The 233,994-nt window shown below is 38.1% G+C and overlaps 7 protein-coding genes and 2 non-coding genes across 18 annotated transcripts; 6 read left to right on the top strand and 3 right to left on the bottom strand.

The window, feature by feature from the left end:
* Positions 1 to 4,456: 4,456 nt before the first annotated feature.
* LOC135783018 (leucine-rich repeat neuronal protein 4) lies at positions 4,457 to 8,795 on the top strand. The gene is made up of 2 exons (XM_073814644.1): positions 4,457 to 4,709; positions 7,692 to 8,795. Exon 2 carries the CDS (start codon positions 7,697 to 7,699, stop codon positions 8,396 to 8,398), a length of 702 nt encoding a protein of 233 aa, XP_073670745.1. The 5' UTR covers positions 4,457 to 4,709; positions 7,692 to 7,696; the 3' UTR covers positions 8,399 to 8,795.
* Positions 8,796 to 15,739: 6,944 nt separating this feature from the next.
* Positions 15,740 to 19,448, top strand: LOC135783019 (uncharacterized). Its single transcript, XM_065293570.2, has 2 exons — positions 15,740 to 16,822; positions 16,965 to 19,448. Exons 1-2 carry the CDS (start codon positions 16,141 to 16,143, stop codon positions 17,957 to 17,959), a joined length of 1,677 nt encoding a protein of 558 aa, XP_065149642.2. The 5' UTR covers positions 15,740 to 16,140; the 3' UTR covers positions 17,960 to 19,448.
* A 3,525-nt stretch (positions 19,449 to 22,973) lies between these two features.
* ltbp3 (latent transforming growth factor beta binding protein 3) lies at positions 22,974 to 93,537 on the top strand. 2 transcript variants are annotated; one of them, XM_065267208.2, is made up of 30 exons: positions 22,974 to 23,674; positions 59,857 to 60,005; positions 60,549 to 60,663; positions 61,663 to 61,829; positions 61,932 to 62,037; positions 69,869 to 69,955; positions 74,958 to 75,077; positions 77,625 to 77,780; positions 77,867 to 77,983; positions 78,087 to 78,100; positions 78,215 to 78,278; positions 78,507 to 78,587; positions 78,718 to 78,843; positions 80,597 to 80,722; positions 81,524 to 81,652; positions 81,778 to 81,897; positions 82,638 to 82,760; positions 84,523 to 84,645; positions 85,422 to 85,541; positions 86,041 to 86,169; positions 86,292 to 86,462; positions 86,546 to 86,629; positions 86,714 to 86,842; positions 87,637 to 87,774; positions 89,079 to 89,219; positions 89,672 to 89,800; positions 91,544 to 91,705; positions 91,972 to 92,061; positions 92,175 to 92,306; positions 92,462 to 93,537. In XM_065267208.2, the coding sequence occupies exons 1-30, from the start codon at positions 23,434 to 23,436 to the stop codon at positions 92,611 to 92,613; spliced, it is 3,741 nt and encodes a 1,246-aa protein (XP_065123280.1). In that variant the 5' UTR covers positions 22,974 to 23,433; the 3' UTR covers positions 92,614 to 93,537. The 2 variants fall into 2 exon arrangements, with proteins under 2 accessions (XP_065123280.1, XP_065123279.1); XM_065267207.2 differs by having other exon boundaries at positions 89,642 to 89,800.
* Positions 87,837 to 87,909, bottom strand: trnam-cau (transfer RNA methionine (anticodon CAU)). The gene has a single exon. It is a non-coding gene; the product is annotated as a tRNA-Met (tRNA).
* Positions 93,538 to 98,964: 5,427 nt separating the features above from the next.
* On the bottom strand, positions 98,965 to 99,037 carry trnam-cau (transfer RNA methionine (anticodon CAU)). The gene has a single exon. It is a non-coding gene; the product is annotated as a tRNA-Met (tRNA).
* A 5,156-nt stretch (positions 99,038 to 104,193) lies between these two features.
* Positions 104,194 to 194,492, top strand: sptbn2 (spectrin, beta, non-erythrocytic 2). Of its 4 annotated transcripts, XM_065267129.2 has the most exons (42): positions 104,194 to 104,600; positions 133,962 to 134,133; positions 164,085 to 164,236; positions 164,338 to 164,511; positions 167,629 to 167,720; positions 167,849 to 167,929; positions 169,250 to 169,365; positions 169,495 to 169,607; positions 171,310 to 171,497; positions 171,953 to 172,070; positions 172,158 to 172,316; positions 172,399 to 172,701; positions 172,816 to 172,969; positions 173,115 to 173,509; positions 173,608 to 173,712; positions 173,843 to 174,001; positions 176,688 to 176,899; positions 177,659 to 177,796; positions 178,011 to 178,230; positions 178,341 to 178,694; positions 179,625 to 179,807; positions 179,918 to 180,120; positions 180,270 to 180,360; positions 181,302 to 181,448; positions 181,661 to 181,924; positions 182,101 to 182,325; positions 182,412 to 182,501; positions 182,593 to 182,886; positions 183,873 to 184,003; positions 184,101 to 184,305; positions 184,421 to 184,798; positions 184,880 to 185,124; positions 185,218 to 185,356; positions 185,537 to 185,621; positions 185,781 to 185,977; positions 186,830 to 186,948; positions 188,045 to 188,120; positions 188,790 to 188,897; positions 190,611 to 190,792; positions 190,911 to 191,084; positions 191,203 to 191,245; positions 191,355 to 194,492. In XM_065267129.2, the coding sequence occupies exons 2-42, from the start codon at positions 133,977 to 133,979 to the stop codon at positions 191,562 to 191,564; spliced, it is 7,179 nt and encodes a 2,392-aa protein (XP_065123201.1). In that variant the 5' UTR covers positions 104,194 to 104,600; positions 133,962 to 133,976; the 3' UTR covers positions 191,565 to 194,492. The 4 variants fall into 4 exon arrangements, with proteins under 4 accessions (XP_065123201.1, XP_065123203.1, XP_065123202.1 ...); XM_065267131.2 differs by lacking the exon at positions 188,790 to 188,897; XM_065267130.2 differs by lacking the exons at positions 104,194 to 104,600; positions 133,962 to 134,133 and adding an exon at positions 138,071 to 138,806.
* Positions 194,493 to 195,324: 832 nt separating this feature from the next.
* Positions 195,325 to 225,786, top strand: dpf2 (double PHD fingers 2). Of its 3 annotated transcripts, none has more exons than XM_065267158.2 (12): positions 195,325 to 195,482; positions 210,485 to 210,645; positions 210,880 to 210,987; positions 211,157 to 211,338; positions 211,991 to 212,080; positions 212,203 to 212,287; positions 212,774 to 212,815; positions 216,793 to 216,930; positions 220,446 to 220,577; positions 220,667 to 220,779; positions 221,151 to 221,232; positions 221,412 to 225,786. In XM_065267158.2, exons 2-12 carry the CDS (start codon positions 210,567 to 210,569, stop codon positions 221,492 to 221,494), a joined length of 1,134 nt encoding a protein of 377 aa, XP_065123230.1. In that variant the 5' UTR covers positions 195,325 to 195,482; positions 210,485 to 210,566; the 3' UTR covers positions 221,495 to 225,786. The 3 variants fall into 3 exon arrangements, with proteins under 3 accessions (XP_065123230.1, XP_065123228.1, XP_065123229.1); XM_065267156.2 differs by lacking the exon at positions 195,325 to 195,482 and adding an exon at positions 208,805 to 208,846 and having other exon boundaries at positions 221,412 to 225,784; XM_065267157.2 differs by lacking the exons at positions 195,325 to 195,482; positions 212,774 to 212,815 and adding an exon at positions 208,805 to 208,846 and having other exon boundaries at positions 221,412 to 225,783.
* cdc42ep2 (CDC42 effector protein (Rho GTPase binding) 2) lies at positions 195,746 to 205,620 on the top strand. Of its 4 annotated transcripts, XM_065267159.2 has the most exons (3): positions 197,730 to 197,895; positions 198,006 to 198,126; positions 202,626 to 205,620. In XM_065267159.2, the coding sequence occupies exon 3, from the start codon at positions 202,844 to 202,846 to the stop codon at positions 203,606 to 203,608; it is 765 nt and encodes a 254-aa protein (XP_065123231.1). In that variant the 5' UTR covers positions 197,730 to 197,895; positions 198,006 to 198,126; positions 202,626 to 202,843; the 3' UTR covers positions 203,609 to 205,620. The 4 variants fall into 4 exon arrangements, with proteins under 4 accessions (XP_065123232.1, XP_065123231.1, XP_065123233.1 ...); XM_065267160.1 differs by lacking the exons at positions 197,730 to 197,895; positions 198,006 to 198,126 and adding an exon at positions 195,746 to 195,817; XM_065267161.2 differs by lacking the exon at positions 198,006 to 198,126.
* A 551-nt stretch (positions 225,787 to 226,337) lies between the features above and the next one.
* chrm1b (cholinergic receptor, muscarinic 1b) lies at positions 226,338 to 227,963 on the bottom strand. Its single transcript, XM_065293579.2, has one exon. It carries the CDS (start codon positions 227,814 to 227,816, stop codon positions 226,338 to 226,340), a length of 1,479 nt encoding a protein of 492 aa, XP_065149651.1. The 5' UTR covers positions 227,817 to 227,963.
* Between the last annotated feature and the right edge of the window lie 6,031 nt (positions 227,964 to 233,994).

The raw sequence follows: 233,994 nt of genomic DNA, 5'->3' as shown, positions 1-233,994 counted from the left end.
TATATACCCTTTGTTTAAAAAAGAAAAGAAAAAATATACATAATTATGAAAGGTGCCCTTTATTTCACTTGAGCCCCTGCCCCTCAAAATGTCTGTGCACGTCCCTGATGTTTAGACTCATCCCTTTTCTCAAAGTGTAAGGAGAGAAAGTTAAAAAGGGCATGTTTGGGTGAATTTACTGTATATAGACATCCAGCAACAGAAAAATATGTATACTTATATTAAGCTAACAGAGGGAGAACAAAATAGGTGGACTGGAATGGAAGACCAGAATGGATATTCAAAGCTCAAAAATGTTCCCATGCATATACTGTAACCCCAGCAAATGCTTTACAGTACATAGCCAAACCCATGACCTTAGCATTGCTAGTGCCTTGTGATACTAGCTGAGCTACACAAAGAACTTGATTTGTTCAAGCTTTGTGTGTAGCCTTAGATGTAGATGCCATTATACTTGGTAGGAATACGAGGCTTTAACACACAAAAAAAATCTCATCCATCATCTATTATTTTATGAGCCACTGGGCGTTTTCAGACAGCAGAGTTGAAAAATGAGGTTTGCATTCTGTAATGTTGAAACCTGAGATCTACAATCCATTTTAACCCTTGAAAATGGGAAAATGTCACTACATCTAATACCTCAAAACTCTTTATGTGTGTATTATCTATCGGGTTTTTTAGACACTCTTCCTGTGGAGCTGAAAAACTCAAAGGAAAACTATCCCAACAGCATGATCTGTCAGTACATCATTAAACAACTCTCTGCAGTCACCAAGGGGTCAAGGTTTGGCTGGTAGAGTACAGTAAATGACTATGCCGTAATTGTGTCCTTTGGCTACAAAATCAACTTACTTTGATGGTCAGTGAAGCGTATCTGTGTATTCAGAATCTTAAATGCATAAAAATTCTGTAATGTTTCTCTGTCTGCTTCATCGGTTTAGTGGAGCACCCAACACATTGAAAGATGTTGGCTCTTGCGGACTCAAGTTCAAACGTTTTAAAATAAAGACAAAAAAATTATACATTTAAAATTAGTGTATTACAAACCTTATCAGCTTGGTTAGTGACTTCTAAATCATGATATAATTTTCGCCCTATTGACTCTAGGCTATTGCTTGAACATTTGTTCAGTTTAGTGGTGAAGAGGCTTGTGTTTGATGCTTGCCCAACAGCTGTAAAATGTTACAACCGATAGTCCTGTGCAAGTTTATAGAACACAAGCAAATATTTAGATAATAGAGCAAGTAACTATCACAAACACACTTTAACTTACTTTAACTGTTTAGGACTGCTCTTAATATCTGAAACATTACATTAACCCTTATAAGTCCCTTGGGTCAATCTTACCCCCAAGCCACATTTCTTTAGTTAATAAACATGGTTCCCTTCATCTCAGTGGAATAGGATTTTGTGACTTTTCCTGTCTATCTGTCAATATTCATAAAAACTGGGCTTGATTCGGTCGTACTAAAGAGGTGTAGGTTTTTTACTTAAATAGACCCTTGGGGTAAAAATGACCCCCACCACTGAAAATGAATGGGAAATGCAAAAAATCAATACCACCAGAATAAATCTGAAAATTTCCACACAGAAAAGTAGGCCTGATACTAGAGCAGGAATGGGGACATTCCATAGAGGAAATGCATTTTATACTGTACAAACTGTATATGCTATTGCCTTCCCATAACCCAAACCCTAACCCCAACCATCACAGAAAACTTACTTCACATTTTCAAGAAACATCATTTTGTTTGATTTATAAGTTTGTTTCCTCGTGGGGACCTCAAAATGTCCCCACAATTACAGAAAAATACTGGTATTCCTATTTTTGTGGGTACAATTGGTCCCCACAACGTTATACAAGGTATACACACACACACACACACAAAAAAACCATTTCAAAATGCATCAGAAACTATAAAAATTCTACTCTTCAAAAAAAAATTTTTTTTAATGTCCTTTCTAATGTTTATATATACATTAATTCACAAAATACATCAGTAAAGTAGTGATGTGAGCAGTTGGCCATATCCAATGAAATGAATGGGCCTCTATGGGCATCTGCTGGTCGAAATTATTTATTTCCTAAACTGTAATTCTTTAATGTTTTTTTCTAAACACCTGATGGCCGAATTCAACACATTACATCTGGATCAATATCTAAAAACAATTTGAATCAAATTTAGATCATAATTTATGTGAATGTTTCATAAAAATTTGATATTTTACAGGCAAGCTAATGGTGTAGTTGAGGAATTTTGTGATAAACAGGTACAGAAGTACTTCATATCTACCAAAACACAGCATTAATGTATACAGGAAGTAATCAAAAAAATTATATATTATTTGTATAATTAAAAATTTATATATTTTTTTTAATTACTCATTTTTACCCCGGCGGAACTATAAAATATACTGGAAAATCGTATCTTATGAGGGTAATAAAGCAGTCATTTCTTGCTTGTCACATGACACAGTCAGAGTCAGTCCCCCCCGAAAACGTGATTATGCAATCGATTCAACGCATAATCAGCCAAAGTCTGCATATTTATGCGGGGTCCATTTTTTAAAAAAATACACCACACTTTCACAGCATAAATTGCAGATTTCTGTTCGCAAAATATGCGGGACTTGCATGATTTCATAATCCCCGCATTTTCGTAGCAAAAATCACATATATCTTGGCAGAAATTTGAAAAAAAATTGCATTTACTTCACACAAGCGCAGCCATGTCCCCAGTTGCCATGGGAACGTTATGAAGTGACGTGATTATGTGACGTGAACATCACTGAAAAGCTGCAAAAGCTGCAAACAGTTTTTGCAAATTCACCCAGCTTTTGCAAGTTCCCGCAATTTTTGCAAGTTCCCGCAATTTCATTGCATAAAATTGCATAAATATCCCGAGAAGAAAACGTGCCGCAAGATCAAGGATTTTTGCCCGCAACAATCACAAAAAAACTTAGTGTTTTTCTGGAAGGACTGCACAGTGGCACTGTATGACTGATGTATTGGTTTCATTTCAGATTTTTCCTCTTATTTAAAATATCCATTAACTAAATATCCAAATTGTCACACTCTACAAAGTTATTCTTTACACATTTACTGTTAAAAGTTTGTGTAACTTTAATACTCAAGAAAACATAAGGAAGAAACATAACAATTGTAAGGTTATTTTAAACCTAACAAGTCATCTAAAATTACCCCAGTCCAAACTAAAATACTCCCAGTATTGGATTTAAATCATTGGTTTCAAATATGACTTTGCATTGTGGTATGCACAATTGCAAATTTTAGACTATAAATTTGCTTTACTGTACATTACTGTATGATGACAAATGTTACAATCCTGTTACACAATGGCTGTATTTGTGATTTAATGTTAGGGTGGATATACTGACAGGAAGCGTTTGTAAGTATGTGAACGTTGACCCGTTCTGTCATTCAAAGGTTGATAAAAACTGAGCAGCTGCATCTCTCTCACACACACAAAAACAATCACAGGTTTGTTTCACTATATTCGTGAGAACATTTTATTGCACTGGTGTCAGACCAGACTAAATAAAACCCTAAACTCGACCCTCACATAAACATGTCAGGAAAAAAATGATCAAAATATGTAACCCAGCTGTCACCGGGGCGGCACCCTTTCAAAAAGTGTAACTTCACACCAAAGAGTTTAGTACCTTTGAGGTACATATTGGTACCAAAAAGAACTTCTTATTACCTCAAAGATACATAGTATCTGAAATTTTGGTACCAAATTTATGCATCTCTGTATCTAATGCTACAGTATAGATTTAAAGAAAAACAGAAATGACTCAGTTTGGTGCCTTTGGTGCTATTTTTATGTATTATTTTTGTGGATATTTGTGACCCTGTAAGTTTAATTTCAATCATTGATTTCACTTTAATTTCAATCTTTGGCATGGCCTTACTCAGTCAGTCTTTTTGCAGAAAACATTAAATCACAAAAAATGACTTTAAAATCAAAGCTGTAATTAAATTGGTACATGCACACACCTGTTTTCAGGTCCCAATAAAATTATTCTGTGAAGATCCAAATCCACAATTCAAGGAAGACACATTCATTTATGCTAAACTCTTCTCAGTATTGGGAGGCTCTACATTGAAATCAATGGTGCTGACATGCAGTCTACAGAACTCCCACTTTTTCCATCACACCCATCGGCATGCCAGAGGCATTTCAAGCAACTGCGCTTATTAAAATGTAAAAAGTTGATTAAGTCCAAACATGCTTTCTTTTGTCTCACGACCCCATGAACATGTATCCTGCAGTAATTAGAGTATAAGTATAATCCTGGTAAATGAATGGAATGTCAGTATTGCAAAACATCATCTCATTTTCCCCTGAATGTCAGCATGCATGTGTAACGTCAGGTTTACGACCAACACAGTCAGTTGTATGATTCACAAGAAGCTAGCAACTGCACACATCTCACACACAAACATGCACTCACTTCCAGAAAAGCCTATTAACTGAGAAAAGGTGGAGCATTGAAAAAAAGAGAATAGAGAGAGTAGGGGGATGGGGGATGAAGAAAAAGGAGGTGATTGGTAGGGAGTTTGGGGAGAGTGTTTATGAAAGAAAGACTGTCTCAGAACGGGAATCAGAGTACAGGACAGAGGATATTAGAAAACTTTTTGGATCCAAGGATAATTCTCCCTCGACGACTGATAAACTAAACAGGTGAGGTTTGAAATATAAAATTGAATTATATATTCTTTCTATCAATTTTATTCGATTTATTAGCCTTGCAACGAGTTTTTGTAACAAAACTAACCGAGACAGCAAACAGAAACAGAGTTAATCCAGTATTGTGAAAACTCTGCATTCCTTCACCACATGGTAATTCTGTTCGTACACTGTATGTTTTACATGAAGTTTACTTTGCAAAAAAGCTTATCATACGTATCTTAACCAAGGGCAGCTGACACTGCATGGTACAGTACAGTACATACAGTACACACACACACTTAACCTACCTTTGCCTAGAAAATTGTTCACTGATTTGTTTTGCAATGGAGTAATTCAGAAGGCTGGCTCGTTTTCATGCCACACTTGTTTTGTAAATGCTAATTGTCTTATAGAGATAATGTGCAGTACAATTGTTTATACGGTCATATGAGAATGTAATGCAGGTTAAAGGTCACTTGCTAAGCATTAATAATTTTTATTTCAGGGAAAATGTACTCCTTAAAAAGTTAAAATTGCATAGGTACAGACATTAGGTTGTTGATATGAACAGGTTTGTAGTCAAAATACACTTACAGCCCTTTCTAAGTGTATACAGTTGTTATAAATCAAACTGTATGCGTCTTAGATAACACGGAAAGTATAAACTGCACAAAGTACAATCCTGTGCTATAAACTGTAACATCATAGAAGCAGTTAAAACAGAAACAGCCCAGCAATCTTCCATTCATTGAAATAAAACTGTTTATTTGTAACCCAGCCTGTGAAAACCCAGCTAAAGTCATTTTTGGTGATTTACTGTTTTTATTTAAAATCATCTTACATAATGTAAAGAAACAAACCTTAATATCTTTAATAGTGACAGAATAAGGCCATGGTATAGATTGAAATTAAATCAATCATTGAAATCAAAGTGTCATAATTAGAATAGGGTCACATTTTATATATTCCTTTTAATACTTTATTATTCCGAAACATAATTTTAAAGTCAAATAGAGGTAATTAAAATTCTTTACTGTAATACTTTTTTCTTTACTGTAATTTATTTTATACTTGTCCACGGCAGGGTTTTTTAGATTTACACTTGTATACGATGGGTACAAAAATCAGGGGCGTCATGCAGGAAATATTTTTAATGGGGCACAGTGTGCACAATAGCATTCTACGGAAATGTCAATTTTTCTGTCCCTAGTCTTTACAGAAATATTACACTTGACTACACATTTTAAAATGAAACAATACGTTACCACAGTCAGGTACAGAGGGAAAATGATTTATTTTGAGATCAAAAACAGTGTTTTCTTCCATTAAAAGTACAATTATGTGTCCATAACTATCAAATATATGATGTAAATTACATTAAAAGACAAAATGCTAAATAAATATTATAAAATATATAATGAAAGTAGTGATCGCCTGCAGTTGTGTCACTGGTGTTACCGTTAAACAAAAAAACTCTTATTTTTAAATCAAAATCACACTGATGACATCACTTGACTTCCTTCTTTCAATTTCCTGGAGATCTATGAAGAGACGCCCATATAAGTCCACTGTCTCTTTTCAGTTATCAGAAATCTTCTCTTTTATCTCATGATTTCATATGAAGCTTTTAGTTTAAGTCACTGGTATGACCTCCTTTATTGTTTGGGAATTGCAAAAACTAGAATACAAATTGATTAAACTACTTAATTTAGTGAATATACAATGATTGACAAAAAGTGGTTTGATACTTTGCAGCAAAAATTTTGTAAAAGGCAGTTTTCATGAAAATTTTCAATGGTATTACCTTCCTTATGGGTAACAGCAGTGAAGATCCGTAACACCAGTGACTGGTGTTATTGTGTTTTTTTTCTTTCACATTAAATAAAATCTTTCACATGTGACATGATGATAATTTTTAATTCATTGAATTCTGCTACACTTAAGAATTAAACTTTAACACCTTCATAAACAAAAAAGGTCTATGCAGTCTTGAAGTACATGCACACAAAAAAAGAAAAAATCATTAAGCTGTCATTTATGTGTACTTATAAAGTCAAAGAGTAATCTAATAATGTGGTCTAAGTTTAAATGCCAGAAAAAGAAATACATTTTAAGACATTTTGCCATGCCAAAAGTGGACGTTTCTGTAGAATGACCCAATTATTAATCATAATTATTAACACCAATTAAACATCAAAACCTCTTATACGCCATATTCCTATACTACAAAGACAGAGAAGTGTTTATGAATGATTTTATTGCTAATGATTTTATTACACATTTATGAAAAAACTCATGCGCTTAACAATCACATCTGTGATTGGCTGTAATGATCAACACTGCAAATACTAGCCTATAAACATTGGTAAGACTTTACAATAAAGTTGTATTAGTAATCATTGGTGAAAGCATTAACCAACATAAACAAGCAATAAACAATGTTGTTTTTAATTCTTGTCAATGTTAATGTCAATAGTTATTCATGTTAGTTAATGGTTTATTAATTAATGTTAACAGTAACGCTAAATAAAACATTCACCAAGATTAATAAATGCTGTAGAAGTATTGGTCCAGTGACTTACCGCCCCAGTGAAAACTTTTGTACCTTCATGTATTTTTTTTCTGAGAATGTGCATTGTAAGAAGTGAAACGTTAGATTAACTTTTACTTCAATTGGTGACACAAAAAAAAATGTTTTCCAACTTAAATTTTTCCCTTAAAGATATACATTGAAATAAGGTATTTTTAAAGATGATCCAACTTTTCACTTTTTACAGTGTAGGTGTAGGTTTGCTCTACATTAGGGATGAAATCATTAAAAAGAAAAAATACATTTACTGAAGTATGGTAAAACATCCAAAAACTGCCACATAAATTTGACATTTAACATTTAAGCTAAGATATGACACAAGCTGGCACCATCTATTAATCTTTTGACTGGTCTGATCTGAACTCTATTCATGACTGTCATATAAAAACATTTGTTTTTAACAGGAAACATGTATGTGTGTGGACATGTTCTCATTCTTCTCATCATCAACTTGCTAAATCACTCCCTTGTGACATCATCTCGGAATGGCACTCGACCCCGTTCCCATCCCTCTGGAGGCACAAAAGATGACTACAGTGATTACGAGGACATCTCCACTGAACCTCCGAGAACCTCCCCCACTGACAATGAAGAGCGTGAAGAAAATCTATGCCAGTATGATAGCTGTGTGGAGGAGCAAGTAACTTGCAAAGATCTTCAAGATGCTACAGGATGCTTTTGCCCTGGGCTGAGCCCTCAAAACCCCCCAGATCCACCGGAAAAATTGAAGCTATCTGAAGAGGATGGCAAAGGGGTTGTGGTACACTGGTGCGCACCAAAGTCCATTGTCATGCACTATATTATCCAAGTGAAAAGGAAAGATAAAGTGATGGAGAAAAAGGTGGAGCAGAAGAAAAGAATGGCTGTATTGGGGGATGTGGCGGTTGGCATGCATGTTTGCGTAGAGGCCGTGAATTATGCTGGGGACAGCCAATCATGTGTGCAGTTTGAACCCCAGACTTCAGACTCTGGATTAGCACTGAAGCTGGGGATTATAGGAGGTGTGGTGGGTCTTCTGGTTGTGTTGAGTTTGGCTTTACTACTGTGGAGACACAAAAAATTGCAGAAAGCTACCGCACGGACAGAGAGGAGATCAAATGATGTTTTCTAAAATAGGAGATGGAACAAAATATGTGTGTGGCCAAATATATGCACTTTATTTAAATGGATGATGGTTTAATGGATGTACAGAATAAATAAATTGGTGTGGATAGTAGGTGAATTGAATAGAGGAAGGGATTGTGAACAGGGAGAAAAAGGAGAGGGGTGCAAAAAAGGTGGGTGAGTGACTCAGCACATTCTTCTCGTGATTTTGGAGAGACAGAAACTGCGTCACAGTCCACTACACAAATTACAAACCTTTGAATAGCTTTGTTTACATACTGTACATACAAATGTGTCCTAGAAGTGAGCTGAATCTGACAAAATGTACTTTTGGGTACATGTGGGAAGCCTTATTTGTTTGTAAACATGAAATATAAATAAAGTGAATTATGCTTTTTTTAAAATTCTGTTACATTTTCATTCAAAAAAGGTTCTTTGAAGTAAAAATTTTTTAAAGAACCTTTGACTGAAGTGTTCTTTGTGGAACCATCAATGGTTCTTCTATAGCGTTGCTGTGAAGACCTTTTATTTTTAGGAGTATGGGACAACTCAAACAATCCAATTCTAAACCTTTATGCCTGAGATCCACAGCACATAAATAAATAACAGTCAAGTCTTCCGCTGGATAATGTTAGAGATTCCATGAATATTTCACATTTTTTATTTACCACCGGATCACTAGAAAGGACTGCTGGAATAAATGGTCAACCTTTCTCTTATGACATTTGGTCTCTTTCCTGTATTTTATAATCAAAATAAAATAAACAGAACACCAAACGAGAGTCAGGTGTGCTTTCTCCATTTTGTTACAAATACTTCCAATCTTTTTGTTAAAATAAATATAACTTAGGGTAGGATTTCAGAAAAAATAATTCTAAATTCTAGTTCATTTATTAGGACTTATGTATTCAGATTCAATCAGTTCAATTTAGATATTTATTTTGTGGTCACTTAATTTTGATATACAGTGGCAAGATAAAGTATGTGAACTGGATTTCTACAGTGATTTGGCATAAAATGTGATCTGATCCTCATCAAGGTCACAACAACAGACAAACACAATGCACAAAAGGTGACAACACAAAAATAATTCTAGTTTCTTGTGTCTTTATTGAAAACACCCATTAAACATTCACAGAGCTGGAGGAAAATGTAAGTGAATCCTTGGATTTAATTGCTTGTTGAACCTCCTTTGGCAGCAATTACTTCAAGCAAGCGCTTTCAGTTGTTCTGACTCAGACCTGCACATCGTTCAGAAGGATTTTTACTCATTCTCCTTTACAAAACCACTTTAACTCCGACACATTTGTAGGATGTCTGGTGTGAACCGCTCCCTTGATGTCATTCCACAGGTTAAGGGCTGTGCTTTGACTAGGCCACTCCAAATGGCGCTTTTTTTAAGCCACTCTGTGGTGGATTTACTTTGATGCTTAAGGTCATTGTCCTGCTGCATCAACCAACGTCTACTGAGCTTTAACTGGCGGACAGCCAGTTTTTGTTAAACTTGGAAATTAATTTTCCCCTTGATGATGGCAAGTGGCACAAAGCATGCCCAAATCATGATGTTCCCTCTACCCTACTTTACTGTTGGGATGATGCTTACTGTTGGTGAGCTGTGCGCTTTTTGCGCCATAGTATTTTCAACTTTTGTTTCATCAGTCCATAAAATATTTATCCAGTAGCACTGGGGTTTGCCAAGTGCTCTTTTGCAAACTTAAGGCTCACAGCAATGTTTTTTTGGAGAGCAGCGGCTTCCTCCGTGGTGTTCTGCCATAGATACTGTTCAGAGACTTTAAGGGCATAGTTCACCCAAAAATGAAAATCCTGTCATCATTTACTCGCTCTTATGTAGTTACTAGGGATGCACCGATACCGATACTGGTATCGGGTATCGGCCTCGATACCACATTTTCTAAAGTACTCGTTCTCGTTAAAAGTCCCCCGATACCAGGGATCGATACCACGGTCTGAGAAATGTCTATGTTTGAGCGGTGTGTAAGGGGTTAATGCCTCTTGTGTTGTCCAAAGTGGCAGAGTTTACAACAAACTGGAAAACTAGTCCCTTGTTTTTTTGTTAAATTATATGACTAAAGCTGTTACCTGTAAATTTAAATCATGTTTTTTATTAAGTACTTGGTATCGGCAAGTACTAAATATTGCAAGTACTCGTACTCGCATTCCAAAAAAGTGGTATCGGTGCATCCCTAGTAGTTACCCACATAAACCCACATAAATGTCTTTGTTCTGATAAACATGAAGGAAGATATTTAAAGAAATGTTTCTAACCAAACCGTCTGTGGACCCCATTTACTTCCATAGTAGGAAAAAAGAATACTATGGGAGTAAATGGGGTCCACGAATGGTTTGGTTACAAACATTTCTCAAAATATCTTCCTATATAAAAAATTTTTTAAATCGTTTTATATTTAAGAGAATAGCGGAGTTCACACCACAACTATAACGATAATGTTACAATGAACAATATTGTTTGGATCAGTTTCAGACAGATAACATGGTGGAGAAGCTCATTACTAAGGTCTATAACATAAAATTACCTCAGGTAAATTTATCTAGCGCTCATGCGGTTGCTGTGAAATTGACTACCTAATGCTTTTATTTCTACTACATTGGCTACAGCAAAAGGTAAGATATTAGAGTACACAAATTATTAGATTCACTGTTTAGAGTTATGCAAATGAGGCATGTTGAGGACAAGAACACCATATTTATACATTCAATGACATGCAATTACAAGCCGGTTTTTTATTAGTTTAAGGAAATATGCAATATATGTTAATGCCATTGAATGTAAATGATTTGTGCGCCCTGCATAAAGTTATCGTTATCACTCGGTTGTGTGGACACTAATATAATTATCATTATAGCTAACAAAGTTATAGTTATTATTATAATGTGAACGGCCGTTATGGTAGACCCATTTACAGAGATGTGTGCCAGTTCCAATGATCTCTTCAAGCCTTTAGCTGTTTGTCTGAGCAGCCCAGTAAGCGTCTTTTTTTTCTAGACAGATCGGCCCATTGACATTTAAGCAGCAGCCCATTGGTTATTTTTTTTAATGACATTAAGCTGGCCCAATCACCGCTTTGGTCTCCGTGCAAGCGAGCGTGCATTGTCGGTTCTTTTTACGTGTCAAAATAGAGAGAGACAAATGGAGAAAAAACGCAAGGGAGGCGCAGAAAAACTGTGCAACAAAAAGAAACAAGCTCTTAAGGCAAATGCTGCAAAATTTGTTAAAATAACACAAATGTTTTCTGCGGCAGCAGGACCTTCAACTCGCGTCGCTGATGATGGTGGCGGTGGTGGCACTGGCAGCACCAGCACGCAAAGTGTCAGTGAGGAGAGGGAGAGAGACGAGGGAGAAGTGAGTGTAGTGCCTGCGGTAAGCAGAACTGCTTTCAAAACACAAGTTTAGATGGATACCCCTTGATCAAACTGAGTCAAAAACACAAAATTATAGTGATAAAGCTGCAATAAAATAATTGCACTCTTTGCTCTGTGACTACGAGAGTATATCTGATTGGTAGATTTTTCGTTGATTGTCTATTTCAAAACGTATCATTTCTCTTCAAGCAAAATCAAACAATTCAGGAGATCTGCTTACAGAAAAAGATATGTTTATTGTATATAACAACACACTTGACAGATAATGTTAAAAATCTCTATTACTGTAATCACACTAGTTTAGTTCAGTAAATGTAGTGAATACTTTCCTGTAAGTACTGGAAGTAATAATCAGTTTTCAATATAACTGCAAGCAGCACTTGTATTTTGTAAAAAGTCAGCAATTAAATGGCAAATTTTGCCAATTCCATGAAGCTTGTTTTAGGATTCATAAGTGTGGATTATACAGTTTTATTGCATTAATAAATAACACCTTCTAGAAGTGTTTGTTGTGTCAACTCTCACTCTTTTCTACCTGCTATTAATTGGGTTTAGTGCTTTTATGGAATTGGTGTTGCTATTGCTATACATATTTAAAGGTGTGCAAAGATGGGTGGTATTTGTAATTATACACTGCAAAAAATGATTTTCAAGAAAAATTATTCTTAGTGTTTTTGTCTTGTTTTCAGTAAAATTATCTAAAAATTCTTAAAATAAGATGCTTTTTCTTGATTAGCAAAATGACCCAAGAAAATAAGTTTCATCAAGAAAAAGCTTCTTAATTTAAGAATTTTTAGATATTTTTACAAACAAAGAAACAAGACAAAAATACTAAGAATTTTATTTTCGTGAAAATCTTTTTTTGCAGTGTATGTAGTGTGGGCCGGTTTGGGCCAAAATGCCAGGGCCGAAATTTTGTCCCAGTCCAGCCCTGGTAGCTACAGTATTAAACTGTCTCCATTTATAGACAATTTGTCTAACTGTCCACTGATTTGGGATTGTTTTGTATCCCTTTTCAGCCTTATGGAGTGCAAAAACTCTTGATCGGATATCTTTAGAGAGGCATGGTTGATAAGAGCTGATGCTTCATAAGGACAGCAATCTTAAATTGTTTAAGTGTCTTTTTATCAATCAAAATATCACTAAACCACACCTTTGAACTCGTTTTATTTCTGACATAAATTAGCTTTTATTAAAGTAATTAGTCTGGGTTCACTTAGATTTTCCTTCAGTACTGTGAATGTTCAATGGGTGTTTTCAATAAAGACACAAGAAACTAGAATTATTTGTGTGTTGTCAGGTTATGAACATTGTGTTTTTCTGTTGTTGTGACCTAGATGAGGATCAGATCACATTTTATGGCAAATCACTACAGTTCATTTCTAGGGGTTCACATACTTTTTCTTGCCACTGTATGAAAATGTAAGTGACAAATACAAAAAGCATTTAAAAACATGAAACAAAAATAGAAAAAGCCCAAAAGCGCCTTAATAACAAAAGAATTGCTAAATTGTTGAACAATCTGTGATGATTGATACATATTGTTTGGTTTTTAAGATGTTTTGCAGTATAAGACACATATTTAAAATCATTTTGTTAATTTTAACAATTGTATGCTGTTTAATGTTAACATACTGTAACATAAACATCTCTGTTATATCATGCGTATATTTTTGATGTAAATAATTATGTTTGATGAGCTGTGTCAAATGGCAATCGGTTTTACGTGAAAACAATGGAATAAGTGCATTTTCTTTGGTTCTGCATTTACATGTGTTTGGTATTAAGTTTATTTTTGTTCTCTGTGGCTAACAATCTGAAACACATTAACATTCTTTAAACAAAATTTCCCCTGCAAAGTAGCACATTGGTTATTGCTTCTTTATAAGATTTTATGTTGAGGGTTTTGGGAAAATGTTTTAAATTAAAATATATTATACATGTTGAATTCCCATAAAAAAACATAGATATATTTAATTTCTCTGTTATTTCTTCCAGACTTCAATGAGATTAAATACAAAGCAAATGGAGGTCTCATAGCTATTTATCCAAAGAAAAATCCCCCAAATGTGATGCATTAGAGCTTCATGAAAGTCTTAACTGTCACAAGCCTAGATTACCGGTAGCTGCAATCAAACTCAATATTTCAATATGAACTCAAACATTCCTCATGAAATTTACCCAATTATTATTCAGATTATTTCACTGATGTGTATACTTATTTATCAGCTCTGTACTCATATTGTATTCATTTGTTTCTATTTTTATTTCTTCTATGCAATTTTAGGAGAAACATCTGAGGCACTTACAGGTAAATGAAAAACAACTGGAACTCCATCATCTCTCCTCAGCTATTTGAAAAAGCAACCTGATCAAAAGAATTTTTCCTTTGGGTTCATCCTACACATGCCTTCATTCCCATCATTGCAAAACCTTTGTTAGTCACTATAAATCTATTCTAAATACCTGACCAAAACCTCTCAGCCGGGAAGTGGTAAGTCACATAAGTGCAAAGTACAGGATAACAGAATGCTGACACAAGTAGTGTGTAAGAAATGCCAGATCCTGGTTTTAACACTGAATTTCAAAACTGCCCCACAGGATAGATGAGAATATTTATTGGGAGGTTCATGCCTTTCAGTGTGTGCACTGAGGCCACACAAGATACGTGTGTCGGTGCAATATATGCTGGATGGGGTAAAGCTCATTACTGCTGAATAAGGAATCTCACAATGCTCTACCAGTTGAGCTGCAGAAACACAACCTGATTATGTGTGTATTAAATGTATCCAGGGTTATATGAAATGCAACCTAGACCTGTCAACTGTTAACATTCTGCATAAATCAGCTGTATGTGTATGTTAAGTGACACACATTCAGTGACATTTTGTAGCTACAAATGCCTTTTGATATTTGCTATGGAAAGACTTATTATTACTGATGGTGATCATACTCATATCTGCCACAAGATGTCACTGCAGCGCTAAAACAACCTGACCAATAACACATCAGATCAAATGCTTTTCTACTCAAATCACTGTGTTCAAAGCACTCAGGATTCTCACATTTTTTTTCAGTATGTGTATAAGGCAGAAAGAGGCATCACCTGCTTTTAGACAAAAAAAAAGGGCCACAAAGGCATGTCAATAATTGTAAGATTATTTTGTGCTATGCTTTAAATATGTATGCAGACAAGCACACCTCTTACCAGCTAAATCCAGAATAATAAAGAAATATTTTTTCTTCTGAAGGAAAGAATACAGTATAAATACAGAGGGTGATGGGATGTTATAATATTACAAGATGTCTAAGGGTTTGTATTTTCCTTGTAACCAGAAACAAATGAATATCTTTCTGTTCATGCATGATGATCATGCCATTAAAACATATAAACTATTAATATGTGCCTAAAGCTAACAAGATAACAGCCTGCAGTTTACACTTTCAATTTCAATTGTCAATTCAACTTAATTGTATTTTTAAAGCGTATAAAAGGAGGATAAAACTTTTTGACTAAAATTGCATCGTTTCTGTTGTAAAGTAATGTTCTGTGTATGAGTAATAAAATATGACTTACAAACCCTAGCAAATATGAGTTTTTTTAAGAGTTTGTATACGAATCTTTTTAAGCCTGCAATAGAAAAAAACAACTAAAATTGTCAAAGGCAGACACATTGCACCATCAACAGTCACAGTTCAAATATGAAAACACAAAGAAGTTTAAGGAATTAAATAAATATAAACAACGAATTAAACAGAAGGAAAGAAAAAATATTAAATTAAAAATTAAATAAATAATACACTTAAAATAAAGTATTGATAATACAAGGAGTTACAAATAATTATTGGGTACAAATATTTAAGAATATATATATATATATAAGAAAAATCGTTAAAATTCACAGCTTGAAATGCGTCATTTAAAGGCGCTGTGTTTACGCGCCCGTACGTCAATGATCCGCGACCACGTCTTTGACCAATCAAAAGTCAGGAATATCCCAGCGTTTATATTCTGAAATGAGGGCTCTGGATCCGCTGTGTAACGATTAGCAAATCTGTGCAAACGAACAATACATTTGTTGAGATCATTCAGTGTGGATATTTGTCGAAGTTTTATTAAAACTAATTTAGTGCGAGTCTCGATTTGCAACAGTAACGTGTGTGCTAGTTTGCTAACGATATGCTAGAGTAACAGTTAGCTAGTTCGGGTGGCGAATTTCGTTCTTTATTTCTTAGTGATTATAAACCATTGATTGTTAACTATGCCCATTTTCTTTTCTAAAACGCCAATAAATCGGTAAAAACGGAATTCTTATTCGCCGGGTTTTTACAATCGAATGGTTCGCGATGAACTCGAAGCGCAACGGTGAAAACGGGTCTGGCAGAATCAACCAAGCATCGGTACCGACACCAGCAAACAGCTCACCAGCAAGTGCTTCCCACCGTAAGCAAACTATAATAAACAAAGGAGACAAAACTGAGTGCATGCGGGACAAAAACATGTCCATCTCCACGCTCCGAACCCGCCTCGGTCCGACCATCCGGTCCACTCTGTCCGCAGCCGTGGACACCCTGCTGGGAGAGATCGTGGCCGTGCTGTCCGAAACCCAGCGGGAGCTGTTGACCAAAGAGCAAGAAAACGAAAAACTAAAGATTCGACTCGAAGTTTCAGAGAGAGAACTCAAAACGTTGCAAGAGTGTCTTTGTAGCGCCCAGAAATTAATTGACCAACTTCAGGGTCCCTTTGGTAATCCGCCCATGACGGGTCATCACGCATACACCACAGGGGGACCGTTAAACTCGAACCGGTTGACTCACCGAACTGGACACGAGGCGGATCCGCGCTGTTTTGCTGGAGGTGAACCGGAGTTGAGTGGAGCTCTGGGTGATGCCATACACGGCTTTGACTCCAGGGAGGAGTTCAAGACCTGCCACCTCTCCATTCAGGCAGATGGGACGGTGACGAACAGTTTTTATGACCCCATATCGGTCCATTCATCTAATATCTGTTCAGACATGAACCGAACTGGTAAGATAACACTCAAGCTTTGTCAGTTTTTTGTAATAGTTGCAGTTTTGGGGATTTAGTTTTAACACACTATGTTGATCATAGTTGAATTGTGGTTTTAAAACTTTGTTTCCAGCGTATAATTGCGTTATCTGTTTTACAGGTGAGATGGTGGATGACAGCAGGCGTTTGTCACACACTAGACCCCCAAACCCCTCCTCGCACACTACTTTCTCTATTAAAGAAGAACAGGGTCCTGCATCTGTGCAGATGTGTGTGCGAGCAAGAGATCCGCCAACTGAAACTGAGCACTCCGCACAGAGTTCATGTGATCTGGTGTTCCCCCATGTACCCGAGGAAGAAGGCGGTTCCCATTCACATAGTCATCCTTCCAAACCTACACCACCACCTCCGTCCAGGCCTCACAATGGACCTTCTTCCAGTAATTCATCTCCGCAGGGGACCTCTGGGCTTAGATCCGCTCAGAGAGATGCTGCCGGTTTGGGTGTGTCATCCAGGAGGAGTCCTGGGGTGGACGGTTCATCTCCGGAGGAGCCCCCGCGACGTTCCATCTCTGAGCTGATGGGGGAAGTGCCCGGGGACCGGCCTCATCTGTGTTTGGAGTGCGGAAAGACGTTCCGTCTCATCTCCAGCCTGAAAAAGCATCTGAGGATCCACACGGGGGAGAAACCGTACCCGTGCACTGTGTGTGGGCGGCGTTTCCGTGAGTCAGGGGCCCTTAAGACCCACCTCCGCATCCACACTGGTGAAAAACCATATTCCTGCTCTGAGTGTGGGACACAGTTTCGGCATCTAGATGGCCTGAGAAAGCACCGGCGCACGCACACTGGCGAAAAACCTTATGTTTGCAGTGTATGCGGGAAGCGTCTTAGCCGGCTGCAGCATCTGAAACACCACCAGCGCATACACACGGGAGAGCGGCCGTGTTGCTGCCCGCTCTGCCATCGTGGCTTTAAAGATCCAGCCAGCTTGAGAAAACACCTCCGTGCCCATCAAGGGGAGCCTGGAGCAGATGAAGCCCTGGGCATGGTCGGCCTCGAAGAGGGGGATGCAGCTATGGATGATGAGGATATGAGATTTGGGATGTGGGGGGAGGAGGAAGGGAATGAGGGAGAGCCTGTGGTGGACTGTGTGTAGTTGTGAAAAAACATGGAGTTACAGATAATAAGCAAACACAAACTGCGTAATATAAACTAAGATTTTGGTTTTGCATCAAAGGAAGTCCTTTAGACTGTAGATGAGGTTTTTCCTTGTGTGGGGTTGAGCGTGTGGCACAGGTTGCGCCTTGTCTTGGGCCAAAAAACAAAAACTTTCATTTAAAAGATGGACTTCAATACTTATAATGGCAAACTTTCAAAAAAATGATTATAATACTTCAATGTGATTATTGAATATATCCACTTACTTTATGTATACGTTATATCACAACACATAGGCCTGGACAGTACCACTGCAAATCTAGCAGCCTTATACTTTTATGTGTTTTTCTTACACAGAATACTGTGATTTAGTGCAGGAGATTGTTATACTCCAGTGAGACTAACAGGGTATTATATGATCTGTCGCTCACATATTATAAGTGTTGTCATTGGTGTAATAATGATTTTATTGTAGCTTATTGTCCTATGCCTGTTAGATAAAGAGCTATGATGGATGTGTTCTAAAATGAACACATTAACGCCTTAATAATGGTTTTATTGCACAGACTGACACACTGATGTACATAAAAATAATGGAATTATGCTATGTAGTATTGTTTTAATGAACACACGTTAGGTTTTTGACACTTTATTTTTTTTAAGTGTGTTTGCAATTTTAATGGTAATTTTGGAAATATTTAGAAGACTGTAATGTGTGTAAATTAACTGTTCAGTTTAGCAATCTATTGTTACATAGATTATTATGAAAAAAAGTTCCTCGATGTATGACATGCAAGCACAAAAATCAAGAACGCTTCAGAGAAGTGGATCCCTCTAGTGCGAGATAGAGGGAAGGACTGTTATGTTTATCAGAGTTTGGAGTTCTTTGGTGTCCTCCAAAGATGGAGAAGCTGTTTCTGTAGTGGCCAAACACACATAGTGTTTTTTTTTTAACTCAAGTTACCCCACTAAAAACTAATTTTTTATCTTGTAAAAAGCCATTTTGTACATTGAAGTTGTACTGTATATTCTGTACATGAAACTGCAAGAAAATTGCTAGCCAGAAACGTCTGTGCGTAAATGATTCGGAAGAAGTGCTTTTATAACAATTTATTTAGTTCATTCTGTTTAAATACTACATTTGTTTGTTTGATGTTGAACTTTTAAATGTTGCATTTTAAAGGTTGTATTACTTCTATAGTAGAGTTCAGCAAACATTTATTGTAGTCAAAAACACAATAACATCATACTTCATAAATGTGTGGAACAGTTAAAATGGTATGTCTAATAAAGTTTGTAAGGTATTAAAATCAATGTTTTGTGCTAGTATTAAGCCAGAGTTATGGAATAATCTGCAACATTTTATTTTACTATAAATATCGAGGCAGGTAATAATTGTTCAATGTTAAGTTGCATCTTACATTTTTTTGGGGAGGTTTCCAGAACAGGGTTTAGGTCTAGTCCCCAACTAAAATGCATGTGTGGATAGATAGATAGATAGATAGATAGATAGATATAGAGATATAGATATAGATAGATATATAGATATAGATACATATATCCATATTTTGTACGGGGAAAAAAAAACATTTAAACTGTGCTAGATAACTAGTAACTATGATATTATAAAGACACCAGATTGTTTACCAACTTAAATAATCAACTACTTAGTAGACTTTAAAGATTTTTGCTTTGTGTTTTTTCTGTTGAAATTTTCTGGGGACCCTGTAGAACTTTCTGGACACAGTTTGAAAACCCCTGCATTATAGTACCACCCCACCCACACAAAAGATAGTTTTGTACAATTTCATTATGTCGAAAGTACAATTTTCATTATATCGAAAAAGGCAGCCAGGATATTACTTTGTATTACAGATATTCAGATATTACAGGATATTAAGGGGTTGTGTGAGCATCTAGCAGGATTGCTCAGTCCACCGCTCACCCCTCCCTTTCGAAAACATAGAGATGCTACAGTAGCCACCACAGGACAAACATGTCATCGTCTAAGACAACATCGTGATGAAACGCACTCTGTAAAGTAGTTTATTCATTTTTTACGGTAGAAACATGGCAGCCCACAATGGCGACTTCCATGTAAGGGTGGCCGGTCATGTATGTAGATAAAATTGGCTCATTCTAAAATAATAAAAATATAACGATTCATTATGTAGTGTTTTTATACACAACTGAAAATATAGTTATGTATATTATATTGCATTTCTGTCAGTAGATCCTCCTAAAATTTACACACTGCACCTTTAAAACCGTTTCCTTTTTGTGTTCCAAGCGGAAAGAAATTAATTTTTGGTTGAATTATGTGACATGCTAATTGGTGTCATAGAAGTTATCCAATTGTTGCAGTCATGAATCCTTTCAGATTTTTTAGGGAATTTCCAATAACACATGACACCAACTTTAGTCATTTCAGTTGTCTTCTGTCACTATGTTTAGTGTTTCAGAACTCTTCCGCCCAAAGTCAACTTTAGCTGTTGTTATTGTTTTCTTTTTTCTAGCTGTTTCTCCTCATCCTCCTTAACCAAAAGAAATCCAATGTGTTATCATGCCATGCATGGTCTGACCAGGATTTAGCTGATGTTTGGTCGTAATTCTTCTCTCTTTTTGATCCTAAAATGACTCATGTATTCGCTTAGCCATGATTATAGTCTCTATGACGCAAGCCAAGGCCAGTTTGCTTTTCGGGCCCACACCCTGTATGTCCAGACCACATTCCCTGCTCTCTACGCTGCAGCATAGAGGTTTAATCTCACAATTGAAAGTAACATCTGTTGACAGGAATGTTCATACTAATGCTGCGTATTATTGGAGAGACTGTTTAAGTGGTGATGCTCTTTGACAGAAGTGATTGTAGTGTCTCATTGTTGCTCTAGATCCATGGCCTTCCATTCCCATTGTTACTAGCTCCTTGGCGGCTTTAATTTTGTCAGTTTCAATAGTTTTATAAGGCATTATACAGATAAAAACACTGTTTTACCATTTGGGCTGCTTTAAATAGTAGCAGTGGCGGCCAGTGATTTATTTTTTTAAGGGCACTCAATGAAAAGTTTGTCACAACATGTATGTAGCCCGTCATGTGTGTGGTTCGTAATTTCAAATGTGTTCTGCGTGTCGAGAGATCCTGTGTGCATCACGTGTCTTGTCGAAATGAGTGCCTGCTGCAGACGCGTCTAAAGTGTTTATGATGCCAGATACTCATATAATCTCATGCGTAATCAGAGTTTACTGTTAAGGGAGTGTCTTGCATGCATTTTATGAACGTGAGCGTCTCTTTTATCATAAACGGGTTTGACGCGTGTGCAGCAGGCACTTATTTTGACAAAACGTGTGATGCACATGGTTCGCATGATGCAACAAACGCATATTCTGAACACGAGCGACACACATGACACTTAAAACACACATTTTGAATTTGAGCCCCTCGGATGAGCAGTCACAAGCCGCCACTAATAGTAGACTTAAAAAAAAAATTTCTTGTTGTTAAAGATACACAGTAAACACTTAGAACTGTTGGGAACCACATGATCACTGGTTTCTTTGAAGCTATAAGACTAACTGAGATTAAAATAAGTAGTAAAATATTTACAGACAACTGTATTTATATTTGTAGACTATAACCACATTTAAAATTGTGAGTACAATATGGTATTTGTGTTTGTAAATGAAATCTGGCAAGGTGTGCAACAGCGTGATAGCACTCTGTATGCATGTGTCTGTTTTTTAACCTAAAAATTCCTGTGCGCACGTGTGTGTGTGTGAACAACCGCGCATGTCTCTTGCGGGTCTTGGTGCTGCATGCCTCTATGAAGCCAAAAATGTAAGATCTGCCTGTGAACTCTCCTGTGTGAAGAACTCTTATGCAGTCATTTCCTTAGTGACTGAAAGCAAACATTCTCACTTTTCTTAAAGGAAGTGACTCAACTTACTTTCTCTAATTTTGCCTCTCCATCATCCCGCCTTCACAAGTTTTTCTTTCCCACTGGTTGATCCTACTCACTTTAGTTCTCTTCCTTCTTGTTTACACATGTCCCCTAAAATCACATTCTCCGTGGTTTCCTTAATTTGGGTCAAGTTTCAAAACTAACCAGATTTTCCTTTTTAGGTTTTTCATCATCTTGCCACAAGAACACATTAAATTATGTTACTGGTTGTTGAATATTTTTATCTTTGTATTAATTATTGGCTTGGAAACAAAGTTTTCTATGGCCAGCTACAGTAATCCAGAATCCAGTACATTCTAAAAAAAATTCTGCAGAAATGACCGTATTACTGGCAGCTTGCAGTTTGCCAGTAACTGTAGAATTAAATGTATGTTATTTACTGGCAAGAGTTTCTTCAAAGTTAAATAAACATTTAACATTAACAAGTCTGAGAATATGGATTTTAATATTCAACAAATCCATAGAAAAACTAAATCAAAAGCTTACAGAAAATAAAGCATACAATGTCTGCAGTTTAATAAGTTATATTTTGTTGGTCCTCTTTTTTCTTTGTTTAATTTATAGTTTTTTACAATAAATGCCATATTTCTCTGGACATTGACTGTGCTTTGCTCATGTGTAGCTGAGCTGAACTTTAATAATGTAAGGTGAAGATGACAATTTTCCAAAGTTGGACATTAATTTGGCCACTACCGTAAAACAATAAAAAGCACCACCATATTCTCAGGGCGTTCCCGCCTTTTTGCGTTGGTTGCAGGTAAAGTGTTAATTTGTTACTTGCTTCTGGTAAACACGCTGTGCTCGCTTGCTCCCCTCAGGTACGTAGCCTAAACATAAAAATGCAGACGGTCTGGGTCATTCAAAAATGGCCTGCACCTGTCACTATTGCAGGTTTCTTTGTGTTTTATGACCATAACCACAGAGGAGGATCTTAGGTGCGATTTAAGGGAAAGAGGTGAAGAGGAAAGCGCTGCTTCTGTTCTGCACTGGCCTCGCGCCAGGGTGGCCGCCCGTGGATTGGCTCTTTCTTTGCCTCTCCTCCTCCTAAAGTTTCCCATACTGAGATACGCACACACGAGCTATCCAGGCAGCGACCGAAAGGACTAAGCTTTGAGAAATGAAGAGAAAATACGACTGTTTAATTTTGCTCCACCGCAAGTCTTTTATACCAAGTGTATAATATTTATCCAAAAAATAATTTTTAAAATGACCCAAATTCACACGGACCAGATTTTAATTTGCCTTTTTTATACACCGAACCGGACGTAATTTTCCCCTCAGTTTTTACATAAAACGGGACAGGAAGGCATCAGACAAACTTTCATCTCGAGGACCTCAGCCAGAGCGCCTGTGAGAAAAGAGGGGAGTATTTTGCGTAAATTTTCCAAAGGCTTCAGGCAGAAAAATTCGTCTTCTGTGCCAGATCTGCTCAGACTTTAAGTGGATATAGCCTACTGCGGGAGGTGGCGTGAATGCTCTGTGTTGTCCCGTGTTGGCATTGAGGGATGCCAGCATGCCCTCGCTGAATCTCTCCCATCTGCTCCTCATCTGGCTCGCGCTCCAGCGGCTGGCTCTTTGCGTCGAGCGCGCGTCCACCCGCGAGCGCTTCAAAGTGGTCATCGCACCGCTGATCTGCAAACGAACGTGCCTGAAGGGCCAGTGTCAGGAAACCTGTGAGCAGGGCAACAATACGACCCTCACTGGGGAAAACGGGCAGTCGGCGGATACACTGACTGGGCCGGGCTTTAGAGTCGGTAAGGTTTTTGATCGGTTCTTAAAGTTCTTGCCTGGAGATATTGAAGTTTAACGACTTTGCGCACGAATATACAGATCAGTTAGTAATGCATTGTTTTTTTTAGTCGTTTAATGCAATTTTAGTTGAATATAGTCGCACGTGAAACTGTGGTTGGAAATAACCCAAATCCCTCTCGCTCGTCGTAATGGTTTCTGCATATTGTCTGGTTGGCAGGGTGGCTTTGAATCAGATTGAATGTGGTAAGGCATGGTGCCATGAAGTCTGCGCAGCAAGTTCTGAGCGGTACATACACACGACCATATTCTTTATATTTCTTTAACACCATGTAGTAGGCTACTGTATATTTAGAATGTCTTTGTCCATAAGACGTAAACACACACAGTCGACACACTGCAGAAATCTCAATGGCTTTTGTATGTGGCTCTGTGTGTGCGTGAGAGAGAAACCCCAGCTATGCATTAACTGGTGTAACAGTTTGTTATTTCAAGTAAAGAATGCACGGAGCTGATATGGTGAGATTGTCTAAATATATGTGGGTATGTTTAGATGTATGTATTTGTCTGTTTTTCATCAGTGCAGTGATAAAAGTGATTGTTATTTTAGCTCTCAGATGTGTGTTTGCTTTCACCTCTCTATTTTCGTCTGCTGGATGCCCACGTGCTTTTCAATGAGTCAATCCTAAAATAAATGATGTGATAAAAATAAAGGAGGAAGCTGATTCACCACTAAGTGAAAGCTGTGATTATGGAAGTCCAAAGATGGAGATGCACATCAGGCTTAGACACATCAAGGCTTAATAAAGAAGGCCTTTCTGAATATCATCCCGACACATCTTTGACCTTTATGATTTTTTTTCTTTTCATAGATGTCTATCCATTTTGCTTACTCTTTGTTATAATATACCCAAGTAGACATAGGCTGTTAAAAAATGAATGTGCCGTACGATTGTGAACTTGATGATTAAGATGGTTTGATAAGGACAGATCTCACATCTGGCCTCATTTGTTATTTCAAAACAAAGAACTGAAAAGACCACTTTTTTATAAACATTTGTTGATCATAAACCCCTTAGAAATCATTTTAATTAGTACCAAAGGATTTCATAAGGGGGCTGTTGCAAAGTACAGACCCTTTACTTAAATCACTGTAAAAAATACATATTCCCAAGTAACACTAAAATCATAAGTTGCTTGTTGGCCTCTTGGAGTGAGGAATTTGACTGCGGTATAAAACCTGAAAGAGTTTAAATAGATCCGTGTGTAGAAGCTTCTTCACTGTAGGAAACTGTGATTGGATTTGACGTAGTTAAGTGAAAGACATTGTAAGTTGAAAAATGCTGATCATAAGTGAATAATGAATTCAAGAAGGTTGTAAACATGTGACGAGCACTGTGTGTAAACAGTGTGCATGTGTTCATATACTTTCTTTCTGATGACCGGTGAGGGAAAATGTTAGTGAGGTCAGCAGAGACGGTGCCTCTAGCGTGTTTACTTACACACACCTACGGCTCAAAATGTTTCTATTCACACACACGTTTGTTTTTCTGTTATGGTGCGGGGATTTTCCATTTTATTCTGTATTATATGGGATTATATTCAGTCAATAGTGAGATGGTATTTCCTATTACCTTACTTTGCATTCTTAAAAATAAAGGAGCTTGAAAGGTTCTTTACAGTGATGCCATAGAAGAACCATTTTTTGTTCCACAAAGAATCGTTCAGTAAAAGGTTCTTGGAGAACCATTTTTTTTCATACGTTTTTAAAACCTAGAAGAACCCTTTTCACTACAAAGAATCCTTTCTTTGGATGTCAAAGGTTCTTTATGGAACCATTCAGCTTGAAATGTCTATGTCCTTCTCAAACCTTTATATTAATGTGTTTTCTACACCAAGAAAGTGACAGGATGAAAACGTCTCGGGTTACGTAGGTAACCCTGGTTCCCTGAGAAGGGAACGAGACGCTGCGTCGCCATAGCAACGCTTTGGGGAACGCCTCGGCGTGACTGATCTGAAGCACGTGTAAAACATAATCAATAATTAGATGATTGGAAATAGGCTGGATGCCGCGCGGACCAGGGGTATAAGGAGGCATCCCAAACAGACACACTCGCTACCAGTGCCGAAGCAAGTGCCTACAGGGATGCGGGGAGTATGGCATGGAGACGCAGCGTCTCGTTCCCTTCTCAGGGAACCAGGGTTACCTACGTAACCCGAGACGTTCCCTTTCGAGGAACTCGAGCTGCGTCGCCATAGCAACGCTTTGGGGAACGAGATGCCCACGCTTCCATACTACCAAATGCCTGTAGCGTGTATAACTGAACACAGTCAAGGCAAGAGAACCTGGGACCCCAAGGAGGGGTCCAGGTCTAAATTATAAAATCTGACGAAGGTGAGTGGCGAAGACCAACCGGCCGCATCACATACGTCCTGGAGTGAAGCGCCTGACCCTAAGGCCTTAGAGGCAGCCATACCCCGGGTAGAGTGGGCCCTCACAGCGACAGGTGAGGGTAAGCCCTGATGTTCATAAGCCAGTGAGATAGCATCTACTATCCATCTGCTCAGAGTCTGCTTGGTCGCCGGTAAACCTTTTCTGGGTGAACCAAAGCACACAAATAGCTGCTCGGACTTCCTCCACTGAGCAGTCCTGTGAACGTATGTGTCCAGTGCTCGCACGGGACACACCAAATTCAGCTTTTCTTGGTCCGCGCTCCTGAAGGGGGGGGGGAGGACAAAGGGCCTGTAGAACAATGGGCCTCGGCACATTGTTCAGCACCTTGGGAATATAACCTGGCTTTGGGTGTAGAAAAGCCTTAGCCATCCCTGGTGCAAACTCAGACCTGCAGGGGATACTGACAGGGCCTGAAGGTCCCCCACTCACTTTAAAGAAGTAATAGCCAGAAGGAACACAGTCTTAAAGGCCAGAAACCTATCTGGCAAAGTCTCAAATGGCTCGAACGGAGCCGACGAGAGCCCTTCCAGCATGACTGGTAAGTCCCAAGTTGGCACCCTTGTGCGGCTAACATGTCGCAACCTGCGAGTGCCACAAAGAAAGCGAGCCACTTATGGATGTCTACCCACTGATGAGCCTTCCACAGGAGTATGGTAGGCAGAAACTGCTGCCGTTAAACCTTAATGGTGGAAGGAGTAAACTCATCAGAGAACGCTCCTGCAGAAACCTCAGAACTACGTCGACAGGCAGTTATAACTGGGTCTGTCAGATGAGCTGAACACCAAGAGGTGAACATTTCCCACTTAAGGGAATAAAGTTTCCCCGTGGAGGGATAAACACAACCAGGGGGGGGAAGGCATACAGACGTAGCCTCAGCCACGCCTGTACCATGGAAAACCACAGTGGGTAAAGTGTGGTGTCCTGGGATGCAAACAGATCTACCTCTGCGCGTCCAAACCCTTTCCAGATGTGGTTCACCACATCTAGATGAAGTCTCCACTCCTATCAGAGATGTCTGTTGTCTCGAAGGGGCATCTGCCACATACTGGTGGCGTGGTATGTAGACTGCCCTCAGAGAGTCCAGAAGTGTATGGTAGGCAGAAACTGCTGCCACCTATACCTTAAAGGTGGAGTAATGATATGGTCTCCACAACCTCAGTTGGTAGCATGACATTCTTCCAAAGGAGTATGGTAGGCAGAGACTGCTGCCACCTAAACCTTAGGTTGGAAGGAGTTAACCCAGCAGAGAATTGCTCCTGCAGAAACCTCAGTACCACGTCAAGGGGCAGTTGACTGGGTCTGTCAGGTGAGCTGAACACCATGAGGTGAAGTTTCTCCACATAGGGCCTAAGCTCCTGATGGAGCTCCGGAGTAATCATATGGGCTCCACAACCTCAGTTGGGAGCATGACATCCTTCCAAAGGAGTATGGTAGGCAGAGACTGCTGCCACCTAAACCTTAGGGTGGAAGGAGTTAACCCAGCAGAGAATTGCTCCTGCAGAAACCTCAGTACCACGTCAAGGGGCAGTTGACTGGGTCTGTCAGGTGAGCTGAGCACCGAAAGGTGAAATTTCTCTACTTTAGGGCATAAGCTTCCTCATTGAGTGAGCTCTGAAGTAATCATCTGGTTCCCACAACCTCATTGGGGAGCATGAGGTCCTTCCAAAGGAGTATGGTGGACAGAGACAGCTGCCACCTAAACCTTAAGAGTGGAAGGAGTTAAGCCAGCATAGATTTGCTCCTACAGAAACTTCACCACAACAACAGGACATTTGACTGGGACTGTCAGGAGTAAAGTATGGTCTCCTCAACCTCAGTTGGGAGACCTGAGCCTGCGAGCCTGGCCCCCTCAGAGGCCAAGCTGACAGCTACCATATCTCTGGCAAACTTTCTCCAGAACTTCTGTGGCAGAGTAATTGGAGGTAAGAAGAGAAAGTCACATCAGGCAGTGTGTGGTGACCTGAGACGCAAACAGATCCACCTCTGCGCGTCCAAATAATCTTCAGATGTGGTACACCACATCTGGATGGAATCTCAACTCCCAGAGAATGGGCTTTGCCTTACAGGGCATCTGCCATATGCAAGTGGCCTGGGTCTAAACTGTCGTCAACGAGCACAGTTTGTCCAGAGACCACAAATGCCATTATCCCAAAATCAACCATGTTGTGATTTTGTCCCTATCGGCTTTCCATAACTGTACTCCAACCTGTAGGGGATGCGTCGGTTATCAGCGTCACACGCCAGAAGCGCACACCCAAAACAGTCCTTAGGATGGAAACCAAGGTTTCCTCCACACCACCAGAGCACGCAGACAACGATGCATGACTTTGATTGCAGACCTCCTTAGAAATTTATTTAAGAAACCACCGATGTGATGTCTGTCTAGACAAACACATGATGGCTCCTCAGGTCTAGAAGGAAATGGGAGTCCAACCCATATCACCATCATTTCCAAGGCAACATCAGTGCCATAGCCGATGATGAGTTTCAGCGATTTTGACCTCTTTGGCTTTCCATAATCGCAACAACCTGTGAGGGACGCGTCTGTTGTCAGCGTCACACATCGACAACACGCACCCAACACAGGACCTTGGGACAGAAGCCGTGGCTTTATTCCCGTTACCGGAGCACGCAAACAACGGTGCGTGACTTTGATCATGCCAGACGGGTTTCCCCTCAGGGAAAACCCTCCCGTGTTGAATGAAGACATAACCTCTAATGTAAGGAATCAGTCCTCGGATCTGATTAAATCACAGTCAGTCTCAGTCACAGCATAGGACTGAGCTGCATCACTGAACAGTTACAATCCCTCCTTTTTGAAACAATAAAGCAATGGCTGTAGGTCATCATTTCTCTCATGTGGAGGTTCTACAGCCTCCTGCACAAGAATATATACATGCTCCCCACTGGAGCCGGCTGTATGCAGTTCCACCAGTGCAGGTGAAGGTTAATTGCAGCTGCCTGTGGTACTACGCACAGCAGTGAGTGTGCCCTGCGAGGGCACTGAAGGGAAGCAGGCACCATAAATGGGGTGTGAGCTGCTTCGCTTCAATAAGAAATAGTGAGTGCCACGAACGAAGACGTTACCCGCCTCAGCGGATGAAGGACTCGAATCGTAACACAAAAGATCATATCTTGACCAGCGGACGATCAGGAGAATATGCTGTGTACAGCTGTACAAGCAACACTCAGCATAAACACAAAATCACTGTTTGACACAGCTCACACAGGCTGTGACAAGCAGATATACATACATAGCCTACACATACAGGTGTAGAAAACGTAAAAATATTATTATTTTCATTATTATGTGTATGTACATACATATAATACCTCCATACTGTAAGAAGAGAGGAGGCTTCACGTGGAGACTGCACGTTTAGCCTTAAACAGTAGGCGGATTATGAAGATGGTTCATCTCTCCAGAGATAGATAGCTGAAAATATATGGCTCTCACGCAAGGTGCCTTCCCGATCCGGCGAAAGAGAGAGAGAGAGAGAGAGAGAGAGCGGACGTTACGTGCAAGCAGAGATACCGCCGCCTGCACGAAATCATATGGCGACTCCCACGAGTGCAACCGCTGCTGAGAAGCGGGATCGCAGCCGCGAGCCCAAGCTTCCTAGAGAGCGAAAGACAGATGTCACGGGTGTAGGCGGGGATACCGCCGCCTGCACGCACGAGTGCAGTCACCGCTTTGCCTCGACAGAAGCGGGACCGGATCCGTGAGGGCGCGAGCCTGAGATATCCTACTCTAAAGCGCGAAGCTGGAGCGCAACACGTGCACGGGAATGCTCACAGTGCACACAGCCAGTTTCCTCAAAAGCCAACTGTGCGTGCTGCGCTCGAAGACACATATACATGTGTATCCTTGTCTGTGATATCGCGCTGACAGGGAGATACACATACTTGAACTTCTTAAACATACTTCAGATTTATGCAAACGTACACGCAGTCACTTGCTGAGGCACTAAAAGCGAGTGTGTCTGTTTGGGATGCCTCCTTATACCCCTGGTCCGCGCGGCATCCAGCCTATTTCCAATCATCTAATTATTGATTATGTTTTACACGTGCTTCAGATCAGTCACGCCGAGGCGTTCCCCAAAGCGTTGCTATGGCGACGCAGCTCGAGTTCCTCGAAAGGGAACCACTATTTTGGTTACAAACTGTCACATCTTTAGGTTAAAATAACATTAAAAATTCAAATCCATAATTTGATTTTTAAAGATTTATTATAAAAACTTTTTTTTCTGCAAAATGCAATAAATCCATGACAAGTTTTTGTTTTCTCAAAAATGCTATAAATCTATTGAATCAATATATAAATGTGCATTCATCTTTGCCATGTTATATTCATTTAGTTGACTAGTGGTATACACTGATTAAAAAATAAACATATTTTGACAGAACCTTGATGCTGTAGTGTGAGAACAAGCAACAGCCGGCATTTTTCTTTGCCCGAGTGCCTCAGGCTTAAATTATTCGATTTTGATGGCTTACGTTTCTTTCCTTGCAACAGAAAACCATCAAAGGTTTATCAATGCCATCAAAAGTATTATTTTGTTTTTGTTTGTTTGTTGATCATGAAGTCAAAGTAGATGAGGAAAACTAGGATTCCCTGTGTATTCAACGCACGGCCATTGTTGTTTACAATGCATGGAATGGTGCGCTGTGATTGTTTAAGCAGATTTATTGCATTCTGTAGAGAAGGAGGACCAGCGTTTATTGCGTTTTGGGGGTAAAGGGAGAAAAGATGACACGATAACATGGCAGATATCGGATTTTGCATAAAATGAAGAATTTACTTTTTTAATAATGAACTGATAAAACCTTAGAGAGTCGAGAGTTCATCGTGTTTTGCGTAAATAAGCAGGTACACTCAAATTGTATTGTAACAGTATCTAATATAAACAATTAGCAGTGAACTATTTAATCTTTTTTTAAACGCCTAATGCATGATGACACATTATATGACTTCAGTCACAGAAGGCAGTCAAAGGCTGTCTGGAAGATCAGACACCTAAGGCCAGATTTGTATGACGACGACACATCTTACTTGAGTTCAAAGGAAGATTAATATTAAGAATACCACGATGACAGTTTCATCACATATCCATGAGGGATATACCTCTCTCTCTCTCTCTCTCTCTCTCTCTCTCTCTCTCTCTCTCTCTCTCTCTCTCTCTCTCTCTCTCTCTCTCTCTCTCTCTATGCCAGGGTTCTGTGGTGAGAGGTGCGTAAACCCCAAACCATGTGCCACTTCTGCAAAGTGCCCAAAATGATGCCAGCGTCCCACAGCAGGGCAACCCATTGCCTATTTCTATCCTTATTCACACACACGCACAATGCCTCTCTTTAACATGTGAGAGCCACATATTTTCTCTTATTTTTGTAACTTCTTTCTTTAGCTCACTTAGCTCCACTTAAGGTTATAGTCTGCTGCCCGTCCTTATTAGAGCATTGTTGGGTATAATGTTCAGTTTGTGTTGTGATTTAGAAAAGTAAGAGCTCAGAAGAGTATTACGCAACTATACATAAAGTCTTTTGAACTAATCTGGCTTTATTTATCTCTGGCTCTTACCATTCCCTTAGCACGGAAAATTCAGCAATCCACAAAGGGGCTGTTTCATAGTCATGCCAATGCCAATCCTTGTGTGTCTGTGGCTGTGTGAGTCATTGGAAATCAAATAGAGTTTGCAGTTGCCATTAGTTGCTGATTCATCAACCTCTATTGGATTCCACATTGAAATTCTTTTTGAACACACATGCACACTTTTTGACAAAGTCTGTCATTTCGTTTACTTGGGTTACAAAATTGCCTTGGGTTTATGCCGCACAGAAAAGAGTTTAGCTAAGGATGGAAACTTTTTTCTTTTCCTTTCCATTTCTTCCGTGGGTTTCTCTGTCTCGATCTCTGTGTTGTTCTCTCTCTCCGTCCTTTTTGTTATCTGACTCTTGCCTTTGATTAGCGATATTCTCCATTCTTTCTCATGCACCTCAGATTTTCCCATCTGCCATAGAGTGGTCCTGCAGACTGCTTTATTGGTGTTGATAAAACACAAATCAGAGATTGTGTTGGAGATTGATAAGGGATCGCTAAGTTGGAGATAGAGATCATAGCTGTGAGACTTATTTAAAGGGCAATATTGAAAGCAGGCCATTAAACAAGCATTCTGCTTTACTTAAAGTTAAAGGTTTAGTTCATCCAAAAATAAAATTATGTCATTAATGACTCACACTCATGTCGTTCCAAACCCGTAAGACCTCCGTTCATCTTCGGAACACAGTTTAAGAAGTTTTAGATTTATTCCGAGAGCTTTCTGACCCTCCGTTAAAAATGTATGTACGGTATACTGTCCATGTCCAGAAAGCTAATAAAAACATCATCAAAGTAGCACTGATAAAACGTCAGCACTGCATTGTGTACCAAAATTTATTTTCGATGTTTCAACACATTCTAACTGACCCATTGATGTCACATGGACTTTTTTATTATGTTTTTATTACCTTTCTAGACATGGACAGTATACCGTACACACATTTTTAATGGAGGGTCAGAAAGCTCCCGGACTAAATCTAAAACATCTTAAACTATTTTTCAACATAATGCTATACAACATAATAATACAACATTAGCAAAACAATAAAGCATACTGTAACTTATATGGTACTAAAAGAATTTTATTGAAATACAAACATTTCTACATTCAGTTGCAGACTTTGATATTACGACAAAATGTTTAGAGTGGACACATGAGAGATTAGAATTTTTTTTCTCAGAAGAAAAATTTGAGAAGCCTACAAGTTTTGGGAAAAGGACTGAATTTGATCTTTGATCTTTTTTTAATTCATGCTACCATCCCTGATGACTGATGTAGAGTATATGACTTTGGTTCTTCAGATTTGATGGCACTTCGGTACTGTTTCATTATTCCTTTAATCTTAACTCAAGGAACAACTGAGATATTTGAGAGGTTGCAATTATGAATTTTCTTTCAAATTAGTAATACATTTTTTAGGGGGTGTTTCCCCGGACAGGACTTGTCCTAGTCCCACAGACTAAAATGTATGTTTTAGCTGCCTTAAAAACATCTTGCCCTGCCATATATATTATTGCCATTGTTTGTCTCAAAATGCACACCATTATTGTATTTTGTATTGATGTTTGTAAAAACTATTTAAGTGTCCTAATATAACTAAGGCCTAGTCCTGGATTAATCTAAACCCTGTCCGGAAAGCTGCCCCATAGTATTGTTGTTTTGTGATGTACATGCTGCATACTTAAGAAAGTTTACATTGAAGTTCCATATGCTCACTGTAAAAAATGTTTTGCTGTAATTATGCAGCTGGTTGCCAGTAACTTACTGTAGAAGATAAAAACTGAAAATGTTTCATGTTCATTTAACTTTGAACAAACTGTTGCCAGTAAATAACATAAATGTAAAATCTACAGAAGGTTACTGACAGCTAGTTGCCAGTAATGCCCAGTAATACAATGTAATTCATAGAACAGTAAAATGATGTTAAAAATAAAAGTATGACCCCAAATTATATTTAATCTGCCAGGGCAGGACCCCTCCTGTCAGGAAATGAACTCAGGAGTCAGATGCAAGTTAACAATTTATTTAGAAAAATAGAAAATAGAAAATAGAAAATAGGAGAGCAAGTCACTGATAGATCCACACACGGCACACAATAGTCCAGTACAGATCCGAAGGGAGAGAGAGAGCCACCCACACACAACAGAAGGATGATACACGCCCTCCTGCAGGTGGATGACAAGCGGAGAAGGAAGATGGAAACTCCAAGTTCTCAGACGGGTAATCCACTGTGAAATCCTGATGTAGTAGGGCCACTCGAAAACCACTGGTCACCGCCTAAAAACGAAGCGAACCAGTGGTTCCGAGAAACAACAGTCGTAGAGTCAATAATCCACAATGGTAATGAGGTGAACTCCACTCACGGGTGATGATGCAAACCGGAGAGAAAGGGAGACAGCTGGTATACCGCCTAAAGACGAAGCGAACCAGCTGTAGCGAGAGACAAACAAAGTCACTAAATCCAGTACTCCACAAGCGAGCGGTCCGGGTGAAGACGCGTCTCCGAACGCCGAAACCAAACCTGGGGTAATAGAGGAGAAAACAGAGAACGACTGACAAGACAAGGCAGGGCAGCAGGACTGTGATAAAACAATGAGCGCGCAACGAAGGACAGGACTACGTGCAATATAAAGGGAAAGGTAAACGAGACACCACCGGTGAACAATTACCGAAACAAGGGGGCGGAGTTGGTGAATACACGAGGAACCGGCACCACAGGTAAACAACACACACACAAACAGATCACACAGCCATCGATCACCCAGCAGTCATGACAGTAGCCCCCCCTCCACGACCGGCACCAGACGGACCGGGAGACTCACCCTGTCGCCGACGGAGGTCCTCGATCAGCCCAGGATCCAGCAAATCCCGACCCGGAACCCAGCTCCTCTCATCAGGACCGTATCCTTCCCAATCCACTAAATACTGAAATCCTCTGCCCCTGCGGCGGGAGTCTAGTAACCTCTTAACAGTATAGACAGGGGCACCATCCACTAGACGAGGGGCGGGGGGATTAGGGGCAGAGACAGGAGGATTATAGCGGGCAAACATCACAGGTTTAACCTTGGATACATGAAAAACAGGGTGAACCCGACCAAGAGAAAGAGGTAACTTAAGCTTTATCGTCACCGGATTAATGACCTTAGAAATACTGTATGGCCCAATGAATCTCGGAGCCAGCTTACGAGAAGGCTCACGGAGAGACAGATCCTTGGTAGAAAGCCATACCTTTTGACCACAAACGTAACGGGGTGGAGGTCGCCGATGACGATCAGCTGCAGCTTTGGTTCGTCTGGAATTAGATAATAACAGGGTCTTAGCTCTCCTCCAGGTGTGTCTGCACCTGCGTACGAAAGCTAACGCAGACGGAACCGCTGCCTCGGGCTCCTGTGATGGAAACAGGGGGGGTTGATAACCGATGGAAAGTTCAAACGGGGACAAATTGGTAGACGTAACGGGAAGAGAATTATGAGAATACTCAACCCACGGGAGCTGATCGCACCAGGAATTCGGATATTGTGACGACAGACAGCGGAGCGTTCTACCGAGATCCTGATTAGCCCGTTCGCATTGCCCATTGGTCTGCGGGTGATAACCAGAAGACAGACTGGCCGTGGCGCCAATTTGTCTACAAAACTCCTGCCAAAAACGAGAGATGAACTGAGGACCCCTATCTGACACTACGTCAGTCGGAATACCATGTAACCGAAAAACGTGATTAATCAAAACCTGAGCCATCTCTTTTGCAGAAGGTAGCTTGGGCAGGGGAATGAAATGAACCGCCTTCGAAAAACGATCCACCACAGTAGAACAACAGTGTTACCATTAGATGCCGGTAAGCCGGTGACAAAATCAAGGGCTATATGAGACCAGGGGCGGGAGGGCACGGGCAAAGATTTAAGCAGACCAGCGGGTGGTAAATTAGATGCTTTATTACGAGCACAAACCGAACAGGCTAATACAAACTGTCTGACGTCAGTGGACATAGAAGGCCACCAAAAACGCTGACGGACGGCAGCCAACGTTCTCCGAATACCTGGATGGCCGACAAATTTGGACTCGTGACCCCACCGGATGACATCGGAACGTAACCGCTCAGGAACCCATAGGCGACCCGCTGGACACCCCTCCGGAACTTCCCCCTCCCGGCCGGCCTCTCTCACCCGCTGTTCGATTCCCCATACGAGGGCGCCGACCACCCTCCCCTCCGGGAGAATGGTCTCCGTCCTCTCCGAATCGGACTTTTCGAACAGACAGGAGAGAGCATCAGGTTTGGTATTTTTCGAGCCAGGCCGGTACGAGAGGGTGAAGTTGAAACGATCAAAGAAGAGTGCCCAACGAGCCTGCCTAGATGTTAGTCTTCTGGCCGAACGGATATATTCAAGATTCTTATGATCCGTCCAGACCAGGAAGGGCTCCGAGGTTCCCTCCAACCAGTGACGCCATTCACCCAAAGCGAGTCTAACCGCCAACAGCTCCCGATTCCCTATGTCGTAATTACGTTCTGCTGGGTTTAACCGGTGAGAGAAAAAGCACACGGATGTACTTTCCCATCAATAGACGATCGCTGTGATAAGACGGCGCCTACCCCGACATCAGATGCATCCACTTCCACTATAAATTGTTTAGCCGGATCGGGAATAGAGAGGACAGGCGCAGAGATGAACCGGGACTTTAACACATCAAAGGCCTCCTGAGCCTCTCTACTCCAACGGAAACATACATTAGGTGAAGTGAGAGCGGTGAGAGGCTTAGCGATCTGACCAAAATTTCTGATGAAACGCCGATAAAAATTGGCGAACCCCAGAAATCGCTGAAGCTCCTTCCGAGTGTCGGGTACTGGCCAATCGGCAACCGTCTTAACCTTAGCGGGATCGGGACGAATTTCTCCCTCGGCAATGACAAAACCCAGAAACGAAACCGACTTCTTGTGGAACTCGCACTTCTCCGCCTTAACGAATAGCTGATTCTCTAATAGCCGTTGTAAAACCATGCGAACGTGCTGAGTGTGTATCTGCATGGAGGGAGAAAAGATGAGAATGTCATCGAGATACACAAAGACAAATCTGTTAATCATGTCACCCAGCACTTCATTGACCATGGTCTGGAAGACAGCTGGAGCGTTACAAAGACCGAACGGCAGAACGGAATATTCCCAGTGTCCAGAAGGTGTATTAAAGGCTGTCTTCCACTCATCGCCCTCTCTAATACGTACCAAGTGATAAGCGTTGCGCAGATCTAACTTGGTAAATACGCGCGCTCCCTGTAATAACTCGAATGCTGATGACATTAATGGCAAGGGGTACTTATTCTTAACAGTAATGTCATTCAGCCCTCGATAGTCAATGCACGGACGAAGAGACCCGTCTTTCTTTTTTACAAAGAAAAATCCAGCACCAGCTGGCGACGAGGAGCGGCGAATGAGACCGGCTTTAAGAGCGTCATTAATGTATTTATCCATAGCCTCTCTTTCTGGTTTAGCTAGGGAAAATATACGACCCTTAGGCGGAGAAGTGTTGGGAAGTAGTTTGATCTCGCAATCATACGACCGATGAGGAGGCAGAGAAGTAGCCCGGGATTTACTGAAAACCTGATACAGATCCGAGTACTCCGCCGGGACCCCTGAGAGATCGATAGCCGGGACCTGCGAGACAGAACAAGAGACAAGAGAGGGAGCAGGACCAAGACAAGAAACATAACACGAAGACTTCCAAGATAACACAACATTGTTCTGCCAATCAACGTGAGGATTATGTTTGGATAGCCAGTCATGACCTAAAATGACTGGCGATTGTGAATCCTCTAAGATGTAAAATTCAATCTCCTCACGATGATTGCCAGAAACAAACAAACTCACAGGGGGTGTGCGGTGCGTGATCACAGCCATATGCTGGCCCTTCAATGTCCAGGCAGACAAAGGAGAGGAGAGAGGGATGAATGGAATACCCCAGGACTTGGCCAACCCAGCATCCAAAAGACACGCCTCCGCACCGGAATCCAGCAACGCCTGTGACGAGAAAGAGTTAATCATGACAGGTAGAGTGGTGCTGCTTACGGGAGATTTAAATGACGATGCGCCCACCGAGACTCCCAGGTTCATCGGCGGGCGTGAGCTTTTACCGGACAGGTGGCCGCCAGATGCCCCGGCTTGCCACAATATAAACAGAGGCCATTAGACAGCCGACGACTTCTCTCTCCAGCAGAAATTCGGAAGTTGCCCAGCTGCATAGGCTCCTCGGAGGGCGTCTCTGAAGCGATCTCCCCTGGTTCTGACATCAGCTGGCGAAATGAGCGACGCAGATCTCTCTGCCGATGGCGAGACTCGACCCTCAGAGCCAGATCGATGGCAGCTTCCAGTGACGTGGGTGGCTCCCTCAGTGCAATCTCGTCTTGAATACCTGGCGTGAGACCCTCGAGGAATTGTGCTCTTAATGCCGCGTCGTTCCAGTTGCAGCAAATAGCGAGCGTCTTAAAACGTATAGCAAAATCAGTAACAGAGTCATTACGTTGCCGTAATCTCACCAACTCAGCCGCTGCCATGTCTCCCTTGAGTGAGCGGTCAAACAACTTTAGCATCTCTTCCTCCAGAGCCTCGAACGAAAATGTAAAAGGAGCTTTAGCCCCCCAGGCGGCCATACCCCAGTCTCTCGCCCTTCCAGTGAGTAACGTCAGGACATAGGCCACTCTGGAAGTGGATGAAGAAAATCGACGGGGTTGGAGAGCAAAGACGAGAGAGCACTGTTGTAGAAAAGATCTGCAGGTGTTAGGATCGCCATCGTAGGTGGAGGGTGTTGCCGTGTGTGGCTCCCGTTCAAATGAAGCGGCTTCTCCGGATGAGGTAGGGGCTTCACGGTGAGGAATCACTTTATCCAAACGGTTGCTGAGCTCTTTCAATTGCTCAGACAGGATGCTGAAATCTCTGGCAGCAGCAGACAATAACGACGAATGTTGGTCGATGGCCGCCCCCTGCTGGTGAAGGGCGGTCTGCACCTCCAGGCTTTCAAAACTTGCTGACTCCATTTTTGGCGCGCTCATCTGTCAGGAAATGAACTCAGGAGTCAGATGCAAGTTAACAATTTATTTAGAAAAATAGAAAATAGAAAATAGAAAATAGGAGAGCAAGTCACTGATAGATCCACACACGGCACACAATAGTCCAGTACAGATCCGAAGGGAGAGAGAGAGCCACCCACGCACTCCGTCGAGAACGCCAGCCCAATCACCACACACAACAGAAGGATGATACACGCCCTCCTGCAGGTGGATGACAAGCGGAGAAGGAAGATGGAAACTCCAAGTTCTCAGACGGGTAATCCACTGTGAAATCCTGATGTAGTAGGGCCACTCGAAAACCACTGGTCACCGCCTAAAAACGAAGCGAACCAGTGGTTCCGAGAAACAACAGTCGTAGAGTCAATAATCCACAATGGTAATGAGGTGAACTCCACTCACGGGTGATGATGCAAACCGGAGAGAAAGGGAGACAGCTGGTATACCGCCTAAAGACGAAGCGAACCAGCTGTAGCGAGAGACAAACAAAGTCACTAAATCCAGTACTCCACAAGCGAGCGGTCCGGGTGAAGACGCGTCTCCGAACGCCGAAACCAAACCTGGGGTAATAGAGGAGAAAACAGAGAACGACTGACAAGACAAGGCAGGGCAGCAGGACTGTGATAAAACAATGAGCGCGCAACGAAGGACAGGACTACGTGCAATATAAAGGGAAAGGTAAACGAGACACCACCGGTGAACAATTACCGAAACAAGGGGGCGGAGTTGGTGAATACACGAGGAACCGGCACCACAGGTAAACAACACACACACAAACAGATCACACAGCCATCGATCACCCAGCAGTCATGACACCTCCTTTATTCAAGGGCTTGGGAAAACATTTCAGTTTTTTCCCTTCATTGGTTCCCATGCAAATAGAGAAACAAAAACATCAATATTTTCTCAGTCAGACTAAACCTTGCTAGTCCAGTTAAACACTGACACAGGCATTGTGATAAAGCACCCGTATTAAGACTCTTAATGATTCTGGATGTCACAGTAGTATGTTGAAAAATATTGGTTTGAAATACCTTCCAATGTTTTCCAGTTATTCCATTAGTCTTAGTGTATATTATTGTAAGTTAATGTTAATGTTTGTAGTGTCTGGCTAATTTTGCCTCTTGAGACACAGTCTTCTCTCCATAAATACACAAATACCTCTCAGCTTCTTTTCATGACATCATATTTTTCAAATTCACACTACATACCCTAACATCTGCACTCACAGAACCTCTGCTGTTGCTAAGTTTAGGACACATTTAAGCCCCTATGAAAGAAAAATTGTTGTTTAAACAACTTGTAACATGCCAAGTGAAAGCAAAAAAATGTAAACACTGACATGAAAAGGTCATTTTTGATGTACTATTTGTTTATAAGAATATGGCGAAAAAAATTTTGCTGGTTGTAAACTTGGCAAAAGTTAAATAAATTTCCTTTTCTATAGCATTTTCTATTTCACTGTAAAAAACAATTTGGGTTTAACATAAACAAGTAAGTTACATTGTTGCTGTAAAATGAAGTTTTTCATTTCAGTAAACATCCAGCATTTTAGTTTTCTTTAAGGTGAGCATTTTTATCAAATTAAATTTAAAACTGAATGCTGTGATTTGATGTTATGCTGGGTACTTATGATTGTTTTACACACTGCTGATAGTGATTACAGTATGTTGTTAGGAAAGGTTTGCATCAAGATTATAATATCCTCCTTTGGCTTTTACTTTGTTTTTTTTATTTGTACACAAAAACAAACAGAAACATATGCATTTTTTTCAGAAACTGAATACAGCTGAACATTCTTAGGTCGCTTTTAGTTTTTCTAGATTTGAAGGTTTGTCATTCAGAATTCTTATATCATAGTTGTTAAGGTGTCATTTAGTTGACCGAAAGTCACTTTGGGCCAGGTGCGTAACCACGACAACACACAAGTGTCTGATAAAACATTTATAAAGTGTAAAAATTGCTAGGTTTGTTTTTAACTCAGCGATGGATCAAAAAGGGACGAATTTGTTGGGTTTTAATTTAGCCGGGTTGTTATAACCTATTGATAATTTAAATATAAGTGTTCTCTGGGTTAATTTAACCTAAAAAGTTATTTTAACCTGGGTTTGTCCCTTTTTAACCCAGTGTTGGATTTAAAATAACCCAGCATTGTTTTTAGTGTAAATAAAGTAACTGACAGCCCTGCTGGAAAAAAACAGTATACCAGCAAGACCAGCATATGTTATGTTTTGGTGCTGGTTTGCTGGTGACCACCAGCATAGACCCGCATAATTCCCATGCTGGTTTGGTGCTGGTTTAGCTGGTGGTCATCAGCATACCAGCACCAGCATCCCATGCTGGTCATACCAGCAAGACCAGCATATGTTGTGTTTTGGTGGTATGCTGGTGACCACCAGCTAAACCAGCAACAAACAGCATGGACCAGCAAGAGAATGATGCTGGTCTAAGCTGTTTTTTTTTCAGCAGGTAGAATGATTTAAGCAAACCATTAAGAGCTTTGTACTCTTTGTAGGAGTATTATATAATAAAATATTTTTGTTGGGTAGAATACTGCAAATTAGAGTTTATTATAGGAGTGCATGCAGGTGTATGAACTGTTATAGTGAACAGTAAATTGAATTGCAGTTTAAATATGCTTTTGTTGCTCTGTTATATTTAAGACTGGACCAGCTTTAAAAAACTGCAAAATTGCTTCCATCTGGACTGTGAGGAACTACATAATCGTCAGTATCCATGACCAATCAGTTTAAATTATTTATAACATTTCTTCCAATAGACCGAGGCTGCCAAGATTCAAAAGCAATGAACAATGACCACTGTTAATGCCACAAAAGGGCCAGCTGACATCATGTCAGTGATTCTCTGGTTAACACAGGAAAGAGTGATGATGAGGACAAGGTTGGAGATCACGCTATCTTGCTTATTGAGAAACAGAGAACAGACTGGAAGTTAAAAGGAGGATAGTGCTTGAAATCATTGTTCTTTCTCTGTTAACTATGGTGACCTGCAAGGAAACGTGAAGTCGTGCAGTCATCATTGGTTTGCCCAAAAAGGGATTCACAGTCAAGGATATTGCTGCTAGTAAGATTGTACCCATATCAACCATTTTTCAGATCATCAAGAACTTGAAGGAGAGAGTTTTAATTGTTGTGAATAAGGCTTCAGGACGCCCCAAGAAAGCCCAGCAAGCACCAGGACCGTTGATTCAGCTGCAGGACCGGGGCATTACCAGTGCAGAGCTGTCTTAGGAATTGCAGTGGGCAGCTATGAGTGAGCTATGGTCTCAGTCAATTTTACCTAAGAACACAGTCATGAATAAATAATGGTCCAAAATAAAAACAGAATTTGACTGACAGCACGCCAGGTCTTGAAAAGAAGGATCAACATTGCACTCTTTGACTCTTTGCATAAACTTAAAAGAAAACCCCACCATTTTTCAATATTTAACTATGTTCTTACCTCAACTTAGATGAATTATTACATAGCTATCTTTTTTCAATGCGTGCACTTTTAATCATTTTACAGCGCTTCTTGAATGTGTTAGCATTTATCCTAGCCCCATTCATTCCTATGGCTCCAAACAAAAGTTTTATTTGGTGCCACCATACTTACTCGTGTAACTACTCATGTAAGAGTCTTTAAATAGGGAAAACATGGAAGTGTTTGGTGGCTCATCCTTGTTTGGAGCCATAGGAATGAATGGGGCTAGGCTAAATGCTAACACATTCACGAGGCGCTGTACAAAGATTAAAAGTGCACGCATTGAAAAAAGATAGGTATGTATTAATTCGTCTAAGTTGGGGTAAGAACAGAGTAAAATATTGAAAGACGGTGGTGATTTCCTTTAATGTCATTAAAAGCCATTTTATTTTATGAAATGCTTGTATTTATACTTCAGTACAATAAAATCTGACAAAAAGATCTAAAAATTGTAATTCTAAATTAGCTTCAGGTGTATATTTGTTAATATTGACAACAGTATTGCCTGTTTGAATAAGTTAACCCAAATGATTATATTGTGACAGTGTGTAATGTGAGTTAATTCCTGTCAGAATGCCTGTGGCTTTGCTGTCATCAGGCTTTTAATGACTGAAACACAGTCACCACTAACTGTTTCATCTTATTTCTGGAGTGTTTGCCTTTTGGAGGCAACAAAAAATTGCCGTCACAAAATCAAAAGGAGTTGGGCAGCTATGCAGTCACCCCAGAGTAACCTCTAAAAACATATACTCACACAAACAGGAAGAATGGTCAGAAAATGCCCTGTATAAATAATTAATAAAAACATCAGTGGTTTGTGGTTATGTCATATGCCTTTCTGCCGAGCTGTATGTGTTATGTGTCTGAGCATGCTGGCCTTTGAGCCAGGGTATCTGAGGAATGTGCAAGTTGCTTCTACACCACTGTACCAATAATACTGTACCACTGTACACTCTCACAGGCACACACACACATCTAATGGCCTGCTTCCCGTACATCCACTGCTGCATTATGGGAAACAGTTCACTTTTTGGCATCTTAAACACATATGTGAATGTTTTAAACAGTCTCGTTTTTTTCTTTTTCCACTATCTGTCAATTACCCATTCCACTTTACTTTTTTTCTTTTTGTCCTTCTTACCAAACCTCTGAAATTATAACCAAGTTGTTTCCTCTGATTTGGAAAGTATTATACTGCCAATAGTATTATACTGCCAATTTGCTGTGCGATTTGAAAAGCTTTGAGTTCTTGGTAAAAGTCAAAACTGTGTCTGTTTCAGAATGAAGTGACTTTGACTAAAGGGACACTCCACTTTTTTTGAAAAATGCTCATTTCCCAGCTTCCCTAGAGTTAAACATTTGGTTTTTACCTTTTAGGAATTCATTCAGCTGATATCCGGGTCTGGCGGTACCACTTTTTCCATAGCTTAGCATAATCCATTCAATCTGACTAGACCATTAACATCGCGCTAAAAAATAACCAAACAGTTTCGATATTTTTCCTATTTAAAACTTGACTCTTCTGTAGTTACATCGTGTACTAAGACCGACAGAGCAACTAAGTTGCGATTTTCTAGGCATTATTGAAACTCTTTGGTTATTTTTGAGCATGATGCTAATGGTATAATCAGATTCAACGGATTGTGCTAAGCTTTGCCAAAAGTGGTATTGCCAGTTCCAGAGATCGGCTGAATGGATTCCAAAAAGGTAAAAATCTAATGTTTAACTCTAGGGGAGCTGGAAAATTAGCATTTTTTTTAGTGTATTAATCAAAATCAATGTCTTTATTCATAAATATGTCCTTGTTTGTGTCAAATGACCTCTGCCAGTGATCTGACTTTTCTTTGTAAGCTTAGAATTTCTTCTCTTTACTTACATTGAACGGGTAAAGCCCAGAATACACTGCAGGATTTTTGCCCTCTTATAAGATTATTAAAGGCTCTCTAAGCGAATATGTTTGACGTCACTTGTTGTTGATATTTGAACTGTTTTCAAACAAACGGAGCGTAGTTAACTCCTCCCCCTCCCTTCCGTGCTTTCGTGAACGCGACCAACCCCCACCCCCAAATCCTTCTTGGCGTTTATTGGCTGTAAAACTTTGTTTTGTTTCGTGGTGCAGGTTTGATCAGTGGTCAGGTAGCAAGCAGATAGTGAGGAGATGTGTGCTGTATGTAACAAATAATGTTTTATGGTCTAAAACGTGTAAATTCGCTTAGAGAACCTTTAAAGGTGACATAGAATGATTGAACGGTGTATTTATCCTTGTTCTGTGATGTGACATGTAGACAAAAAAATGTTTGTTTGGGTCTGTAACGCCTTAGAAGCTTCCTAAAAACCTCTCTCAGATAGCTCTATTAGGGTGGGGGATTTTAAACAAGTGGTTTTGCACCTATTTGGCTCCCCCTACTGGCTTAACTTGCAATCTCATTACTGATTGGCTGACTTTGCTGCCACTCAAAAAATGTGATGTCATAAGCATCAGTTTTTCAGATTGGGCCGTTTTCTGGCTGACATTTCTAAAAGAGGAATTTCTATGAGACTGCACTGTAAAAAATAAATTGTTGGCTCAATGAATTATTTTTTAGTAACTCACTCAATTTCTGACTCCAAAGTGTTACCTGGATTGATGTTTTTTAGTTGGCCCAAACTTGACTCAAATATAAAAAAGTATGTTTGCTCAACTAGCATTAGTTCCTTCAACTAAAATGTTTTAATCAGTTGAATCTTTAAAAACTTACAGTAAAGACTCTTTATTTACTCAATGTTTTATGTGTTACTTCAATTAATATTTATTATTTGGAAATTTTTTATAAACTTTTTAAAATTATTTATCAAATAATTTATGGTGTTGTTAACAAATAATTAACTTCAGTCACATAAAAACAAAAGCTTTATTCACTTATCATACAGACTGAACATACAGAATTAAGTCTTGTCTTAATAGAAGGCATAAAACAGTCCAAAAGCACTCCAAAGTCACTCAGAACATCTGCATGGTCATTTAGCAGAACTTTTTTCGCCATGTAACCCTCTGGTCTGCCTCTCTCCACATCATCACTGCTCTGGTTTGATAAACAGAGGAATATAAATACATACATAAATAGATGTTTAATATTATAAAGCTTGACGGTGAAAGACTTTATACCCTAAAATTGCCAAATTTCCCTCAGACATCACACGTAATTGAATTAAACACTATTGGGCGGTTTTCTCGGACAGGGCTTATCACTGACTAAAATACTGACATCTCTTAACATATGAGTGCTATTGTTTTGTCTCAAAATGCACGCCAGTGTTGTATTTTATAAGGTTTGTTTGTAAAAATGTCCCAATTATAATTAAGACGGAGTCCTTAACCCTGTCCGGTAACGTTAACTAAAATAGCTCCACTTTAACTCGGACACATAACATAACACACCTTTATATAACTTATATCTTTACAAAAACATCGCGTATTTGCGTCTTTGCCAATTTAATATAGTCTAAAATTAACATTTATTTACAAACACTTACCTGACGTGAACTTGAGGAAACGGCTGGTGACTTGTGTCCTTGTGTAAACAGTGAGTGATTCCTGCTGTTAGGTGCAGATTGATCTCAGATGAAATGACCTGTGATACAGATCCTTCCGAGTTAAGACATTTTAAATTAAAAACTCACGCACATACTGTACATACACACACCCGCGCATGCACACGGGTACACGCCCGGGTATATTTAGAAGTTTTATTTAAGATTGTTATGATATTGGGACTATTTCTCCACCCGCTCCTTCAGCTCTGAAGTTCAAATTCGCATGCAGTCCGGTTATAACAAATGTAAAAGATATGAAACATCACTCAACAGCGATATCAATTAAAGGGCGTTTTGCAGGTAAAATTTTTCCACGAATTTGGGCAATTTGCTTGTTGATAATAAACATTTAAATTGTTATCCATTGTATTTTATGTTGTTGGTTATCACAAAACGGAATACAAAACGAAAAAGTACAGCGGTTTGCAAGGATTCTCCTTTCCCCCTCAACGCACTGCATGACGTCACGTTGGGGAGAGAATTTGCCTTAAGAGCATTGAGAGTGACTAGAGAGAGATGAGTAAAGTACAATATTCAGATTATATCAATGCAAATTATAGATAAATAAGTTACATAGATATAGATAGACAAGATAGATAGACTAGATAGACAGAACGACAGATAGACAGGCAGACAGACAGACAGACAGACAGACAGACAGACAGACAGATAGATAGATAGATAAATAGATAGATAGATAGATGGGCTAGTATAGAGAGATAGGCAGAAAGCCAGATAGCGTTAGCATAACTTCGTGTAGAAAGTAAACAAACAATTAACATACTCGTGCGTGCTGGTTTGAGGGGGACCATAATCCTGCTGAAATGGGTGTATGCGATCTTCAGCACAAACGAATTCAGGCAGCATGACTCAAATCCTGGAAGCTGAGTGAGGCGTCACGTCGTCACATCTGGTCGCGGGGTAAGAGCCTCGAACACCGATCAAAACGCACACATTTCCCTACAGCCAGTAGCGGAGTGTCAGTCGGGAGAGTCGGGACTTTCCCGGTTGGCCGGTCTGATAATAGTTATATATTGGGAGTTATATTAGCAACACCGTCTGTCGGTCTGATGTGCGGCCGGTTCCCGCAGCCCGCTGGTCAAACTGTGCAACCTCTCTGCTCAACAAATATAAAAGTGCTCAACCCGTTCGGCCGGTCCAATCATGTCCAGGATTTATAAAAATACGGGGATCAGTGATTGGTTTCTAGCCTGTCATCCTTTGATGTAAAAAGCAGCCGAACGCCTGTTTATTGCAGTATGCGGTCGGATTCAAGCCCGCTGCAGCTACTGACCGCTGCTTCTGTGTATAAAATGATCGTGTGATTCGTTATGATCGCATAAACAATATAACAAAACTTCCTTTTATTTCACATAAAAATATATTTTAGATATTATATGATAGACTAGTAAGTGTGGATTAAGGATGTTTAAAACTATCTAGCCTGGTGGTCAGGACATGAATGGATTGAATCAGCAGATTTGCAAAGTTTTATTTATCTCCACATATTTCATAAATAATAATTAGCAGGGTAACTTTGCAGTATACCACATTATATATTTCCTATTGTGTATATATGATTTCCATATTATAAACGTAAGTATTAATAAAACGGCAATAAATGTCTCATCTATCTCTATGGCTCTGGCTGAGGCTTTCATCTACTTCTACCCAACGTGACGTCATCGCCGAATTGCTTAAAAAAAACGTTAATACCAAAAACATTAAAAAAAGGGTCTTTAAGACCTTTTTTGAGACATTTTAAAAATGATATACATATCTTGAGTGATTTATGTACCCATTAATCAACAGTGGTGGTTAACCTGCAACACGCCCTTTAAGTGCAATCCTAAAATATGATTTAAAACATAACCCTTTCATTGTTAAGTATGAGAAATTTAAATGAATTAAATCACGTTTAAACGCCACAGAGATATCAGAGCCAGCAGTCGATTTCTGATGCGCTTGCCGAGGCGAGGCTGCGCTGGGCGGGGTGTGAGCAGCGCCGGTGATTTTCTGGAGCTCATATGGGCTGCGTCCGAAAACTCTAAATTGCTGCCTTCTGAGGCAGCTTTCCAAGGCAGCAAGGCATCAAGGCATGTCCGAATTCAATGTTTGGTTTACTTCCTGTCTCCTGAGATACCTATGCGTGGACGTACATTAAGAATGTGATTGGTCGAGTCCGGTCGAGTTCGAAAAAATAAAATGGCGGCCAAGGACGCGACTGGACCACCAATTTAGTGTAAATAAAGGTATATTTTCACTTTTTACACCTTTTAATTGCATTTCTAGCGAGAAATTAGTATTGTAGTTTTCAAATATGTGATTAGTTATCACAAAGGCGCTCTCTGTTTAAATTTCAAACACGCTGCCTTAGAAGTGTGTCCGAAAGTCTTTCTCTGAGCTGCCTTCATGCCTCCGAAGTCATTTCCTCATGAGGCAGCGAGGCAACGAGTCACTGCCTTGAGTTTTCGGACGCAGCAATTGAGCTAATCTCCGTCCGAAAGTGTCCGAGCACACTTTTAAATAGACGCTATCTTTAATAACCGACCGCATATTTAAACTTAAAGCACATACATTCACGCCTGAACAACTCTTAGAATTACATTTTGTGACCAAATAACAGTAATATTATGAGCATTTTGCTGTCAGGAAACATAGCTGTCATAACTCCACATATTTACCTGATTTGTCTTAATTAGTTCAGTCAACATTAGCCATTCTGAATGTTGACTGGATTTGAAAATAACTATTCATTTAATGTTTTAAACACAGATTTATCTAGACTTAAAATAATATGTCTTCTCAACTAGCTCAAACAAAAAAATTGGTTTAACTTATATATTTTTGCCCGTCCAACATTTCATTAATTGGATTTTTTACAGTGTGAGATGTTAAGCATGTCTAGCACTTTTTGTATGTTTGTGAGTGCGGGTAGACTACCATTACTCAACAAAGACAAGGTAAAAATGTTTTTTCATTCTCCGTCCCCTTTAAAGGAACAGTATGTAGGATTGTGGCCAAAACTAGTACTGCAATCACACAACTGGTTGCCAATACACAAAATGACAACATAAACATCAGTTGAGGGCTGCAACTCCACTTTTTTAATGACAATATCCTGGCCGGACCACTGTTGTCAGTGATATAAGTATTTGAAATGAAAATGATTTGAGGCATGAGATATTTTATGATTAATTGATATAGACTTCTTACATACTGTTCCTTTAAAGGCGTTCTATGCATTTTTGGCGTTTTTGTCAAACAGCGACCCCTAGAGTCGCTGGAGAATACTTGCAATTGTTGTAATTTCCCACTCTAGTACTGTCATGACTGGGAAACAGGAATCAGGACGCAAGTGCAGGGTTCACCATGAAATAAATAACATTTAATATAAAATGAACAGAAACAAAACACGAGGAGTAAAACAGCAACACAGGAACATCCAAAATGTGACACGGGGAACAGACAGGGTAGTAATGACAATGACAATGATCCGGCGACAGGTGAGAAACAGACAGCAGTATAAATACACAACACTTAACAGGGAACAGGTGTGATGAATCAGTCTGTGAATTGTCCAGGTGACGTAATCAGAGAGACAAACAAAACATGACACGGATCACCGTGACAAGTACTCCGAAGATATTGACCAGGTAATGTTTCACAATTTCATACAAATATTAGGCTACTGCATAGTCTACTAAACTACAGATGATGGTAATAGGATAATAAGAAGTTTATTCCAAGTGTACTGTAGGCATATAATAATAAAGTACTGCGTTTGCTAGCTTATAACGTTTTCACATGATTGCAGCTAAATCACAAGTAAACATTACAAAATGCCATGACAAAGTTAATTGTGTACGTTGCATTATTTCATAACATTGTTCGTTATAATGTCACTATACATGATTATGCTATTTATCATAATAGTTTGCAAATTGTGCATGTTTACACTATTTACAACCTCTACGCTTATTTATGTCCTGATAATTATGTGAGATATTGACAACTGTTGTCATGATAATCACATGACATACTACAAGCAAGCGCAACAACATACAACATAGACCGCAAACAAGTTTACAAATAAGAGATTTACAACCCCAAATCAGAAAAAGTTGGGACACTGTAGAAATTGTGAGTAAAAAAGGAATGGAATAATTTACTAATCTCATAAACTTATATTTTATTTACAATAGAATATAAATAACATATCAACTGTAGAAAGTGAGACATTTTGAAATGTCATGCCAAATATTGGCTCATTTTGGATTTCATGACAGCTACACATTCCAAAAAAAGTTGGGACAGGTAGCAATAAGAGGCCAGAAAATGTAAATGTACATATAAGGAACAGCTTAAGGACTAATTTGCAACTTATTAGGACAATTGGCAACATGATTGGGTATAAAAAAGCCTGTCAGAATGGCAGTATCTGTCGGAAGTCAAGATGGGCAGAGAATCAACAATTCCCCCAATGCTGCGGCGAAAAATAGTTTCTGAGTTTCTCAGAGAAAAATTGCAAATAGTTTGAAGTTATCATCATCTACAGTGCATAATAACGTCCAAAGATTCAGAGAATCTGGAACAATCTCTGTGCATAAGGGTCAAGGCTGGAAAATCATACTTGATGCCCGTGATCTTCAGGCCCTTAGTCGGCACTGCATCACATACAGGAATGCTACTGTAATGGAAATCATAATATGGGCTCAGGAATACTTCCAGAAAACATTATCGGTGAACACAATCCACCGTGCCAATCGCCCTTGCCAGCTAAAACTCTATAGGTCAAACAAGAAGCCATATCTAAACATGATCCAGAAGCGCAGGCGTTTTCCCTGGGCCAAGGCTCATTTAAAATGAACTTTGGCAAAGTGGAAAACTGTTCTGTGATCAGAAAAATCAAAATTTGAAGATCTTTTTGGAAAACTGGGACGCCATTTCATCCGGTCTAAAGAGGACAAGGACAACCCAAGTTGTTATTAGCGCTCAGTTCAGAAGCCTGCATCTCTGATGGTTTGGGGTTGCATGAGTGCGTGTGGCATGGCTAGCTTACACATCTGGAAAGGCACCATCAATGCTCAAAGGTTTATCCAAGTTTTAGAGCAACATATGCTCCCATTCAGACGTCGTCTCTTTCAGGGAAGACCTAGCATTTTCCAACATGACAATGCCAGACCACATACTGCATCAATTACAACATCAAGAATGCATAGAAGAAGGATCTGAGTACTGAAATGGCCAGCCTGCAGTCCAGATCTGTCACCCACAGAAAACATTTGGCGCATCATAAAGAGGAAGATGCGACAAAGAAGACCTAAGACAGTTGAGCAACTAGAAGCCTGTTTTAGACAAGAATGGGACAACATTCCAATTCCTAAACATTAAACATTACTCACAATTTCTACAGTGTCCCAACTTTTTCTGATTTGGGGTTGTATTTACTAGTCCATCAACAAGATCGCCAGATCAGCATCCCATCCAGTGCTGTCTTTTAGCTCACGCCAACGAGTAAAAGCCTGACCGAGTGGGACTCTTGTCCGGTTACTAACGCGGTCAGATTCTCTTTTCCTTTTCCTACTCTCTTCCGAACGTGCTTTCTTAACTTTTAAATCGCTTAGCCTCACGTCTCAAATTTGCACGTGCAGTTGTTGTTATAGGCTTGATCGACTTCATGCAGCGCTGCAAGAACCGACAGCCGGATGACGTCGCGGTACTTTGACATCATCTGGCGGTCGGTTCTTGCAGCGCCACACGAAGTCGAACAAGCCTAACGTGTGTGACGTCGTTGCCGTAAAGCAAGTCGTGATTCTCGCGAGATTTGTCAGGGGCGGTTCTCTCAAGCTTGCATTGCTGGTTTTGCTAAGCGGCGTCCTCCCGGGCTTCAAAATAACTTTGAAGCTGTTATATTAAGTTAAAATAACTGCATAGTGTGTCTTTAACTTATCACACTGTGCGACATGGATCATTTAAACTCCGGTATGACAGGCATGTAGACTGTACGATGATGACACAGAAGCTTCGGCGGCAGCGTCACATGTTGCGCAACATCACCAGCATGCGCTTGAGGTAAACAAATACCGGTGTGCAGGTTGTAGCAGCAAACACACTGTGCGGTGATCAATTTTAATTTCTGACACTGTCAGAAAACTATCGTAGGCTATCTTTGGACGCAAGACCGGGAAAACGGCCATTCAATTCAATTCAATTTTATTTATATAGCGCTTTTCACATCTTTGAACCTCTCTCATTGTACGACATAGGACCACCGATAAAGAGCCACGAGTCACAGAAATCATGACGATTGTTTCATGATGGCAATCTTTCGTCTGGGACAGCCAATAATCATTCAGTGTATCCCGGGCTTTAGTCCAAGGAGGCTTCCATGTATTGATAAACTATAATAGCAGAGAGGAACAAAAAGCACTAGCCTACCTACGCATTTCCACAACGCGTTTTCATTCAGAACACATGAACCAGCTGAAACGGACAAAGAGATCAGTGAGTTCATAACGGCTACTGTAGTTGCAACACACATTTGGAAAAGCGAGGCGCTAGAGAGCACTATTCGTTTAAATGCAAAATACAATTTCACCACTAGATGAGGGTAAATCCCACTAACTGTCCCTTTAAAGAATTTTGTCACTTTCCAAAGAGCTGATGAGAGCCATTTTCAACATGCTTGTTAATGAAAACAAATGAATGTTTTTGCCAGATGAATTGGTGCAATGAGAAATGTTTGAGTTTGTATTGAATGTATACATGGATTAAAGTTTTCCGTCGCTAGACGGATTTCCGTCAATTGCAAAATTATTAAATTCACTTTTAATAAAGACGACGTGTATTCACCTTTTTTTAAGTTGGATGTGATCAAAGCCTGGGGTGGAGCCAAATCACGTTCCTCTCTCCACTGTAAGCGTTCTGTAATCACTACGCACCGGATCCACTCCGGGTTTTCTGGCTGTATCACGTTAAGCTGAGGTAAAACTTTATTTCAACTAGCATGGACAAACTTGTAATGCAGAAAGGCTCCGATGTTTTGGCGATTGATAAAGGTGTAAAAGACCAATGGAGATTGACTTGGCTTAGCGAAATGATGAAGATTGGCAAGCCTTTCAGTTCGTGGGATAAGAAAACCAAACCGCCAGGTAATTTACGTGTCTTTGCGATTAGGGGTCCTGTATTTTCTCACGTACGTGATCACCCGCGTCCCGTTTTTGACTGCTATGCTCATCAGGCCAGTTGCTGATACAACAGGTTTGTTAAACTTGTGGGTAAACTTCATGTGGCGCCACAAGAACCAAGAGGCAGATGACATCCACATCCTGTGAGAGCGATTTCAGGAATCATAAGAGGAGACTGCTTCCGAAATGCTCTCGCGGCACTTTGATGTCATCCACCTGTCGGTTCTTGCAGTTTCATTTGCGTGTGGTCTCAAAAAACGTAACATTTGTACATATATTTAAGCACCGCACTTTATAAACAAGTGATATTAAGCCATTCAAACACAAACAACAGTGTTAATGTTAAATGCGTTCGCTGTTTCTGTATCAGACCTGAACACGTAAGCCGCGCATTCGCTTCTCATTGTGCTTGTGAGTATTTTTGCCACTTTATTGGGCTTAAATACAAATATGTGTCAAAAATCCCGTCTTTGCAAGTATCCTCATATAAACACGACCATTTAGGTCTTAGGAGAAAGTAAACAGCAGAACCATTGCGCATAAAATAGCACATCAGCACTGCCTCTATTGTAACATAATAATTTGTTGATAAAGGTACAGTCATCAATTAACAACTGTCACTATGGTTACAGACATCCTGTGCGAATTGTACACGAGTTTGACTCGAGTAACTCGTTCAGGGTTTATATTCATACATAACGTTACTGTAAGCTGTTGTGTGAACAGAACAGACCCTGGATTATTCGTTTATGTGTACTGAATAATATGATATGAAAAAGTTGTATTTGTTCACATTAGTAAATGCATTATATAACTTGAAAAAACAATGAAAAATATAGAATATATAAGCATTTATTAATTCTTGTTTATGTCATTACAGTAATTGATGGTAGTTCATGGTGCATTCACTAATGTTAAGAGTTTCAACTTTGATTAAAAAAATTATTAGTAAATGCTAAAATAAATACATTTACAATTAATAAAAGATTCATTAAAGGTGGTGATATTCATGTTTTCTTTTTATATAGTGGGTTATTTAGCTGTTTCGCCTTCATCTTAAATGCCATGCAAACTACAGCTACCTATTTATGCCACAGGAGACTTTAATATGGAATTAATGGCAAAAAATACACCCTTAAAATGCTATTGGTCTCACCTACATTAAGTTTTGGTTAAAGAAATATGACTTGGCCTGAAAAAAATTTCAGTCAGAAGAATTTTTTTCACTTTAATCCATGTGTATAACATTTAAGATTTTTGTTTTAAAGAGTACCAATTGGCAAAAATTCGCAATATTGCATTTCTTTTGGTGTGTTAGTGTGTATTAGTACATGTTAGCGATATGCAAAAGGTACATACCCCAATGTAAACGCGAACACATTGTATTATACCAAATACACAAAATAATGTTATTATTTAACAAAAAATAGGTGCTAAAGGAAAATATTTGGTTCTCTTTGCCTGGAAGGATTGATGATTTTAATCAAGTTCAACTGCACCCATGATTTGATCCAGGGGTATGATTATTTATATTTATAAAACAGATCTAATCATTTCAGATTCATACCTGTACTGTAGGTCTGAGGATCACAATATGAGGGGTTACATTTAATTCATTTGTGTTTATACAAAAACTTATTTTTTTTTTACTTCACTAAAAGCCTAATTTTCTAATGATTACATTATTGAATCATTAAGCGCTGCAAGGTGTGTGTGTAAACCCTATTGTGCAAATGCTATAGTGTACCTGATTTATGCAACTTCTATTGCGGTTTTCTCAGCTTTATGCCCTTTTATTGAGGTGTGGGACAACTGATATGGAAGATTCAACTTGTTGAATACATAGTAATTTTCAGACAAGTAGTGGATTAGACATGCAGAGCAGACACACCCCACTAACCCTCTGAAAATCAGCACACACAGACTGTCTTATCATATACACTCCACCCATACACACACAGAAAGAGAGAGAGAGAGAGGTTTGTTTTAATATATTAAATGATTAATCAGAACATCTCATGGACTTCTCATAGCATGTCATTTTTAATCTCCTAATCCTCCCCACGTTGAGCCTTTTAGTAAGAATCCTTTTAAATGCAAGTTCTTTGTGCTATTTGTGAAAAATTTTTTTACTCAAGTCAATCTTACACACGCACACACATACTGGGTCTGTTAAATCCATTAACATTCTCTTTGGCTCAGACAAAGATTACTTCTTGAGATTCCTCTTAAATCTTTAATATAAATGTTTTGAAAGTTCTACTTTCAGTTCTGGGTAAATATTTTAAAGACAGGAATAACAACAAGACTATGAACTGATTTAGAGTTTGTAGTTTTTTTTACTCTAGAATTAGGGGTTAAGAGGTTCCATATATACCGTGGTCGTAGCATATGATATGAGAACTCAACACTACTGGGGAAAGTCACATGTATGTGTGTGTGAGTTATTAAAGTCTAAAGCTGTATTTTCGAGACCACTGTCTGTCTGGATTACTGCAATTAACTCAGCAAGCACAGACACACTGAGGCTTTCCCACACACGGAGACAGACTCATACATACACTGTCACGCAGAGACAAACTTATAAACATTTAGCAACACATATGGACATATATCCAAGACCAGACATGGGTAAAGGCACATTGAAAATCACTCAGTTTAGCCCACATGTTATTTAAAGGGGTCCTATAATGTTTTCTCAATTTTAGTTAGTGGAAAGATCAGCACAGTTCCAAAGTAACTCACTTTTTTCACTACAAAGAAAAGTTTATCAAAGTTTTTTTATGTTAAAGATTCTTCATGAAAGACCTAAACTAGGGATGCTAAACAATTAATCGCGATTAATCATTAGCAGAATAAAAGTTTTTGTTTACATCACATATGTGTGTAAACTGTGTATAATAAATATGTATATATAAATATGAACACATTCATGTATAATTTTAAGAAAAAAAATGTATTAAGTATTTATATTTATTAATATAAATGATACATAAATATACAAATGTATATACACATGTAAACATTTCTAAAACACATGCATGTGTGTACATTTATTTATACAAAGTTATTATACACAGTTCACACACATATATGATGTAAACAAAAACTTTTATTCTGCTAACGATTAAAATCGCGATTAATCGTTAAGCATCCCTAACATAAACCCAAAAATGCTTCTTCAATGACTTTGTTTAGCACCTTTATTTTATAAACATGCTTCTTCATACATTGTGACTTGCTCATTTAAATAATTCCATCCAAAGCATAAACAAAAATGGAAAGCAAGGCCTGGTTGAGGTGCTTTAGTAGTGTGATGATGACACCATGTTGAAGTGTTGTTGTTTATTCCTACACGCACTTTGTTGATGATCCACTTTGAAGCTTTGTTAAGCATTACAGTGAGTCATAACCTACTGTCAATATGATAATCTATCAAACCAAGTATTAATTTTAATTATCTTATTTTGTGTTTGTTACAAAATGTGTTTTAAATGTGTTATAAAGAAAAAAGTCAAACAGTTTTGAGTAAGTAAATAAGGACAGAATTTTCATTTTTGGGTGAACTGTGTAAGTGTGTGGTGGCCATAAGCACACAGACAAAGTCAAGCCCGCTTTAAAGCTATAATTGTTTCCGTGTGTCCTATTCATAAAGCTACAAGACAAGGCCAGCCACAGTCTGCTACTGCCAAGCTGATCATACAAACAGATAAGATCTTATATCCGTGTTGTTTATCTTTTGTTCGTCTAAAATCAAGTGTAAACAGACTACATATGTACTGGCTTGCTTTTTTAAACATATAAAACTCCCTCAAGCAATTGCCGCCAGGTTAACTCTTGAACCAATATAGTCTGGCTATAAGTAACCCACTTCTAGGGCGCGCTCATATTATTCCAACCATACCCTGCCCTGTGCACGCTTGACATCCAGAGCCTGGTTTGTTTGACTTGTGTAATCGCTCTGCACTGTGCCCGGGCGCAGTTCGGTTAAGGCATTATCTCATTTTTTTTATTTTTCCGGCTACTTCACCATATACTTTAAAACATTTTGGTTTATTTTCAACCCAACGTTGGGACAAACTAAAGTTTCCAGGAAAATGTTTATATTCAACCAAACAATGGGCTAAAACACATTTATTGGGGTAAAAACGTGTTGGATTCGTCCCTTTTTAAACTAATGCTGGGTAAAAAAAACAACCCAACATTTTTTTTTAAGTTTTCTCAGACTAGGTCGCAAATAATGCTCAATAAATAAAATACAATAACCACAGTGCAGTCAGCTCTGGGCTATTTGCCTCAGCTTTGGTCTTCTATGTGTTAGTGGAAACAATGGTCTCAGTATTCAAAGTGGCTATTCGTGTCTTTGAGCTCCAGTAATCTCAACCATGATGGCAGATGTCCTTTTGAGGTTCTAGAAGTAGACCCAGATTTTGTGTTCTTACAAACCTAGTATGGCATATGCAATACATAAGCCAAATTCCAATTTGGAGTGCATATGATATGCCCAGAGGCATCATGGCCATTCAAACTGAGGTGGCATGTGCCTTCTTGGTTTTTTTGAGCCAAATGGATTTTGCATGCAACCTCAATATCAAAGAAGCGTCCATTAATCTGTTATTTGTCTTTTAATCTGTATAATGCACAATATTATACATTTTTCTGTGCTGCATCCTTGTCACTTTTCTGAGATTTTCACTGTTTTGATCGTGTTACATTACTTTATTTTGGCGGAAACCAGTGCAGACAGCGCAGTCGCAGATGTCTTTAGTGTCTGAGCACACTCACGGGCTCTTTGCTGCTGCATTTTGCTATCTGAGGAATTAAAATGTGTAAGAAACGCTCACAACATTTCCAAACCCCAGTATGGTAATGTGCAGTTAACCTCCTCTGTGTAAAAAATGTATGGTTTAAAATGTGACAGTCTCAGCGTTATATTAGTAGAGATTTCTAGATTCATCTTCTTGGTACAATGCCAAAGTTCACAGGGGTGCGGACTCACACATGCTGACATATGAAGGAAAATTTGATGCAATAATGCATTCCTCTAATAATTTTATCTACAATTTTTTTAAATCATTATTGAACATTTAAATAAATCACGTGGCTATAGCTTATGGATTTAAAACTACATTAATTTCATAGGATAATGCAGTTGTTGTGCAAAATGCATTAGTGACACAATTAAACAAGTAATTTATTAAAACTTAAATAAATAAAACATGCAGTTTCAGATGTAAATATGATACCAATTTGTCATTATTCTGATTAAATAGTATTTGATATGAAAGTTAGTCAACGTATTTTGGAGGTTTTTGCATGAAAGCAGTGGTGTTGAGATTGTTAGAAATGTAAGTGCCAAGGAAAAGACTGAAAGCTCTATAATATAATTCGTTTGATGTCTGTGTATGCACAAATTTCTGTGAACTGTGCACACTGTGCCCCCTTAAAAAGAATTGGTGCATGACGCCCCTGGATACGCCAGTCCTTCCCGTTTACTTAAAACGGCGCATCTTTTTTGTCGTTTTATGTATTGGTTTCTCAGTTTTTTTTCTGTTTTTTTACCATTGTCGCTTGGGTTTAGGGTTAGAACAACTTTTTGTTACATAAAATCACATCCAAACCCCAATTCTAACCCCAATTCCAAGCGACCATGGCTTAAAAATTGACAAAAAATGGAGAAACCTATGGAAGAAACCTGTATATTAAATAACCTCCTAAAGCAAATCTCAAATCTAACCCTAAACCCAAGCAAAAAATGGTTTAAAAAACAAAATTTTTTTTTGAGAAACCAATACATAAAACGACAAAAAAAGATGCACAGTTTTAAGTTAACAGAAAGGACTTGCATATCATATGCACATCAAATTGGAATTTGGCGTATGTATTGCACGAGTTTTCACACTTTGTGCTATTTATACGCATCTACATGAGACTATTATTACACAACACGCATACATGCACACACTATGCGTGATTCACTTCTCCTTCTGCGTACAGGCACATGCATAACTGTAGAACTAACAATAACTGTAATCTCTGTCCATATACACTATAAAACATTTCTTTAAAAATTTTAGTAAATCACTACTTTTCAAGCAATACATTGTTTTTAATATATAGTACATTGGCTACATATGTATCTAAACATCTGAAATAAACAAAGGAGCCAGGGTTATTCCTTGATATTATATATAAGAACATATATTTGTTATTTAATCTCTATTTACTGTTGTATTTTATCCTTTATCATATCATTTAACATATGCAGGATTATTCCAGTGAATCCAAGGAATTCTTAACAGTAAATCTAACGTTATGGAACTACACTTTGCACAAAATATCTGGTCTTTACAGGCTTAGTGTTGTTGTCTAATGGGCTGTGATTATGTGACTTCATTTGACTATATTTGCCCTCTCTTGTCTGTCAGCTACTGTTGAATTAGAGCAGATCATTATAGCACAGAACTGAGTAACAAACAGACACTGGATTTTCCCCATCTGAAACCACCAGGAGCTGTTATTAAATGTTACATGCGCCAGTGTACCAAAATAACCTGTTTAAACCAAGCTTGATTTTTCAGCCTCTTTGCGAAAGTTCAAACCACACTGCAGTCTAAAACACCACACAGTATACAGCAGATAGTCTGACTCATTGACCGATTTTATTACAGTAAAGTAGGATTAATGTAGTCTGCCCTCATTCGGACATCATGAGGTCTGTTTTTAAAGGCACTGTATGCATAAGAGCGTGTATGTAAATTACCTTACTTAAAATTTTTGATATAAAGTGTGAACCACAAGCGACATCCTCAATCTATATTTTCTCTCTCTGTTTCCAGTGGTATGTCCTCTCACCTGTATGAATGGAGGAGTGTGCAGTACACGCACACACTGTCTCTGCCCACCGGGCTTCACTGGGCGCCTCTGCCAATTTCCACTTCGCATTCAAGCTTCACGTGGAAACAAGCAGCCCTCCTACACCCTACAGGTATTAATTTTATTCACCCCGTTTTGTTGTGTTATAAATTGCACTATTAGGAAATCAGGACATAGCTAGGAATTCTGGACACCCAGACTGTATTTTCCTCTTGGCTTCATAAATCAATGCTAATTAAATTGTTATGGGCCCCTAGAATTGTTCCATGCTTTTTTGCTATGACTATGACCCTGACGATTCAATTTCCAGTTACTATTTTGATTTTAAACAGATGGGGAAGAACCTGATAAAGACAGAAAATATATTTAATACAGTATTGTATGAACAGTACATTGGTATTGATTCTTTATTAGATCAAGGAACACCTGATGCTTTGTTTACATTGGACATATATCTTTTTTGTTTTTCAAATCTGATCTTTAGTATTGACTGTGGAAACTGCTGTCATGCCGTTTCCTGTAAATCTGATTCTAGTTGCATTGAAATCACATGTGAATTGATTCAGATTTCAGCTATATAGCTTTGATTAGATCAGATTCAGTAGATGGGTAAGTCTGAGCAAATTAAGCCAAAGAGTGTAATGAATCCCTGCAGGTGATACCTGAGTCCCAGAGTCTTTCTGAAAGTGGTCCAGGTGGTCGACAACAGCTGACTCACTCTGTGATCACTCTGCCACTGTCACAAGGTGCTGGCCATCCCTCCTCTGAAGGTAATCGGTACACACAACTTTTTCACTCTCAACTGTAAAATTCTGTTCCAAATCCATATGACTTTCTTTACACTGTTTGAAAAATATGTACCCCAACTGTGAACTGTCAATGGGGCAGTACCCTTTAAATGGTCCTAATATGTACCATTAACCTCCTAAGACCTGAGCTTTGGTTTATCTTTTTTCAAATTTCTTCCATCTATTTTGAGGTTAGGAAGAACCAATAAATATAATAACCAAATATTTTTATTTTAAACATGAAGCAGTGTAATTGTCCACGTTTGTGTACAACAGTTACACAGAATTAAGTATTATGGTGCAAACAACATAAAATGTGATAGGAGGTCTTAGGAGGTTAAGTATATCATATGCATACGTTTGGTACCCAGGGTTTCCTGCAGAAAATTTGTTAGTTAAGGCAGTAGGATTGGGCGGGTCCGGGGGCGTGGCAATCAATCGTGTCTATGGTTCGAACCCAGGGAACACACATGCTAATAAAAAAACTTATACCTTGCAATGTCCTGTAATTTGCTTTGGATGAAAGTGTCTGCCAAATGCATAAATGTAAATAGCAGTAACTGAGTTTGAATTTACTAAAACTGAGCAAAAATAAAAAAATACAAAGTTGATCGATGGAGAAACGTAATTTGAACATAGCAGTAAGTGATAAGTGGGTGTAGGGGGGCTGCACACTTCGCATGCACCTTGCATCTTCTTAGGGCGATCAGTTACTGTGGTTATCTAAAATAAGACATTTGTTAAATTGTGACAACCTTATTTTTCATTCAGCGGAATAAAAAAGGAGATGTTTATTCACTTTCAATGTGTAATAAAAGATCTATGTCACTTTTTCAATATTTCTCCCCAATTTAATAAAAAAATAAGTCATATAAGATTTAGAGTGATACTTACACTTCATAGTTATTGTAAATTAAAAACATAACTCAATATCGCCTCCTGTTCATTTCTTTATTTGTCTCTTTTTATCCATCTATCCAGTGCAGTTCAATGTCCGTGTTCTCCATACACCAGACACTTCATTTGTCATTCAACCCCTTGACTCCTCAGAGAACAAGCCTAACAGTCCCAAGACTGTGTCCCGTCTTCTTCCACAGACACACAAGCCAAAGGGGAGGTGCTTCCAGGAAACCACACCCAAACAGGCTGTGAGTGATCGACGTGGATGACCCAATACAAATAATCTGTTGTGTGCATGCAATCTATTTCAAATTGTATTATTACCCTAATGCTAACTTTCTCTTTTGTAGTGTAGTAGTAACCCTCTTCCTGTTCTGACCAATCAAGAAGACTGCTGTGGCAGTGTGGGTAATTCGTGGGGCCAAAATAAATGTTACAAATGTCCTTTACTACCTTGTAAGTGCAACAACATTTTCACTTAACCTTAATTTCTATAAAAAAAAAAAAAACAGTCAACAAGTATTATGTACTTACAACATCTTATTTGAAATACCAATCTGATGTCATAAAGCATACCAATTATTGTGGTGGTGAATCTGTATGACTCATACAGTGTGAATTGTACAAAAACATATCATTATCCAAAAATAAAGCACAAATAAAACCACAAAAAACAGATCATACTAAAACAAACGAATGAGATCTTCATATGAATTACCCAGCTCATGAAATAGGTACTTATTGCCATCAATGTTGGAAATACACAACCATCAACATGTAGTTAGAGCTAATGATGAAGTTCATGTCTGCTGATTCACTTCAAGTCCGTGTGAAGTCCAATATTAAATGATTTCTCAGTTCGTGACATCACAGAACATTTTGATAATAACCTCACAGCCAAATTTGAATTTTAAAACCTTGAAAAAATAGGTAGGATCCTTTCTCTCAAACACTGGTGGCGTGTCCTGTCCTCGTGGGAAGGCTGCCATCTCTCTCAACTTTTAAATATAGGGACGTGGCCATGCTCTTTGGCTACAGGTTATCGAGCCACCATTTGGGCCCCATCTAAATAATAAATAAAAGAAATGTGGAAAAACTGTTAAATGGTGTAATTTCGTTAACATTTTCACATGTTTCAGCAATACATTTGTCCATTGGTTGTTCAAAACAGATAGTCCCGCCCCAAAGTCATGCCAATGGTTGAGCCACTGTTGTTGTCCATTTGGTCCCTTTAATTGCACTAAAAATCAAGACATGAAATAAAGCAATGAATTGTTTGTTAATATTTGTATCATCATCATACTTTACATTGTATATAAAGATTTTGGGCCAGATTTACTAACAGCTTGCGTCAGCGCAAACCATAATTTTGTCGTTAATAATGACTGTTGGGATTAACTAAAGACGCACAGTGGATAATTAGCGCTGAAAAGGTGTGGTCTAGTTATTTTTGCAACTGACCTTATTGCATGTGCATTTCTAGGAGTTTTCCGTTCAGACGCAAAATTTATGGGAGGAGATTATTTAAAGGACAAGTTCGGTATTTTACACTTAAAGCCCTGCTTTCAGATTGTTTATGGTGAAATAGAATGGTTTTGACTAAAAAATTTCGACATATGTGGCTGCCCTGAGAATTTTTGGGTGTTTGTGTTTCACCCCCCACCTCTATAATGGGTTAATAGGTGCACTGGAACAATCCTTCCTAAAATGCATTAAACTTTCGGTTACAAAGACGTGAAACTCACCGAGTGGTCAGGGGTGTTCACTGATATGCTCAGACAAAAATTGCTGCAAAATACGCATTCCAACAGGTTTTATCGTAGTTTTTGCCAACTCCATTGACTTGTATTAGATGTCCTGTGAGGTACGATATTACTCCGCGCCGGGAACTTTGTTTCTATTCTTGCTATTGGCAATGGCGGATTAGCGCCACCACCTGGGCTGGAGTGTCTATTATTCAAGCTCTCAACGGAAGAATGTACGGGTGTGAGGCGTTTGGAAAAATAGGTCCACAAGTTAACAACGAATGCTAAAACAGCTGTTGGAAAGCATCGTTTTCAGCGATTTTTGTGTGAGCATATCAGTGAACACCCCTGACCACTCGGTGAGTTTCACGTCTTTGTAAACGGAAGTTTAATGCATTTTAGGAAGGATTGTTCCAGTGCACCTATAAACCCATTGTAGAGGTGTGAGGTGAAACACAAACACCCGAAAATTCTCGGGGCAGCCGCATATGTCGAAATTTCAGTCAAAACCGTTCTATTTCACCATAAACAATCTGAAAACAGGGCTTTAAGTGTAAAATACCGAACTTGTCCTTTAAATAATAATAAAGAGTGTGATATAACTGTTTTTGCGCCATTATTTAACATCGACTTGCGCTTGAAATGGCTAAATTGTAGCTGATAGAAGAGGCATCAGCGAGCCCATACAACTAAGGCAGATGATTTTTTTTACATGTAACCAGGGCTTGACATTAACACCCGCCAACCTGCCAAATGCAGGTATATTTCAACTATGGCGGGTAAGACAGCCAATCCCACTAGCCACTTTGGCAGGTTGAATATAATTTTTTAATTGTTGTTTTCTTAAAAGTTATGCGAAATGATGAGCAATGCGACACTGGGAAACTACAACTCCCATCAGCACTCTGCACCCAGTGCAACCCACAAAGACTGTTTGTTGAGACGCACGCGCGATCAGCGTAGCATTGCGGACCAAAGTGCCACCTTCCAGAGAGCGCGCAAGAGCTGATGGATTTGCGAATGCACAAGAGGACGCAGTCTGAGCGCATACACACTTCAGGAAAGATAAAACTATTTCATGGAAGTGATTGAAGAGATTTAAATTGCGTGCACACTCTCAGGGAAAGAGCGGAGAGAAATGCAGCCCATACCTAGCCTGGCTCCGCCCTCCTACGTGCCTCCATTTAATTTTCATTTAGCTTCAGCAGTACGTCTGGGCCTGCTCTGTAGAGTTTCGTTTTCTCCTGCAAAAATCTGCAGGTCCAATCAGCGATCAGAGGGAGATGGCTAAAAATGATGACGTTGAGGTCGTGCGTCAGTTTGAGTTGTAGTTCAGTAATGGCAGCGGAGAAAGACGTGAGAAAAGCTATTCGGTCCGTTGTTGCAAAGCTGCCGAATATACAGAAGTTAAAGCCGGAGCAAGAACCAGGTTTGCGAAGTTTTGTTGGTCTGATTATTCTGACTTGTTGTTTCCGGCCGGTTTCGGCATATGATATACGTCACGACCAAACGTTAGCGACTGCGTATGGCAGATCCTGAGTGACTCTGCGCGGATCCAATAGTATTAACCTTTAACAGAGGACCCTCCTTAACGGAAGTAACGCTTTGCAATGGAGCGTGGCCAGACTCTCTGTACAAATGAAATGAATGTTCGAGAGTCTGGTTGGACCAGGCTAGCCCATACCTGAATGCACACGAAATCAAAGGAAACCCGCCAGCTGAGAGGTTCGTGCATCATTTTAATGCGGGTTATTTTGGGCAACAATAATGCCCTCTCAACATTTGTCATTAAAAGTCTTATATCACTTTTAACAGAAAGCATGATCAAGCTTATAAAATACAAAAACCAAGTAAATTTGCTCGAATTAAAGTCATATTAGGATTCCAAAGTCAAGTTTAGTTATATAACATTTATTTTACCAGCAACAAAATTGTGGCCAGTGAAAATGCAAAAAAGTTAATGTCAAGCCCTGCATGTAACCGTTTATTTGGAATGCCAGAGGAACATATTATACAACAATATTGTTTGCCAAGCCATTTTTTATTTGCTGGAGGAAATAAAAGAGAAATTACTAGAACCAGGTGTTTCAAAACTTAGTGTAAACCTTCACTTTTCAGTGTCCTATGGCTTTGTTAGCTGTGATGTCCATGATGCTGAACTCAAACGCATCACACGTTAGTAGACAAGTTAGTAGACAACGCGCATTGGTCATTATGGAAATCACCTTTGTTATTTAATATGCACATTTTTAGTAAATAACCCACAGATATTACCACTCCTATGGCGCTTTCTTGGATTTGCGTTCTCAGGCTTATTTGCCCTGTTTAGTAAAACTGGCCCATAGTTTACCCAAAAATGAAAATTCAGTCATCATTTACTGACCCTCAAGTTGTTCTAAACCTGTATAAATGTCTTTGTTCTGCTCAACACAAATGAAGATATGAAGAATCTGAGGGACCACTGACTGCCATAGTAGAAGAAAAAGAACACTATGAAAGTCAATGGTGCCCCAGTTCTATTTGGTTACAAATACATTTGAAATATCTTCCATTATGTTCAGCAAAAAATAGAAATTTGTATAGGTTTAGAACAACTTGAGGGTGAGTAAATGACAGAATTTAGATTTTTGCTAAATTCTTAAACTATGCCTTTAAGAGGAGAATATAATCATGTTGCCAGGTAAATGAACAAAGAACTGGCCCTTACTGAAGCACTAAAATGTGCCTTTCAAAATAGAAGGCTACAATATGCAGACATTTGGTTAAAAGGTTAGCCCATAAAAAAACCTCAAACTGTTTTTCTAACGAACATTTAGTCTGGCAAAGCAAATCATTTGTTCATTTCAGTCTGGACTGCTGCTCTGATGTCTGTGCTCTAAAAGACTTTGAGTAATTTAGCTTCTTTCACAGACATCACTTTTAACTGCCGTCGCCTTAATAAGAAGACCAAAGTGTGCGTTGAGAGCCAAAAACAACCTCTCGTCCCTAACCTACAGTATTCTATCAAAATAAACCCAGAACATAATTTATTCCTTAACCACTCACAACTCATCTCACTGTCTCACTGCTTGATTTATTTTTCTCCTCTGTCGTTCCATTCTTATAAATTCACGCTGTAATAGCTTGACTGGTGCGAATGTGTCATCACAGTCTCAGAGTTCAGTATGGGCTAGAAGAAAAATGCTGTTTTTCCGCTACCATTTTCTTAACGTAATCCATTTCATTTGTCCGAGCTCAGTCAGACAGTGACGGCCCTGTGCATTGTCTCTTCTTCATTTGTGAAACTCCTGGCCGGCTGAAAGTGGATGTGTGTTAGCGTCTGTGTCTTCGTGCCTAAGCAACATCACTATATTTTCCTATGACACGCCCTTTGCAGTAAAAGGAGACAAAAGTGAAGGATGGAAAAAAGGATTAAAAAAATGTTGGCTTTGGCTATAGCTCCTCTGGAAAGTCACTCTGTCTCTGTTCTCACATGTTCTCTTAAACAGAAGAAAAAAATATCAGCTTCAGGAAAACGTTCCCACTGTCCTACCTCAGACAAACACACAGTCACAACCACATCACTACACCACACCACCAGTTTCTCTCTAAAGTGTCTTTTCCACGGCCGTCCCACTCTCTTTTTTATTTAGCTTTGTTTTATTTGTTTCTAACTGGTTTGATGTTTCATAGCAGTGGTTTGGCTTAAACCAGTAGTTCCATTTGTTCGTCTTTACTCACCCACTTTCGGTGGTTCCATTCGAAGCTTATGTTAAGTAAATTATGTCTCAATATCACTTTCATTTTACAATACAGTATATTCAAATATCACTACTATTTTAATAAAATACAGTATATTCAAATAAAGACGTGTCAAGCGAGGTTGACATCAAACATCATCAATTCAATAGTGAATATTTTCGGTGAATACTTACAGGGCACAATATGTTAGATATACTTGCATTAAAACCACTGGCACAGTGTTACATATTTTGTTCACTTATGTGCTTGTATTAGTGTACCAAATGTTTCCAACAATGTGTAGCCTCTTATGGAACGGCTGAAATTCCACAAGGGGGCGCATTTGTTCCTCAGACGTTGCACAATAAACATGACATCCGAATATATTCATTATAAATCATGAATGAAAAGTGAGATTCGAACGAATGTCTGTTAGTAAACTTATTGTATACACTATTTATATCGTAATTCGGTCAGAAACGTCAAGATTGTGAGATGAACAAATCGTTTTGGATTAAAAGGCTTGGATATTCCATTTCCTTGGACTTTTGGGGATTTATGAACAATTTGTTTTGGACAATTTCACCGAAGCGGATAAAGGAAAGATTTTGAAGGTAAGTAAATATCCTAAATCGGCGCCGCCCAGTTCAGGTAACTAACAACTAGATTACAGTTTTATGACTGCTAAAAATCATATTATGCTTTCTGTGTGCGCTTAATGGAATCCCGAAAGTCTAAGCTTTACAACGATGTGCCGCATGACCGTATATTTTGAAGATTTAATGCTTCAAAGTTACAATGACGTAATGCAGCCTCACGTGCAAGGGAGAGGGTGTGCCGTGTACGGCACAGTGTTCCTTATCAGGTTAAATCATTCGACGTGGCACAGCACAGACTTATCTGTGGATGTAAAACAATCCAATGGGACTTACAAATTGTGTTCATGGATAATGTAATGAAATAACGTTTTATAACCGTAACGTTATAGTGTAAGACGAGAGTGGCTTGATAGAAACAACATCAGAGTGATGTGAAAGACACTATAACTATACTTCCACATATGACATTGCACAGGTTGATTGGCGTATAAATTTAAGTATTGCGAGAATGAGTTTACAGTACTGCTTTTAAAAATGTTTTGTGATACTTTGATGTCATATGCTGAACGGTCTGCGCACCGTTGCATGAGGTCAAACACACATATGGTTTCTACAGCAGTAAAAGCAGAATCCAAGAATAAGGCGGACATGACGCTATTGACGCGGTCACAAAGGAGTGACGTTACATAGGTTCAATTGCGAATATATCTGGATTTAAACATTGTTGGAAACATTATAATATAATGTAAGTACACAAGTGAACAAAATATGAAACTAATGGTTTTTGGATTTGAATGCAAAAGTCTTACATATTGGGCCTTTAAATTTATGCCTAAAAATGTATGCCTATATAACCTCATTCACACAGCACTTGGCATTCACACAAAATTGGCAGACACGCTTGTGTGTGAACGCAAACACGTCCCGTAAATGTTCTGGGATCGCTCCCGGAAAAAGAATTCCCATAACATTCCGGGAAAGCTCTCTGTGTGAACAAAATGCAGAAATAATGCTGTAAGGGGTGTGCAACAATGAAGTCATGGTTTAGCTCTTTAAAATGAGTTTAAAGGGAACATATCATGAAAATCTTTTACCATGTTTGAGTGCTGTAATTGGGTCTCCAGTGGTTCTATCAACCTAGAAAATGGGAAAAAGATCAACCCAGTAACTTAGTTTTGGTAAACCATTTTCTGCAAGCATGTGAAAAAAAATAGGTAATTAAAATCTGACTCCCCTTGTGATGTCAGACCGACAAAGGTCTGGCTCCCCTTGCTCACACCTACAAAGTGGCAATTTTAACATGTTATAATAAATGATCTATATGGTTTTTTGATCTAGAACTTTACATACGTACTCTGGGGACACCAAAGATTTATTTGACATCTTTTAAAAGTCTTGTGAAATGTCCCCTTTAACATACACGATGAGAAATGTCTGCAAACTGGACTGATATATATCCAATCTGAAGCTGCAGCATACTAGTGCAGCACGTCACGCGCTCCTTTATAATCTTATCATAAACAAAAATGCATGCGAGTGGTTTCTGGAGAGAGAAATAAAGGACAATAAGCAAACTTCAGATGCTGCAGATGAAAAAACTACCAAGTGCAGGACTTTAAACACGTCACGTGTCTTTATGGGATCTTTGCAGTGTCTGTGTGAACGCATGCACAGATTCTGGAAAATTCTGGCAATGTGAAAGAACCAAAAATCAAAAGATCCCGTAGAAATCCCGTAATTTCTGTGTGAAAAGGGCGTATTTGTGCCTGAAAATTATTTATCGAATATTCAATTAACTTAAATAAAACAATTATAAATAAATTGTAAGTAAATACTATATACTTTAAACTCTAAAATCTAAAAAATGTCCAGTTATTTCAACCTATAGTTGGGTCAAATATGGACAAACCCAACTATTGGGTTATAAATAACCAAATGGTGGGTTGTTGTATACCCAGCTACTGTATGGGTTGAAACAACCCAGCATTTGGATTCAAACAACACAGCATTTGGATTCAAACAACACAGCATTTGGATTCAAACAACACAGCATTTGGGTTAAAATGTACCCAACTGTAGGGTTTGCCATATTTTTATAGTAAATGACATATTGAATATGGTGATGATCGGATTTTCATTTACGAGTGTACTGTTGCTTTAATGTAATAACTACCTCCCTTTTAAGAGAAATGGATGATAATTCTAAAGATTTCTTTCATGCAGATGCAGGAAAACACCAGACTATAATAGAGGACTTTGGCCCCACATGCCCTCAAGGATACAAGAGACTCAACAGCACTCACTGCCAAGGTAATTTTGGATTTGAAGCTCTAGTGAATCTGTTTTTAATCTAAAAGAGATGGTGATGTTTACTTAAATAGGTGGTCTCTGCTGTTAATCTTTGTCAAACATGAGCTTGCTCTACTTTAAGAAACATTTAACTGTAGCAATGGTCAACTGTTCATTCTAGTAGCTGAGAGACATACAGAAGTCATGTTTTTCTCCAGTGATTACAGTAGACTTCAATATATTAAGATTCCAAATAATAGGAAGAAAAATTTTATATCAGATTGAAGCTTCATTTATGACTCTCCTGGCTTTTTAAAGATAACCATAGAGGGAGAAGCTTGATGGAACGGCTAGCAAATATATTGTGCATTGTGCGGGATGACTAACAACAACTGTCAAGTTTTACTGTAAGCAGATGCTTTAGACCTTTGATATGCCACACGCTCTCCTCAGTTAAAAATATTTCAAAGGCAGGCAAGAATGGCTATAGAACAGCATCCCACCAAAATTTAAGCCGAGCCAGAAACATTGGGTTTGGTTATTGGAAAAGTAAGGGTGGAGTATTTAAGCACATCGCAATCCCTTAAAGCAGCAGAACTTAATTTACACGTTGTAAACAATTAACATATCCTCCAACTCATACGATTGCTTTGGTTTTTTTTTCCATTTCACCAAATACGACCAATAGATGCATTTACTAAATTAGAACCTCTATCGGCAGCAGGTGAAACTTAAAGGATTAGTCCATTTTCTTAAAAAAATCCAGATAATTTACTCACCGACATGTCATCCAAAATGCTGATGTCTTTCTTTGTTTTGTCGAGAAGAAATTATGTTTTTTGAGGGAAACATTCCAGGATTTTTCTCATTTTAATGGACTTTAATGGAACCCAACACTTAAAGCAACACTATGTAGTTTTTTTTACCTTTAAATAATGTCTCTAAAATTATTTCAGTGATAGAACAACTTTTAACTGGACATATTGTACTGTTGCTGCAACCTGAGCAGCCTCCTAGCTGCTACAAGCACACTCTGAAAGTGGCGGTGGAGGGTAGGAAACACAGCCCCGCCCCTCCCCCTGCCTGCAAAAGAGTGTCTGATACCAGGCACTGTTGCGCTTTTCAACCACATGGGGGAGCTGTAAGTCATTTTTACATGGAAACTACATAGTGTTGCTTTAACTCAACACTTAACAGTTTTTTTAACGGAGTTTCAAAGGACTCTAAATTATCCCAAACGAGGCATAAGGGTCTTATCTAGCAAATCGATTGTTATTTTTGACAAGAAAAATATAAAATATTCACTTTTAAACCACAACTTCTCATCTATCTCTGGTCCTGTGAGGCGCCAGCACAACCTTACGTAATTGCGTTGTGACGTAGAAAGGTCACGTGTTACATATGTGAAACGCACATTTGCGGACCATTTTAAACAATAAACTGACCCAAAGACATTAATTAGTGTCATTCCACAAACAACAACGTCGGAACGGTCCTCTTTCTCCACACTTGTAAACACTGGGGCGTAGTTTCGCATTCGGTGACCTCTTGATGTGATGACGTATTGTGTGAGGTCGCGCTAGCGCATCACAGGACCGGAGATAGACGAGAAGTTGTGGTTTAAAAGTGGATTTTTTTTTTGTCAAAAATGACAATTGTTTCGCTAGATAAGACCCTTAAGCCCAGTGTTGTTTTTGCTAGCCCTTTTAGTTTTAGTCACATTTTAGTCACTTATAAAATTGTTAGTTTTAGTCAAGTTTTAGTCGACGAAAACACAAAAAGGTTTTAGTCAAGTTTTAGTCGATGAAAACGCAAAAAGGTTTTAGTCAAGTTAAAGTCAATTTTAGTAAAAAAAGTATTTTTTATCAAATTGATTTAGGTTAAAAAGTGTGGTGTATTTAATACTATTAAAATCTGCAATAAGGTTGTCCCTGAGGTCTTGCCATTGTTTTAGTCTGTGTGCCTTCTGCCCATGTCATAACAAAAAAGTTTAGCCTGATATTGTCACGATACGTATGCAGGAGTGAGGAAGTGAGGACGCAAGTGCAGAGCTTGATGACTGAATAAATAACATTTAATAAATAAACGGGAAACAAAACACAGGAATCAAAATAACAGCAGGTAAGCAAAACACAGGAACAGATGAACATGGAACAGGAAACAAACATGGTAGTACTGACAATGATCCGGCGATGAGTGTGACACAAACACTGGTATAAATACACAAAGACTGTAATGACACACAGGTGGAATGAATGAGGTGATAATTAACAAGTGTCCAGGTGATGACAATATGGAACAGACACAAAACATGACACGGATCATCGTGACAGATATACCCTCATGTTGAGTTTGTGTGTTACGCTGAGACAATACACAAAAAGTATTGGAAATGGGCTTAGGTTTGACAAGTAGATACATGTAAAACCTTAAGCTTACCATGAAATGTGTCACAAGCCAAATGTAAAGTAAAATTGAATGTATATGATGTTAACAGCGTGACTTGTATACCTTTAAAAAAATATTAGCGTGATGAGCCTTCAGTTGCCGCTTGAGGTTGGTGGTATTCTGGTGCGCATGTGCGGAATGGCGGCAGCCGGGTGGTGGGCATGAGTGAGACTGTGTTGACCCAAAACAAGGATAGGAAGTGGCAGCATTGCTGATACTTTTTAGCTAAAAACACACAGATTTCACGCAAAATATGCAGAAATGACATGCATTGTGAATGTCAGACTTATAATCATTTTCGTTCCGTCTCGTCTCGTCAACGAAAACTCGAAAGCATCTCGTCATGTTTTCGTCACCTTAGAGACATTTTTAGCTAGTCATCGTCACGTTAGCATCATTAAAAATAGGTGCGTCAACGAAATCATTTCGTTATCGTCATCGTTGACGAAAACAACACTGCTTAAGCCTCGTTTGGGATCATTTAGAGTCTTTTAAAACTCAGTTGAAAAAAGTGTTGAGTTAAGTGTTAAGTATTGGGGTCCATTAAAGTCCATTAAAATTAGAAAAATCCTGGAATGTTTTCCTCAAAAAACATAATTTCTCCTAGACAAAACAAAGAAAGACATCAACATTTTGGATGACATGCTGGTGAATAAATTATATATATATATTTTTTTTTAAGAAAATGGATTAATCCTTTACTATATTAGGGTATAAAATGATATTTTGGTGGGTCATTTTGCTATGATGACATGTACTGGGATATGATTTTCAATTTAAACCGCCAGTATTAATTGTATTTTATTACAAATTACACTATTCAGGCATTTAGGACAAATACCGTACCCATTTATTTATTATATATGATATAAACACAGCATACAAAACAATCACAACTTTGAAAAAAATGAACGTAAAATATTCACAGTGTACCGAGGTCAAACGATCAATTTATTTAAAGAAAAGATGACAATCCACTGTAAATATCAGATCAGAGGTGTAGACTGATTCAAAAACTGCCGCCAGAAGCGATGATACATCATCTATGATTGTGCAAAGGCATTGGCTCTCGTCTGTCTCGTGACCGATTGCATCATTATGTCAACTAAGAATGTGAAGCGCTCTTGGCTCTTTTGAGCGACTACGTCATGTTTATGTTTGAATGAGATCTGACTGTGCGTTTTGATCACAGAATTCTTCATATAAAATTATCGTATGGCTTCAGTTCGCAAGGTTTGCAAAGCGAATGGTTTGTAATACTTTTATGCAATAAATACCTGACTGTACTTTTACTTGCGTGTTGTGTTGTATATGGTTGAGAAGTGGTTGGGTTTAGGGTGAGGGTGGGGTTAGATGTTCCAAAATATTTTTAAAACCATAAATGTTTATAAAACCATTTCTACATTTACAAATTCATAAAATTAAATGTGTCTAATCTGATGTATAATGCAAAAAACTTAAAACTTAACAACAGGTTGTAAAAGCTACTGCCGCTAGAGGACACTAATCCCTTAAAACGTCACTTTACGTCGTAATAAGGTGCTTGCACAAACGACCCATGAGGTCGTTATTTTTTGGAGGACAGTCTCTAAATAATTTGGGCATATTTTGAACAGGTAGTTTGAACCAGGATATGGTTAGGATTTTGTTTACGGTTAGTAGCATGTAATTATGCATTATTTACTGTGAAATAATGTGTTAGCAACTACTTTATCTATGATCTTGCTTAAACAGTTATTAAAGCAAAAAAGTCTCAAAATCTACATATAAAATTAAACTAAATAGTTAAATGTGCATGATCAATGTAACTAGAGGGGATAAATCGTTGGTGTAAAAACTTTTGCTGCATGAAAGATTAATCCTCTGGATAAATAAATTGCACATTGCTTAGGGTGGTACTAACAGGACATGCATTTGCTTGAATGTTACAGCTGAAGGAAAGACTCCAAAACCTGTTGAGTAAGACAACTTGCCATTAATCAACTTCAGATCTGTTGAATTTTTATCTGCCAAATTCAATCCAAGAGGTGAAACTTGAAGTAGAGCTCTACATGCGGTTCTGGAACTGAAAATGAAAAGGATTTTGGGCATTTTTAATACTTTAGGATTATAATAGTCATCACTCTGTTATAAAAAAATTTCCTAATTGAGGCCGATCACTGTCCATCTACTACAATAGGAAATTGGTTCTTCAGAAAGTGTCAGAGCTTGCCAAAATTGGGGGGGGGGGTTCTGGAAATATTTCTGGATTTTTTTCACTGTTGGTAATTCAGCATGAAGAAATCTTTTGATGATGGGAAAACCATCTGTACCTTCCCTGACTGCAGAAGAATTGCTTAACAGTCCTAAAGTATGTCAGATGAAGTCTTTAGACCGTTCTAGGCCTTCTTGAATCTTAGCCATGAACCTAATGAACTTTGGGTTTTAAGACTAAACATTTATTCCTTCAGCTTAAGAAAAACCTAAGATAAATTAGAATCTGTATTTGCTTTTTACTTATTTTGATAATCATATTGTGAAAGCTAATTGTTTGTTGTTTTCTCCCCCTCTCTCTCATTATCTGTTGTGGTTTTAGACATAAATGAATGTATGATGCTGGGGGTTTGTCAATTTGGAGAATGTTTGAATACGCAAGGAAGTTTCCGCTGCACCTGCAAGCCTGGATATGTACTGACAGAAAGGACACGCTGTGTAGGTGAGGCATAAATCTGTGTACACCGTTCAAAAATGGGCACTTACTCATTTTTGATTAACATTTGTTCCACATTGTATAGTTATTATAAACATCAAGAGTAAGGAATAACACACTAAGTAACTAATGGGAATTTTCTTAAAACAAATCCACAATAAATCAAAACTATGTTAAATTTGAGCATTTTCACTGTAGTCCCTTTTGCCTAGAATTGGCCAAAATGGACTCTTGGTAATGTATCAAGCAACTTCTTGAGATCTCACCCTGGGATGCTTTATAAACAACATTAAAGTAGTTTCCATCCATACTGACCTCTTAATCTTCATGCAGACTGCTTTTTTCAGTCATTACAAATATTGTCTACAAAACAAATTTCAAACATTTAAGCATTGACCTTAAAGGAACAGTATGTAGGATTGTGGCCAAAACTGGTACTGCAATCACACAACTGGTGGCCAATACACAAAATGACACCATAAACATCAGTTGAGGGCTGCAACTCCACTTTTTAAATGACAATATCCTGGCCAGACCGCTGTTGTGAGTGATAAAAGTATTTGAAATGAAAATGATTTCTTAATGTCTAGTGACATATCAGGGCCATTTTAGGATTCATTGATATAAATTTCTTACATACTGTTCCTTTAAATCAAAAAGCTTTAAAGTTCATGAGAAACATTTCTGCGTATAAACAGCAAGTAAAGCAAAAGTAAAGTAGTGCAATACCCCAAATGATATGCCAGTCCTTCCCGTTCTTTTAAAGAGGACATTTTATAAGACAAATACATTTTTGGTGTCCCCAGAGAATGTATTCTAGCTCAAAATACCATATAGATAATTTAATATAGCATGTTAAAATTGCCACCTTATAGAAGTGAGCAAAATTTGGGTGTCTTTTTAAATGCAAATGAGCTGATCTCTACACTAAATGGTGCAGATTAAAGGCGGAGTCCATGATGTTTGAAAGCCAGTGTTGATATTTGAAATCGCCTAAACAAACACGCCCCTACCCCAATAGAATCTGGACCTTCTGTTGATAGACCCGCCCCACACATACGCAACCCGGCATTTGATTTGATTTGATTGGCTATAAGTGTGTTTTGGTAGTCGGCCCGTCTCCTTTTCGAAACCGTTTTTCAAACATCGTGGACTCCGCCTTTAAGTGGGTGGTATTATCCCCTTCTGACATCACAAGGGGAGCCAAATTTCAATGACCTATTTTTTCACAAGCTTACAGAGAATGGTTTATCAAAACTAAGTTACTGGGTTGATCTTTTTTTACATTTTTTAGGTTGATAGAAGCACTGGGAACCCAATTATAGCACTTAAACATGGAAAAAGTCAAATTTTCATGATATGTCCCCTTTAATATGGCACATCTTTGGGTGTCGTTTTATGTATTGGTTTCTCTTTTTTCCATTTTTTTTTAACCATTGTCACTTGGGTTTTGGTTTAGATTTAGGATGTCATTTAACTCATTCCCCTCAGTCTTTTTTTTTTAAGTTGCCTGCCAACATTTTTTGTGATTTTCACAAAATGCCTTCCAGGAAAAATTTCTTCCAAAAATATATAAACATATAAATATATCAAATGAAAGAATAAACCCTCTGCTTTCAAACAAACAATAAACAAACATACACACAAAACGGGGAAAAAACGATTCATTCTATCTATATTTTTTCTCTGCTTATAAACTATGGGTATTTTTCTTTAAAAATACAAATTTGTTAGCAAAAAGCAAAAACATTTGAATTGCATTTTTGTTTAGGAATTTTGTTAGAGATCAGATTCAGAACGATTATCAAAACAAACACAGAGTTTAAAATTAGTAAATAACATTTTGGCTTCAGTTTTTTCAATCTAGTGTGTAATAATCACAGCATTGCAGATAAACATAAAAATTCATCAGGAACTTTAAGTTTTTTAATGCACATTTTTTCTCTTAATTGACGAGATAACTCATCAATGGTGTGGAAAGCGTTAATATACAGGTTTCTCCATGTTTTGTCTGTTTTAAAACCATGGTCGCTGGAGTTGGGGTTAGAATTGGGGTTTGGGTTAGGATGTCATTTTAATGGTAAAAAAACATGAAAATATGAGATACATAAAACGACACAAAAAGATGCACCATATTGAGTAAATGGAAAGGACTGTCATATCATATCCACACAAAAATGGAATTTGGTGTATGTATTGCACAACTTTTCACACTGCGTTCTAATTATACGCATTTCATAAGAATGGATACCACGGGCCTGTTCAATGCTTTATTCGGATTGGCTAAAATTTTTTCCAAGGGTGTTGATTATTTTTCTGTAAACCGCACATCTAACTTGTCAAATGTCTTTAAATATTCACCAAGGTAATGTTTGTGGTAACTGTGGTATAAGGGGAATAATAATAATAACTACGGCCCTTTGAATTATTTGAAAACTCATGCCGTATTAACACCTTGGGTGTGCATTATTTTCAAATAATTCAACGGCCCGTCGTCAGTGATTCCTTACATAAGTAAATAGAGTAGATGAAAAGATTTTTTTTCTCTCTTAGCATCACCTGTTGAGCAGGGTTTCTGTTACCGCGCGATTGCTGAAACAGGGAATTGTCAGCATCCTCTTCCAACACGTCTTTCCCAGGAGATTTGCTGCTGCACTGTGGGTAAAGCCTGGGGTAGCAATTGTGAGAGGTGTCCACAGGACGGCACAGGTGAATGTGATGTACCTGTGTAAATTCCAGACTATGTCTTTCTTTCTCTCAATCTATCTAATGGTCCTTTCCTTCTCTCTCTCTAGCTTCTTTTAAAAAGATCTGTCCAGCAGGAAAGGGAATGTCTTACCTGACCTATCGAAGCATCCTGTCCTTTCAGCCCTCCTGGCCCAACATCGAACACAATCCCAATCCTAAAAATGGTACAAACATTTGTAGATTTTTATAATCCATTCTACTGCCAGGCAAATTTATTGACTGTTGTGTTTATTAATTCATTATGAATATTTTAATTTTGTGTTTCAGAGTTCAAGCCTCAGGTAAGATTCCAATTTTCTATCCAATCTCGTTTTTTTACTGATGTAGGGAAGAATAGTAGTCAAATGTCATTTTAACTGCCACTTCTGACAGTCTTTTCAAAAAAATTTCAACAGGAAGTTCCCATCCAGACAACTACGCAGCTCTCATCAATCAGCACGCATGGTCCTCGCATCCCAGGTAGACATTTAAATTTACATTTATGCACATGGCAGACACTTTTATCCAAAGCAACCTATAGTGCATTCAAATGATCATTTTAATCTGGATCTGTGTTCATCATTAAACATTTTTAAACTTGCCTCTGCAAGTTCTGATGAAATATTTAACTTGAATAACCTGTAAAAAAAAATTTCAAATGTCACAAGTTTCATATTCGCTGCCTGTCTCTATCTTTGATAATGTCAGTCATAGTGGCCAAGCCAACTCCTCCGATCTATGTTCCTCCAGAGAGGGACTCATTCGAACATCCACCTACAGAAGTCTCGCGTGAGTCTACTTCAGTCTACTTCAACAGTTAACTTACCTTTTTGGCAATTTCCTAGAAATTATGGTATGTGTGATTTTAAGATCAATGTATTAACTAATATTTGTTACACGTCTTTTTTGTGTATAACAGCAATAGATGAATGCAAGCTCAGCAGGAATATATGTGGTAAAGGAGAGTGTGTCAACACACAGAATGGCTTTGTGTGTCAATGTCATCCAGGATACCGACTACATGTGCAGAAAAAGAGTTGTGTGGGTAAGAACACGCACGAAAATACTAATACTAATAGAGATGCACGTTCATGCATACTGTTTTTGCAAAATATTTTTATGTATGTAACTAATTCTCTAATATTTATACAAGTATTGGTGTATTAGGGTCAATGATGCAACGGTAATTATTTTGTGTCCATAGGTCCAATTCCAAGACAAAAAGTTTCATTTCATTTTGAAAGAATATTTGGGGGATAATTGCAAATATGTCAATATGGTGTAATCGATCTGTGTCAATTGATGTAACTAGTATTTTTTTAATGAAAATATAAATATATTCATTAAAAATGTGGAATAAAATATAATCATCTAGTTTAGTGTAATATGGTTTTTTTACATTCATTTTTCCATGATTTGTCAAAGATTATTTAGAAAAATAGAGCTGTTTTCTACGGAAGCTGAGAGAGGCCATGCACCATTATTATTTTTGCTTGCTTGTTTTCTCATGATCACCACTTAATTTCTCGTTATCTCGAGATAACAAACGTTGTTTTCTAATGATCTCAACGTGTTCAGCGTGTTGTTTTGTTTGTAAACAGCAAAAGCATACTTTACTAAATTAGCATGGATGAACAAATGAGATTTTACTTGGATCAGAGATTCGCTCAAGCTGAAATAGATTTGTCAATATTTACAATTTACAGTGGTGAATTTAGGGACCGTCTTTAAGTTACTCAATAATATACACGTTTCTACTTTTAAACGCATTTAAATGCAATAACTGAAAGTCAACAAACAGTCACAAAACCAACGTGTTTATGTGTCTGTCAGCTATTGCACACTTTTTAGATTTTTGATATTTATTTAAATAAACAGTGAAATACTATTGAAGATAGAAACGTGTACAGTATTACTTTAGCGATGGTCCCTAAATTCACGAACATGAATCGTCCAACAATATTTATTTATTAAGTCTATCGGCTACGTTAGCTACACGTGTGGTAACAGGGAAGACCCCAACTTTAGCATTAGCAGTCCACTTCAAAATACATTAAATATTATGGACAGGAAATTACATTATGACATTTGGATTATCATGTCAGGATAACAATAAAAACAACTTTTTGAGAAAATTAAGTGGTGATCACGTGAAAACAACTTTTGTGATCACAAGAAAACAAGCAAGCAAAAATAATAATACATGTCCTCTCTCGACTTCCGTAGTTTTCAGCATATGTCAGGACAAATATTACAAAAACTCATAAAAATTTACATTTAGAAATAACTAATAAAATATTTTTTATGATTATGCTTACATGCCATCAAGGTAAATAAAATATTTAATATTTCTCATTCTTTGCGCAATTGGCGGTTACACCATTTGACATTTTCAGGTCTATTCAGTCTTAACTTTCATAACAATGGTGCAAATATAACAAAATATATATATAATAATATATTCTTGTCACTTACCCATTATTCCAAATATGTGACCCAGTCTATAAAAAACAAAGCCAAAACAAAATATGATTTTACATAAAATTATCCTAGATAAAGTTAAGAACACATTGTGAAAATATAACCTTGATATCTTTAATATTGAATGAGTAAGGTCATGTCAAATTTGACATTGAAGTAAAGTCAATGACTTAAATCAGACTTTTTATTTACAAAATTACATTATGAGACTTTAGCCTGGATTTCGCAGACAGACCATATCAAAAATTTCAAATTCAAACAGTGTGATTGATAGCTAGTGATTATTTGTAATATGTGATCTACCCATTTCCATGTAGATGAAAATGAATGTGATTCTGATCCATGTGGTAGAGGCGTCTGCATTAACAGTGAGGGTTCCTACCGATGCAACTGTCACCCTGGCTTTAAAATTATGATGCATAATGGGAAACGCAGATGTGTTGGTGAGTGGCCAGTAAGATTAATAATATTACGTCATCCGCTTGTTAAGTCTGACATCATGCAGCGGTTCCAGGTTTAAATGATCTCAAATGCTTATGGAAATAACAGAAAAATCACGCTAATATACACTTGTATAATAATGCAAAACTACCAAAAACACCCTAATTTTTTATCTCTATAGCAAAATCTGGGATGACCAGACATGGACTCGTGGACATGGATTTTTAACAAATTATTAATATATTGCTGTCTTTGATTCTGTGAGCCTGGAGACTGCAGTCTACACTAATTTTATAAAATTTTGATGTTAATGTGTAATATGAATAAATAGTGCTTATAAACGGCTGTTTAAATAATATTGTCTATTGAAATGAGTTGAGGCTTGGATCTGGAAACGGTATTCCTTACGTCATGACTGAACAAGCGGATTTAAAGGCAGTGGAATGCTACTTTGGCTGAGACCTGGCAGAGACACATATGAAGAGTTCAGTTGCAAAATCATTTTCTGATAAATGAGCTTTTTATCGGACTCTTAATGGATTCTGTCAACAAAGCAACATTTCTGAATGACCTAAGGCTGAGATTAAGCAGATTTGAAGCAAAAGTATTTGATGCAGTTAATGTATAATAAATGCCAAGTGCATTCGTTAAATATCATTATCTCATTTTTGACGGAGGTGGGGTTTAGTGGATTTTGCATCTAAGCATCATGTTGGCTTAGCTGTCAGGTTTGGGTATAGGCAGCCATGTATTGAGTTATGCTGAAATCAAATGCTAACACTTGTTTGCATGTATATTTTCAGATATAAATGAGTGCTATAAGCATGATATCTGTGGAATTGGAGGACAATGCCTTAACACGCCTGGTTCCTATAAGTGTGAGTGTCTGCCTGGCTTCAAAAGCAAATCCCGCAGACAACCTTTGTGCGAAGGTGAGGACACCAATTTACTTATAGACATAAGCATACTTGCACACAAATATATACATCCACATTTGCTTTCAAATATAGACTCGTGTTTATCCCTCACTGTTAAATCTACACTTTTGTTTCTGAAGACATTAATGAATGTCTGGATCCACATACCTGTCCTGATGAACAGTGTGAGAATACCATTGGATCTTATGAGTGCATACCCTGCCAACCGGGATACCATGCACAAGGAGGAGTGTGTTACGGTCTGAAAACACACACACACACACAAACACACACACACACACACACACACACACACACACTTGTGTATAAACTACTCACAAAAATATAGAAGTTGGTCCACATTTGTATAGGTCAGGCCTTTTATCAGCTATTGTCTTCTGCTGAATGCATTACATATGCTCTAGGCATTTCACAGCTAAACAAAAACAACCTTATATGTAGAGCAGGTATTTAGGGATTATATGTCATTTATTTTTAGTGCAGCTGCAGAAAGGCCATTGACTGGGATACTATATTTTTTATTTTAATGATTGTTTATGTATGTATGTATGTATCCTACATTAGCTTCTGCTTTTTCAGTATTTAAGTCATTTATTTTTTCAAAGGGTGTAGCAATGGTTTTTATGGAGTTTTGGGTAACATTTTTGGTTCTAAACAGTACAATAATAGTACATTTGTCTATTATATTGTATAGTAGTATTTCTGCTTGTTTCAGTTTCAAAATCTACCAACAGCTTTGTCGAAGGAAAATATTAATTTGACTTTTTCAACATGTTTGAATTTTGAAATTTAGCATTGCGAGAAGTAAATTTCATTTAATTTTTTTGTGCCTCTCACTGACATCCATATTGTTAAAAAACCATGTTGGTAAACCACTAGACAATTGTTTTTTATTCAGATCCTGTTGTATGTGGGGTGTTCTGACAGTTAAAATGCCATAAGGGAAATCTTACAAGTGTTGTGTGTCTCTTTCTGTCAGACATTAATGAGTGTCAGAAGCGTGGTGTGTGTCTGAACGGCCGTTGTGAGAACTTGCAAGGATCATATCGCTGTCTTTGTAATGAGGGCTTCCTGCCAGAGGCTGACAGCAGAGGCTGCAGAGGTCAGTGGTGCACCGCCAACATAATTAATTGAGCACCGCAAGGATGACGTATTTTTGTAGTCCAACCTGGAAGTTAGCGGACACTGGTTCCCTCGCCCAAAAGCCCATTCATATTTCCTATAGTCTTTTGGATTATCACAAAAAATAAGCTTTGTGTCTAACAAACGTTTATGATACACTGTCCAATCATCTTCACAGATGTACGCAACTTTTATGAATTTTAAAGTCTAAATGCGTTTAGGCTGCTAGGAATAAAAAGCTAAAAGCGAACTACACCATAGTCTCTCCCAGTGGCGGCTCGTGACTACTCATCCGAGGGGCGCTAATTCAAAATATGAGTATCATGTGTGTTCTGTGCATCGAGAGATCCTGTGTGCATCACGTGTCTTGCCAAAATAAGTGCCTGCTGCACATGCGTCAAAACCATTTATGATAAAAGAGACGCTCATGTTCACAAAATACACACAAGACACTCCCTTAACAATAAACTCTGATTACGCATGAGATTATGCGAGTATCTGGCAAACGCGAGCGTCTCTTTTATCATAAACCCTTTAGATGCATCTGCAGAAGGCACTTATTTTGACTAGACACGTGATGCACAAAAAAGGAACCACACACATGATGGGCTAAATGTCACAAACTTCGCATCAAACACCCTTGAAAAAAGAAGTCACTGGCCGCCACTGGTCTCTCCGCATTAACATCATCGCCACCAAGCTTCCGCCAGCTCTTTCAAACTTTATTAAACACATGTTCCCTGTTAAAGGAATAGTCTGTGGATGAATCTTTGTTTGGAATTGTTCCCATGTAGGATTGTTTTTGAAATCTTTATGTGTGATGACATGTAAATTCCCCAACAGCATTTGTAGTCCTATGTTGCAACTTGTAAGCAACCAACCACCCTTTTGAAGACACTTTAAGGGTTACACAGTGGGTAGCAGGAAGGTCCCCAGTTTAAGCCCTGGCTAGGTCAGGTGGCCTTTCTATGTGGAGTTTACATGTTTACTCCAGATACTACGGTTTCATCCCACGGGCCAAAAACATGCAAATTAGGTAAATTGAAGATACCAAATTGCCCCTACCCCAACTGTGTATGGATTACCCAGTTCTCACCATGAATATAGCCATAGATGCTGGAATGGGGTGAAAAAAGAAACAAAGAAAGATACTTTAAGGGGGTGTGTGTTCAATTAAAAAATATTGAACTTTGGGTGAAAAGCTCAGCTCGTCAATGTCAGCTCTCACACGAACATCCAATCACAGTGGAGGAGGGGCGGGACAGATAACACAGTAACCAACCGGCGCATCGTACAACAGTATCACAGCAAGCAAAGCATTCAGCTGAAGAAAGCTGGCAAATGGCTAAAATAAAGCTGTACGTCGGGCGTTTTCAACTGCGTAAAAAAGCTTTGGTGTGCATGCCCCCTAAAGCCTTAAAAAGTACGGTGTGCGGGTATAATTGATGTCATAAAATAAAGCATGAAAATATCTTGTCTTAACCCAAGAACTTTTTTAAGGTGTTCAACCAAAACCCCGTTTAAAGAGCTCCTATTGTCCGATTCACAATTTTACATTTCCTTTGGTGTGTATTAGTATATGTTAACGGTATACAAAAGGTAAAAATCCCAAAGTAAACTATGACAAAAAAGCTGAATACTGTGACATGGTCACAGTTGAAGTGATCAAATTTTCCGTGACTAAAACACGGATTTCCATGAGATTATGTTGCGACGGTTGTGTATCTGTTATGTCTCCACAGACATTAATGAGTGTCAGGATAACCGCCTGTGTGCTAATGGTCAATGCATTAACACCGAGGGATCATTCCGGTGCCAGTGTTACTCCGGTTACCAGCCTACACAAGAGGGAAGCCACTGTGAAGGTCTGCTACTAGTAACCAATGCAACACTCATCATTTTCTATACATTATTACTCTGGTTTCCTCCCACAGTCCAAAGACATGCAGGTTAGGTGAATTGGAGATGCCCAATTTTCCTTCCACCAGCTTATGTGTAGACCAATTAATCTGTGTATAGAATCTGCTATATGCGCATATATTCACCGTCTATAGCTGTATTTATTGTGAAAGCTGGTTAATCTATAGTATAAACGCTGGAATAGCACTAACAAACAAAGTGCATATAGCACATTCTATATAGTGAATATAGTCTGAACCATTTAACTATACTCACAATAGCATTCAAGACTGTATGAATTGAACTAAAGTTACAAACTAAAATCGGAAATTTAATGTAAGCTGATGTAAATAGTTGTAAAAGTGACGTGATTGTCATTTTGGTTACACATAGGCCTACTTGAAATGTGACCTCATTATTTAACCCATCCCAGTGAGTAGTGATGTAGACGACAGCCCTAATTTATTTTTTAGCATGTGAGTTCCCTGGGAATTGAACCCAACACCTTTGCGTATTAATACCATATGTGTTTGCTGTTAAAAAACAATATCCATCATATGTGTTATTATATATGTATTAAAGGACAGCGCAGCTTGAATGTTATTTTGTCCAATCAGCATCCAGACATGTATTTTACTAAATAAATTCCATGAATGCCAATTTTGAGGCTATTACATGATGTTAAATCTACAATTTAAGATGTTTTCTTAACCGTCCTCTAACTTCTGTTTGATTTATTTAGATATCAACGAGTGTGAGAGAGCCTCCAATTGCCAGCGAGGGCGCTGTATCAACACAATGGGCTCATACCGCTGCGAGTGCCAGAAAGGTTATATGCTGGTCAGCGGACGCCGGTGCCAAGGTAAATATGCACACATATGCATACACAGACGTGTTTGTTTCACTCTTTTAGTGGGGGAATCTTACAGAGTTCCCATGATTTCATACCAGACTGATATTTTCCATCCCCTAAATCTAACCCTCACTCAAACCTCTTGGATTTAAAATATAATGAGCCTTTTTACGTGTGATGACCTCCTGAAATGTCAGTTTTTGACACGTTTTACTTGTATTTTTTTGTGTTGCTTTTTAAAACATTTTACATTTGTATTTGATGCATTTGGCAGATGCTTTGTACAAATAAATGACTTACAGTGCATTCAGTATAGTCTATGTCTTTTATGGGAATTGTATGCGTTTCCTGGGATCAAACATGTGACCTTTGCATTGCTTACTGAGGAACACTCACAAGTATAGTCAGACATATTTATTGACACAGACAGAGATTTCGCACATCTTGCATCTTTAGGTTTTTTTAATTCTGGTCTTCTGTCCACTTGTTTACGCTCTCGCTCTTTCAGACATAGATGAGTGTGCTGTGGACAGAAGCCTATGTCAACCGCATGGTGTATGTGAAAACAGACCGGGCGGATATGTTTGCGTTTGCAACGATGGTTTCATGTTATCTGAAGACAAACACAGCTGTGAGGGTAAGAGTTGTGAAATTCTTTCACTGAAACGCTTGACGTAGTTTAATAACTGTATGTGTTTTGTGCAGATTGTCCTACAACACAATACATTTTTTCCTGTCCGTGTGTTTTGTTCCACACAGAGGTTGAGTTGGATCTGAATTATAAGAAGGAATGCTATCTCAATCTGGATGACACTGTGTTCTGTGACAGCGTCCTGGCAACCAATGTTACTAAACAGGAGTGCTGCTGCTCCATTGGTGTAGGATGGGGTGATCACTGTGAGATCTACCCGTGTCCCGTCTTCCGTTCAGGTGAGAGATGAAGGTGATTGGTGCATCAATGAATGAAAAAATGAGTGTATAGGTGTTTAATTGATGTTTTCTGATGCATGTAGGGGAGTATCACTCTCTTTGTCCAATCGGCAGAGGATTTTACCATGAGGAGGGAACGTTAGAATATGGATTACCAGTGTACAGAGGTACATCTGTACACATGTGTATTGACACATTCGTTCCTAAGCGATAAACAAATGAATCTCACTTTCTTGCTTCTCTTTTTGTAGATATTGATGAGTGTGTCTTGTTTTCAAATGAGATCTGTAAGGAAGGACGCTGTATGAACACACAACCTGGCTTTGAATGCTACTGCCAACAGGGATTTTATTATGACAGCAATCTACTGGAATGTATTGGTAAATTCACACAATTTTTCATGCCTGTTCAGGCAGTGTATGCACACTGAAACAAGCCTTTCAGTTTATCCATATCAAAGCTTGTTATTAGTGTGTTACAATGCACCGAATATGATTATTGAGAATAAGATTACAGTTTAAAGGGACACAAGGCAGCATTTTTATGTTAATAAATCATCTTCTTAAGTTGGTATATGGTTAAATGACTCATTACATGACGAATGAAGACTCTCTCGCCCGCCCCTACCGTCTGTAGGAAGAATACCCCACTTGCAAGTTCGCTGTATCCGACCCGGTGTCCTTCAGTCTCGTATAGTCTTAGATATAGAACGCATTTACTCCCAGACACTAGGGGGAGCTAGTAGACAAATAATACTCAGACTTGCCTTGTGTGCCTTTAAGCAGTTCCTAAATAATAATAATAATACTTAGAAAAAAATCTGATTTAAAAATGCTAAAATGTACTTAATATTTATTATTTGTTTCTATTTTTTTGTTAAATACTAAATACATTAAAACATTTTATGTGAGTCATTGCATTATATAGGCTATTTTCATTTTAATTAGATTTTTGGAAAAGTTTGTTTATATAATCAAAAAAACTAACAAGTTTGTTCTAACAAGAAAATAGCAAGAAATTGACTTCCCGCCAGTAGGGGGCAGAATAATATCTGACATTCAGCCATTGGAAATTCTTTGTAAAAACACAGTCTTTAAATCTTTCCAGTGTATTAAACTCAAACAAACTACACATTTATAAAAGCATCTTTTTCTCGCTCTGTGTCCCCCTGTAGATGTGGATGAATGTCATGATGAATCCCTGTGTACCAATGGTCTTTGTGTGAACACTCGAGGCTCATTCTACTGTAACTGCAACTTACCCTGGGTCCCTGTTGCTACCAACAAACAGTGTGTTTTACCCACAGACATGGGTAAGTGCTGTTAAATGAACACTTTAGGTTTCATGATAAAGCTTGCTTGGTGAAAAACATTGTGCCCCGTGTGAGGCTCGAACTCACGACCTTCAGATTATGAGACTGACGCGCTGCCTACTGCGCCAACGAGGCTGTGGTGTGCAACTTCACAGGACGTTTTTTGTAATTTCACTTAAAGAACTCACATGAAAAACTTTCTTCAAGTAAAAGTACAAGTAATTAAAGAAATATTACTAAGTAGAAAGTAAATTTCATGATTAAAAAATGTACTTGAGTAAAAGTAAAAAAGTATGCAATGAATACTCGAAAAGACTACTCTGTAAAAAATGAGTTGCTGCCTTACATTGTTTGTTGAATCAGATTTACAAGTCACTTCAACTTACTATTATTTATCCTGAATATAGATGAGTTGTTATAACTACAGATGAGTTGTTATAGCTTATAAAATATAGTTGAAAAAAGTCAACTTAATTGCATAAGTTGTAGCAACTCATCTCTTGTCAACACACAGATGGGTCAAAAGTAACACAACAAAACAAAATAGATTTTTGTGTTACACTTGTTTTTATTAAATAAACATGACTATGACCTCGTTAATATGTAACTGCAAACTTTTTGTCATTTGTCTTTGTAAAAATAATGAAATTACATTTTTATTTTAAATTTCCGATTTATCAAATTTTTCAAAAGCAACCAACAGTACAAAATTAAATTGTTGAGAATAAAACTTTTCAACAGTTTGAACACTATGTAAATGAAATTAAATCAAATCAGAATAATTAAAATTTTCAACATATACAAAAGTATTAGCAGCGGGACAAAAGTAACTCTTCGACAGGATCTCTTCACATTTAAACTGACATTTAAACTTCACATTTAAACTCGATTTACTTTATTTTGAAAAACTCAGAGAAGTAAAACTTTAGGATGTGTTAGAGCACTAAATAACGTGTAGATTGATATTGTTGACATGAAAAGCGAAACACAACATTTTAAAAGAAATTTTTTTTGGAATTTACTTATAATGGTTGAAAACACCTTTCTGGATACACGCGGAAAACGGTGAGTAAAAAATGCGATATTTGTCAGTTCTGTCAGGGGTTTGTGTGTTAAAGATGCTGTCATAGTTTGGGATGCAAATGTTATCAGGGCTGGGAGAAAATCGCTTTGTTACTTTCGTCAAAATTACGTTGTTTTTAGCAATGAAATAGGTGCTCATGTAAAAAAACTTACATAATTTTACCACGTGTTCCTTTAATGGTTACATTCGTCTTTTTCCGCATGTCTGTGTTTTCTAATAGGTGTGGATGAGTGTCAAGACCCTGCTAACTGCAAAAACGGCCAGTGCGTTAATACACAAGATTCCTATTATTGCATCTGTCCACCTCCCTGGATCCTGGCAACCGACCGCAATGGATGTGTGACACCTGAGGAACAGGCGGGTGAGTACAGGATCATTAACATCATAATAACAAATAGATGACTCAGGGCTCAAGTTCTTAGACTGGTAGTCATAATGTGCTTAAAGGTGCATGATTTCACTATAACAGTGAATGCATTTTTTGCACTGAGTATTTTTCCAGTATAAGTTGTTTCTGACTCATGGATATATTACATAATGCGTAAATTTGTGATTTTAGCAGCATTTGCCGACTGTGTGTTTACATTACAGTATCCTATTCCAGGTTTAGGATTTAAAAACATGTTATTACAGCTTGACTGTTCTTCCTGGAATAGTATAAAATAATTATAAACATATATTAACGTTTTCACCCAATACTGTGTGCTTCTGATGGCTCTCTCCTTGTTTCCCTTCCTCCTTTTTTTTCTTTCTCTCTCTATATCTCTCTGGATATCTCTTTAGTAACGGGTGTGTCTGTGGTGCACCTTTCAGATGTGAATGAGTGTGAGGATCCCTCCTACTGTAGGAACGGGAAATGTGTCAACACTCCCGGCTCCTTCCACTGCATTTGCCAGCAGCCTCTCACCTTCAGTGCAGCCCTCAAGCAATGCGTCTATGATGGTGGGTATAATGAGAAATCAGCTCTATTTGCCAACCGCTTGCAGACACATAAGCCAGTTGGTCGGTGAAACAATCTTATCATCTGGTGTGTAAATGCGATGTGCAGTCTCGCTTAATCATATGACTTGAGTGTGGACCGTTAAACATGTTCATGAGGCTTCATGAGGCTTCAAATGCAAGAAAAGACATTTAACAGCTCCATGGTATTATCCACGTTAAACGCTATACAATCTAAAGATTGCAGGGTTGTTTCAACCTATGGTTAGGACATATATGGAAGTTAACCTAGAATTTTCTAGGTTTAAAGTGTAGGCTGTTTGCTGCAAATGTCAGTTTTTTGTGCACATGCATGATAAGCAATCATTGATTCAGCATTGCATTCAAACCTGGGTTGGTTAGAGAATGTTGATAACCAGCATCATGAAGCATATTGACCTAAAAGGACAGTTCACCCAAACATTAAAATTCTGTCATCATTTACTCATTCTCATGTTGCTGTTTTTTTCTGATGAACACAAAAGAAGATATTTTTTGAGAAATGATGGTAAACACACAGCAGATAGTGTCCATTGACTTCCATAGTAGGAATAAAAACATATGATGGCATTTAATGCTTACCATCATTTATCAAAATATTTTTTCCTACTATGGAAGTCAATGGACATCATATCCTGTGTGTTTACCATTCATTTCTCAAAATATCTTCTTTTGTGTTCATCAGAAAAAAGAAATTCGTACAGGTTTAGAGCAACATGAGGATGAGTAAATGATGACAGAATTTTCATTTTTGGGTGAACTATCCCTTTAACTAACCCAGGTTGGATTTGTGTGCACTCAAAAAAATGCTGGGTTGTTTCAACCCATGGTTGAGTAACATATGGACAAACCCAACCAATGGGTTATATTGACCTAGAACAGTGGTTCTCAAACGTTTTCCGCGTGCGGCCCCCCTTGTGTGCGATGCATTCCTTCGCGGCCCCCCCAAAGAAAATTTATGACAAAAAACTGTTCTAAAATTTTAACATTTGAATTAAACAAAACATTAGGTTATACAAAGTAGTGCTGTTGGTTAGTAGCCTTATTTCTTTAGGTTTAATAACACAGAATTCATGATAAATTAATGTATTTTAGAAAATGTCATAAAACTGGGGGCCCCCTGGCACCATCTCGCAGCCCCCCAGTTTGAGAACCACTGAGCTAGAAAATTTCAGTATTTGACCCAACCACAGGTTGAAACAACTCAGTATTTTTGAGGTTTCATCAACTTTGTTCAACATTCCATTGGATTGTGAGTACACCCCTCACATTTCAGCAATTATTTAGGATATCTTCTGATGGGACAATACTATAGAAATGACATTTTGATATATTGTAAAGTAGTCAATGTGCTCCTTGTATAGCACTATAAATTTACTGTCCTTTGAAAATAGCTTAACATACAGCCATTGTAGCTGGCAACAAACGTTAGTACACCATAAGTGATAATAGATGTATATCATTTAACCATGCAAAGCCACATGTCTTAATAATCATGTTCATGTATTTATGTGCTTGACATTGGTGCTCTCCACAAAGATGGTCTAGGTTATAAGAAGATTGGTAAAATCCTGAAACTGAGTAACAATATAGTGGCCTGGGTTATATAGAGAAGATGCACTAAAATAATTGCTGAAATGTGAGGGGTGTATTCAATTTCATGAGATACTGTATATATGTATGTATATTTCATCTCATGTCTCTCAGATCGCACTGCAGCACATAAGGACATATGTTTCCAGGAGGTTGATGAGGATCTAATGTGTACTATGCCTCGGAACGAGCTTACAGTGACTTACTCCGAGTGCTGCTGTCACTATGGACGGGGCTGGGGCCCGGAATGCCGTACCTGTCCTCATAGAAATTCGGGTAATTCACCATCCTTTGCCAGTCATGTGAGAGCAGTGTATGCTGGGAGGCTTTTTCTTCTCTCTCTGTTCCAACACATCAATATCATTTATTATTTATCTATTTATGATTTCTTTATTTTTTGTATACCTTTTCAATCCCAGTGTCCACCTTTTTCATTAAATATTTATCTTATATGTTTTCACATGATTTTATATGGGATGGATCTTGTTTTATAGCTGCAAAATGAACAGATTTCCCTTCATGTGGTTTTGCTTTGTGTGCAGTACTTTTTAACAGGCTGTGTGAGATGCATTTGGACACCGAGTCTGACGGAGAGGGTGACTTTCTGGCAGCTTTCTCTAGCCACAACCCAGGTAATTCTGAAACAGCCATTTGTGACCGTTTTCTTCACCTTGAGCTTGACAAAAAAAATATTCGGTGACGGGGTTGGCACGGTGTTACATCATTGTTTTTCTCATCTATTTAGAGGGAGACAGTTCAGAAGAAGACTCTGATGAGTGTAGCTGTGCTAATGGTCGTTGCGTACGATCCTATCTGGGTACGATGTGTGAATGCAATCCTGGATTTGTTCTGGATCACTCACGAACACGCTGTACAGGTTAGTATTAATGCAGGCAGTTTAACACACACACACAGAGAGAGAGACACACACCGGTTTGTTTTACTATATTCGTAAGGACATCTCATAGATCTTAATGGTAAATATGCCTATACTGTACAATATATGCCTCTTTTCTCTCTCTTTTTTTCTAGATATTGATGAATGTGCAGGCCGAGTGTCAGGGCAGAGCCCCTGTAAGAATGCACGCTGTAAAAACACCATTGGTTCATTCAGATGTCTTTGTAAATTTGGATTTGTTGCATCACGCCGACCTAATGTGTGTATACGGGCTAGGGCCCAATAACAGCACAGTGGCTCATCCAGTCTCAGAGCCCTGCACAATGTACATATATAAACAGTTATATGCCACCACTAATACTCTTAATAAAATGCAGTAAAACTACATCTACAAACATTTATCAGTAAACACTCCAGGATGTTTCACTTTGTTGTTACCTGGTAATCCTTATCTTATGTTGGAAATATTAGATCATTACTATATAATTATCTTTTTAAGTCGTGTTATTTTGCATTTATTTTTATTTTGATGATATCTGTTTTATCAGAAACCTATTGGTACCAAATGTGTTTGTTATTGAATGAGGAATTTTCATTGGATGAAATGTGTCTGTTAACTTAAGTGGATAGTTCTTTGTAATTATATTGCTGTTGGGTATGTTTTAGGTAACCATTTTTGTAAAATAGTATGATTTCTCTTCTCTTTAAGGGACAAAAGTTTTTAAAAAGTGATGAGTTTTTATCTTTAGTTTCGTCCAGTATCGCTTACTTAGAAAGTTTGATATCAACAATCACCTGATTATCAGTTTATTTTCTGGTGTTCAGCCGTTGATGGTGTTTTTTGTTCTATTGATTTTCTTTGTACATTGTTTTTCTTATTTGACAATGCAGCAATTGCCATCTTAGGTTGCTCTGAGCACAATTCTTTTTTATATGAAGTTAATAATGTAAAAATATGACAGTAATGATTTAGGCTTTTTTATTGTGTAAAAATGTTCTACTGAAAGAATGAAAAAGTCAGTTTCTCAGATGCCGTTGCCTTCTTGATGAGACACCACTGTAAAATACATGTTATTTTTCACAGCAAGTTGGGGAGAAGCAGAAAAGACTAGACATAACCACACAAGCCCACTACTAAAGCAGTAAGAAAAAAGCTGTTTACCAAAGAAATGAAGATAAATGAATAATAAATAAAGAAATCTGAGTTTTAGATGACTGTGATTTATTTTTTAACATTAACCAAGGCTTCTTAATGATTAGGCTACATAAAGTGAGTCCTTGCTTAAAGTAATGACAGATGTTTTAAACAAATAACATCAAATGTACCTGCTGTGGTATCAGATGCTCTTGCATTAATCTTGTTGCTTTCCCACTACATCAGCAGCACAACTTTTTAAAACAGATTGTAGTTACAAAAATGAATGAAATCAATAGCTGTAAGAATTGTTGAATGATTAGGTGCATCAATTAAAAACTGTAAGTTACCAAAAATTAATTTAGGTGGTGCATAACTAACAAACTGAATCTCAATGGTAAGCCTACAACTTAAGTAAATTACACTATTGTTTTTAGGCTCATTTCCATTATGAGTTATGTGGTGTTATACCGACATCTAGTGGTAAAAACAATATTTTTTCTGCCATTAAATCAGTAAAAATATACAATCTGAGTGCTCTTTCAGACAAGCAACAACATTACTATCCCTTAACCATTGCACTACACTATGTTCATTAATGCAGTTATGAAAACCCTTGGACTTTGATGCTATGCTCAAGTGCAGAACAAGACTTATCTCTGTTTTTAAATGTTAATTAATGCATTATATACGCTATTAAAACGCACAGAAAATTTAAACCGCAATTGTGCCTAACTTACAAAATTCTGTCTTGCAACGAATGGCGAGCTCATAGACTGGTTTCATTCAACATTATCTGTCTGCACAAGCGGAGGCTGCAGTTTCAGGACCGCTGTTTCAGGACCGCAGTTTTAGGACCCTCGTTTTTTTTAACAGCGCCATCTAGCGAAACTTTAGCCTCTGGTGGTGCAGGCAGATGCTACTTGAGAAAAGTGCCACAAATGCATATTTTCACCCAATTTAAACTACTTTTAAAGTTTTAGATGTTTTTAAAGGTTTATTACACCCAAATACTGCTTTCTTTATTTAAATTAAATCTGATTTTTAGGAATGTTAAGTAATTATTGGCTCTATGTTGCATTATTTAATAACTCATCGAGTAAAATAAACAAGGAATCGTGTACTTTAGCCTTTTTAGTCAATCACGTATTCAAGAACAGAGGGAATACACAAGGATGACTCTGGGGTAGATTTAAAATGTTTGTATTTATAAAATTATATATTGCAACAGTTGAATTTTAACACACACAAAAAAAAAATAGTGTAACACTTTACAATAAGGTTCATTAGTTAACATTAGTTAATGTATTAACTAACATGAACAAACCATAAGCAAAACATTTGTTACAGTATTTATTAACCTTAATCTTTAATTAAGCTAAATAAAGCGTTTAATTGTTTTTTCATGTTAGTTCACAATTCATTAACCAACTATCAAGTATTACTAATTGTTGAAATTAACATTAACAAATATTAATAAATGCTGTATAAGTGCAGTTTATTATTAGTCCATGCAATTAATGTAGTTAACTAATGTTAACTAATTAACCTTATTGTAAAGTGTTACCCAAATTTGTTAATGATGTGAACAACATAAGAACTGCATGGACAACGTCTTCACTGACTCCTAAGTGAGAGAAAGATACAGGGTTCCTACAGGTTTATTCAAGTTAAATTCAAGTCTTTTTAAGACCTTTTTAAGACCATTTATATAAAAAATTAATACCCATTTCACGTCCCTACCAGCAAAGAAAAACTAAAATCCTTGAACTTGTGTTCATTTATTATTCCGATGTGAAATGGGTAAAAGATGATAAGCCAAGCAGGTGTGAAAAAAAAATTTCAGTAGGCCACAAGAAAGTTTGCCAAACAATGTTAAGTTGTTAAGGAATTTCTGAGATTTTATTTGATTTTTCCCGCTTCTCCTTTGCCTGTTGCTGTGTTGTGTTGCAGTCTATGGTTGTGGTGATCTTCATTTACTGAAGGCATCACGTGTTCGCAGTATTTTGTACTGTGACCCGGGACTGTGTTGCGTTCTCAATTATTGGATCCGCCACTCTTTATTTATACTACGTTATTAAACAAACAGAGATGCAAACACATGTATGTTCAAAAAAGAGAAAGGTAATCTAAGCCCTCACACCCAGGCAAATATCCAGATACTTAGGCTACATTGCCACCGACCCCTGCCATCCCTACCAACCTATGTATATAGAGTAAAATGAAATTCGAAAATCAAAAGATGCCGACATTAATTTGGAATATTCAATTTAATTTTTTATGTTAAACCAAAACTCTTATTGAACTATCTAGCACTTCTTCTTGCTTTACTCCTTCCTCTTCTTCCTGGCCACCTCCTGCAACGTAACCAGGGCCTTCCATCTGGCTGCATTAATTTATATTAATTTCACATTATATTTCATAAATCCAACCATAAATGAACAAAGCTGACAACGTTTGTCAAAGCATCACAAAACACTTTACTGTTTTTGCACTGACATATGAAGCAATACTTGTGTAAATGATCCCTTTTATCAAACTCTTTTGAATACAATAATATGTATAGTATATTAATGATAGAAAGTGCAGGTCTAGAGATTATAAATGTAATTGGTGTGTTATGGTTTATGTAGTTTTCTTTCCTTTTTAGATAGAGCAGAAGCAGTAAAAGTGTCTCTTTTAATTCCTCTCTTGCGGATTAAAAGAGCTTTATCCACTTATTATTTTAGATTCAAAAGTCTACTTGCTGTCCCAGTGAGTTTTTATATTATGTGAGTGAGTTTTATTATTGACGAACCTGGCACAGAGTTCAGTCAGGTTCTTTTCAAGGATGTGGAATCATTGGCGTTTTAGTTTATGTGTACATGAGTAAGTGTAACTGTATGTGTCTATGTGTGTATATCTGTTGTTTGTTCTTTTATGGACCAAGACAGAGTGTCCTTAATAAAAAAAAAAAAAGATTATTATATCTAGTAAGCTTGAGCTTTGCTCGTGCAATGGGCTTGACATTCACAATTCTTTTTTGCTACCATCTCTGTGATCTTTGAGCAAACTTTTTATATATATATAAACTTTTTAGATATTCATTAATAATAATATTATTAAACAAAGGGACGGAGAAAGAAACTGCAGCGCGTGGTCGTGACTTTCAAACCAAGCCAGTTGTTATCGCAATAGAAACGGAGGCACGCAGCTTGAAACTGCACGTGAACATTAGCGCTGACTGACTCTGATCACGGCCGTTTTCCTATTGACTCGGGTTTTACACATAATGTTAATCGGACCCGGTCCTCCGTGAAACCCTCTATGCATATAACTCTGCTCAAGTTCAGAAACATGTGACGCTGAACTCGCTTCTTGTCGCACCCAATTCATCGAGAAACAGCGAGCACGTGAACGTACAGCAGACTCATCGGGAGAGACACGATGTGCTCGCAACCAAAATGCCATTAATAATAAAAAGCCGCAGGCGCCGAAAAGCGATGTGTTTGCATCCCTGATTTAATCAAAATGTGGTTGACAAAGAAACTTTTAAGGAAAAATATGGAGAAGTTACATACAGCACAATTTTTAAGACCCAGACATCAAAATTTAAGACTTTTTTAAGTCTTTTTAAGGTATTATTTCCAAATTCATAAATTCAATGCTTTTAAGGCTTTTTAAGACCCCGCGGGAACCCTGAAGATAAAGAAATGAATGAAACCAGGAACATTAAGTTGAACATGTTCAACAACTCTTTAATTTTTGATTTCAAACTTTAAAGATTTTAGTCACCACAGAGCACACACATTATATACGGTACAAAATTATATCAATCTTCATACCAAGTAATGTTCATATTAGTATTGCATAGTGTTCATTACAGGATCAAAGGTTCTTGAAACATTCATGTCAATAAAGCACATCTGAGCAGATAAAAAAATAATGATAGAGAGAGATAGATAAATATAAATATTAAATATTTAAAGCACACATTGTGATGTATGCAGCAGCAACTGGATGCTCTCCCCTCTTTTTTTCAATTGTTTGTCTATGATTCGATTAAATTCCTCCACTTCACTGAAATAGTACATAAAGAACATAATCACTGATTAACAAAAATGCTGTTAAAAAGTGGTACACAGTACAGTACAGTACATTACAGTACAGTACACAGTACATGACACAGTCTAACACATGGTATTTTAACAGTCAATTATTATGATGGCCTACTGTTATGTCTGACTATAAAAATGTCACATTTCTCAATCAACATTAAAACCACATCTAAATAAAGAGACATATTCATAACATGTATTGTGTGGTAACGTCAAAAAGGCTGACTGTGATCATGTGACAGTTAAAACATATTTATACTAATTTAACTAAAAAAAAAAAACGAGTAACTAACTAACAAGTTTTTACAACCAGCGTAATACAGTTTTCTTGTACTGTCACTAAGTCAACACAAGCTTTTATGCAACAGTTTAATTAAACGAATGTGCTAACAAGTTATTTACAGCATTATTCTATAAAAAGCACGTTGAATGACCTCTGTGTATGAAATGTGCTACACAAATAAACGTGCCTTGCCATATTACATATGATGGATATGCAAGACTATTTAGCAAATCACAATCACTATGTTAATCGGCTATGTTAACTTTCCAATGAAATGCATCACGATTGTATTTAATGTTCAAATAAAAATTGATTCAAACTTGATACTCACACTCTGCTTGTCATCCATCTTTGTTGGTCCTCTAGTTCGCTAGGTGGCGTTGTCACTAAAAACCTAGGGTCCTATAACTGCGGTCCTATGACTGCGGTCCCGAAACTGCAGCCTCCGCTTGTGCAGGCAGATGCTACTCGTTTCATTGCACAAGGTCATTACATTGTTTAGCTGCAGTAAATTAGTTTAACCGCTGAGGGGAGCCCTAATCATAGCACTTTAAAATGTTTGGTCATTTTAAACACATGGTTGGGTTACAAAGGGACGATCCTAATCGTTTGGTTAAATTAACCTAGAAAATGTTTATATTTGACCCAGCCGTGGGTTGAAAAAAAGCATATGTTAATATATGAGTTTGCCCTTTTTTTACAGAGTACTGCATTATTACATTTTTGTAGTAGCGGACATTTTTATCCTAAGAAACTTAAAGTGTATTATGCTATAAATTTATGTATGTGCATTCTGTAAGAACCATAAAGAAACCCTTATCAAAATTCTGTTTGGTCATTGCCACAATCTTCAGTAGTCAAAGCATAAATAAACACCCAACCTGGGAATCAGGCATATATAAAATAATATGCGTTTAGGCCATGTGAACTAAATATACAGATAAGTTAACCAGTATTGTATTGCTGAAGAAGGGAAAGAGTTGAGTAATTTCTGGTTGGGTGATAACTTCTAGGTGTTAATAAAAATCACTGTGTAACAAAATACGCTTGTGCCACCAATGGGTTTGCATTATATACTTAGAACACTTAAATACGTAATAGATTGAAAATACGAAAAGATTGTGCCCCGTGTGAGGCTCGAACTCACGACCTTCAGATTATGAGACTGACGCGCTGCCTACTGCGCCAACGAGGCCATGTACTTTCTCTACACGTTAAGGCACAAAACGGTTTGTTTTCATTGAATAGTGTTAGTGTTAGAGTTAAAGCAATTTTTATATAGTTACAGGTCCTCCTAGAACCGTGGGTCAGTTTAAAAAGCTGCAGGTAAGGACGTCACGGAGACTTCTCAGACTTAACCCTTTCAGCCCAGGAAAGATTCTGATTTACTCTTGATATATTGTAGTGACCGGCACTCATGCAGTTCTCTCTCTCTCTCTCTCTCTCTCTCTCTCTCTCTCTCTCTCTCTCTCTCTCTCTCTCTCCCTTCATCAACCTTTGCTTCATCTCATTTTGGGCCTGTATTTTCCTCTTTTTCACGTTCCTAAGCATAACATGTGATTAAACATGGACAGCACTGTGACTCATTTACCAACTCAGAAATACTTTCTCTTTGTCTCCACCATGCAGTATGACTCACTGTATTTAATCAGGTAGCCCACCTGTATATAGGACAGATCCTCTGTTTGACAATCTCAGGTATCTCCTCTGCTTGGTAAAAAATGGTACTCCCATTATGTGGGAGCACAGCCATTAGTTTTGTGTTTATCAGATCATTTTATTGGTTGCTTTAGGGATCCAGATGGTACGTTCAGAGTTACGAAGAGAATGTAAATAGGTTTGATGATTCGTGTCTCATTAGGTGTAATGGAATGTCAACATCTGAGTGTGAAAGATGTGATTTATGTTTTAGTCCTGTTTAAAAGTGTGACTACCAGCATGAATATTCAAGGTCCAATCAAACAAACAAACAAATTATAAGGGCAGCAGGGAGATTAGCTTTTGTAATGCTTTTAGTATAATCATATTGATATTTTTAGCCTATATACCATCAATACAAACACAATGTATAGAAATTAATTTGTTGTCTATTGCAATTCTATTTAATTTAATTTATTTTTTATGTTTTACGATTTTACGTTTAAAATAAATGAAGATTCTTTTAGAAATTGTGTTTAATCTATTCCAGGATCCCACATACATTTCTTTGATGTTACCCGATACATCACTGATGCAGATGGATCTGCATTTGAATGGTTATATAGTGTGATACACTGTAACCCACCATCCCATATATTGGTTGCATAGCAACAAGAATCATCTCATGTTCTAGTAGGTTTGGCCTGTTCTCATTCCAGTTGTAGAGAGGCAGAGAAGGCGGGGGCAGATTATATTTTAACATCCAGGCAGATGTAACTTTATTATGTAAGCTATAGTACATGATCCTTTGCTGTACGTTGGGTTAGTATGTACATTTATATTAATAATGCATTATTAGTTATATTTCATTCATAAAAATGTGTCTGTTGTACACCTTGTCGTTATGAGACAGTGCTTGGCTTTCTACAGACTGGAGCTCTGTTAAGTCTTGTTATAATAAATAGAAAGGCACTTATGGATAGGTCAGCAAGTCCGTATTACTAAACCCAGAGGTGCCTAAAATATAGGACAAACATATTCAACTGACTTAAAAGGCTTATACATAATACACAGAACAGAAACATTTAACATTATTTTCATTGTATCGTTGTATGTATGAAATGGAGACTTGAGGAGTTCCCGGAGGGTTTATTCCAGAATATCTGAACTGTCAGTCTGTCTGAAGAACTTTATTTTGCATCTTGCTAAATCTCATTTGATGAAATGTTGCTTCTTATCTGTTCATAACATTGCCTCAGACTCTTTCTTTCATTTCTTCTCTATGTTGTATAATTCTCTGCTTTTTTATCTCTCTACTCTCTTCTTAATGAGGTCAGAGATTAAGTTTGTATGTAACTCACAGCAGCTAGTGAAGCACACAGTGCTCGTCTCTCGTTTTATACTGTACTATTAAACACAGCATCAATGGTACTGTACCCATATAATGCAAAATTCAGAATGGGATGATCTTTTGTGCCTTGTGCTTATCTGTATGTGTAGATGAGAGAGGGGCGGGGATGCTGTATGCATGTGTTGATGTGTCCTGGATTCAAAGGATATTTTAGGTCTGTGATTGATTTAAATAGTTCCTAGCCAGTTTTAGGCCAGATCTTAAATGGGATATCTGGGTTGTTTTATGCAATTTTGTCTTAAATTGCCTTATAAAAGGTAATATATAACTTTTTAAGACAACTTTGCACTATGCAGTTTTTTTGAAAATGGTGTATTGGAGAAACCAGTGCTAAAGATGTTTTTAGAGTTTAGACTTACAGTAGCCTGTACTCTTTTCTTATATAAGCTAAATTTTTCTGTCCCCAAATCTCATTAACTAAATTACATGGCAGTTTCTCTTCTTCATGTTTTACCTCTTGATCCCTTTCTCTTTCACTCCATCTCTTTCCCACATTCATCCATGTCCCATTTCTCATTATTTTGGTCTAAACTAGAACAGCTAGGTGACCTTCAAAAACTTGTTTCTGGAGGATAGGTGGAACTTAGTGGTGAGAGAAAGAGAGAAAGAACAGAAATAGTTTGCTAGTCCCTGTGAGCTGACTCCAGGAGGCTGTGTGAGGAATATAAATATCTTTTAGTAGGTCGGAGAGAAAATGAAACAGATAAGAAGAAATATAGAAAGAGAGAAAGATAATTAAGGTCATATGATTTATCTTGGACACAAATATGACCACATCATCAGGGTGAAGCATCAGTCAAAAACGAGTTGTAATGAACTACGCTGTCATCTACGTGATCTACAAAGCAGTAGCGCAGTTTGTGTTAGCGCAGCCACACACTTCACAGACTTCAAAGTCTCTAGCACAGTTTACTGGGTGCTCAGGGTCAGCAGATTTGGACTCATACGACTGCTGCACAAATACACACAGATAAAATGATTCGGTCTATTTTTGTTCACTGATATATTTAAGGGACACTCCACTTTTTTGAAAATATGCTCATTTTCCAGCTCCCCTAGAGTTAAACATTTGATTTTTACCGTTTTGGAATCCATTCAGCTGATCTCCGGGTCTGGCGGTCCCACTTTTAGCATAGCTTAGCACAATTCATTGAATCTGATTAGACCATTAGCATTGCGCTCAAAAATAACCAAAGAGTTTAAATATTTTTCCTATTTAAAATTTGACTCTTCTGTAGTTACATCGTGTACTAAGACCGATGGAAAATTAAAAGATGCGATTTTCTAGGCCGACTATGGCTAGGAACTATACTCTCATTCTGGCTTAATAATCAAGGACTTTGCTGCCGTAACATGGCTGCAGCAGGCGCAATGATATTAAGCATGACCTGAAGGTAGTAACTTTGGTAACTTTAAATAGCATGGGACAATTTTCGGGCACTATATAATATCATTGCGCCTCACATAAATAGGACAAAAATAAAAACTCTTTGGTTATTTTTGAGCGCGATGCTGATGGTCTAATCAGATTCATTGGACTGTGCTAAGCTATGCTTAAGTGGTACCGCCAGAGAAATTAGCATATTTTTCAAAAAACATTGGAGTGTCTCTTTAAAACACACCATCAGTCAGCAATGGTGATGCAGTTGCAATACCTACTATTACTCATTCTACTAGTTCTACTTAACCCCGATAACTACTCTTTTCTCTCTCTTTATGCATCTCCTCACCCACATTGCCATAACCCTATTGGAAAAGGACAAACATTAAAAACAATTTATAAAGGAAAAAACATGTAGGCAGAGAAAAGCTTCAACAAATGCAGGGCAGAAACCAAATCATAAAAGCTAATAAAAATTTTTAGAAACCATTGGGAAATTTAAGTCAAGTTATCAGCCCTTAACAAAAAAATGTTCTAGCAGAATATCATAGAAATACAGAATCAGATGTCAGAGGTCACAGTTGCCGACACACCACCTCCTTTTTGTGATAAATTAGAGACATGCTTTACGAAAAACTTCCATATCACATTTTTGAACGTTGAAACTAACACATACAATGCATATGTTACTGGGTAGGGAGTTTCTTTTCTCCTTTAGTGTATGTGCATGGATCATTTGGTAATATTGTATGTGAATATATAATAATGGCAATAAAGGAAATAGGTGATATTGTATTTAAGAGGATAGATAGATAGATAGATAGATAGATAGATAGATAGATAGATAGATAGATAACGAGAGAGAGAGAGAGAGAGAGAGAGAGAGAGAGAGAGAGAGAGAGAGAGAGAGAGAGAGAGAGAGAGAGAGAGAGAGAGAGCATAAAGTCTATGTAAGCAGAGCTGTGTCTGGTCTGTCCAAGCTACAGCGGGCCCTAATACACACATTGCTGCACACTCAGCTCTTTTCTTTGTCATCCCCACTATTGTGTACTTATTCAAAAGTGGGGGACCAGGTAGGGATGGGGTGAAGGTTTAGAAAGAGACATCATGTCAATATGTGCATCAAAAGAATAGAAAGACTGGAAAGTCTGTATGTCTGTGTTTTGCAATCTTTACGGGATAATGATGAGACCGCTTCCAGGGGTAATGCATTCTAGGGAATAGGGACATTAACATACTTATTGCTTCCTAGGATGGTTTATTGGTTTCCTAACTTATGTAAGTCACTTTGGATAAATGTGTCTGCCTAATACAGAAAAGTTGATTGGTTGTTTCAATAACTATCCACTGTTATGTAAAAACAACCAAACATTGTCCAATGCTCCAATCCAAGAATGTGTTTATGAGGGAACTTGTCAGACCAAATGTTATTATTAATCTCCATCTGTACCATTATGGATCCGATTAGATGTGTGGGTGTACATCCTTATCCAATAGTTCAGCAGTGTTCCTAAAGCAACAGTAAACCGTGTTTGAACTGATTTAATCTAGCACTGATGCATTTCATGTTCTGATGTTTATAACAAACTGGGTTTGCGAGTGATAAGAGCATTGACATGATATTAAATGCCTAGAAAAATAGGCTAACGTTAGCCCGCTATTTGTGATTCGCACCATTATGATGGCAAGTATATCCATCCGCAGCCAGGCAAGTAGTCTGTAAAACGTGCTATTTTAAATCACCCACAGGATTTGCTACCACCCCCCTGAGAGGAACGAAGGCAGCGAAATGAATTCATTCTGTGTGGACCTTACGTGGGCCCGTAAATGCGTTTAACATACAAATAATGTGTCCCCCTCGCGCGTGCTGTATCTGCGCTCGAGCTGTGTATGTGCGCGCGATGCTGCCGGAGTAAAGCCCCCCCAACCCCCCTCGGTCATTCATTCTTTCGTCTATCACTCGGACCAAAAGGAACACAAGAGGGACGGACGTCGTGAAACCAAACACACATGAGGTCGCGTGGACACTAAACGCTTTATTATTTTTTGAAGGAAACAGACATAACGGTTTTATTTTGGCGTGGTTACCTGAGGGCACCGTCACGCGAGAGATTCGTTTTATGTTTCGTAACCGCCCGCGCTGCACGGGCATGAAAACACATTTAAGGATGCCGATATAACGGCGAAGAGGAGAGCTACCGGGATTTTATAACGGGACCAACGAAAGAAAATAGAAACACGCATGTGATCCAAATCTGGTTTGTCTTCGTCCAAGAAAACCGTTGAGAGGACCGATTCATTTATTTTGAAAATACAGCCACGCCATTGGTAAGTCTGCTTATTGGTACCTTACTGTTTATATTCGGATTATTAAGCTTTACTAATCACATTTTAATAATGGCGATTACGTTTTGTGTTTGTAGTTAGAAAATGCGTGTGGTAATGTATGGCACAGCACGGTAATACAGTTAGTTCACACTGGTGATTGTGGATGACCATGCTGTTCGCCTTTTGTCTCGGCGCGTGTCTGTAAATCCACACCGCTCTCATTCACTTATGTCCAGACTATCATGTGAGTCTTCCACCCAAACACTACGGTTCATCACACTGATATGGTGATATCTGTGCACTGACACCGTCTGTCGTTTATAAATTCAGTGCGATGCGATTTTGCTCGCATCTTGGGCTTTTTACATGCCATCAGTTGTTATTTTGATTTGTCGTAGGCGGTTGGTGGGGGATGCATGGCCCGTATGGCTGTCTAAAGCCAAGGCTAGAAAACAACCTAACTGGATTCTGGAGGGGAGGGGAACACGGGGTGTGATCTGTGGTCAGTTTTGGGGCTGGTTTTGACCATCATTGGATAGGCTCTCATGTGGTCTGGACAGGGATTTCGAGAACCCCTGCTGTTTTGAGCAAAATTTCCCCAAAGCCTTATGTGTGTATTAAGAATCATATTTTCAGTCCCTGTTTTGGATTTTCAGACAGGTAACATGGCATCTCCAAAAACGAACAGCGTCCAGGGCAATTGAATGTTGTTAAACTTTTGTCATGTCTTTATAAACTCAACCCTTCATAATACACTTCTTAGGATTAAACCCATTTCACTGCATCTGAAGAAGAGTTGCCTTTTAAAATGTTAAGATTTAAATCCACATGAAACCTTTTTACTTTGGTAGTGTACACTGCTAGTTTTGTGTAAGTCCGTGCTTCCCAATTCTGGTCCTCGAGGACCCCCTCTCAAAATGTTTTAGATGTCTCCTTATTAAACACACTTGATTTAACTCATCAGCTTGTTAGGGAGACATGTTTACCATTTTGGAAGGAGTCTGATTAGTTGAATCAGGTGTTTTAAATAAGGAAAGATCTCTTTGAGGACCAGGATTGGGAAGCACTGGTGTAAGTCATCTGCACCTCATCAATTTGCTCATCATTAGATATGCCCACAATGTAATTTTCAGCCTGTTGAACATTATTGAGGTTACCAAGACCTTGACCTCTGTAGAAGTGTGTGTTGATGGGTAAGTAGATGGACAGATTGAACAAAAGATAAAGTAATAGTTGGATACAAATGGATTGTTGGATTCATACTAGCTGACAGATGGACAGACAGATCTGCTCAGATGTACTGACGAATCATTGGCTGGATTGCTGGATTCACCAGGTTGATGACTGGATAAAGAGCAAAATGGATAAATGTATCAGTGTGTAGTGGCAGAATTGACAGGAATGCAACAGCCCCCCCCCCAGACTGCTGACTGTCTAAATCCCACCCAGACCAGCCAATCTGTATGTTGCTATCAGTAAGGACACTATTGTCCGGTTGCACAGGCAGCTGTATTTCTGTTAGCCAAGTCATCATTATTGCTGCCGGTGTTTTTGTTTATCCTAACGCCCCTACATTCCTGCCCACTGCCATTCTGTCATTTGGGACCAGGGCATATGCATCAGACATGGGGATGGTGATAATATCATTTTTATCTGCGTCTAGAGTCTCGCCGAACATCAGTTTTAGAATGACAGTCATTTATAGAAATTGAATTGGGTTGAGTGTAGATTTGTATAGCTTGGCAGTGGAATATTAATGGAATTTATGCCACAGGAAAGATTTTAAAGATTCAGCATGACCAGTGCCGGGTCAGAGTAGGGTGAAGGTGAGGCTTTTATTCAATGTAAAGTCAGCTGGGAAGCTGCCCAAAAGTCTTTTAGCTGCTCCGTTTGCTTGGAGGAAATGTCTTTAAGTGATGCATGACACAACTTGGTCTTTGTCAAGGATATTTGAGTCTTTTTTGATGTAGTTATCTTGTACTGATAAGCATTTTAACTCTATTTGAAGTATTTGAAAAGTCTATCATGAAGTCCATTGGAAGTGAAAGTGTTTCAGATCCTTGATCTCCAGTGTTTTGTCATGGCACTATAATAACAGACAATAACGTCGGTGATGGACTTGACAAGTGGACATAGCCATCAGAAACCAATAGAGGCTGTTTACACTTGGCATTAACATGCGTTTTCATCGATCGGATCACAAGTGGACGAGAGAGACACATTACGTTTACACCTGGTATTTAAATCCATCTCTTTTGTCCACTTTCGACCGCATCTGTCCTGAATACTGTGAGGGGGTGGTCTGTGAGACGGTGGGCGAGTCTCTCTGCTGTCATTCAAACCCGAGCGGGAGTAATTATGAGTTTATATGGACGCAAACTATATTATGTCGGAGTCCACTGCTTGTTTAGCAGTTTAGTATACATGCTGCATAGTGTTTTGTACGTTTATATGTTGGAGCTTTCTCTGAATTTTCAGCGCAATTGATGAAATAGGATCGCGCAACTTTCACGCTTTCAAAACGAAACTACGGAGATCAGCCGCTTTAGCTGTATCAATGAAAGGCTAAAAATAGCGCTGTTCACCGTATGTTTACGCCAGAAGTAAAAGAAAGACGTAAAACTTGTGTTTAATACCTCAGATTAGATAAATGGGCGGAGAGAAGGCGGTCGCGTATGGCTGTTCAAACGCATTCAACCACATTGCGTTCCGCAGCTCCAAAGCGATCCGATCGAAAGTGGTATCGACTACCTCTGGATGTGGTTGAAAGTGGTCGAAAGTGGACGAGCTCAAAACGTTTTGAACACCGTTTACACCTGGCATTAACGTCGTCCACTTGTGATCCGATCGACGAAAACGCATGTTAATGCCAAGTGTAAACAGCCTCCTAGTGTTTGTAGCTCATTTGCTTGTTTTTGTCCAGGACAAATAGGCCTAGGTTTTACTAGCTTAACTTAACTTGACTTAACATTTTAATTAAAAAGAGAAGACAATACAAATTTGATTGATTGTATAATGTGATTTGTTCAAAATGTTCACTCGTGGGTGTTATTTAGGGATGTGCATTTATGTCATTTTTTCATTTCGATTAATCCATAGGTCTGAAGAACGAGTACTCGATTAACTTGGGGGCGGGGCAATCAAAGGGGCGGGGCGTATACGTCATGGTGAAAATGAAAATATTTTTATTAAAAACACTCAAATAAAACTTAATTTGAAGAAACTATGACAGAACAATGAACACATACTAGATTATTAATGAATTAAATGTTTTAAACAGAAACCTCTTACATGAATAGCTGCGTGATGAAGTGAAACTAAAGGGTTAATAAACACAAACCGAAGCACTTTCTCTATGACGCACTCTACATAATATTAAGCCTTTATACAACATAAATGTACAACGTGCATCTATCTGCATAAAATGCAAGACTTCAACTACGTTTTTAACTAAGTTATGTACAGAAAGTTTAACTCCCTTTGTGGATGTGCATCATAAACTGCGCACTTTTAAACACGTCCAGTCAAAGCACAAGCTTCATAACATTAAGCAGCTTTAAGTCTTTTGCTATCATTTTAGCGATTAGCTGTGTCGTGTCGTCCCCTTACCTGTTTTCAGTCAAGATGTAATGATATGCTCTATGGCTCTCTGGTATTTCTTTAATGTTTAAATATGAGATGATAATCCATTGAACTTTTGACGGCGATGTTCATTTTGCACCTGACTGTATTTCCGAAAATCACGGCATCCTTTTAAACCATACTGCCTCAGTGATGTGAGGTGTGGCCAGGTTCACGGGATCGGCGGGATGCCGTTCATTGCGCGGAACGGCGGGTTGGCGCGGAATTATCTGTTTGTTTTTGAATCACGCATGGTAATGCTACTGATGTCATATGCCGGTCAGCGTCAAACACGCATCTTCAGACCCACTCTTTACTACCACGTGCGCTTGTAATGCTAACCAGACATCCAAATGCCGTCAGATCCACAATAAATAAGTAAATAAACCCAGATGATCATCGTTTTCATGATCGATCATCAATGCCACGTTCGAGTACTCGAGCAATCGATTACTCGTGCCCATCCCTAGTGTTATTTACTCATTTGTGGAGATTGCCGGTAGATTTTCACAATAAAATTCTAGACATTAGCCTACTTCATTTGACTCAAATGCGTACATAGGCGTTGGATACATACAATACCTCCTGGCCTACAGGGGTTTGTAAGTAAAAGTTAGGTAGGTCTAACGAGGTGATGCCATTAGTTAAAGCTCATGTTAACATATTTGGGCTCTTTCATGGTACAGCTGTACAAATTAGGATACCTCCTGACCTTTACGCCAAAATAAAATCTCAGGGGGCGCAGATGAAATTTGCTTACCTGTATGCTTTGAGTCATTAAAGTAAAGGTAGACATTGGACATACAGTGAAACTTATGGCGCTTTTCTATCGCATAGTACCACACGGTTTGGTTTGGGTCGGGTCAGGTCAGCTCACCTTACTAATGGCGCTTTTCCATTGCATAGTACCCCACGGTTTAGTTTAGTTTGGGTCTGGTCAGCTTACTTTTGGGAGCTTTTCCATTGGGTGCAGTACGTAGTACCCGATACTTTTTTTCGTAACACCTCGGTTGGGGTTCCAAGCGACCCGAGCTGATACCAAACGTGACGCGAAAACACTGTAGATCACTGATTGGTCTGAGAGAATCGTCACGTCATCGCTATAATGTAAATATTAGCTTTAGCTTACTGCTAGCTTGCGCTGTCTCAAGCAAACATGTTGTTATCTGTGTTCTGCTATAAGTTTCCAAACACCCTTTTAGCGATGAAAAACATCCGCAGGTTGAGAATCCGGGACACCATAACAGTTTTTTCCAGACTTGCAGTTTGTGGCGGCACATTCGTGACATGCACGTCCGCATTATATATGCTTAAATGCAACTTGAATGAGGCTCAGCACGGGTCGAGTGTTTGAACAGAAACTGTCATGTGAGACAGAGGTAGTTATAAACGCGATGTGCAAACATCTATTTGTGGTGGCCAATTTTAATTTTGTGGCAGACTGAGAAATAAATGAATGTATAGCGTAAATATAACGACACGCCTATAATCCCTCCCACTCCGAAGTGATACTAAACTCGATGGAAAAGCTAACCACGCCAAAGTGAGGTGAGCTGACCCGACCCAAACTAAACTAAACCGTGGGGTACTTTGCAATGGAAAAGCGCCATAAAAGAGTTTAGTAACACTTCAGAGCGGGAGGGATTATAGGCATGTCGTTATATTTGCGCTGCCTACTGCTGTGACATCATTCAAGTGAGAGCGTTGTTGTACATTCCCATACATTCATTTATTTCTCAATTAAAATTGACCAACACAATGTTCACAAATAGATATTTGCACATTGAGTTTATCACTACCTCTGTCTCACATGACAATTTCTGTACAAACACCTGTGGCGTCGGTCGACGCGCTCCGCTGAGCCTCAATTAAGTTGCATTTAAGCATATATGGGAACGTGCACATCACGAATGTTTCGGCACAAACTGAAAGTCTGGAAAAAAACTGCTATGGTGGTCCTGATTCTCAACCTGTGGGTGTTTTTCATCGCTAAAAGGGAGTTTGGGAACTTATAGCAGAGCACAGATGACAACATGTTTGCTCGAGACAGCGCAAGCTAGCACTAAGGTAAAGCTAATATAGCTTTTACATTATAGCGATGACGCTGGTAGTGACGATTCTCTCAGACCAATCAGTGATCTACACTGTTTTCGCGTCACATTTTGGTATTAGCTCGGGTCGCTTGGAACCCCGATCGAGGTGGTACCGTGGTACTAAAAAAAGTCAGGTACTGCACCCAGTGGAAAAGCTCACAAAAGTAACCAAAATAGTTTACTCTATGTTGTTAAAGGATTTTACTGTGGAGTTTAAGGATGTTTACCAAGCATTTTGCTTTTGACTAGAACCACATGATGCTCTCTTTTGTTTCAATATTATTCAAAATTGCTTATTTTTGAGTGCAGTATTTTTTAAGTCAGAGCAAAATGCGAGCAGTTTTGCTAATGATTAGTAGATAGAGCCATCCAATAAACAAACTAAATGTCATTTACTCTATGAAAATTACATTGGCAGGCATTGCTGTGATTTGTCATCAATCAGCAGTGTTTAATTATGGCACAGATGCTGCTTTTCCCAAAATCAGCTCCAGACAGCAGACTTACAGGTTTCTGACCATAGACCTATATATAGACCAGAACTATCTTCACCTTTCTCATGCTGCCTACTTGAGAATTCATAGATCTTCATATTCCCTGAAGAAACCAGGGAGATTCTGGAATCAGATGTAAAATAGAAATGACATCTAAATGCCAAAACTGGACAGTGTGTGGCGTAAAATATGGAAGGTTTATGCAGAAAAAAAGAAATGGCAAATGTGAAATACATTTACTCCAGTATGATCTTTAATTATAGTCTTAAAGGGATAGTTCACTCAAAAATGTAAATTCTGTCATCATTTATGCATGTTGTTCTAACCCCATATGAGTTTCTTGAACACTTATGAAGATATTTTAATAAATGATGGTAAGCACATGCTGCACATTTTTTGTATGTGTACTATCTTTCTCTGATATTGCAGTGCAATTGATGAAAATAAGCTCACGCAACTTTCACAGGTTTTCAAAATGAAACAAAAATGAAAGAGGCGGAGAGCAGCAGCTTTAGTTTTATTAATGAGAGCCTAAAGACCACGCTGAACATTGTGGGCTCACGCTAGAAATCATGTCAGATGGAAAAACATGTGCCTGATACATCACAATTGGCCATGCCGGGAGTTTGAGACCACTGATTTAGGCTTTTATGATGGCAAGCACACAGTTGATGGTACAACAAGTTGCGTGAGCTTATTTTCATCAATTGCACTGCAATTGTATGAAAGATTGTATAAAGCAAGTACAAAAAAATGTGAAGCATGCAGCAGACTCTGACATAATATTACTTTGGGTCAATTTAAACTCGTCATTTCTCCCGCAGAGGGACTCTCCAAAAGACCACCCCCTCAGTAATCAGGTCAAAAGTGGTATAAAAAGAGACGGATTAAAATACCAGATGTGTTCACTTGTGATCCGATTGACCAAAACCCATCTTGTTACCAGGTATAAATAGTCTCTCAGACTAAATAGACTAACTTGATTTTTAACTGACCATTGATAACAGGCATAGTCCTTCTCTTGGCATTTTTAATGAGTTATATATCTCTTTACCAGTCAATGTATGAATAAGATCATATACATGCCAGTGGTTATAAATGGGCCTACCATCCCTTATAATGTAAGATCTTGCATTTTAATGTAATAAACATTTAGGGGTGTAGGATGGGGTAAGATGTAGGATTTTATCACAGGGTTCTGCTTTTAATTCTAAAAGGGGCCACATTATTAATAAAAATTAGTTTCAGGTTATCCCAGGGCAAGGTGTTCCTGTGTGTACTGTAATGAAGTGCAAGCACTCTGTGAAACGCTAATTGGCAGCATCCCACAAACAATCAATGTAACTGTTATAGCTCTGTAGTTTCCAAACCTTATCAGATTCAAGTTGTTCTAAAAAGGACCATAAGTGTTCTGTGGGATTTTGGGCTTATATTGTGTTAGGACTTATATTGTGTGAGGTCACAGTCTTAAGATCATATGTTGGCACTTGGCACAGAAACCAGTGGATTGAAAACCATCTCATCTGCTCTTGATTTACCTGCTCAGGCAACGAGGAATTTCTCTGTTTCTACTGAGCTGTGTTAATGTTCTCAGCTTAACCGGGTCAGTATGCGTGTGTAAAGCAAACTAATCTTATTACTGCACATCTGAATGTGCATATATCTGATGTGGTTTGTGTTATACCTGCTCTTGTCTTACTGACACTAGGTACATTTACATGCAACCAAAGAATCCATTTGTAATTGTATTGATGGTTCAATCGTATTGAAAAGCCTTCATGTAAACACCTTAAATGACAAACAGATGGCTTGTTGTAGACTGTATGCCAGATATTGTTTATATTCAGTGGCATAGAATAACAATAATACAAACAATAACATTAGTTTGTTAAAAGGAACTATTTAAAATTCAAAATAAAGTTAAATATTGGACTTATTTGTATATTAGTATTAACCAGTAGTTTAAAAACCTAAACTGTGAACATTTGCTGATCACTTTAATGTGTGTTCAACTACTGCAACGATGCTACCAGATTCTCATCCACATGAATATCTATTATACAGTGGTATGATATTCCTCCCACGTCTTTCCATTCTGAACCACTGTGAGGTCACATTGGCTATGTTTTCAATCCAACTGAATTTAATATGATTGTTTTGTCATAACCTTCAGTTTACATGCACCCTAAACATTGCAATCTGATTAAAATGTTTGTTTACATGTACATTCTATATAATCCGAACTGAACATTTGCACAAGCACACAGCCAAGGTTGCCAGCTTCGCATATCAAAATCGTCCAAATGGACATTCAAAAATAGCCCATAAGCATCCCAATGACTATTCACAGTCCAAATACCAATAACGAATGAACGAAATCCTTTCATCTTTAACCCCCAGGAAAAAACAACACGCAGAGATTGTTAAAACCGTATCTAAATCTGAACTCGAAAACTCAAGGACCTGGCAACGGCACCAAGCGCACAGCATATCCCGTCGAGTTCACACTTTATCTCTGGATAAATGTACAAAGCTTAGTTGGAGAAAGTTGTTCTTAAGAAGTTTTCAGATATATCAGGGCTCAACCCAAATAATTTTTTATATTGGCTCGGTGGGCCCAATACAAAAATGTCAGTGTCACATATTTAAAAGTAATAATTCAAAAGTCAAATATAATTAGAATTATAAAATATAATCACAACTTTTCTGCTTTCCTGTAAACTGACAGCAAACTGTTTCTTTCGTCATGTTTTACCCAAGTAAATGTATGCTTCCAAGATTTTAAATAATGATGAAAATATCTTTTAGTGACTGAGGGTGAAGCACTGGCACGATCGGGCAAGTGACAATACTTTTTACTGGCCTGAACGTCTGTCACGCTTGCCCCGGGCCACCGGGCAGTCCTTTATGTTGAACCCATACATTATCGGAAGCGATTTGTCCTTGATTATGAACTAAAGGGCGATTTATAGTCGTGCGTAGGTCCTACGGCGTAGCTACGGCGTAGGCTATCCGTAGCCTGTGCGTAGCTCTGCGTAGCCTGACGCGCACCTCACAAAATTTCTAACAGCGCGTCGGCTCTACGCGGACCGCAAGCTCTGTGATTGGTCCACCAGAACCCCTCCCGTCAGGTAAAAAAACTGCGTCATAGGTATTTCCGTTTGAGACGGTGAAAACAAAGATGAGCCAAGTTGAGGAGTGATTTAACTCAAACTGCAACATAAGTCGCTGTTTATTTACTTCCATCATTGCTGGTCTTCTCAAATTATACACAACAAGTTGCTATTTCGTCTTCGTTTGTGGGTTAACTTGCTTAGCTTCTTCTTCTGTGACGACTTCTGCTGCTACTGTGGTTACACGCGTGATTACTGCCAACCAGCGGTTTCGCGTGTGTTTGCACATCGACGCGGACGGCGACGCACAAGTATAAATGAAAACCGACGCGGAACCTACGCCGTCGCTGCTACGCCGTAGGACCTACGCACGACTATAAATCGCCCTTAAATTTTGCCCTGCTTCTCTGTGAAATATGAAAATGTGTACTTAATGCTGCTCCATCTGAATGCAGGTGATGACGATTTACTATTAATAACCAAACCGGCTTTAATTATGAGATGCGCATGAGAATCGCAGGCAATTTATCGCCCAGCCCTAGGCTGTTCACAAATAATTTGCAGGTTTTTTATATTTATTTATTTTTTGCATTGACATTTCAGTTATCCCCATTCCACAGAATTACAGTTTATTTGTGGCTGCACATTTGATGAGAATGGGTGAATAATGAGTAATATGCGGTCAGGTAGGATAAAGATACAAAAATGCCGTTCACAACGCAACAGGCACTGAGTGTGAAATTGTGGACGTGCAGGCTTAGGGAGCATTTGCACACTGTTTATGCGCGCTGAGCGCCTTGCGGGTTTTGCCGCCGGCCGCAGCACGCGCCTTTGAAGAAACGCTGAGAGCGGAGAAGTGCCTGACGTCATTCGCGTCTTTCCATTGTCCAATCAAATGAGGAGAGAGGCGGGCCTTACATTGTGGTGAGGGACGTTTACAGTTGCTTTGAAGAACCGGACTCCACTCGCTCACTCTCTCCTGCGTGTTTGTGCACCTCTCACCCTCAAACAAGGTCAGAGCAAGCGCCCTCTTTTTAAAGTTTCTGCTAATATGACAGTTAACAGCAAAAGAGCGCCCACGCTTTAATATGTGATTGACAAGACAGCTGACTCGTTGGTTGCTTAGCAATATAAAAAGCCGCGTCGCACTGCTCTTTTTTTTTTAAAAAGGCAGTGCGTCGCGCCTTGCGTTTCCAAGCTTTAAAGCGCTTTTGGTGTGATTAGCCCCTAAGTGTGCGTGGTAGTGTGCACGGTCGGACAAGTACAATTCTCTCACTTGCCCATCCAAAAGATTAACTTGTCCCAGACAAGCGTTATTGTCAAGCCCTGCATAAACAAAATACAGCTGTTGAGCAAGTACATAAACAACCAGTGTTGAAAACGGTCTCCTTACCACAATTTGCAATGGTAAATAATGAGTTATGAGTAGAGTCATCAGGTCAGATTTTCCGAGAAATGTCAGTTTTTTTTCTTATTAAACATAAAGATACGTGTGTAAAGTAATAACGTGCAATTTTATGACCGGATACAGATGTATTTTACAGTGTTTCTGTATTGATGCCACGTTAGTCCTTATCTGTCACTGTCATTGTGGGAATTAAATGTGGGTTAAATGTTCAGTTTTATTGATCAACTTGCATGTGACGTTCAGATCATTGATCAGCTATTTATAGTGCGTGAACAATAACCTGGTGTGTGTGACTTTAAAGTATGAAAGCATTTACCGGTACATAAGACTAGAAATTTATTTTTTACTACATTTTCTACTTTATGGTGGAAAAAGATTTTTTATAAATGATTTATATGTGATGGTTCATTCATATTAATTGGTGTGTAGGTGGGGCAGTGATGCTGTACATGCGAGTAGGAGGAGTAAAAAAATATTTCTTCTCTCACCTTACACACATTCAGACGGTTATCATTATCTTTATTTAGATAATCAAAATAAGTAATTCATGGGTAGGGCAAAGGAGGTTAACACGAATATGTGCCAATATGAAAGACCATCAAGAGCAGGACAGCAGAACACACACAAAATGCCCAAGAGGCATTTGGTTTCTTGTTTGAACCCTTATTAAAAGGGTACAGCCAAAAACAGATCAGCCAGCTGAGACACAAGGAAAGAAAAATGAGAGTAATGAGGAAATAATTTTGACTGAAGAATTAAGGTTTTAGTGTCTGTGTGGGTATGTTTAATGCTGTTAGCTCAATTTGTGAGTATAGATGTAATAAAAACAGATGTGGCATTTCTTTCATTACAATGTCTTGTTAACATCATTACTAGGTGTTATGAATAATTGTATCTGTAGGGCCTCAGACGAAAACATTCACAATTGCAGCAAATGGTAAGAATTTGTAAGATCAGTTAAATTTAAGATCTGGTAGCCTCGGCAACAGACAAGAACATTTCAATGAGGAGGCGTTAGTTAAAGGAACAGTATGTAAGAAATTTATATCAATTAATCATTAAATGGCCCTGAAATGTCACTAGACATTAAGAAATCCTTTTCATTTCAAATACTTATATCACTGACAACACCAGTCCGGCCAGGATATTGTCATTTAAAAAGTGGAGTTGCAGCCCTCAACTGATGTTTATGTTGTCGTTTGGTATATTGGCCACCAGCTGTGTGATTGCAGCACCAGTTTCAGCCACACGTTTTGTGATTGCAATACCAGTTTTGGCCACAATCCTACATACTGTTCCTTTAATTATAGTATTATTTTATCCATAAATCATAAAATGAACATCTTAGGCAGACTGTTCGGGCAGCTTTTACACAAAAGTGGATTTGTTTTATCTACAAAGCTCCAAACAGCCATCATAAATGTAATCTATTTGACTGATGATGGATATTTCAAGTCGTCTGAAAGTGTGTGATAGCTTTATTTGAGAAATGTTCTGAAATTTGCATGCGAGTAGATTTTAAACTAGTTAAAAGTCATTATGCACTGCTAATCCTCCAAACTGTCATACCCCCCAAAATTCAGGAAGTTGTCATGTGAGAGCCAATGCTGTTTGTCGACGATTCTGTTTGTTTGTCGATGCAGTTATTTGGAATGGAAATTATATTCGAAAGCTTTAGTGGTAACTTAGCAGTTATGTGTCTGAAACTGTCGAATGTAGGATCTATTTACATATATATCTATAATCCCAAGGTGGTGCGAATAGTGGACAGGGACTCGTTTGCATATTCATAGATTCAGGTATGCTTAATGAGGCAAGGGTGTACTTACATTTAAGCTGTTTTAAATATGAAGAAATTCCTGTCAAAACTTTTACATATGCTATTAGGGTTGTGCCAACAGACAATGCTATCGCACGCGGCACAGACTCCTTCTCACACCTGAACCTAATAATGGAAAATTTCAGAGCGCTTGTGCATCATTGACGCACTTGGCTTAAAGGCATCAGGTTTAGAAAGGTGGCGGTTGTCACAATATTGCCAGCTGCCCTGAGAGTAAATCAGCTTCTTTATTGGTTGACCAATCCAGTGGCTTGTCATAAATGAGTAAAAAAATAACAGGGCTCAAAGCAAATAATTTTTTATACTTGCCTTGTCAGACCAGTGGTTTAGGTTTTCACTTGCCCTGCCAAAATTTTCACTGGCCCCCCCCAAAAAACATTTCAGTATTACATATTTAAAATAATTAGGGATGCACCGATACTGGTATCGGCCTCGATACCACATTTTCGAAAGTACTCGTTAAAAGTTCCCCCGATACCGGGGATCGATACCACGGTCTGAGAAATGTCTATGTTTGAGCGGCGTGTAAGGTGTTAATGCCTCTTGTGTTGTCCAAAGAGGCAGAGTTTACAACAAACTGGAAAACTAGTCCCTTGTTGTTTTTGTTAAATTATATGACTAAAGCTGTTACCTGTAAATTTAAATCATGTTTTTTTTTAAGTACTCTGTATCGGTATCGGCAAGTACTGAAATGCAAGTACTCGTACTTGTACTTGTACTCGTATTCAAAAAAAGTGGTATCGCTGCATCCCTAAAAATAATATTTCAAAAGTCAAATATAATTGTATACCTATACATTTTATTCATCATTTGTTAAGACAGTTGGCAATTTTAAGTGTAAACTCTAATTCTGAAATTTCACACAATGACCAATGAGGTAGGACTAGGAGTATGGTAACATTGCTAGGGCTGTGACGATAACCGCGTCACCGCATCACCGCAGTAATGAGATGCCAACCGCGGTGCTGAGTTCATCATCGTCATCACCGCACTTTTTTATATTTTCTTTATTTTGCTGGTGAAAGTTACAGAAGTCATATGGTGTATGATATGAACTATACACAAAAGTCATTGTTAATCATAATTTACTGTCTTCCATCCTGTGTTCAAGGGTTCTAGAGAAAAAACTGCTTTCCGCACAAGGGGGGGGACGGTGCATTAAACATATATAGGGGTTTATTATGCGCATGTCTTATAATTGTTATTTCATTACTTAGTTTCAGTACTTAAATACACACAATAGCCTACTGTCACGGGCGCAATCTTCTTAAAAATGAAGCCATTAATTTAAGCGCGTCAGGCCCAGGTGCTCTGATATTTATTGCATGCCATGGAACTGTACCAACTCACTCACTGCGCGAATAACAAAATCTCAAGTGCAAGGAAATCTCACAGCCACGCGCATTAAGGTCACCGGGCAGCACGAAATGCGCGTTGGTACTGATAAGAATAGCATAATTATTTAAAACTATAATGGTCAAACATGCCAACTATAGTTATGAAGGCAGCGCGGTCGGCTGTAGACCTATATGTCTGACTATCGTAGCGAGGAAATGCCACTATCTAAAATCACATCTTGTGATGATTAACTATCATGTGGCGTTTGTCGGACTTGGGAGCACCAAACATACCTTTAGTAAAGCATAAAACTTCAGCCCAGCAACGACAGTTGGAAATCTCCAAGACTTTTGCGAGAGGAGCAAAGTACCATAGTGACATCAGTCAGGCAGGTGAGGGCTTACTGACCGCGTGACCCGTTAATGCTGTAAACTAATTTCTCCAGCTCGGGATCAAAAAAGTTTTATTATCTTCTTGATTATGTAAATGGACAGCAGTAATTTAAAGCATTGATTGGAGTATCCATAAGTTTTGCGCAGTTATTTACGGGATGATGCAATACGTTATTTCGTTTCGTATCTGCTTTGAAAAATTATAATTAAACATATTAACTATAGTAACATGAAATAGTATTTATTTTCGTTTCTTTTGAGTTTAATATGAATTATGGAACAGTTTTTGTCATTGTTTGTAACCCATTTTATTGTGCAATAAATTATTTAACGTTCAACCCGTTGCGTTTGGAGGAGTGCGTTATATGCACGGAGTTTTCCCCGAAAAACACTCTAAAAATGTCTAAAGAAATTGGAATCAAGGTTTTGCTTACAAGAAACAATGTTAAGCTCGGCATGTTCTTTCTAGTTTTTTTCAGGTTGCTATTGTATGAAATGTATTGTACAAAATGGGTTATAAACGATGACAAAAAATTATATAATTATTATATATATAAAAAAATATATATGTATTGCTATATATATATATATATATTATACCTATGGAAATAAATATTATTTTATGTTGTTATTGCTAATATAATTTGTTGTTTTAATAATAAATAAGAAGACGTTTCCGATGCTTTGCGGGGGTGGGGGGTTGTGCTTTTGGGCTTTGGGGGTTACTGTTGTGCAGTTAACCGCATAACCGCATGATTTTTTTTATGCTTCACCGCGGTGAGAAAATATCCTAACCGTCACAGCCCTAAACATTGCATAAGAATACATGCAGACAAACAGCCAAAGGCAGAAAATATATAAAAGTGACTGAGGGTGAAGCATTGGCCCAACCGGCCCACTGACTATACTGTTTACTGGCTCGAGCATCTTTCACACTGGACCGGCCATCGGGCAGTCCGTTGTTGAGCCCTGAATTTAATAAATGAGTAAACTTTTGCCCCCTCCCCGTGATACTACCATGTATCGGTTATCTCACAGGCTGACGATGGAATGCTTTCATTATGGGGCATATCGCCAAACACTATATGCTATTGGGAAGCTTAAAGATAAGTTAAGTGATAAAAAATGATCAAATACAGGGGCTTTAATTTCATTTGTTCTGTGTTTTTCAAAGCTGTTATATGAATGTGCCTCTCAAGAAAACTATAATTTTAAAAGTAGATCGCCACACAAAAAAAGTCTGGACACCCCTGCACTAGAGAGATTGTTTGCACGCAGAGGGGTAAAACTGGCAAGAGTGTTGTTCTCGCTTTTAGGCATTCCCTGGAGCTTTGTGAGTAGTTGGTACTTCTTCAGCGGTGCATGAGAGCGCCCTCTGGCTACTCAGTGCAACATTAGGCAAGTTTTTTTTTTTTTTGAAAATGCAGAAATACTCAATATATTTATGTGGCACAACATACCAACAACAGTGACTGAAAACAATAATTTACGGCTGAACCGATAAATTGACAGATGCTTGTTATGCTGAGTTTACACCAACCGCGTTTCGGGCGTCAAAATCACGTCTACCGTGCGTGGTTTGCCGCTTGAACAATTTGGATGCATTCGCGCGTGTAGAGGGGAGTAGACGTGTGGAAAAGCAAGCATTTGACACGCTTCAGAGGCAAAACGCGTCTTCACATTGACTTAACATTGAAATCACTCGCGCTTCACGCCTCTACCGCGGTTGGTGTAAACGCAGCATTAGACTTCTCAATAAATTACAGTGAAATGCCGCTACATCCAAAAGCCAGAGGGCGCTCTCGTGTAGAAACTCAATATGCGCAGCAGAAGAATTATTACACAGACATCTCCAGGAAATTACTTTATATTTATATTGCTGTTCTTCAAACCTTCTCAGGTATTTTCAGGATAATAAAGAATATGTATAATGATTATGTGTTGCTTTTTTAAATGCATGTTGTTTCCAAAGAATACATTTAAAGTACAGTAAAATATAAAATAGTACAGTAAAATATAAAATATGTTACTTTTAATCAGGCGATCCTGCGATCAGACACGTTGAGGGAATGCTCGCTCGGGGCTCCCAAAGTGAAAAGCATCTCCGTCCTGCTCGTCAGGCTATCTTGACTTATCGGGAGAACAAAATATATTTAAATGCTTTTGCATTCTCTCACGGATTTAGTTTGGGTAATTATGTTGTATGTAATCTAGGCATCGGGTATGAGTCGCGTTTAAACGCGCGCTTGGGTTTACTTTCACTTTTGCGCGAAGCCGGCAAGTCGTGAACTGTACTGAAAGCAAGCATCTGGATCTATTGCGCAAAATTTTCTCCAACGTCATCCTGTCAATCATTTATATAAACGACTCAAACTAACAGTGATTCAGATCAATAAGGATTTACTAATCAAAAGCCGTAGTACATGAAATAGCTGTTCATAATATCGGATGTGCGATTCAGATTAGTTATCGGCCACATATTATTAGTGTATATCCCCATTATTTGTCTCATCCCTACATCCATTTATTCTAGAAATGAATAGACTGATAAACAGCAGTAAAATTTCATTGTACTTTTAGTTTGCTGCTTTTGAATCCTGTAGGAAACATTGGTTAATGCGTTTATGTCTCTTTACTGCCAGTACTATTCTTTCTGTACAGTCAAAATGTAGTTGTCCAATATTATTATTGGCAGACAGTAAGACACAGTTGTAAGTGCAGCACAATTAGCAGAAATGGATGTTTTCTTTTCTTTTTACCCATAAGGCTGCAACTAATACAGCATTATAGTCACATCATTGGTCACCTGGGTGTGTGGCTGTCTTAGCACTGGACGCCCATTTGAAGGATAGACTCCCAGCAATGCCAGAAGTGTGTGTATGTGTGTGTGTCTGGTAGGCATGGGCCGATTACCGGCTTCAAGGTATACCGAGGTTTTAAACAGTCAAGGTTTCAAAACCACTGAAATATTCTGTGATACCGTCTCCAAGGTATGAGCTGTGTTTATACAAAATTCATTAAATCATTAAGTCATGTGATTGATTTGATGTTTACATTTAATATACATTACATAAATATTATATATTTTTTGAAAGCATATTATAATTTAAAGGCTTTATTTTTACCTGGCATTTAAAAAATAACACATTTTAGTGTTGCAATGGCAAAACCGTAACACAGTGAAACCGTGGTATTTTTGCTAAAGGTTATCATACCGCCAGAATCTTATACCGGCCCATGCCTAGTGTCTGGTGCATTTGGACCCTGCAGGCACACTCTTATAGGCATAAGGAGCGGTCACACACGCACATACTTGCCCCCAAAACTTTATTGATTTTTCTTTGTTTATTGACCGTCTGTCTGTGGTAACTGAAGTCAAACAGCCATTTGGAAATGACTTGGCCTAAACATCTGTGTGTCTGTCTATGTGTGTCAGTCTATGTGTGTCCGTCTTGTTTGATTTTTTTGGGGGGGGGGGTTGCCTTTATTTAGCCAAATTAGTGGAGAGTAGACTGGAGCTGGGGAGCGGAACCAGCAAAGGACCTCAGAGATGGGAATTGAACTTTAAATTTTTCATTTTAAATACTTGTGTACTGCCAATATTTTAATATCATATACTCTAGATCTCTTTGCATGGGCTAGTGATGATATGTGCATGTAGGTCAGTTTTTGTCTACATCCAAATGTTTACACAAAGACATTAAAACCTGATATCACACTGGGTGGGGCCCAGTGGATAAATGACTTAATAAAGAATAATGTTTCAATGTTGAAAAAATGTACAAATGGATTTGTGTGTAGACAATAGAAGTCAGGGGGGAATCCCTTATATGTGTTTGTTCTCAAGCTCACTGATATTGTCAGCACTAGAGTGATTCATTTGCTTTACAGGTCACTGTTTGCGTTTTTCCATTGATCTCTTCCTCATTTTTTCCCCCCATTTAAACATGGTATTCTCTGCTTGTTACTTCAAGTGGCTGTTCTGTATAAGCTGATCTTCTAAATATAGGTTTTCATGTGCACACACCTAATCTAAAGGGCTATAATGGGATGGGCGTATCAGTGGATTTTTTATCACCTCCCAACCCTAGCTCCACCCAAACATATCAGAGATTGGGATTATTTTGAGTGACTTCTCATCAACACCCTTGAGGCAGATTTTTTAAAGACATGCACCAGAGAGGGTTAAAGCCATTTGGGGGGAATGACCCGCTTTGTGTCTGAAAGGACCGCACCTGAGTCCCTCTCCCGAGAGGACTTTTCTCTCTGTGTGTGTGTGTGTGTGTGTGTGTGTGTGTGTGTGTGTGTGTGTGTGTGTTTGTTTGTTTGTTTGTTTGTTTGGGTGGGTGCTTGAGTGCATGCATGCACAGAATCGATTCATTAGAGATAATTTATACAAACTGGCAAACACATGGCTTTTTGGTTCTGGGGCATGGGACTGTCACTGGAGTTACCTCACCTTTGGACTCTTTTGTTTGTGCTTGTGATACAGTACAGCAGGTCATCATAAAAATAATAATTATAATCATAAATATAGCTGCATGGAGGAACCCTGTCAAGCCAACTAAGGGCATAACAATAAATATTTGTGGGCATCTCACTCATGAGATTAGGAAAAGTGGTTTAAAAACACTGATCTATATAAACGATTGCCACGGTGCCACCATATTGGTATGCCCAAACAGATTCAATTAAATTAATAGGATCAGATTTTATTAATTAAACTGTAATAAGGAGAATAAGGAATAAGTTATTACTCTTTATTACACTGCTCTCTGGAATGCTTGATTCTGATTGGTCAGTTGAGACATTTGCAGGTTCGTTCTTTTCAAATAATAACCGCTCCAAAATAATAACGCATAGCCGGACTACTTGCACGAGTAAAATCGCTCCGCGCCAATAAAGATCAATAAAGATTACTGTCTGTTTGGCGCCATCTTGTGACAAACACTCGACAACCACGACAAGACACAGAGAGCTTACTGAGACTGAACTTGACAAAATAGAGCATGACAGCTACGAAGCCAACACACAAAAAAATACAGAATGGGCATTACAACTTCTCAAAGACTGGCTAAAAGAGAAAAAATGGAGACAAGTATAAAGCAGAGGATCTTAATAAGGTATTACGATCATTTTATGCATCTGTGCAAAGTTTCGTGGAAGGATAAAAATGATAATTTAAAACAAATATGCCAATAAAATGTTTCAAATTAATATTCATGTCCAGTTTTTTTCTTATGTGGCAAGTAGCCGTGTAATAAGTGGGATAATGTAGAGGCAGCCGGTAGTTATTGGGAAATAAGCCCCTTCAGTGTGATACAAGACCCTCCGCTTCGCGTCGGGTCCTGATCACACTGTCGGGGCTTATTTCCCAATAACTACCGGCTGCCTCTACATTATCCCTTACTTATATAATAAATAGTATACCGTTACAACTCTAATGCATTATTAATGACAAACATGCTCAGGAATGTACAAGTACTGTATGTGCATGCGACTCAGTTTATCTTGTACAGTTATACAGTCACTGGCTTTGTAATTGTTATAATATATACAATATTGTTTATGTTCATACAGTAACTATAAATGCTTCAACAATCTTAATGAAATGTTTTTTTTTTAAACAGTTAAGATAACATAATTTAAACAGTGATTTATACTAACGTTTAAATCAACAAAATAAAAACATCACTCAATTTCGAAATAAACTGAAATGTAAAAGCCATAAAATATGAGATGTCTTAATTTTACTATTTTTACTTTTACAATATATATATTCATATGATTTTGCTGGTGATATGAGGTACACAGCATTGCGAATGCAGTGACCATTTTGGTGCAATTGTATTATTAATGGGGGTGTTAGTGCAGTATGTGTGGGTTTAATCCAGGATAACTGCTCTATGTCCAGTCTCTATTCTCAGCACTTCTTTAATCTACACACTAATGAGATTTAAAACAGACTTATGTCTTTCGTTGTTTGGGTTCGGAACCCTGTGAAATACAGTTTTAGAGCTCTCCCACTCATACACGTTATAACATACACATGCACACTGTAGGTAAAATACCGGTTTCTTTTTTTTTAAGTTTTTGTTAGTCCCAAATATGTGTAGGCTACATTTAAAGTCTCTTAATATGTGTATCTTTAAAGTATTTTTAAAGTACCTAAGTGGCAAAAAAATAACAGGTTTGTTGTTGTGACATGGTGATTTGAATTAGAAGCCTTCACGGGTCCACTTAGATCCAAAAACCGAGGTCCGACCCGAGCAGGTTCGAGTTAAAAAGTTTCAGGTGTGCCTCGTACAATGGTCGGGTATAATAATAGCGGCATCGTTTCTCAGGTAATTTAAAACGAATGTGTCAATGTCCTTTTCCAACCTCTCTTTGTTAGCCAAGAGCGCTTGCGACATTGTGTGGCAGGTGGTAAGTAAATTTTTGTTGAGACAGACCTGTCAAATCTATTTTAAATGAACATATTAGTGGTTATCTTGGTGTCATCGTCAGATAATAAAGGAAAATAAATGGAGCAGTGGGTCAAAATTGGTTGCGAGGCCACCGGGGTTTCTTTCTTGTTTGACTGATGCGTGCTGGGCTGCAGACTAGACTGCACAGGTCGGTGCTGTTTACATTTGGGTCCAATCAGGTTAAAACAGTTGCCACTGGTTCAGGTCAAACTTGGGTCTAATTTTCTCCTTTCTTTAAACAAATCATTTTTTTTGCACTTTTTGGGGTCGGGTAACTTTTGGGGGTCGGGTAAATGGTGATTTGGGTCATTTTGGGTCGGTTAAATTTTTTTGGCCCGATAACACATCTATGTTTTCTTAAAGCTAAACATTAGCATTTTTAGAGGAACAGCCCTAGTTGTAGTTTTTGAGACGTAGGAATGTTTTTAAAAATACAAAAAATCTTGCATTACAAGTGTTTTGTGATTGTCAAAACATTTTGATAACTTATTTTCAGTACTTTAAGTTTTATGTGAACTGTTCCTTTAAATTTTGAAAACAGACCACTCAAAGACTTAGACAAAGGTTGTAAATTCTTTTGGAACCTTTAACCAAAAGCGAAAATGTTTTGAAAAACTATTTTCAAAAAACACTTTTATTTAAATAGGCTTAACACAACCTATGACCACACTTTCAGAGCCACACAGTTATGGATGATTCAATGATTTTTTTTATCTATATTAAAAAAAATTAAGAAAATAAAGTTTTTGTTACTGTATGGTTACTTGATAACTATTAAATTTATGTACATGCACACATTTGTTCCTAATCCTGTTCCTAATAAAACGCTGAAAACGGGTCCAAGACCATTTCTTGTGAATTACATTACATTACTTGAATCACGAAAATGACATATTTTCATTCTAAAATGATTTTTTTTTAGTTTGCATTGTTGGTCGCTTGAATATTGAATGTTTATCCATTTACATAATATGTTGCTCTCTTTTATCTTTGAGACCTGCTGAAGACATGAAGATTAACTCCAGTAATTTTCTTTAAATTGATTGGTCACCGCCCAGCTCTGTAAACAGTAACTCATGCCCCTTTTATTGGATTGCCCGCATCACTTTTTTTGACATCGAGGAGTGCTGTTGCGTTGTATTGAATAACCAAAATACAATTGTGTCAATTGTGTTAACTGGCTGCCCTGACTATATCATAGAAAATATATTTAATGTATGTATAGAAAACAAATCAAGCTGTCAATCATTTCATCTTCCCTTAGGGACATTCTGATTGGCTACGGGGCCCTGAGCAGCTGCTTAGTTTGCTTAATGGCTTGGGCCGGCTCTGCTATATCCACATTAATCCATAATTAAACCATAAAATTTGTGTTCTGTTTTAGTGTTCTGTACACACAGAGATGGTGTTTTGTCCACATTTGTAGACCCATGAAAAACATTTTCACAGTTATGGTGTGTACTGAGATTAATGAAACATTTAAAACTATTATGTATTTGTTAAGTTGTAAACAATTCACTCAAAAAACAATAAACCAGAAATATGATGGCTCCAGCATATTCATTTGAACAGGGACTGGTTCCGTGTTGGCCCCAAAGCTAGCGAATGCTTGACCAGACCCCCCCCACTCATTTCCACCCTCTAAGGGAGCTGACTCACTAAGGGTGCACTCACATTATCCAAACCAAACCAAACCAAACCAAACCATGACCCAGCGCGATTGTCACCCCCCCTTCTCCCCCAGGTGCACGCACTCACACTGTACTTTTTAACGATCCGAGTCTGGGTGCGCTTTCGTTATTAAGATGCGATTGTTTTGAAAAAAGCAGGAAGTAAAGCTCTCTCTTAACACTGGAACCCACCGTAAAGATAAGTCTGTGTTTTTTATTCGGAGTCGTTTGGTGCGCGATTACAGACAGCCCTCTCACATGTCATCATATTGCTTAGTTGATCTGTCACGTGTGCAGCTCGGACATTCACGTAACCCTGCTGCTTGCATCAAAAGGTTTTATGGATGCAGATGAAGGTGAGTGGTCGCGCAACTGACGTCTTCACCTTTTGAATCGCGCACAGGCGCGATTTGCGCTCACACCACAGCCTTTCGCGCCTGAGCCCAAGTGAACCGCGCTCCGGCCCACCTCTGCAACCCGGCCGCTGCGCGATTAACCAATCCAAGTCCGGGCGCGGAACAGAGTGATCACACTAGTCAAACAACCAGGCTTTGGGGGTAGGGTTGCCGCGGTGACATAATTTTCCCACCAGTTAATCGGCGCGTCACAAACTCGGTGATCCTGGTATCACCGGGTGGGAGGGGCTTATAAATGCGCATGCAGACGTGCACATTTTACTTTCACTTTTGAATTACGCAACTGTTTAAATGCAGCGCTTGCGTAAGCTGCGTTAAATCGCGTATGAATTTGCGTGCAATGCGAGTGCAACAACTGGTTTACTTAAGTGCTTAAGTGAGTCAATGTGCGCAGGTAATTCTCAAAGAACCCGCCAGTCCCAAGCAGAGCAACCGGCTACTTATCCATAAAAGCGCTGCTTGAATGATGGGTTTAATATTTTTCTTGATGAAAAACCAACAACAAAACGATATCGCTTATATTAAACATCATATATGTATATTATAACAAAAACGAGTAAGCACGCGGCTTCTGTCATCATCTGGTCAGTCAGCTCGCCTTTCAAACTCTGACAGAAATAAATGAAATCTGACACCTGCTGCTCTGTGACGTGACGCGCGTTCAGCTCCACCGAATTCAGGCAGGAGACACATTCAGTTGTAAGTGTTTGCTCTCTCTAACGAAACTAAATGATTTAATTACACGAAAATATCAAAACAACGGTGAAAGACGGTGTCGCGGTGGGCAAGGATAGTTTGGTTTGGATAGTGTGAGTGCGCCTCAAGTCACAATCGCTCTGTTACAAATTATTCTTTTGTTATCTCTTATATTACTTTGCCAGTGGCATTTACGCGTAATAAGGGAGAGCGTGTACACTCTTAGAAGAAAATGTTAAAGTGTTTTTGGGAAATTCTTAGTTTTTTCATTTAAAACATAATAAAGTTGCAACAACAAATATTATAAATATTAAAGTTGACATAACACACATAAAGGCTTTTCACACTGAGCTTAACCCTGGGTTACCTTCGTTCTAAACTCTGCTTTTAACCTTGGGTTAAGGGTCGTTTCACACTTGTAACTTGTAATTTAGAAGCGGGGTTATCCCTGAAATTAACCCAGGGTTAAAACCCTTCTCTGCACCACTTTTGCATTTGATTCGATGCTTAGCAAGTTAGCAACAGACAGCCAGTTAGAAACTGAAGTGCACGATCTGTCTACTGAAAACACCTGAACTGGAATAAAAATAACATCCCAGGAAACTTAAAACATCTATGAGAGAATAACTTTGCTACCTGTTCTATTACTGATGCAGAAGTGCAAGACAAGCGGCTATTTTATTCAGTCGTACATTGCTTTTTATCCAGTCATAACTGTTGACACTGCAAATATGCAAATAAAAATTTTAATCCAGGGTTTAGGAATGCATAGTATGAAACCTCATGAATACCCAGGGTTATCTCTTAACCCCTGGTTAAGTTTGAACAGTGTGAAATGTGAAACAGACAAACCAGGATTCGGTTACCTTGCAATGCGGGGCAAACCCTGCCTCTGAGGTTTAAGCCGCACTGCTGCAGGCTTCAAGGACTTTACCAACCCAAAAGTCTTTGTGAAAGCGCAATCAGGCGAATTAGACGACAGATGGGAGGAGTTCACACTGATGGGAACTTTTCTTCCTATTTCTGGCTTGATGCTCCAGCCCAAAATACGACTAGGGTCCCTAAGGTCTGCAGTGCACTACATGATGTCATCAAAGTGTGGACTTTAAGGAAGTCCGGAGGGTGCCATATTGGGGACAGGACCATAGAGTAGTATTGCATCCTTCATAAAAAAGTTTAGTTTTATCAGATGTTCTTTTAATCGCTTGGACCATTTTCGTCTTTGAGTTTTAAGCGATCTGCAAATCCAGCGTCAAACTCACGACTCAGAAACATCCATTTCATCTTTGAATGATTAATTATTCCTCAAAATCTGTATTTATGTTTGATATAGGCTCAAACATAAGGTCTGTTTGCACACACACAGAGCTACTCAAATGAGCCGCTCTGAGAAACAGATTTTTATTCATGACCCTTTCAAATAAGGTAATAACAGACCTTATAATTCTAGGGTCAAATCCTAGGGTTGTAAATGGACGTAAAACGTTTCTGGATAATTTGCGTACTTGATAAAGCTACAGACCATCTATGTAGATATCAGATTACAATATAACATATTGTATCAATGCATTCTTTGGCACCTTTAAGGCAAAAAATACACCTTGCCTTATTGCACAGAAAGTAAATACAGTGTCTGTGATTCCACAAATCACTCTGTAATGCATTGTAAATATCTGTCCTTCATGATGCCAATAGCAAATTAGAATATCACCACGATGAGCACCTGGGGCTCCTTTGTTTATGTGTCCCTATAAGACGTTCTTTATCCCCTAGAGTCCGGCCCCCCTCCTTGTGTTCCCCTCTTGACTGATGTAGCTGTCGGTGAGATAACGCTCAAGCTGAGGCTAGTGGATTAAATCCGGACCCTGCTGGGAGAGATCGGACACACAAGACACATGCTCACGACCCTGATATAGGCCGCCATTGAGAATATGGAACTACAAACAGTCTGGTTTTTAAAGACCTCTAAGGCAGAAGTCACGGTTTTTACAGATCTTAGCAAATAATACATTGTGTATAAATGTAAATAAACAAATCTGAGATCTGATGATGTCAAATATTGTTCTCGCGTGTCTTGCGACAAATTACTCAGATGACCGAAGGGCTTTGATGTTTTGCATTTTGTAGCTCCACCACACTCCGCCTCATATAAGATGATGACATTTTAATATAAAATTATTAGTGCTGGGCAAAGATTAATCGTGATAAATTGCATATAAAATAAAACTGATTTTTTCATAATAAATGTCTTAGGGAGGTAAACAATCGATCTTCGATTAATTGTCGATAAGAATTAAATCGATTTAATTGTCGAAATAGCAGGCACGTTTGCGCGGGGCCTGCGCAAAGCACATACAGCCAGTGAAAACAAGCTATAGAAGTTAAACTAGCCATGATCGCAATGATGCTTGATGCCAAACACAAACCTGGACTTTTTAACCTCATTCGAGACGAGGCTGGCTGCTAACGCAATGAAATGGCTTTCGCAGTAGATCTAATAGGGTACGATACAGAAAATGCAAATACGGTTAGGATACTGAAAGCAAAGACCCTCTTCAGGGAAGCCTACAAGATTAGCATAGCAACGCACAGGGAAGGAGACCAGAAGCCGTTTTTAATGAACAGATTAAAATGTAATCTTAAATTCTGGCAAGAAACTAAAACGTAAACTGTCAATGACTGTCGCTACACTCTTAAGGGCGATTTATAGTCGTGCGTAGGTGCTACGCCGTAGCTACGGCGTAGGCTATCCGTAGCCTGTGCGTAGCTCTGCGTAGCCTGACGCGCACCTCACAAAATTCCTAACAGCGCGTCGGACCTACGTGGACCGCAAGCTCTGTGATTGGTCCACCAGAACCCCTCCCGTCAGGTAAAAAAAAATGCGTCATAGGTATTTCCGTTTGAGACGGTGAAAACAAAGATGAGCCAAGTTGAGGAGTGATTTAACTAAAACTGCAACATAAGTCGCTGTTTATTTACTTACATCATTGCTGGTCTTCTCAAATTATACACAACAAGTTGCTATTTTTTCTTCGTTTGTGGGTTAACTTGCTTAGCTTCTTCTTCTGTGACGACTTCTGCTGCTACTGTGGTTACACGCGTGATTACTGCCAACCAGCGGTTTCGCGTGTCTTTGCACGTCGACGCGGACGGCGACGCACAAGTATAAATGAAAACCGACGCGGAACCTACGCCGTCGCTGCTACGCCGTCGCTGCTACGCCGTAGGACCTACGCACGACTATAAATCGCCCTTTAATGCCCGCAACATATATCACTGATCATCATTATTGACTGACTGAGGCGCTACACGCTAAACACTGTTGCGGGTTTTCTAATGGAAGGTTGAAATCTTCGTAATATAAGCATCTTTGCTGAAAGTACGCCGCAGGTGACAATGGGAAAAGTGCCCTTTGTGTACTGCTTGGATATATACAACAAACTGTGTATTAACGACTCGGAAAGCATGGTAATCGGCTAGAAAAATAACACTTGATGATAATGAAATTTTTATTTTGTAATGGACTTTAATGCAACTGTGCAGAATGCGGAGTTATATTGTGTCTATTAGTCATTATATTTCATTACAAAATAAAATTGATGATTTTTTTATCAAAACACCAACTACATTGACTCATTTTACAATCCCACTAGCATTTTATTCACACAAAATAAAATCTTTTATTTCGCGTGAGGAAGCTTGCATTTTTACGCACACTTTTATGTCATTGCCTATATTCATTTCAGAATTTTTTATTTATATATGTATTTGTGTGTGGTTAAATATACATAATAATTAAACGCGGTACACACACATATATTATGCAAAAAACCTTTTAGTTTATATGCGATTAATCTTTCCCCAGCTTTAAATATGATTATTTTTATATTTAAATGATCAATTGAAGTCATACATTTGGGAATTTTCATATTTGGGTAAACTTTTCATATTAAGGCATCATCCTAGCTGAAAATGACTGACTTGACATTTAAAGACGACACCAAACAGAAGCTTATGAATTATACAAAAAGCTTTTGTCATTAAGAAGACCCTACTAGCAATTTTTCAGTATATTTGTTCAAACATGCTGCTAAGATTATTATGCAATCCTCTAAAAATGCTAAATGTATATACATGGTGAACCCAAATGTTGGGTTACAAATATTTGAATTATTTAGTACATATTAGATAATTTACTAGTGTTGTGGATAGATGTTTCACTCCATTTAGTGCTTTATGGGATTGTCTTTTCCACAAAGAATAGGAACAGTGCTTTGGCGAATAAAGAGATCTTAATGATTCTGTCTTCCTCTTATAACATCCTTTATGTTGGCCATTTGCCTTTGCTTTAAAATGCTGTCATTATAGCCTCACTAGGTTTTGGATGCATTAGTGTAACTTTATTTAAAGTTGGACTAATGCTCATAATTCACCCAAGGGATATAGTGAGGAAAAACTCCTTAAGTAACAATATATCTTTCATGTTCATCTGATATACTTTACCTCTTTGAGCTTGCACACTCGGCTAAGTCAGCATTTAACACTGTTAGACCATACAGAAATGTTAATTATTTGTACATCAGAAGATAGGGGTTAAAATATTCTGCGATTAGGACTAACTTGCTTGACTTGCCTCTGTTTGAGAGAGTGGATGTCATGATTTTATACACCTGCTCGGATCTCAGATTCACTCTTTAAGTGCAGGTGTAGATCTCGGCATGTGAGGGGTGCACATTTAACCTGATTTCTCAATTTCTGTTGGCCCTGGGGGTTTGTAATGTGTAGAGCAGGGGTCTCCAATGTGGTGCCTGTGGGCACATGTAGCCAAAGCACATTCTATTAATAGTCTAAATTGTATTATTTATTTATTATATATTTTTTATATAAGCTTGGCTTGGTTTACGTATCTCATCATTTTAAACAATACTAAAACATATTGAAGTAAAATAAAGTAAAATCGACAAGTAAAACAAAAAAGTTTTGAGTAGATTATATCAAAAAGTAGCCTTCCAGATGGTTTTATCCATTGTGGTAGCCCTTGCTCACAAAAAGGTTGGTGACCTCTGGTGTAGAGTAATGAAATTTATTGGATAAACTTTGTCTAGCATGCAGCTCTCAATTTCCTTCCAAAATCTCGGGATTCTAAGAATTGATGGGTGGGATTAGCACCAGAGATTTCACAGTTTGAGGGAAGGACCAAGGGGTTTAATTTAAGCTTCGTTTTAGTTCATTAATCTTGGGTAAGGCATTTTAAATGCACTTACAGTTGTTATATACAGTGCACATTTTTTTTTCCATGATAAAAACATTGCCCCATATCTTTTAACACTCTAGTTAGCAGACGTTTTAGAACAATGTTATCTTTATTAAACTAATTATAAATTCTTCATCTTTTTTTGGTTAACTTGTTTTTACTTTTTTTCAAGACTTTTTATGTTGGGTATGTCATACAACAGCTAATGGACTCAATCTATAGCCAAGTTATGCTGCCAAAACATTAGCAATCTGCTGTCATTCTGTTGCTGATGGATGTTTTCTGGTGACACTGTTTTTAATCTGTTTTAATCGCATTCTGATTGATTAAGCTACGTAGTTATAAAAGCAGACCTTGGAACTTACCTTTATATAATTAAGAATGAATAAATAAACATTTGTCACATTTATTGAGTAAATGCTATGTTTTGGCAACTTTTCCACCACAAGCTTGTATTTTTTGTTTGGCATCTTTCACCTTTCTCCATCAGGTTTATAGAGACATTTAAAGAAGACTGATATACGAGTCTGGTCTCATTCTGTACTTTTTTCATTTCCAGGGCAGCTGGGCAACCATGAGCACCCTCTCACCCACCGATTTCGACAGCGTCGAGATCCAGCAGCAGTACAACGACATTAACAATCGATGGGACATCGCTGCGGAACAAGAGTGGGACAATGAGAACAGTTCTGCACGCTTGTTCGAGCGCTCGCGCATCAAAGCTCTCGCAGGTCAGATCACTGTGTGTGTGTGCTTATGGTGTGTGTGAGATTTAACACCTACACAATCAGGGTATTAAAAGGGTACAAAAGCTGTGACTGGGATGGTACCATTTTAATAGGTCCCAATGTGTACCATTGAGGTACTTATATGCACCCTTTAGGTGTACCGCCGTAGTGACAGCTTTTGTACCTTTCTGTGAGCTTGCTTGAGTGCATATTGCCTCTTTGTTTTCAACAGGTTGCATTGTGTGATTGTGTCCAGTAGGGGGTGACATAGGGCAGAACATAAAATAGAAATTACTCAAGTCTATCCATGTTCTTTCTAGATGAATGATAGAGTAGTAAAATATAAGAAACAGCATGTATGTAACAGCAAGTGTGTATATATGTGAAGTATGGGTTGACAAGGCATACCATACCATGGCCGTAAACGCGTAATTTCAGTTTGTTTGTGTGTGTGTGTGTGTGTGTTTGTGTGTGTGCGCGCGTGAGAGAATAAGAGAGAGAGGGTGTTTAAGTCAGATACCATCTCCTGACAAGCAGAGACTTGATGTCCGCATTCTTTTAGTTCTGTTTTACCCCTTTGACTTTATCTCTACCTTTTCCCAGGTCAGTTCCCAAGTCATATCTTTCATACCTTTTGCCATTATCATATTAGTTTTTTATTCTATTGTCATGAGATGTGTTAAAGCCAGTGGTCATCTTGCTTTTTAAGTGGTCATGTTGTTGCTTCCAGTACAACTTTGACTTGCTGGTGAATTACGACAAATATTAAAAGCAGTTTAAAGAATGTGTCAAACGAAGGTAGCACACACTATGTTCTTAGAAGTTACTAAAGTCATTTTATTGAATTGCAATAAAAATAAGTAATCTGTGTGTGTTTGGTTGTAGCATGACTTATTTTAGAGCCCAACACCCACACTGATGTTTGTGTTGGGAATGTAGTACTTGGAAGAGCCTAACCTAATAATCATGGGTCATTTTGTAGATGCATGCATATGTTTCGTGTGGGTGGGAACTAAAGAGAAGCTAGATACAGCTTTCTTGTGTGTGTGTGTGTGTGTGTGTGTGTGTGTGTGTGTGTGTGTGTACATATTTGTGTACATATTTGTGTATGTTAAAGATCAGAATTTGTGGAGTGCATTCATCATTCATTACTGATTGACTAGTAAGACTGATTATAAGGACCCAAAGACTGTCTGCTCTACTCGAGCAGACATGTTTGTTTGTCTGAGTTTAGTTATAAAACTCAATGGCTGAGGACGACACATGAGGTTTAACCGAATTGGTAGCTTAGAAACCTGCAGGCGTTGCTAAGAGCAGAGTACATTTAATTGAATTTATTATGAGCGTTTAATTCACTCTGTTGCCTTAAGAAATGGTTTTATGTTTCGAACTCAGCACAGTGAAAACCACCATACCAATCACAATAAACATCAGGGGAAATGGAAATACACAGAGAAGGAAAAACTGGAAAAGCCAAACTAAAACAAAGTTCAAGAGAGCAATCTACACTGTCAGAAAAAAGTTGTCCCTAGCTGTCGCGGGGCAGTGCCCTTAACAAAGATCCTACTATTTAGGTATAGATATGTATACATTTGGTAGCAATATGTACTTCTGAGGTACTAATATGAACTCTTTATTTGCAGAAGTGTACTTTTCTGAAAGGGTACCACCCCAGTGACAGCTGGGGATAATTTTTTGATCATTTTCTCTGATAGCGTACAATAGAGTTGAAGGGCAGAGGCAGAAAAGAGTCCCAGAGGACGTTAGCTTATGTCCTACACTGCTTTACTGGACAGCTTTGGCCCTCACACTAGGCTTGGGCGGTAATACGGTAAAAGCAAATCAATCAGCAAAGGTATCAGTTTCTATACCATTATACCGGCATTAAAAAAAACCAATGCAGGCAAGGATTAAATATTAAATTAGGGATGGCGAAAACTAAAAAATTTCTTGACCGACCACCGAAGCCATTAACCGATTAGTTTAAAATATGTTACGCTGTTTGTAATAACAGCCATTTCAAATTGCGCCTGCAATTTCGCAACTCTGTCGCTGTCTGAGCCTTACATCATAATTTTATCATTATTCACGGTAATGGTATCAAAATTTGGATACCGCCCAAGCCTACCTCACACCCCAGCACAGTTATCTTTAGCTGACTGTTTCTGATGCATTTCTGTCCTGAGATCTGTATGTGTGTATTTGCATGCCCTTATAGAAAAGCCACATGAATTTGATGTACAAAAATGCGTGATGATGTAAAATGTGGTTTTGGATATTTTCGTGTGAATCCCATGTAAAATCAAAAACAAGTGGATGTGTTTTTTCTGTGAAGGTAGGGATGCACGATATATCGCCCAACATATTGTTATCGGCCGATAACTGCTTATTTTTAATATTATCGGTTATCGGTATGATAGCAAAATTAGACCGATAAATGAAAGACGATAAATGATGAATAATTTCGGTTTGTGGAACCACTTCACTTGCTCATTGCTGGCCAAGTGGAGTTTTGATTGGTGCTTTCTGTGACATAGCACGAAAATGACACGTGTTGCGGGCTTAAGAAGAGTATGCTAGTCTAGCGCAAAGACAAGATGTCCGTGGTCTGGGAGTTTTTCATTGTGAAATTAATAAGAATATTTAACGGCCTATATATATATTTTTATATATATATATATATATCGGTTATCGGCCCCCAAATATAAAGAGTTATTGTATCGGCCAAAATTTCCATATCGGTGCATCCCTATGTGAAGAGTATTGGTTTATAGATGCGATCAACTAGTTTCACATCATCAAGACATTTTATTAAGGTAACATTCACTGCTGTTTTGCTTTAAAATGCAGGTTTGTGAGATAGATAGCACAGGAATCTTTTTGTTTGGTGATATAAAGCTTCTCAAAAGGTTTTGCGACATGCAACCTGATTATATGTTAAAAAAATAACTGATCAAATTAAAAGTATTTCATATTTTAACTCATGTATGCCTCATCTATGATTCATCTAAACAGTCCACACAAGTTTTAACATCTTCACTGTTTCTCAGCCCACATTTATAGCCAAACCTTTACACAGAGTTGATTAACTCAGGCCTAGTGCTTCTGGGCATGGTTTGACCTTTGACCTCTCGTCTTTGATGGTCACTGTTGTTCACACTTGTAAATCATCACAACCTGCAGCTGGACTGGTCTTCATTAAACCACTTCCTCTTGTAAAACCACAAGGAGAAATGGGTGTGGGCACGTGTGCAGTTTTGTGTGTAAGAATGAGTGGTCAAAGCTTTTCTGGTCATTTATAACCGACTTTCTGCTTTCTGATTCATTTAAGAGTAATTTCATTCTGTGATCAGAGTCCGAGACGCTGCCAGCTAAGTTCATGTGTGAGGTTCATGTGTAATGAGGTTGGCACACATACACGCTCTTGCACATGCACAGGAAAAAGACCGCGTTTGCTTGTTGAATCTTTCTCAAGTGCTTCCTTCCGGCCTCAACGGCTTGTTTTATCTGTGCACGCCTTCGAAAGGAAGAAAGATAGATAGTGACGCTTTCAGCTGTGATGAATTAAGGGTAAAGGTCTTACAACTCTAAATCCCTGCGCACACGTGCATATCACTAAAGCTTAAGGGGCACATTATAAAAATCAATGCATGGATAAAAAGAAACTGTTATCTTTAAAAAAGCTTACAAGACCACAATTTCCTTAGTATTTTATTTCAGCTATATCATGCTTAGTCCACCACGCCTATTTCTCCTGTGAAACCTTCAATCTCCTAAATGAATGGCTCCACCCCCCACCTTCAGAAATGGTTCAGCCTACACCTACATACCCTCACCCTCCCTCTGTCTGTCTTTTCTCTTGCTCTGCAAGGGTTTTGCTCCTCCCACACACACCTTATGCAAATGCCAAAGCTCAGAAACCGAGAGAGAGAGAGCGAGGGAGAGAGAGAGAGAGAGAGTAGGAGGCTTTGTTTACTTAGGAAGCCGAGCGCAGCTAGTTCTGCAGCCTTACTCAAACAAGGTGTGTGTGTGCATGCACACACAGACACAGTGAGTTGAGCTGAGTGACGGCGGGAGAGAGAGCGAGAGAGTCAAGAGTTTAGAGTGCGTTTGCAGAAGACAAGAAGGTGAAGAAGAAATAGGTGAAAGAGGAAGGAACATTTTGTTCTTACTGTAGCTTTTCTCTCTTCATCTACACGTGTGATCTTTCGGATTTTGCTGGAGAATAAGGATAGATTCAATGAACGGAAGAGAGTTTTCCTCTCAAACAAATGAAGCAGTATGGCGTGGCTTAGCCTGCACTGAAGAAGCGCTGGAACGCCCGCACGCACCTGCAGTGTTACCGTTTTCAACCTCAACTTTTTTTTGTCCCGTGAGGGAAAGTGAAACATTTGGCGGGATTTTACTTGGTTTTCAGTCTTTTAAGTTTTCATGTGCCATGCTTGTGAATCCTGGTTAACCGAGAACAAGGTGCCTTACTTTTGGAGTGATCATTTGATTTGGATTAAACCTGAGCACGAGGGTCAGAAGGACGATTTACTAGGGGAGCGAGCATAATAGCGACAGAAAGATGGATTTTGATTCGCGGGAACATGAGCCGGGTCTCTCGCCAGCCGCTTTTGTAAACCAGGTGCAATATTCCAACATACTGGAGGGCCGTTTCAAACAGCTGCAAGGTAAGACTCTTTTGGGCGACCTTGTGTGCTCATTTCGCTTTTATCCATATTAATCTTACTAAAAGTACCTTAGCTAACCCTAAAGCCTTGTAAAAACACATCTTTCAATACTTTCAAAATCCCCTATACAGTCAACAACACTAATGTCACATTTAAAAACCTCATGTGACCTAATTCAGATCTAACTTGTATAAGAAGTCGTGTTTCCCCTTACAGACCCTAAACCCATGTGATGAACCTCGTTCTTACCTCTGCGTAACTGAAGAATATTGTTATAGATATGAAAAACTTGCGCTCTCTCTCTCTCTCACTCTCTTCTATCTCTATCTTTCTCTCTCTGCACCAGTGATGGTAAGACATGAAAATAGGCCTACCATGATTTATTTTTACTTCTGTGCGGGAGAGAGAGAGAGAGAGACACAGAGACCTGTGCTGGTCTCCTGGAGAGTGGCCTTGTTTCAGGTACCGCAGAGCTTTTGCCCCAGATCCAAATTACACTGATAAAATGGGATCAGGAGGGGAGTGGATAACAGAAAGGTGTAGGAAAGTAAGGATTACAGGATGGAAAAGAAGTGGAGAGGAACAGACGGGACAGCCACAGGATAATAAGGGGAGTGGAGAGGATCATGGGAGTGGAAGGAGGAGGGCACTAAGGAGGAAACTCCTATCGTGTGTATTAATCCAGAGTCCGTTCTAAAGAACAGGTCACATATTATGAAAGTCTTAAGTGTTTATGTGGGTGTATCACACATTCATACTTTTAATTAGGGCTGAACGATACATCAAATTTTCATCGTCATCGCAATATGAACTCACGCGATAAACACATCGCAACAGACAGCCTTGAGGCGATGAATAAAGGGAAAACAGTAAGCACATGTAATAAACGTTTGACCTATCACGTTTAGTCCTGAAGACATGGTTTGCACGTTCATGCTATTAGGCCAATAAGGGGAACCCCCAAGTCAGCTACACTCAGATTGATTTGTGAGGTGTCAATTGCGACGCTGTGACTGTTAGCAAAAACGATGGCGGAGGAAGGAAAGAAGAGTGAGGAAAATGTGTTGTCAGACGAAGACCTTGTGATGAAATGGAACAGCACTTCAGATAAATCATGGAATTATTTTGGATTTAGGAGAGATGACGCCGCAAACACAGGTACTGTGGAAGCAGTGATTCACATATAGCGTCTATTGCACGCCCAATTTCATTATTTCAAATGTATGTGCGCTCTGAAAGCGCCGCGGTCGCGACTCGCACGCAGTGCGACACGCTCGTTTTTTCCAGGTATTTCAAAAACACTTTTATTTTTTTTCAGAATGACACAAGTGCAGCGAGCAGGTCATGTGACAATAACCTACGTGTCTATCGTTTTCCACGCGTTTTTAGGCGCGACATGTGAATGGCCCCTAAAACATGAAAAATATAAAATATTTATCGCAACTCACATCGTCATCGCAACATTAAACAATGTCATCGCACATCGCAACTTTTCCTCACATCGTGCAGCCCTACTTTTAATATACGTCTTCTTATTAGGAAAAGGTTCACGTGTGAGTTGCTAATACCTCCACATGACACAAGATCTGTGTGTGTGGTGTGTGTGCGTGCTTAAGGTCACGGGGAGTGTTTCTCAGTTAACACGGAGATAATAACTTGAGTCAAGCATTGTACTCTTCAAGCTTATTATCTGTTGTGCAGAAAGAAAGGCATCTGCAAAACAGGCAGGCCCTTGAATATGAACACACACACTGTCTCCAAGGGATCCAGTCCTGCATCCAAATTAAACTATAAATTCTGGAAGGAGAGTTGCTACCTGTCCGGCCATCTGTTTTTTTAAGTAATTAAAAAACATTTAGATTAAGGTGGTTGCAGAATTGGTAATGTTTGACGGTTGCTTAATATAATGTTTGGTTTTACAGTACACTTATATAGATTAAGAAAAGCTATAGACATTTCAGACTGACCTCAAAGTTCTGTTGGCACCATAGGGGATTTATTTAGACTCTAAAAAGCACAGTTGTGCAACGTTTGACAGTGACTTTTAAATATATTCATTTAGTTCCTGAATTTGCAAGCAACAGGATGCAGAATTGCAGATCAGATTTTAAGAAGTAGTTTTAAAATTACATAATGTAAAACGAAGTAATCTGAAGGATCTGAACTCTGCCTTAACTTTGAACACTTGATTCTTATTGCCCAAATGCGACATTCCATGGTTTGTTATTTGTAGATAACAACCGCCTTAAACTTATAACACAGCTTCATCCTGGTACTGGTCGTTATCTTGATCAATGCAGTTTAATACTTACATTTAAGCCTACTTAGTAAAATTTATGAGATAAAATTTACCAATGATTACACCAAGTGGCATGTTTGACTTGTTTGGACTTCATGCCTTGGCATAAACCTGATTGGAAACAGGTTTTCCTTGCAGAAGGTTTACATTTGTTACAGATGAGCAAATAACATATTTCAAATCAGTATTTTGTGTCCATGTATTTTCACCTGTTGAAAGTAGTCATGTAATAAGCATGATAATGTAGAGCTGGTTGCTATAACATAAACACTGTCAGGGTGATAGAAGATCCCTCCACATTGCATGAATGTAAATTGTGATATTTATACTACAGGAATGTAAATTCTAAGGATTAGGGCTGTCACGATTATGAAATTTGGCTGAAGGTTAATTGCCAAATAAATTGTGGTGATTATGCTGATTAATTGCCTGTTTTAGGGCTTTGACGATTATGACAATAATTGACTATTTTATTGTTTTGACATTTAATTTAATACATTTTTTCTTTTGTTTATGAAATAATTTAAATTATTTAATGATTATTTAAATTAAATTGTTTGCAAGGTGTACCTGGCAGTAAATATTAATACACATAACACATATTTAAAAGTAATCTGATACTGTCTCGTTTATACAGGCCCCACAGCTCCCCCTTGGGTTTTTAGAGAGATGTGCAATCATTGCGGTGATCTGAAATCATCACAATGAGGTCAAACAATCGCGATGAGATGATTATTTAATCATTTTGACAGCCATACTAGGCATGCACCGATACAAAATGTTTGTGCCAATACCAATATTTGATTACATAGAATGTAGGGGTGTAACGCGATTAACCATGCAAATGCACGTTTTCTTAATGAATGAATTTTAATTAATTATGGTGAAATCCCAGCACATCCAAAAGCCAGGCGGCGCGCTCGTGCAGAAACACCCTTTGTGCCACAAAAGAAGTAGCATTACAAACGCTATTCCAGGAAATGTCTACAGGAATATTTATATCGCTGTTTTTCAAATTGTTTTTGGTATTTTCATGATAATAAAGAATATTTTGAATGATTTTGTTTAACAAGTGTTGCTTTTTTAAATGCACTTTATAAACGACTCCGACTCATAATGATTTTAGAGTGATAAGGACTTCCTACTGACCAAATGCCGTAGTACACGCACCAGCTGTGCATGAAACACAGAATCGCAGCCTTGCGATTCAGAATCGATTTCAAACAGGCATTTTTAATGGGACACGCGATTAATCGTTACAGCCCTAATAGAATGACATCTGATAATACAGATAGTTTGCGTTTTACTCCTTGTTTGAAATTATAATGCTCTGAAATCTTAGAGGTACAGAGCGTATAAACTGCATCTCTGTTGTCATTGTCACCCAATCAAAATGAATCACCCAGCATGAGTTCTGATGCATTTTTCCTACACTTTTGATTGCAAGGATATAATCATGGGCTGTTTTTAAACAATCCTCCAATGTCCAATATGGGGAAAAATTGCTTTTATCTGCCCATAGTGATTATTGGTCGATATATCCGTGCAGTCCTAGTAATTATTTTCCTGTCATTTCAATTTATCACCCAGTAGGGCTTGGCCAATTAAAATTTTAAAGGGAGCCCATTCTTAAATTCAGATTTTTGCCCAAACCTACTTTAAAAATACTAAAGAAGATATTTTGATTTGATAGAGAGGACAGATGGGAGGAGAGCAGCTTGTACGTACGTGTTAGAGCACAGATCTTTGTTAATGATTTCTGTGGTTGCGTCATTTGGCACATAGTTTCAGCGGGATTTTGACACACATTCAAACACGCACACTAAGTGTCTCATGTATCCTTTCTGCCTAAGCGACCTATGATCCCTCCCCCCTTCTTACCTCTACCCTTACTTACCTCACACATACACTGGTTATTCCGGTCAGGTTGCCCCTAGGCTGAAATTTTTTTTGTATTCTATTTGTTTTTTTAAAAAACATTTTAAAGGAAGTACAGGTGCTTCCTATCAAGGGACTTGCTAAGGCACAGTCCTAATGCTTCAAGTAACTACTAAGTTCCTTTGTGTTTGTGGAGGTCATCTGTATTGAAATAAATGTCTGAATAAATGTGAGAAAGTGTAATTGTGTGTGTGTGTGTGTGTGTGTGTGTGTGTGTGTGTGTGTGTGTGTGTGTGTGTGTGTGTGTGTGTGTGTGAGAGAGAGAGTGTGTGAACAGGATGGAGTCAGTTTGCACAGATATGTTATTTGTGTTTAAAAGAACCTGATGTGTCAATGTATAAGATAAGTCAATGATGCAATTCTGAGATGCACACATTTTCCATTTCTTTTTATTTCTTTCTTTCTTTCTTTCTTTCTTTCTTTCCCTCGCTCGCTCTCAGTGTGTCTGTCTTTCTGTTTTCAGTTTTGGAATGAATGTACTTCTTTGGTATGACAAATATTTGTTCATTTGTATCTGCAAAGATGTTTAAGCTTAGATGCATACTGCTGATGGTACTTGCATTGTAGCACATTTCTCACTGTTTTTGACCCTCCTTGTCTGGGTTTTGGCTGAAAAGATGTTTGCATGACCTAACACGTTGCCTGCTTATTAAGCGTAATTGGTGTAAGTTGGTGCATGTAAAACCACTTATAATCACAAAATTCAGAGATTTATTTAGTATCTTTAAAATGTAGTGCTAGGGCTTGCATTGAATTGAAAAAGATACATATCTGGAAAAATCTAACATATCTGCAAAGAGAAAAACTTAACCAAATGACTGAGAAATATTAAGCTACTACTAATATATTTCAAACCCAGTCTGTTTAGTTGACTTTTGTACCCAGCACAATAAAAGACTACTATAGGATGTTTAAAAAGTGTTAAATGTACAGGAGTTCATGACCAGAACTTAATATGAGCTAAGAAAAGCTGGAAAATATCAGTCATGTATGAACTTTCACTCTAAAATCTCCCAGTGACCAGTCTAATTTAGCTGATAAGCACTGTGTGCGCATAGGAGTGCGCTTAGATTTGAAAGGTTTCTGACCCCAATGTCAGTCACCCTACTCACTCACTCAGTGCGCGCTCACACTATCCAAACCACGCCTGGGCACGTTTGACCCCCAAATTCTGGTTCATTTGACTAGTGTTATTCCTGTCTGGGTGCAGTTTGGTTGATCGCGCCCTGGTCGGCTTGCAGAGTTGAGCTCAAGCGCAGTTCACTTGGGCTAAGGAACAGAACGTGCAGTGTGCTCGCAAATCGGACCAGAGTGGGGTTCAAAAGGAGAGGCGTCAATTGCACTAGCATTCACCTTCATCTGGCACACACGACAGATCAACTAAACAATATGATGGGCATGTGACAAGGCTCTGTGTCATCACGCACCAAATGACTCAGAATAAAAAAGACTTAACATTACGATGAGTTTCAGTGTTAAGAAAGTGCTGTACTTCCTGTTGTTTCCCTCCAAAACAATCGCATCCCAATTACGAAAGCATACACAGGCTCGTAGCGGTCAAAGTACAGTGTGAGTGCAGGGAACAATCACGCTGAGGCTCTCTCTCTCTCTCTCTCTCTCTCTCATGAATTCATTCATTCATTTATTCATTCCTTACACAGATATGTTAAAAAATGCTTTCTTGCACACACAGTGACACATTTATTAAATGTAAAATGTAAGATCAACATCAAAATGTCCCCACAAGGTCACAAAAACACTGGTATTCCTATCTTTGTGGGGACAATTAGTCCCCACAACGTGATAATTACCAGGTACACACACACACACACACACACACACACACACACACACACACACACACACACACACACACACACACACTAGTAGACATCACACAAACTTATAGATTTTATACAGAATCTATATAGATATTACTTTTGAGTGTGTGTGTGTGTGTGTGTGTGTGTGTATGGAGGCCAAATAATCTCTAAAGTATTATGAACACACTACAGGAACTCAAACACTTTCACTCACTATTGCTGTTTAAGATTTGCACATGAGATGCCATCAGTTAATAGCATCAGTTTTTTTTATCTGCTGTTACATAAAGGACTATGAAAACTGATAAAATGTGTATCTAAAATTCACCGTAAGTCATTTTGATCACCGTAAGTCACTTTGAATAAAAGTGTTTGCCATGTGCATAAATGTTAATGCATATACATTAACCTCTTACTTGCTCCCTGTTATCACTGTGTTGATGTTTCTTTTTACTCTATTTATTTACTTTTTTGCCATGGGAGTCACAGTGATGAGCTGTTCCCAGAAAAAATCCACCCTACACACTCTTCCACTATCCAGATGTCCTTACTCTGGGTGGTGTGTGTGTTTATAGGTGTCAAACAGTGCATATGTTTTGTGCTTTTACACAAACAGGAGAAATCACACCAAAGCTTTCTTCAAATATATTTTTCTTAAGAATAATGGATATTTAGGTATTACAGACTAAAAATGAACCTAAATTACGTTAATTATCCTGTTCACAACACACCCTAATTTTTTATATGATGTGTGGCTTTAGTGAATACTTAAAGCCTTTTGTGATAGTCGAGTACCTCACTTTTCCTAAATGTCAAAGCTGAATCTTAACATCACTGAGTCAGGCCCTCATTATAGTTCTACATAGGACTTAAGCCCGGAGTATAGTCTGTTTTCTTACGTGTACGCGAACATACGTGCACGTGAACATATATGCAGCCAAATGCACTGCCTTGCAAAGTATAGTTTGACTCTTACGTATACGTATGCGCATTGCGACAAAATGCATATGCAGATAGACAGCTACTTTTATTGCAGCTTGTTTATTATTGCTCAACTTAACCCATCTTTGTTTTTACTGCCATAAGCGGAAAACATTCTAGCAGATAAATTACAGCACTTGCGGTCTGCGTAGAACGGACACGCTGTCACGTTTTTGCAGAGGTGGGCCTATGCTTAGCCTATGGCGTACAACCTACGCTAGACCATAAATTGGGACTCACCCCTCAAGAGCTGTGTAAACTTATGGGCTTAATATTGATTTGGAATGGTTTAATTAGCAAATTGAATATAAATGTCCTTATACCATAACTGCTTAGCCTAAAGCAATACTGAGTACTATATATTTAAGTATAATAGCTAGCATATTTACTATATGTAGGGAACTGTATTTGTAACATTTTCACACACATTTTCACACTCAAAGAATGTTGAAGTGTTTGTAATGTGGTTTGGCAAGACATTTGATCTTAACATATGTGAAAGTTGTCAGTGCATCAGCGTCCAAAACAAAGAGGAAACTCTAAAGGACAAATTAAATGGACTTCAAATAACAGCTACTTTAACATCCCTAACAAATGATTATACCAAAATGTAGATTATAAATGTAAGAGTCTGGACTTTAACTTGACATTCATTCATTGTGTTCAGTTTGGCTTCATTTGCTGTGTTAAAATCTACTTGCTGCGACACGGGCATGCGAATGCCATGGAGAGGAATAAGGTCAGGTAGCTCAGTTCAGCCTCTGGCATCAGACCGTTTGGCTTGGACAGGTTCAACCGCGCTTCAGTAAAGCAAGCGTTCCTGCCCGCAGCACAAACTGTTGATTCTTTAACTATTTCGTCAAAAATGCTACCAAGTTTTTTTGGACTAGTTCATGCATGTTCTGTGCCTTAGATATATGCAAGCTGTCTTAAAACTTATAGGTCTCAGTGCTGCTACACTCTAAAAAAACAAACGGTGCTATATAGCACCAAAACAATTGCTTTGGATCGTAACGATAGAAGAACCATTTTAGTGCCATATAGCACCGGTGAAGAACCAGTGAAGCACCAGTGAAGCACCAGTGTAGAACCATATAGGGGCCATATAGCACCACATATGGTTCTACATAGCACTATATGGTTCTACACAGGTGCTTCACTGGTGCTTCACTGGTGCTTCACTGGTTCTTCACCGGTGCTATATGGCACTAAAAATGGTTCTTCTATCGTTACGATCCAAAGCAACTGTTTTGGTGCTATATAGCACCGTTTGTTTTTTAGAGTGTACACCAAATACTGCCTCCAAAAGTTTCTCATTTTTTGAGTTAGTCTCTCAAGTAGGCCTGCATAATATTGGAGGGAACCTGACATTGCGTGTTTTGTTTTTCTGCACATGATAAATAATGGAGAGGTTTTAACTTCTGCATTGCATTTCATGTATAGCTTTCACAATTTTTACACAGATTTGTTTGACCTCCATATAGCTTTTCTTTTGAAATAAATGTTCCGGATGTCCTGCGATGTTTCTACTGCAGAGGCGCACATTGTGATGTCGATGTTGAAACTATACATTGTGCAGCCCTATTATCAAGTACACTATAAAAGAAATGCAGCATGAAGTTGAAACAACTTGGTTTTGCAGCTCAATTCAAGTTTCATTTTAAGTTTAGACCTGTGATAAGTTGACATAATTTTTACAAAAAGTTTTTACAAAAAAGTTAAAGTAACACAAAGTATATTTTACTTTGACAATACTGCATTTGTTATTTTTTACAATGTATGTGTCATTTATTATTCACACACAGAATTCCCCCCAGACCTACAAATTGAATTGTCTTTATGAACCTGCCTTTTTGGTTAACACTTTTAAACCGAAAATAAACTGTTAAAAATTCTGTGCTGCCTTAAATGTTCAATATCAACTCAGAGTTACAAGTAATTTAACTTACTATTATTTATCTTGACTGGAGACAAGTTGTAGGGATGCAACGAAAGTTTGGCAGCCAAAATTATTTGTAGGAAAAAACTAATTTTCGGTGTTTTACCAATCAAGTGAAAGTGCATTTGTCTGCTGAATGCACAAGCACGGAGAACTAGACCTTAGCTTTTCATCTCATGTCATAGATGAAAAGAGGAATGACGAAGGGCAACTGCAGTATGTAATAAAAACTTTCTAGAACCAGTAAAGTCTTACAATGACAAACACGCTTATATTAAACACGCTTTGTTTTTTCTCTGTCATGCTCCTGTCAATCTTACCGTTGTCTCACTCTATCCCTCTGCTTGTGCTTGACATGCACGCAGGTGCAAATCCGCTGCTCAACATGCTACAACCCGTATGCAGCACTGTACTGTAAGTTTCTTAAGGCAGAGTAATTAATAGGTTTAAAAAGTCAGAATATTAAAAAATGTCATTGTTAAATAATGTGAAATAAATATAGTAAAAAGGACAATCTGAAAATGTAACTTTTGCTGTGGTGAGAAAATTTACAAAATAATTAGAAAAAAACTCATCTTTGGTTGTTTGGTATTCGGTATGTTTCATTTTATTAAGCTTTGGCGAAGATTTTTCATTTCGGTTCATCCCTAATGAGTTGTTATAACTTAAAAAAAGAAGTTGACTTATTTCAACTATATTTTATAAGTTGTAGCAAGAGAAATAATAGTAAGTTGAAATGACTTACTAATGACAAAAAATTAAGGCAGCAAATATTTTTTTACAGTGTACCCATATTATTTCCTTTCAGGTCCCAAAAATTGATGTCCGGTCAAACTTTGTTATTAGGGAAAATGGGGCATTCATTCTAAAGTGAGCCAAATTTGCCATCTTGTGATTTCATTTTCTCTTAAAGTTAGCAAACGTTTAAACTGAAATTATGGCAGTTCAGTAAAAAAAGCGTACAAACTAAAAAGCAACCTTTTTTAGACTTATTCGAACAGGTCCAGTTTTCCCTGAAAGAAAATTTTAATCTCATCCAAATGGAAAGCGTCTGTGTTCACTGAAAATTACAAAGCAAATTACCTGCTGTTTTTCAGCTACTTTAGGTCTCCTGAGAATTCTATCCAGTAATGTCTGTGATTTGTTGTACACTCTTAAATATAAAGGTGTAAAGAACCTAAAAAAAAACTTTTTCACTTCAAAGAACCTTTTTTAAACACAAATGGTTCTTTGGATGTTAAAGGTTCTTTATTGAACCATTTAGCCAAAAAGGTCCTTCAATGGCACTATTAACCACCTTTATTTTCAAGAGTGTATATTTTTAAAGCAACACTAAAGAGTTCCTGCTCTTTGCTCCCCCTACAGGTTAGAAGCGTAATTGTTCATTACCACTGTCGTAAATACTGCAGCATAGCTGGCTCTGATTGAATTGTAGGTCTGCCGTAAAGCAAGTTTTTGTAGTTTTCACTCGAACTACAGAACCACTACCCGACGGTTGGAAACTTCTTTAGTGCGGTTTTGGCCGATAGAGGGCTGCAAAGCGAATGTGAAAGTGCCATTCACCCTGTTTTGAGTGGATGAACCACTGAAACTTTTTTGGAAACGTTATTTTAAAGTAAAAAAAACTCTGGTTTTGCTTTAATTCTTAGCATTTCTCTTATTCTGACCTTTGAATAACATAACTGAAGCTAAATTTACATTTGCATTTATTATGAAATGGCTAGTGGCTAAACTGCCCTCTGATTAAAATAATTTGATATTTAAGTTTGTTTAAATAAAGTTACATGGGAAATTCTATTTATTTATGTGCTTTGTACATATAACTTCTGATTCTTTTCACTGCACTTCTCTTATCGAAATTGGGAAAATGTACCATAGAGGAGTTTAATACGAATGTAATTTTCCAAATCTGAAACTGTTCTTAAGAAAAAACGTACATGATAATGTTAATGTGGCTGGCAATATTGAGTAACAAATGTGTTTTCCTAATTTCTCTAGTACCGAAAGCAGAAACGAAATTCAGAGCTTAATAGTACTATGGCCTTTCATAATGTAGCCCCATGGCCCATTTAATATCAGGTTTCTCATTTCTATTCAGCTGTAATGCCTGTGCCAGGAACTATCACAAACTGAGCATATTAAGAATGTGTATAGATAAAGTTACAGAAGCGGTCAAACTGTAAAACATCCCTTTGAGTAGTCTTGAGGGTTGGCAAGTTAACAGGAATCAGGCTCAGAACAATCTGCCTGCTGTCATTGTTCTGTTTTTCATCCTTCGGTGTCATTTACATCCTCCAGACATCACAGTAAAAATAACACTGAAAACACTCATTCTGACCTTCTGTAAAAATTGGGTTGTGCAATGTTTTTTTCCCTCTGAATAAATCTATATCTTCATAAATGAGCTGAATTCCTTCAAAAGCTTAAAAATCAACATTTAAAAGACATCTTAATAACATTAAAACATGCAGCAAAGCAGATGTCAGCAAATGTTAAGACGGCTGTTTTAAGATCTTTTGCAGGTGGAAAATTCCTCTAGTTATAGCTGTTAAAGCTGCGTGTCTTCATTCTTTTCTTCTTTTTGTTTGCTTTTATGTTAGCATTAACATTGCTAACATGTTTGTCTGATTGGCTGTTAGCCTTAATAAGTACAAGTGCACTTTGCTGTAAGAACACAGGCTAGTGTAAACAGGCGTGTTTTTTGGGATGGTTATTGATCTACTCGCACATCTACATTTGAAAAAGTCTACAGATTTGCATTGAATATGCTGTGCAACGTAACCTTCTTAACTTTGTCAATCCTAAGGAACTGCACACATCAGTGTTTGTATAGGATATAGGGATATACAGTGTAGGAATAAACTTAAACAATCTGTAGATAATAAATAAACTCTGACTATAAAGTTTGGGAAGAGGAGGACATCCCTAAAACCTGAAAAAGAGCCGAAAACAGAATGGTTGAAGGAAACTGTCTTCACAGGAAGATATTTTTGTCACATGACTACACTCTCATACCTTTCGGGTGATTAGAGAACACACCTTCTTGGTTTAGAATTAAAAGAAATAATTGATAATGACAGACTTGTATTTTGTGTATTCTTGGCATCTTGACCTTCCAAACCTGCATGATCTTGTGTTCTTTTCTTTTCTGTACAGTCAAAGCACGCATTTGATTACTTAATTCAATTTCGGTCCCTGAAAACTACAGAGAGTTATTCGCTCAACATTTTAAGAGTGCACATACAGATCCAACATACTGCAAGAGTTTTATTTCTCCACTGCTTATACTTTCACTTGAGACGGTGTGTTTACGAGAATAATCATGGTTTAGAGAGATATTTTGTGTATGCCTGTTCAAGCGCAAAAACATGAACTCTGGTAACATTTGTGTGCATCTGAAGCCTTGAGATGCGGCTTTCTGGACACGTGCTTTAGCACACACAAAACTTCTCAAACAGCATTTGAGTACCACATTGAGATCTGTTTCACGTCTTCTGTGCTTAAATGTTTACATTGGCATAGCTTGAAAGCATGTGATGTGATAAACTTTTGCATAGATGCAGCACTGGCTCGATCGGTATGTTAAAAGCATAAAAAAATTAAACACATTATTTTTTACCATAATAATTAATGTGTTAAATTAACAGCCTGTTGTTTACTAAACTAGTTAATTATTTAAATTAATACTATTTATAAAAAAATCCAAGAGCATTAAAGGGACATTCCACTTTTTTTTTAAATATGCTCATTTTCTAGCGCCCCCCTAGAGTTAAACATTTGATTTTTACTGTTTTGGAATCCTTTCAGCCGATCTCCAGGTTTGGTGGTAGCACTTTTAGCATAGCTTAGCATAATCCGTTGAATCTGATTAGACCATTAGCATTGCGCTCAAAATAACCAAAGATTCAATATTTTTCTGTAGTTACGAAAAATTAAAGATGCAATTTTGTAGGCCGATTATGGCTAGGAACTATACTCTTATTCTGGCGTAATAATCAAGGAATTTGCTGCCGTAACATGGCTGCAGCCATGAAAAATATAAAAACTCCTTGGTTGTTTTTGAGCGCGATGCTAATGGTCTAATCAGATTCAATGGATTATGCTAAAATATGCTAAAAGTGCTACAGCCAGACCTGGAGATCAGCTGAATGGATTCCAAAATGGTAAAAATCAAATGTGTAACTCTACGGGACCTGGAAATGAGCAAATTTTCAAAAAAATTGAAGTGTTTCTTTAAGAGTGAACAGAGTAATCTCAGCAAATGGTGACTCTTTAAAAAAAAAAAAGAGTTTGGATCTGGAACATTTAATGTATTCAAATTTAAATATGTGGCATGACACAGCACTGCACTTCTCAGCCTGGTGTGCGACCCCTTTAAAAGTACAAACTTGAGTGCATCAGGACGCTTCAAGGCAAGGTTGACATCCATCATCCATTGTTTCTTGTGTTTGGGTGAACTTTTCCTTTTTAACTCATTTTACGTCAGTCATTTAAACACGTCAGTTAATTGACCGTTTAAAATGACCAAACGTAAAAATACACAAACAGACATTACTCAATTTAATGAGCTCAAGGTGAACATGTCGCTTCTTTATAGTGCACTCCAGCAGTACTAATGGCCTGTCAAACTGTCACAAGACTCAGTTACCCACATTCCCCCAGTGGCAAAGTGTGGGGCGCCCGTTTCCGCTCGAAAAGCTATAACCATGGCAACAGCGATTTGTTTCTGCTATGGTGATAAGAGATAGAGATGTGGGCACTAATGAAAGCAGAAAAGAGAGGCCACCGGAAGATGTAGGGGTTAAAAATAATGACAGTGTCGCTACCCACAGCACGATCAAACAGGTGTTAGACAGCAACAATTACATGACTGCTACCAGATGTGCGTGTCTAGTTTAAAAATCTGTTATTGTGCAAATAAATGTGTTATTCTTTGCATTCCTCCCATTCTCGTTCTTATTGTTTCTGTGAGTTTGTAATTGAGATTAATAGGTTACAGTGGTCTTCCTTCAGACGGAGGAACTTTTTTAAAGATTTGTGTGTATTATTGACCCAGACAGGATTCAAAACGAAGTGTACCCTACCCTTGACACCTCAACTAAATCACTGCACCAATCAATGGAGCTCTACTAAAGACATTCATTGTGACACACCTTCCGTTGACTGATGCATTTTGCTACGTATAGTCCGTGCTTTTAGTGTAGATGGCCTTAAGATGTCAGGATGCAATGCAATGGATTACTTTTACTGTAGACACGGTGTGAGGCAACAGCTCACCATGAAAACATGTACATATGTGAGTTTATCTTCAGGACATCAGAGCTCAGGCATTCCAGTTAATGTTTGTACAGTGATGTTATGATATCACCAATATTGTTTTCTCAAAACATACTACTATTACCACATGCCTCAGGTATTGGAGAGTGTAAAGGCTATATGTGAATGTGTGTGTGGATAAATGTGTTGTGTCCACAGTTTAATACCTCTGTTAGTGTCAACATTGTACATGCCAACTCCGGAATTTTTTTTACTGTTTTTTTCACATAAAACATACTGATTGAGTTAAGACCATGTTAAAGATTGAAATCAATGAATGAAATCATACTTTGATGGATTTCACAGTGTCAAATTTGTGAGGTGTTATTTTTAATGTGTAGTAAATGCAACAGACATTTGGATTAGGTCACTTAACTTCAATTGCATGCTTAATACAAGCCACAAACCTCAGATAACGGGGTTTATCTAGCTTTTGTGTCGTGTCATGAAGAATATGCTTTTACAATCTCTTCTCTGGCCCTGTCTCATGCTTTGCTGCTCTTGAAAATCACCTCAGGGAAGCGCCCATGTCACAACACGACCAACCTAGTGTGGAATTTACACACGCATATATATCGACAGTTGGACATGGACATATATTCACACGTATACACGTACATGCCCCCCAGGAGTTCAAGCCTCCCCCCACACACAAGCATATTGTGTTACATTGCTTACATTCAGTCCAGTTCAGTTTGTGATTTGAGCCAGAGATCTGATATGTGTATTTATGTGTGTCATAGTGGAAAAAACCTGTTGTAATGAAAATTCAAGTCACCATTAACAAAATCTTGAGTTGTGTGGCTTTTAGTCCTTGGGTGTCGACTTTAAGGCCATGCTGACAAATTTTGATTATAGCACATTAATAGTACACAATTAAAATGTTTAGTGTTTCTTTTCCTGTAGTACAGAATAAAATTATTTATCACTCTCTTCAGATCTCATTTTAGTATCTGCAATTGAGCTCTCTTAATAGGTCCTGATAAAACCTCTGTTTTCTACTTGTGTCAACACCTTTGAAGTAATTTCATATGGTTCCTGTCCGTTTTTTACTTCTTTTAAATCTGCATATGCATGTTTCCAGCCTTGAGTGAATTATTTTGTCACTTTGAAGCATAAAAAACCTCTAGTTTGTCTGGTTAATATTTTTTCATTTATTTACTTCTAATCTTTTCCCATCCCTTTAGACAAATATAATGCCAGTGTTTTCATAACTTTTATTGAGGAAATGTTCCAATATTTGAGCAACAGCAGCTATTATGAATTATTTCTTTCTCTCTCTCTCTCTCTCTCTCTCTCTCTCTCTCTCTCTCTCTCTCTCTCTCTCTCTCTCTCTCTCTCTCTCTCTCTCTCTCTTTCTCCCTTTCTCTTTTTCATGTACATAATCGATTACTAGGCAGATATTACCCTTCAAAGAATACTGTAAATGTCCACAAGCTTTTGTTTCCACAACGATGGCCTTTATGTTTCTATGGTAACACGCTACCTATACTGAATGTTGCTGTTGAAGTTAATGAATATGCAAGCTACTTGTGTTTTTAGTGATGAAAAACAAGTACATAGTCATGTGACTATTTATTTTGTTTGAAGGGTTCGGGACAGACATCATTAGCAATGACATCAGTCCAGAAATCTGGGTAGTGTTGTTCGTCTGATCATCTGTACATTAGTGAATGTGCGGTCACAAAGCTATTCTATTGTGTATTTAAAAAATGGGCAAATAAATGCACTTAGCCAGGATGATAAGCACGTGCTGTCAGATTACACAGATGTTGGCCATCCACACCTTACCACACCACAAGCCTTTAAAAGAAACATCTTAGTATCACATCTATTTTTGGCTCTTGTGGCATCTATGTGTGGGTGTGGTAAGCGCCTTTTTCCTGATAGTAACTTGCAAATGAAAGCGTAAGTGTGCCTAGTCTAAAAGTTTGGCAGTATTTAAAACAGAGTGGTGCGAGACATTTGATTGGTCAATGGGTTTGCTTTCTGCCAATCAGGGTATTTGTGCCATTTATTCAGTTGTTGTCTGGAAGCTCATCATGATTCAGTTTCAAGGATCTTAAATGTGTGTGTATGTTTATGTGTCAGAATAATCTTTAGTTTGTGGATTAGTCATGATGATTAGTCAAGATGAGCTACACACATTTTCAAGAAACATTTACAATAAAAACACATTGGAATAGCCTTGAATAGCCATGAAAATATGAAATCAAATGTTTTCCACCCAAGACTTCTCCATAACATATAAAGACTTGGAGCATGGACACATTGGAACTGAATTAAATGACACCAGCATATTAAGAAAAGTTAAAAAACCTCAGGTAACCTGAGAACTGTGAGCGCTTTAGATCGGAGATAGTGGAGTTTTTTCATGTAGTATCAGTGATTATGATTTTATGGGACAGTTGTATACTTAATTCTGATTGGCTGAGAAATGGGTGTGTATTATTTGTCTGTAAACACACACCTATGAAGATGATCCAGGTCTGTCGACAACATTGTGCAGTTCCATGTTACTACGCCAAGTTTAGGCTGATGTCTTCCTTGTTCTATGAAGTCCCTCCTTCAGAAATACGTAACGAGTTCTGATTGTGTAGTTTGTCAAGTGTGTTGTGATTAGGGGTGGGCAAAAAAATCGATTCTTAGATGAATCGCGATTCGGACGTGGGCCGTTTCTGAATCGATTCACAAATGTCAAGAATCGATTCTTAAATGTTAGTTTACAAAATAACGTCACGTTATCAGAACCAAAAGGCGGAACTCAACTGGGGGAGCGGTGATGCACACGGACAACTTAAGAGAGCGCGCCCTGCATGAGCGCATAGCGGAGCTTACAAGAGTAGAAGAGAAAGAACACTTTAAATGCTTGTAGGACTATACTGCATATATCTCTACATTGAATTTAGGGCTGTCACCATTACTCTATTCTTTTTGAGGGGTTTTAAAAAACCTTGAGTACATGTCGAGTACTCCTTAAAATAGCGGAGATGCGGTTTAGTGAAACAAACAGTATCAGAAGCATACAAATCAGCCCTACGCTGCCTCTCTCTCCCTCTCGTTTGCTCGCTCACACACACTGTGCGTGTGAATCAGCAACTGCGTGAGGCAAGAATGCGCATCCATGTGAATTTTGGAAGTTAAAGACGACTGAGCTGCAGTGGCATGGCAAAACACATTTGAGAAGAAAGGCGCAGCAACTCAAAAAGACCTGCATGTTTCACAATTACTCCAAAAGACCATAATGACAATTTTGCACGTGGAGCAGCAGTTGTGCGATCTACCGGCATTGCCTTTGCGATCGACGTATTGTACACCCCTGCCCTAAACCATCCGCAGACTGTTTAGATATAACATGAATATACTTCTGTAAAAATATGCACATAGTTTGTTATTCAGTCGCTGGGTGCGCTGCATTATATAAATACAGTAATACTGCCAATCACTGTGTATAATGATGATGATTTGACGTTTAACGTTCGTGGAAGTTAATGCCAGTTAACATATAGAATTAATATGTCACGTTAAATTAATATTTTTACTGGTTTTAATGTCTTACAACAGAAACAGGACATGTATGTATATAAGAATGACATTATTTATCCCTAGTTGCATTAAAGTACAGTATATGACAGTTCAGAGACTAGCAAAAGCGCAAACATTAACCTGGCTTTGAAAGCAAATGCGACGTAATGACGTCACAGATATGCAAATTAGTACGTCAAGAATCGATTCTGAATCGAATCGGGACCCTAAGAATCGATTCTGAATCGATTCATGGGGGTCCAAGCGATTCCCACCCCTAGTTGTGATTCGACAGCTGCTTAGCTTAGTTGGTTAGTCAGAAACTCTTATTTTGACGTCATTCAACTGGGAAGTAGAGGGCTGTAGTCCAAACCGGCTGCTCACTGTAGGCTTTGAAAAGGAAATTCTATTAAAGAGAAAATATATTGCTTGGAATTGAATTATGAGCTTTATAACTTTACAGGTATTATTTATGCTCTAACAGTCACATTACACACTAGCTAAAGTTTGGAAAATGGGATCAGGACCTTTAAAGAAATAGTTTTATGTAGTGATGCACCGATGTATCGGCCGCCGATATTTATCGGCCGATTTTTAATGATTTTGAAACCATCGGCATATCGGCAATAGCACGAGAAAGGCCGATACCGATTGTTTATTAATTAACTGCATAAAGAAATCCATTATATGTAAAAAATGAGTTAATGTTGTTAATAAAATGAATGCTGAATAGCAAAAAGCACATTTGAAGGTTGTCATGCTGTCTTATTATATTTGTTTTAGCTTAATTTGTGCCTCTCTTCTTATGTTGGTCAGTTGAATGTTAATTAGATCTAATCCCTGTTCAGTAAAAATAATTTGATGCAGAAATAAACTAGCTAATAGACCAACTGTATAGCATTGTATACAAGCGTTTAATATCGGTATCGGCATCGGTATCGGCCAGAAGTTGTCTGTTTAAATCGGTATCGGCCTAAAAAATCCTATCGGTGCATCCCTAGTTTTATGGTAGTTAATGCTTTATACTTGTCTTTGTTTATTTTCCATGTGGAAAGATGCAGATGTGTGTGTGTGTGTGTGTGTGTGTGTGTGTGTGTGTGTGTGTGTGTGTGTGTGTGTGTGTGTGTGTGTGTGTGTGTGTGTGTGTGTGTGTGAATATATTTGAATAGCAGGCAGGTGTATACCGATTATCTGTTAATATTGATGTTAGGCATCCATCTTAATGGTTACACGACTGCTTTTCCCTCATTCCGTTTTGCATTGTAAAACAGGTGAGAGTCCTCTGGCTCTCTTACAGTATGTTGCTTGTGTGCACGGGTATGTGCGTCTGCACTCCATAAAATGCTGGGTTGTTTTTAACCCATGGCTGGGTAAACATTGGACAGAACACACCATTGGGTAATATTTACAATATTTACCCGGCCATGGTTTAAAAACAACCCAGCATTTTTTAGATTGTGTGTTATGGTTTGGCTGTACTTCTGGGTGCCAATTTATATCTTTACAAACATGAAAAATGGACTTAACTCCTCTTGCTCACAAAAAAATATTTTTTAGATGCAATAATGTCAACAACAGTATGTATGGATTAGGTTATGGCCCAGGTATAGAGAGTTTGGGGAAGCCTATGGGATATCCTACAGTAAAACAAACCTGTGTGTGTGCTTGTATCTTCCTCCTCAGTGTGGAATGTTCAAGGTCTCTGCATTTCTAAACAGATCAAGGTTAAAGTACCAGAACAGTGATAACACACACACACACTGACCCATGGTTTTGTAAATGCTTCATTACTGAGTACAGCCTGTTTGGCCACTATACAAATTCTTTTAATTTTGTAAGAGCTAAATATCTGTTCACCCCAATGGACACATTTTGCTTCTAAAACGGTATGAGCTAATGTTTTACATGACCCAATGTTGATACATAAAGGGTGAAACTCATTGGTTGGTAATTGTAACACGACCAGTGCTGCTCTCTATTTGAGGGTGCACAGCTACATTTTGAATAACGTAGTTGCGCACAAAAAAACATGAATTGTGAACTGCCCCTAAGTTATGCCAGTTATATTTAAAACTTCCATTCAAATATACACAGTAATGTTTCATATTTGATGATCTTTTCATATGTGAATAAAATGAAATCCTTAAACTCTTCACTCTGTCTTCAGATGTTTAATATGTGGTTTTGTGCAATTGCCCATATAAGATAAGATTACAGGATTTTTATACAAAATTGTTCGACTTAAGGAAGTCATGTAAACAGAGGATGACGTGGGAATGAGTTTTGGGGTGAATTGTTTCTTTACCACGAACCAGGAAGTAAAGTTCAACCATCAAGTTTTGCCAAATCACCTGCCACATCTCTATCATTATATAAGGTGTAATTTCACATGCACACATTTTCTGCTGTGTTGTTACAGAGTAACATTAGACATTTAAACAAACTGGCCAGAGGGGAAATTATCTGTGTGCATAATGCATACCAGGCCAACTCAAACTTATTCAGGTCTGTGTATTAAAGCAAAGGTCCTAAGAGAGCATTTTCTACCATTGTGTGCATGCGAGTGTACTTGTATCTCATCTCTGAAACACTGACCAGCTGAACAGGTTTCCTTAGCTGGTGTGTGGAGAATTTTCCTGTACTAGTTTGATGATATCTGTGGAAGTTAAAGGACCAAGCCCTATTTTGGACAAAAGTGTAATGTTCCCTTTGAAGTCTGTCTGACTGTAGCTTTATATCATGTGCACTACTGCCTGTTTACATATTACTGTTTACACGCTAACCTGCATTTAGACTTTAATGGGCGTGCTGTGTGTATGCTGACATGATGACCGTGATTCAAAGAAGTATATCTTGCTCTCATTTTAGGACCAATAAAATATTTTGTATATCATATTTTTATGATGAGTAATAACACGCACCCTTTCCTGCAATTTGTTGTTATTCTGAAGGAAAAAGATTTTGTGTTATGTGAAAAAAAAGTTTAATTAAAGGGACACAAGGCAGCATTTTTATGTTAATAAATCATCTTCGTAAGTCGGTATATGGTTAAATGACTCAATACATTACGAATGAAGACTCTCTCGCCCGCCCCTACCGTCTGTAGGAAGAATACCCCACTTGCAAGTTCGCTGTATCCGACCCGGTGTCCTGTCTCGTATAGTCTTAGATATAGAACGCATTTACTCCCAGACACTAGGGGGAGCTAGTGGAGAAATAATACTCAGACTTGCCTTGTGTGCCTTTAAATTTGAATTTTGTACTGATTTAAATAGTTGATTTCAGAGAGATTATTATTATTATTAGTTTTATTTCACGTATAACACTGCAGAACCTTACATTTTGTTCTTACCAACTTATTTTAATAACATCACGTTTTATATTATTTTCCACACATCGTGCATTATCGTTGCTCTTCAATGCCCCGCCTTTCTCAAACGTGTCGATTTCTTCAAAGCTCATTGTTCTGAAAAGCGCTGTGTGCTCCGATTGGCCAGCTATCCAGTGCATTGGCCGAATACCTCAAGCGATTGACGAAAATATGGCTCTCCTTACCTTATTTGGAAGACTAGCTCCCAACAGGAGATAATATTGTAAATTCTTTAAATATGACAACATCGGCTTCTTACAGGCTATGAGTCAGAAGTGGGCAGAATTATGATAATGTATATACGTCGAATCCACGTCAACGGGCTGTGGACGTAAAATGTTGCCTACAAAAAAAGAGTTTGAGACGATAACACGTGTCACTGTAGATTTGGGGAATTGTAACTTTGCATATTGTTAACATGTACTAATACCAGTGGCGAACCGTGAGTACTACAGCTGGGCCTTCAAAATATGCAATGAAGTGCAAATGCCTCTCCATGCGCAATTACGCATGGCGCAATAAATTAAAATCACAATTTTAATGGATAGGTTCTACTTACTACACCGCCTTAATTCTTAAAAACAGGGAAACGGAGACAAGTGAGCATGGGGGGAATAAACACCCAAATAAAGAGTATTTTGTTTTTCGTAAATGTTTCAATTCAGAATATAATACTAGGCTATTCGTATTTCGTTAAATCATACAGTGAACGTGTAAAAATTCTGAGCACGCAAAGTTAAATTACAGAACGGGCATTAGGACTTCATGAAGGCTTACAATGTTTTGTTTTTTACCCGCCCACTTGAAATCAAAGCATGATTGGTCGATTTGGCCGTCACTCTCCACACCAAAACACATAGCTTTGCCTTCCCTGGGATTCGTGAAGTCCTAACCAATGAATGAGCCAGTTACCGGGCCTTAAATAAAAAAAAGAAAATAAGTCTAGTTTTTAGACCAAAAATATCAAATTTAACTGATTTTGTGCATAAAACAAGCAAAAAAATCTGCCAGTGTGTTCTATTTTTAGATGCATGACCCGACGTGGCACAGCACTTTTTGTGTGCGAAAAACACCAAAATTGAAGTATAATGAGTTATGTGGTGTGTTTGTGACTTGGACATGTAAACTGTGTATATGTGTTTATTTCTCCAACAGTAAGACTGTCACATTCACAAACACAGTTTCTGAAACGAACTCTAATATAAATTTAAGATAAGATTCATATTTACAAAAGTTATCGTGAGTGAAAGAGTAAGAGATGAGGTAGATAAAATACACAAGAATTTAATCAGTTAGAAGATATTTTCTCTTTTACACCCGTTAGCGTGTGTGTGAGAGAGCAGAGGGTGTGTTTTTTCAGTAATAGCTTTCTAATCTGTCCAGTCTAACCAGGATCAGGACTATTTAGACACACACACACACACACACACACACAGACACACATATAAACAAACACATTCTCCTTAACTCAGATGTTTCCGATGTCGTAAACACATCTAGCAGACTACAAGTCAATCACTGGGCTGTTTCAGTCATATTGGCATTTCTGTCTTTGTGTGTTTACACTATTAACTTCTGATCCGGTTCCAGGTGAAATAACAAGCTCAGTACTAATGGAGAACAGCATATATGTGTGTGTTAAAGAGAAGATCTGTCACCAGATGGATCTAAAGCTGACCTCACGTTGCCTCTTGCTGCTGTTGTGCTCTTACGTTCTTTTGTTGTTTGTTTTATGACTGAGACATTTGGAGCTCGTAACATTTTCTTATCAGTAATTAAATTAACGTGCGTCATTTCAACTCATTACAGGAACAATCTTGTAGTGGTATCCAGCGCTAAGTAAGACAATGCTGTATAGGTGGTAGTGAGGGAATATGTATGGGATTTTGTTGTAAACAGATTGCTGTTCCTTTGGAAAGGTCATTTAGATGATGGCAGTTGTTTGAGCCTCTTACTGACCAGGCCCATATGCTTTCACTGAGTTCTCACAGCGCTAATACTGCGTAACGCTATCTTCTTTACTCATTAGACACTCATCTGTCCACAGTCGTATCACGCTTCGTCCATTTTACTTTGTCTTTCTTTCCTGTCGTATGTCAGATTAGTTTCTCATTCTCTCTTTGTATTTGTGTCCTTCGTTGTTTTAGATTATGGTAGAGAAATCTTTTTTAAAGAAAAACATTATGTTGCATGTTTTTTTAAATGGTTGAAGTCCCGCCCCTCCCTTCATTTAATTGGGTGAATGTAAGTGAAGTCTGCTCTGATTAACTGGGACAGCCATCAGTCAAAGCTGTCGGTGCTCTGCAGTAATTAAGTTGTATTAATAGAGTTTGGCCACCGTGTGACACATTATTTATGAAAGCTGATTTTATGCCAGGTTGAAAATCCAAGGTCAGTGCATTTAGCTGTTCGAGTCTTTTGATGCATTTTTAAGATGCATTTGTATTAACGTTCTGTGGAAAAAAATAATTATTTAAATAAATTTTTATATCAACACGTAGTATATCTTTAAAAAATATATCTTTAGATACAAACATCATTCAAAATTATACATTTTAAGGGGCGGTTTCCCAGACAGGGCCTAAGCCTATTTCCTGACTAATTAAATGTTAGTGTTTTCTTGACCGAAAACAACTTGCTCTGTCATATCTTAAAATATATCAGTGCAAGATTTGTGTCTGAAGATGCACACCAGTAATGTTTATTTATAAATGATGCTTTTAAAAAACGACTTAAATATCCTAATTTAACTTGGGTCTAGACCTGGCTTAAAGGAATATTCCATTTTCTTAAAAGAAAAATCCAGATAATTTACTCACCACCATGTCATCCAAAATGTTGATGTCTTTCTTTGTTCAGTCGAGAAGAAATTATGTTTTTTGAGGAAAACATTGCAGGATTTTTCTCATTTTAATAGACTTTAATAGACACCAACAATTAACACTTAACTCAACACGTAACAAGTTTTTTTCAACGGAGTTTCAAAGGACTATAAACGATCCCAAACGAGGCATAAGGGTCTTATCTAGCAAAACGATTGTCATTTTTGACAATAAAAATAACAAATATACACTTTTAAAGCACAACTTCTCGTCTAGATCCGGTCGTGATGCGTCAGCATGACCCCACGCAATACGTCATGACGTCAAGAGGTCACAGAGGACGAACGCGAAACTCCGCCCCAGTGTTTACAAGTGTTGAGAAAGAGGACCGTTCCTACGTTGTTGTATGTCAACTGATACTAATTAATGTTTTTTTGTCAGTTTATTGTTTACAATGGTCCGCAATTGTGCGTTTTATATATGTAACACGTGACCTCCCTACGTCACTACGCATTTACGTTAGGTCCCGCTGGACTGGATCTAGACGAAAAGTTGTGGTTTAAAAGTGTATATTTGTTATTTTTATTGTCAAAAATGAAAATCGTTTCGCTAGATAAGACCCTTATGCCTCGTTTGGGATCATTTATAGTCCTTTGAAACTCCGTTGAAAAAAAACTGTTACGTGTTGAGTTAAGTATTAAATGTTGGTGTCTATTAAAGTCCATTAAAATGAGAAAAATCCTGCAATATTTTCCTCAAAAAAACATAATTTCTTCTCGACTGAACAAAGAAAGACATCAACATTTTGGATGACATGGTGGTGAGTAAATTATCTGGATTTTTCTTCTAAGAAAATGGAATATTCCTTTTAAGATAATCCCTGTCCGGAAAACCACTCCCTGTCCAAACTGGACCTTTAAAATATTCTAGCAATAAACTTTTGGCTTACTGTACTGTAAAAAAAAACATTTATTAAGCTTTTTAAAACATCAATTTCCCACCACTGCTGTCTTTAATTTGGAAATAAATACACAACACAAAAAAATCTGTTTCTTGTCAGAGAGCTGTGATGGAAATGCTCAAACAGGGAAGGTATGTAGCCTCCATTTAGAAAATCCAAATGAAATTGCCCAAAATAAATAAATTAGCAGTCTTCGCTATTTATTTTGTGCTTTGCGTGCGCTTTTGTGTATGGATTTCATTGCACCCACATTAATGTCAGCGATTTGTGCCCTTTGACCTCTAAACCTTTTTTTTTTCTCCAGATGAGAGAGAGGCAGTGCAGAAGAAGACCTTCACTAAATGGGTAAACTCCCATCTGGGACGTGTGACCTGCAGGATCGGTGACCTCTACACTGACCTCCGTGATGGCCGCATGCTCATCCGCCTGCTGGAGGTTCTCTCTGGAGAACAGCTGGTCTGCATCTAACCCTTTGTTGACTTATTTATTTATTTATTTATTTATTTATTCATCAGACAGTCAATAATTTCATTTCTTATTCCCTCTCTCTCTTTCAGCCAAAACCTACAAAGGGTCGTATGCGCATCCACTGTCTGGAGAACGTCGACAAAGCTCTACAGTTTCTGAAGGAACAAAAGGTTCACTTGGAGAACATGGGTTCTCACGACATTGTCGACGGAAATCACCGTCTCACACTCGGACTCATCTGGACCATAATCCTCCGCTTTCAGGTAAGGTGGAAAAGAGGGTGTGGCCTCTACTAGAGAAAGAAAAGGTGGATGGACAGCTGAAAGTCAGAAAATTAGGAAATTTTAGGCTAACTCTGCTAACATGCAAATTTTTTAAAGTAGCCCCTGGCCACCTTTTATAGAAAGTGAAGTGTATCTGTGGATTGCATGCTGAGTTAAAAAGAATTTAGCCTTGACCTGCTGGTCACCGGTTGTACTAAGATCAAAGGTTTAAAACAAATAAATAGACTAACTCTGCAAGGTTGCGTGAGGATGAAGCCTATCTCAGCATCAGGCCACACCAGACAGATTACACTATTAATACGTGGTCGGTTTATCATAGATGTTGATCATTGTAATGCGGTAGTCATAAAGTGTTTCATGCATCTGTTGTCAGTGAACATCACAGAGATATTTTATGTCGCCTTCAGAGATGATATTGTGTAAAGCAGTCGATTTTACCTTAAATCCTGACATTGACTCTGAGATACATGGACACACATGTCTGGCCAAAAACTTTTAGTCTGTGTGTCATTATCTGCTTCATAGCTTATTATTTGGATATTTGTTATGTCTCTCAGATTAGTTGTGTTCTTTTTGTTTGTCCTCCAGACAGCTCTGTCAGTCCATTATCAACTCATCATAATTTGTATTAGCATGTTGTTGTATGCTGCTTCATTACCCTTGCGATTGGTTTGTTAGTTTTGTACAATTGAAACAAGTTCATTATCAAAGCCCAGTGATCCAGACCGCTTACTGCGTGTCATGAGGGATTTTGATCAGTTTGTGAAGATGTTATTTAGATGTAATTTTTGGTTCTTTGCCGAATAAATGTAAGTTGATTATAAATGATTGTACGGATACAATCTGCAGACTGCATTGAATCATTAATTAACCGAGCTTATATATTATTGAGCTTGCTAGTGTTATAGTCTGTGTGTAAATTTGAATGATTGTGCATATTTAATACTGTTCAAGTCATACGATATGTGCTTTGAGATTTCTCTTAGCAAGAGGTCTTTTCCCTCTAAATAGATCTTTTTTTTTTCTAATGCAGATAAAATGAAATTGCTTATTCAATACCAGTGAACAATGTGACAACTAAAGTTTATTTGGTTGGTTTCATGTGGTTAAAGTTGTTTAAATCAGAGGCCACGTACACTTTGCTGTTAAATACAGCTGTTGCTACTCTTTTGAGGGCTTAATCTTGTACACACACAGTACAGTTATTTATGTTACACTTCACTGTAGTTGCTCTTGTCAGCACTGTATTCTAGGTACAGTCTATATAATACAAAGAACAGAGAAAGCACTTTTTAAGTGACATTTACTCAAAAGGAAAAATGTTAATGTTTAGTCGCCGGTATTTCTTTTGTCACCAAGCAGGTTAACTGTTTGTTCCGAAACATTGCAGTGTGTACCTGTCCACAATGATCTCATTTTATGCAAACTTACAGTGTATACCCAAGAGTAAAAAAATAGCTATTTGCATATGTGACCCATGCAATCTAAATGAGTTGGAATGTGCACAGTCTAATTTCGAGTTACAGGGAAAAGAAGTGCAAAACATATTTACAAAAATAAGTTCATTAAACCCTCGTCCAGTGATCCCAATGAACCAAATAGTAATTAAATATTTAATAAAATCTTTATTTGTATGATTTCTACATCGCTGAATAAAAAGAAAAGAATCAATTTAAAAAAAAACATTATTAAAAAGTACTTTAGTTATTAATGCACAGTTTTACTGTAAGCTAAATAAATATCATTCATTATATATAAGGCATAATACAACAATTGCATATCCATCCATCGGAAGCAAAGCACTTGCGTCTGGACGTTTTGGTATTAAAAGAAACATGCAGGATTGAAAAAATATAGTTTGGGACATGATTGATGTTAAGAGTTATTAAGACCAATAAGACATGAAAACAATCTGACACATCCAAAGCCTGCAAAGATGCTCAGACAGCGCGCAATCCTGCTATAGACGGTTTCATTGGACACGTCTGGACGGAACTTGACTTTCTGTCACTAAACTCTTCAATACCTTGTTGAAAAAAATAACAAATGTTTCAGTCAAACAATAAAAGACAAAAGTTAAAAATATATTTTTCTATAGATAATGGTTTGGATTTGTCGGTATTACCCAGGATTTAAAGGGGACATATCATGAAAATCTGATTTTTTCCATGTTTAAGTGCTATTATTGAGTCTCCAGTGCTTCTATCAACCTAGAAAATGTAAAAAAAAACAGTAAACTTAATTTTGGTTAACCATTCTCTGCAAGCATGTGATAAAATAGCTTATTGAAATTTGGCTCCCCATATGATGTCAGAAGGGGATAATACCGCCCCTTAATATGCACTATCCAACCACGACACTGCCATTTAGTGCAGAGATCAGCTCATTTGCATTTTAAAGGACACACCCAAAACAGCACAGTTTTGCTCACACCTACAAAGGGGCAATTTATACTTGCTATAATAAATGATCTATATGATATTTTGAGCTTAAAGGAGCATTTCACCCGTAGAAACATTCATCTTTATTGAAAGTGCATCATATTTTTGTAAATTTGGTGCCTATTTGACAGAGAAAATGGGTGTTTGTAGTCTCATTCCCTCAACAAAGATATTGGACTTCCTGCTTTCAATGATGCAAAATGATAATTTTTACATCATTGAAAGAAGGAAGTGCAACACTGAAATCTGTATTTCTCCTGTCTCAGCATCAACTGAGGAAAATGATGCACGACCATTCAAAAACATGACTGGGGTTCTAACTATACAAAGCTTAATGCAAATGGATGAAGTGTCCCTTTAATTTTCACATACGTACTTTGATGTCACCAAAAATTTATTTTACATCTTAAAAAAAGTCTTGTGAAGTGTCCCCTTTAAAAGTATGGTTCAAGTGATTTGTTTTGGAACCCCAAAAACTAAAACTTTACTGAAAATTGATATTATTACTGACTCGACTCATCAGATTCCATCAAAACATGAATTGTAAAGATTTTTAAGAAGTAGAAAATGTGAAAAAAACAATCCCATTTTCAAAAATGAGCTAATTCCCAACAGGGTCCCATATTAAAATGTGTTATATTTCTTATTTAATCAGATCCAAGACATCAGTGTTGAGACGGAGGACAACAAGGAGAAGAAGTCGGCCAAAGACGCCCTGCTGCTGTGGTGTCAGATGAAGACTGCAGGGTATGACAGGAGGAGAATGGAAAGAATGAATGAACGATTGTTTGACATCTCTGTTCTGATGGATTTATGAATGACACACAAACAAACATATTTCTGGTACTGTACTGATAAACTTGCTCTCCCTGCAGGTACCCAAATGTCAATGTCCACAACTTCACCACCAGCTGGAGAGATGGTCTAGCGTTCAGCGCCATTGTACACAAACACAGGTATCGATCTGAGCACACACACTAGCGAGTACGACAGTTAAAAAAAAAAACTTAGAACAGACCTTAACTGTTATTAATCACTCAGCAACACTAAATCTCTCCATCTGATCAACACATGACCAAAGTAAAAGCCATTGTGATTATATATAAATGATTTTTAAATGACCTTGTACAAAAGGTCAACTTTCCTTGTTTATATTAAAACACAAAATTCTCGTATTTTTTGTAACTGTACTGAAATTGTTATGCTAATTATGTAATTTGACAAAAAAATGTTACATAGTGGCATTTTTACGTGGTTTCAAATGTTTGGACCTGTTTGTGTTCGTACTGTACATTCTTGAGTTCAAAAACACCTGGAACAAACGGTTTTAACCTGCTATTAGCTTGACATGGCATCCTAAAAACGTGGCATGAGACATGACGCAGAGGCCAAAGATGTCCGTCTGCATGTTTTCATCGACCAGCACTTTAAAAACATTGTGATGACAGAATACAAATGTTAGATTCTTGCGTGACAGATTGATATACTTGATTGAATGAATTGTTGTGGACTGTGTAAGACTTAAGGGTGGAAATAAAACAAAGCTCTATTGTATAATAATGTGAGTGGTTGAAGTGAGCTTTCTTAGGTGTTATTCATGCTTTGTGGTTTTAGCATGCAGATAAGACAACACTTTTTAAATGTGGTCCCCATTAATGTTTTGTACATGGCGATAATAAACAAAGTAGTTGTGTTTGGTGCTTTGTGCGTTTTAGTACTTGTGCATCATTTGCATACAGGGAGTGAAGTCTGCATCAAAAACATCACCAGGTCTTCTCTGGTGACATAACACGCTCAGGTCAGGTGACTGAACTGGCCACACAAGAATTTTTTCAGCTTTAAAAAAACTCTTGTTGCCTTAGTGTGTTAGATTACTGTTTCAGATCACTGTCATACTGTAGGATGAATTACAGGCCAAGTTTGCTTTACAGTTGAGCGGCTACGATTTTTGGAACATATCTGAATGAGTTTTATCCCTTGTTAATGAAATCATTGCATTATGAATTAGTCGGGACAGCTCATCGGACCCACTAGTCACTTCTCCTCTCAAGCTGTCTTTCAGCAGCTTTGTTCTTTCTGGAGTACTTTCATGTAGAGGAACAGAAGGAATACAGTAGTTGAAGTTGAGTTGACCCAAATAAGTACAGAGTGATCTCTACCTCTCCAATGCAGTGTTTGAGTGCCTCCATCTAATGTCAGAAAAGTGAACTGCAGTGTTGGAGTATCCTAAAATGTCTTTATTAATACTTTCTTCACTCGTTCTTCCTCACTCTCAGGTCAGACCTGATTGATTTTGATAATCTCAAGCGCTCCAATGCCCACTATAACCTGCAGAACGCCTTCAACGTGGCAGAGAAAGAGCTGGGTCTCACCAAACTACTGGATCCCGAAGGTATGACATGCATAAGTACATGCATGACATCACAATTACTCACAAGCACGCTAAAGTTACTTTAACAGATAACTTCAAATGGCAAATACCTCCTTAAACAATAACTATTAAACATTTTACCTTGCCTAGATGTGAATGTTGATCAGCCAGATGAGAAGTCCATCATCACGTATGTGGCCACATATTACCACTACTTCAGCAAGATGAAGGCACTCGCAGTAGAGGGCAAGAGGATTGGAAAGGTACATGGAAACAACACAACACAATACTTTAGCTCCTGTATAATACTAAAGATAATTAACCTTATAGGTACATTTATTAGTACATTTATTTGCATTCCTAACACTAGATTCTTTACATAAGGATAACAGCTGGAACTATTTCCAATTGCACTACTCAACCGGCCTAACACTAGACTCTTTACATAAGGATAACTACTGAAAAAAGTTGCATTCATTCAAAATTGTTTGCTTATATGTGACCCTGTACCACAAAAGTAAGTAGCACAGGTATATTTGGAGCAATAGCCAACAATACATTGTATAGGTCAAAATTATAATTTTTAATGTCAAACATATTTAGGATATAAAGTAAAGATCATGTTCCACTTAGATATTTGTACATTTCTTAGTGTAAATAAATATACTAAAAATTGATTAATCGTTAGTAATACGAGTTGCTAAGGACTTTATTTGGACCACTTTAAATGCGATTTTCTCAATATTTAGATTTTTTGGCACCCTTAAATTTCAGATTTTTAATTAGTTGTATCTCTGCCAAATATTGTTCTAACAAACCATACATCAATGGAAAGCTTATTTATTTAGCTATAATTTGATGTATAAATCAGTTTTGTGGTGCAGGGTCACATATATATTTCAGATTACTATTCAATTGTTTGTAGACTATGTACTGTTTCTTTTGACAGTAAATGTGGTCAAATATATCTACTATGTATGCAAATTGTCCATAGTCTGTGTATATTTTTCCTCTATGTTTGTATGTAATGTTGAATGTCTATTTATTGTTATATGGAGCAGTAAACCTGCAATGTGGTGCTGCAGTGCCACTGAAACTGTCACTAGATGTTATATGTTTGGTAACAATTTAGTATGGGGAACACATATTCACTGTTAACTACAGATTAGATGATAAACCTAAATGAACTCATAATTTAATGCTAATTAATAGATAGTAATGTAGTTGTTGTAATGTTTAAAGGGGACATATGAAAATCAGACTTTTTTCATGTTTAAGTGCTATAATTGGGTCCTCAGTGCTTCTATTAACCTAAACAATGTGAAAAAGATCAACCCAGTAACTTAGTTTTCGTAAACCATTCTCTGCAAGCATGTGACAAAATGGCTCATTAAAATTTGGCTCCCTTTGTGATGTCAGAAGGGGATTAAACCGCCACTTAATCTGCACTATCCAATCACGAGACTGACATTTAGTGCAGAGATCAGCTCATTTGCATTTAAAGGACACGCCCAAACTGCAAATTTTTGCTCACACCTACAAAGTGGCAATTTTAACATGCAATAATAAATTATCTATATGGTATTTTGAACTAGAACTTCACATATGTACTCTGGGGACACCAAAGATTTATTTTACATTTAAAAAATGGTGTAGGATTAAGGGATGTAAAATATAGTCATGCATTAATATGTGCTTTAAAAGTAACAATAAACAGCTAATATGCTAGTAATAATATACACGCTAATAGGCAACTGAGAATGGGTTCCATACTAAAGTGTTACTATATGATGTTATATGTTGTGAACCAAGGTTTTTCTGGGAAACTGCATTTAGTTTTTTCTTTCTGCCCCCCAGAGTAAAATGACAATAAAGCTCACTTTGACTTTGTAAGGGGTACAGTGTCTATAATAGTGGGTCATTATTCTTTTGAGTAACTGGCGCTTTGTTTGACTCTCGCTGTAGGTGCTGGATTATGCTATCGAGGCAGATCAGCTGATAGAGAAATATGAGACTCTTGCCTCTGAGCTGCTGCAGTGGATTGAACAGACCATCGTCACCCTTAATGACAGACAGCTTGCCAACTCGCTCAGTGGGGTTCAGAACCAGCTACAGGCCTTCAATACCTACCGCACTGTGGAGAAACCACCCAAGTAAGAACATGGCCACACACACCAAAAGTCAAAAAAACTCTTGTGTAAAACCAAAAGTTAGAAAACCTTGATGTCAGCATTTGACTTTATTTTTCTTTGAACAAAATGTAACTTATTTGTTAAATTTAGGGTTTAGCGGCATCTAGCTGTGAAATTGCGAATTGCAACCAAACTTAATTTTTAAAACGCAATGGGAAGCTACTGTAGCTGCCACAGAATAAACATTTAGTTGTTTATAGGCCAATTAATACTGATCCATCATCCAACAAACATCCCCTGCCAAAGGATCAAAGTCAATGAGAATTTAAAATGCTAGGCCATTGTTGGAGTTGTTGTTGGATCAGTGTGAATTGGCCTTGAGACAACGTTGGGACGAACACACTCTGCAGAACAGTTTGTCCGTTTAGGGACCGTTTTGGACACTGCTTAGTGCTAACTCTGTTTGTGTTTGACAGGTTTACTGAAAAGGGGAATTTGGAGGTCTTGCTCTTTACCATTCAAAGTAAAATGAGAGCAAACAATCAGAAAGTCTACACGCCAAGAGAGGGAAAACTCATCTCTGACATCAACAAGGTATGCACACATCTAACGCTCTTTATACCTGCCGACTGTACCTTACCTGGTGATGTTGACGGCTACATTTTCTATCCGTCCGAAAAGGCGTGGGAGAGATTGGAAAAGGCCGAACATGAGAGAGAGTTGGCTTTGAGGAACGAGCTGATTCGTCAGGAGAAGCTTGAAATGCTGGCCGCACGGTTTGACCGCAAAGCAGCCATGAGAGAAACCTGGCTGAGCGAAAACCAGCGGCTGGTGTCACAGGTGAGGTAGAAACAATAGAAATTTTATTTACGATTAAATGTAAATGACATTAAACATCATACCTTTTTGTTGCCATCTTTAGGACAATTTTGGTGTCGACCTGGGCGCTGTGGAGGCCGCCACTCGTAAACACGACGCCATCGAGACCGACATCCAGGCGTACGGCGAGCGCGTGGCTGCCGTAGAAGCTGTCGCAAGAGAACTAGAGGCGGAGGGATATCACGAAGTGCGACGCATCTTAGCGCGAAGGGATAATGTGCTCAGGCTGTGGGAGTATCTGAAGGAACTACTTGCAGCTCGGCGGGAGAGGCTGATTGCGCACAGAGACCTGCAGCGCCTCCTACAGGAAATGAGACACATTATGGACTGGATGGAAGATATGAAGGTGAATGAATTTTTAAATTGTACATACTAAACTACAGATTGAGGGCTAGAGTAACTTTATACAAAGCAACGCCTAATAGCTTGTGTTTGTGTGTGTGTGTGTGTGTGTGTTTAGAGTCGTCTGCAATCTCAAGACAGTGGTAAACACCTTCATGATGTGGAGGACCTGCTGCAGAAACACACTCTTGTTGAGGCTGACATATCAGCACAGGCTGAGAGAGTCAAAGCCGTGCAGGCCGCCGCCAAGAGGTTTACTTCAAATGAACAAAGTGAGGACATGCCCGCACTTACAGATGATACCACATTTCCTCAATTTGTACCTGATTAGTCAACAGCTCCTATAGTCTAAAGTTATATCAAACAACACAAATGTCACTTCAATGACAATAAAATGTTTTTAATGTCTCTCTCTAGGTTATAAGCCGTGTGACCCAGCACTAGTTGAAGAAAAGGTGGATCTGCTGGGCCAAGCTTACGAAGAACTCGGCCAGCTAGCAGCAGAACGAAGAGCCTTACTTGATGAATCACGAAAGCTGTGGCAGTTCCTGTGGGAGCTGGGAGAGGAGGCCTCGTGGATCCGAGAGCAGGAGCAGATCCTATCTGGAGGAGATTACGGAAAGGACCTGAGCTCCGCTCTTCACCTCCTGTCCAAACACGAGGCTTTCCAGGAAGAGATGGCAGCCCGGTACGGCCCTCTGGGGAACAGCATTGCTGGAGGAGAGGCCCTGGTGAAGGAAGGCCACATCGCCGCAGCTGAGGTGACAGAGCGGATCACGGATGTGAGAGCACAATGGGCGCACCTGGAGGAGGTAAAGAAACTCTGGAAAGCTTCAAGTCTGCCATTTAAACTGAAATGTGCCTTTACTTTACCATTTTATTCCACACTATACGTTTCTGTCTTTCACAGGCATCTCGGTTGCGTGAGCAGAGGCTGCAGGACTCCGTAGCTTTCCACCAGTTCCAGACAGATGCCAATGATATGGAGGCCTGGATACTGGAAACACTAAGACAGGTAATTCACATGATCCTTCACTGCCATTCTGCAGAACAAGCGATGTTGTAAAGATTGTTGAAAAGCATAGCTAAATAAATACTGAAGCACCTTCCCTATAGTTTGTGATCTATGATCAATCTGCTTGTAGGTGTCTAGTCAAGAGGTCGGCCACGATGAGTTTTCTACACAGACTCTGGCGAAAAAGCAGAAAGAGGTGGAGGAGGAGATTCAAAGTCACAGATTACTTATAGACTCACTACATGAACAGGCCTCAACACTGCCAGAAGCTTATGCACAATCCCCACAGGTACACATAAGACACACAACATAAACAACAAGTGCACAACAATAAGAATATTTTGAGATTTTTACTTGTTCTGCCAAAATTTCCACGGGCCTCCCTACAAAACATCTTATACTGTTTTTAAAAGATAAAAAAAATTGTTCTTCGTATAAAACATTTTTCCCAAAATAAATTTGCAACAAATTATTCAACTAATGTAATATGTCAGGGATAATTTATAGGCAGCCGGTTGTTAATGCAGAAGTAACCCCTGACAGTGTGGTCAGACACAACGCAAATCAGATGGTCTTGTTACATTATCCAACTTATTATTCTGCTATTTACCTCATAAGTAAGGTAAAAAACTTTGCTCATTTTTTACAAATGCGAGGAAAATTTGTTTACTTTCGGTTTTAAAGCGCACCTATTGTCCGATTTATGTTTTTAAATTTCCTTTGGTGTGTAAGTGTGTATTAGTACATGTTAATTATATGCAAAAGGTACAAATCGCAAAGTAAACGATGCCGCAAGTTATCGTCTCCAATAGGGGTGTAACGTTTCTAGGTAAAGAATCAAATTGTCCCGTTATCCTCCCACGGTTCGGGACGCACATGCACCACGGTGCACCGTGTTTGATTCGACCACGCATTTCTAATATAGTTTGGTGAAAAAACAATGCATAAAACCGCTAATGTATGGTTCTGAATAATGCTGCGTTCCAGGCAGGTTTTTGAGCCCGTGAATTACGACTTCAAAACCACGACTCACGACTCTCAACTGGGAGTATGCGTTCCAGGCAGCCTGAAACCCGTGTTTTTACAACCTTCTACCTGTGAAAGTGCACTGGAACGGCAGTCAAACCCGTGACTTCCCACCCGTGAACTCATACTAGATCGATGTACTCCCAGTTCCGAGTCGTGAGTCGTGGTTTTGAAGTCGTGATTTACGGGTTACAGGTTGCCTGGAACGCAGAATTAGCTCTGCATGTGTTTAGGTGAGAGTACCTGTCCAATCAACTCGAAATATGCAAATTTGTTGCCAACCTCACAGTTCCTCCTCACGTGTTTGTGTGTGGCGCGGACCGTTTAGTGCGGCAAGCGAAGGAGAAAATACATTAACAGAGGCACCGCCAGCTTCATTTAAGTCTACTGCAGCAGCGATGCTCAAGAAAGCGTGGACAAAACTGTAAAATTCGCGAAAGCCATATGCTCAAGGCAAAACATCTAATATGACGAGTCGCTTATTGCGTCGTCATCACCAGTGTGTTGTAGATAGCACGCGATCGCAGGTGAGACAGAAACAGCACACATTGTCTTCTGTGTTTAAATGTTAACAAACTGATCTTCTTGCGAAAAAACTTGAAGATAGTGGCATAGAATATAAAAAGTAACCCAGTGTTTTAAGCTATTTTATGTTAATTTTGAAGTCTACAATAAAGTTGATACATGTAATATAATAAAACAAGTGCTCTTAAGTGAAAATGTTCATTTTGGCAGACGTTAAAAACGTTTTTTATTTTTGTAAAGAAGCCTGTTGTGACCAAAGCGTACCGAAATGTACCGAAACCGTGACCCTATAACTGTGATACGCACCGAACCGTGAGTAATTTGAACCGTTACACCCCTATTCTCCAACGTAAATCTCTTTTCTTGGACTACAACAAACACATGGATTGTAAGCAACCGTTTACTTTCTAGGATTGGTGATGTTGACAAGACCGACATTATTTTAATTCCCCGGCTTCAGACTGACTGCCTGTTAGTTAACTCCTGTTAGCAGCCGAATCTTTCAAACATGTTAAGAAGTGCCACATTTCCGGCTGACGTCAGAGGTATTCAGGCCGATCACTACGTACAGATTTGCTAGCCAATCAGGGAAACATAGCTTTTAAAATCTGTGTGTTTCAGGAAGAGAGGGAAATCTGGAGCCACAAAAATGTACGATATGTGAAAAAATAATGTGTTTTTCAACCATAAACCACACGAACACATTGTATTATACCAAATACACAAATAACGTTTTATAAGCAATGAAATAAGTGCTTTTTAAGATAAAAGAAGACGTTCAAAAGTCACATGCACTATTTGGTTTAATCATTTGTAAATATAATGTCATATATGTTATTAAAAAACATTTATATTTTATTTTGTGTAATATTAAACTGTACCCGTCAAAATGATTTGCAGGGTTACCGTGCGTTATTAGTTTTGAGCGGTTATATAGGAATAAAACCTGCAAAGGTCGCCACTGGCCAATCAAAATCAAGCATTCCAATGAGCCGTGCAATAAGCTGCAATAACAACCTGAAATCTATGACAGCTATAAACTTCGTAAACACATTTTTGGAGTTTATTTGCTTATAGATTTAAACAGATGCCATACTTTTCATTTTGTTGTCAATATACATGTCAGCAAGTTGCAAAAGACAATTGTAAATTTCATAGAAAACTAATTTTTTTAGTAAGGCACATCATCACATCACACAAAATCATTTGAATGCATTTGTTTGTACTGTTTGCGCTGACCCAATAGTGCAAGGGACCGTTCTGTCAGCTGGTTTAAAACACTTTCTCACTGGCCCTACCTCTATGATATCCTTAATGGATATGGTTTAGCCCTCCGATGAACTATTTAAGCATATATATTTAAAATGAACCTAAAAACATTTCTGTTACAGAGCATATTTATTTAAAAGCTTTCATTTTATAAGGTGGAAGGCCGCCTTCCAGCAATAGAGCAACGCTATGAAGAATTGGAGGGCTTGTCGTCGTCATGGCGACAGGCCTTAGATGGAGCGCTCGCCTTGTACCGCATGTTTAGTGAATCTAGCGCCTGCCAGCTGTGGGTTGGAGAAAAGGAACAGTGGCTGCACAACATGGAGATTCCCTCCAAACTGGAAGACCTGGAGGTGGTCCAGCAGAGGTGAGACCTGTTTGGGTGCTAAGCTTCTGTTATTGATATTTCACAATTGTGACCCAGTCTGAGAAAACTCAAGTTTTTTCAAGATAAATTCATCCTATATGCATACTGTAAAAATATAACCTTGATATCTTGAATACTGACTTGAGAAAGACAATGTCGAAGATTGAATTTAAATTCAAATCAAAGATTAAAATTAAACTTTGATGCTCCTTATCTCATTATTAAATATTAGCCTGGATTTCGCATACACGTTGACATATATACAGTACTGTGCAAAAGTCTAAGGCCGCCACCACCACCAGACTCATTTTTGTTTCAGAAGTTTTAGTGTACATCCATATTTGCTTTTCAATTTATTTTATTAAGATACAAACAGAAAATACAGGAAATATGTCAAAGAAAAAAAAACTTCTTTAGGCATTGTCGGTGTTTAGTGTGACCTCTCTTGGCACTAAACACATCTTAAGCTTTTTTGAGCAAAATTTCTTTAAAATTAGAAATTAGGATTTATTTTATTTAGGTTTAAGAGATCCTGCAATTTCCTGCTATTGCTCAAGAGAAAGGGGAGTTTACCCTAAATACTTGACACATCAGTTTACATTTTTATACAGTCTTAATACTTAATACACATTTCCTGTATTTTCTGGATGTATTCCAAATCTAATTTTGGCATGGTGGCCTGAGACTTTTGCACAGTACTGTATCTGTATATTTTGTTTTGAAATAGAGTGACAGTAGTACTGTTGTATTTTGCTGAAGGTTTGAAACTCTAGAGCCAGAGATGAACACGCTGGGCGCTCGCATATCCGATGTCAATCAAGTGGCCCAACAGCTGCTCGGATCCGACAACCGCAACAAAGAGCAGATTAACCAGACACAAGATCAGCTCAATAACAGGTAACGTCACATACTCACCAACACAAAGAGCAGATTCAACACGGTCATCGCACATGCCCACACACGGACAAAACCACAACAACAAAAGAAGAGATTAACATCACACAGAACCAACTCGAAATAAATACGCACAAAAAGGGCACATAAGCTGAAATACACCATGAAGTCATTATCAAGTTACAATCATAAATACACTTCTCCTATCCCTCTGCAGGTGGTCTGAATTCCAGAGTTTGGCCAACAACCGTAAACAAGCTCTAGATTCAGCACTGAATATCCAGAACTATCATCTAGAGTGTAATGAGATCAAGAGCTGGATGAAGGAGAAGACCAAGGTCATAGAGTCCACGCAGAGCCTTGGAAACGACCTGGCTGGAGTTATGGCCCTGCAACGCAAGCTCACTGGTATGGAGAGGGACCTGGAGGCTATACAGGTAAAAAGATGCGCAAAAATGCTTTATGATCCATAAAAATCCATTATCAGGTCAATTCTAAATCATGAAATCAAACAGCTCTGACTTTAACTCTATGCTTTCTTCCACAGGGAAAACTGGATGACCTACAGTCAGAGGCTGAGAAGTTGGCGTCTGAGCACCCAGAGCAGGCAGAGGAGATCATGGGTCGTCTTGCTGAAATCCAGGAGGTTTGGGAAGAGCTTCGAGCCACCATGAAGCGGCGTGAGGAGTCATTGGGCGAGGCCTCCAAGCTACAGGGCTTCCTCAGAGACCTTGATGACTTCCAGGCCTGGCTGTCTCGTACACAGACCACCGTAGCTTCTGAGGACACACCCACCTCTCTGGCCGAAGCAGAAAGTTTGTTGGGCCAACATGAGGCTATAAAGAACGAAATCGATAATTACAGGGAGGACTACGAGAAGATGAGAGCTACTGGAGCTGAGGTCAGTTCATATTAATTTTATATGAAAAATTTGCCACATTCTTAAAGGGATAGTTCGGCCAAAAATGATATTAAACCCATGATTTACTCACCCCCAAGCTGTCCGAGTTGCATATGTCCATCGTTTTTCAGACAAACACATTTTTGGATATTTTAGAAAATGTTTTAGATCTTTCAGTTGATTAAATGTAATGTTACGGGGTTCACGACCTTCAAGTCCAAAAAAAGTGCGTCCATCCTTCACAAAATAAATCCAAACGGCTCCAGGATGATAAACAAAGGTCTTCTGAGGGTAATCCGCGCGGTGTTGTTGTAGAAATATCCATATTTAAAACTTTATTAACATAAATAACTACCTTCCGGTAGCGCCGCCATCTTAGTCGCGTCCGCATTCAGGATGAGAGCTTACGCAGCCTACGGAGGCTACTCTGCTGCTGCTCTGTGCCCCCGCCCTCCGAATTTGTCATACGTCACTAAGAAAAGTGGGTACACTACGCTAATACTCTCTCCTGAATACAGAGGAGTCTAAGATGGCGGCGCAACCGGAAGGTAGTTGTTTACGTTAATAAAGTTTTAAATATGGATATTTCTACAACAACACCGCGCGGATTACCCTCAGAAGACCTTTATTTATCATCCTGGAGCCGTTTGGATTTATTTTGTGAAGGATGAACACACTTTTTTTGGACTTGAAGGTCGTGGACCCCGTAACATTACATTTAATCAACTGAAAGATCTAAAACATTTTCTAAAATATCCGAAAATGTGTTTGTCTGAAAAACGATGGACATATGCAACTCGGACAGCTTGGGGGTGAGTAAATCATGGGTTTAATATCATTTTTGGCCGAACGATCCCTTTAAGATGACATATTCGCTAGTAGTAAATGATGGTCACGTGGTTGTATCTGTCTGTGTTTCTGTATGTTTAGGTGACTCAGGGTCAAACAGATGCTCAGTACATGTTCTTAGCCCAGCGGCTACAGGCGTTGGACACAGGCTGGCACGAGCTGAGGAGAATGTGGGAGAGCCGTCACTGCGTCCTTGCGCAGGCCTACGATTTCCAGACTTTGTTGCGAGATGCCAAACAGGCAGAGGGCTTCCTCAACAGCCAGGTGTGTGCATGTGATGCTGTTTACTCATGTATACGTGTCGTGCATTATCCATCAACATGACTGTTTGATGCCAATTAACTATTCCTGATTGGTGGAATTTTTGCCTGCAGGAGTACGTCCTATCACACACAGAGATGCCTTCCAGCCTACAAGGGGCAATAGAGGCCATCAAGAAACATGAGGACTTCCTCACCACCATGGAGGCCAGCGAGGAGAAGATCAATGGTGTGGTCGAGTCTGGACAGAGACTCATATCTGATGGCAACAATAATGCAGACAAGATCCAGGAGAAGATCGACTCCATTCAGGAGAGGTGATGAAAGACTAAACAAATTACATTTTTTGCAGTATGCAGCATCCATAACTGTTATTTGCTCCTGACAAAGATGTGCCATCATATACAGCTTCAGTCTTCAGCAAAGCCAATAAAATCCTCTCATATGTTCTCTTAATTTCGTTTAGACACCAGAAAAACAAGCAAGCAGCCAATGAGTTCCTGGCTAAACTGAAGGATAACAGAGAGCTGCAGCACTTCCTACAAGACGGACAGGAGGTAAGAACACTGCATAGTATGGACAAGGCTACAGATCTACTGTCCACTGTATTGACAGTTTGGTGGCTTAACCCTAGAAACATGTGAAGCTCTAGAGATAGTTCAGCAAAGAAAAACAAGATTTCTAGATGCACTTGCAGAAAAGTTTTTTTTTTTTAGTAGACTGTTTGAATTGTTTCATTTATATTCGCTCAGACTGGGAAAAAGAGAAGACTGTTTAAACCATTTGTGACCCGTGCTATATACAGAAATACGCATTTTCCGCCATCTTGAATTATTTTCTCGGATTTGACCACAGACCTACGTCACACTGCTCCTCCACTCCGATTGGCAGTCGCTTTGTCGCATCGCTCAGCATTTGCATAAAATAGCCTGCTTGTCTATTTTGGCCCCACTTTGCTCTCGCAGCGTCGAGCTCGTCGCTGGCAAACAGCCACTCCCATTGAAAATGAATGGTAGCCTGTCGCTCTGTCTCTTGTAGCTAATGTGACTGGGGGGGTCAGTCAACGCGAGGATCGCTTTCGAGTCACTCCTAATAACTCTTAACATCCCAAACTTTATCTCTCTTAACATTTTTTTATATCAAGCAAGTCCTGCACTTTATTTTCGATTCCTGCATGTTTTAAAACCGAAACCAAAATGTCAGACATTCATATGGATGCACGCATCTTTGTATTAGTTAAGCATTTAGGACTGTACACCTCTCGGAAAACGTACAAATAAAGATCATTTTGGATGTTTAATGACATTTAGAGCATTGGATTTGCTAGACGAGAGCTTAACGTACTTATTTTTTATGAAAACCTCAATTTCGATATATTTATATTATTATTTGCCTGTAGCTTAAAATTAGACTCAATTTGCCAGCCCGGGTCACCCATATTATTTCCTGAAAATACTGACCGTATTGACTACTGTCTAATTCACCCTCGTCTTTGTAGCTGACTCTTTGGATAAATGAGAAGATGTTAACAGCTCAGGACATGTCCTACGATGAGGCCAGAAACCTTCACAGCAAATGGCAGAAGCACCAGGCCTTCATGGCTGAGCTGGCATCCAATAAAGACTGGCTGGACAAGATCGACAAGGTATTTTCTTCAATAAGGCAGATTCTTTAAAGTACCATAGAAAAATAATCCACTTACAGAAAAGTACTTGGGTGGTAAAGTCATGCTTTGATAAACACCTTGGCACATAAATGCCCATGTACCATGATGATCCAATGTACTCCTAAGAACTGTAGTACTACTATGGTACAAATGTCCAAAATACCATGGTCATTTTCTTGTTGTTCTTGTAGGAGGGACAGGCGTTAGTGAAGGAGAAACCTGAGTTGGAGCAGACGGTATCAGAAAGTCTAAGTGGTCTTCAGAAACAGTGGGAGGAGCTGGAGAGCACCACTCAAGCTAAAGCTCAGTGTCTGTTTGACGCAAACCGAGCTGAACTTTTCACACAGAGCTGCTCATCGCTGGACTCCTGGCTCCAAAACATCTCCTCTCAACTCCAGAGTGATGACTTTGGGAAAGATCTCACCAGTGTCAACATTTTACTCAAGAAACACCAGGTACATCCAAAGCCACGTATAAATCATCTTCAAGATCACTTGGAAATCAAACTGTGGTTTCTGGATGTGCAGTAACTAGATTGTTTCGGGATAGATGATATTATTTATTTGTATGTAAATAAATATGTTTCAAAACTAATGAACCCTCTATGTGGCCCCTATGTGTTATGTATCAGATGTTGGAGCATCAAATGGAGGTACGTGAGAAAGAAGTCCAGTCTCTACAGTCACAAGCGCTGGCTTTGACCCAAGAGGAGTCTGGGATAGTGGAGGTGGATGGGCAGCAAAGAAGAGTGACAGACAGCTTCTCTCAGCTGCAGGATCCTCTGAAAATGCGCAGACAGCATCTTCTCGCTTCAAAAGAGGCTCATCAGTTCAACAGAGATCTTGAGGATGAGATTGTGAGTCACCAACAAGAGTATGATTGCTTGGTTGACGAGTTAAGTGAAAGACAATTTTATAAGTAATGTTTTGTGTTTGTCTTAAGTTATGGGTTAAGGAGAGGATGCCTCTCGCCACTTCCACAGACCATGGCAAAGATCTGCCCAGTGTCCAGCTGCTCATCAAAAAGAACCAGGTAATGGATCACCTTAATCAATGAGGTTTCTTAAGCACTGTTTGTTTTAACACCAAAAACGTTGGCTGACTGTCTTACCATCTTTCCACAGACTCTGCAAAAGGAGATTCAAGGTCATCAGCCACGTATCAATGACATCCAGGCCCATGGCAAGAACATGTCCCCTGAAAAGGAGTTAGATGTGGACACAGAGAGGAGGGCTGGTTTAGAAGGTCGTCTCGCAGAGCTAGGGGAATCATGGGACCTCTTGATTTCTGAAACGGAGAAGAGAAACGCAAGGCTGGAAGAGGCTAACCGAGCACAGCAGTTTTACACAGATGCTGCAGAGGCCGAGGCCTGGATGGGAGAGCAAGAACTTCATATGATGTCAGAGGAAAAGGCAAAGGTAAGAATTACATATACAGTAGGCATTTAGCAGAGGCTATTATCCAAAGCGACGTACAAAGATTAGGAAACAATAAAGCGATTTGACATAGGAGGCAATGAGTGCCTTTACATGCACAGTCTTACGCCGATTATGCTTAATAAACTGATAACACGTGGGGTCATGTAAACGTGTAAAATGGTTTTCTTTAATCAGGGAAAGCCCATAAACCAAAATGCTAAAATCAAAATGGACGAAAAGCTTATACTTTGAATTCCCAGAGCTTTATAATACAAGTTTACACTCCTACAGAGACATCGGAAAGAAAGCTGTGTCATGGAAACATGTAGCAATTCAAATTGTCATGTCAGGTGTGTTTTAAGTCAAGTAGCTTGTTGTAGGTAGGCAGCTTAAAGTTACGTGAAATGGAGACGGGCAACATCAGTCTCTGTATTCCTCATCGACTATTTAACCGAAATATAAACACTGTAGTAATATATTGAAAACCACGCCTACTTTGGTCTGGCCAGCAGAGTGCAAATCGCTTGGCTGCGCTGAACCCAGCGGCGAGGGAAGCGCACACCGCGTCCTATGTGAAAGCCGCGTTAAAGGTGTTAGTAAACACAGTTGTCGTTTTTTTTGCACAAGGATGCATAATGAGACTTTGTTTGTATGTGCTTAATGTAGGCTTTTAGAGGATCCTTTGGGGCTGATGAACATTTACACCCCTAGTCAAATTTGTTAAAATTCCTCTAATAAAAATCTGTTTGCTTATGAATTACTTTGAAAGTCATATCTTTTAAATATTGCCTTTGGTTGGAAGGGAGGACTCATTTACATTTACATTAATGCATTTGGCAGGCACTTTTATTTAAAGGTAGTGCATTCAAGCTATAGATTTTATTAAGTATGTGTAACACTGTAGCATCCTTGCAGCTCATTGAAGTTGGTTGAACTCTAGGGACTTTTCAAGTTTGTTTTTAAATCGTTTGTTATGGCTGTTGTAGGATGAACAAAGTGCTCTGGTCATGGTGAAGAAGCACCAGATTCTGGAGCAGGCTCTGGAGGACTACGCCCAGACCATCCACCAGCTGGCCAATAGCAGCAGGCTCATGGTAAACGGCGAGCACCCAGAAAGGTAAGAGGCATGCTGGGATCTCTGATCAGTTGGAAACAGAGAATGTGCCATATCAGTCAGATTATTACATTTTCTTGCTCTCTCCCTGTTTTTGCAGTGAGAGAATCACACTGAGGCAGGCCCAGGTGGATAAACTGTATGCAGGGTTGAAGGACCTGGCAGAAGAAAGGAGAAGCAAACTACAGGAGAGACTGAGACTGACCCAGCTGAAGAGAGAGGTGGATGATTTAGAGCAGTGGATCGCAGAGAGAGAGGTTGTCGCTGGATCGCATGAACTCGGACAAGACTATGAACATGTGACGGTATAAAATCTTCTGTTTCTACCTGAATCACACTTATAAAGCATTACTAACTAAGCATGTATGGTATCTTCTGAACAGTTTTTAACTATAGCTCTGTGCATTCTCAACGCTTTAGATGTTGCGTGACAAATTCCGTGAGTTCGCGCGGGACACCAGCACAATCGGTCAGGAGCGCGTGGATGCTGTGAACCTTCAGGCAGATGAACTCATAGAGTCGGGTCACCCGGAGAATGCCAGCGTGGCCGAGTGGAAGGATGGCCTCAATGAGGCCTGGGCCGACTTGCTGGAGCTCATCGACACGCGCACACAGATGCTGGCTGCATCGTATGAACTGCACCGTTTCCATCAGGATGCCCGGGAGGCCCTGGGGCTCATACGGGAAAAGAAAGAAACGCTGGCCGGCGCCGAACTCGGACGGGATCTGAACACAGTCCAGCATCTGCTGAGACAACACACGGCCTATGAGCATGATGTGCAGGCACTAAGTGGGCAGGTAAGAGTGAACGCATAAGCATGTCACATTCGCATCCACTTCCCTTCTTCTCCCTTTAAAAAATGTAACCTTTCTCTGCAGGTAACACAGGTGCAGGACGATGCAGCTCGTCTGCAGAAAGCATACGCTGGAGAGAAGGCTGACGATATCAACCGACATGAGCACGCGGTCACGGAGGCCTGGGAGGGGCTTCAGTCCGCCACTAAAGACAGACGGCTGCTCCTATTGGACACGGTGGAGAAGTTTAGATTCTTCAATATGGTCAGAGACCTCATGCTATGGATGGAGGGAATCAACTTACAGATCCAGTCACACGACAGTCCGAGGTATAAATGCATAACTTGTATAAATAACTCTTATTAATAGCTAAATGATTCGGTGAACAACTGCTAAGATGTTATGTGCTCTTTATGTTGCAGGGATGTCTCATCCGCTGGCCTGGTCATTGCCAACCATCAGGACATTAAGTCAGAGATCGAGACTAGAGCAGACAGCTTCACTGCATGCAACGAAATGGGACGCACCCTCATCAACAACAACCACTATGCTTCAGATGAGGTCTCTCCTGCCTTTGAAAATATATGGATTATTTATCATTATAAATCACTCATAGCTGGTGAATTCCCACTTTCTTTATGCTCAAAAAAAAAAAAGATGTGTACATATACACTGCATGGTAGCCAAGGATTCCCACACACACCGAATTCATATCTCATCATTTAAATGTGTTATTTCTAGATTCAAGAGAAGTTGGATCAGCTGCAGGCCAAGCGCACTGAAATTAATCAGAAGTGGCAAGAGAAAATGGATCATTTACAGATCGGTAAGTATGTGGGAGTAAGCTTGTTTCTCTGCTTATAATGTCAAGGAAGCAAACATACATTTTAAATGTAGTAATTCAGTGTTCAGACAACAAACAGCTAAATTGATTTAGGTTTTTACCTGAACATAGGCTTTGACACATTCCTCATTCTCTCATTAGTTCTAGAGGTTTTGCAGTTCGGCAGGGACGCATCCATGGCTGAATCGTGGCTGGCTGGGCAGGAGCCATTGGTCAGGACGGCAGAATTGGGCTCTAATGTAGATGAGGTTGAGAGTCTGATCAAACGTCATGAAGCTTTTGAAAAACTGGCAGCTGGCTGGGAAGAGCGATTCACGCTGCTTGAGAAGCTTACCACGGTTTGTTACACACACACACACACACACACACACACACACACACACACACACACACATAATAAAAAGTTTGTGAATCTGGGGAAAAGAATTCAAGGCCCTGGGAAGTTTTAAAAAATATACATACATAGATACTTGTCATTGAAAGTGCTTGAATCTATTTTATGCAAGAAGTTTTCTGGAATATCTGTGTAGTGTAGGATAATATTATAAAAATTCTAGACTTTTTAAGCACACGTGCTAAACTGTTCGCTTTAAATGCTTATATATCCTATATGCGAATGTTGATACCAAAATGCTTTTTTGCTTAGTGGTGTTTGACACATGAAAACGTCTCGGGTTATAGATGTAACTGTTGTTCCCTGAGAAGTAAACGAGACGCTGCGTCTCCCTTGCAATACTTCATGCGTCCCTGTAACGCCGTCTTTGGCAATATTTCAGATAGCGATATACTTCCTGGCTCCGGGTCACCCTGTCTTTGTCGTTAAGCCTCACCATTGGTTGAATTTGAGATACACATTCAGACACACTTACCTTTGGAGGCGTCCCTAAAGTGTCACCGCAGTGACGCAGCACACGTTTTCTCGAAAGGGAACTGTAAAAATGTATCTTAAAATGTATCACAGTGTAACCTTGCTCTCACTTGAAATGTGTCCACACATGTAGTCCTTGAATTTGAGGGTATTGGACCTGGAAAGTCCTTGAAAGGTCCTTGAATTTAAAGTTAACTAAGGCATGGGAACCCTGCATAATATTGAATGAAGATTTATAAAACCCAGTAGCATTCATTGCATCATTAATTTTTTAACTTTATTCAATTATTTATTGGGATTTTCTCTGTATTTTCTCTGTTAGCTGGAAGAAAAGGAGATTCAAAGAAAAAGGGAAGAGGAAGAGAGGGCCCGGCGACCACCCACACCTCCTCCCCCGGTAGAGGAAGTAGTACAGTCTGAAATGAACGATTCGGCTGCAAGGTAAATTTTTTTTACTTTTTCCAAAATCACATCTGTGGCTCCCACTTTCTAATTGTTAAACCGGATCCTTACCAGGTAATACATATAGGGGGATTTCCCAGACAGGGTTTAGATAAATCCAGGACTATGCCATAGTTATATTAGGACATTACCAACATACCTTACAAAAAACATTACTGGTTTGCATCTTGACAAAAGAGTTTTTAAATTAAGGGAGCTCAAACATGCATTTTAGTCTGACACTAGGATAAGTCCTATCTGGGAAACCTCCCCATAGTTCCTCAAGCACCAAAATCTGTCTCGTTATAGTTGTGCGTAGGTCCTACGGCGTAGCCCCGACCGCGGAGGTTATGCGTCGGTTTTCATTTATACTTTTGCGTCGCCATCCGCATCAACGTGCAAACACACATGCAGATCGCTGGTAGGCAGTATCCACGCAGGTTACCACAGTAGCAGCGCGACCATCATTAAAATAGCTGCTTGACAAGTTTAACCCACAAATGAAGAAGAAAAAGCAACTTGTTGTTTATGTTTTGAGATGACCACCAGTGATAGAAGTAAATAAACAGTGACTTATGTTGCAGTTTGAGTTAAATCACTCCTAAACTTTGTTTCCATCTTTCAACTTAAATTTTTTTTTTTTTTTATTGTAATAATTATAATTACAAATTTTGTATAGCTTTGTACATTTCCATGTAACATATTGTATTTTGAAACTCTGGCAATAAAAAATAGAACTGACGCGCTGTTAAAAAGGCCGAGGTGCACGTTAGGCTACGCAGAGGCTACGGATAACCTATGGCGTAGACCTTATGCACGACTATATATTGGATTTAAGCTGTGGTAAGCATTTTGCACCATGTAGCTCCGCCTACTTTGAAACACATTCCAATTAGATAAGTGTATCATAAACATCAGATATGCTCTGTTCGGGTATTTTGTCTTAGACAGCATTTTCACTTTAGACAGACAAAATACTTGACTTTAGAAATGTACTACTTTGTGCCTGGTTAGGATTTAGTATTTGTCTAAACATCTCTGTTTTTACTATGTACTTACGCATATATGTTTGCGTTTTTCTGCTTTGCTAATAAAGGACGAGTCTGGACCAGACTACATTGAACCAGTCAGTATTTGTCAATGGTGTCTACAGTGACCACGACACATCACAGGTCAGTTTTATTCAATTCTCTATTTATAACTAGATATATAACTTTATTTATAACTTTATATCTAGATATGCACTCACTTTCATAAACATGTTTTACGCTTGTATGTTAGTACATAGGCATTAGGGATGGGTGGTTTGACCATAATAATGTTTTACGGTATGATTACATTTATTTTGCAGTATTGATACGCACCATGATGTAACTATATATAAATATACCACAGATATCACAACTCTTGATAATAAGCGAGTTAGCATGTGAGTTAGCCACGGCCACTAATTAAATACACAAAATAAAAAATCTTATGGTTGATGTTTAATATGTCACAACGGTAGCTTCATACCGCCCAGCCCTAATAGGTACAGTATTAAAAGTCATACCAAGATACAAATCACAGTCCAGTCTCAGTTGTGTCCTGTTATGTGTTCATTGTCTTTTTCTTCTTCCTCTCAATCTGTCTTACTGATATTAATGTTTGTCATAAATGTAATTTAACTCGTGAGTCCTTGAATAAAAACTTTTAAGTGTATGTGAGAAAAACAATTAGTATGTTTTTATGGCTGTATCGTGTCCTTTTAAATGTCAGAACAGTATATCAGCACACACAATTACTAATTCTAACACATGCACACTAACATTAACACATATTCTTGTGACTCTTATCTGCAGTCATTATCCGTATCTGAACTCAAGAAACCTGAACCTATTCCTGAGACTATACCTCAGTCTAACCCCGTTTCTAAACCTGTGCCTAAAGCCCACAAGGCACAGGAGCGTGTGAGTACTAACAATGTAGCTTCAGCCTTTAGCCGTAGTGTAGCATCGCTGCCCCTAGCTGCCTGTGCTTAACTCAGCAGCCTAGCAGCATGAAGGTAGCTATACCACACCAGCTAGAGGACCAAATCACAGCACCGCTTTGTATGGCTTTCAGTGAATCGCTGTTGTGCTGTCGTGTATGTTTGGCTACTGCAATTTTTAATGTACTGTAACTGCAATCTTTTGTTTGTTGCTCATGTCTGAGAAATAACATCAGTGTTTGGGATGCACTTTATCACATACGGTTTCCTAGGTCTTTGATGTTAAAAGGCAGCTTTGCTATAAAAAAGTTTTCTATATAATTATTCATATCTAAATTGTAGTGTTTGGGTGCATCACAACAGCTGAACTAATTCCCTACTAATCCAACTTTTCAACAAGAAATTTTCATTTGTTTTCTCTTTCCTTCAGTTTTATCGGATTTTACATTTTTCTAAGGCTAGTAGCTGTTCATTCTAAGCAACTGTTTTTGTAATCTAGTATTAAGTGGCTTTGCTTAGGATATGAAATGACTGCGTGAGGTCTTTGTGGAAGATGTGTCCCAGTGTCTTTGTCCCAGTGTTTTCCATCATCACACTCACATTCCCTCAGCCTCTCCTTACTGGCATTGATGTGATTTTTAGTTTGCTTTTCTTTGTGTGCATGTGAAGTATATGTTGTGCTTATCGAGTTAGTATATTTTTTAATTTAGATTCCTTTTTAAGTAAAAAAGTTAATTTACAAAAAAGACACGTGGGTGAACAGCACTGGAATTGGTAAGGAAACTAAAGCTGCAATTTGTAATTTTTTCCGCAAATATTAAAGTTTTTTATTACAAGAAAATTTGTTCAAAACTGTTTTCTTACGTAACCCCGACAAAGGTAAGCTTATAAAAAGTAAAAAAAAATAAGTTTTTAAAGTAACCTGCAATTTTATGTTTAAAACGGAGATGGCAATAAAAATTACAGATTGTAGCTTCAGGTAAAAAGTTATTTTAAGATGATATTGAGATCTGACATAAATCATGTGAGTAGTTAAGTAGCGTTTATAATCTATTAATCTATATTTAAAATATATAATAATTAATTATTATATATTTTAAAACAATCTATTAATTATTATATATGTTAAAAAAATACATATTAAATGATGTATTTTAAAAAATCACAGTAGCTTAGACCCAAAGGTATGATGTATTTTTTTAGGCCAACCCCGGAAGTTAGCAGGACACTGGTTCCCTCTCTAAAAAGCCCATCCATTTTTCCATTAGACTTTTGGATTATCACAAAAATAAGCTCTGTGTTTAACAAATTTTTATGATACTTACATGTCTTGTCCAACAAGAATCTTCACAGATGAACACAACTTTTATGAATTTGGAAAAAAATTGCCTTTTAATAGCCTTTATCAAATTTATAAAAGTTTTGTTCATCTGTGAAGATTGTCTTGTTGAACAAAACGCCATAAAAGTGCAATAAACTCAATTTTTTGCAATAATCTAAGTCTATGGGGGAAAATGAATGGGGTTTTTAGCAAGGGAACCAGTGTCCTGCTAACTTCTGTGGATGGCCTACAAAAATTACGTTATCACTGCGGCACTCCATTGACCAACACAGTAGTGACACTTACTATTTTTAGATAAAAGAAACAATGCGTCGCATCTCATTTTTGTCACATCTCATTTTTGTCAATCAGGGATCAGAATCAGATTCTGTTAATGGTCCTGGCCATGACAGCGGTCTGGACTCGGCATCTCGCCAAGAGCCTTCAGCAACACTGCCAGGCCGAGGAGCAGCAGAGGCGACCCCAGAAGCTATAGAGGGCATGCTCTGCAGGAAACAGGAAATGGAATCCCACAACAAAAAAGCAGCCGCCAGGTGAAACAGGAAGTGCTCAAAAAAATGCTATTAATGCTGTCAGGTTGAATGACTTGACAATCACATAACTGGAGATAAATTGTCTAAATGGTGTGCTTCTCTCTCTGTGCATTTGTAGATCATGGCAGAATGTATATTGTGTATTACGCAAAGGCAGTATGGGATTTTACAAGGACAACAAAAGTGCATCAAATGGAATCCCATACCATGGAGAAGTTCCCATCAGCCTCAACGAGGCTGTCTGTGAGGTTGCCCATGACTACAAAAAGAGGAAACACGTATTTAAACTAAGGTAAAGTATGATGGGACAAATAAACCTTTAGTTATAGTTCTATATTTAAGAAATTACAAGTGCATTAGAAGATGAATACTTTTTCTTAAAATTCTTATCAGTATTTACATTTTTACAGGCTTGGGGATGGAAAGGAGTATTTGTTCCAAGCAAAGGATGAGGTACGTTTTGCACAAACTTGAAATTTAATTGTTTCTTGATCATATCTCAGATGGTTAACTTACAAGAAATTGCTGTCATACCGTAATACAATCCTTCTCTCTATCTTAGGCCGAAATGAGTTCATGGATTCAAGGAATCCAGGCAACGTTGTCACCTGGTGACAGTTCGCCGGCTGCCCAAAGGGGTCTCAGTCGGGCAATGACCATGCCACCTATTTCTCCCAGCTCGGGCGAGGCAGGAGGTGTGACCATGCGCAACAAAGATGGCAAAGAGAGAGACCGCGAGAAGCGCTTCAGTTTCTTTGGCAAGAAGAAATAAGCACCCAAATATGCCACCGATCTCCACAGTGAGCGAAACAACAGATGGAAGTTTGTCGACATTTAAAAAAAAACTTAAAATGTTAGAAACGGGGAAGAAAAGTCGCATGTCACATTGTGCTACATTTTATTTTTATTTTTGCTCTTTCTTCCACTCGTTTTTTAAAAATTACTCTCATTTGGCACATGGATCTTGTTCAATATCGCCCCCTAGCTGTCGTGCCACGTTTGCTCCGCAATGTAGTAAATTCCCAAGGTTAAGGCTTCTCAAGAGAAGATGTAGTGACGTTCCTGACCAGGACCAGCCCCTAAAGCAACAGCTAATTCATGAGAAGCTTCTTGTTCAACTCATAACTTTCACTTAGTTTCCTTTTTTTTTCTCAAAACTATTTTAACTTGGAGCTAGACAGCTTTTCCATACTGTTGAAAGACCAAGAGTGCTATTTTGTCTCCCCCCAAATAATTAGTTTTTCTGTGTTGATTTCAACCTTTCACTTTCTTTGTGAAGGACCACAATCCTTTTTTTTTTTGAAGATTTAATTGTTATTGCTATTATTAATATTGTTTATTTGCTGTCGATTTGAAATTGAATATTTAAAAAAAAAATGAAAGAATAGTTGATTGAGTCATTTTCAGGACAGACCAGGCTGTGAGTCAAAGGTGGGAGTTTGTGCCGGTCTTTTTTTATCTGTGACTGTTCTAACCGACCAAATTTTTCCTTTCTCTCGTTTTTCTTGATATGACTATGTTGATTGCTTTTTTAAAAAAGAGTAGTTTTTTGAGGTATGCAAGTTAAGAGAGTAAAGAGATAACTTACTATTTATAATGCTTTTAGTTCTTTTATCTTTGAACTCTTCTGTTCTGTCTCTTTACTTTCCATTGAGATTGTATGGCTTATTTCATTACTTTATAACCTTTTTCTCTCTCGTTCTTAGACCAGAAAAGTGTTTGTGGTGAAGATTGGTATTCAAAGTGTGATGCTGTGGTTTAGACTTTCATTTGCTCAAAATACAAAAATCAATTGCACAAGCCAAGATTAAACTTACAAAGAGTTGTGAGGAGTGGCATATATTCCTTTCTTGTTCCTTGTTGCTGATTTAAATATGTAGTTGACCAAATTTCTTTGTAAAGTTTATTATCTGGCATCAGTTTTACATACACACAGGCGTACAAACACATGCTTTTCTCCCCCTTAGATCTACACTTTTTACAGGGATTAAGCTCTTTTATGATCGCTGAAGTTGGCATTCGTGTCAGTGATGCTCATAAGGTTGTTGCTGTATTTTTAGGTGTGTGTGTGTGTTGTGCGTGCGTTTGTATGTGTATACACAAAAGAGGTTGTTTTCAGGTATATTGATTGTGAATGTGCTTAAAAAAAGAGAAACAAAATTACTGAGGTATAATGTGGACCAAATCAACAGTTTCCCCCTATTAATGGTGATTGAGATAACCTATTTCCTTTATTTGTATATCACAAATTATCTTCCTTGGAGGAATATGCCATTTTTACCGCACACAGCATATAATTGCAGGTTTTATACTCGCGGGCAGGAGAAAATGATCTCCCGGTAACCGTAAGTAACATACGGCAGGACCAACGCAATCTACCATGCAGGATTTCAGATAAACTTTTGCAGTTATGAAAAAAGCATGATGTATTGTTAACAAGTGTACCCACTGTGGCATGAAATCAGTATTTTTGTAGGATAAAGAAGATTTTTCAGCGTCATACGATTGTGAGAAAGCTTGCCTTGGTGTGTTAATCTTAGCAAGGTTTTTTTGACAGCATACGATAATGCTCCCGTTCTCCGAGGTGTGTGAAGTTTTGAACCATGAACTTATGTCATCTCATTCATTTTGACATTTTTATTTAAAGGCTCATTTAAAGGGTAGGCACACAGTAAACAGGAAACGCTATCCTTTTTATTTTTTTGCTGCAATATTTGATGCCAACTCCCTATTAGACCTAGAAAAAAGCCAGTTTGTATGGACAATGTACCAAAACCTTTTTTTCTGCTCTGTTAAGTGTAGTAAACTGGGATTTACTTCAGGGAATCAGAAAGGCATCTTGTTATTAGGAGGTTAAAGTCACCATAACAAAACATTATATAGATAAAGTTCCACTAAGGTAAAACGATACCTCACTCAAAATTCTGTTCTTGAGTTTTAAGATGATTTATTTAGACTGAGCTGAACTGCATTTTGGGATGTGTGCGAAGTTGCATTTGGTTACTGTTCATATCTCTCTTATTTATGCTGTTGATTTTTTTTTTTCTTATTCTATATGACAATAACTTCATCTACAAGTTTTTGACTAACCCTTTCTTGCCCTATTTTTTACATTCTGTCCAGTTTGGTTATATGGTCAGTTCCATTATGGCACATAAGAGCATCTAGATAATTGAGCCAATTTATGTGAATTCCTAAGCACTGGTGTTGGAAATTCTTGGGAGAGTTTATATTGCAATACATGAATAGAGTGAATTAATGGGGGAAAGTTCATCACTCGAAGTGTGGCCTCAAACTGCTAAGCGTTACATTCATTTTTTAATAGATATTTTTCCCCTTATCCAGTAGTCATATATTTTGCAACATGTAAATGCATTTTCACAAATTCCCACCAAACCCATTCTTCTAAATGAGTTGTTAATATCACTACTATTCTGTTATTATTATTGTTATTATTATTGTTATTATTATAAAAGTCATTATAAATATTACTATTAATACTACTACTGTTGCAACTGCACCTCGTGTAAAACTGCAGCCTATTCTTGCTGAGTTTTTGTCTGTAATACCAAACCCCGCCACTTGGGGGCAAGTGTGCTGTGGAGCATTTTTCATTACTGATATAAACAAGAAAAAGACTTGTTTGTTGACTCGTGTATCTACATCTAATATTAGGAATAAAAACATGATTTCAAAAGAATGCGTGTCGTGTTGTATACATTTGCTGTAGTCATGTGATAAATGTGTATGTGTACATGTTTAACAAATATCCAAATCTGAAGCAGAGAATTTTTACATGGTTAGTAGGTTTTTGCTGAGAGATGGGTTTAGGGGTATGGGTAAAAGTTAATTTGCTTATCAATGTGCTAAGATGTGTCTTTTAAAAAGTCGTATTTTTTCATATGCGTTCAAGCACAAAACAAACTGCCTTTTCTTTTGACTCTCCTAAAAAGTCAATGCCAGATCATGAACTTTGACCTTAAGGCCCCCAGCCCCCTTTCTTGTTTCCCTCTGTGACATAAGGGCCTCTGCCTTAAATTTCTTGTGTTCACAGAGTTATTATAACTGACTTTACATCTATTATTTCTAGGAATAATAAATCGAGGAGTGACACAAAAATTATGACGTGCACAAAGATGGTGCCGAACCTTGTCTATGCTTTGCAGAAAACAATACTACAATTGTTCAGAGTACTTTTAAATCTGGCCTTGAAACTCAACCAAGAACGTTTTTAATCTGCCTACAGACAGACCTTCAACTGTTAAACTTAACTAGCAGGAAACTTTGCAGGGCCCTCAACAGGTCCCTTTTTGTTTGGCTCCCTGTGCTTTAAGAAGTGCCAGAATTTGCACGGTTCAAATGTTAAGTATGCAAACTCCATTCAGTTGATAATATGCGGACTAACTGTTCTGTTTGGATTTAAAACACATGAACGCCTAACGGGGGTTGTCTATCAAGTGTTCAGAATAGCTTAGCAACCCAGTATGAATATCTTAAGGCAATTTTAAAACGCCGACAGCGTCCTCACCTCCAGCCCTCACGGGCCCCCGACAGCTTTGTGTTCAGTCACAATGGCGCGTTACCCAGCGACCGTTTAAACCGCGTGAGCGAGCGCAGTGTCACTCAACGAGAGATAGTTGTAAACCCCAACGGACTGCTGCGACAGTCTGACATGCGTGGCGAAAATATTGTAAGTAAACTACCTTAATTCCCTTAAATATCAAGTGTGTATGTAGCCTATACTGTACATTGCTATATGTTTTAGGATTTGTACAGCAGAGCTTATCCTATCTGTTTATAAGGGCTTGTCCTAGAACTTGATTTAGAGTGAATGTTTTCAGCTTATTTGTGGTGGATTGCAAGTAGTTAATGTTTACGCAATAGTTGAATGTTTACGCAATACCGATCACGTCCGTCGAAAACTTCCTGATAAAAAACCTAACATTCACAAAGAGTATTCACTCTGGTGGGCACTCACAGTCAGATATGGGGCAAATGCGTTGTTTAGACCCGTTTTCACTTCAGGTAAACCAAAACGTAAATTTAATTTTGAACTCCGGCTTTGTATGTGTGTTCAATAGAGAGGCGCATCAGTGAATTCACACAGAATGTTATGTAGAGTCAGCACTGTGCAGTGCGCGCGCTCAGCTCCACTGGGAAATCTCGCACGAGTTTGCTGTTGAAATTACAAATGAGTTCTGCTTATGGCAGAACAGACTAGAAACATTGACCTTGACAAGTTTTTCTTCTTTTGAAGCACTTATTAAAAAGTTTGCATTGATGCCGTTTCTAAACAAATATAATTTGTATTATTCTACTAAATCATATTCTTTTAAATCAGACACATATGTTTCTTCTTTTACATATTATTGTTTATAATTTCCTAATTTGCAAGTAACGTTTTGTTGCAGCGGCACATACATGCATTCTCGACATCTTTTTAATCCCACATCAACAGTGTTATGCTGCCACACACATTTTTTTATGTCTTTTATACCTTCCAACTTTATGTGCTTTTAAATTGCAAAGATGTGTAATGGATAATGTGTTTGCTGGAAGTCACGTTTCTGCTCGTGTGTGTATGATTCAAGTCTGTACTCTGTACAAAATACACACTGCATCTGGAGTGGATTTGGAGAACAAAGATGGATAATAGCTGACCCCACTTCCCAATCAATGCAGTCTATACGCACACACATACACATACACATACACTAAACATTTTGACTCCAGATGTTCTGAATGCAAATATGTGTGATGCTGATAACTGAGAGCTTGTGGTTCATAAGAGCAAATAAGGTCATGAGAGCTGAGCCGATAATGTAAGAGAAAAGGTGAAGAAGAGCACAGAGCAGCGGTGAGTCAAGTACATGAATTGGTTTGGTTTGGTATGGATTTACGTTCTGATTCAGATGGAATTGAGGAATTCTCTGTTAAAGGGACACTCCACTTTTTTAAAAATATGCTCATGTTCCAGCCCCCCTGGAGTTAAACATTTGATTTTTTTTTACAGTTTTGGAATCCATTCAGCCGATATGGGTCCGGCAGTACCACTTTTAGCATAGCTTAGCATAATCCATTGAATCTGATTAGACAATTAGCATCCCGCTCAAAAATAACCAAAGAGTTTTGATATTTTTCCTATTTAAAACTTGACTCTTCTATAGTTACATTGTGTACTAAGACTGACGTAAAATTAAAAGTTGCGATTTTCTAGGCAGATATGGCTAGGAACTATACTCTCATTCTGGTGTAATAATCCAGGACTTTGCTGCTGTAACATGGCTGCAGCAGGCGCAATGATATAACGCAGCGCCTGAAAGTAGTCCCCTTGGTAACTTTCAGTAACGTTCGGCTGAATGGATTCCAATACAGCAAAAATCAAATGTTTAACACCAGGGGAGCTGGAAAACGAGCATATTTTTTTTTAAGTGTAGTGTCCCTTTAAATGATAGTTAAACACAGAGAAATGTCAGAGATAAGGGAGGAGGACTGAAGAAAAGAGAGTGATAGCAAATAAAGGCTAAACTGGTGTGTTTGTTAAAGTCTGTTGTTTTCTCACACTGCTGTGTTTTTCTGTAAACTGACAGTTTAACTAAACATGTGATTTATAGAAAGTCATTATAAAATACCAGCTACACCCAAAATCCTATGGCATTAACATGGTATTTTTAAATGGAAGGGCTTGTCCTTTGCAGTTTACATTCTTAAAGTGAATATCTGTGGTTATCTTCAGTCCAAGATCTGGATCTTCTCTTTATCTGCTTCTGGTGAGAATATTGAAATATAGGATCTGTTTGGATGGCAAATTTTGTAAAGTGCAATGTATATGTGGTAGATTACAGCTATAGACAGAATTATAAAGCTGATACGGTCGTTTTATGTAAGTATAAATGGTTAATCTCTATGCGGTGTCAGTGTTTGTGATAAAGCTGTGATGCTGGAATTTTCAGCAACACGGAAGACGTGTGACACCAGCCGGTAAACGCCAAATAATGGCCTGGATAACATAACTGAAACTATAAATGGATCCAGATCCACAAAGTCCAGTCCTGTGCCGCATGTGGCGCTGTGTTTTCAGCAGCAGCAGTGAGAGATGTAAGGTGAGGTGGGAGCTTTCAGCACTCTACGGCACGGCTCTATTTCTACTGGATCAGCAAATACTCTGTGTTGCGGTGTCAAGTCTATTTTTGTACTTCTGTCAATCCTGCAGGTTTATGAAAGAATATGTGAGCAGGATTTTAAGGTCTAATGGTCATAGATTTTAACCCGCGCCTATATTCAATTTTGGCAGGAATTGCTCACAAGGACAGCGAGCGCCGCTTATCTTGACGGTAAGCAAACATGTAGAATTTGCATTGTGAATTTACTCATTGAATTTAAATGTGTTGAATGGCGGTTAATCTAAACATGTACTCATCTGCAAGTGTTTTCACAGTTCGCAAATTTACGTTAACGCTTACTCGAGTCGTAGTTGTCTGTTTCTCTTTACTATCTGTTTAGACAGCATGACAGCAAGCGCGCCTTGTATAGTTAGAAAGCATGTGGGATATCTGCGTGTCGTTTGAACAAATTATTTAAACAGATGATGACTGTGATAAGCGTCGTTAAATTATATTTTTAAATTTTTAATAATGTACTAAATCTAATGAATTGGCGCGTATGTCTAAATGTCTCTCGAGTCAGATTAGCGAACTACAATGACATCGACAACTCATTTGAATTTGATTTGACTGTTAAAGGGCTCAGCTGGAAAAACAGAAGTTTCTACTGTACTTTTTTAAAATGTTGATATTTATTTAACCATTTTTTGGTACATTTGTAACAGAGCATACCATTGCCTCTAAAACCTCGCGCATTTCTCTCTCTCTCTCTCTCTCTCTCTCTCTCTCTCTCTCTCTCTCTCTCTCTCTCTCTCTCTCTCTCTCTCTCTCTCTCTCTCTCTCTCTCTCTCTCTCTCTCTCTCTCTCTCTCTCTCGTTGTGTTTTTGTGTCTAATAAACGGATTCAGTTAAGGGCTTGTCCGAGCACAGCCCTGTTTATGCTTTGTAGCAACATTGTTCACTTCTGTTCAAACTAATAAATAGCCTTAAGCCTTCAGAACTCCATAACGAGTTTTCCATTAAACGTCACTTGGATTTGCTTAAATGACTGTGGAGATTATATTCTACCGTCTCGAAGTTTCACTGAATTGTTTATTATCCACGATTAGACCAATATAAACAGAGATATCAGCATACCACAAAAGCAAAATGGGCTCCTCCTGACACTTTTCTGCGAGTCTGAACAGGACCGGCCTGATTTCTTTCAGATTAAAGCCTTTCTTTTTGTGAACAAACTTGTAGTTTGACATATAAAGAGCTCAGATGAAAAACTGTCACTTTAGTCTTTTCATTGGTATTTATCCTATTGGTATTTAGCTGTCTTTTGCTGCAAAACCCAAGTAAAAACCTTCACTTCTTTCTGAATAAATGTAAAAGGCTCAAAAATGCGAACAATATCCTAATATATTCTTTAAGTGGGTAAAAGCTCTTTCACCATGACATGCACGCCACCGTTCATTCAACTCTTCCATGCACTTAGGGGGCCAAAGCATTTAAATGCACCTGTTTATGCGGCAGTTGGTTGTTGTGATATTTGTTCCGCCCCTCTTCCACTGTGATTGGATGGCTGAGTGAGAAGTGACATTGACACGCAAACTTGAATATTGTTTAACTCTCAGCACAGACAAAACCTGCAAGCTGCTGGCGTTTTTGAAAAGCGTAGTGCATCCGTTAGAAACAATTAAAAACATACGCCGGGTGCCAGCGTAAACACCTTGGTGGCTGATCACACCAAATGCGTTTGTGAGTTGCAGGCTCCTTTTTTGAATGATTTTCTATTGGAATGAGCTAATGCACACTGTTTATGCACGCCAAATGCCTTGCATTTTGATCTGCCTAGCGCAGCACGCATTTTTAAAGAAGCTCTGAGATTGAATAGCACCCAATGCCATTAGCGTCTTTTCATTGTCCAATCGAATGAGGGGACAGGGCGACAACCGGACTGAAGTCACTCACTGTGTGTTTGTGCACCTCTCACCCTCGATTAAGGTCAGAGCAAGTGTCCTCTTTTTAAAGGACAAGTTTGGTATTTTACACGTAAAGCCCTGTTATCAGATTGTTTATGATGAAATAGAATGGTTTTGACTGAAATTTGGACATATGATGGTGGCCCGAGAATTTTCGGGTGTTTGTTGTTGTATCACCCCCCACCTCTAAAATGGCTGCATAGGTGCACTGGAACAATCCTTTTTAAAACGCATTAAACTTTCGTTTACAAAGACGTAAACTCACCGAGTGGTCAGAGGTGTTCACTGATATGGTCACGCAAAATTCGCTGCAAAAGACGCATATAAAGCCGTGCCAAACTTTTTTTTAAAGTAACCAAAAAAGGCAGTGCGGCGCACCCTGCGTTTCCACGCGTTTCAAACGCGTTTGATGTGATTGGCCCCTTAGGCTGGATTTACACTGCAGATCTTGCTCTTGATACGATTTTTTTTAACGTCCCACCTACATCATCTTTTAAAAGCGACTTGTATACGATTTCTGCATTTAAACTAAACGCTTGCCAAAACAATTCAAGGTAGACATTCTGACCCGGGACAGCTTAAACCACAGAGAAAGTAAAACGTCACTATATGCAATGGATGTACAATATTTTAGGCAATAAAAAAAGATTATACCGCTTTATTTCTGTACCATGACATGAAACTTCATAAATACTCTATTAAATGGAGACACCGTCCTCCATTGCACTGCTAAAAAGAGTCATGTGATCAAGGTGGTGTCCAACTGAGTTAATGTTATTTATTTTTGACCTACGATACCTCTTGATACGGGAATATTCAATTTGTCCACTTACATGGCAGATGCGATCATATCTATATTGGATCATATCCAATTTATTTCCACATACAGTATGACTGAGGCCTGAAACCGATTTGAGAATATCGGAATCTATGCACTTTTTCCTGCTTGCGTGTTTGTGGGTCATTAATGATCTCTGCCACATCATGTGATAAAAAATTGCAATTAAGTCACTTCAAACACACTTTAAGATAGCTGGGTTATTTTTGATAAATGTAGAACACACCGCTGGGTTTAAAATTACCCAATTCTGGGTTGTTTTAACTCAATGGCTGGATTATTATAACCTATGGTTGCATAACAACAACCCAACATTGGGTCATTTTTAACCCAGCATATGTTTTGTCCAATATTTACCCAACATGAGTCAAAAATAACCCAGCCATTTTGAGAGTGCTTGCAGTGTAAATGCTACCTTAGAGGACTTTGCTGAAAAAATGTTGTTTAACAGATTCTGCCAACAGCCTAAGCCCGGGATTAAGGAAAAGTATTTGATGAACGTATAATACGTGTTTAGGTTTGTCTGGTTAGTCTCTATATTCTTTTATTGAAATATAATGCAAGATGCTGACTAAACTGTTTGTTTTCTTTCTTTTTAAACCTTGCTTGCCACTGTGTCGATATACAAATAATGTATAATGTAATATGCAAATGATCTAGCACACAAAGTTACTTAGTGTTTTGAATGAAACAAACCTTGGCCCACAGGATCTGCAGGTAATTGCAGTGTAATAATCTGATGAATTTCTTGTCCTGTTGGTTCAGTTATCTGATGTGTTTGCATATGAATTGATGTGCCAATGGCTCTCTCTCCTCTTTCTCTCTCTCTATTTATAGTTCATCATTATCTTGTTCATTTGAGTGAATCAGTGCACTTACTAATGTCTACTGAAAATTATGTTCTTATGTGCACAAGTATACACACACACACACACACACACACACACACACACACACACACACACACACACACACACATCAATAATGGGACATTCTGAAAAACTGGTTTTATGAAGTCTTTCATTCACACACCTCAAAAATATCTTGTACGAAAAACGTTAAGGAATACCTCAGTTGAGTTCAACTACAGATATACACACTGAAGTTTGCATAATGCCTGATCAAGCTTCCTCATAATCAGCCGCTCACCTACCGAAAAAATGCCGACACACAGGTTTTCTTATACAACACTTGTATGTGTTAATTTTACTCACGATGAAGCCCGGAGGGACAAAAGGTACTTGAATTAGGCTTTATATACGTGTTTGGAGAGCATTTTTCCTGGAATATTATACGGCCTCTCGGACTATTGCTGGGTCACTTATGTAACATTGAGGTCGTTTTTCCCACACTTGATATGGAAACACTGGCCTTTGTTTTCTGGACAGTGTGTGTGGCAGTTAAACTCACTTAAAATAAAAGTCAAGGGCGAAGGAAGTATACACATACCAGGACATGGTTAACTGATTCAACCCCATAAGTATGATTTAATGCTGATGGTATGCATTGCAAATTATGATTTAGGAACCCTGATTTATTATGTCACACACAACACTTTAGTTTATAAGGTTTGATTCAGTGTTAATAAAAATGTAAGCTCTTGCAGCAGTGTAGCTGAGACCACAATCGGCAGATACATGGAGTCATTCTTTAGTCATCTTTACTATGTGTGCCACTGCCAAAACTAACAAAACTGGATTATTTGCTTAGATCCTTGTTCAAATAGAAGTGTGTTTATCACATCAGTCTGCTTATTAAACATTAAAACATTGTCAGCCCTGAAGATAACAAAAAAGCTGATCTAAAGAATGCATGTGTGTTACAAATGCTATACATGTGAAGTTATTATGATTGATTTTGAATGAGTTTCATATTATTTATAATTATGGATTTGAAAAAGCACCTCTTTCTTTCTTCAAATTGTAGGCAAACTGGAGGCAAAATTGCAGTGTTCATAACGATACCAGGATTGTTACACTAATGGGAATAGTGTCTGGATGTGGCCCCCACATTGGATTTGACAAAAACAAGATTTGAGGATTTGTTAAACCAAAAAATTAAGGTGTCCAAGGAGTAATTTTCTTGTCTTCACCCTGCTGCAAGGTCTATCTCTCTGTTGCTCGGGAGCACGTGGTGGGTCAGACATGTCTGCCAAGGCTCCCATATACCTTAAAAGACGAAGTCGTAAAGGAAAGAAGGAAAAACTACGTGACCTTCTTTCGTCCGACATGATCAGTCCCCCACTCGGCGACTTTCGACACACCATTCACATTGGCAGTGGCGGAGGTGCTGAAGATTTTTTCGGTGATCTGTCTTTCTTACAAGGTAAATTTCACCTGTTACCGGGGCAACAGGGTCACCAAGGGACACTCCAATTAAGTCGCACTACAAGTGTAAGCAGTCACCCACCAGCCAATGACACTTCACCTCTGTTAAAAAACGCCTTTTCGCTTCCCATCATTGGAGGAGTGCAGGCTCTCACGCTTCCTGCACCAAACCCAGCACTGACGACCACCGAAGTGCAGACCACCTCATCTCAGCCTACTACTGCCTTAACAAAAACGCCATCTACACCAACATCTCCATCTCTCGCACCACCTCCTAAACCTCCCAGACTGCACCTGGAAGAGCGAAATTTGGATCAGTCACTCCCTGCATCTCCAAATCGTTCTCACCGTCATCCGCACACCTATGAACCAAGTCAAGAGACTGTGGAAGATGAGAAGTGTGTAAGAAATGGAGAGGGAGAGGAAAGCCAATACCTCTCCAATGCTGGGTCTCTCCTGTCTCTTCATCTAGACCTGGGTCCATCTATCCTAGAGGATGTGCTTCAGATCATGGACAACCAAAGAATAGGGACATTTGGTGGCGGACTTGCATCAAGTGGACGACATGAGATATATACCTGAGAGGTTTTTTTTTTGAAAACCCAGCAATATACAATAATCTGTTTTTGTACATAAAATCATCCTACATAATGTAAAGAACATAAGCTTGATATGTTTGACTGAGTAAGGCCCTGTCAAATATTGAAATCAATGATTGAAATCAAACTTTGATGCTCCAAATTTCATCATTATGAGACTTTATCCTGGATTTCACAGCGCAGTCACATACTGTATACGTAAAAGCTTGATTGTACATAAATGGGTTCATTACATTTTTTGTTGGTGTATTAAAACATTTTATACTCTGAGAAAGCTCTTATTTACCTGCTCTACCTGCTGACATGTCCTGAAGATTTGGAGTTTTTTGCTTTTTATCCAACACATGTAGGGCAAACCAGAATTACAGGTTTGAACTAAACAGAAATATTCATAAATATTTTAACATCAGAAGTTGTGTTAAAATGGATCATTTTTGGATCTACAAGCAGTTCTGGCTTTAAAAGCACTTACAGATCGATTTTTAAACCCAAAATCATTTTACAATTGTATCTGCTAGTCCTTTAATGCTCTGTATGTACTATTACAGAGTAACAACATTCAGGCCCCCGGTCAACATGAAAAGAAAAACTCAAATTTCTCTCTGAAAGCTGCGATGACATCATCTCTCCCCCCAGTGTTGTTGCAATTCGTGTAAGCGAGTAAAAATGTGCAGCTCCTCCCTAATGATCCGGACACACGCCAGAAGTCCTCCATGTCTACACCCTGAATTTGAACCTTTTTTGTTACGAAAAGTTTCATTCTTCAGAAAAAGGAGCCCGATGGCAGAAACAAGCTATAGTTTTTCAGAAAGCAGGAATATGCGTTACACTTTTTACCGCTGCCTTTAGGCTTTAATAGCTGATCAGTTTTCCAGCATCAGTGGTCTTCTGAATGCAAAATGAGGCCTGAAAGGGGCTTGTGTTTATATCACCATGATGTAACCTTCCGCACATGGGGTACTTTTTTGTGTCAGTTTATAGCATTATAGTCTAGTATGTTTTCATGTACTGTAAAGTTAAACCAGACTAAAAAATATTTTACAAGGTGCTTTAAACTGACAAGATAAGGACAAAAGACAATAAAGTAAATATTAACAGATGCCATGTTGCAGTCAGCTTTTAATAATGCTACCTTTGCACTTTTGCTTAAAGTTGCCAGGGTTTATGAGAATATTGTTGTCTGTCCCCAAGCAAAAATACTGTTTTTATACAGTAACACCCCAACCTGTCTGTCAACTGGCAGTGGCTTACTTATAGTTTAATGTATACAGTACATTTAGACTGGGGTTGGAGAGTTAGTCTGGCATATAGAAATTAATTTTTGGGTTGTATATTTATTATTAACAAATTTTTTTGTGAATTTTCATACAACATGAGATGTTTTACATTGTGAATTTTCATTTTTAAAGGTTCTGCACTTAAATAAACAAAGCAAATACTTTTTTTAGAAGATCTTTCTGTTTTGCCAAGTATTTTCATGTATGTAAGCAGAGCTCATTTAAATGTCTTTGGTTAAAAAAGCACTAACCCTTAATAAATTAAATTTTGTAAACCTACCCCAATCTAACAAGAACTTTGTGATAACAGACTCCTAACAGTCATCGTTCACATCATAAACTTTTAGTATGGCTTTCTTGCATTATTTAGCCGACATGTCTCATAAACCCAGAGTTTTGCTGTTTACAGAACAACTGTTTACCATAAAATATACATTTAGAGTGAATGCGTGTTAGACGAGCGTGAAACAGATCCTCTGTGAGGAATATTACAGTATGGCCTTATCAATAAAGATTAATCATTAACACTTGCAACACAAATTAAACCAGCGTATAAAGTGCTTCCTTACACCTTTTCAGATTTGCCTTTTTGTTGGTTTTGATTGGACTTTGTTTCTCGGAATGTAAAGTGAGATTCTGTTAAGAGGTTTGCGGCTGCTGTACAGTTAAGCAGATAAAAGACAGGATCAATAAATTGTTTTTGATTTCTAATCCAAAAGTCTCACATTTTTTGTCTTTAAAGATCAATAAAAAGTATAAATAAATATGATGAATTATATTTATCATAATAGGAAACAATTTTTCATCAAAGACTACAACTGTCTATCAGCTATGCAGAAAAATAAAGAAAGATGTCGTACAGTAGCTGTTTGATATTTTATTGTTAGTTTTTTATAAGTTTTATCATATAATTACTAAAAATGTAAACGGGTGAATCACATGACATTTTGTTTCCAGTGGCATTATGTATGCAAGGAATAACTGACGACGGGCCTTTGAATTATAATAATGCACACCCAAGGTGGCAATTTTCAAATATTCAAAGAACCAGAGTAAATTATTATAGCACGGTTACCACAAACACTGCTCTGGTGCTTATTTTAAATACATTTGACAAGTTAGGTGTGCGGTTTACAAAAAAATAATCAACATCCATGGGACATTTCTGAGTCAATCCAAATAAAGCATTCAACAGCCCTGTGGTATAATATAAAAATAACTTAATACATTTATGACATTTTCACTTTTTTCTATAAAGCCTATTTAGTTAAATGTTTTAATAATAAATACTCATTTTTTATTTGGTATCTCAAACTTGTAAAATTGCAGGTGGGTGTGTACAAATTAGAAGTTTAATGTTTAAATTATTAAAAATAAGATACTTCGGCATTATTTTATGTTCAAAACCTTTCCTATAAACAAATCTCACTATATTAAAAGTTGTTGGGATAATTGTAAAACTTTTGTCCAACAATTTGGATGTTCTCAGATCTCAAGGTAGTACAACTGCATCATCTGCCTTATAATAAGTATAAACAGTAAACAAGATATCACATCATCCAGTGAATGAACCCATAGGTAGTCTTTATGGCTAAATGAATTTTTTTCTTAAATAATGTTAAAATAGCTACTTAATGTAATTTGTGGGCTGGTAGACAATGAAAAAATTTAAATGTACTGAAAGGTTTTATAAACAAAACTTTAAACTCATATAGTCCTGATTAAAAAAATGTGCACAACATATATTTTTTAAAGATAAAAAAGTTTTCTGAGCTTGTTTTGTCATTGACCCAAATGTGTTTTTGCATGCTTCTTTGTAGATCTATTGTGCATATTTAGGTGTAATTTAGAAGTACACAACTTGTCATATGAGTCTTCCTGACAGTTGATTTTAAACCATCTCAACCTTTACTGATTTATTGCGACAGAATTCTTTAGCTGTTGAACAGCTTTTACCTGTTCACAGCAAGTCTTAGCATGAATGGCTTTTACTTAGGTATTCTGTTGAATTGTGCAAATACAACCTGTGTGTGTGTGTGTGTGTGTGTGTGTGTTAATAGTTCGAGAGTGTGTACTTTGCTTATTTGCAGTAGCTCCTCTATTTTTTGCACAGGGCCTGGGAATCTTTCCAACTGGCTTTATTAACACAGAGCAGCCGAAGCCCCTGACCCTACGATTACAATACCATGGGAACACCAGAGGGAGAGAGAGAGTAGGTTAGGAGGAAGGAAGGAAAAGGGTTGAAGGTACATGAGGGTCAGAATGAAGGAAAACGGAACTGCATGTAAATGTATAATATATAAAAATATCCAAAGGCGCTAGAGAAGGCCACATATCACAATCCTTTATAGTGATTAAGTGATCTTCATTGACAAAGCACATTGTTGCACTTTCATACACATTTATTTATAGTTTTAGAAAAACAGGGCGAGGCTCCTCAATTAATTCTCATTAACTCAAATGCAAAATCTTCAAAAAAATATGAAGATGATCTGCCAGTTGATCTGCATTCTTATGTATTCAAATTAAAATGTGTTCTGTGAACTCTTTTGTTTTGGTTTGTAAAGAGGGCCAAATAAATCCAGATTTTGCCTTATTGAGAGTCACTTATTCAGCACTTATATAACAGAGTAACAAGAAAAAGCATAGTGGCAACGTCTTTGGATCTGAGCAGACTTGCTTAAACTGAAGCTTTAGGCAACATAAATCATGACGGGACACTAACATGGAAGGTGTTCAGAGTTAATGATATAATCTATTAACATTAAACAGACACTGTGTGTTTGTGCATATTTCTATGTGTGTGAGTGGGATCTTATATCACTGGCTTCCTTACTCACGTACTAACAGAGTGTAACAGATAATAAGCACCCAAAGGGCTATTTTCCACATACACACACTCACAAGTATGAAAACCTTTCCATGGAATATTCTGAAAGTGCTGTAAGGAAGGGAGGAAACTAAAACGTATTCAGCATGTGCTCCGTTATCAGTATGATCTTTGTGAATGTGTGAAAGGCTTTGCTTTGTCTGAGGGGGCTATCACAAACTATCAGTTGTTGCTGAGATAGAGGACTAAATGATGGATTGTGAAGAAAAAGCAGGAAAAAGATTAAGAGGTTTGAAGAGACATTGATATTGTGTGATAGCCTCTAGCTTTTCACTGCATAAATCATGATATGAAATACTTTATGATATTTGGCCGAATATATGTGGATACCCACACACAAAACACAAATGTTCTAATTGAAGATTTCAGTTTAAAGTATGGTGAAAACAATACTACCATTGCTGCTATACCTGGAAATCTTCTGGAAAGATTTTTCACCAGCACAAGAGCATCAGTGACGTCAGACACAGATGTTGGACAATGTATCTACTAGTAATGGGTGTAACTAAAATAACCAGACTCAATAAGATTTAGTTTTAATTTTTATATCCTTCCAATAACAAATTAGATTTGTAGACATTAAACTGTTGATTGTTTGAATTACCACATGGGCCACCAATGCCACCTTGTGTCTATTTGCACACACTACAACACAAGCTTTGCTTTGCTTTAATTATCTCTTTTTACAGTTAGGATAGAAAGTATAATTTGCAAAATCTACAGCATTAAAATGTCATATATATGACAACAACAAAAACAACAACAACAAAGGACTGTTTGTTTAGCTTTATGCGCAAAAATGTAAATTGTGTTATTGAGGAAAAAAGTCATGCATTCTTAACCAAATTCGTTCAATTTATTACAAAATATTTCCTATTTGTTTTTGACGAAGGAATTCCCCTTAGCATACATTTTAGGGAGAAATGAATGGATTGTGCTCACGCCCCGACCTGTGACCTTTTTCTAAGGTCTTTCCCTTTGCGCCTGCGCAGAACCCACACTGTGAGCGCTGTAGAGCCAAGATGGCGGCGGTAGTAGAGAATGTTGTCAAGCTGTGAGTATTTTCATCGTTATTTGAGTTTATACGAGTTTTTCTTGTTTAAATTCAACTTGTTACATTGCATTAACAGTATAGCTTCACGGGCGTGTATAGTATTTGCTTTGTTATAGCCAACGTATCGCGTTGGACAAGGTTATCTGAGCTCTGGTTGAGTTAGCTGAACTAGCAGCTGCTGTGTGTCGAATGTGCTAATGCGCTGCTTTACTTCGCTTCCGTCTTCAGCATGATCAACGATCAAAGCATGCAGTGTCTCTCACGAGTCTGTTTATATTAGTAATGCCATAAATCCGATCAAGAATTGTATTACTGTATTCAGATGTTTGTTTGTTTTATTAGTTTGTCAGTGCTGTCGACAGATTTGAATGTCTTCTCTGTCTCTCTCACTCAAGAGGGGGAAGTGTTAACTTGTTCTAAAAGCACCAGCTGTCTGTTTAATTGAGCCACATGTCTGTCATCAACAGACCTCAACAGTATCGATGTCAGTTGTTTTAAAGTGTCTTGCATATACATAACACTATTTATAATACCCCTGTTGTGTTTTTACTAACACATGTTGGGAGACTTATGGACCCAACTTTATAAACTTATTGTCCAAACAGGTTGTTAAATGTTTGATTTTCAATTGAAGCGGAATTGATTTTAGCTTTACAACAATAAGCTCTCAATAAAGAGATCTTGAGTTTCACAGTGTGACTGAAAAGATGCATCACAATCACATGATCTATGGGGATATCAGGCACATTGAAGTTCCACAATGGTTGTTCTTGTTCACAGTTGCACATTAACAGCAAAGTTTAAAATCCATCTCTAAGCGCTGTAGTAGATTCTTAAGGTGGTTTAGAATAGAATGGATTAGTGGTTAACTGTAAATGTGATATTTTTTTAGCATAGTTTTCTTGCTTAGTGCATTCCAAATTTAAGAACTCTTGTAGCTCTTTGTGGTGGTGCCTTACAGGCGAATGACCATCCCAAAGCTGTTTTGTTGGCTGAGCTGTGAAGCCTCAAGCCCCTTTTTAAGCTTTTGTTTCGTCCCCTGTGACATCAGCGGTTGGCCTGTGCTCTAATCTCATGGGCTTTAGCTCGCCTGTGCTCTCTGGAGCTCTTAGCGGTTGCCCCGGGTGATGGGTGGCAACAGCACCTGCTAAGTGGTTGGAGTGAAGGAGTCACGATGACTGGGCTGCATGCCTGCAAGATCTTTAAAGATCTTGTCTTCAGGGTGACAATAGTAGGGTGTTTGTTGACAAGTACACAGATGCCGTTTTTCAGAGAGTCAGAAAAGCACATACTGGTAACTGGCAACACAGAAACAATACCCGCAGCTACTGGCAATGTATTGAGGTGGGACAAACATACTTTTATTTCAGACGTGTTTAGTTTTTGTTGGCGTTACTAACGTTTATCATGTATATGTCAATTTCAGACATGCACAGGGGCATTTGCTTGATTGCCTGTAATAATGTTGTAAATAACGTTCAGTTTCTGATTTTTCCACTTCAGAAGACGTCATGATGTCAGTACATTTGCCAAGAGCCACAGGGTTGAATTTCATGTAGCCTTTTTCTGTTTATTATGACTAAAGTGACTAGTGGTAGTTGGAATGTTGTTGCATAAGATTTTCCCTGTGTTTTTTAGGTTGGGTGAGCAGTGTTACAGGGATGCACTGGAGCAGTGTCATAACTATAATGCTCGTCTGTGTGCAGAGAGGAGTGTGAGGATGCCCTTCCTCGACTCTCAGACAGGTGTCGCCCAGAGCAACTGTTACTTCTGGATGGAGAAAAGGCACAGAGGACCAGGTGGGACACACACAGCCTCACAGTGGTCAGTTTTAATGGCAGATGTGATAGTTTACCTAAAAAAGTAAATTATTATTATTTATGCACACTAAACCTGAATGATTCTTCTTTCCCCCATACAATAACCCTGGTTAAAGCTGTAAGTGTTTTGGGGTAAAACTGGCCATTAGTTATTTTGTAAATAACATAATTTTTCTTCTCTCCCTCTTACTGTCTATTTGTCTTTTCCCATAGGTGTGGCTCCAGGTCAGTTGTACACATATCCAGCACGACGTTGGAGAAAGAAGAGGAGATCTCACCCTCCAGAGGACCCTCGTCTGGCCTTCCCTGCTCTAAAGTCCGGTACGCAACCTTTCACTTCCTCTGCTTGAGACAGAAGTGAAAATCTATGGTGTCGTGATTGCACAATTTTCTCGTGAAGACTACTTATGTGTTTACTTCTCAGAATTTTGTCATGACATTTTATCTATCTCTGTGCAGTTGCCTATGGATGTGAATGTGTGTGTTTCAGAGCTGGATCTGGGACTTAAGAAGGACGTTTTCTCCAGTGACGGCAGTAGCAGCTTAGAAGCCCTTCTGAAGGGAGAGCCATTGGATAAGAGATCCGGATTAGAGCTCCGCTCAGGGGAAGAAGAGTCCAGCTCAACTGAGTTCTCCACTGGGGGACAGAACCCCACTGCCAGGGTTCGCAAGGTAATAAAGAACACAGAGATATGACTGGTGTACCTAATGGAATAAATCAGCCAAAAATTAACATTCTGTTCATGTCTCATTCATTCACACTTGTTATTTATAAACACATGGGACTTTATAACTGACATGCTTTATATGAAGTTCAAAAGCAAAACCCTCTAAGTGTGTCGGACATGTTTTCTTGTAACTGAGCACTTTTTTAGGCTGTTATGTAATTTTCACTTCAGTAATTAGCAATAAAAAGGTTATAAGCCAGCAAAAATCTTGACTTCTAAAAAAGACACTTCTTTGGACAAGACGTAGTAACCAATTGCAGAATCACTAAAAATGCAACTAGAAATATTGCAGGTGATGAAATTCAGAATTAAGAAACTGAACCATACATTAGGGGGCGCTGTGATGCATGTGACAGCCACGTTTGTGTTGTATTCAGATCCAAGTACTCACAAGTAGTGTTGGGCGATATTCCCCATTGTGATATCATCCTATCATCAGCCTGTGAGATTGCAAATACACGATAGTATCAGGGGGCAGGGCAATAGTTTACTTATTTATTTGTTAATTTTTTTTACTCATTTATGACAAGCCACTTGATTGGTGGAACAAAGAAGAAGCTGATTTTCTTTAAGTGTGTGTGTCTGTGTGTTTGTAGAGAATTTTGGAACCAGATGATTTTCTTGATGATCTGGATGATGAAGATTATGAAGAAGATACTCCGAAAAAAAGAAAAGGCAAGGGGAAGGTGAGACAGGATGCAGAGATCCAGTTCTTTTTTGAGTGCTGAACATCCTTTTAAATGGCTCTGATATGTGTTAAGTGAAACATCTTTAAAAGATTAAATGTGATGATGCTTTTTCTTCGCAGGGTCGTGGTGTTAACAGTGCCAGGAAGAAGTTGGAAGCAGCAGCAGCTGCGTTGGAGGATCGGGACAAACCGTATGCATGTGACAGTGAGTCAGGCATTTATAGAAACCACATGAGTTGGCTAGCTGACCTCTCAGTGATCTCATCAGGAGATCTGCTCCTTTTTACTTTAAAAAGGCTGAGGCCTTCTGTAATATATGCAGTGACGACAACCAAAATATGTGTCATCTTTTTTCAGAATAGCACACTGTGTGTCACAATGAGCTTTACCACAAGGAAACTTACTAAAGAAAGTACCAAGCATTTACATTTTGCAAACCTGCCCTGTGTCTGATGTCCTCAACACGAGCGTAATTTAATATATGCAATTTTTTATTATATTAAATAATGTCAATTTAATTTCATGTTTCATAGTTCTGGATCTCTGTTCTCTGCATTTGTGTCTTTGCCCCTAAATGTGCCATAATACTGTGATGCAGATGTTCTTTGAGTTATTTTTCTTGATCCTTTTGTCAGTCTGTGAGTCTTTCTGTTTCTTCTCTCCTTCTTCTTTCTCTTTTTCTCTCTTTCAGACACTTTCAAACAAAAGCATATTTCAAAATCTTCCGAAAGAGGTATATTTCTCTCACTTTGTCTAGTTCTCCCTCATTCTTCTCCTTCTCCACACACCCATGCCTTGGTTTTTCTGTTGATTTTGTGTGTGTGCAATGTAAACCATGCCTGCCGAAGATTTTATTGAACGTCTATGCAATTTAAGGGGTTATTAGAAAGCCACATTTGTTGTACTGTTTTTATTATCCAGTAAGTTTGGGTTTTACTCGCTTTATTTTGTTACATAGCTTGTTGGAATGCTTGATTCTAATTGGCCAGTCGCGAAATTTGCAGGTTTGTTATTCCCAGATAACAATCGCGCAAAACTAATATCATACGTTAACCCAGATGCTGCAAATCATTTTGACAGGTACAGTTTAATATTACCCCAAAATGTAATATAAATATGTCTTTTAATAACATATGAGATTTTTTTAACAAATGATGTTTAAACCAAATCACATGTTTGTGACATTTAAAGGAACAGTATGTAGGATTGTGGCCAAAACTGGTATTGCAATCACAAAACGTGTGGCTAAAACTGGTACTGCAATCACACAGCTGGTGGCCAATATACCAAACGACAACATAAACATCAGTTGAGGGCTGCAACTCCACTTTTTAAATGACAATATCCTGGCCAGACCGCTGTTGTGAGTGATATAAGTATTTGAAATGAAAATTATTTCTTAATGTCTAGTGACATTTCAGGGCCATTTAATGATTAATTGATATAAATTTCTTACATACTGTTCCTTTAAACGTCTTGTCTTATCTTGAACCCAAAAGTAAACAGGTTTTTCTCGCATTCGTTCAAAATGAGCTATTTCAAATCAATATTTAATGTTCCTTACCTTACTTACGAGGTAAATAGCCATGTAATAAGCTGGATAATGTACAGGCATTATGATACAAGACTGCTGATACTAGATTGCATCACAGCAATAATTTGCTACCAGTTAGTCTGTGGCGAGATATTGTCTTTCTAAAGAGTTGATTGGATTTAAAACTTTGTGGTACACATCGAGCTATTAATATTTTATTATATTTATTAATATATTCTGAAATTCAGGCCAAAGTTTTGTAATCTATTTTTGAGATTAGGAGCATCAACGTTTGATTTCACTTTTATTTCTATATTTGCCATGGCCTTACTCAAGTCAGTATTAAAGATATCAAGGTTGTATTTTCCCAGAATGGTTCTCTCAATTCTGTTTAAAGCTAACAGATATGAACTAAAATTTTGGTTTCGTAGTGTCTGTAAGATGTTTTTAAACAAAGTTTTTTTTTTGCCCCAGAGCAATATGAATTGCTCAGACATGTTTAGTCAGGTTGTTCACGTCACCATTTTAAGCTTCTACACAAGGGAGCTCACATTGTGGATTAAAATGCACTTTATACTTAAAATTACTGTTTGTTTCTCACAAAATTAACTCATGAGCCAGTAATGAAATGCCAACAATTATGTTTTTAATATAAATGGCATCTCTCCATCATCAGCCCTGTCTGTCCTATATATTAACTGTTATACGTTGTCTCTTTGTCTCTCAGTGTTTGTACATTGTTGCCTATAATACTGATTCCTCTACAAATCGACTTCATTTTTTCTTATTCCTACTGTTCTTCTTAAAAAATAGTGCATCTGCTTTGATCTCTTTTGTTCTCCTGAAACACTTTTAGGCCATGTTTACATTAGAGCATTTGCGTTTTAAAACGGCATTTTAAAATGAAAACGATCCTCGTTTATACTGGCATTTTAAAAAGAATCTTCATCCACACTATACACCACCATAAACGCATGAAACATGACCAATCATGTAACTGGGCATGCGCATAAAAGTGTAAAATAACTTATTACTCTAATAATAGCTTACCTGCACGTTTACGCAGCCTAGGGGTGTGCGATATTGACAAAAATTCATAGCTAGATCCTTTGCCGGCCACTACAACAGACATTATTTTTTAACCTATAAAAATGTGTTTGGGAAAGTCTTATACTGTTCTATCTACCCCCTACAACATATTAATATGATTAATAGGTTAATTTTTATTTTATAACTAAACAGAAAGGTCTTTATGATTTAAAAAGAAAGCATTCAAGTGAACAGTACTAAACAGTAGCGAACTTGAAGCAAAAATAAATTTTAGCAAATGCAAACTTCAATCAAACATAGTAAGAGGTGAAGTATTAATTTAGCCTACCAGAAATGCTTATTGCATTAATTTTTAAAAGTGTGCGAGGTCCGTGCACGTCCTCCGCTAGCAACACACAAATAGCTAAAAGCGCAATGCCTAAAAGAGCATTATATATTAATGACGATGAGTTTATTGTTTTTATTAATTTATATTCACAAAACTTATCAACAAAACTTCGATTCAAATTAAGAGACAAATTATCTGAAACGAAATTCATTTTAAAGTAGCAAACAAAACTTACATTAAACTGGAAAATAATGTCTGACCCATAACAATTCTCCCTTCATATTAGCCTTTACAACGCCTATATGGCATTTAAAATTACAGTCTATCTTTCGTAAGCTAACTAAATTTAAACAAAACATAAACACTTATACTGTTCTAGCTCCCCCCTACAACATATTAATATGATTAATAGGTTAATTTTTATTTTATAACTAAACAGAATCTTTATGATTTAAAAAGAAAGCATTCAAGTGAACAGTACTGAACAGTAGCGAACTTGAAGCAAAAATAAATCAGCAAATTCAAACTTCAATCAAACATAGTAAGAGGTGAAGTATTTCTTTAGCCTTTACCAGAAATGCTTATTGCATTAATTTTTAAAAGTGTGCGAGGTCCGTGCACGTCCTCCGCTAGCAACACACAAATAGCTAAAAGCCAAGCGCCTAAACGAGCATTATATTAATGACGTTGAGTTTATTGTTTTTATTAATTTATATTCACAAAACTTATCAACAACACATCGATTAAAATTAAGAGACAAATTATCTGAAACGAAATTCATTTTAAAGTAGCAAACAAAACTTACATTAAACTGGAAAATAATGTCTGACCCATTACAATTCTCCCTTCATATTGGCCATTGCAATGCCTATATGGCATTTAAAATTACAGTCTATCTTTCATAAGCTAACTACATTTAAACAAAACATAAACACATTAAAGCCAACAATACTCAAACATTCATATAAAACAGACATTATCTATAAGGATACATGTTAAAACTATCCGATATAGCGTTTATAATAGCTGGTTGGTAGATGTTTACTATTTTTGGCAAAACCTCCGTAACAAACCAACATTTACATGAATAAAATAATTTTTACTTTGAAAATGATGCGCTGTCACGTTAACATCAGCTGTTCGTTTACATAAGACTCCATCTATGTTCATTTACACTCAGAGCAACGTCTGAGTTCTCAAACTAAAACGGGGTCTTCAGCGTTTGCGAACGAATCCGTTTATGAGGGTCGAAAACGGTGATGTAGTGTAGATGAAAGGCGTAAACGTAGCAAATGTAACGCGTTTTAAAGCATAAACGCATTAATGTAAACATAGCCTTAATGTTGTTTTAGACTTCCCATATGATCGATCAATGACATGAAGGTTATGGCATTGAGATGTTTAAATGAATGAGCATCTGGATATTAGTCTCCTGTTTTTAGGAGCCATGTTTGAATGGCCTCTGAACTTTTAAGTAACCAGCATGTTGGCATGAGAGTATAAGTGCATGCACAAGAGAGTGGTTTTGATATGAAGCAATTATGCCCTGTCTGCTAAAGTTGAATTTTGCTTTGTATTGTTACAGTGCATCTTCTGACTTACTAGGAGCTGTTAGAAATCCTTTTGCTGACAATACGCATTGACCCCGTTTATTATACCGTTTATTTTCAACAAAACAGATTTTTAACCCTCATTGTAAAGTTACAATATTAGTGCAGATGAAGTGCATATTTTAGGACTGTGACAGCTGGACTGCAGGCATTCATAATGTCTTGTTGTACTCCCTGTGTGTATGTAGTCTGTGGAAAGCGCTATAAAAACAGGCCTGGTCTCAGTTATCATTATGCCCACTCTCACTTGGCTGAGGAGGAGGGGGAGGACAAAGAAGAGATGGACGTTCGTGAACCGACCCCACCCCAACCGGACGAACCGAAGAGTAAGCAATTCATCATGCTTTGTTTTTGTTGGGTTGCCAACATTTTTAATTTTGTAGTACTTTGAGTGACTTATATTGTCTGTAATACAAATGATAGATTTGGTAAACTAACTAGCTGGCAGTGAATCACAGCATTCATATTACTATATTACACTTTGATTATGACAGAATAGCTCTGTTTAAAACTCTAGTGGGCCACCACTATACTGCCAGCTGCTTTCAAAGGCAGCATTCTTACTGAAATGGAGTTCATAAGTGACTTATCATTTTTTGGGTATTGAATAAATTAAGTAACTTTTTTTACATCTGCTTTGTGTGGTACACTCTAAAAAAATAATGCTAAGTAGCATTAAAAGCTCGTAATCATAGGGGAACCGTTTTTAGTGCTATATAGCACCTGTAAAGCACCTTTGAAGAACCATCCGGGGGTGATATAGCACCTCTATAGCAGTGGTTTTCAAACTGGGGGTCGGGGCCCCCAGGGGGGCCACGAGATGGTGCCAGGGGGGCCCCAGTTTTATGACATTTTATGAAATACATAAATTTATCATGAATTCTGTGTAATTAAACCTAAAAAAATAAGGCTACCAACCAAAAGCACTACTTTTTGGTATAATTTAATGTTTTTTTTTTTTTAAATTAAATGTTGAGTTTTAGAACAGTTTTTGCACAAATTTTCTTTGGGGGGCCGCAAAGGAATGCACCGTACACAAGGGGGGCCGCAGGCTGAAAATGTTTGGGAACCACTGCTCTATAGCACCAGATATGGTTCTATATAGCACAATATGGTTCTACATAAGTGCTACGCAGGTACTTAACATGGTTCCTCTATGATTATGAGCCAGTGAACCACTTTTAATGCTGTTTAGCACCGTTTGTTTTTATTAGAGTGTATGCTACCTTAGAATTCAACAAAAAAAGTATCCTAAAATGCAGCCCGGATTTCTTAAAGGGGTCATGACATATTCTTTATATTATTTTATTATGTTCTCTAAGGTGTACTTATAATATTACTCAAGTTTTTTTTATTGCCAAAAACATACACATTTTAGTAATTTATCACCTTTGCCACCCTGTTTTTCATCCTCTGCTCTATTGACAGCCTACGTGCTCTGCAGATACTATGCTGTTTCACTACAACTACAGCTTCCCAAACATTCTTTTTAAGCAAAATGGGTATCATTCATAAAACACGAGCAGAACACATTTTTGTGTAAATCGTTCGTAAAGGCGTAAATTTTCAGATTAGTATTTTCAAAATGTTAGTTGGTATGAAAAATGTACACCTGCTCCCCACCATGTGTAAATGGTGCCTAAAACGTTCTGTATTTTTTTTAGACAAACTAATTTTTATGACATTTTGATGAACTATGTATCATAATGTCATGCCACAAGTTATTTTGTGCTGCTGTCTTTATGAATTTTTTACTTTTTAACTTTGAGGAAAAACACAGAGCTTGTCGCTGTGTCTTTTTACACAGCCATCCAATCACAGTAGAGGAGGGGCGGGACAAACGATACATTGCCCAACCATCATGTAACAATGAAGAAACTCAACAATGGAGAAGTTAATATTACTTTTATGCTACATTTTAATATTCAGTAATATTGTTCAAAATAAGATAGAAGTAACTTGTTGTAGATATTCAAAACCACAGCCACAAATGCTTCTCCCCAGAATAACGCACAGCGCTTCCAAACACTCTCAAACATTGTGTGTTTATTCATATCACAGACAGCCATAAGGAAAGCATATAAATGAATCACTATTGATTTTACTCTTTTACACAGAGAATTGCACCTAAATAATGCACTTATTGCCAGAAATTATGGTAAATGGACTGCATTTATATAGCGCTTTTACGGTACACACGTAAAAAATAAGAAACAATCCGTGTCTCTCTGACGTCGGGATCCGTCAAAAGCCCTCCAAAGATGCAACAACAACAACACAACAATACAATATTTGTCAGACATCGCAATCTTAAAGTTATTACAATCATATCATGATTGTAAACAACTACTCCTTCAGATCCCTTCGAGTTGCTGCTCTGACTGAAGTTCAGTTTTTGAACGCCAATGGGCGGAGCCAACGACACAGTTGATGTGCTGTGTCTTTCTCTGGGACAGAGAAGGGGGAGGCTGCAGACCTGAAGCAGGCAGGTCATATGAAAATTAATATCTATTTGTACGTCACTAATCCAGACGTTTTTCATTTGTTTTTTTCCAGAGAGTAATCACATAAATGCTTTCGCTATTGCGAAAAGAGAGAATATAAAACTTACAGCATGTATTAAGAATACAAAGACCTGTGATATGTCAATTGATTACTTATGTCATGACCCCTTTAAAATGCCTAAATATTCTCACTATAGAGTGCCGCAGGGATATATAGATTTTTGGATTATTAAAGCAACACTATGTAGTTTTTTTACCTTTAAATAATGTCTCTAAAATTATTTCAGTAATAGAACAACTTTTAACTGGACAAATTGTACTGTTGCTGCAACCTGAGCAGCCTCCTAGCTGCTACAAGCACACTCTGAAAGTGGCGGTGGAGGGTAGGAAACACAGCCCCGCCCCTCTCCCTTGCCTGCAGAAGAGTGTCTGATACCAGGCACTGTTGCGCTTTTCAACCACATAGGGGAGCTGTAAGTCATTTTTACATGGAAACTACATAGTGTTGCTTTAAGTCCCTCCAGAAAAATGTGATTATGTGATTGCATGATTCAATACATAATCAGCCAAAGTCTATATATTTATTTATATTTTTCAAGTACGCAGCACTTTTGTGGCATAAATGACATATTTCTGAGCGTAAAATATGCAGGGCTTGCATGATTTCATATTCCCCGCATTTTGTAGCAAAAAGTCACTTATATCTTAGCACAAAGTTGAAATATTTTGCATTTACTTCAGATCAAGGATTTTTGCCCACAACAATCACAAAAACACTAAATTTTCTGGAAGGACTGATTATTGCAAAAAATATGCTTTGTATTTAACAAAAGTTTATTACACTTAAACGTTTTATCCAACAGGATATACTTTACAGATAAACACAACTTTTATACATTTTGAAGTCTAAATGTGTTTACTAGAAATTTAAAGCTAACCTTAGCCTACAAGCAAACTACACCACGGTCTCTCGACATCAATATCATGACCACCAAGCTTCTGACAGCTCTTCTAAACTTTATTAAACACATGACATAGAATAAAACGTGAAAATATCTTGCACTTATGTTAACACGAGATCTTATTTAAGGTTAAACAAAACCCATTGACTGCTAAAAATCGACCTCGTTTCCGGGTTTTGCCTGTACAAGTCTGGGTTTTTCCTACATATCGCTGTGGCACTCTATTTCTGGAACATTACTTTTAAATGTAAAATATTTGTTTATTAGCCTGTAAAGTGTGTGTGATACATTATGGAAGATTGTACAATTACAAATTTCTTATTTTTGAGTTTTTTTTTAAGTATGTTACGTATTTTTTCCCTCTATCTCTTTCAGCTCCTAAAAGGGGCCCAGATGGTCTGGCTTTGCCGAACAACTATTGTGATTTCTGTTTGGGAGATTCTAACATGAATCAGAAAACTGGCCAATCAGAAGAGCTTGTGTCCTGCTCAGACTGTGGTCGGTCAGGTAAAACAAAAACCACGAAAAACTTTTTGTATTGCTACTGTTTGTTTTTTCCTCGACCTACAGATCATAGGTCTTCTTTAAATCCACAGGTCACCCCTCATGTCTGCAGTTCACTCCTGTGATGATGGCTGCTGTAAAAACGTATCGCTGGCAGTGCATTGAATGCAAGTGCTGTAACATATGTGGAACATCAGAAAATGATGTGAGTTTTTTAGCATTGTCCAACCCTTTAAAAACATGTTTAATAATGTATTAAGCGATATTTTCACAAGATTTTTTTTAGATTTGTTTCTACAAAATATGTATGCAATTTGCAAGATAATTTAGGGTATTTTAGGGTTAAATCTGTATATTTAAAGCACAAATTACCTAACCTACTCTGCAAAAAACGAATCCAGTCTAAAATAGGGCTTAATTTTTCGTTTTTTTTTTTTTTTAGCTTTTGCTTCATTCAGTGGGAAGATATTGTTTTTATTTTTTTATTGCAGAATTGCTCTGTAAACGGTTACGCAAACTTAGTTGGATTATTAGTAATGAAGCCTATTAATGTAATATTCATGTGCTTTGTCACAGGACCAGTTGTTGTTCTGCGATGACTGTGACCGAGGTTATCACATGTACTGCCTCTCACCACCAATGTCTGAACCTCCGGAAGGTAAACCCAGTGAAACCACATTAAAATCTGTAGTTTTGGGGGATTTTGTACAAGGGTTTGGAAGGTACTATTCTTTGTGAAATATTTATAAAAAGCCCTAGACAACATAATTAGTTGCAAAAAAATGTGGGTCATGTTCGGTTGAGCATAAATAACCGAGAAATGTATTTGTGTCACAGGAAGTTGGAGTTGTCATCTGTGTTTGGACCTTCTAAAAGAGAAAGCCTCCATATACCAGAGTCAGAATGCACCCCCCTCATGATGATCCTTTTGAAAAGACCCTTTCACTTTTAAACATTCGTTCAGTCGATCAAATGAAAGGTGTTAAACAGAGGTTTAAGTGGAACGGAAAAGGGACGACCACCTTTACCCTCCCCATAGTTACAAATGAAAGGAGAGATAAAGAGAGTTTTAAATCTCCCATCTTAGCAGGTTTGATCTCAGTATGACTGTTACACAGTTCCTAGTTTCAAACTACCCTTGCTCTTTGTTTTCAACTATTAGTCCTTCCAAAGTGAATGAACATGGCAATACATCCATTCTCTACTGGATGGAAATGCTTTTAACAGTACATACTTGGTGTTGACCCTTCTTAGAGGAAGTCACAGTATGAGAATATATGACTCTGTTTTTGAGTTCCTGCTCATATTAGACCTGAATGTTTCCACAAATACTTAAAACAAATCATTAACGCAGCTTATATCAGCCAAAATAATCATCGCTTACCCAAAATATGCAAATGTACCCACACTGTTCTTTTCACAGAGAGGAATAGTTGAAACCAATCAGCATGCCAATGCTTGTTCATAATAAGCGAAATAGAAAAAAGCAAATGTGTTTTTGTATATTTATATATTTGTATAGCATATAAAGGTGTGTTGTATTTAAGATCTTATAGAAACTATAGAAATGGTTCATTATAATGGGATTTCCTGAGGTTTAATGATAACCTCTCATCTGCACATGCCACTTAAATACTGAATCTAGCAGTCAACGAGTTGGTTCTAGTAATGAATGGTTTAATCATGCAAGATAAAGTAGTGACTTGAAATGTATTTATCTTCATTTTTAGTTATTTTGGGATACCCTTATAATGCTCAGAAGATAGGCCTTATAGGTTCACAGGCCTGTATAAACAGTATGCCCTTAAACATTAATGACAGTTGAAAAAAAAACGATCCGCCAACAGTACAGACTTTACTACACTGTAAACAAAAAGTTTAAACAACTTAATAATTCAAGTCAATTCAACATTTTGACTTGGAATAAGTTGACATAACTTAGAAAAACAAGTTTATATTGTTTAACTTAATTTGTTAAGTTAAAGCAACACTATGTAGTTTTTTTACCTTTAAATAATGTCTCTAAAATTATTTCAGTGATAGAACAACTTTTAACTGGACAATTTGTACTGTTGCTGCAACCTGAGCAGCCTCCTAGCTGCTACAAGCACACTCTGAAAGTGGCGGTGGAGGGTAGAGCACACAGCCCCGCCCCACCCCCTGCCTGCAGAAGAGTGTCTGATACCAGGCACTGTTGTGCTTTTCAACCACATGGGGGAGCTGTAAGTCATTTTAACATGGAAACTACATAGTGTTGCTTTAAAGTAACATAGAAATATATTGATATGATATCATTTTTTAAAGTGTAACGCTGGATTTACACCAAATGCGGTAGAGGCGGCAAAAATGCACTATTCGCACGTAGTTGGATGCTTAAACAGTTTGAGTTTACTCGCTTTATTTGCGCGTTAAATTCTAGTCATTCGAGACATTCATGTGGAAATTCGCATCATGGCAGGGGCTTCTGCGACTCTGCTCGCTTTCTGTAATCATGTCACTACTAGAGTAAGCTCCTGATTGGTTAATGCAGCTTGATTTTCCAAAAAAGGGTTTGATTTTTAAATTTGCCAAAGTTTCCCGCGGCAACACTCAATTCGCTCAATTTATGAGGCTGTTTCTCATCTACTGCAGCTTGATAAACGCCTCATTCGTGCTGCAAGACTTCCAGACCAGCGAAAATGCGTCTTTAACTTGACTTAACATTGAAATTACTCACGCTTGACACCTCTACCGCGGCTGGTGTGAACGCAGCATAAGATTTGTATTGTCGGAAATCTCACAAAGTTCTATGCCATAATTTTCATGTTTACTGTAATGACATCATATTTGCATAAAATAAGCCAAGAATACATTTCACTGATATTTATTAATTTCTTTTAAACTAAATTGAATTGCCAATTGCCAGTTTGTAAACGCCAGTGAACAGTTGTTCTGAATTGAGCCAGATTGTATTGGATTCATTCAAAATCTAAAAGCTCTGCATGTTTAGCAGCTTATGTATTTTTGATGTGGAGCGATTTTTTTTATTAACAAAGAAGTGTACTGTCAGAGTGCCCGTGGGAGCATCACATGCTCAATAGGGTGGTAAATACAATACAGCATGCTTTAATTTAAAGGCTGCTTCTTTAATCTAGTTTTGTGAGATTTTTGTCAAAAGCAAATGTGTGCCATTTTATTTATTTGTGTTTTTTTTACTGAATGTTCATCACAAATAGGACTTTTTCTTCATTTCTGGAGAAAACAAAAAGGAGCTATGAGAACATGAGGTTTTTAGCACATAAACATAGCGCTAACATGAGTAAATTGTAGTATTTCCTGAATTTGGCAAAGCTTCGTTTGAATAGCTTCCAAGAGGCAAATATATGGCCGCCTTCAAATGTTTCCCTTTGTTCCCATCCTGTTGCAAACTAGCCCAAACATCCTTTTGTTTAAGGAATAAATCCACTGGGGTTCATCCAGTTGTCTTCCTCAGTCCTGTTCTTTGTAAATGAAGACTGAATTAAGAAATTAATTGACCCAATGATAATTCTGTGTGCTCTGCAAGTCTTCGGCTCCTATCAGCTGTAGACATCCGTGTAGGCTTTTATCAAATACTGTCAGTACATTATTGCTTACAGAACTCATAAACATGTACGGTATCTTATCTTTTGTTTTATTTTGCATTCTCAGTTAAGTCACTGCATGTTTATCTTACAGTACGTCGTCATTTATACATAGCATTTTTGTTTACGCTCATTCTGTTGAACTTTCACAGTACTGAAATAGGAAAGGATTATCTAACAATTTATCTTGATGGTATCAGGCAACTAACTATAATTAAAATAATTAGTACATGTAACACATTTCCTGGATTTTCCACAGATGCGGTTTATCTAGAGAGAGAAAGAACCATTTCATGATTTTGCTTTATTTTGTGTTATTCAAAATGATTATTTGTGGATTAGGTTGTGGGATTTTTTCAGATGTATGGTACACTTTTTCCTAAAAAAAAATAAAACACTGTCACTGACCATATTTTGTGTTTAGAGAAAACTAATTCCTTATTCATCTCTACTTGATCGCTGTACCAAATACAGTACGGTGCAAAAGTCTTAGGCCACCACCACCAGACTTGTTTTAATGTCCATCCATATTTATTTTCAATCTATTTTTATTAAGATACAAACAGAAAATACAGGAAATATGTACAAAAAATAATTTTCAGGACTAAATGTCGTCTTTAGGCAACGTCTGTGTTTAGCGTGACCCTTCTTGGCACTAAACACATCTTGAGCATTTTGAGCATAATGTAAAAATACAAAATTCTTTACAATTAGAAATTAGGATTTAATTTCATTTAGGTTTAAGAGATCCTGCAGTTTCCTGCTATTGCTCAATTGGAGTCGGAGTTTACCCTGAAAACTTGACACATCAGTTTTTAATACTACATACACATTTCCTGTAGTTTCTGGATGTATAAAGAGACTGAGAAACAATAATATATGATCACTATAACATTGCAAAAACAACAAATCTAATTCTGGCATGGTGGCCTAAGACTTTTGCACAGTACTGTAACTAGCTAAAGTCATCTTTTTTTTACATAAAAAAATTATCTCACGTGATGTACAGAACATTCTGTGAAAGTATAATCTTGATATCTTTAATATTGACTAAGATCATCAAATTTTAATGCTCATAATCTCATAATTTTGAGGGTCACATATTGATAGATAAGTAAAAAAACAATAAACAAAAATGCTTAAGTAATTTGACCCTTACATTTGATCTGTGAAATGAAAAATAATATAAAAACTGACTGCGTTTGCTCCAAACACACTGCTGTTGTTTATTGGGCTGATGTTCATTGCAACTTTAAAATGATTATGTAGTAATCCCATGTAGCAACAAAGTAATTTTTTAAGAGCTGTTGTCACAACACTTTGGTCGGATGTTGAGTAAATTTTAACATTAACCAGTACTGCTCATGGAAAGAATTTTCCTAATGGAATGTTGTGACATTTTGTAATGAATCTGTATTTAGAAAACCCTTCAAATGATTGCTTTATGCATTCCATCTATGCATAAGGCAAAGCAAAAATGGCATACAGCTCTTTTTGGATGTGCTGTGTGGTCGAAAATCATGTTGTGTTAAACTGAATTCAAAATGAATACGTGTGTAAATGCTGAAGGGAAAAATAACACACATAGTAGTTATAGAAATATTTAGACTTTAGACAGCTGAATGAGAGTAAACGTAAACCCTATGATATACCATTTTTGGCCAATGACTAGTGATGCACCGATGTATCGGCCGTCGATATTTATCGGCCGATTTTTGATGAATTTGAAACCATCGGCATATCGGCAATAGCACGAGAAAGGCCGATACTGATTGTTTATTAATTAACTGCATAAAAAAATCCATTATATGTAAAAAAAAAAAATAGTTAATGTTGTTAATAAAATAAATGCTGAATAGCAAAAACCACATTTGAAGGTTGTCATGCTGTCGTCTTATATTTGTTTTAGCTTAATTTGTGCCTCTCTTATTATGTTGGTCAGTTGAATGTTAATTAGATCCAATCCATGTTCAGTAAAAATAATTTGATGCAAAAATAAACTAGCTAACAGACCAACTGTACAGTATTGTATACAAGTGGTTAATATCGGTATCGGCCAGAAGTTGTCTGTTTAAATCGGTATCGTATCGGCCCAAAAAATCCTATCGGTGCATCCCTACCAATGACTATATTTGAATTCTGCAAACAATGAAGTCAAAGGTTATACATTATTACAAGTTTTTTTGGGTTTTGCAGAAGCAGTGCGAGTCCAGCTGCTTGTGTCCCACTTTCGTTTATCTCCACAGCGACAAAGCAGCAGTGCCTTGAAGGTGAACCGGAAGGACTCGTTGCAAAGGGCGTAGCACATAGGATTAACTGTGCTGTTCACGTAACACAGCCAGTATCCGAGCTGCCAGAGTTTTTCTGGAACACAGTGTGAAATGGAAGCCAAAACCATGATGTTGTATGGCGTCCACGTTAGGATGAAAGCCAGCAAGATGGCACTTAGTGTTCGGGCGGCTTTCTTTTCCCGAATGATCATATTGAGGCGATGCTTTGCTCTGGGCTCATGGTCTGACTTTTTGAATGTTTTAGAGAGTCGTTGCTCCATGGGACCTTTTGGTGATACATTTGTTGCAAACAGTTCTTCTGATTTGCATTGCAGATCCTTTAACTTAATCGCAGACAGTTCGGATAAAGTCGCTCTTGCGCTACTGTTCTGTTCATGTTCATCCTCTGTAGAGGAAAACAGGGTGCCGTCGTCTTCAGAGTTCCAGCTTTTGTTGCTGTAAGCTTCTTTGTAACTCTCCTGTGCTGAATTTTCCAAAATGGCTGCCATTTTATTTCTCGTTGAATTTAGAGAATTTTGTTTCCAGGGAAAACATCCATCTGGCATGCTTTCATGTTTTTCTTTGCCCTTTCTGAAATTTCTTTCCTTTGAGCAACTATAGCTGCTCTTGAGACTGTCCTGGTACATGGATTGTTTGTCCAACCCAACTATAGCCTTAGTGTTTTGCACAGTCCCGATAAAACTAGCAAGTCCTTTTGCTCGGTTCTCAATTTCCCAATAAATTCGCCAATACAAAATGATCATTATTGTGACTGGTAGATAGAACGCAGCTATCGCTGTACCGTATGTTATAGTAGGCACCTTCAGGAAGGGTATAGAGCAGTCCTGAGCTTCCGGTTGTCGGCCCACCACACGAGGCCAAAGTAAGATAGCGGGTCCCCATAGCACAAATGATACCAACCACGCAAGGACAATCAGCACTGCTGCTTTCTTTGGTGTGCGTTTGGTTCGGTAAGTCAGCGGTCGGGTAACTGAGAAATATCGGTCAAAGCTAATGACCAGCAGATTCATCACCGAGGCGTTGCTTGCTACATAGTCAACTGTCAGCCACAGATCGCAGGCTAAATGTCCCCATATCCAGCGGCCCATTATTATGTACACAGTATATAGGTTCATGGACACAGTGCCTAAAATTAAATCTGCCACTGCCAGACTCAGTAGATAGTAGTTACTGATGGTCCGTAGCTGACTGTTGACCCGGAAGGAGATAACCACCAAGAGGTTACCGAGTATTGTGATAAGTGACAAAGGTCCACTCACAAGCACAATCAGAACCACCTCCCATACCTGGTGGCCCCCGAGTGGGTCCATGCTATGGTTTCTTGCTTTAGAGCTGCAAGTGTGGTTCATCTTCCCTGGGGAGATGCAACTTCAACATGCATTCTTCAGGAAAGACAGAAAGAGATGTCTCCTGCATTTCTGACTGTAAACACCAGGTACTCCCTGCGACTAAGCTGAGAATGAGCAAAATCAGAGTTAGGTTTGGTTTTTGAGGCAATTTTACAAGTCTGTTATATAATATTGTTTGACTGCACAAACATTTTAGTGAAATATGCAGTTGGTCCTTCCTTTAAATTATGTAATCAATAAACACAGTTTTAATAGTTTTCTGCATTTTTGTACCAAGACCTGGGCAAATGTGTTATTAATAATTAGGGATCGACTGACATGGATTTTTCAGTGCCGATACCGATTTTTGTTTCATCAGCCTTGGCTGATGACCGATACAGGCTGCCGAATTTCTTGAGGCGATATTTGGAGACGATATTGGCGAACACGGTAGTGTCATATCAGCCGATGCTGATATACATAAAACTCGCAAATATCGGGCCGGTATATCGACCAGCCGATATATCGGTCTATCTCAAATAATAATGTTATCGAGTAGGGATGCACCGATACCACTTTTTTGGAATACGAGTACGAGTATGAGTACTTGCATTTCAGTACTTGCCGATACCGAGTACTTAATAACAAAAAAATAATTTAAATTTACAGGTAACAGCTTTAGTAATATAATTTAACAAAAAAACAAAGGACTAGTTTTCCAGTTTGTTGTAAACTCTGCCTCTTTGGAAAACACAAGAGGCATTAACCCCTTACACGCTGCTCAAACATAGACATTTCTCAGACCGTGGTATCGATTCCAGGTATCGGGGGACTTTTAACGAGTACGAGTACTTTAGAAAATGTGGTATCGAGGCCAATAACCAATACCAGTATCGGTATCTGTGCATCCCTATTATTGAGGATAACATTTAGGGCAGGTCATCACACTAAAAACACACCAGCATTAGGTCAAAAAGGTACAACCCCAGCCGTTAGGTTAAATCAATCCAGAAAATTTTCATATAATACCCAACAATAGGTTAAAATAACCTAGCAAATAAATTACAACCCAACAGGTTGGCTTGCTCTCTTTTTTTACCCTACACATTTTCTTAGGGTACATACCTGTTATTAATAATTCCAACATTTCAAATAAACAGTGTTCCTGTGGCTCAGTAAGAAAAGCAGTCAAAAGGTTGTGGGATTGCACTTGTTTATTGTTTTGGATTACAGCTTCTGTCTAATGCATAATTTTAATAATATACTAATATAACGTAAAATGCAATATACAAAGCTCTACCTAATCCATTTTATATGAAAAGTATTTTCATTTCTAACTTCCCTGCTTGTCTCTGAACCACATTAAGAAAAACTCATGTGAAGGTAATTTATCTGCTTGGCGTCTAATGTCAAATTGTGTGTTGACTCTGATAGAACATCCAGTGTTGGTGGTGTAATGCATTACAAGTAATGTGCATTACGTGATAATATTACTTTTCTGAAGTAACAAGTAAAGTAACGCATTACTTTTTAAATGTACACATTAATATTTGAGTTACTTTTTTTAAAAATTAATGCAAGTTACTTTTTTAGTTTAATTAATTTGATTAAAAAAATTACTGAATTAAACTGAAACGTAGTCACATTACGCACTCTATGTGTACACACCTGTGTGGGAACAGTTTGAGTCAGAAAGTGAGATGGCAGGCCAGAGCTCGATATTTTTGTGATGAAATCAAAACTTTTCAGTCATAAAAAACCTGCAAGGCCTAAAAGAGATCAAGCCTCAGCCAAGACAAAGTAACGCAAAAGTAACTAAGAAGTAACGTAAGCATTGCTTTCCATGAAAAGTAACTAAGTAACGCAATTAGTTACTTTTTTGAGAGTAACTTAATATTGTAATGCATTACTTTTAAAAGTAACTTTCCCCAACACTGAGAACATCCCACACATTTACACATTGACATTTTATATGAAAGAAATGCATTGTTGTCTTTAACTTTAGAAAACAAGCTTCAGAACACAATTGGCATGTTTCATTGTTTTATTGCACATTGTGCTGCTGTTAAATTAGGCCATTATTTTGATAAATTAAGTGTTTATTCTAATAATTATTAATAATGCATTTAATTGTTTATTAAAAGGTTGCTTTCAGTTATAGAATTGTATATTAGTCTTGCACATACAATATATAATACAATACATAAACAAAATACTTGCAGCATGTATTGCTATTTTCAGCCTACAAAAAGCGTTAATGTGGATAATACCTTAGACGGAAACCTAATTTGTGAAATCATATCTTATAAATTTGTGTAATTTAATTGGTATATAATTATTTAATGTAAAAAATATGCAGCATTTTCAGCAAATCAACATATATTTTATGCAACTTTAACTTAAAAAATTAAGTTAAACAATTACAACTTGATTTTATAAGTTCAATCAACTTTTCACAAGCCAAAACTTAAAATCGTTAGTGGAATTGACTTGCAAAACCAAGTTGTTTTAACTTCTCGCTGCATTTTTTTACAGCGTAATTATTTAAAACAGCAATACTACTTACAGTTGATGTGACCAAATTTTCAACACAGTGCATTCATAGACAGCTGATGCTTACCTTTTTGAAAGCAGTCCTTAAAACTACAGTTATCCTCAATTCAGTATTTCATGCTCCTTAAGAGCTATATATAAACAAGGTGTTTTCATCCATTGCCTCCAGGTGTCCACTGTAAGACGAAGCAGAAAATGTCTGGACATGATGTTCGCCAATTCTCAGCTACATCCATAAATGTGTTTGGGTTGTTGAAGACTAAAAAATGCTAGAAAGTTACATCGCAGTTGTTCTTCACCTCGTCGGGCTGGAGGTGGCAATGGATTTTCTTATTGCAAAAGCGACCTGAGGTGCAGCAGTGGAAAGAGGTGGATGTCATAACACAAGTAAATACTAAATGAGAGGCTGCAAACTGTTTAAACTCAACACACCGGTGACAATGTACAGACACCACTCTTCATGTTTACCTCATATGTGTTCTGAACACTGATGAGGTGAATTGGATGGATACCATTCACCCTCATCTATAAACAAGAATATAGTGTATTACAACAACTGTGAACCGCACTCGTTTCTTTCTTTATGTACGATACTGAGTTGATGTACAAACGGGCCTGGGTTTCATCTGTAAGGATGAGTGCTGGGTGTAGGCACGCTGTGTGGTATGGATTTATTTTTACTAGAAGAAGGGTGCGATGCACACCCAGGCTGGTTTGATGAATTCTGATGGCAAGTATTTTGAAGCTTGAACAATATGAACTGGATCCTAAATTGTAATAATAATAAAACAGATCATTAAATTAACAAATTTCTCTGATATATATTTCTGATTAAAGCAGGATAAAAGAAACAACGCATATTTACAGTACATATATATGTTCACACAGAGGCTCAGGAGTTCACCTGATTCAGTGTTGATAAGATTTAAAGAGTTAACCGTATATTTAAACTTTGTAAACCAAAAGTTTGTTTATCTGTACATCACACTTTTAGATGCAGATATATGCGAATTTATACTAATAATACTAAAGTCAGTGGAAAGTGCTATGTTGTGGTAAGCCGATTGCAGTACATTGTATGCATAGCAAATATCAGCCCTTGCTTTCTAATAATTACAAAAGTTTCATATTACAAAAACTATTAAATCAGGTTTACAATTGAAATTTCCTTTCTTATTATTTTTTATGACTCATAAGAAATAAACAGACTGCATAAATAGGTGTCTATCTGTGTTTGTCTTCAGAGAGACATCTGTGCCCAAAACATCACTTGTGCATGAATAAGACATTGTTATTTAAGTGCAGTGCTATTGTAACAAAACACAGACCCCTGTGTTTGAGAGGAAAATGGGAAGAAAGTACTTTCATTAATTCAAAGTATTATGAAAATATAAATGTCCTTAAGTGTCTGACTCCTCAATGCATTCATTTTGGAAAGACAGAGCCTCTTCAGTTTAAGGGCATGGTTTAGCTATGCTTTCACGTTTTTTTTTTTTCAGAATGTTTCTTTATCTTATTTTCTCTCTTTTAAAGCAACTTTTGTACTACCATGCTGTTTAAATAATAATTTAATCTCTGGCTTGTACAGACTTTATTGTAGGATGCTATAGTTGATGCAGAAAGATATGTCATGATTGTGAACCCGGAAGTTCTGCTGGAACCGACTTGCTGACGGCACTCATCTGAACCTTCTGGCACCTTGGTATCTATGTTCTGTTTACATTCAAATGTTCTGATGTTCTTCCAGTAAACTGTGCTTGTAGTGACTGCGGATTCAGTCTGTATCCTTATCTGATAAGCAGTGTGACAAAAGGAAGAAGAATTAAAGAACAACTGTAAAGAAACACTGTTGTTAGGCATGTATACCCTAATGCAGTCATTTTTCATGTTCCCATGGGACCCACTGATCTGCACATTTTGCATGTCTCCCTTATCTAACACACCTGATTCAGATCATTAGCTTATTAAGGGAGAGATCCATGAACAGAACTAGGTGTGTCAGTTAAAGCAACACTAAAGAGTTTTTGCTCTTTGCTCCCCCTACAGGTTGGAAGCGGAATTGTCCATTACCACTGTCGTAAATAATTTATTATAAAACGGGCAGTTCTGGTTCTTCATTCTGATTGGTTGAAACGCGTTCTAAGCCGTGATAAAATACACCGGTAACCTCACGGTTCAGACCACATTACATAAGTATCACTGCGCCACTGTTGCTGCGTGCTGATTTAAGAAAATAAACACCAGTGTCTTTAATCATATTTTTAATTTGTCTACAATTGCACAATTAATGGCGATATCCAGATAACTGTCAATAAATATTGTGGCGTCATCTCGTCGATAAAGAGAAAACGTTGTCTGAGGAGTTTATAAGTCAAGTTCATACGTCCCCTATTATCCACTTGGGGGCGATCTTACCCAACTTAAACACTGACACATTCACTCAACACTGAAAACACAGCGTGTAAGTTTTGATGGCTCTGATTCTGATCTCTTACAAAAGTTATTCACAAAAATGGAATTATCTCCGCTTTTAGCTGAAAATTTGAGAGGTGATAAGAGATCAAAAGAAGGTAGGATGAAACGTTTTTTTTTTGTTGGGTTTTGTTTGAAAGCGGATGATCTGTTCTTTCATTTGATATTTTATGTTTATTTAAAGAAGATAATTTTTCTGCAAGGCATTAAACTAAAACTGGGTGGCAACTTAAAAAAAAAACGCTGACGGGGAAAGAGTTAAGCATGCTTCCAAGCATATTATCATCACTTCAACGGTTGCACAATATAAATGTTAATGTAGTAAATTAAATTAGATAAATGTTGATTTATAAAATAAACACCACAGTCTTAAATCATATTTTCATTGTGTCTTTGCTGCGTCTGTGTTGGTTGGGAACTGCGCTCTGTTTCAGTCACACTTGATTCTGAGGAATTACTTTGTTTGGCGGAAGAGTAATATTTGTACTAATATAATTACAACTTATTTGTGTTTTATTTTATAAAATCCCTCTAACTTATGCATATGAAGTAACCGTTTTAAAAACGCAATAAACCCCCTCGAAGCAGTGGGGTTACAGTGCATTTTATTACAGCTAAGAGGGGTTTTAGGCACTCCGCTTCGCGTCGTGCCTAACAACGCCCCTTAGCTGTTATAAAATGCACTGGTAACCCACTGCTTCTTGGGGTTTATTGCTTTAGCCTACTGCAGCAAAGCTGGCTCTGATTGGATTGTAGCTCTGCCGTGAAGCAAGTTTTTGTAGTTTTCACTCGAACTACAGGACCGCGACCCGACGGTTGGAAACTTCTTCAGTGCGGTTTTGGCTGATAGAGGGCTGCAAAGCGAATGTGAAAGTGCCATTCACCCTGTTTCAAGTGGATGAACGACTGAAACTTTTTTGGAAACTTTATTTTAAGGTAAAAAAACTCTTTGGTGTTGCTTTAAGGGAGATATACAAAATATGCAGAGCAGTGGGTCCTCTGGGACAAGATTGAAAATCACTGCCCTAATGCACTGCTAGACATTTCTGTCATTTTTTATTGTATTTTACACAGTATCATATAGCAAATTCTCTATACAGGAAGGAACTGTAATTTGCAGAAAATTATGGGAATTTTCTGTGATGTCAAACACCATACAGTTACTTACTAAGAA

Source organism: Paramisgurnus dabryanus, chromosome 5 (assembly GCF_030506205.2).
Source record: "Paramisgurnus dabryanus chromosome 5, PD_genome_1.1, whole genome shotgun sequence".
Classification (NCBI taxonomy): domain Eukaryota; kingdom Metazoa; phylum Chordata; class Actinopteri; order Cypriniformes; family Cobitidae; genus Paramisgurnus; species Paramisgurnus dabryanus.
This window is presented reverse-complemented; position numbering and strand designations above follow the sequence as displayed.

What these genes read in the sequence shown, in the direction of transcription:
- LOC135783018 (XM_073814644.1), top strand. Translation starts at nt 7,697, where the DNA reads ATGTATGTGTGTGGACATGTTCTCATTCTTCTCATCATCAACTTGCTA.
- LOC135783019 (XM_065293570.2), top strand. Translation starts at nt 16,141, where the DNA reads ATGAACTCGAAGCGCAACGGTGAAAACGGGTCTGGCAGAATCAACCAA. An exon ending in TTCAGACATGAACCGAACTG is followed by an intron (nt 16,823 to 16,964) that starts GTAAGATAACAC and finishes TCTGTTTTACAG; the next exon opens with GTGAGATGGTGGATGACAGC.
- ltbp3 (XM_065267207.2), top strand. Translation starts at nt 23,434, where the DNA reads ATGCCCTCGCTGAATCTCTCCCATCTGCTCCTCATCTGGCTCGCGCTC. An exon ending in GCAGAAAAAGAGTTGTGTGG is followed by an intron (nt 78,844 to 80,596) that starts GTAAGAACACGC and finishes ATTTCCATGTAG; the next exon opens with ATGAAAATGAATGTGATTCT. An exon ending in CAGCGGACGCCGGTGCCAAG is followed by an intron (nt 85,542 to 86,040) that starts GTAAATATGCAC and finishes TCGCTCTTTCAG; the next exon opens with ACATAGATGAGTGTGCTGTG.
- sptbn2 (XM_065267129.2), top strand. Translation starts at nt 133,977, where the DNA reads ATGAGCACCCTCTCACCCACCGATTTCGACAGCGTCGAGATCCAGCAG. An exon ending in GGGACCTGGAGGCTATACAG is followed by an intron (nt 178,231 to 178,340) that starts GTAAAAAGATGC and finishes TTTCTTCCACAG; the next exon opens with GGAAAACTGGATGACCTACA. An exon ending in CAGTCACACGACAGTCCGAG is followed by an intron (nt 185,125 to 185,217) that starts GTATAAATGCAT and finishes TTTATGTTGCAG; the next exon opens with GGATGTCTCATCCGCTGGCC.
- cdc42ep2 (XM_065267160.1), top strand. Translation starts at nt 202,844, where the DNA reads ATGTCTGCCAAGGCTCCCATATACCTTAAAAGACGAAGTCGTAAAGGA.
- dpf2 (XM_065267156.2), top strand. Translation starts at nt 208,815, where the DNA reads ATGGCGGCGGTAGTAGAGAATGTTGTCAAGCT. An exon ending in CAAACCGTATGCATGTGACA is followed by an intron (nt 212,288 to 212,773) that starts GTGAGTCAGGCA and finishes TCTCTCTTTCAG; the next exon opens with ACACTTTCAAACAAAAGCAT. An exon ending in TTCAAAATCTTCCGAAAGAG is followed by an intron (nt 212,816 to 216,792) that starts GTATATTTCTCT and finishes GTGTGTATGTAG; the next exon opens with TCTGTGGAAAGCGCTATAAA.
- chrm1b (XM_065293579.2), bottom strand. Translation starts at nt 227,816, where the DNA reads ATGAACCACACTTGCAGCTCTAAAGCAAGAAACCATAGCATGGACCCA.